This window comes from Dicentrarchus labrax, unplaced genomic scaffold, assembly GCF_905237075.1.
Source record: "Dicentrarchus labrax unplaced genomic scaffold, dlabrax2021, whole genome shotgun sequence".
In the NCBI taxonomy this organism is placed as follows: domain Eukaryota; kingdom Metazoa; phylum Chordata; class Actinopteri; family Moronidae; genus Dicentrarchus; species Dicentrarchus labrax.
The window spans coordinates 17,367,764-17,656,121 of NW_026136705.1; the positions used below are offsets into that span (position 1 = coordinate 17,367,764).

The window sequence follows — 288,358 nt, forward strand, 5'->3', positions numbered from 1 at the left end:
TTTTTTAACCATTTTCATATTGCTACAGGCTGTCATTGTGCTGTCACTCTTTTGGTAAGCATATACGTAAAAAATTTAATCAGTACCTTTTTTTACTGCCAGATAATCATGTTTAGGAATAACAATATTCTAGATTGCGAACAGGAGGATAGTGATAAAGTAAATATGAATGTCAGCTGTCATCATCGACATTAAAGACTTTAACTGCTAATTTGAATTAATTAATTTAATATGCTCTAATTTTCATGGGGAAAATGTATTGTTAAATGTTAACTGAGTTCAGTATGTCATTTAAGAGGCATACTGCTGCACTGTTTCACTAGAAACACTCAATTTAATTAGTCGAAATTGCACCAATTTTACAAGATTACAGTCATTCTATATTTTAACACCCAGTGTGTAAATGCATCTCATTCCCTGCTAAATGAGCAGACATTTAAAACATCTTATCTGGTGGAATCTAAATTACAATCATGGAGATTTACCAGATAACACAAATATATTTATTAAATTTATGTGCGTGACTCATGTATGAATGGGATTCGGCTCTTATAGTTTGTTACACTTATGGCAAATGGATTTTCATAAGCTTTATACTGTACGTTTTTGACTTCTATACATCTGTCTTGAGAAATGTTAACTATTGGCTGACACGTTGACAGAGTGTCAAGCCGGTTCCTTTCAGGGTTTGACAGCCGCTTTTACACAATATGTAACATTAGCGATGATTTCTTAGCAACACCGTGGCAACAGCATAAATGCTGGACTCCTGCTATCTCACTCACAAGCAGGGGGTCTCTTGACAGAGACGACGGCATTTAGTCAGCTCAAAGAGGATGTGACATGCTAATCCCTCCTGGTCTGCAGCATCTGCTTAATACTGACCCATGTCCCGATGCACTGGCAGCAGCCGCCGCCATAACATCTGTTTAAAGGTGACCCTCACCCCTGTGTAGTACCTTGGTGTAAAGTCGTACCTTTCTCTTGACATAGATCATTACCTCTGGCCAAACCGCAGGGGGCAGTGTGTGCGAATTGAGAAGCATGTGGAGTCAGAGCTCAGTGAAAAACATCTGGTTCATCGTGACCCCTTTACCCCCAACCTCTGATAGAGCTACAACTTTTGATAACCCTTTTTTCATTCTTACAGCTGGGTGGTGTCAGCCTACTAGATGAAATGATCGTGATAATGTATAATATATATATATAATGTATAATGAGTTTTGGGAAGTGTACAGAGACTTTAAGATGTTCTGCTCCTGTCTTAACCTCTTCATACTTTTAAGGAGTTTTTAAAGTAGGTCAGAATAAAAAATTAAAAAAAATCACATCATATGAGGTCACCTATCTATATGTCTATGACACCAAAATAAGCTCTCTATAGCTCCCTGTTGTATAATTCGAATCTGTGTCAACTTGAGCTTTTATTCTGTTTCATACAGTCTCCGTGTCCAGAATTAATAAAAAGAATTCTGATCTGATGCCAAATAATACATGAATATATTATAGCAGGGTAGGCAATGTCCAAACCAGCAACCATGGTTCCTTAGGTTAAGAGTTGATTATAGAAGAAGTTGTCTTCAACATTTGAATGATAAAGAGCTAAAGTAGAACAGCATTGTTGTACAATGAAGCTTTAAGAAGAATGTGGGCATCAGCTTGAAATGTGGTTTTCATCAGACCACCAATATATGGTCTTTCCTCTAATGGAGTGATTGATAATGTCACACAATTCATGTCATTATTCAGCAGAATCTATTGTGAAATAAAATTCCAAATACAAGGCTTAGTGAGAATAGCTCATGTTTGTCCATCTCATACAGAGAAGAACAAAGGGAAGAGACACAGTGAAAGGGAATGATTGCTTGTGCCAAACCAAAAGATGCTTTTTGGTTTGTTCTTGCAGCAATTACACAACACAAGCTGTCATTCCTGATAAAAAGTGGTTTATATGTTTGTCAGTACAGTACACATATGCATAAAATAGAGACTAACATGCAAATAGAGTGTTATGTGGTCTAATAAACTATCAAAATTCTTTAGCTATTTAATGAGGCACCACCATTCAGACCACCCGAGGACACACACACACACCCTAAATGTCACAAAACTCTCATTTAACACTGTGCTTTCTCATCATTTGGAGCTGTGCCCTAAAACACTCCACTGGAATGGACAAACCTCGGGCTTTTTTTATCCTCCATTAGTTGTGCAGCAGATATAAATTAGCAGTATCACTGCAACCACGGCAGCATCCAGCCAAAGGCCGACTAATGCTTTGCAATCCTCCATAAAGCTCACATTCCACTATGATATACTCCTACTACACGGGTGTCTCACATAAAATGAGCTTCATAGGCATTTGGACGGACACGCAGTGATGTTTTTGCTCTGTGCTGTTATTACTTTAGATGTGAAACACCACAGCTGCTATTAGTCCCGTGTCCAGACTGTCAGCTTTAATGGATATGTTCTTCCACATCAAATGAACAGTTAAAACTTCTGCCACATTTTGTCAACTTTACTCAGTGCCAGTGCTGTGCAGATTATTGTGATAAATTAAAGAAAATGACCATAAGCCTATTTTTAGACAGATAAACAGAAAAATTAGTTCCTATACTTTAACATTCTGCATTTTTGTGTTTATTTTTTGTGTTTATTTTTTGTGTCTGTTTTTGTGAATTTGTTATTTACCCACTGTTCTTTTCCAGCATCGCCTTACACTCAGACAGTCACACACCCAATTAGCTGCCCACATCTTATATGTTGGCCACAGAGGAACCCAAAAGGAGCAACTGAGGTTTGCCTCAATGATGGGTAAGGAGAGACCTACTCATTGACATACATTAACAGGTAATAACACATGGTTTCAAACTTCACCCAGTTATGTCCACTGTGTTGTCATCTCTGGCACCAAATGTTAGTGTGTTCAGATTCTTTGACAAGTTAAATGCACCAAAATTGTGCATTTTCTCTTCAGCCCTTGATATACTTAACCTTTAAACTACTGTATCTCTGTATTTTATTTTCATTTTGTTTTCGCAACATATGAAAGATACCTAAATTCCTTGCACGGCTCCCTGACATGAGGTGACTGTGCCTGCGTGTCTTAAATAGAGGTCAGCTGCCTGGTCACTGCTGGCCATGGCCCTGAACTTCAGAAAAAGTTAAAGAGGTGTTGCTTGAGGATCTCAGTGTGTTCATAGGCTCGTGTGGGGAAAATTCCGTCAAAGTAAAGCTTATAGACATCAAAGCCTTTTTCTGCACAAATTCTCTCTGATGGCATCTTGAAGCACAGCAAACAGGTTGTAGTGTGTGTGTGTGTGTGTGTGTGTGTGTGTGTGTGTGTGTGTGTGTGTCTGGACGATGTGTGAGTGTGGTTGCGGCTACACATGGTCAGCACAATTACCGAACATCAAAGGCTACTAACATCTCTGCTGTCATCCCTGGTCGATCTCTCCCAAAGTGAGTCATCCTGCAAAGTGAACGGAGATCTGGATACTGCAGAAGAGGTAGGAGAGGAGGGATGAAGAGGGAAATGAAGATGAGTTATGGGCAGGTAATATAATGGAGCAAAGCGATTAAGGAAAAGATTGGGATTGATAGAGAGATGGAAAGAAGTGGCTCTGACTGAAGGGCTGAAAGGAGGTGACCAGAGATGTGGGCGAGTGAATCGACATCATAAAGAAGAGGAATGTATTTGCATATGGAGCGGCTGATGCCTTCGAGACAGCTCCAGCTCTCGCAGCTGGCAGACTGACAGCACTGGGCAGGTGTGAGGCTCGGCACCGTGGCACATTCAGAAAGTGACACTTAACGAGAGTTGTGTGTGTGTGTGTGTGTGTGTCTATGCGTGTGTGGAGGGGGCACCATTCATCTTAAACAGCCCTTTGTGCAGCAGCCTTCAAAAATAGAGACATGCTGTATCAGTTCTCTCTCTTTTCCCCAGCACATCCATCTGCATCCTTCTTTTCTAATTGCTGTTCCCTTCTCTACAATTTTCTGTTCTTCCTCTCCCAATGTTAAACCAAGGGGCAGGAAGGTGCTTTATCGACTGAATGGTGAACATTCATGTCATTACATTATATAAAAACCTGAGGTATGGGTCTGTACTGATGACTGATTTTAGGACCTATTTCATTATCTTTAGAGAGCACAGCTTTGTATCAAAATGTCCTACATGAACATGTTTAACTTTGTTGCTTGGCCAAGAGGTGGGCGATTCTTCATTCTGAAACAGTCTTGCTCTGACAAACCTAAATGAATGCATCAATCAATATTCCCCCCTTGCTTCCCATCTTGCTTTATTCCCTTGTCATTTCACTGGTGGCGACAAAGCAGCTAATTTTAAACAGGCAGCACAAATTGGCAAGTTAAGGCCATATATTTTGTCATCTGACTTCATTTTTTCCCTCTGTAACGTTTCTGTGTGCTGTTTCGCTCTGGGGCTTTTTGAATCACGGTCAAATTTGCCTTATCAGCTAATCTCTTTGTGACTACACAAATTCAAGGTCATTCATTATATATTTGAATCTTGAGCCAAATTCACCAGTTGTTTCCTATCGTGAAAAGAATATCTAATAATGGCTTTAAAAAGTTGGGTTTTAGGGAAACGACATCTTCTTTTTTACTAAGAAACTGATTGACAAATCCAATATTGATAACAGAAAGTAAAATAACCCTGAGCGAGAAAAGAGAAATAAGTACAGAAAATGTTGCTTTGTATTTGCAGAAAGTCTAAACTCTAAGCTGTAAGGCTTTTGGGTTTCTAAATAATGAGTCTGAAGTATTTAATTTTTGCTGCTCTGAAGAGATGAATGCATTTGATAAAAAAACTGCTCTTTTTGTAGGTAGTATGGTTATGGGATATTACTATAACATTCCCATTAACATTACATTTAAGGAGTGATTGGCCATGAAAAATGATGTTGACAAGTTGCTGAATATAGGTGTACCAGAATACAGTGCTGGGTTTGGGTTTTGTGACAGCTCAGTGGACTATGCTGCGTGCTATTCAATCACTGCATGGCTTCAAATCCATTGCTGTCTGTCATCGCACCTGTGTCTTCCATCTGTCCTGTTATTCTTCCTCACCAGCTAACAAAACTGGAATAATCTGAACCAAACAACTTTGTGAAAGTTTGAGCATTTTTTTTTCCTCAAGGGAATGTAAACACTTGGCTGCAAAATCTCCTTGACATTGATGAAGGAATGGAAAAAAAAAACATTAATGCAAAACAATATTTCGCATGAAAGGCAATTTCTGTCCGGTCTTCCTCAACTTCCCTGTCCCAGTTCACAGAACTGTTCTGATTGATTGAGTGGTGATTTGAGTTTTTCACTGACCCCTCACTTTTCATCAGGAGAAGAATCACACCTCAGCTGCAGAAATGCAACCTTCTCAGGCGGCATTTATTCCTGACAGGTGGGCTGATTGCAGCTGCTTTCTTCAGTCTAACATGACGTGTTATTGCCATTACTTAATTCCCCCCTCAGTCATCATCTTCTGACTCACTGAAATAGGTGGTTACCTCTCCCTATCAGGCTCAGTTGCATCCTTCTCTCCGTCTCTCCCTTTTCATATTCTTATATCCCTCTGCATGCGCTCCATCTTTTTTTTTACACTCATGCACACAGAAAAGATGGAAGTCACCAGACATAGTCATATCAAGTGATAGAATGTAACTAAATATGTTTGCTCAAATACCGTACGAGTATATCAGAATCAGAATCAGAATCAGAATCGGGTTTATATAAAGTTTTTATACAAGCAATTTGCCTTGGTGCATAAAAATCACACAGAAATAAAGTTATTTAAGTTAAGTTTAAAATATAAATAAATAAAGATAAGGTTAAAGATAGAAAGATCTAAACTGTACAGGAAATATATAGTTCTATCCTGCACAATGTGCAGGATAGAACTTGCACCTGAGTATTTCTTTTTTATATAACTTTATACTTCTATTCCACTATATCTCATTGGTAAATATTGTACTTTCATGTCACTACATTTTTCTGACAGCTTTAGTTACTACTTTTCAGATTACAGATTATTTTTCATACCCTTCCAGTGAATACCATGTATGTACAAAGAAGGTGATTTTGAATTGGACGTGTCTGGATAACCTGAAGAATATAGTGTTCCATTATGGATCGAGAAAATTCTACTACATCTTAGACTAAATAAACTATTGAAAGACCTTCTTGGATTAGCTAGAACATGCATCATCACAAAGCTGCTCAAGTGTTTCTGTTTCAGGGATTTATTGTGATCTGTTTAGAAATCTAAAGCTGTAAGAAAAGTGTAAAACATGCAGATACTTATTATAACACTATATTATTGTGGCTTACATTTTCCCACACATTGTCTTTGGGATTTGAATGGATCAGTGTGGATATGAATTAGTGTTCATTCTTGAAGAAGTCATGCAAGTGACGTTCTTTTCACAGCAACATGAACTTTAATGTCAAAATAAATCTCAGGTTGTCCTCATTCATTTCAATTACTTTTCCCTACATCATTCTCTCATGCAATAGGACTACGTTTTTGTAGCGTATATCACAGGTAGAGCTGTTTTTGTATTACAGTATTACAGCCTTGTATAGACTGTTGACTGATATGGGAAAATATTGCTCAGACAGTGAAAGACACCACATGACAAATTGAATGGCATCATACCACCACCACCACAGCTTGGAGATAGGGGAGCTAAAATGCAACATGAATTATTCTTCTTAATAAAAATTCATGAACATGTGTCCGTGCATGTGTTTTCATGTGTTTTTGTCAGTGTGTGTACGTGTGTGTGCATGGATATTTGTGAAAACAAATTCAGATGTTTTCAAAGCAGCAGTATTTATAGTGTATCCTCAATGCTTATTTGTCAGTTCAGAAATACTGAGGTGAGAGGCTTCCAGAAGGACACTGATGATATAAAAAAATAGAATCAGGCTTATACAGAGCGTTTTGGCAACTATTTATTCAACAATTTTTATTTCATACATGAGAACAAACCTCTAAATTAAATATAATAAATCCCACAGACAATGGGAGAAAAACACCTCCATTACGGTGCAATATATTGAATCAAGCCCTCTCAGTACAGCTTGATATGAAACCTCTTATTTCACCAAGGTACATCAGAAGCTGAACTAATGTGTCTAGCTCTAATCCTGATCTTTACTGAACTTTACTGTGGATATTCTGTATTTTGTGAGTGACTGACTGCTATACATAAAGATGTGTTGCTACAAAGAGAACAAAAGCATTGAACTGCTTACACACCATAAGCTAAAATTAGATAACATCGTGTATGAACACAACTTCTATCATTCTTGAAACTCATGATTATTTGCAGCATATTTCTAAATCAGTATTTCAAGTCAGTGATCATATCAAAAAACTCTTTCTTAAGTCTAATATCCCAATGACAGCAAGATGACAGAATTACTGAAGAATCACTGAATAATTTTATTAACATTGTGATAATCTTAAACTCAACAAAATACATGGTGTCAGCATTCTGGGACTTGCAGAGTGGGAATGCTCATGAGTCCCCGTTTTAAGACAGAAAACAGACAAACAAAAAAGTCTCTAAATGAAATATATTCCTGAGATGCAAAACAAAAGAAACAGATATAATCATAATCATATAATCAAAAACAAAATAAAAGATCAAAACATCACTTCATGTGATTGTGTCACATGTTGCTGTCATCATTGTGACAATTTGGAGATTGGACTGATTGATACTAGTGTCAATATTGCAGAGGAACAAAGAAGTGCACTGAAGCCAAACTGTACAGCAAAGACATATGAAAGGTCAGAGGAGGAGAGATAGGACTGGACTGGGCCATGTCATGCCATCATTGCTGCTATGAAGAATAGAACCAACAAAACCACGAGTTAAAACAAAATATAAACCAGTTGAAAAAGAAAAGGATTTTGGATAGACTCAAAGTGGCCATTACGTTCTTATTCATCCCTTTTTAATCAGGGATTCTGAGTTTTTAGTTGGTAGGGGCCTCTAATTTCTTGAATATGGATACAATTGCCAGGGCAAACTTGGAGCCAAATGTGTGTGCCTGACTAACTGCAATATTCTGTGACCAGAGGTGCTCCTGGGGTAGTACAGTGGGATGAAAAGGTTGTAGCATGATGGAATACATAATGCAGTTTGTACGAGCTTCAACAATCACCAATCAGCTCGTCTCATCCCTCTTTAAAAGAAGCAGACAGGCGGGAGGAGGGTAAAGGAGTAAACTGGAGGTGCAGAGTCACAAGGCACGAATAAACAGCTCCCCAAATATGTGTCCAAGGATTTTCTCCCTTTTTTAAGATTAATTTACATTTCAGGACTAGCTGAAATGTTGTGAAATTATATGTTATTTTATAAAATAATTATATCAGTGCACTTAGTCAACGTCTACATTAACTTATAATATATTAAAATGTGTTTCTGTCATTACTGTCTGTTGCCTAATACAGGTAAACACACACATATGACTCCTACTGCTGATGGCTACAGGTTTAATCACCTGAAAGGAAACGATACTACGATGTACAAGCAGTTGTTAATGACAGTACTGCTGGAAATCTCCCATTAATTGAACCCATTATAAACTGCTTCAATCGCATTAAATATGTAATTAATGAGCATTCAAACTTATGCATACATGAATGTTTTTTGGTCGGTACCTGTACAAAACTGCCAAAATGAAAATTGTTCACAAAATTGTGCACAAGTATGCCAAAATTACTGCCAGTACTGCACTGCCTGATCTGCATAAACACAAAACCTCAGCTGCACCACTACCACCTTTAGTCAAAGAAAGTGGGTTCGTTTGAGCCAAATGGAGATGAATTAAAAAAATGGACTTCTGCCCAAATAAGACGTCGCTGCAACTACATTAGTGCTATTACTATCTTTTTTTTTAGATAGAAATTAGAGGCCCATTATCTATTGGATGTTAACTGATATATGTTGGAAAACCAGGAGGCAACAAGTTTAAAGCTTAGTTTCAACCGACAACAAAAAAGAAATACGACTAATAACTGACCCCAAGCTACAGTTGATTCTGTCATAGCAAAATAGTGCATGATGGTATGTGCCAGGCTGTTAGAATAACAAATTAAAAAAAGATTCAGGTTTGGTCTAACTATCATAAAAAGCCATTTGCAACAAATTAGCTCATTACTGTCATGTCAAAACAAATATTTACAAAACAAAATACATTTCACCATTCACTAAGAAGTATCCATCAAATTAGTCAGAGTGCATAATTCAGTAAATGGCACCTGTTTCATTTCTAATGCAAACACCAACTCATCACAGCAGACCTGGTTATTTATGAGTGTTCATTTAATATAAAACAGCCTGTTTTTCTGACTTCAGAATCAACAAATTGATTCGACCACTCTCTTATTTGTCAGATGGATACACAAGCGTAGAGAAAATCGAAAGTTTGATTGACACCGTCATTGATTTAAGACACATTGAAAAATAACTACATAGAAAATAACAAAAAAAAAAGAACAAGACATTACATCATTGTGATAAATGTATCTATACACACTTGTGATACAGAAGGTTTCTAAAGACCAGAGCCAGTCTAGAACACTTTAGTCTGGACCTACTGAAGGTTCATGGTGAGGCTGAAGTTAAACCTGTAAATCGTGGTCTATTGGTTGAACTGCACTGATATTGTAAAATATGGAAACTTTAACAAAGCTTATGCATTTTAAAAACTAATAATTAATGCATTTAAAATCATATAAAACCTACATTTCTACATGTGAGGTGATCAATCTAATGATTCCCAACTAGTGATTCACTCCAGCAGTGCTTGACTTATAACACACACAGAAAAAGACCTTACTTGCTGACCTTATTTGCATAATGTTGTAAATTGGCCATCGAATTGGAGACAGCTGGGCCCACTATTTTATTGCCCTTGGTAATAATTTGCTCCCTCTTAGTAGATTAGTGCCTTGTCTTTAGGTCTTTAGTTCCAGAGGCCACATGTTTATCGTTCTTTCACAGGAGAGTAAATCAGCCAAATTCCTGCAAACTGATGAAAGACAAATGGCAGGGATATATGAAAAGAAACTGAAGTTGTTTACTAGGATAGTTTCTTTTAGTGTGTGAAACTTTCATTGCCTCCAACATGAAGGTAAAACTTCTTTTAATGCCTTTGAATTCCAATTGAAGGATTTGGTGAAGTCAGATGCACATTTTGTCATATTTCTGTGGACAAAAGGCTAACAATTTGTCCAGATAATTTTGTAAATTTCTTTCGTTGTTTATCATATTTTCCCTAACACCAAATCCTTCAGTTCTGTAGCACCCAAGAGCATGCCACAAACACACAAAGCCACTGTTCTCCAATATTAAGTTACAAACATATTTCCATTGTGGTTCTTTCTTAAATAAATTCAATTGAAATAAATTAAACATGAAAAAGAACCAAACAAAAACATGCTAATGTGTATTACCAAAGTTTAGTTTTCACACATTATTTACATGCCTTGTGCCAAAACAAAATACACTTGTTTCAAAGTTTTCTAATAAGGAGTATGCAATCAAAAATGAAAAAAAGCAAATAGATAAGGTGGCTAATATACAAATTTTAAGGAATATGGGAATCCAGAATTTAACAGCAATTTTCACAATCAACCACATTTTAGCAGACACAATATACAGCGGGGAGCTTAGAACCATTTAAACCAAAAATATTAGAAACATCATTTTTCTAAAAAACATGATTTAGCTTACATTTTCAAAAAGATGAGCTGTGTTTTTTTTTTTTTCAGAATTGAATCAAAGACAGCCTTGTCAGCTTTTCACCACCCATTTTAATAGGAGAACCATCCCAAGGCGATCTAGTCGTTGGGAAAGGAATACATACTCATTCAGACATTATTGTGCTTCTCTATTTGTCAGTTTTTTAGGTTTGGAAAGGAGGCCCCTGCAGATCTATGACCCAGCACTCACACACTATTTCCCTTTTTTCTCTTGCTTGAAGACCCCATGAAATGGAAATCAAAGTTCAGTTCATGGAGAATGACTCTGACAAAATGGAAATAAGAAGAGAAATTATGCAGTTTAAGACATGGGAGTGTGCAACATGTTGGTGATATCTAACTCCATCGTTAGAAACTGGAAAACAGAAATTTGGAGGTGACAATACAAACAAAAAAGGATTTGTAGTCAACCTGATGTTATTACTGTTTGTAGATACCGTTGTAATACTATGATTGGATGCTTCTCTGTGAGCCAATTAATGAACAGAAATGTGTGTACAAACCACTGTGGAAAGCTGCCTGGACCCCAAGTGCACAAGAGGTATCAATCAAAATGACATTAGTGAAAGAGTGAGGAAAACTAATTTAACACTAAATTGCCTGTACATACTGTAACTGAGTACCTGTTTTTGTCTGTATTAACTCCTAATGATTAATTTTACATTTCATGGGGTCCTTCAGCCTTAATATTATTCCAATGTGACATAATCATAAACAAAATAATTCAAAGTGAAAAGCTAAACTCATTTCAGTACAATTTATACAGCTTTTAGAGAGAGGAGATTGACTCTTTCTGTACACCTGAACCCTTAATGTGGATCACAAACTACGTAAGCTGTCAAGAGGACACTGAAGGTGTTGGTGTTTCGCTAAACTGCAGCCTGGACAGTGCAGGGATATACAGACAAAAGTACATAGGGACAGCAGATTTAGCAAATGGTTTGATATACTTGATTGAGTTTATTTGATGGAATGCTTTGTGTATTCTCTGCTCTAAACAATACCACAGTAGCCTTTATTACCCATACCCTAATAATGAAAATCATATTATATACTTATCTGACAAACCTTGCTACAGTTTTACACAAAACCTTCTTCTTATCTTACAAGGGTCAACTGTTTTAATTACAAGTCTGTTGAGAGGGGATGGGGTAGGGGGGAGGTGGATCATCTAAAAGTACCATATTCAGTGTGATAGACATGTATAAGGCGTAAAACAGCAAAGATTTTTCATTCAAATAAAAAAGACGCGATGCATAATCAAAAGCTGTGAGCTAAGCAATGAAATGATGGTCGAGTTAACCATCTACGAAGCATTTACATTGCTACTGACAGACGATACATGAAGGCATTGACAGAAGTTCAGTGGCGTCTGTATTTTTAGGCACCGTGTTGATGTGAGATATGATATGTGTTTGTGGTTGTGTGTGAACAAAGGGGATATAGTTATGTGTTTGGGTGTCTGCTTGGGGGAAAACAGGAGAGAGGATGAACAGGGGGCCATGTAAGAAGCAGTCATGGTAGATATACAGACTTCCAGGCATTCATGTCAAACATGAGGAACAATATGAGAAAGGGGACAACTTCAGCAGCAATGGCAAGCTGCCTGTGAACACTGGCTGCCAAAAAAGAAAGAAAGAACAAAATAAAGGACGAGATGTAAATGATAGAAATGGGCTTAACAAAAAGGCAATAATAGGAAAACACTCGGGGAACCTCTCTGTCTGTGGACTGCCTGCGGGTTCCTCGTTGACACGACGGGAACAGTGGTCAGAGGTGGAGAAGAAAAGGGGGAGACAGAGAGAGAGAGAGAGAGAGAGAGAGAGAGAGAGAGAGAGAGAGAGAGGGAGAAATAGAGATACAGAGATTGAAAGAGGGGGAAAGGGGAAGGAGAGAGCTGCACAGCTCCTCTGCAGTCTAAATGAAGTATTCTTTCTTTTCTTCTGCGTGTGCATGGTTGCCCTCAGCGTTGATGATGGCTGTGTCGGCATCGGGCGCATCGTCCGCTCCTTTGGCCTCGTTTGTCAAGTATGTTCCTAAGGAAATGAAAAAAAACAAACCTATATCAAGGAAAACAAATACCGAGCAGCACTGCATGGTGTTTGCTGCCTGAGGCGAAAAAACACATCTGAAGACAACATCAGTAATGCTACATAATTCATATGCAGAATGATGAGAAGCTAGGATAGTACGGGATATGTAAATGCAGCAGGGAGTAAGTGTGTAAAAGTGTGTGTGGCAGTCACGCCTTAAAGTTGCATGTCCAAATAATGTGAAAGCTCTCGTTAATTAAGAACACAATTTTAGAGCATTAGTGTGGAGACTGACCATTAACCATTTTTTTTTATCTTTTTCAACTTTCTCTTTCTCTCTCTCTTTAGCTGAGTCCCTACATGTATAAAGCAGGCATGTTATATATCTTGTTATTTTCAATATAAGTTATAAAAAATACCATTATTGCATGTTCAGAATTGTGTGAGTCCACAGGTTTAAACACAGGGCAAATATCTGTTTATGAATGATAGAGGAGATTGTACTGCACATATAAGAACAGTCTGAGCTTTACTAAGGTAAAAAAAACATTGGCTAAAACACATTGGAACACAGTCTTAATTCTATTTGGGGAGTACAAATGCTCTAAATCTAGGAATTCCCAGTTCCTATAATGCTTGGGACAGTGTAAACAGGAAGTATAATGTCGCTATGGATTCAGTGCGTTACATTGTAAGCTACAATTTGAGCCCCATTTTCTTAGGGTGGATTTGTTTACATTGGGCAAATCGTAGTGAATATAAGTTTGCCAAACTAGCTATTTGAAGTTTACATTTACATTTGCAATGTACCTGAGGATGTTGACAATTACTGGATTACTTTGAGACTAGAGAAAATTTTAAAACATGATGACTCACAAACTCTGAAGTTATAAGAAACTTTTTTTTCTTACCATTTCTAATTGGATTTATGGAGATCAGAGCTAATGATATCCTCAGAAAGTGTAAGGCACACTGAATCTAATGTAATAAAATATGTGTTTTCTTTGTTCAGATTCGGCTGAATTATGACTGAGAACAAAACATGTAATTTTTTTTATAATTTTGAAAAAATAGATAAAATAATAACCCAGTAAGTCTTGTGTATGCACTAGCTGCATCGCACTATGTGTGTAGGACTAAAGCCTTCTTTTCTCCACTGCAGGTATGTCGTGCACTTGTAACTTGGGAATTGGGGAAGGACTCTGAGTAGTAGGACATGCTTCACTAGTTCCATAAGCCTTGAGAAACTCAGGTCTGGTCCACTGTGGTCTTACCTTTATGCCTGGCCAGGTATCTTCCCAGGACAATGATTAAACACAAGGTGACAAAGACCACTACAGCCACCACTCCTCCGATCAAGGCATGGTCAGTGCCGTGCTGCCCCACAGCGTTTGGATCTGAGGAAAGACAGAGAGAGAAACAAAGAGAGCACATAAAGGCACCGGTTGGTGAGGTGAGGGAGTGAGGGCAGAGGAACAGCAAAAGACCGACAATACAAAACAGAGCAAGGAAGAAAAAATAAGATTATTTCCAGCTCGTTCCTGCTCTAATGAGCTGCTGTCATTCCTCTCTCCTTTCACATCATGCAGTCAGAGCAGAGCTGCCTAGCTCTCTCAGAATAATAAAATGAGAGAGAGAGGGAGAAAGATGGACATCGCGTTGACACAAAGAGCAGCTACAGGCAGACACACATTCATCCTGCAAAATGTAGGAAAAGGAGAATGAAAGAGAGAATCAGAAAAAAAGGGAATAATTTAGGATCGCCCCCACAGTGTCGCAGGAGTCCCCAACATGCAAACCAGGGCAGCAGTGGAAGAGTAGTACACAGTAAATAAATCATCATACACAAAATAAAAAGGGAAGATCAATCTTTTTCTGTTTCTCTTCGCGAGGAAGGATTGTCATTGGAAAAATGAAATGGGTGTTAGAGAGTTGCTACGGGTCCCCATCCGTTGGAAAAGCAGTCAGAATGATCAGAGAGTCGTGAAAGAGTGAAGAATCTGCATGATGAGGCTGTTCACGCCTCATGCAAGGACCCATCAAAGTTTTCCCTTGACTTCAACAATAGCTTATTTCTTTTATTTACCTTGACTTCTATGTCTAGCTTGCAGGCTATTGGAGGTAAGAGTAGGGACGTGACACTAACAGTGTCCACTGCAGGTGAATAAAAAAAAAAGTTGACAGTGATAGCAGTGGGAGAGAAAGAGATAGCCTGTATTATTCATATCAGTCCATGACACCTGAGAAATTAGCACTCATCTCATTATCCTCCTCCGAGTGCCAGGGCAGGCCATATACAGCCCTGTCACTTTGTGCGTGTATGTGGGCTCATGATAGCTGAAATATGGCAATGTCAGAGCAGGGTAAGCCGTGATAGAAGGGTGGTTTAGACTCACAGCACACGTCGTATATTGACAATATTTCTCTTCAGTATTCTCCTTTTCTTTCTGTGTCCACCCATGTGGCCAAATTGAACAGCTGGCTTGCTCTCGCTCCATAACTCTCCATGGTCTGAGTGACCAGGCGGTCACACTTCACTGCCTCCCAGTGGACAAACACACACTCATACCGACGCACACGGCTCATACACACAGGCGTGTGTAGCGTGGTTTCACTGCGCTGTAGTTCTGCTTGGTCAGTGGAGCAGAGAGTAGAGGAATGTTCCCCTGGCACGGCCCAGCAGGGCGAGGACTCGAGGCGTTTAGTTACACACATGGCTGTGTCTCTTCACCTCTATCTGTCAGGACACTGAGTGTTTTTTACCAGCATACACACTCACTGTCCTACCTGAGCTTCAGTCTGGCTGTTACAACCCAGTGCAGGCAGGCACAACAAGCATGACATACAGTCCTGTGTCTGTCTATAGAGTACTACACACTTTAGCCATGCAGTATGCAGAATACATCATGTCGGATGATCCACTTTATTTTTCACTGTTGATTTTTATCTTCAGTATGTTCCAAACACTCACAGTTTCTCCACAATATTGCAAACACATATACGCTATTGCCCCCTCACAGATCTCTGACTCTGACAGAAGTAGCATATTTAGTGATTTACTGGCAAAGTGGCAATTATTTTCCACATACTGAACATACGAATCAATGGCAGAGAAGCTATGCTGCAGTAGCAGTTTCTATGGATGCTTTGATGCTTTTTTGTGTGCATCACCATTTTATAGCTTCTCTCAGTCCTGGTTGATTTAAGCTCCACCAATTTTACCCCGTTATGTCTGTTTGCAGGTCTTGGGGAGTACTGCATATATAAAGAGAAGTCGTGCAAAGCCTTATGTTGCTGCAGAAGAAGCTGCAGAAAGTCTCAAAGTGAAGTCTTAAATCAAAAAAAGTCTTTAGAAAGAATCGTTAGGAAGACTTGAGCTGACCTTTGTAGCCCACCCCTCATCTCTGCTGAAGGCTAGTGACTTGAGGATACATTAACCGTTACCAGCATAACAAACTTTTGACTTTCAGGTTTTGACTATGAAGTAGTTTGTGTGGAATAAAAAAGTGGTTCATGCAACTGAACCACTTTTTTAAAAACCTGTCCATTTTGAGCCTGACAATGGCAGAGGACTGCAATACTAAATCTGTAGAGTACTCATTTCAGCCAACAGGGGATAGAGAGGGGACGTATTTGATATTCAAGATTAGATTTTCAGATTAACTCATGAAGTAACAGAAGCCTGTGACATAAATTCATCATAACTTACAGCGTGTAAGTGTAAATACTTTTCATGTGAGTGCCTTCAAAACATGGTTCATCTATTGTGTTCTTATGTATTCTGTTCTAGTCCACTGCAACTCACGGAAGGAGAAAAATACAGCAAGGGCGTACAAAGACACACAGAGAGAGGAAATGAAAAAATAGAGATTGATGGACAGGAAAAGGCTGAAATTTCAGTTGGAGCAAGACAGAAAACGAAAGACGACAAGGAGGAGAGGGATCTAGAGAGGAGGGTTATACATTTTCATGGGTCCAAAACACATTATCTTTTAATAAGGGCACATACATTCTTCTCTGTGTGATTTAATATGAGAGCATGGAAGAGCAAACTCCTCTTTTAATATTTATAACACTCTCCTTGTCGCCTGGCCTAGCGAGTTGGGCTTGTTTAATAAATGAAAGGAGTTCAGGGCTTCTGTGAGCCACTGCTTTGCTGGACTGAACCGAAAGTGTTACTCTTAAACTGCCCCACCAACTCCTCATCTGATCTGTTTCACTGATGCTGGTTCCATATGGGATTACTGTGGAAGGATATGTGATATTGATACTGTGTGGGTTTTCAAGAGGATGTGTAAAGGCTGGAAATGGAAACAATATCATTTACAGTTAAATTACCTGGTCAGATTAAATTACATTCAGCATATAATTACATTCCTGGAAGGAATTTGAAGCATTCTGTACATAAAATTAAAAGCATGGGATAGCTGCTGTACATTGTAGGTCAAACTTCCAGAAAAGCTCACTGCTCATGACTAAAATGTAACAACTCTAAGAATTGTTAGTCTTATATTGGTTCCAAAAAGGTGGTACAGAGAAATTATGAGCATACAATAAAGCTGGACTGCCTCTTTTAATCAGGTCATCACCTACGTTTTATACCAGCCTGATCTGAACTTCTGCAATCATACATTAATACAAATGTGAATGGTAAAACTATAATATCAAAGAAGGGAAGCTGAATGGAGATGACTGAGTAGTTGAAGTATTTAAGTGGCTGGTTTTGTTAGTTGAGGGTGATACTTCCTTGTCTATCAAAACTTTGAAAAGAATAAGGAGGTCCCTCCTCCAGGCTGGACATGTTGATAATATATGCAAACCTAACTCCGACATTAGCCTCACCACGTTTCTGTAGAACCTACACACCAATGTAAGCACATTTTGTCAGATTGATGAGGATTCACCAGTAGAGTTATAGTTATATTTGTTCTTTCCTCATATAAACAGCTTTGTCAGATATTTCTACTCTAAACTCTTGCTGTATTACGAATATGTGTCCTTATCTTATTCTTCAAACACTATATTCAATGTCTGAAGAACTTCACAAGAGACGTTTACCATTCAGTAAAGAATTGTTACAGCATCTCTTGGGCCTGACACTCTTCTCTGCACCGCCTTTCATCTAAAGTCATCTTTTAAATTAACAATCTCAAATGATCAGACGCAGCATCCTTGAATCCATCATATCAGTATGCAACTCAAATGGCCTTTCCATATTGTAGATTAACATATATCTCTCTCTCTCTATTCCCCCCATGGTATTAAATTTGTTATTATTAAAATTCATCCCCTACAGGCATCTTTTTCTTCTTTTGGATTGCACTTTTTCCTCTCTCTATCTTAGATATAGCTCTATGATGCAATGTGTTCAGTTTCTCAGATCAATAAAGCAGCAGCTAGCTTAAGCATGGGCTTATAGAGCTGCAGTGTCCTTGTGTCTGTGGTGTGGGTCAGGGAATCTTTGAGCGTGTTAGCACACAAAATAGAAAATATTAGTTTGCGTTAACAGGAGCTCAGATTCATGGGAGCCCTGGGAAGTAAGGTGTGACTTTATTGTAGGTTTTTTGCAGTTAATATGAATATTTACCAGATAAGGAGTCTAATATAAGATATTGCCTGATTACCTAAAATAAACTGTGACCAAACATAAGAAACCAAATAAATAAAACCATTATGCCTTGCTTCTAATGGCTTCCATAGTATTTGAAAACACTGCACATTACATCATTAAATGGGAAGCCATGAGACACATATTACTCTGCATTACTTCTGCAGCAGTGAAAGTCAGGGACACAAAGAAAGAGTGCCTGCAAACATAGGGGAAAGGGAAGAAGAGAAAGTGTTGAAAAGTGCCTGCAGACTTCACTTGCTCGATGAGTCAATTATGCCCAACTTTTTGGCTGAGACTGGAAATTCACCAATCTGCATCTAATGCCGCCTCTACTGCCAAGATGAAAGAGTCTCTGGAGGCTGAGGCAGAGGGCCGAAAGACACATGTGCGTACACTCCTGAATGAATGCAACCATGCATGTGAGAGAGTCAGAACGACAGAAAAGAAGAGACATTGCAGAGACATGCGTGTGTGTTTGTGTGTGTCCTTGCACATTATTGCTTGCTGGGTCAGAGTGGATTAATTAGATTCTGAAAACAAATTACTTCTGCTAATCATTCAATAAAGCCCACACGTGGACTTGGACACTATCTTGAATATTCAACAACCTCCTTCTCTCTTCTCAATATGAAAAGAAATTGTGGTCAGCAGGGTAACAGCATGAAGTTATAAGCAAAGCAAGATAATTAATCTTATGAATTAATTAAGTCACATGCAAAAATCAATCTATCAAAGTAGCTGAATGTTTGGCAAAATTCATAACCTCTTCAAATCAGCAATAAAATACAACAAAGGGAGATGCAGGGAGATCACATCAATTGTACACCTGTGGTAACTTAATCATGACTATATTGCTGCTGCTTTTCTGTCATAAACTGCATTATGCTGCTGGTTAGTTTGGAAGAATTGTATGTGTGTGGGCCAAATGCAAGAATAAGAAAAGCAGAAAAAGAAGCCCACACAGAAATGAGTGATCTTGGAGAAAGCAAGTTGCCACAACAAGCCCAACAATCCGACAAGCCAAGAGAAATTAATAAAAGACCAAATAAAACTTAATGTCAACAAATGAAAATTGTTGACTGCCACAACCGTGTGTGTGCGCATGCATGTGTTTGCACGTGAGTGCTTTGTCAAGATGGCTGAAAGTGTCCCCTTCCATTGAGATTTAATGAAAAGAAGGGCTATTACATGTAATTCATAACACTAGCCCCAGGATCTAATGATTTCTCTTTTTCTGTTCTACACTTTATTCCAAATTGTTGCTATAATTCTTCCCCAAAGCGAGTTAATGTGACAGGTCATCAATAATAATTGCCCGGCAATAAGTGGAAAGACCTTTGCATTATGTTTTAATTTCTCCCGTGATCCTCAGCTTTATGGTAGAGAGTGGAAGAGAAAATGGTTAGTAGATGGTCGGTACTGTTCAATATTTAACCATTACTGCCCCAGGGGATGCTGCAACCCAACCTAGCCTTTCTGGTTTAAGCACAGCAACCAATCAGCTGCCACGGTCACTTGCCCTCAAGAAAACATGTCTTTTGCTCATCATATGGCCTAACCTGTGCCCTCTGTTTAAAACAAGATCAATAGCAATGGAATAAAGCAGGTACGAATCACTGCAAGGAATAAAAATAGTCCCTTCCCTTATTGAGTTTTCACAAAAGGTTTGTCCTCAGCCTAAAGCAGCTTCAATAGGTGAATGTGGGGTTAAAGACATAAAACATCGCCTGTGGAGTAAAACCTGCCCTTTTAATCCTAAATAATTTGTAATAGCGATAAAACAGGAGTGATTGAAAGTCTCTCTAAATTTGAAAAGGATATTATTACTTTAAGAAGTTTGAGTAATCTGTCTCATTTGTATTTAATTTTGATATTACCCTTTAGCTCATTTGTTCTCTGCTGCAAGTTTTCTTATTAACTCTCCTCAACTTTTTTCTTTGGGTAGGCTCGCGTATTAGATATTTTATGCCATGTTGTAATTTCAGTTTTGATTATTGTTTGATTCTGTACTTGATCTTCCACACATAACCCTGTAGCTTGTATTTTGTAGCCTTCTGTTCTTCTGACAGAGCAGAATGAGAGCTGAAAAACATTCTGACCAATTAAAGAGCTAAACAAATGCAAACTTTTGATACACATACTAATCTCCTCAGTATTTGTAAAAACTCATTAAGTGGTTTGTATATTCTTAATATTGATACTTAAAAATGAGAGGGTTTATCACAGGTATATAGCAATTAAGAATTTTGGATCAGAGACACTGAGCGGTAGATTAAATAATTCCCAACTGTTTCATCCTCTTGGATAGCTCATTTAGACAGCGACTCTGATTGAGACAAATTAACAGCTTAAAGCTATATTTTACTTTAGTGGTGGATATGCATCTGTGTAACTGTTGTGATTTTACAGTAATACCATCACATTACACAAAGGATGCATCCTTTACTACTGCTTTCTCAGCTATCTCAAAATATCTTCAGAGGAGAAGTTTGATTTCTGGACCTTTGGAAGCAAATCCTCAGGTGAAGTAATTATTGTTGCCTAAAACAGCAAATTCAAGATAAGTGGGGTGATGTTAAAAACTGGTTAGCAGTCTTGGCTGGCTCGAGTCATAGGGTTAGGGTTGGGGTTTGAGAGTTTTAAAGGTCCACTGTGTAACATTTAGATCTATTGGCAGAAAAATGCAATATAATATGCATAAATATCCTTACCTTAGAGTGATCCTTTTATATCTACATATGCCATGGGTTGCCTTCCATTGAGGCCCACATCTTGAACTGGTATGTTTCTACAATAGCCCAGAAGGGACAAACCAAACACCAGCACTAGATAGTGGCCACTATAGTTTCTCCTTCGTGCTTGGAAGGGGAAGGTGAAGTGATGGAGTTTCGATCTGCAACTTAAGCGCTAGATGCCACTAAATCCTACACACTAGTCCTTTAATGTAGTACTGTTCATATGCAGCTTTTTGGCCAGCACTGACTTGAAAAAGCAGAAAGCTCAGACTAATCCCAACTTTTGAACCCTGACCAATCCCTTGCCTCCACTCTTGAATTCTACTCAAGTGTATAGTCACTGCTATCAACTTCAAGAGGAGAGAAAAGATCCTTTGTGTTTTGCTTTAGAGCAGTGCCCATAAAAAGCATGACGGTTATGGATTATCACGGTAACCTCCACGGGTCCCCACTGACAGTTAAAACCTCAACTATAGCAAAACAATTTAGCAATATCTTTCAAGTTATGGTATGCACTTTGATCAAGAGTCTCAAGGTTGTTGGTGCGTTTCTGTACTCATACCTTCTGTTCCTTTCAGGGAACAACTACTACTGGACAAAAGAAAAGAGAACTTTTACTCTGCAAGGAGGTAGATGGGTATTATTTGGGTTTTTCTGTCTTCTCCACAGGCAGAGACAGTAGGCATGAATAATTTCTGTCTTCTCGGCAGTGGGCCCTTTTTCTGCGGCAGTATCAGGCTACAGGGGCTGGGGTTGGCCACACGAATGCTGATTATGAGAAGTGAATAGTAAATATTTTAAACACCAGAGAAACCCTTGTGCATGATTCAACCTTTCAGCTTCACAAGGTCAAAGCTAATTTGCAAGCCATGAAAAAGCATTTGGCAAATTTTAGAGAACTCTGTGGTGGTGGTGGTGGGGGGAGTGAACGTGTATGTGTGTGTTCATGGAAGGGGGTCTGATGACATTGCATAGACCTCTGATACTTAGCGAAAGAGTTATTATAGCCATTAAGGCTGGCTGGGCTATTGAAGCAGTGTGTGTGTTGGGCATACCTGCCAGCGCTTCATTAATAAAGTGAATCACAGACTGCAGTCCTGCATCAGTCCTGCCATTATAAAGTATGGATGAAAAACAGAGGAATATCTTGCATATCTATACACTAGCCTCACACACAAAGGTCAACAACAGTTAGAATTAAAGGCATTGGGGTACTGTCAAATTTACATTTTCCCATTAGAACCACTGAATCTACAGCATGAAATATTTATTCACTAATATTTCTGCAAGAAATAAGTGCTCCATTAAATAGTACTTTATTGCATTGGCCACTAATATTCACTCTCACTATGTCAGCAAAATTAGATCTAAAAAAGCTATTATTGTAAAATGATACTGTAAAATAATGTCACATGTGATATCTTACAATTTTTTTGTAAACACAGAATATTTAATCCTTTAACTCCTGAGAGGAGAAGAACTCATTGAGAGAAAAGGCGCGGGCCATCATGCAAATATTGTTTCTGTCTTGGATTGTGCTAGATCATCTTGTTAGTGAATACAATTTTTAGGATATCGGAAAACAAGTGAAAAGAACAATACCCCCATAGATATTGCACATGGAATGCAATGTTCTCTAAAATCATTCTTTTCCTGGCCCAAAAGCCCTAAAACGGTCATATATAAGTAAGTAATGTGAGTATATTTCGTATCCAAGGTTTAGTTCAGTAACCGTTTATTACATATTTTGATTAGAAGGAGACTAAACAAACCTATTTTCAATTTTATATGAAACTATCATATTGTATTTTTATTCAATTTAAATGTATTCCAATTAATATGAAGGTTATTTTATGGTGAATTAATATACCATCCAGTTTGCTCAAATCAAAATTCTCCTCTGGGCCTAATGATAGTTCAGCCACCTTGCTTTCCCGTTGGCCGGGGTTGTCATGGTAGCTAACAGGGCTTATTAAAATCAAAGCCAAAAAGACCTCACTGTTGACTTTGAAAGAGCACTAATATCACAGGAGTTCACTTACAATGAAGGTCGTAACACTAAAGGTCTGGGAGGCTGAAGACACACGTAATATTAGAATAACAATAGTCAAAAGACAAAAAACAAAAATTTACAGACTTAGTTAAGAGCTATAGAGCCTAATTTTATCAAAACACTTTGTTTTCAGTGGAAAAGCAAACAATCAAATAATTGATATACAAAGCCGACAAATTCACAAACACATGATTTAATGTCATGATATAGTGTAATGATGGCAAATAAAAAAAAGAAGATAAAATACTAGCATTCATTGCGATTTTGCTATATGCTGTATTTCTAACGTGGTGGAGAAAATCTGTTAGGTGGCTACTTCCACACAGAGATGAACATGTGTATTTTAAATTAATGACTTCACTGAAATTATTCATTTGACTTTGTTTCTACACTAACATGGGGTATTCATCATTCTGTAATCTAAAATTGTAATAGTAACAGGGATTGCACTGCAACTGGATTACTATAAACACTCAAAGCAACACTCACAATGTGACTTTTGCAACATTTTACAGATCCTGTATGTGCAGGCCATTTTGTTTTTTAACTCAGTGCCAGACTCAAATTACAATGAGTACATAGCAGCATTATAGTCTGGACAAATATTGGATGGAATGGCTATGTTACACTTAGTAAACAATATTAAAAAGATATCACTTGTAGCTGCACATTTGGTGCACCACCTTCTGTTTTTGTTGCCTTGCTGTATACTTTTATGTATTTTTTCTATACAACTTTTTTATTTTGATTATTTTTACCACCAACTGTTTATCTCTTCTCAACTGTTTCTTGTCGGAAAATGCCTCAGCCTGAGTTGTGGTAGATGATCCAAACTGCTGATGATGGGAAACTGAGGAAAGATGCAAGACTATTGTAAGAAAGACAGCAGAGAAAGTTGCACCTGAAAGAGCTCATCAGGTATATAATATGCCACTATTCTGCATACAGGCTATAGTGCCGAAACCTACAATGTGTATTTGGTCTACACAGGAAGACAACTTTATTAAAAAGACAAAACGTTGCGAGGCTGGTACAGCTCCACAGTTGTTTGCTTTCATCCAGAGCCTGTGAAAAGACCTGGTAATAAATCAAGTAGACACATGAAAGCAGATAGTGTAGTATCCTGTGACTGGGGACGCAGTGAAGGAGTCTGATATTTAGATTCCCTGAAGATACACTGAGAGTCTCAGTTCCTCTTGTGTCTCTGCACTACACAAACAGACATCAGAGAAGAATTGAGACACGCTGATGAGGAATATCCAACAACGTGTGGAAGCCTGTTATCTAACAGGGTCTTCAGAGAGATGTGAGGGTAGAAGAGAAGGAGCGAGTGAGGGGAAATTGAAACAAAAGCTTTGATAGAAAGCAAAACAGCAGAGGAAAGGTAGAGGGGGAGTCAAGACTCCTGAAGGACTTTAAAGATGGTAATTTAAAGAAAGCAGCGGTGATGAGAGGAAATTATTCCAAGTGAATGGAACTGTGGAGCGCCATGAAGAGGAATGGAGAGAGAGCAAAAAAGCAGAGACAAGACAGAAGGTAAACTCTGCTACATCTATATGGTGACAGAATGGACAAATAAATGAAAATGAATAATGCTGCAGAAGAAATACAGAGAAAACATGCTGTGAATTTGGGATTAAGATCAGTGTCTTGTGTATTTCATATTAAAATATGTTATCAAACACACAAAAAACACATTTTATGGGCTAAATATATAAAAGATTATCAGTTTACAAAATCATTTAAAAAAAGATGTCACATTCAGCATGATCAGGATAATATATGAGTGAGCAAGCTATTTGCATACAGCCTATCACAGCACATTAGTTTTAAATTGACATGTCACTCAAAAACTTTGATTGGCATATCACTCTACTGTAGCCAACATGGTGCTATGTCAGCATTATTGTTGCAGAAGTGCAGCAGGAAAGACACAGAATCACTATACAAACACAAATTCAACCAAACAATAGTCCAGTGTGTAACATAGGAGCTATTTGCAGAAATGGAATATAATATTCACAGATATATTTTTTCATTAGTTTATAATAACCTGAAAATAAAAGTGAAATGAAAGTAATTTGGATATTTAACCCCTTCCTGTCCAGCTGCTAAGAAAACTAATGTTGGATAAATGTTGGATGATGCTAACTCTGTTCAATTTGGATTATAAGGTACAGCTTAAAGCTCCAGTGTGTGACATTTAGGAAGATCTATTGGCAGAAATGGCATATAGGTATGTTTTCATTAGTGTATAATCACTTGAAAAGAGGAATCGTTATTTTTTGTTAACCTAAAATGAGCCTTTTACGTCTACAGACACCACATGTCGCCTTCCATGGAGTCCGCCATGTTGAACCGCAATGTTTCTACAGAAGTGACGAACAAAACACTGACTCTAGATAGGTGCATTTCTCCTTTGTGCTTGGAAGGGGAGGGTGAAGTGTGGGAGTTGCAATTTAAACTGCTCAATCCTGTGGCACACACAATCCAGGTAAAATATGCAATCCCACCAGCATGTACTGGGTTTTCCCAAGGGTCCCCTCACTCTTGGATGTGCCTGGGGGGGGGGGTCTTGATCAGATTCTTGACTGAACCCAACTGACCCCTTTTAGTGCAAACATACACTCAAAAGGGAAATAATGTTACGATCTGCAACTCTACCACTAGATGCCTCTAAATCCTACACACTAAACCTTTAAGCCCACGCAAATGATCAGATGTACAAATCCTTGCAAGAGTAAAGAGCGGGTACAAAATCTACAAAATGAATCTGAAGTTTGACAATTGTTTGGAATGTTATCTCCAGCACACTGGCACAAGCTTTAATAGGAAGGATGAGCAGTGTAATACCACAGTAATTGGAGGACCCTTCCACTCCTGTTTTTAAAAAAAATCACCAACCTCCATCTGTGAGTACATAGGTGCCGTCCCCAACCTCCACACACCATTGAAGAGGCATGTTAACCAAGACAGAATATTCAGAAATTTCCCCATGTCATCCATCTGGCACCTTATCACTGCAGGGCTTTTTAACCAACTCACTGACCTACAACAGAAGGGACGGTAAGGCTTCCACTAAATCTTCCAACTAACTATGTAGCTGTAGCGGATTGAGTTTTTGTAGCACAGGGTCAACATACCTCCACCTTTGCCTGCTTCTGACTGGCAGGCAGCAAACCAGCCCACCACACCTAACCTTGTATGTGGCGGGCCGTATTGTGGGGTGTGTGAGCTTAGAAATCTTTTTGACATGACAAAATGTCTCAGATATGCCGACATCAATACTATTATAGGAGTTTTGGTATCCAGAAAACATCTTTTGATTGTTTTTCTGCTTTTAGGTGTCATTCGTGCTGCAGGACAGATATGGGAACTTAATTTATATTGCATTCCATTGATTAAAGTTTAAATCCATAACCATAGCTGTCATCAACCTCTGCAGAAATTTAAGAAAACCTCAGCATTTTATGCCTCCCCAACATTTCTTCTTCAGCCTTATTATAGATGACATCTCATTATTCATATTTTATATTGTAATGCTATAAAGGATTATATCAACAGCATTCATTCACCTCAGAAATAGATTCTCTAAGAACACCAAATAGCAATGCTAACTCTCTGAAAAAGAGCTTTCCAAGTCAAAATTCTCAAAGATTTAACACAGCATTAGGAGTCATGATGAGACATCTCCAGTGGCCAGACATTTTCAGTTGGACATGACATTTGCTTCTTTGAGGTTTCAGGGCGCAGAAGTACTGAAGTCTTTGAAATGCCAAGGGGACAGTGGATGGAGTATTTGAGCAGCTGGACTCTTTTTGAATACAATGGCTTGGAATGTGTTAGAAACTTTAAAAATCTGAATAATGTCTTTAATGTAAAACCACAAAAGTTAATTCCAATGGAAACGTATGTCAATGACCATCAATAAGGCATACAGCTTATGTTTGCCCTAAAAGGCTTATAATAAAAATAAAAGGTAGACATGGCAGCATCAGAAGACTTTTGTCCCAGAAAGCACATTTGCCACTAGATATTTTTTCAGTTCTCAGTATGTCTGAAACACTTGAGGCGGTGAAGTAGCTAAAAGAGAAGTAATAGGACAGAGGGAAGAGCGAAGTAGCAATGTACAGTAGCAGGCTGAGGGGGTTGTGGAGATGCATGGGGTGGTACTGTACCTCTGTTGCCAGTGACTGTGGGGTCTGAGGCGTGGGTGCCTAATAGAGCAGTAGGATCTGGAGGGATGGGATGTAGGGGGGGAGTGGTGGATGGAGGCAGGGTTGTGGGGACGTCTGGTGGAGGGGACAGAAAGACACATGTACACAAAAACAATACAACAACAACAAACACAAAAAATGAATTCACACGGGGGCAGTTAGATACTTTAAATGAACAACACAAACCGGTACAGGGCAAAATATTATATTGAGATGGGAAATTAAAAAAAGGGCAAAATTATGACACAATTCAAAGCATACAACATAAGATTGTTGAAAACGCAGGAGGGAATTACTGTTGATGAACTACACAACATACATTAATTTGTGCGTAATTAATGCGTAGTTTATGAAAATTAAATGACCTCTGTCACTGCAAAATTGCATAACTGCTCAGTTAAAGCCTCTCAAATCATTTACTTTTAATGATTCTCTTTGGGTCACAGTTCAGTTGGGTCTGTTTTTGAAGAGGCAAACACAATGTTAAAAAGCTGAATGTCTTATGTACTTTTGAGTTATAACTGTTTAGCATAGACTATGTAGACCACGATGGCTAGAATTCATAAATAAAGTGTATTCATTCAGGAAAAGATAGGGGTAGATTTTGACTTTTTTTCACTTGAGTGGGAGTAGCAAAAAGGGAACATTTTGAAAAAGAGTGATGCAATGTGCACTTAAAGTTGAAAAAATTGTGAAGTCTGACATCTTCATGTTACGTTAGAGTCCAAATCCTTTCTATTTTCCCAGTCATAATGATTTTAAATGTTCTGTCGTTGAATGTGAGGCTCTTTTCTGTAGCAAGAGAACAGGATTAACATTGAATCTGCTAATGTTGGCTGATGTCTGTGGAGATGGATCCTGCACTGGGAACTGGGAAAGTTGGATTAAACGAAATGAGGAAAGTAATTTGACAAATGATCTGTGCCAATTATCCATGTTTGCAAAGATGAGTTCAGGAAAAAGTAGCCAAGCCCACCATTTCCTTGCTCTGTTTTTGACTTCTCACCACTGGATGATGGTAAAAGGGCTTCATCTCAGGCAGTGTTTCTCACTATCACTTGTTAAAGCAACAGGGAAAATGGGACTGAAACATTGTGTGACAAAGTTAATGAGGTTACACTACCACCTTGGCTTTTATGTTTATGTCACTCTGCTTTTTATGGTTAGCTGGAGGCTTTTAATTGGCTGTGGTACTCCTTCTCAGGGCCAACTGTCCTGCACGTCTCAGTGACATTTCAGCCTTACTGTGAATCACTAAGCAGCTAAGTACATGTCTTCAGGAAAGAGAGAGAAGAGAGAAAGCGTCTCCTTGTTGGAGGGGAACCATTAAAAAGGTATTTTCCAAGAATTATGGCAACAATTGTAAAAGGCTAAAAGGTGTGCTAATCACTAATGAAGGGTAGGAACAGGCTGGGTGCCATTTCAAAAGAACACGTAATGAATCTGGATAGGACTCTTTGACCCTCCCATACCCAATTGCCTTTTTTGTGGCGTAGAATTTGTCAGTTTAATAACATCACTGTCATTAAGTGCATTGGTTATTCTTATTGTTACATTCAGCTGGCATTTAAAGAAATTGCACACATACATCATGGTATGTGGGGCAATTAGGTAAGGAAGTGCAAAAATCTCAGAAGTATGTGGTGAAACTTTTAAGATTTACATAAAAAAAGGTCTCTGATAAACCTATTGGAATGGACCGATAAAATATTAAAGCAGAAAATTACATTATTTATCTTTTCACTTGCTAATCCTAATCAATATGCTGCTGACTAGTGTGATTTAACTGGCATGGAGATCAGTTTCACACATTGGTAGGAAGTGCATTTTCTTGCCCGCATACCTGTATGTGAATTCTGCTCTTGAACTTCACATTTCAGCCTTCATGGAAAATTTGAATTTGAAGGAAAGGGTATCATGAATATCAGATGGTATGTATCAGTGCTCAGTGCAGACCTGTTTTGTGTCTTTGAAAGCAAATATGGCAGCTGTAAATTGTTTGTTTTAACTAAATATCTTAGTAATAGAACTATTACTACAATACTACTTACTATAAATGTTATTACTACATTTATGATGGTTTGAAAAAGGTCTTCATACAGTATACAAAAAACGAAACAAACAAAAACAAAAAAAATGGTCTTGTCACACTAGCTACTGTATAGAATGAAATAAAAAATATAGTTGGCAGCATTACCTATGAGGAGAAATACCTTTTGAGTTGCATAACATTGATATTTTACCTTGTCCTTACCTTTATTGTAGCCATTTTAATTTTACTCCAAATACACAACTCAGCACAGCTAGGATCAAGGATCAAGTTGTAAGCCATTAAAGTACCTTTCATTTAGAAGATGAGATTCTTTTTATATGACATTTATAGCCGTATTTTCATCCACAGATCTATTAAAGCACTTGACTGTCCATGTCGTCATTTCTGTAATGACATAGCCAAAGTCAAGATCCTTCTTCTCTCTTGTTGAAAAAAATGAATAACCTATATGTGTTATTTCTGTTTTGTAATCAATCGTAATCAACAGGCCTACCTGGCTAGCATAAAAACTTTCCATTTGGGGTGTGGACACCGGACACATCGATGATTCTGTTCCAGCTTAAAACATAGTTTACACATCTATGTGGCACTGACATGTGGATGACTGACACGTGGATGCAGACAGCTAACGGTATAAACAAAACCCTACATTGAGTGTCTGCATAGACAGACAGGTGTCTGCATACGCACAACAAACAATCCTTGCGGACATAGACAGATTACAACATTTATCTCGCGAGGACCTTTGGAGGCATGAGGATGTGGACAGTATACATTGGCTCTTACTGTGAGGTGTCTAGATGTAATAAATTACAGCATTGAGGTACATAAAAGTGAGCAATAAATACAAATAATCAAATGTAACTTATGTGATCTCCACCAATGCACCAATTACTATGTTGTTTAGCATTTGTAGCATTTTAATGTTTAACATTCCTGACTCTTGAGCTTTTTACGTGTTGCTGTGGCCTCGACTATGACCAGCAGAAAGCACTTCATGAACTATTGATAGTAACCTTGGTTGCATCCTTCATTGGCTCCACATCTGGTTATTACTGTACACACACCAAGGACAGTCAAGAGCATACTAGAAATCACTCTAGCTCTGGCAAAGCATAGCCATCGGCACCTGAGAGGTTTATTCTCTCATGTTTTTCATCATTTTCATCAGATTAGGTCTGCTTTTAAATACAAGAGCAAATGAAACACCCCCCAGGTGCATGTAATAATAATAATGTAATATTTTATTGATCCACTTTGGGAAATTCTCTTTTGCCTCCAGTCGGTCTCTCTGGCCAAAAACTACCTGCCTTTTTGTCCCTCATCACACACTCCCTAAGTTCCTAAAACAGAGGGAAAAGAGATGTGTCACTGCTCCACTCTTTTTTTAAAAACATTATTACTTAATGCCAAGAGACAAATGGCAGTGGAGAAAAGGATGAGCTATCTGTTTTCCCTCACACAGAGTCCCTTTATCCTCCACCTCCTCTGGCGTTACTAGGAATTACTTATCCTTCCTGGTGATATTCCTGACAACGCAGCACTAAATTCTGCCTCCCTCACACATTTCCCTCCTGGTGTGTGTGTGTGTGTGTGTGTGTGTGTGTGTGTGTGTGTGTCTGTCTGTGTGTGTGTGTGTGTGTGTGTGTGTGTGTGTGTGTGTGTGTGTGTGTGTGTGGGTGTGGAGGATCTGGGACGAAGGTTTATTTAAGGAAAGGCGTTGGTGGCATTTGTGTCACCTGAGGCCCTTATTCTCCCTGTGAGAGATGGTACCACTAATCACTCTTAGCACTGATACAGTATGCAGATCAGGAGGTATTATAATCCTGGTTTTTGCAGTGGAGTTTGGTGCCTGTGAGGTTCATATACTCTACTATTTATATGTAACATTACTGGTGTCCAAGGTATCCTCATTTTTTTCTTTTACATGTCCTCCATCTGTCAATTTCTCTCTGTTCCTTTACCTTTGGATGCGATCCCAAGAAACATGATTACCCACATATCAGCCTTTTCTCTGGACTCACCATAGACATAGAGTACATATTCAGCACTGCTGGTCCCAAGGTGGTTGCTAGCTTCGCAGCGGTAGGTGCCATTGTCTGTCTTGTTGAGTGAAGTAAAGGTGAGCTCCCTCCCCTCTACGATCATCCGGTCCAGGTCAGGAAGTTCACCCCCGTCCTTTGTCCACATCACAGGATCCGGCCTTGAGGTTAGAGGATGTGAAAGAGAAATGAGGCGTGCTACATGTTACTGTCTGAAGCATTGTATAAAAGGCTGACATCCACTAATACAGAACTTGAGAGACTTACGGGGGGTTTCCTTTGGACATACACTCCAACTTTAGGTACTGGCCCTCCTGAGGGACTGCAAGGGAGTGGATGATCTCCACACGAGGAGCATCTAGGACAGATAGAGAAGGCTTAGTAAAATATTCAAAATCAAATCTTAAAAAGGCATGAAACAAAAATGTATGGTGTGCGTTCATGAAGATTTTCATGGATGATAAATTATTACATTTTTGCCCAGGCCAGTTTGTGTGATAAAAGCACATGCACTGTAAATGCCATGTAAATATGTAAAGAATGGAAACACTTAAAAAAAATCTTCAACTCTAAAATAAAATTAAAAGGTTGAAATAAAACCACTCTTTAAAAATGCAATATTGTAACTTCCTCTTTCATGTATTTTTCTTTTATTCTCATGTCTACATGTAGAGTACATGTGTGTTTGTTTGAGTGTGTGGATGTCTGTGTGTGTACACTCACAGTGGACCTCCAGTACTTCAGTGGCCTGCTGTGGTGTCTGTGTGAGTGCCACATGGTCCACTTTGCAGGTGTAGGCCACTCCATCATCATTTCTGTCCACATGCAGCTGCAGAGAGCTCCGTACTGTAAATGTCTTCCCGCTTGCATTCACCTCTTTGGCACCTTTGGAGAGAGTTGCATACTGTCACAGATGCAGCACATTTATCTTGCAAGGTGTGATGGCCACACACCAATGTGATACCCCTGTGTTCAACATTTCAGTTAAGCCCTGCCTCACAAACACAACCTGATACTGGTTATATCTTCGTCATAACTCTTGGGCATTATTCACACAATCATTCCTGAGAATGGTAATTCTGCACTGAGAAAGGCCTTACACAAAATAATGAACAGTCAAATCAAGTATTTTAATGAGCAAAAAAGTCTGCCTACATCACAGGTTTCTGCTGGATGCCGCTTTGACATCTCTACAGTAAAAGTCCATTTCTCATCAGGGCTCTTACAAAACCCACCTGCCTCACTTGCAGGTTGGGACTCATTGAATATAATCTGTGTATTTACACTGTTGGCTTTTTTAACCACCAACCATCTCTGCCTATGGCTTCCTGGGCTTCACTGTTCCCACACAATCTCATCAAGCAGTTTCATGCACTTCACTTCTACCTCTCCCTCCAATCTTTCTACCCGACAACCATTTCCAGACAAACACATTACCGGGGCCAATCAGACGTTTTGGCAATAACTTCAATCAGCCTTGTTGCAAAGTGTCATTATGCACAGTCCTCTCCATCTGTACAACCTGCTCTCAGAGCTATCCCTGCAACACCTGCCTTGTAATCCCAACCAAACAGCTGATCCACCTCTCTATGCCCATCAACACCCCAATCATTGCCAAGGCACTGGAGAACTCCTGCAACCCATCTTCTGCAAATTATTGACATGATGCTCCGAAATTTGGCTTGCTCCTTGATCACATCATTCCACTTTTTGCTTCATTTGCCTCCCCAATGAGATAAGCCAAACGTGTTTGATTAAAGTTTCATGACCAGTCCTCATGACACCAATCTTTGACCAACACATTAGTGTCCTTGAAATCTTACTGGCTTGTAATAAATCAATATCCCTGAAAGCAGTGATGCCTAGAAGGTAGAGACGTCCTTCTAACTAGAAGGTCACAGAGTTGGTTCTTATAACATTGACTTCTTTCATGAGCTGGACACTCTGTACCTGTTCAGGGCGCCCAATGCACTGTCCAGATGTTCACAGTTTTCAGCATTTTCAGCGCTGTACAGAATCAACAGTACATGACTGATTTTCTCTCCATACCCTATTTAACACTTTCCCAGTTGTTTTTACCAGCCTGTAAAAATAAAGACAAAGAAAGAATTACCCTCTGGATTTGGTAGACTTCAATATCCTCTACAGTGATTCATGCACAAATTCATACCTAAATAATTTAAGAACTGTGGCTGTGTTCAGGTTGCAGACAACATTTCATGATCTCTGCCAATTTTTGACAAAGCCTCAGCCTGACACAAATGTTCTCCTAAATTCAGAAACTGTTAAGTAGGCGTCATGTAACACATCCTCTTGACCATCCACTTCCAGACTACAATTTCAAGCCAAACGTCACAACTCACCACTGCTAGATTTGCCTTTACAGTCTAGCTGTTTCACCACTTAATTGCTTATATGTATCCACCTCCAAGCAGGTATTTTTAATGCATTCTTCTTTTCAATCACATCTGTTCAACCAGTCCTTTGGCGGTGGATGGTCTGCTTATATCATGCCACCAGCCAGTATTTTAAATCATATCAAGCCTGTTCATCCACACTCCTACAAGGATTTTTTTCAAGAAAGAGAGAGAGAGAGAGAAAAAAATCACTGTTACACTATATTCAACTGCCCAGGCTTATCTCTGCATTCAGGTGTTACCCTTCTTTTTAAAATGATGTCCGTTTTTTCTCATCATAGCAAATTCAAGAAAGCATCAGTGTATGTACAGTCTCTCTCTCATGCTGGCCTCCTTTGTTTGTATCTCTTAAAGAGACTGTTTACGCTCCATATCCTTCTCTCCTCAGCGCTCATCTGCTCCACTTTCTAAGTATTCCACCCCACTGTCTCCTCTCCCTCTCGATTCTGCCAATCAACTATTCAGCTCAGTCACTTCCCCCAACTGAGGCAATGAGCCCGCCTCCCCAAGAGATGAATGACTGACAGGTCTGCAGTGTTAGCAACATCCATCCAGACAACAGGAGAGAGGGAAAATGGCTGGATTTCTTCACAAAGAGGAAATTGCAAGAGACAAAAGAGAGTGAAAAGAGTGGAGGGCTGGAGAGAGAGGACATTGAATAGCTAATATCTTTAGCAGTTACAAATATTCTCCAATATTTCTATTACTTATTCCACATCTTCATAGACTGCTTCTCCCTGCTCTCGCCTGTCTCTTCATCACTTAAATGTGTCTTTCTGTCTGCAGGAGGCAGACAGCTTTCCCTTTATTGTGTGTGTTTCCTCTACAATGTGTTATATATGTTATAATACAATAATAATCATTTAATATAAGATAAAATGCTATTAGGATTGGGATTAAAGAGTAGCTGGTTTAACCGGACACTTTAATCAAACACTTGAGATGAAAGATGAGTCATAGCTGTTCACTTTTTCTTTGTTAAACAGCTAAACAAGGAAAGGTTCAATTTATGACTATCTTGTCTTTGCACAAGTTTGAAAAGGATTATAACTTCCTGTCTTCTCTATAAAATTATGTCAATTCAAAATATTGTATTGGCTTTGTATGGATAAACTAAATGAATATTCTTGAATTGTGTGGTTTGATTGCGCTGATATGTTATACTGTTCAACACCTGAATTTAAGTACTTCAATCAATGTGATAAGCTCTTAGAGATTCCCCTGTAGCAACGGACCTAATGTTCTGTCTGTACTTACAACTCTATTTATTATTTGGAGTTGGCTTTCAGCAATAAACCCAAGGTTTCTTCTCAACGTTTGAGATTGAGAGACGCACTTTCTATATAATTCTGCTGCATGATTCAAGTCTCTAGACCCGTGCCTAGATTCTCATGCGGATTTGAATGGACTCTGATTGCCTCTGTGGGATTCAGGATAAGAGTACTACAAAAAATGACTTGCTTGCACGAAGTTCGAGTTCATTAATATCATTATTTGGTCCAAACTTTGCTTCTTAGATCTACTTTGAGAACATAATAACAGTTGTCTAACAGCAAGTAATACCCCGCAGTTAAAGTGCGCCAATCTGCATCCACTCTGTTGGCTTCTGAACTGTTGTGTGTGTGTGCACAGGAGTGTGTGTATGCACGTGTGTGGGTGGGAGTAGGTATAATTGGTCTATAAATATCTTATCACATTTTAAGCACAGCTGAAAGGAGCAGCTGACATCAGGCTGCCATTAAAGCTCAGGCTTGTCAATCAAAAAGCTCATCTGGCCAGTCTCATATCGCTCACACATGATATTTTTTGGGGGAGTTATTGTGGGAACTGATGAAGGAGTTGTGCTTGAAGGAGCCGATTCAGTCATCATTGGTGACTCTTGCTTTCTCTGCGGAAGAATTTGATTTGATACATGCTGAAGTTTCTATTCATATCAAAATTTTATTTTGGAGACAGCTGTTATTTTCATCTGCAACCCCTCTGCAAATGTGATTTTTAATAAAACACCAAAGAATCATACATACATAATCAACATATTTTTTTTACTAGAGTTTATATATAAAAGTAATAAAATCCAGATTTAATTCTCTTTATGATATTTTCATTTTAACTGACAACTAAACTAAAAATACATCTTCGTTAAGCTCTTGGGTCTGTCATTATGAATATATATATAAAAGTGCTCAATGTGTACTGTCTAAAACTGCCATAGCTAAATTGCCATTTTTGTTTTCAGAATTTATTTTTTAAGAGTACGGCACATCATTTTATTTCATTTCTTTCATGATTTGGATTTGATCCGAAACCAAGCTACCAAATGACATTTTGAAGTTTCAAAGCTTGCCACAGCTTTTCTATTTTCAGTCACCATAGTCACTGACAAGAAAGGACAAAAAAGAAAATTTTGTTTAGCCTGCTTTTTAATTACTGCCTCACAATCAGTCAAATGGCTTATTTAACAGCTATAAACAGAAGCACAATCTAGTGGAAATTCAGCATTGACAAAAAAAGGTTTCTTCACCATGTGCATTTTAAACTATGTATGTTTTCTTTTTCAAATAGGAAAAATAGACACCATCCTACCATATTCACCTGTACTAACTCTCCTGGCAGCATTATTTTGGCTGTGACTGCGGCACACTGTTCAGTGGGTGGGTGCTCAGAGTTCTGCATCACTGGTGTGAGCCAAGACAGAGCCTTGGAGGATTAGAAATGGAAATGACGGGCGTAAAAATGTAAGAATCTGACCCTTTTTATGCCAATTCACAGGAGAGCGGGATGACACAAGAAAAGAAGATGAAGGGACAGACAAGACACACAGAGGAGGACTGCTGTGGTGGGGGAAAGAATCATCAACAACAGCGACAGAGCTGATTAATCCTGGCAGCAGGCGGTCCGAGGGCTGACTCAACATACTCTGAACTGCATCCCATCTGAGATTTAAAACAATTTGTACAATCAAGAACAATGTAAAATCATCTGTGGGTGAGGATAATCAAAATATATGGTAATACTAAACACTCATTTAAATACAATAGATCTCATAATGCACACAGAAATAAATATGTTTGATATGTACTCAGTCTGCTTGCTTTCCTTTGCTGAGCTGCACAATGATAGGTATGATTTAACTTTAAAACAGGAGCACTAATACATAGCAGGCTCCAGCTCCAGTGAGGTGTGGAGATGATATATTGTGCCCTCCTCCATCTTCTCACTTATTCTGGCTATACTGTGCAGTATTCGGGGAGCTGAGCCTGTTGGCAGCCTGTAAGCATCCTCCCTGGTCTGACCTGTCTTACCAGTTCAACCCTGCACTTAACTGACTGGTGACAATGACCAGGGAGCAACGTTAAATGTTAGGAGAGTGTCTATCAGTGGCTGGCAGACTCGTATCATAATGTCCTTTCTGACATGAATCTCCTTGAGTATTCACAGCTAAGAAGTGTCTACTGTGGATCTGTGAAGACGGTTTTTCACTGGCCCTCAAAAGGAGAGGTCTGGTCGGTCTCTGTGCCTTGGCATTTAAAGCTGGACAGGTGCTCCACCTCCAGAATGTTGCTCTTAATGGGCATAGACAGTGGGTGTAGCAATCTGACCTCCTCTTCATTCACCACAGAGCTCAAGTCTAACTCTGTTAACCTGATCACACACTCGTATGACTCCAGAGACAGAGATACACCTCTACATTGGCATATTTAATCAAGGTGATATAAGTTTAAAGAAAGAAAGAAAGTAGAGGAAGAGATATTTGTGCTCAAGATATTTTTGCTCTAGCTATCCTGTGGTTGTAGAGTTAGACAATGCAATAACAGCATAAAACCAGAGAGCTTTATCTTATCTGAGCCCGGTGCCTTGCTGTTAATTAATAAACCAAATGAATAGATTTCCATGGATCTCATTTCAGGCACGTGCTTGTACACTATGTGTGTGCTTTTGCGCTTGTGCTGCACATGTATACAGGATAGAGATGCATCTTTTATTCATGCCACTGTGACTTGCAGGAGCCATCTTGAAATTACATCTTTAATGGTCATTGATCCACTTCACCCCAGGGAGCTGGATAGTATAAATGTAGTCCCAACACAGACTTTGTAAGTAGTGTGCAAGGTTGTCTTACACTGCCGAAATGAGTGAAAATGTATTTTCTTGTAACTCGAAAACTTCTTTAAATTCCTGAAGTTAATTCTTATTTTCGTGCTCACAATGTCACTCAGAGTCCCATCCACTTCAACGTCATCTTCTTTGATAATAAGCTGCAGGAGCTATTGCCTCTTCACTTCTCTCAATAGCTCTTTGCAGAGCACACCTTAGAATAATGATGGCCACCTTATTCTGCTCTCACATGCAGTAGTCAAGGACAATTACCTATAAATAAAGGAGTAGCCAGCACTATTTCAAAAGGTTGTTCAGTGGCTGTTCAACTCTTCAGTGAACGGGCAAACTTGAGTGATAGTGTACTAAAAAGTCAGCAGACGACGACCTAAAATAGTGCGAGCTATATCTGCAGTAATAGTTCCTTGTCCTTGAATAACAAGTTTGACAACAGAATAGGGATGTGACCGCAAGCGAATTTGAATCAAATCTTTGTGTTCTTTTCCCTTAAGCCCCCTTGGAATAGAGTTATCGCGTAACATGATGAAGCAATAACCTCTACAGTTTAGGTCAGAGAGTATGATAATACAAGTCCGATAGCGAACATCCCCACCCTTATTTGAAATAAATATTCATTTCATCTCTGCCTTGCTTGGTCACCACACAGCTCCCTCTGGTTCAGTGGTGTGTAAACAAGTGCTACATGTGGTGATATTGGCATAGGTCTCTCTGGGTTACGGTGTGTAACTGAGATAGAAATATATCATTACTGGGTGGGGACTGGGGGATCTGAGGGACAAAGAGACTGAGAAATAAGAATATTGGATTCTGTTCCACACACACAAGCTTATGTCCTTACATGCGGGCTGTCTGCTCCATCTGTCTGTTTTGCTCTCACAGACACACACATACGCAGATACACACACAGACACTTAGCATAGGGTGTCCGTTAACTGCATGCGAATGGGTGATGGACTGCTCCAGTGGCTCCGCCGGTAATATAATCTTCTCTATTCCCCCAGATCCCACACCAATATGTCACAATTGTCATTTATTCCCAGCATGGTCACCCACAATCAGATGGCTTTTCACATTGAACACACCCTGATCCTGTCAGGATGATGAACACTTCAAGTGCACTGACACACACCTACACATGCATACATACATTGTGTATTATCATGTGTCACTCTTTGTGTTCATGTTTATTTATTTCGTCAGTTTTAAAAAGAAAGTCAGGCCACAAGAGAGTGGCTTGTACATTTACACACAAATACATAGTGCGTTGGCGTCATGTATAACAACTCAGACTGACTGTGTCCAGATAATAATTCACAGCTCCTTATAACTATGAGAAAGTGGATCAATTAGTGGCAGAAATGCATTTATGGTGTGACAAAGAATAACTAAATGTGTCAAAGTGTACGTGTCAATCATAATCTCAAGAATAGATTTTTTTCCTCCTGAACTAAAAATGTCCTGAATACGTCTGACAAATGGATCACACTGAACGATATACTGCTAATTAAAATAAGACACCTACTTGTCAGGAAAGACAGAGTATTAATCAAAGGATCAACATTTCCTTCACCTTTGAAACCAACAGCATAACCAACATTTATACATACTTTTCTTAGTTTATTTATTATTATTTCTATGGGTAAAAAAAAGATAATGTGACAGCTGCTAATGGAAACATGTAAGGTTCATGGATTTGATTTGATTAGAGGTGAACTTCTGCAATGTTAAAAATCCGATTTGGAATTTGTCTTCACAAACACACTTTTTTTTTAGCATAAAGGATGTTCTGAGGAAGTCCGGAGAAGCGTGATGACACAGATTCAATATCATCTCCTAACTACAGTTAATTAAATGGAAAGATACCATGATATCTGCTTAAAACTGTGTGGAAAACCAGCATTGATTTGGGCTTATCTGCTTGCTTATCTGGACCCTGGGAAACCCTAATGCGAGATAACAGGCTGAGATGTCTGGGCTTAAGCTTGGGTAAAAAGGGTGTGACGGCAGATGGTGAGAGAGCTTTTTGGTGAATTCAGTGAGGGCCGAAAACATCACCTCCGATCGAAATTCTTGACGAGTCCAAAAGCAGATCTGACAAGGATCTTCTAATCTGACATTTGTATAAAGTCTCAAGGTTCTGCTTTCTGTTCTGGGACAATGTTACCAACATGTCCTTTACAAAGAGAAAAATGACTACATAATGCTGATGTTATTTTTTCGTTTCGCTACATAAATAATTATATGTATAATATGTATAAAACTGTTTTCCTAGTTTCAACAGTGTTGGAAGTTATATTCATTGCAGAATACGTTTACACAGGGGGCAAACCTGAGCACACTATCTGTGTCCTTTCTGGGCAAAGGACTACAACCTTGTTGCAGTGAATAATAATACTGATATAAAATTGTACAAGGCCCAAATTAAAGATAGTAGTGTGCCAAGTTGAGGAGAGAATTATAGCATCTGACCTTAATAAGAAAGCATATCCTCTTGAGACTACCTTCACTTCAAACCACCAAGGATATCTCTGGGACTACCTGTTAACTTTCTGTGGTAAATTAAAAGAACATTATGTCCTGGCTATGTTTCCATTTGCCTTACAGGGAGCTCTTCTCTTAGTAGTGGGCCACTGGGAGAAGCAATAATCACCCGCAGAGACACAATAAGCCTGTAAGGAAAAAATACTCACTCTGCTAATTAGCATGTACCCTTTTTCTATAAGCCTCAGAAGGGCAACAAGAGGAAATATAAAGTGGAGTGACAAACTACTATAATACACTAGTTAGATTACAAAAAATAAAACAAACAAACAAAAACTCCAAATAATATGCAACTTGGGGATCTACTCATAAACATAGAATTTAATAAGTGAAAGATAAAAGTGTGATAATGGTTAGAGAGAGTAAAAGGAGCATTCTGTTATATTTTAATAAATTATGTGCAAAACATAAGGTTTTGTCAGTGCATGAGAATAAGCATAGGAAGTCTATTGGCAGTTAGCATGCTGGTTGTTGTTACCAGGTGATATTACAGTGTGTTCTCATAGAAACTTGTATTGCAAAAGTTCTATAAAAATACTATATTAAAAATATTGTAAAACACACTGTACATTCATTTAGGAACTGGAATAAATGTGCGCCAGATAGAAGGGAGGCCTCGTCAATTTTGATACCTGAAAAGCAAAAAAAATAAAAATAATAAAAATAATAAAAAACCCTGATAGCTGAAACAGAAAGCATTAATATGCAAAGTTAATAAGCAAAAATCATGCACGCTTTGGCAAAAATGATTTTTGTGGTTTATTAATCCTTTGTATGAGCAGGGAAATGAACTCTGTGAAGTGTCTGTGTGTTTCGCATTCCAAATGCGATTTTATTTTATGTTTTTCTACATTTAATTGGACATTTAGGATGTGCAACACCTGGCTGCTTGTTATTCTCACTACTGAGGTTCAGTGATCTGTTGGGTTATACAAAGATTTTGAAAGTTTATTTCCAAACCTGCAATGCTTTTTGCCAGTTTAAAAAAAAAAAAAAGAAGAAAAAAGTGATTCTCAATCTTATCTGTTTGTTTGCACTTGCAGTCATTTAAATTAGAGAACAGTGATTTGCATTTTGTTATCTGCCTTTAATCTGCTTTGTGAAACAGCATAGAGACCTTGGTAAAAGTTACGCAACTGTGCAGTTGATCTGTGACAGTCGGTCCCAGTGGGTTCTGCATTTTATTTGATACAGAACCGCATCTGTTTCTCTATTCCTGAAGAACCTCATTTCATCATTTCATGTCACTAGCTCTCTTTTCTTCAATATTCTCTCTCTCTCTCTTGCTCTCCTGTTCAAACAATTACAAAGCGGATGGTTCATCAAGTAGAACAGAGCAGGAGCAGGGTGGAAATGAGGTGTGTAGTCCAGTCAGTGTGATTTAGAACAGCCCTCTGATAACAAGGGAGGTTAATGTATCGGTCTCAGGCCAGAGGACACATGCTGAATCTGCTCTATTAGAAACAACTTGTTCGGAACAAAAATACACTGTTGAGACATCCACTGCAGCAGTTTCATGGTGCCAGTTTTATGAAAAAGACTTTCTGACCATTTTCAAAGCATTTTAAAAAGGCCCATTTTTCTGGCATGTTTGTGCTCTGTTTGTTTATTACACAGCGTCGTCTAAGCCATGCTGAAATGTGATAATCAATACTTTTTAGTATCTGACAACACAGTGGAGATGGGGATGACTCCCTAGAGAGAACAGTTACAATTGTGGGCCTAACTGAGCAGTTCATTGCAAAATGAAACTATAGTTCGATATCAGAAAGTAAATAATTATTACTGTAACGACATGGCTAATAGCACAGCATCATTATCTTTTTAAAACTATAATAAGTAACTAAACTGCTTCATTGAGAAAATGTTAGGAATAGCACGATCTGATGTAAATGCATATACAGATATCACATACCTTTGATCTCCTTTTCATTCCTGAACCAGCGCAGGTCGGCGGCAGGCTTGCTGCCCTGAGTGATGCAGGTCAGAGTGATGTGGTCTCCCTCCATGGCAGGCTTCATCAGGCCATCGATCTCTGGCTTCTCTGGCACACCTGAAGGATGGATGAAATCACCATGATGGAACTAATTCACACACAGCTGTATGTCATTATGCAACAATAATATTATAATATTATTCCTTATTGAAAGTTCTCCTCCAGCTCACGCCCCTGTGGGGAGATTAGAGAGCAGACTGCAGAGCGGCATCCCTGAGCAGTGTCCTGCTGGTGAACACATCGGGGAGAATTCATGCTGGCACATCGTTGGATGGTCTCTAACAACTGGGCCATCTCCTGCTTTAAGGGTCGGTTCACCCAAATTACAAAGAAACATTTTTCTCACATACATCTAATGCGGGGGCTTTTCAAAGTATGTTATTTGATCCCATAGACATTCAACAATTGAGCCAAGATAGCCTAATATTGCTGTTTGACACTTCAAATACAGAAAAAGGTCTATCTTAAGGCATTTATTAATTTCTGACTCTGGGAAAGTGAGAAAAACAGAAGAATCCGCCTCTGAACTAGCTCTTTAACCAAATCAAACACATTTAGGCTACTCTATGTGATCTCCTTTTGATAACCAATGTAATAACTAAAGTCATATTTTTTCATTTCCATTCACTGAACCTCCCCTGAAACAGTTCGGAGCCCCCTGCGGAGGCCCCCCTCCCATATCTAGCCATGCAGATATAGTTATGATTTTCTTTGACTGTAATGTGAGATATCTGTCTTCCCCCCTCAACTCAGAAACAATGGAGGTGAATAAAGCTTTCTTTGTGATGCTCACAGAATTGACAAATTACATTTAGAAGTTTTCACTTGAACTATTTTCTACCAAAGAAATGGTAGCTGTGATGACAGAAAGCAAAATAAATAATACATAAATAAATGGCTAAAGAGCAGAAGTATAAGTTGTTTTTACCCATGTGTACATGTGAGTAAGCAAAGGTTTGGGACCACAGAGGAGGCCACAAGGTTGTACAGAAAATGTTCATTACTGGCCCTTCCTATAATGAGTGTTTTAAGTGTGTAGTGTCTGCCCTTCTAATGTCAATGAGCAATAAGGATGCCTCAGGCTGAGTGACTGAAAGGTCTGTCAGTCAATACAATTGACTGACTCTGGCCTTGTCTGTCTTACCACCTCCTGTAAGGTTTATTACCAGACTTAAAGGTCTTCCTGTTTTCTGTTTACCAGACTTTTGCATACACAACCCTAACAATAGCTGCTGCTTGGTAGACACAGTCAGTGTTGGATAAATAACTGAAAAATAATAATTACTTACAGTTAATAGATTCTTATCTCAAAAGTAAAAAGTAAGGGACTGTCAGCTATATTATTTTAGCGTTGCTGTGGGACAAGACAAATGTATCTATTATTAATACTCCCAGTCACCAGAGGGCATTATAGACTTATTGTCTTGGTTAGTAGACAGGCGGTTTTAGTAGAATAACCCACATGAATATACACATTAACAGAGCTTTGCTACAGTATTTAGTTAATACTTAATTATATTTAATGAACGGAAAGCAATAACTGTCTGGGGCCACCGTAAGGTCGGGTGACGCAAACCCGAAAATCAACCGGATACACTTGAGTGGGCTGATTTTCTTCTGGATTTGTCCTTCATTTTAAAACGTAATTAGTTACATTACTATTTACTAACCTTATTGCCAAAGGAAGTGGAATTACACGAAAAACGTAATTTCATAATGAGTTCGATGCATGGTTATCAGGTGTGTAAAGTGTCACTATATCTAACTAAATACTGTGGTGTGTGTCTAGTGAATGAGTAAATGTGGGTGGCTTAACTCAGAAAAGTGTTAGAGGTTTTTTCTCCCAGACCAAACGAGAACAGATCAAATACAATGTTCATCTTATACAGTCACGTTCCCCTTGGGTGGCTAGAGGCTGCAAAGCTTTAATCTTTCTCTCTGTTTGTGTGTGAGTGTGGAGTACCGTGGGTGTGTGTGTGTTTTCCCTGCTCATGTGTGCATCGTGGATTTATCTGCACTGTGGTGTATTCGTGCGTGTGCATGACTGTTTAAGCATATCCAACAGCGTTTTGAAGACATGAAAAAGAAATGAGAGCTCGATTTCTGATGCGAGTGAGAAAACTGGATTCCGATAATTCCTGTGGTCATTGTGAACACTGCATACACATTTTAGAAATATGCCTCTTATATAAAGTTTAAAGAATCATAGTGAGTTACTAATAATAATTTAAGTTTTAGCCAAGCTCTCATGGCTCTAGGGATGGCAATGTCAGTCTGTGGGTTGATCCACCACTTTGGTCCAGACTGAAATGTCTCATGACACCACAATAATTTAGCTCCCTTGACCTTTCCTCTAGCATCACCGTTAGGTTCACATTTGTGGTTTTGAGTGAAAACAACTCTTGGATGAAATTTATTGCGCATTATTACGTGCCCCTCAGGATGAACTGTAATAACTTTGTTCATCCATTTTACATCAACATTTAAATTTGTCTGTTACGTTTTTTTTTTATGACCAATTACTTGCAAAACTAATGACCATCAGAATCAACTAAGCTAATTAACAAATGCAACAATGCTAACACACTAAACTGAGATGGTTAGCATTATACTTAAACTTCATCATGTTAAAATAGTCACTGTGGACATGTTAGCATCCTGATGGTGGTAATAGATATTTATTCACCAAAATATTTTCAGAAGATTTTTAATACAAAGCTCATTTCATTGCACGTGTATTTAACAATCTGGTATTTTGTCCAAATCCATTTCCATGTTTCCCAGTAACACTTACAGTCCATAAACAGTGGCAAATAAACCAGGCCATTCCCAGACCATTTTGTATGTTTATTAAATCTCCCTTTCTGTTTCCTGGCTTGCACCATTAACTATTGTTCAGCATTGCAAAATAATTTTCTCCATATCCTTATTGAGCAGTAGCCTTTAATGTCTGTAATTCTCAGAATGCTTGTTAACACAGAGAGCCAGCTAATGGTCCTGGAGAGCACTAGCACATCTATTAACATTAGCGAAAAAACTAATTGGCGAGATAATAAGCCCGGTGGCAGGAAATGAGACAGTGTTTGTGTGGGGCGTTGATCACAACACAAACATTACCAGAGGGCCTAACAGTATGTTTTTATTTGTCTGCAGATGCAAGTATAAGCAACTGGCTATTTGTAACCATACTCAATGTGTTGTATAGGAAAACAACAAAACAGAACCGAAAACGGTTTAAATTAAAAAATCAACCACAAAACTCATTCAAAACTTAACCTCCACCAAGGTTACACTATTGTCTAGAGGTGTTATTTTAGTAAGACTATTTTTATTAAGTTAACACACAAAATGGAATATACATAATTAAAGAATCGTTGAATACATGCCCTTGTAATGTTAACAGACCTATACTGCACAAAAACAAAGTTTTTCTTGGCCCATTGCTCAACTTTACCACCTAATTTCATTGAAACATTTAAAAACATTTGGTCAACTACAACTATTGTACTCCACTTTTTTTATCCCATTTTCTGTTTGGTTATATGACACATAATCTGTGAAAAAATCTGGTTCCTCGGTTCCTCCTTATGCTCTTAATGGTATTTACTAAATGAAATCGACCAATCAGAGCCAAGAATTGATTGTTGAATGTCATTCAGGCAGACAAATACCGATGCTGGTAATGAGACTCAAAAATCTTTCTCAGACATTTAAAAAAAAAAAGTTACCCCCTGAAGCTTTACAACTACCACCCTAAACAGATTTTAATATTGATCAGCTTCTAAGATTAAAATAAACAACAGCTTTTCTCTAGGGCATTCTGTTTGTTCAATAAACCTATGGGGAGAAATTAATACAAGATGCAGATACCTTTTTTTTTTTTTACAAACAGCAGCCTACATTGGGGATCTCCAAAAATAGTTGGTGAGTGGAAAATCAGGGCTATAATCACGTATGAACTAACTTATGTGAACTGGGCATAAGGCATTACAGCCATAGGAAATGTCTGAGTAACATTTCTTCTAACTAACCTACAACGTTCGCTTGCTCTAAAATGTGTCCACCACAGACTGACTTTGAATACTGTTCAAAGTCATTCTGGCAAATTTAGGATTTTTTAAACTATGGTAAACCAGACAGTTTGTAAACATTTCCTTTAAGCAGGAATTCAACTTTTGTTTAGATGCTGTACTTACCTAGAACCGTCAGGTAGGCTTTGGCTGTTCTGACGGGCATGGTGAAGAGAGAACAGGTGTACATGCCTTCATCAGACAGCGTGACGTCACTGATACTGATGGTCAGCTCCGACCAAGATGCATGTACCAGCTCAATCCTGTTGTCCCTTAAAGCTGGACAGAGAGACAGACAGACGGCGAGTTAGCAAACGTTACAAACTGTTTTAATGCCAGAACCGTTTGAGTGATGAGAGTTATCTTAGCAGTGCTGCTGGAAGCAAACTTCCACAATATGATCAGAATGTCATGATTTGCAGGCACAATTATTTGATACAGTGTATATTAGAAACGGTTTAATTGACTCCCTTTCTCGTGTGCTCTTCATTTGACAAAACTGGTTTATATTATGTCTGTATATTGCATTAATAGCTCCTCTTCTGTGTTTTACATTTGGGTAAAGCAGAAACCGTGTTGAGCCTGATGACCATTCTAGAAATGTATGTATATTTGGGGAACACTATCCATACACACAGTCAAATAGACAGACAGAAAGAGACGCAGAGTAGAGGAGGCACACTGAGAGACATTAACAAATGTGAGATGGCAGCAGCGGGAAGCAGCAAAAAAGGAAAGAGAGATCAGGTATCTTAATATTTTGCTGTCCCTCTATTATATGATGCTGAACATGTCCATATTGTTGACAAAACCAACAGCAGAGTGCCATCTCAACTGTACACACATTAGTCTTATCCAACCGTAACACTACAAACATGCCAGAAAGAACACAGCAAAGCTCCAAAAAATGTTTTTTTTTAAATGGACAGCTTCTGGCTTTTGGCATTATTTACAGTCGAGCTAATTGAACTGTTCAAAACTTCAGCTGTTTGCACAAGGATATACAATTTTGCCTATTCATTTTGAAATGCTAAACTTAATGGTATGCTTGTTGCCATTGCAAAAAGGTGTAAGGGTCATTTACATTGTTTACTACTTAGAAAGAAAAATAGCACTAGCCATGTCAAGCTGTGTAGTGTATGAATAGATTTATTTGCATAAACAATCAAACCTCCTATTGAAATGTGACCTCAAAACTGAACTTTCTGTTGAGTCTGAAAATGAATGCATCAGTATGTCTCTACAGTAAACCATACTCATACAGTGTTCTGTGCTGGAAACCCTCATAGACATTTTACTTATATGAAAATGTAATCTTCCAAAAGACATAACTGGAATGGAAATCAATACTGCAATAACAGGCTGAGAAAGAGGCCTAATGAGAATTTGGCAAGATATGAGAGTTGAAATAGATCTGCTGAAATTGGATGGCTTGTTGAAAGATACTCCATGGTCTTCAAAGTAGACTTCATATCTGCGTTACAGTGGGAGCATGCACTACGTTTTTGAATTACATGATTCATGTCAGTTAAATCCAAGGGGTTTATTGTGATATACTAAACAAAATTATGCAAAAGACTGGTTTTCACATTGAAAATGGACCATGTGGATTGTTGAATGTAATTGTCAAACATTTCTTTCATTCTGTTTTGGTGGCCTTGGCTGCTCAAGAGATTAATTCAAGCCTTCTTTTGCAAGTACAACGCCTTTCTACAAACCTTATTTAATATGAGCAGCCAAGGTTACTTTGCTTTCACTCTCCATCAAAGTGACTTGGTGCACACCTCGTTCAAGTGCATGGTGTCTGTGTATGTTCGCGTGTGTGACTGCATGTTTGAGTTCAGCACAAAAAAGGCATGACTATTTGTGTACAGGTGTTTATATTTTCTTTCATGTGAGGCTACATGAAAGAATATTCTTATCTTATGGTAATTTGTGAGAAATCATATAAAAAGTAGAGCGCCCTGGTTTGGTAACCTCTCTACAAAGATCTGAAGAGTAAAGACCATTAGACAGTCTGTTTGTAGAGTACTTTAAAGAGTGTCTGGCTGAATGGTGAGAAACGATACCCAAGGTATCTGAAGTACTGAAACTGTGTTTCAACATCCTAAAGCTTTAAGCCAACATTTAAAAAAGTAATATTTATTTCCCATATACCTTAACCTTCCCTAACCCACACAAATCTAGTTTTTCTGAACTACAATGCAAATCTTACAGATTCCCTCCAGACAAGGATAAAAATACAGTATATATAAAAATAATCTGCTTGGAACAATAAGGGGTCTGATATGTTTTTTCTGCAATTTCCACATTGAAATCCTTAAAAGGGCATCTACTTCTTCTACCTCAATAAAAATGCCAGAATCTATGAATATGCAAATTTGGTTAATTTCTAAAGTTTTCCTGCTGGACATAATATGTCTTCTACTTCACTGTTAAGTCCATTCAGTGTATGTGCACTGCTGGCTTCAAGTTTCTACATCACACTTGTATAGGTTGCATACTGGACCAGATTTTGTTTTCCAAACTATCTGTGATGTCACAAATCATGCTCAATTAGGGTAACAATCAATGATCCTGTAGCCAAGAGAGCTCAGTGCCATAGTATTTGGTTGTGGTTGTTTGTATGTGCAGTGTGTTTGTGTGTGTGTTTTCTGAAATTGCAGGGTGTTGAGATCTCTCAGCCACCTTTGGAAAGGGCTTTTTTCGAACATAGTACAGATTACATTACATACAATTCTTTACTGGGATGTTTCTATCATCAACTCCCATACCATCGTATTATTGTTTACTTCAGTCCATATCACATTTTTATACTTTTTATATAAGTTTAAAATGTCATTTGTGGCAATTCGTTGTACCGTCAGAGTCTTACGTTTGATTGACTGAATCAATGCCAACTGCTACAGTATCAGCTGTGTTTTCACCCACTTACGGCTGTAATTTGTCAGTCACTGGTAAATGTCTAGCCCTTGAGGTGACTCTGAAAGAAGGTGTTAGGCACATGCAGTGCATTCTTTTTACAGCTCCTGTATATGCATTGCTGCAATGATCACAGAACTGACAAATGTAGAGAAATGTCAGTGAGCACACAATCTCGTGTCATTTTGTCTGCCAAGGGATGGATAGCTTTTCTTTGCCGGCTCCAGGCTAAACACCTTGCAGTAAATTGCAGTAGAGTTGTAATCAGTTTGGCTAAACGACAGCTGCTCTCTCTCATTTATTACTGCATTTGTTCTGTACCTTCCCTTCCCTCGCAATACCGGTTATCTCTACATGCTGTGTACCGAGCCTGAGCAGGCGTGACACGTTGATATGAGCACATGACATATCTTTAGGTTTGGCGCTGGTGACAGTAGATTCCTGTTTCTGTGTATGAATACACATGGCCATCAATGCAAGACCACCGAATTAGATTTAGTCTAACGCACTGCCAGTTCGGTTAATGGTGAGACCTGTCCTGAAAAGATAGTTGCTCATGTTCATGCAGTATGTATACACACACATGTGTACACCTTGTCTCATCAAAGAATAAACTAAGACAAAGAATAGATTATTTGGACTTATTCTAGACAAAGAATAAATTATCTTTTCCTCAGTATATCTTTCTGTCATTCTTTCAGTTTCTCTCCTTCCTCCTACCCCCACAGACCTCATTCTGTCGACTCAGGCAGCTCCACTAACCTGTGAATGTGTACAAGTTAAACAATGCTTCTTTTCAACTGTTGTCTTATTTGCTTTGGGCAAGGAAGTATGAGCAGGCAAATGTCAGAAAATACAGTTACTGTTGCTGGCTTGCTAGCTGTCGCGATGCAGCTCTGCTTTCTTCCTCCCCTCCTCAACAGCCCATTCTGGGAAGTTGTTTGTGTGAGGAATTGGATAGATAGATAGTTGTTGGAAAAGTGTACAGAATATTCTAACTTTTTGGTCTGCTTAAGCCGAGTAATTTGAACAGTGACTTGAAGTGACATTGCATTCACATTTATGAGAGGGCCTAACTGTAACGTGATCAGGCTGCAGCAACCTGCTCGAATAACTGATAATATCACAATCATCAATGTGAACACAGGCAATAATTTATATACTCCAGTTTTAGAAAATCTGAAGATACAGAATGTGGATTATTAATTGAATCATGGTTAAAGTATCGTTTCTGCATTTTCCAGTGGTTACAGGCGGAGATCAGGACAGTGTAGATGCCAAAAAGAAAGATCATCCTGATCCCCCTGGAAGGCTGGATTCAGGCTGGATTTACAAACATGAAAGGTGTCATTTATTACCATGAAATCATGGTAAAATTGGTAAGGATACTATAATGTAGTCATAAATACAGATTTTTTATTTTTATTTTAATTAGCAAATCCTAACAAATATTCCTGTTCCCTCTTTGATTATTTCCTCCATCTCTGACTTTTGTCTTAAAACTCACAGTTGTGCTAGTTTTAGAGCCTGTTTGTCTCATTTATAACATCCTGATCACTGAACATTATTAAATACATTTCATTTTGAATTTAAATACACTTGATGCAAATGCAGACAATACAGCTTAAATTGGAGATCCTAAAGACCATTAATATACAATAATAATAAAGTAGTGAACACACACACACACACACACACACACACACACACACACACACCCACTGACTCACTGTTTTTAAAAAATTCTCTTATAAATGTATAACATCCTCCATCTTTTTTTTCTATTTTTCCCTCACACTTTCCTTCTCCCTTGCAATGTAACCTCTGATTTCTCATTCTATGCCCAGTGAAAGGCTGGATATCGACAGAGAGAGACAGAGTAGAGGTGAGGAATGTATCCGTTGCTATTTGTCTGTGAAGGTGCTGCAGCTGCCCGCCATCCATTAGAGACCATTAGAGCAGACAGTCCTGAATTTTGTTCATGGCAGACAGTTGTTGTTGTCAACATCAAAGAGCGGTGTATTTGTATTCCACAATAACTACTTACTGAATCTACAACCATATTTTTTCTCATTTAATCTCTCTCTGCATATAGAAAAAAGAAAGAAAGAGAGACAGAAAGCAAAGCTGTGAGATAGTTGTGTTTTATACATTTGATTGCCTTTATCTCAGCAGAACTAACACAGAGTAACTTGAGACGTGACAATTATGAGTTTGCTAAAGCAGTTGTGGTTTGATATTCAGGAACCAAGTGGGGGCGGAAAGATTTCTCATCTTATTACGAGCGCTGATGACCGTCGGCTCAGATGAGCCATCCGTGTTGAGTCTCCCCTGAATGCAGCCGTGACTGATCAGATAACAGAGAATAAATGGCCATAACTCCAAAGCCACCAGACTCTCTGTTCCCAAACCGTATATTCAGAAAGGCACAGAGGAGAGTGGGGAAGCGTCTGCTATCTATTTTTAAAGAAATCTGTCGAGGATGAGAAGAAAGGCACATCTTTGAAAAGGAAAACTGAGACAGGGAAAAGCTGAACAGAGAGAAGGTCAAAGATGTCTTGTTTCTTTTAAATTAAAAGTGACATTTTTATTCTGTGGAAAGACGTTGAGTCAGCTAGTGAAACAGTCTCACTTAAATTGACTGAATGGAGACAAACACACATTTTATATGATGTTACATTCAATCATAATCTTTAAAACATTAATGAGCAACAGGTTAATAAAAACAAAGTGTGTGCTGCAATTTCTACCACATCTTTTCCTTCATTTCACCGCTCTCTTACCTTCACCTCTGCAAGAACAACCTTTTCAACATGTGGGATGCTTCCCAATTCATATATCTTTTTCATGACATCCTGATCATTGTTTGTTGTTGGGTTTCAAGAGAACATACTGCGCTGTATCTTGTGAATGTAAGGCTCTTTGACAACCCATGAATGCACTACAAGCACAGTCACAAAGATACAACACAACAACCTTTTTTTCCCTTGCTACAAAAACAATTACTAGTCAAGGGACTTTTGGTTGATTATCCAAATCTGTCCAAATCTATGACACAGTCAGGCATAGTAATGAATGCTGTTACAACATTTGGTTTACAACACTTGGTTTGTGTACAGGGCAACAACTAATAGGTGATCATTTACGTTTCATTCCCTTTGTTTCAGACCAAGGGAACAACACAAGAGGTGTGAAAGCGACTTTAGAGTCCAAAAGGCTCTATTATCACACACAGCTGATGGTTTTGTTATTCATTACTATGTTACTAGAGCCTCACTAACACTGTGTGCACCTTGTAGATGGCCACAGCACACCGGCAACATCCTCAATGTTGATATGCAATACTGTGTACAACAGTCATACCCACATATCGAAATTAGCTGCACATCTAGCAGCAGGTGAGTAAACATGGCGTGTGTGTGCATTTGTGTGTGTGAAAAAGGTAATTACATTTGTACATTAAGGGTGCATTTATTGTATAGGCATACAAAGCACACGCATAGGCAAATAGTCATGACTCTAAACTCACTTTATGCCTTATCATGTTTGCACATTTCACTCCGTCCCTTTAATTCCTTTCCTCCTCTCCTCCTTCCTGCCCTTTCCTCTCCCATCCTTTCCACTGGCGTCCCCTCCTCCTCCCCCTCCCTGTCCCTTCATCTATCCAGAGACAGTATGTATTAGTATAGAACCTTGGCAGGTGTTTGCTCATTCAAGTGACACAGTTTTATAATGAGAAAAGTGCAAATTTCAGAATATACATTCAGCTGCCTGTGTCTGGATGCGACTGTTCTCTTTTCCTTGTCAACAACCCATCTGGGGACTTGAGTTTGTCTGTGTGTCTGTGTGTGTGTGTGTGTGTGTCTGTGTGTGTGTGTGTGTGTGTGTGTGTGTGTGTGTTTGTGTGTGTGTGTCTGTATGTGTGAGGGAGCAATAGAGAGAGAGAGAGAGAGAGAGAGAGAGAGAGAGAGAGAGAGAGAGAGAAGCAACAGAATGCAATGTTTATTGAATAGCTTAATGTATATTCTGTATCTCAGCCGTTCCTCAACCTCCATTACCTGTTATACCTTTCCGAGGCACAACGGCCTTTTAAAATGTAAAATGTGCCATACTCCATACAGTAATTGGCTTGTGGAGATTTTTCCTGTGACAGAAATGATTTTCTTTCATCAGTTTCTACCTGCCATGCCGAGTTCAGTGGGACACCTCCAGCAGCCCTACTTCATTAAGTCCTTGTGAGAAGCGGGTCAGTGAGGAGACAGCCCTTGCCTCTAAACCTTACTGTATTTTGCATAGGGATACATTTTCCCCTCCAGCTCAGGAGAAGAACAGGTACCTTGGTCTATAAGGAGTTTCACATTTTTCTAGGGTAACCACTACTATCCTTCAAAATGACTTTGAAAAGTGGACAATGTTTGTCTTGATAATGCTAAAAACTCTTCGCAAATCATTCTTGTTTTTCAAATCTATTGTAAAATTTTCTTTAGTTGTTTTTTTAAGTTTCTTCAGCAACTCTGTGCTCTAGAACTTTCACTGGAAGAGAAAAAGAATAAGCCTTCTGCCAAGTGTGGGCTAATTATTCCCATTTGCCTCAGGTATTTTTCTCTACACCTTGCATATGATAAGTGGCTCTGCTAATAATGGCAGTAATAACTGGATCTATTGCTTCATTTGACAATGTAGTCTCTTTATCACCCCAACCTCCTTTACAGCTATACAGCAGAAGAAACAAAGCTGACATTTGCGTTTCTCTGATCCACAGGCAAAACACACAGTCAATGACAACTATACAGGTCTCCGCTTTAAATCATTATACCTGTCTTCACCTTTAATACAATGAAAACAAGAAGTAGAAAATGTTTTTTTTTAACCAAAAGCTGAATGTTATACTTAAAGACGTGAAAAGAAGAGTGACAAAGAAAGAAGATGCAGAAGATGCAGAATACTCAAGGTCAAAGAAAAGTTTTCTTGTGTCTTTCAGAGGTGATAACTGCGTCTGAAAGCTCTTATAAAATGCCTCCTTAATTCCTCTCCTTTATCCCACCAAGGCCTACATTGCGTCTCCTTTTTCCTCTTTTTCTTCTTCTCATGTTTTATGGCCCTTGTCTTGGAGAGAGGGGACTTGTTAGGGATCTTTGGAGATTTACAGTCAAGTTTTTTTCTATCAGAGAGAACACCGTACCAATCTTCAGACTGATATGAAAGGATGTTTCATAGAGGCATTCTTCCAGGAAATAAAAAAAAAAAGACAGCTGTCTCAAAAGTTTAACTTCCCTGCTAAGATTAAGTTTTGAGAGAAAGTTCTGCTATCTGTTAAATAAAAAGTCTGTCAGGCATTTCTTATTTTGTTATTTACTTTGGAAAACTTTTAAAAGCCTATCCCCTAAATTGCTCAGGCACAGATACTCTGAATGCATCAAAGCTTTCATGGTTGCATACTGGGGAGGTGGGATGCTTGACATTCCACATACACACACTTATGTGCACTTACATACACACACAAACACATACTCACACAACCACAAACAGCCAGCAAATTGATTCAGACAGCTGAATATTTGACATCTGAGGACCCGAATAGCTTCATATTCAGCAGCTTAGGGCCTGAAAAAACGAGCAGTTTGCCCTTAGCTGTTCAGCCATAACACTAATCTTAATGTTTAAACAGATTCAATCAATCTGCAGATGGCACACCGTAGGCGGAAATGTCCACCACAGGTACAGTGGGCACTTTGGTCATTTTGCAAATCATCAACATATTACCGCTTGGACATCAAAAAGCTGCAGATACGGTTACTATTTACATCTAGTAAAACTGAATGAACTAATACATTTCACCTTTTTATGGTCAGTGTGTCTTTTCCATGAAACAGCACGAGACAAAACTGATCTAACTCAAGACCATAAATGTGGCCTCAAAATTTATATTTATCTGGCAGCACAGGAATGATGTCGGACACTGTATAACTACAATCCATATTCATTATGTTTGGATAACTTCATATCAAATTGAAATACATACTCAACAGTATAATGGCCTGTATGGAAGAATATTGGTGTAAATATACTGCATGAGGTCATTTAGTGGTTATGTGGAAGAAATGTTAATCTGATACTACATTTATTAATGTAAAAGCTATTGGCTCATATTTAAACAAAATCAAAAACGATATATGTTTTGATAGCCATTCTTCCATATCATTAAATAAACCTTTTAATCCCTTTAAAAATGATAATTTTAGATCCAGTGACATAAACAGAACGACAACAAAGAAATTCTTATTAAATAATGCAAATGAGGGGAAGAGCTACATGTACATGCTGGGCCAGTCTTGAAATCATGTCTTGCAGTCAGAAAGTGAGTCAAGACCAGAATAAAAATGCAATCAATTCAAAATGACTCTTGAAATATGACCTTGAAGAAAGCACTACCTATAATGAAGCAAGCAATGTGTGTTTTATAATGCAGAGCACCCACGTTATCTCTACTATGACAACGTCTTGCGTGTGCCTGCTACATTAGTTACATATTGGACAAAGCTATAATGTATTCAGGTCTACCAAACCTATGCTGTAATATACTTTATGATGCCTAAAAGGACATGTAAACCAAGATCCGGCCAGACTCCAGGGCATGGGTGGACAGATAATTAAAGAAAAAAGAAAGGGATGAAGGGAGTACAGTAGGTTGAAAATGAAAATACAAATGTGGGGGTTAGAAAAGAAATTGGATGGAAAAGGGTTAGCAAATTACAGCAACTGTGTTGAATAAACGATTTAAATGTCATACCATAGCCACTGCTCACACGAGTCCACTAAATAGGTCTGCGAATTCGCCTGGAAAGTAATTACACATAGGTTCTTTCTAGTATGGGAATAACGAATAAATTGTAATTATTCGTCAATGCAAAATTTCTCAATCCAGGAAATAAAGCTATTATCAAGTCTTGAATTACATGAAACCAAAAGAGCAATTTGTAAAATGATATTAGCCTCTTTTGAATCTTATAAAAGAGAGAATCCCTCTTGCCCAGTGCTCATCTTTCTCTCTCGCTGTCGAAGCACAGCTTAACTCCCTCAGTGGTAAGTGATGGAAAAGGACAAAATTGGCTACTTTCGGGACAATGACTTATTCGAAATTCAAACAACTCTTCACAGCCATCGGAGCACCTGTGAGAGGACGGAAGACAAGTGGTGTCTCTTTCATCCGGCTAAACGTCTTAGAGGTGAGCCTCAGCCTTGACATTAAACAACAACAGCCACAAAACTGACACCTCTCAAAGGACTCTAATGGAAACAGTTGCTGCATTTGTCTTTGAAAAACTAACATCTTTATGCCAATAATGCTCTGCGGCTGACTTTGGTAGAGGTCTGCATGCAAGTGACACTCTTTGAGATACGCCACACACACAGGCACACACACACACACACACACACACACACACACACAAACACATGTTGCAGGCACAGACAACAATCTGCTGAATTAACAGATATTATAGATTCCATTGCCTGCATACACAGAAATCTGTCATATCAATGTATTCTGCATGATGTAAGTGGACGATTTATCATTTCTATGTATCGTCTTTTCAGTTGGACTGCAGTGATAAAGTCACATAGACATAACTAATTAGGAAACTGTTTGTACCTTCATTATGGGTCATTTTCCAGTACAGGTTTCTACACTGACTGCCGAATAAAACATATATATTTTTTTTTTATTTTACTTTTTAATCAGTTAAGAACTCATGCTGTGTTTACTCATACTTACACAGAGTCAACAGTAACCTTAGCAGGTAGATTTTGAATTAACAATTACCCCTTTGTTCTGTTACAACTAATTTTAAGAGAACAAAGTATGTGAAAAGTTGGCGAGTTGGTGGTTGTATTTTTTTTTAACTGTGTGCTCATCCTAATCCCCATCTTCTTCTTCCCAACAGGCAGCAAGGAAAATTAATCTGAAACCTACTGCGCTCAAAGGCGTTTGCAGCTGAGACATCTTTCCTTTCTCTTACTGCCAGTGGCACTTTGGAAACACTCACCATCTCAGTGCTCCCATCAGCATGTGCATCTGAATTTGCCACGTTCAGCAAGACAAGTCCCAAAGCAGACACACACACACACACACACACACACACACACACACACACACACGCACAGACCCAAAACACCAACACAATTCTGGGGTCTCAGTAGTATCCCTTTGCTTTTCTGATAATGACAATCCTTGGCTGCTTTTTCATTTCCAATCTCAGAGCTCTGCACTGGAAATGCCATGAAATAGACCCCCAAGCCCGACCCCTGGTGTGATATGGAATAACCTGCAGACAACATCAACTGTTGAATTTGATATTCAATGCAGCCTTTTGCCGCTGCTCTTTCTGAATAAAAGGTAGGTAAGTGAAAATGTGAATGGTTGAAAATTGAAATGCTTTGCACATGCATGCATTCACTTACTGTATGCAAAAATACAAACAAACATATATGCGCACGCACACACACACACACACACACACACACACACACACACACACACACAGTGCATGAACACAAACACACAAGGCAGCCCAGTGGGCAGAAGGATAATAGAGGAAGAAGACTGCGTAAATCCCATATGTGCTTAATCCAGACAAGAGAGTGTGATTCATACTCTGTTACACTCAACTAATACAGCTGAGAGACGCACAGGGCACAATCGTTTCAGCAGACATGAACCAACAAAATAACACCCATGAATCCTCTTTATGGGGACTTCACTGAAGAGGGTGTGAAAGGTCAGGAATAAATGCTTTGTACTTATTAGCCATTAAAACATGGTGGCTTTGTGTGTGTGTGTGTGTATGTATTTGTTGGAGTGTCTATGTGTATGTGTGCATCTCTGTGTCTGTAAATATGTGCAAAGATAACAAGGGTTTGCACCCTTTTAATGGAAGGAATTTCTTTCCAGTATATAAACTGTTTATTATACAGAGACTGGAGTCTTTTCTGCCGATCACATCATTCTCAGGCTATTGTATCTGTTAGTATATATAATATAATGCATATTAATAGTTTAATAAAGATACTTCTGAAGTGAGAATTACTTTAACTTATCTTATATTGCAAAATATACCTAAATTAAAGTGTGAAATATTAGTTTGAGTAAACAGATTTTAACAAGTGAACTTTTTCTGATTTATAAAACATCAGTGAAATCCTTCCTATAGTCAGTATTATCGGCCTGTCAGGGTCCACTTTTGTGACTCCCCTAAAATCGAACCTTCCTCCCTTGATATGTTTTAGTGCCTTAATGCTCTCACACAATGATACACAAGGCCACAATGCTGCACCATCTAACGCTCAGGTGTTTGGGTTTGTTCTTTTCGCTAAAATCTAATTCACGCTGCACCGTATGTGCTGGAGGCAGTACAAACTAAGTACCACAGGATTGTAGTGCAAGGTCACTTGCACAGCGGGGTGAACTGCTGACTTTGAGAGTGTGTGGGCTCTTTTTGATGTTCTATCTAACAACAAATATTAAGCAAATATTAAAGCATGCATTTTTTTATTCTGACAGATAACTATAGAAAAGAAACTGATTTGATCCACAACTTCCTTTACATGGGATGTGGTCAACCTACTCCAACTTCACTGATTACGATTGTACTTCAGATCAATATAAATCAATGGCAGCAATCACCAAAGCAATCGATATCAAACATACACAATAGTAACAAAGTAAGATGTACCGCACACAAACAAACAAACAAACCTCAGGCAAAACAAGTCAGAAAGACAGCTGGGCATATCTATTCTCACACAAGTGTTCTGCTTAGCAGAGGGGCATGTGAACGTATGTCTAGGTGTGTGTGTGTGTGTGTGTGTGTGTGTGTGTGTGTGTGTGTGTGTGTGTGTGTGTGTGTGAAAGGGTTCAAGGATAAAGTAAAAAAAAACAAAAAACAATAATAGCCACATACTATCCATTCCTGATAGAAAGATATCTTTTTCTATGTGAAGGCAGAGCAACGTCAGGAAACAGAGACACATGAAATGTGGGACAGATGCTATGACACAACAAAGACAGCAGCTTATTCAAGTGACAAACACACAGAAATACGGACGGTGTTTTTCAGGTTGGTCTCGCCAACCTAAAAAAATAAATAAATAAATAATCCAGTTTTTGTGTGTTTTGTGCATTTCCCACTACCACAAACCTAACACAGGAAATACTCTGTAAGCCTGCATCTGTCATGTGGCTGCTGCCGTCTTTCAATCTCCGACTCACCTTTTTTGTCCCCAAAAAAGAGGGTCTGCTGTGCTGGGTTTGACCACTGGAGGGAGGTGTTGTCATTATACTCCACACGGCAGGTCAGGTTCGCTGTCCCACCCTCTGTCACCGTCATGTTCTGAACCAGAGGGTACTGACCGCTGATGCCTGCAACATGACACATAAGAGAGACATGTGAGAGGAAATGAGGACGCATCAAAGGGATACAGAGAAAAGATACAGAGGTAGACAGAGGGAGACAGATGGCACGTCTTTTTATCGCTCAAATTGTAAGGTGGCTTTGTTAATTAAATTCGCCTAATACATTTAAATGCAGCATAATGACGATCATGTAAAATTAAAACTATGGGTTAGACTCTAAAGTAATGTGATATTTATCCGGTAAATGCTTTTTTTTTCCCACTGGAGGAGCAAATCAGCTCCTGACCACACAACAAGACAAAGAGAGGTAATCTGGTTTATGTCTTTGGAAAAAAAAAAAAAGCTTAACACCCTAATTAAAAAAGAAATGTTCAGGCACAATGGCCGGTCACTACTGTGTGCTAAATTGGACCCTAACATAGAACACACAGGGGGCATTTAGCCTGCGGTGCTGACCCCGAAACCTCAGCCTACACAGGGAAGGCCAATTAAAAACCATTCTCCGTGGACTGTGTGTGCATGTGTGGATGTAGGTGTGTCTAAAGCATGCATCCAATGAGAGAAACAGAACGATAAACAGAGTTATATAATTCAAGTAGAGCTGGTTTTCAGCACCACGGACAGGTTGCTTTTGCAACTGGTTCATCGATAGCTGTCTGCCATTTTCAGGACTCTGGACAGCTCACAGTGCTGTGTGAGTGTGTGTTTGTATGTTTAGGTATGTGTGTGTTTGTATGTTTAGGTGTGTGTATGTGTGTGTGTGTGTGTGTGTGTGTGTGTGTGTGCTTTAGTGCGTGTATGTGTGTGAGGGAGGCTGTAAGCAAGTAAATAATAATAACCATAAATCTATCCCTGTCCCCATCCCCATAGGACAGGTTTTAAAGACTGTGTGAATAAAGGCTTAGGTAAGAAAGATTTTTCATCCCCAGCTAACTCTCCCGTCTTAAACCACCATACCCCCAGGAAAGGATCATAAAATTGAAAAAAAGAAAGAAAGAAAACATATCTAAGGTTAGAAAGAAATAAGAAATATTTCAAAATGAGAAGCTTTTCAATTCGGTTTCTGTGTGACACCTTTCCATTCGTTTAACGTGTTAGATCACATTCAGCACCTCAACACTCATCAGTTCTCCTTACTTTGGTTAATGTCTGCACACGTAAGATAAACAAACCCTCAAACAGCGCTTGCCTACAGGGTTAGCAGGTGAGGCAAACCCATCGCTGACAGACCCGTTGTGAAGGACATGCTGAGAGGAGAGAGGATGAGGTGAAGGAGGAAAGGAGAAGTAGAGAGAGGTAAGTCAAGGAGCACGGGTCATTTCCAGTGTTGATTAAGGCCTCCCGAGGTTAATCATGCATGTGAGAGATAGAGAGGGAAGAGGAGGGAAACGGAGGAAAAATGGATGCGAGCTATGGGAGGCTAGGAATATGTTTTATTCATGAAAGTTTTGCATGAGGCATGATCTGCCAACGATTTACCGTTCTCCTGCGCCTGCCCTCGCTCTCTTTATTACTTCCTCTCTTTAAATCACTTACTTTTTCTCATTTTTCTCACTCGACATGCAGCCCAGTGTGATACATTTTATTTCTTTTGTGCTGGCCACAAAGGGAAGTTAATGGTTAACCTCCCTATCGAATGGTAGCAATGATGATTTTTTTTTTTTTTTTGAGTGAGGTGCACAATATGGCAATATGAGTGTATAATTTCCGTTCATTACTGCAGTGGATGTGTCACTGCAAAATGCCATTGAAGATGGAGACACTCTGGTGATATGCTTACTTGTATTTTCAACTTGTACTCATGCTTTAAAATATAATCTGCTAGTTTGTTCTCCAAATAGTCTGCTTTTGACAAACACTAAAACATGACATTTGTTTACGGCAAAGTGATAAACATGTTCCCCGGTAATATGGGTGCTTCCAAAATGTTTTATGGATCCAGATTTTCATCGAGGACTATAAAAACAAGAACACTTCACGATTCAATAGCATTTGAATTGTACTGCAAGAATACATGTGGTAAGATATATAGGACATATTATAGTGTAGATATGTTTTGACCGATATTTTCTACACGTCTGTGTAGTTTAAGATGTTGTAAAACAGACAGAATGAGTGCTTCTCACAACACTCAATGCTCTACACACTGCATCCATTTGTACTACAAGTTCACTCATCAGGATCAGAAATATCAGAGTTTCTTTTTGCCTTTCTTTCCCTTTTCTCTTCTCTTTTGCAATGGCACTAGTGCCTACACAAGCTACAATAGTCCGGGGATCCCTCTGCTATAAGCCCTGCGTCAGTGTCTGGTGCTACACGTCCAGTGGGACTGAAAGGGCCAAAGGGGCCACAATGATGGTTATATTAGAACAGTGCAGTGCTCTGTGCGCCTAATTGGCCGGTGGAGTAGGTTCTCCCATCCTCCCCTCTAGCCACCCAGACCTGATTTTAATGTCTCTCCTGAGGGAAGGAGGCAGCTGTTCTCTCCTGATTTCCATGTCTAAATTTAGGTCCTTGCCTCACTTCAACTCCACCGCTTTCTCCTACTTTCAGTTTCTTGCTCTGTCTTTTCCAGTTCACATCCATTCCACTCAATTCCCTTCTCTCTATTCCTCTCTCTCTCTCTTTCTCTGTGTGTCGCTTTTCCTCCTCTAGTTGATCCCTGAAGGGTGGCATTTCCACTTTCTTAGTCTCTCATTTTCATATTCTCTCTGTCTCACGGTGCGCCCCAGTCTTTCAAATTTATCTTGATCCTACCTTCTTTCTTGTGCTCAATTGTGCTCTATCTCTAGTGGAGAGTGGGGTCAGTTTAATTGCCCTCCACTTTGACTGACATGCCAAGGCTAAGCCAGGTCAACAACATCCTCATCTGCATGCCATTATGTAGTAATGACATAATTAAATGAGGTTTGCTTGATTTAGCTTGAATTGGATAATATATATGTCACCATAAATGGCATATACTATAGAGCAGTACAAGACTTTATTTATTTAGGATGGTGACTGTTTACAGCTGCCTCTAAACAAAGAGCAAGTCATTATTTTCACTAGAGAGACAAAACCAGAGCTCATTCTCACACTTTACCCTCCACACAGCTGTCTCCCTAGATGAGCTGAATCTTAAGTTTTAATGGGACCACTCAACACCCTCCCTCCACCAGTGTATGCACTGGCTAATAATCAAGGCTGGCCGCAAAGTTTCCACACAATCATTTGGATTTGTGCCTCTAACCACACAAATACCACATTCAGTATTTCTCTACAGTGCAAACTAGTACGTATCCCAAAAGTATATGCCTGTGCGGCCAGTGGAGATATTCAAAGGACACGAAGGCACTTTCAGACACACAGTACCTGTTGCCAAAGCAAACTACCGGACAAATATTACTGATAAGAGTATCCAGGATGCTTGCTGTCTGCTCTCCGACATGACCTTTTAAGCAAGAGCAGCTGAGTCTACTAACCTTTCTTATTTAGGCATTCAAGAAGCGGAGAAAAAGAGAGAGATGCAGGCAGACAGACGGACAGCCTGGAGCTACTGACCTTTATACCAGGACTGGAGCTCAACTGAGCTGTAGAGCTATGATGTATGGCTGGGAATACAGGATTACAAAATGGATAGAGACAGGCCACAGTTTTGATTAGCTGATTCACCTTTTAAGCCAGTCGAACTTAGCTTATAAATGCAGACTTGGGATTTCATCACTGTAAATTTTCAAGTCCGGACTCTTGTTTTCACAGTTCATCATTTCTATCAGTTATAAAAAACATAAAGTAATTTCTGAGATCTGGGGACACGGTAATCTTGGAAGCAGGAATACTCTTAATGAACCACAATTCGGTGCAATATGCAAACTGTGATAGATATGTACAAAGGACAGTTTAGATCATAATTGTCTGGTTTGGTTTTGTTTTCTGTTCCAAATAGGTTTGGCGAACATTGAAGTTTATGAAACAACTGCAATACATCAGAATTAGTATGCTTTAAATGCTCAAGCTTGGTGAAAATCATACTCAAGCTAAAACTGCCTTGCCTAGAGCAATATTTCATTGTTAATGTTACTTATTATACTCAAATCAAGATAAAAAGGCATTATGAACACATGCTGTTCTTTTTATCATAATAATTGTATGTGGAAAATGTGCATTTTAAGCACCACTGCACAGTGCTGACACTGAGACAAAATGCATCCACCTCGGAAGATCATGAATGAGATGCAGAAGATTACATAGGACATGACACTTTTGCCATGACCAGTTAGTGTCTATAAGATTACACAGGTGGCTACACAGCTGGATACACAAGCTTCTCAAACTGAATGATTTTCAGAGTGTCAGGCAGCCGGGTGGCCTAGTGATTGGAGAGACCGTACAAGGTCAAGAGTTTGATCATCCCAAGAGCTAGTTTGAATTCATCAGCCAGCCACGTATCTTGTCATAGTGTCCTTGAGCAAGGAAACTTATCCCCAGTCTCCTCACTGGTTTAAAGCATTCGGGAAAAAAATTGAAAAAACAAAAGAAATGTACTGTATTTTTTCTGGGCAAGAAGCAATTTAAGCTGTTATTATGGAACACAAAATGTTGTTAGTAACTTCCTGGAACAGAAGCTAACGTGTCAGACAAGTGCATCATCACTACCCGCCCTTGCTCCACCGGGACTCTTCCTCCCACTGTGACAGTCTTCACACAAACGCCTTCCTTTTTCTTAGGAACATGTCATATATCAGAATATTTTGTACTGACGGAGTAAAAATTAAATTAAGCATTTGGAGCGGTTTCGGTTGGAATGGGGACACAGTTACATTTACATTGCCAAGTGAAAATATTCTCAATTTATCTTCCATATATCTAAGCATACATGCATTTGCCCATGAAAAACTTAAATAAGCTTAAGCTTTATGGCGATACTATCTGAATATCAATTTATCAATTGTTTCTTACAAGTTTATAAATATATATTTTAAAAGGTAACATTTCTCTAATGTACAGTGCATGTTGCATCTAACTGATAACTAACAATCAAGGCATACACACAATGTATAAATGTATGTGTAATATATTGCATTCATAGACCCCATGTAGGCTGAAATGGTAATAATGCTAAATAAAATTTTGAAAGTTATTGTCCTTTAATAAACTGAACTCTCTGAGTTAGAAATATTTATATAAAACATCAAATTATTATACAAATAACATTTTACATTTTTCTAATTGTTCTGTGTGTGTTTCTGAGTGAACTGTACATTAATCGTCATGTGTGAGTGTCTGTGTGCACATTTCCAATCTAAACTCTCCCTTCTGACAGTGATAAGATTTCCTGCTGTGAGAACCTTTGTATTCAGTGCTGGTGTACAACCACCTCAGGACGGACATTTCTGATCTGGAGATATGAAATTAATTATCCGGCACCAGAGAGGCTGGCTATGGCAGTGCCGTTGTCATTTACATACAGTAATTAGACTGGGCAGCTGTTGGTGCTGCCATCACAAACTTGACGTCCAACTCAACCCCTGGAGTCAGATCAACAAAATATCACCTACTTCTCCATGGTGCTATTAGGGGTTCCTTAAGCGTAGCATGCAATGACAGAGAGAGGACAGTTGGGTATGAATTACACGCCGTCAGAGTGGGATGTCGTTTTGGCTTGTTTTTCAGATAGGTGGAGGATGTTCAGCATCTGAGATGTGAAATGTGTAAACAGTCGTTGTCAAGGTAGAGACAAAACATCCATGAAGATTTTCTCCTATGATAGCACCATAGTTTTTGCTGAGAAAAAACTGCCACTGCTGAACTTCAGTGTTATGTAGGAGCAAATCCTATATCATCATTTCTAAAAGCCCACACACTAATTTCAACTTGGTGACCAGACACAGTATCATTTGCCCAGTATCCCTGCCCTTGATTCAGCCACATCAATTTAAAGGGCAGCGATATAAACCTCTGCCCATTCTCTGTGTGTAAGCTGCTTGAGTTCAGGCTCGCTCAGTCCAGAATGGCTAGAGATCTCACTATCCTTTCTGAGCCAAGGGCAGACATCTCATGGTTTTATGACAGAGGTAAACCTGGCCTTCATAAATACTTCATACACTGCTTTCTTCCAGCTGGCAAAAGCGAGCAGAAGAAGCTGAGAGCAAAGGTGAGTTAGGTTAGGACAGAAGTACACATTTTGACAGATAAGTGAAAGCGGGGAAGGAGGTGTAGGGTGCAAACAACTGAGGCAAATGCAAAAACAAAAGAACAACATCTTAAATGCTTCCCTCTAGCCAAAGAGGACCGGTTTCTCACATAGTTGCATTAACAGAGATGTTCAGCAGGCATGTGTAGCAGAAACAGGCATTTAAATTATGCTGTCCTGATTTATGCATAAAACGTACACGGGTATAAAGTGTTTGCCTGTGTGCTTGTGTTTGCCTTTGTACATAATCACTTGTGTATGTGCTACATGTAAGTTTGGGTAGTGTGTGTTACCAGTGAGAAGTGCTGGCTGAAAGTGAGCAGAGCAATATACACTAAATGTTATTTTCGGTTCATCCTTTTTTAGAATTAACAAAATCCCAGTGTCATCTGTTCTATTTCAAGGACACAGAAGGCAAAGCTTTGGCTACATACAGCATATCTAAAGCCTAAAATATTCCACTCTATTCCCTTTTTAAATATATGGCCAAGCAGTGGCAAAGCAATATTAGCAGTCATCCACACGCTTTCTGGCTTAGTAAGTTTTGTAAATTAAATGTCGTAAAAAAGCAAAAGGTCAGGGAAGTCAGATTTATTGTCGCTATTGAAGTTTTCTCAAACTGATGGGAAAGAGATATGCGCTCATTTCTTATGCTTTCACATGGGGTGAAAACGGGATGATCGCAGACTAGGGTGTCATTCATGAGGGAAATCAGACTAATCATTGCTGCCACCAAACTCCCAAATTCCCCAAATCAACATGCCACAGTGTGATTTTCTAATGTGTGGTGATGTGTTGACAGATACTGTTCATTTAAGAGTGATCCGGGGAAATGCATCTCACCCCGGGGGGAGATTTGCAGGATTCAGTGAGCAAACAGGGCTAGTTTTAAAAACAGCTCTTATCATTTGGCTTGTGTGTCAGACTTAGTTTGCTGCAAAGCTCTTTTACCATAACTTCCAGTCAGGGCCCACAGTGACAGGGTTGACACAGAAGATCTTGTCTCAAAGTTCAGCTAAGACTGGTCTAACCCCAGAGTACATTTGAGTGCATAATTTGAGGGCACTCAACTATCTTAATGTCACTTAATTCAATGTCCATGAATAAATGTCCATAAATCCTCCTTATAATTTATAATTTGGCACGCTTTTAACCAGGGGCTGAGCGGGGGTGGCTTCTGGGGCCCCAAAGACCCAAATCCTAAAAAAAACATTATTATTTTACATTCTGTATACTCAACTAGTTTAACAAAAATAGATTTCAAGATTAGTTACACCGAATTCCGGCTGGAGAACAATTAGATACAAGATTACAAAAAGGCTCTACAGGATGGTAGTTTTCCTGGGCAGGAAAACTATAATTTTTCTTCCAAACGATGTATAGTTTTTTTGCCGTTCTATTATCTCAAATGGCTTGAAAAACAAAGTATACAGGTTGGGAATTGGGAAAAAAATTTCCATGGGGGAGCATGCCTCCAGATCCCCAAAGATTAGGCTCCACCCTTCTTTTAACAGTACCAATTTACTAAAAGAGTAAACAAATAAGGGCTAAACTCACTGAATCCATGGCAGCATTGTACTTCAAAGCATTATGAGAACAGCTGTTCCCAAACTTTGTGTATGAATATCCTTCAAATTAAAGTACGACAAGGAATATATATATATATACAAAGATATACAAAGTTTGACATTACTAACACTCAAAATGTCCCACCAATATGCTTCTAATGTTCCTGGAACAGTTGGTGGGGTAAATATTTTGTATGAATGTCAGACTGAGTCGAAGTAGTACTACTATACAACCTTTATTTGGTATCAGGAGCTTTGCATGTGACACACACTTCAATACACTCTGAGTAACACTGACTATAAATAACATGCATAGATTTGAATTGTGAGTGATTTCACAGACACAGGGTAAAGGTAACTAGAAACTGCGTGTTTTGTGCCCACAATTGCCGTGCCATATATGTGAGTTATGTTTAATAAGGTCCTTTTTCATATTCATTTACACTCTTGACAGTGACACCATTATGTTGTCACATTTTCTAAAAATAACCCTGATTTAATCTTTTGCCGGTAAAAAAAGTAAATAAATGGAAATTAATCTCTGGTGCTGTATACAGTGATTGGCTGCACTATATACACATATACAAATGACTATATGCAATAGGAACCCTTTACCAGTCACTCAGTCCTTCAGTCACATACATATGTCTCTGTCACATACACACACAAACTGGTGAACTAGTGCTTTGAGGTGAACTGAGCCTTTATCTGCCCACTGATCAGCATGAATCTTATCTGGCTTGTTATGTTTTCCTACCAACAGCCTCATTATAATGGCGAGAGAGGCAGGAGGGAGACATGTGCTTGACTCTGATCTACACACCCTCTGTTCCCCTATTAAGAGTGCAATGGATTTTCTATACTGTCACAGTAAGATAGAAAAGGATGACAGCCAGGTAAGAGTGGCCTTTAAAGAGAGGAGGGGGTCAACAGTGAATGAGACGGAGACCTTACAGTCAAACACATGCAGCTGGATGTTGGTCCTGGAGAGTGAGAATTAAAATGAGTTACGCATTCAGATGCAGCAGGAAAAAGAGGAAACCCTGCATAGTTAAGTGTAAAGGGGAAACGTGTGATGTTGATGCTGTTATTACCATTGATGTTGCTGAGGATGAGAAGCAGGAGGAGGAAGAAAAGGGAGACTAGGGTTTTGACATGATAAATATACTAAATCTATTACCCCACAACAGTCAGCCCTTTGAAAACAACGAACCTTGCTTCAAGGACTTCAAATACAGACTACCTGTGTAGGTTTAGTGTTGTTTCTCTGTACAAAAGCAACAGTTTTATCAGTTTTTACAGTTATTAAACAGAAGGCCAGCTACCCACTAGGATTTAGAATCATCCTAGTTAACATACCTTTTTTAAATGCTGGTCCCCTGGGAATAATGCACCACACGGAAAAGTGGTGGAGAGTGCTCATGAATGACAAACAATGGAGGAGAGTGTGGTGCGTCTTCCCAGGGGAACACTTTAGACTCCATTGGATGAGCATGTGCAGAAAGAATATAGATTTTCTAAAAACAGAAAGTAATTGGAAAGATCATTTACACTTTTTTTATTTGTCGACAAATACATTTTTTTGTCTAGATGGGCCACTTGTGATCAAGGTGTTTAAGCGAGATATCTTTACCCTGATTGTCTCTTATTCTGATTATTTGCAAAATATTAAGTCCACATGCAAACACATATTGTGCTTTACCTTTATTTTTAAGTTTGGCTCAGATTCTTTAATAACAATGCGTTATAACTTTATCACGTCCACCAATAATCACAATTGACCAATTATTTGTTAATACAATTAACGATTTGTGCCAAGTTTGTTTTGGGTCTCTGAGCCGATGTCATTTCTGCACAGGATGTGCCCTTGCTTCTATAATCATTAGCCAAAGATGGTAACTAAACAGAAAGAGATTACAGTCCTGGTTGACTAAATTCGTAGTTTTGAGAGGCATATTTACTGAAGCACACAGCTGAATGAAATCAGGTTATCTCCTCTCAAATAAACACTCTGCCTCTCCTCTCTGACTCTCTCTGATCTATAATCCACTCTCACAGCCATCCTGCAGACACAGGGAATGATGGAGAAGATTTTGATCACTGTAATTTACTGCCACCTTTCCAGAGTCTGGCAATGGTAAAGGGCAATATCAGACAATTAAATACTCAATTATTAATCTGATGACCTCGGACCGTCCTCTTCAGTGTTTATGAGCTTGAATAATTTACTGCCAAAAATGAAAAACACTATCAACACACTAAGACGAGCTTTATAATATGAGAATGCTGCCATTTTAAAACCAGGAGACACATTCTGATGCCAAGCAAACCATTTTGTCAGTCACGTTTTCCACTGACTTGGTAATGACGAGTCAACAATGCGTACTAAAATCCCATAAAAACAAAACAGCACGTTTGAAAGCTGAAAGAAAAGCTGAAATTGCTATATCACAAAAAACCTTAAAAACCTCCCTGCCAATTTAAAAACTACCTTCCATCAAAAGATTACAATGTGACTGTTTGGGAATTAAGCAAACAGAAACATTAAAACAAGAGAATTCAGAACAAACTGAAGCATCAGTCAATTATCTGGAATAAAAAACTAAATCCAGTTTCACTCTACTGCTGTTAGTTCTGTCAGGCTGAGTTAGAGGCACAGCAGGGAAACACAGCCATAACTCACCTCGAACTTTGCCTTTTGAAGCCATCACTGGAGTCCCCAAGTAGACAAGAGGGGTTGGATGAACGGCAAGAGAGGCAGATGCCAGAAAACAGAGAGGAAAAGAGAACAAAGACAGAAGACAGAGCAACTGATTAGATAACTGCAAGAAGAACAGTGCCTGTATCTGTCGCGTATATATGCAGAAACAGCATTGTCTTTATCTTGAATGTCAATCATGAGTGCTGAGATCGTTCAACCCTGAAAGAGAATGTCCTGATTTAGCTCATCAGCAAATTGAGACCTTAAAGTGTGGCACCTTTTAATTAGTCGCGTCACATCATCTAGATCATGCAAGGAAGCTCGTCGCTTTTTAATGAGCTTGCAAGACCCATAAGGATATGGGCATACTGTAGATATCATGTTGTTGATTAGTCAATGCTGTGCTTCATTTGATTTATAGTGCACAGACTTTATGAACATTTTACAGTTAATTATCTTGTTTTTAGCTGACACCTAATGGCTTCAGTTGTATGTGTATGCATACAGAAAGTAATGGTCTGTCCGTGTTTGTGTGTGTGTGTGAGCTCAGAACAGACTACAGTCATGCATGCACACGCTGGTGCACCATATTAGATTGTGACTGACAGCACTGTAATCAGTGAGGGGAAGCACAAACAGGACTGTCATCTAGCAGAGAATATACCATGATATGGGAGGGTTCACTGAACAGTTTGGTGAAAACCATATAGGCCAATATATAAAAACAAAGGGAACCAAGACTCAGAGGACCTAACCAACAGCAAGAGCGTCACCTCTGAGACATACTGCCGGTAAAAACACAGAGAGAGCCAAATAATCAACATAGATCGTCTATTAGCGCATGCGTGTCTGTGTATATGTGCGAGTGTATACCGAGGGAATGACTCTTATGCTTCACACACACTGCTTTGCCAAATTGATGGATCTATTGGAACGCCTCCAGTGAGCCCGAAAACCTGTACAGTTCTAAGAGACAGCGCCTGGAAAAGAACGAGAGAGAAGGAACAAAGAGAATATAACCGCAGGTGCCGGAGTCTGCAGATTATAAAAAATTATTGTGCTTGCTTTTCAATTACAGATTAATAAATCACTCCCTTTGTACACAACAAATATAGAATTTCCCATTTTGGCTACTCAACATAATGTAAATAGGTGTAAATTCACTGAAAGCGAGAGATACAAGCCAGCTACTGAAGAGCCCGACCACTCTTTCGACTCTCACATACATCTTGTTTTTGTTGATATTTGAGTGCCTCATCAAATCCTGAAAGCCAATTTTCAGTAGCTGATGGAGATGATTATGTTTTGTTAGTACTATTTCACAGCTTGCCAAGGTGCAAGATAGACAGAGCGAGGAAGTAAGAAAGTGGAAGAGAGAGGGAGTCTTTTTTTGTGCGTGAATTTTCAACCTTCATTTTCACACATTTTTGGTCTTCAGCATCATGTTCATTGGTACACCGCAGGGGGCAAATAAGAGAGGAACAAAAAGGAACAAACAATTATATAAGTAAAACATTCTTGTGAGCACACACTATTGCTGTCTCACACATGCACCCGCACATAGCCGGTGGAAATTTCACACCTTGCTGCTGTGTCACTGGTCAAGAGGGAGAGGGACCAACAGAGAAACAGGGCAGCGGATGTCACATCTCTACCAACACTGCTTTTTTCTACATGAGACTGATGGCTTTGTGAAATATTCCCTCGGCAAGTCTGACCTCGCTGTATTCCAGCCTTTCATCCCTGCTGTCAAGGTATGAGTTCCCTGTCACAACTGTGGCTCTGTGATCTCTCCCAGTCAATGCCCATGAAAAAAGACAGATCCTGAAAATGAAAGATGGAAAAAACATATTATATGGGTTTTTTTTTTTTTTTACAACTATTCACTTGTACCAACAGCTGAGTAGAGAGAAAGAGGGAGAGAGAGAGAGAACGAGAGAACACAAGCAGCAAAGAAAAGAGAAAAATGGTGGGAGTCTTATTCACTACACTCTCTGCACTTGTATCTCCGAGCATTACAGTTACCAGGCAACCGACACAACAGTTTCGGTAAGTCCTGGCAAGCTGAAATTGAATAAAACACTTTTCATTCCACTCTCTCATTCCCCCATTTTACCATGCCATGAGCAGAGTATTCCCAATCGATTACACAATGCCCACCTCTCACATGCTCTCAATACCCCTGATTGGACAGAATGCACTAAAGACACCAAAGAAACTGGCACCTGAATGGGATCAAATTTGCCTATTTTTCCATTCAGTGCATATTTTTTAAAACAATATAAAGTTGGGAGAAGATTTTTATGTGAAAAAGCAATGTTTTGTTGTTAAGTATTCAAGGTATGTCCAAGGATGTCTGGGGTTTTTGAATTCATAAAGAAAATATATATATCTATTATATATATATATATTTCCTTTAATATATAAGAATATGCTAACCTCACAAAGAATCAACACACCACTGTATTTTATTAAAATATTTTGGTTCATTAGACCTGCAATAACTGCAACAGCAGCAACACTGGACTTACTGTACATTCAACAGGTGGTAAATGTTGCTCTATTTCTCTATTACTATTTGCTTACATATAATTGCCATAACATTTTTTATCAAGGACTGTATCAAGTCTAAGCTGCTATGAGTTGTCATTTTTCTACCCCCTAGTGGTCAGAACTTAATTTCATGGCCTCTTGAGTCTGCAAATAACAGCGTCTAGAGAATGTCACATAGCGCCTTGACTTTCAAAACCTGTGAGTTGAAGGCGGATGCCTACTGACATTTACAGTAGAGAACTCAGAGCCAGCTGAATGAAATTTGATCTGTCCTGCAAGTGAAAATAGTTCAAATCTGCATTACAGAAACTTAAGGTAAAGACACTTCTTATAGACATTTTATACAACTGAATCAAAAATACCTGCTGAGTAAAAGGAATAATTTGTGATATGAACATGAAGATACACGTAAAGCACTTGTTTCAACATATTACCTAAACCAGGCTTGTAGCTATTGGTCTAAGTATTGTGTGTGCATGTAAACAAACACACTTTATCTAAGAGAGCCAAAGGTGAGAAGAGAGTGACTGCATGGTGGTGGAACAGAAAAGCTCAGAGTTGTAAGCAGGTTGTTCTCCGTTTCTGTAACCGTCAGCGGGGAGCCGTCATAAATAAACTGTCTGATAGTTCATACAGACACCACCTACTGTGACACACTCACACACACATAGCAGTGATCATAGTATTCCCTTAGGGTATAAGTCTCCTGGGAGGACATTGTGTTCAATTGCAACATCCTTCCTGTTTTCCGCTTTTCTTCTTTCTCTCCTATTCTCCCTTTAACTTGTGCTCATTCAAGAGTTTGTCTCACTTGCCGTTCCATATTCACACTACCTCCCAATTAACCCTTTCCTTACCTGTGACTTTCTCTCCCTTTCTCTATGTCTTTCCCCCCTCGGGCTACCTTTTTCACAGTGGCAGATACATATTCAGAGTCTGACGTGCAGTGAAAAGTCTATGGAGATCGATGTGTGCAGCGCGGCTCTCCGTGCTGTCACATAGCATGATGGAGAGTTTAGCTTATCTTTCGTACAGCAGCAGCTGTTTTGCCATATGTTTGATGTACTCCAGGCCCTTGGAATCCAACCAGTACTCCATCGGTGAGCAGATTGCTGTAAAACCTTAACACACTCTGTCACCTTATGACTTGGCCGTACATGGAACCATCGATCCACGCATACACACGAGTATAAAAACATTGAGGAAAACATACATTGTGACACATTTTCATAGAACGCCCTACACACATTTGTGACAACTTTGATTTCAAGAGAATCATCAGCATAAAAATAGCTCTGAATGAACACAAGCAAATGCATTTAAATCTTATTTGATTTAGCAGCAAATGTATTTAAATCGTATTTGATTTAGCACAGCTTTTGCTAAGGGGTGCAATACATCTTAGGGTAATAAAAGAGATGGTAAACAGTGTTAATAGATGGAATCAAGCTTACTTAACACAGCTTATTGCCACCATACTGCCTGCTTTATTAGATCTGTCTACCTCATTCTTGTTTTCTCACATTACAGGGAGACGCACATCTGTTTGTTTTGTCATTTAATCTAGCATATTTGATTTCCACTCTTTAACACAATTATACATACACACCCTGTCCATGGTGGAATCATCTGCTCAAAAGCTGAACATCTAAAATGCACACAGGGAGATGCACACATACACACAAACACACATGCACATGCGAAGAAGCACACGTGTGGATGACACATACACACACAATTCATAACATTTGTTTCATCCTTAGAAAAGATGGTCTACTGTATGGTTTCAGAGTGAATGCCTTCCAGATTTTTTTTTTTTCCCATGCTGAAAATAACCAAATCTGGTGAGTCACCATCACCAGACCATGTGTGAATGACACCAGGCAATCTGGAGCCCAGAGATTCTTCCTAGTTTTCTATGTTCACAGTCACACTCTTTCATGCGCAGTATAGGTTCTATATCAGTGATTAGAATGAGCCATTTTGTCAAATAAAACAACATTTAAGCATTGTGGCCTGGCTTTAAAAAAGAATAGGTGATCTGATTGGTTGCTTTATTTTGTTTGATGTCAAGAATTGAGAATATTTAATGTAAAAACATTAATATGGGATAAAATAAACTTAAGACTACGCCATTTTTTTAAACCTCTTGAACCTCTGTCTTGTGGTGAGAACTTGGGCATCATCTGGAGGCAATATGCAAAGATAATGACTCAAAGGATTCACAGTTTATTGCTGAAAGTTAGTGGCCTGCAGCTAAAAACAGTGAATACATATGGGCATGGCACCTGATGGATTTCTACCACTTTGGGCCTTGTTTTTATGCTGGTGCAGATCAAACTGACCCAGAAAAATAGTAGCTTGTTTGTAAACATGTATTTCCTGTCAGTGCATTTGGTATTTTAGTTGTCCCTCATGACATAATTTGAATCATAATGGGAATAGGTTTGAGGGAAGTCTGACTACAAGTTGAGTGGAGCAACACAATATTGTTTTCCCATGAAAAACTTTTGCTTTCACTTAATCAGACCAACTATTAGCTTTTGTGATGGCTTTAGTTGGCTAATGTGCATTAATAGACAAATATGCAAATAGATCAAATAAATAAAAATGCACCAACAGAAAGACAAATGGGCAGAGAGAACAAGGAGTCATATACTGAATAGCCAAAAGTTGTGAAACATTTCTTTACTGCCACATCTGCTCTGTGCCCTCTGGCAATCAGGGGACTCCTCCTGACTATGACAGGTTTATATCGAAGTCAGTGCAACACCATATGTCAAGTTATACAATAGAAGGATTGAGAGGCGTGGGGGAGGTTACACATACAGAATATACTTTTTTTTCTCCTTTATTCATCTTATTTTTCTTCTTTGTTTTGTTGTTTTCTTACAGATCACAACTTTTATACACAGTGTGATATGTTTTTGAACGTATGCAGCATAATTTTTGTATAATTATATTATCTTACATTTCTTTAAACAAAGACTGTTCATTTAAAAAAGAATTGTACTTGATATCTATAATTTAAGCAGCAAGGCGGTATTAATTGTCTTCTCATGGAATCTGAATTCAAATGATTTTCTAATTTGAAACAAGTGATGGAAATGTACAGTCAGTGATAAATAGTGATGTCTCCAGTATACATAAACTTACCAAAGAGGATTAATAGCCAGTAATTAGTTAAATAAACTGAAAAGTTTAACTACTGACATTGCGTTAAGATCATTGTTGCTATTGCTATTTGCAATCTAGCATATTCTAACCAAGAGTGAGTATTTATTTAGAGTAGTGATTAAACTGCTGGCCACAACTATGATTCAACTGATACAGATTTTGTGTGAACATCTGCCACACAATTAGAAACAAGTTTGTTCTGTGGCATGAAGACAGATGTTCTTATTCATTAGTAAGCCAATAGTAATTTTCAGCAACTTTTAGCTGAAACACTTGGAATTAGTAGATTAATCAGAAAAATAATCTGTATTAACCTTAAATTATTACATTATTCTTGGTTCCCAAGTTGAGTCTTCTATTCTAAAAAAGTGCATGTACTACATATTTAGCACAATCCATAGATAGTATATTAGGAAGCGGGTTTGGTGACAGTGGCCTGGTGGTTTTAATGTCAGGACATTTTGGTTTATTGCTCCTCTGTCACTTGACTTCACAGCTGTTCTATATAATAAGAAAGGTCACAGCATGCACAGCAACACAAAACCACACGTGTACACTATTCACTTCAACTGCATATATTCATTCATTCATTCACATGCACACAGCGGACACACTGAATATAGCAAAACACATCGTTCTACCAAATGCATACCTCACTGGTTTGCAGAATGCACACCCACACTGCCATATATCACGCCCTCCCACACACGCAGCAGACCTCATCAGAAACAAGTGACACTATGCAGTACGTACTGTACAGAATCCTGTCCCCACGGTTAGAGTAGTTTCATATATCATGTTAATTAACTGGGACTCTGTTAGACAAATGGTGAGCTTGGAATCAGGTTTTATCTGGATGGAGCACAGTTCAGAGATATGAAACATCAAAGCCTTGACATCCCAAATGGCAAAAAAAAATAAGTTTCCTAAATATCTAACTCCAAAAAGTGCACCTTGCTTTTAAACATGTAGGCTTTGAAGTATAGCTAAAACCACAAGCTATATTTTGTCAGTAATACCTGTGATGCCAGTCAGGGGTGGATAGAGGGGTGGCATGGGTAATTTAACATATTAATTTAGATTAATGTTAAAAATGTTTTAAAAAAACAAACAAAAGAAATTTGATTTAGATCTTTTTAGATTAAGTGATAGACCTAAATTCAATGAAAAAGACAAGTATTTGGAAAAGTGTCTTAAAATGTAGATTTCTAATGCCAACTTTAGATATTTATATCCCATGCTTTACTGATTTACCACAATAATGTTATTTTTAAAGTTAAAATATCTGGGGAAAAGATTAATATTGATATGTGTGATTGTTTGCTATTAAATATTTAGCATATATTAGCATTTATTTCTGCCATCCCAAAGTCTCCACGCCAACCTTTTCCCACCCCATGAAGATTTCTCTAGCTCCATCACTGATGCCAGTCAATAATGAGTAATCATTTCTGTGACTTTAAAATTACTTACTGAAGGGTCTAATTTTCACCTTTCTCAAAGATATGTGAATTTTCTATAAAAAAAAAAAACTCTTAAGCAGATGATTGCAAGTTGTCTGTATGATGTGGGATCCATCTGTCTCTGACTCACTCGCATGTGGACTTATTTATAACCACAATTTGCAGCCAGCCACGTGATTGCCCACTCCACATGTTAATTGTTTATAGCAATCCCTCTTGTGACTTAATGTAACAATGTGCCTTTTGTAATTGCGTTCTATTGCCAAAAAGCTACATGTTCTTCTGCATCTGCCTCTGTCTACTGACATTATATCAGCAGTAGCAGCCATCTTTAGGTAGAGAAAAAACACCGCCATGATTTTAGCTCATGTTACAAGCTCAAGCCTGACAAACAACCAACCCCTTCCCACGCAGAATAAATAAAAAGGAGAGTCAACATGAATTATGACCCTTGGGACTGCTTAGAATTCAGCATTTTTGCATAAAAGTCAAAATTATCAGCTAAAATTTATCATTTGACTTTTCCATTTGGTGCTTGATGAATTCTTGATGAGTGTGTTCTTGTCTAAAAACTGACAAGACAGGAGCACCAAACACATCTCATTAATCCCTCTAAGACACCCTTTGGACTGTAACTATGGCAGCGCCCATATCACAGAAATCTTCAATCCACTCTTATCATATTACTGTGGGAAATATAGTATGCAACACTTTTATTCATCATAGTGCAGCGGGTGGTGTAAAGGAGAAAGGGGAAGAGGAATGAGGATCAGACCAGAGGAGAGAAGATAAAAGACAAGTGTAGATTTGACTATGGTCATCTCATAAAAACTGCCCTTTGACCGCAAAAGACAAATACAGGCACATGCATGCGCATACACCCGCACACACACACAACCCATAATATTTTGCCATTTAGAGCCTTAAAGAAATTCCCCCTGGGCTTCAAGAAGCACATTTCAATTTCCACAAAACACCCGAGGGATATCGGAATCATGAATCTCCCCAACAAGAAAAGTCAAACAGGAATTGCTATGGGATGATGGACACACCTGAATGCATACACATACACACACACCCACACGCATACACTGTCAAACAGGTACTGCTGTTTGATGATGGACAGTCCAGGTACAACCTATAACTCAGCAGATGCTTTTTGTTTCCACTGCTTCCTCAAATGAATAGTTTAGAAGGTGAAGTTATATTGTGATAGATGCCTTGGGGGTAACAAATGGCTTCTTCCAGACAAAGCTTTGAAGTGGATGTGTATGCGTGGTCACCACCCTGTAATCTCCAGCCATTCGTCACACGATGAAGGGACAGGAGATTTCCAAGGAAAACTTTCAGATAATACGAGCTTCATTTTTACCTGGTGCAGAGGTCATATCCCTACAGGATAAGGAGTTATGTGGCAGTAATGCTTCATTCAGCATCAGGTGATCTCTTTAATTCAAACATATGGATTGTCATATATTTCTAAGGGATTTTCTATTTTGTGGCTTTATCCTTCTAGCAAGAGATCGTGTTGAGGGGAGCTTTTATCCTCAGTGGAGAAGAACACATAGTGTCTGGAAAATGCCTCCTCCCCTTGATAGTGAGACTTTGATCAAAAATGTGTCATAGCATTTTGCTCGAGCTGAATTATTCAAAGGTCAGTGAACAAAGGCATGTTTGTGCTGTGTTGCATTACAAAGGCTAGAATGATGGTAAATTGGCAAAGTGTTCACTGTAGGGAGCTGACCGGTGAGCCTCACCCTCAAGGGACCATTTGGCATCAAACAGCGCAAGCTCCCTGTGATTGTTACTGCTTCAGTCATCGCCAGGCTGTTACCTCGTATTTTCAAACCATCACCTTTATATCCCATTCTATTTAGGGCATTGTGTTTCTGTGGCTTTCCAGCAGGTCGAGGAGAGAATAGACTTCCGATGGGAGAGACTGAAAGCTTGGGACCTTTGGGGCTGTGCACCCCTAATGAATGTTGCATGTATGTGCATGTGTGTAAATATGTGGTTTTGCTCAGAAGCAAAGTACTGTGTGCATTCTTGCACATTTACATGCAGACATATCTTTTTTTGTGTGTGTGTGTGGAGTGCTGCAGTGCATAGGGTCTTTTGTAATGATGGCAATAGACAATCTCTAGGGCATCAGGACCGCAGCCTGTCTCAGTGGGCAGCAGTTCACAGGAGACTGCAGCTATAAAGGACAAAGGGAAGAATAAAGGACTCTAAGATACATGTGGATTCATCCTCCTTTAAAGTCCATGACCATAGCTTTCTTTCTTTTGTCTTGCATTCTCCGCCCTCCCGCAGTTTTCCACTTTAATGGCATTTTTAGTGTTTGGTTTTGTTTTTTCAAAAACAATCAACAGTACACCATGTACTGTTCTATCATTGGGCGGGGCTGCAGAGAAGATGATAGCGAGTAGGAGAGTGGAGGAAAAAAAAGAAGGTGGAGGAGAGCAGAGGTAGGAGAAAATGGCCAACCTGGCGTGTTTGTGTGCGGCCTATGTATGTGTCAAAGCATTCATTCCACTTTGACAGCTTGCATTATTCATGCAGTGTGTCTTAAGAAAAACTCAAGCAAGTGTGCATTGGTGACGTGGATTCAAATAAATAAAAGACATAACAAAAATAAACAAAATATACCAACACACACAAGAGGACGGGGAAGTGCAGTAGAGTTTCTAATGAAGCTACCATAGTGAGGTCAGCAGTGCTGCAACACACAAATTTCCCATGGGAGTGAAACCAGCTCCAGCTAACCAGGTCAGCTAGGCCTCCTGCAAGGATCCTCTGCTCTGAATTCTTCTGTTCCTCAGCTTCTCCACTACATACAAATCCATAATATTAATAACAATCTTAATATATATTTTTCACCTTATGTTATATCTTTTCTGCAAAAGAAAAGTATGGTCGCTGAATAGCGATGTGCATAACAATACCTGACCATAAGCCTTATTTCAGCTATACAGAATACTGAATAGGCATATTTTTTGCATGTCAAAATTTTACAAATTTCCATACAAGCACAGCGTTAAGTGTTTAATTATGATTTCCATGCTTCCCCCAAGTAACTACATTAATATCATTGTTTATACTTCTACAAATTTCCTATTTCTATTTATTCCATTGCTTAAACCTGTCCATTGATTTACATTACGGATGTTAGTCAGTGCTTTGTAATATTTTCCTTTCCTCCCTTCTCTCCCATTCCATCTGTTTTGTCCTCTGCATTTTGTGTGATCGTGTGGGTGTGCTTGTCTCCTACCGGGCTGGCCTGGCAAGAGTCCTGCCAGGTCGTCCTTGTAATAAGAATTTGTTTGTAAATGACAAGCCTGGTTAAATGTCGCATTTGTTTTCAACCACCCAACCAATCAAACATTTGTACGTTAAAATGTAATAGACTTTAGACGGATTAACGGAAAAAGGTATTTTGAGTTTCTGTCCTTTTCTTATTATCTTCTGACCCAGTCTTTCATTAGATTTATTACTTTCTTTATGCAGATGAATCTAACAAGCTCCTGTTTCGTTTACTAAAAGCAGTTTGTTAAGCAGTCGATTAAGCTCAGTAAGAATAAAAATGTTTTCTCAGGTCTTCATCACAGATGTAAAATATGTAACTTATGTTAAATAGTATGTATTCTGATAATAATTCTAATAAAGACCAGTGTATTTTTGGCTGTCAAATCAAATAAAAAAATAAATATCCACGGGCTGACACACCTTGCTTCACCCATTACCTTTCACCCAAGACTGGGAGACATTAATAAATTCCATTTCATGCCTCAGCTTATATTTACAGAGGAACAAAAGAAAAACTGTGTTCAATTACCAAAGACAAATTTGAACTCATCTGGGTCATTTTGAACAAATTGAACTGGAACTAATTCCTTCCAAGTGTTACAATTGAACTAAATAAATAAATAAAACGGTGACTTGTTTGCTTTTTTCCCCCATCAAATTAAAGTTGACCTCAACATGCTCCTATTATAGCTATCCAAAGGACAAGCCCATGGGAGCTGTGTAAGCACAGGGGGGAGGGAGTGGACATAGCGGTGCTAAACTGTGATGCAGCCCCTGGAGGAGAATGCATATAAACCAGCTTAATACTACTTAAAAAAATTAAAAAAAATCAATTTCCTTTCATTGTTACACCCCCTACCATGTCTCCTGTCTATCCCAGGTTTCATTTAAACCAACACTCTCTCACTTTTCTCTCTCGCTGTCTTTCTCACCCATTACAAAGGTGTAAATTGGACACAGATAATTGAACATTACTATCCTGGGAGGTAGCTGGCGCCATCTGTTAAATGTCCGCCCCCAACATCACAGTGCACCACACAATGCGCCCAAACATCCCAATGCACCATGCTGCACATTTGTGTGGGCATGCACATGTTGCTGTGTGTTTGGGTAGAGACTTTCTTTTTCTTTAGTTCAAAGATCCCTGAATACATTGAGCACAGGTACTGCATTCAGTTTTACAAATGTATTAAGGTCACTTGTGGCCTGTGTAGGAAGAACTTGATTTGTAAATCAGGAGGTCCACTAACACTAGATGTACAGTAGCTCACTTGGAGTGGCACATAATAGAAAAATAATTTCTTTATTATACAATAAAGTATAAATCTCAAGTAGTGTCCTGTGTGTATACTGCAACTGACTTAACAATTTACTATAAATTAAGCTTTTAAATAAGATAGTGTAAAATATGTAAAATTGCTCCTTCCATCTCAGTTTAGCTCCAAATAATTAAAGTAATAACAGTCTACCTATACTGACCAGAGGGTGAGAAAAGAAAAATACTATGTTAAGAATTTTGACAATATTTTAAAACTTTGTTCGTACTTTCTTTGTAGTTGCATCTTTGGCTGGAACTTGCTGTCACCAGTTACCCACTAATTGTGCTCCACTTCTTGCCAAATGGTTGGTATTGTTCATTCCTCGTAGAAGGTTTACATAAATACTAAGCATCCACTGCATTCCATAAGATTCCCAACAAAAACCCAATTACTGGCTGGGGCTGGATTATGATAGGTTATCCACACAAATAATGAGCGAGATTGTCTATGTGAATTTCTGAAAAAGCCTTAATGGTCCTCTCTCTTTCTCTCTCTCCCTCTCTCTCTCTCTCTCTGTCTTTCCCTCTCTTACTCTCTCTGTAACACACATGGCTGATTAGCAGTTGGCATTTTCTCTTGGCTATGTGCTAAATGAGAGCAGCAGCATTACCATCTCAAAGATGCTCTCCTCGCCCAGTTAATGGTCAGGACACAATGGCTGCTCAAACACTTGATGGATCATTGAAGGATTATGCCATTTGGCTTCATGCCTTTATTCTCAGCTCATGCGTGTGTGTGCATGTGAATGTGTGTGTGTGGTTGTGTTTTAAACAGAGAGACAGAGACATCCTGTACCCTGTAGGTGTGGACTCATACGGACCTCTCAATGGGAGCAATAATGTCAAGGAGCTGCAATGTCATATCCATCAGAGCTGACTTTCTGTCAGGGCCAGACAAAGGTGTTGACACCTCAACACCACACAGTGAGTGAAGAGGCCATTCAAATGTCAGTTACCTGACACATAGCCATGCTCTCATAGATAGGTGGTAACCAGTGATTGTCAGTTGGTAACTCAGGAAAAAGGCCACCGCATATATAAAGCTCATGAGGGACAATCCACTGAGATTTAATGAATGAATATGTTTTCATCCTCCAAAGCAAGTATTCAGTTAGTACAATCACACCTGTCAACTCTGGCAAATCAGCACTTATGGAAATGAGGCGGCTATCGCTAGAGCACCGTGGTCATCAAGAGACACATTCCGATTGCTCAGTCAGGTGTGAGACTGTCAAAGCCCACCGCTGTTTGCAGCACCTAAGAAAAGTTCTACTTCAGCTATACTGTTGAGCAAATTTAACTATGCAGCTTCACACCTTACCTGCAAAATTTCGCACAACTCCCACAAATCCTCTTTGCATGATCAAGAAAGAACAATGCTGTATCTCATCACCATAAATACATCAGGGGACTGTGTAGAAACTGCACATTTAGTTTGGAAAATAAAGATTAAGTATAGCCAATAGCTGCTTCAAATGGACAAAAGCACAACCTCGTGCTGACTGGTGCTTGGCAGTCAGTGTTTAATTAATCACTATATAGTACTGGTAACTAAGAAACATTTGAATAGCTTCATAAATAAATGTATATAAATATGGCCGTGTAAATGGTCAATAATAAAACAAGCTTATAGTACACTAAATAATGAAAGCTTTATTCAAACTTTTGACATGAGCTATTAGTTGATTGATCAAAGAAAGAAAAAAAGGAAAAGGGGATTTGTTTTCCAACAGTAGAGGTTTGGTATCAGGGAATATCTTTGGAATCTTTCAATTACCTAAAGACAAATAAGCTGAGTTGGTCTGGCCAAGCTGGCAGGAAAACCAGAGACCACAGACAAGATGACCTCTGAAACTCACTTATCTTTGAAAAAAAAAAAAAAGGACTCTTTATACAGTACAGCTCTTTGTTCAACGAATGTCAAGGATTTGCCTGACCGGTCAAATTTAAAGTAATCATTATTAAAAATAAAATATTCATTTTGATTCATTGTCCTGGTTATCAGTGATTACTATTTTCTAAAATGTTTCCAAATACATGAAAAAATCCTCTTACAGTAATGGACTTAATGACAAATGATTGGATGATACTGTAAAACATATTATTTCAACAATGCACAATTGAAATTGAAAGTGCAACACTGCACAGTCCAAAAAATAGTTGTTTCCTTTGCCTCTGAAATGACTTCAGGACTATCTGGCAACTGTCCAGAATGGACTTCAACAGCTACAACTGCAGCAAACTCATGAAAACAGCAAACTTTGTTGTTTATACATTCATTGCATCAGGGCTCAAGGGGTGGTAAAGGGTGGAGTGAATTATTGAACACAATAGTGAAACAATTTACTTCTGTCAGTCTGAGAAAATGACATTTCACTCAAGTATATATCAGCTGCACAACAGCACTCTGACTAATGTTATAACTGATGTCAAGCAATAGAATTTGATGTCTCATTCACTCCAAAACCTGTGGATGTAACATTCCAACATAGTTTTAAGATATCTCTTGGAAACATCAATTGCTGTAAATTTTGAAAATCTGAATCCCAATTCCTAATTGTGCAGACACACTGGATCTGTTGAATGATGTCAAGTCAATGGATCTAGGGCTGTCATGGTGAAAGAACCGAAACACTGATAAGTAGCGGTACGCAAATGCCACAGCTGTGCCGAATTGGGATAATTAGTGTTTTCTACTAAGAGACTGCTGGTGTTTCCAGTCGGGAGTTTTTCCAGAGCATGTGAGGTAAAAGCTACATGACTTTTTCTTGTGTGGTATTGTAATCCTGGGCTGTTAACTAAAGGATATTGAGTAGCACTACCATTTAGACAGCACTTTTGCTGTGTTGAGTCTCTTCAGCCAAGCGACTATAGGACTCTTTCCTGTCCTAATCATAAAAATATTGAACATGACATGATAATGGGACATCATGTGTGGTTATAACTTGTCAATAGAGCACTATTTCATTATTACATTTATCGTGATAGCCCTGGTCGGATTCTACTTATTTAATATGGAGAGCAAAAGATCTGGCCACATGGCGAGATGACTGACTGTTCACCGTGTTTGAACTGGCATCAACATAACTCGACATGTAAATTAAGTCCATCCAGCACAATGCAGCAAGCTCACAAAATTGAGATCAAACTGTAAAACTATGAAATGGTGATGAAATATGAATCAAGATTCTTTTACTGCATTGCCTGTTTCTCAGGTCAAATGTTTGTGAAAGCATATTTTAGTGTACAGTGTACTAATATGTAGAAGTTTCTAGGCTTGCCACCTTGTTGCAAATAGCAGATCCAAAACCGAGCATATACCAACTCTCAGTTTTGTCACCCACCAGCCGGAGAGTCCAGTCGTCCAATACGCTCAGATGCATCCTCGCTGGGTTCTATTGGCCTATATCATCAGGCTTCAGACCATCATGACACAAGAATTATTGCTGTCACAACAGTTGCCTTTGAAACTGTCAACCACTGCTGGCCTTCACTGGCCGGTAGATCACTGGTTCTGACTCTGATGGACTACCCGAATATCCTATAATTTAAAAAGCATTGTGGAACATCTGCCTCTCTTGATTGTATCCCCTGTGAGGTTCCCTAGGTCTCTATCCTGGGTCCCAAAGTTCTCCATTTTCTGACACTCAGGTTGAAGTTGTGGCTTGTCCAGCTGACACTTATCTGACATATCCAGCATCCATCTCAATCTCAACTCCAGCAAGAACAAGCTGGCTGGTTCTCACTAGTAAATACAACCCAGTCACCCCTGACATCACAGTGACTCTAAACCAAACTACCACAAGTCCTGTAGACTCCCCAAACAACTTGTGGTGTGCTCTCCACAGCGTCCACTGACACACATTCACAATATGGACACTGACTGCCCAGGTTATTTGTCTTCCATCTAATATTGCAGCTACCTTCATTCTAGGCTCCTGAAGTAATGTCTTCAGCTCCAACAATGCCTCCAAGGCAATTCCTGTCTTTCATCATAAAATAAAATGAATGTCTCCAAGAAATATGTTTTCCTGCCCCCACTTGAATCATGTTCTCCGATATATTGTTTCTCTGGTTCCTCATATTCCATGATTTACTTTAGTCTGCAAAGTTTCTTCATGTATTCATATCTTACTTATTGGGTCTTTTTTATGTTATACTTATGTCTCTTAGGTGATTCTTGTACATCAGCACATTCAACACATTTACTTTGATGTTTTAGGATGAGCTTATTTACCCCTGCAGTTGCTCTAAGTGCCTCTTGATAGAGATACCCACCAAAAATGTTATCAAGATGTAATTAGATTTTGCATAAAGCATATAACGTGAACATTTATTGACCATTTTAGGCATTACAGAACATTCTGGTCACTCTGATATGAAATAAACAGCTGCAGTATAACAATTAAAATCTATTTCAGAATTGATGCATTTTCATGTGAATTATGGATGCAAAAAAGGGTAATTGATTACAAGCAAATACAAATATAGATAAATTTAGATAGTCAAGAGAAAAACATAGCAGCTCCTATGTGTGCTACTTAAATTTCCCTGTAAAAAACAAATAATACATTGATATTTGTAGCACATGGCCACAATTACAGCACAACTTTCATCCAGTTACTTAAAGACATCTCATTGTCTTTATCCTTCACCAATCTTGGCATAATGTGACTTTTCATTTGTTTCATTATTTTATATACTCTTTTTTTAGACTTTCATAAACTTTACTAAAAACTGGAAACTTAAATTAACTGATGACACAAACAGCACTTTAAGTACTGAAAAGTCAATCAGTGTTGGATTTGATTAAACACCATACAAATATGACATGGCTTTAAGCAGGCTGATAATGACCGATTATGTGCAAAGCAGCACGTGTGAGTATGCAAAGGTATGTGTGAGGGTGTGATAAGATGAATGCCTTGTGCAGACATTTAGTTCATATATTTCGGTACCTTACGATAAGAGTAATTGTGCACTATATTAAGGACAATTCAGCTTTAAGTAATGAAAGTTTCAATAATCAGTGATGTTGATCCGACACAAACAGACATGCATGTGTATGTAAATATACAAATACTGTTAATTATTAAACTCACATATTATTTTCACTTTGTTTTCTTCCTCACACATGCAACTACTCTGAACATCCTTAATACAATCACAATATTCCAGACTCTGTGTAGTAATGTGAAAGGGCAGTGTTTTGAGCAAAAACAAAAGCAGACATAAATGTTGAATGAAATAGCAGTTGGACTTGAGAGTTGGGAGGTGAACTTTGGCTGTGTCCTCTAAACTGATGAAAATAGCCAGGAAATCATGTGTTTAATGTAAACACTTCTCTAAAATATCTTGTAAATTGTCAGATTACTTTATAAAACCAAGGAAATAAAGTGAAAATTGTGTGCATGGTCAATATTGGACTAAATGAGCTGTAAAATAGGAACATGACAAAAGTTTTTGACATCTTTTCCCATGGTCCAAAGAAGAGCAGGAGGCAAATTGAGAATATTCGGTAGGAAAGGAATCATAAAGATGAAAGATGCGATGTGTGAGTAGACTGCCCCTGTGTGTTTCAAAGGAAAGATAATGTCCCATTTTAAGAGATAATGAAATCCATGTCGGCATGTTTTCAATGCATAATGATGTATTTTATAAGACAGTGATTCACTAAAGCAATGATGAGTATCTTTGTTGACAAAATATTACATAGAGATGAAATTATTTATCAATAACTCAAATACTAAGAAAATAAGTGGACAGATATAATTACATCTGTTAAGGAAACAGCTATTGTGATGTTTTTATGTTGTAGAATTGCTCATTTTGTGTGAGGGACATTTAAGAAAGTAAGCAATATTAAAGTTATGTTATTGAGACTGTCCACTGCTGGCCTCTGCTGGTTTTATCTTTTAAATGTAAAACAAATTAAAATTTAACATAAGTAAAATAAGAAGTACCTCCATGCTGGTAACAATCTGTTATTGACTTCAGTTACATTGTGCCAGCAGCAGAATATCTGATTTAACCGTTAGCTAATTGATAAGGTAACATTTTTCCTCTAATCAAATCAATATGAAAAAAGTCAACTTTAGAGAAATCAGATACACACAGTGAATGTCTTTTGATTGTCTTCCTCTTCCTCAGTCTCCTTCACTTCACTCTATGGGATATGTCAATTTATGACACCCAATTGAAATATCCAGACAAGTAGCTGAGCTTGGCTCAGTTTGTTTTGCTCTCTTAACTGGAGATCTGAATGAAGGTGAATATCAAATGGTAGAAACAGCAATTATTTTGTTTGGATTTACACAACAAAAAGCATAGGTACTCTGTGTTGTCTAATTCATATGCTATCATATAATGAACTAAGGGTGAGAAGAAAATACACACACATAGCTTACTTTTATTTCTTTTAATTTCCTTTTAACTTATATCAGAATACTTCACGTTCCTCTGTGGGCTAAGAAATTCCTCTTAAGGTTATCAGATACAGATCACTGGCCTGTAAACGAGCTTGCTATGACAGAAGTTTTGTCTCTTCTGCAATAGCATTACTCAACAAAACTCCCGGTAGACGTTCTGTGTAAATACCTGAATGTATGTGCAAATGTGCTGTGTTTAGATGTCTATCTTGTGTTAATGTTGTGTGTATACATCTGAGATTAGACTGTGGCAACAATTTTCCTGGAAATGACAATAAAGAATCTTATCAATCTCCACTGATGTAAACTCGAAGAATTCATTTTAACATCATTAGGCGGCATTTTGTTGAAAGTATTAGGGCTATCTTATTTCTACAGACTTTGTGGCTTTCACATATTTCAGGGAGAACAAAGTCATCAGAACTCTTGTGGTTCTCCACCACTGAACAGACAAATAGGCTACCTGTAGAGAGACAAACACTGACTGTCTGCACTGACATTTATAGTGCTGTTGTCCTGAAAGGACAACTGGAGGCCACGATCAAATATCTTTCCAGTTTTAATGGGATGTAGTAACCTCCTACATCAGCAAACTTCCACTTAGACCCGTCTGTTAGTCTCAGTTGGCTGCTCTTTTCCCCCCTAGGAGAAAGTCTGTAAAAAACAACATTTATTAGGTGGAATACACACACATGCATGTGCATCCATGTGTGCCAAATGCGCACACATGCTCATGAATGTAGACAGACATTTCTACATGGAGAGACAGAGACTCATGATCCCTGAACCGATTTCTGTGTCACTGAAAAATGTAATTGGTGCGTATAATGCTAAATCCTGGTGAAATAATATTTGATTACACATGTGTATGTTGTGCAGTGGCACATAGGTTAAAATATTTGGTAAGCACTACATTTTGCCATTCGGATGGTTAGGATTTGATAGACTGACCACATTTTGCCACAACTTTCAATGCATTTCAGTCACAAAAATACACGGAAACAAACAGCTTTTAGTGATTAGTTTCTGTTTTTGTGACATAGCTGCAGCCACCGTCAGAAACAGCAAACATTGCAGTATTTTTTTGTATCTGTTGCACATGTTTAATACAGGATCGTCTTGAGCATGCATTGCAAATGCAGAGGAAAATCCTGCCTCTGAGTTGTATTGATTTCAGTGCTTCAGTCCACTGTGTGTGTGCACCAGTGTGCATTTGTGTGGAAATGTGATTGTTTATATTGTTGTGTATGTGTGTGCCCTCTGCATCGATCCCCCACTTTGTTCAAATTATCAGTAAGGGTATGGGGCCTAATACTGCTATTCACACAAGCATTAGAGCAACAAAGGCAACTACATCTGAGAATGGAGGCTTAGGAGAGCAGGAGGAAGGGAAAGGAGGAAGAGGCATAAGATGCAGAGTCAAAGAAGAGGGGGGAAAAGAACATGATATGATTCGGTAAATAAAGAAATATTTCAGGTTATTTTTATACACCTTTTGAAGACTGGAGGACAGAGATCTGGGCAGCTTCTATACCATGAATCTCCTCAACCACACCTTTTTGGGTTAGCCTGTCAAGACAAAACAGGACCACAATGTGTGTTTGTGTCCAAAGCAACTGACTACAGCAACCTATATGTTTTTCTATCAAACCAATATTTATTTGTGACAGAGCAAGTCTTTAAGCTCAGTGGTGACTTTAGTTAATTATCTACAGGTCATCAGCCATGACATTAATGAAAGGCTGGGGTTATGATTGCATGACGATGGCATTTGTGATCAGTAAGATACTCGCAGGCTGTGTTTTAAGGTTACAGTGCTTACATTTATTAGCTGAGAGAGAATTCAGAGAGAGAAATGTACTTTCCAAACAAGAACACCAAGTAGGTCTGAAATTATTTATAATGTGGCTCAACTGAGATTTTCTTATAGCCACTTCAATATTCATGCCACAAGACATTAGTGATTAATGCTTATGAGCATGTACACATGCTGACTAGCCTTTTCTCTGGGTTGCCAATGGACACCCACAGTGTAGATTAAAAGATTTGGTGTCAGCGCAGATTGATTTTTTTATTCTCCTTCTACACACACTCCTGCCTGTATGTTTTGTCCGTGTGTGTGTGTACAGAAATGCCATGCAGCTCTTCTGTAATCAGTTGTAACCCATAAACCCTGGGTTGGAGGTCATCATCGCTGACACATACAACAGTTATTGATTTACTTTCCAGTTATTGTAACAATTTAGAACAACATGAGGATTATGGAGACTGAATGAGAATCTTAAGTTGAATAATTTTTGTAGACTATCAATTGTCGGCCAATACCAACTATTGTGCAACCTATAAAGGAAGAAGAATAGGGAGAAACCTACTGCTAAGGAAAGAGAAAATTAGATGCATCGTGTCAGTTTGTGTGTGAGTGTGTGTGTGTGTGTGTGTGTGTGTGTGTTTACTGGTGTGGATGAAAATCTCTCTTGTGGTTTGAGCCGCATTGTTTGATTCCACTGATTCCACAGTAAGAGTCGCCGGGGGCTTGTTGCCAAGGTTCAGCCAATTGAATTAGGGATTTGCTGTTCCCTCCTCAGTCCAACCCTCCTGACCATTTCCTGTTTCTAGGGATCCCTGAGGACCCTTCCTCTCCATTCAGCTGTGGACTGTAATTGTATTTAGGATGCCTGTGCAGAGCCCAATGGAATACACCGGGCGGAGAGAGAGACAAAGAGAGATAGAAAGAGAGTTGAAAGGATGACTAAACATGATGGGGGAATTAAAAAAGAAGAAAACAAATGAAGAAAGGAGGAAATTCTTGAGGATGGATGTCTGTAGAGGGTATGGTTGGTAGTGGTGGGGGGTCAGTGATAGACAGACTACCCACCCATCCAAATGGAGCACAAGGTCATTGTTCTCATTAGGTTTCCAAGCCTGAATAACCTACGCTAGTTGGAGACAGTTTTGTGTAAGTACTGCAGTACCCGTGCTATAAAGCAGGAATCTAATAGGCTATTATATCCAAAGACATTAGGGTTGGAGCAAAATGATTTTCCTTCACCCTCCACCCAATTTAGAAGCAGCCATGGTATTATATCTCATAGAAATATTATATTTCAAGTCTATAGCATTAAAAATAGCCCTGAGTATGCCATTAGGTCACATGCATTTTTAGATACATGTATTACATTACAATCAAAACAGCCATTTTAATATCAATAGACTAATTTAGTCTAGTCCATAGACAAAGTGTCTCCTGTCTGTCTGGAAAACAACTTTGCATAATATCATGATGTTAATAAATGCAAGTCTGAATTAATTCACAACATGGGAGCAATTATCAATATAAATTTAAATGACAATGCATTCCTAATATTAACATAACAGCAGGAGTAACACCCTCTGGGCCTTCTAACAAAAAGGGGTCCTTTACATTGATGTACCCTGTTTAGTGAAATATCACCTCACCTGCCCAAAGACCTTTAGCTCTGGACCACCTGAAGGTTTTCCTCCCATAACCCCCCACTGGTGGCACCTCTGTATACAGAAGCTGGACACAATACCATGAACAGCGTTGCAATTTAATGCAATGCATTTCGATAAAACTTGAAGTACCTTAGTCAATTGCATGGCATTGTAAGGTGTTCATAGTATTTTGTGTTGCATTATAGTGCTATTTAACAATCAACGCCACACCTGTCATACAGCTAAGGCAGAACATACTGCTTTATTTGATTTCAAACAACCAACAAACAGCTTACTTTCTCACAAAGTTAGTTCAATATAATCAACCTATGTTTGAGGCCTTGTGATCCAAAATGACCAGTTTCCCATTTTTTTTTTACTATATTGGTCATTGGATAAGATTCAGCTATTGATCCACACTTACAATATGAATAGGGCAATCAAATAGAGCAAAGGGATAGCCTACACTCTACACAATTGTGGAATTATAATAGGCCTTAATATAAACACTTCTGCCCACATTCTTAGTATTTTAAGCAGCCAACAGTACGTAAGTAAGTGAGTAAGAGTACACATTTGTTTTGCTCATTGTGGTCTGGCAAAGCAGTCTACCAAAATTAGATTATTCATCAATCTGAGGGTTTAATCCATTGTTTTATCTCATATGTGTAATATAATTATCTGTATCTGGTCAAGTTCAACTGATTTTTAATGATCAAGATTCAGGTTGCGCATGGCTTTGTGAAACATAGACACTGAATATGGGAGAGTAATGGAGTAACTGTAACTCATAACTTCTGACCCCAGAAAATACTCAGCTAACATTAAAAGAGGTAATGAATATAAATATATATATAATGTGTAACATTTCTGAATTAAACACAAGACCTTTGGTATATATTTGGTGTACTTATGTTATCCCAAATATTTCCAACAATGTTCAATGTAATTTTAGTCATGTAACAGTGCATTTCCTTGCTTATCTCTAGTTGCTATAACTTCCAGGTAAACATGGGATAACAATTAATATTACCTCATCCATGAACAATTTCTGCCTGAGTCACGTCAGACAGATTTTCATCAGCAATGGTGTTGTTCAACAATGAAGCCAACAACTCCTATGATCCCACGTTACTTCACAACATCATTAAACTACGTCTTTTGTTATTATTTTTATGTGAGAGACCCCCTAGCAGCAGAAATGACGATTAACTTATACTGAGACTTTTAAAGGCACTTACCAATTGTCTATTCAAAAGTAAAAAAGACTGCCACGCAGGTCGAGCTTCAATAATCATGTTCACTATGTTGTTGTACATGAGATGATTCTGACCTCTTGGCAACTTAATGCTGCTGTCTGCTCCTGTTTGAGTGATCTGCCAGACAATGAGGCTGAGTGCATTTTGATTGGAGCACATTGTTCAGCTCTGACTCAGACTGTCACCTTCTAGCTACAGCTGGAGAGGAGATCCAGCCTGACAGGCTATGAGACAGAAGTTCACACTTCACAAATGATTTATTCAAAACTTAGTGTGTAAGAAGCTTTCCAAACAATGATGTATTGTACCACTATCACACATTTTATCACACAGTTTTGTTCACACCATAGAATTTGTAACTTCAATAATTGCAGCTGTGTTTCTGTCAATTGTCCAATTTCAGTAAATGTGTGTGTAGGTGTATGTGTGTGTATGTGTGTCCAACAACTTCTATGGTCTCACTCCCTGGCCCACATCCAATGGGACCATAACGCTTATCTTTGGTGGTGCCCAACAGTTTTGTCTGACATGTGTTGGTCAGGCTCTGTCCTTCTGTTGCACTGCTTGGATCAAAGGGGGAAGCTACTCCACCCATCTGTGTCACATTTAATTTATCGCAGGCACGACAGGCCTTGCTAGCCTTGATGGTGAGGGCGTGACACAGATACACATGTCTGTCTACATGTGAACACACACACACATGCAGCAGAGAGAAAGAAAAAAAGAAGATGTAATATGGCAGGATATGACAGAAAGCTGATTCAGTAAAACTGATTATGAACAAAGAGAACAATCAGGCATTAACATAGAGCTGCAACAACCAAAAGTGAAAGCATATGGCATTAGTGCCCTTTCACTTCTTCTTCCTTTGCTCTAATTCTTTCTCTCTCCACTGAAGATGAGAGTTCTCCTTGGTCTTGCTTTGATGACCAGGTGCTGGGCAGGTGGTGTGGAGTGACAGGAGGTAGCTCTGCGTGTGTGTGTTTATTTGTGTGATTGTATATATGTGTGTGTGTTGGTGTGATAGAGGAAAATCCATCCCCACAGTAATGAGAGAGGTGCCAACTGCTCTTCCATCTGGCATTGAGAAAACTTTCTCTTTCTCTCTTCCCTCCTTCCTTTCTCACCCCCTACACTTCTCATCATCTGTTCATTTGCTTCTACTTCAGTATCATCCGTTTTGACATTTTCAGATGATGTAAACACTCGACAACCCACACACACTTCATCCTAGCCCAACACATTAGACCTGAGAAATTCAAGCTACACCTCCCACTGAATTTGGAATTGGTACACTGGCTACTCACACATGGAGCCAATTGGCAAAAACATCTGGTTACGAAATATCTGTGGCTTAAATGTACTGTACTGTTGTTGTGCTTGGGAATTTGCATTTCATGCCTCTGTACTGAATATTCCTGACAAAATACAAGAAAAAGTATATGCAAGTAACCTTTCTTACCCACATAACCAAGCAAAGTAAAAACTATCTCTGATAAAGTAAACATGACAGCTACAGTAGTAAGACCAAATGCAATGGCAGAAATGTCCAGATATTACAGAATAATACTGTTGGTAATGTGAACAATATGATTAGAAATTACCAGCAGAAATATCCAGATTTACATAGAAATAAAAGTTCAACGTGATTATATAATAAATGCTAATATTTAATGATAATAAAGGTTGATGTATTATTTTTACCAGTAGCTAAACCAAAAGCAACTAACCAACCGAGCAACCAACCAAATCAACCTTCTAGGCAGTATGAAGGTTCTCCCTTTCAGAACGTTGATTCACTACAGCCAACTGAAGGCTGAATCATCTGCAGCAAATCAGTTAGCCAAAAACCTTGAACTAAACCAAATAATCACTATGCATGCTGATGCAGTAGGACTACAGTATAATTACAGTACATTTGTTAAAATCCTGCTCAAACAAAACCAAGCAGCAACGAAATAAATGCACAAACTTCGAGCTAAACCTATCTTGTATTTCAGAATTTAGAATTCTGCCTGTTTACACAATACACAACACAACCATGTAGGGAGTGTAGGAGTAGAGCTGGGTATCACCACTGATTTCTCTAATTGATTTAATTCCAATTCACAAGGTCCCAATTTGATTCGATTCAACATCAATTCGGTTAGGGACATTTCAGTTACAATATAATTTTGCTTGAACATAAAAGAGATTCTCAGAGAACTAACGCTGCAAAAAACCTTGTACATTATTAAAAAAAAGAACTGACCCTGCTGCATTTTTGGCAACCATCATAGGTAAGATGATCCAAGCTGTAAATAGACAGGAGCGATCAGCCATGGCCATGCGTTCATAACCTTTTTAAATCAAATCCAACAGAACAGATTCCACTCAGAGATGCCCTATCCTCTAACTAGTATGTCCCGATCTGATCTCAAAGATTGTTATCAGCGACGATCAAGGCATTTTTTAACTGATTGGTATCGGATATATTGTGCTTTATTGACCTGATCTGGTGCAGCCATCATCAACTCTCTCCGCTGTGTCTTTCCTCCACTTTGCTGACCTCCGTTTGTGTAGAGCTTTCACAACCGCACTCAACATTTTCTTTTCTTGATGCATTGCAGAGCTATTCAATTGTCAAGCATATACAATGGATTGATTTTAATTACTTTAATGTACTTGAAGTGGGCACTGTGCAATTGTATTATCTCAAATAAATAAATAAATAAATAAATAATTGTATCCGGACTCTGTATTGGCAGATACTCATTATTAAGTGACTCGGATCGAATAAGGGGCTAAAAAAGCAGGACACCCCTTTTTCTGACACTGGTTCTCTTGCTGGTTAGACTCATTTCAGCATGTTACAAGTTTGAATAAAGTATGAACCAGTTTCTGTACGCCTCCCATTCCACAGAGCCCAACTCACTGCACTGCAGGAGCAACATTAGTTGCTGGAGTCCTGCTACAGCTGGGGGACGGAAAAAGGCATATATTAAAAGAGCAATCTTAGGATTTTATTAATACTGGATCATTCAAATAAAGATTTGAATTGAAATTATTTTTTTTTTAAACTCACTGGATAAGTGCAGTTGACACAGTTTCATGCATGAACCCCTCAGAACCACAACTTGTTAGGCACAGGAAGCTGCAATTTTAGTTGCAATTTGAACCAAGAACAGAAATATGTTCTCCATATTGGTAAATTCAGAAACAACTTCAAAATCGTGAGTTTATGCAGTCATTAATCGCTTAATCAGACTGGCATAGCAGTTTGACAGGTAAGGGAGAAATGTGACTGGCTCAAAGGATGATGATTATCTTCCACCCTAAGCTTTCCCACATTGTGTGCTACATGTCTATGAAAGATAATAGCTGTACTTGAACACATTGGTGTCCTTGTGTGCATAACTCAGCACTCAGGTTATGAATCAAAGACCACAGTTAAAAAATGACTCAAAGGATAGGAATCCTTCACCTACAGTACTGAATACATACCAGACACCCAGACACTATTTACTCTACAAATACTTTCTCACACACACGCACGCACGTACGCAAGCACGCGCACACACACACACACACACACACACACACACACACACACACACACACCTACCTAGGCAGGCCGACAGACATGCTTGCATACAACACACATTAATTGACTTTCCAGCTTCTTCCCAGGCACTTTGAGTGACAGGGGCTGCCAGGGGAGATGGGTAATGATGAGGCAGCTGGCAAATGGGCTGATGGGTAATGAGGGACCCGGTGCTGGCAGCCGATGGTTAGATGCTGAATTAAACAGCGTCTACTGTGTGCTAACCATGCTATATACATTCAATATGCTATTCTCTAAATGTTAATATAGTAAACCTGGAAAACCAAACAAACTTCATTTGTCACTTGTCACATTTTTGTATTATATGAATGGTTAATCAGCATCCCTCTATTCAAACAGAAATGTTTTTTACACTGCTCGTCCCTTTGCAGCATATTCTGATGGGGTTAATTCAAAACTGGTCTCAAACACTTTTGCGAATGACTTAGAAAGCCAACAGCTGTGGCAATTCTGCAGCTGAGGCGATGCAAATTGTACACTGTAATGGATACCTGGTGTGCCCCTTCCTTACTTTTAAAACAACTGTCCATGTACAGTGCCATTTCTGTTTACTCTACATTATACAGACTATGTCACCTCTACCTCTCCAGTTTGAATGCAGCACTAGTTGAACATAGCAGATTCTGACAGACAACATGGATCTCGTTTCACCATCTGTTCCTTTATCTCATTTCTATGTTCTATCACAAATAGCACATTTAGCAGATGCACCCACTGTCAATATCAACAACTAACAATTATTTTTACATTTTTTCATGCATTTTTCATCTTGATTGCCATCCATTTCTGCTACCAACAGCGGCTCGCTATTCCTAAAGAAAAAAATCTTTGTCTTGCTTTGTGCAACAAAACACAGAAAACTCCTTTTATTTGATAAAGTGGTTTGATCAACAAGAAAGTTCGGAGTTCTTTCAAATAACTGTCATAAATTTTAATGTCTACCTAAATATGTTATATTCATAGCCTCTTTTTACATGTGCACCTTCAGTGGAGAATAGCCCTACACAAAGCCTTTTAAGCTTAACCATCTCTCTTGGGTATGGGGTATTCTCTTTTAGCTGACTGCTACTGTTGATGTTCAGTATCCTCCATGGGGCACTGGGATACAGGGAAGTCAAGTACAAAAAACATTACCATTTGGCAGTGTGTGCACAGGGATTTTTGGTCTACATGAGCGCAGTACATACATATATGAGAAGATAGTGGATATTAACATTATTGACTGTGGGCCTATGCTGCATGACAAAATATTCTCTCTGTGACTCATGCTATGATGGTATGCCTGTGTGTAAGAGTGTATACTGTATCTGTCTGCATGCATGTACTGTACTTGTTTACTCAAATAAACTAACTAATTTTTATCATTGCTCCTTCCATTGGACAAAATATTATAGACAACAAAGTAAGCAACGGCTGTAATGCTAATAATCATGACTTATCAACCTGTTCTGTTGTTTAAGAACAAGGACTGTTGCAACTGTTGGTTATTCTGAGAAATATGTGTATAACATGACTTAAATGTAGCATAAAAGCAAAGTTATCTAGTTATCTAGCTGTACATATAATGATTTGAATCCATACCTACATAAGTGGGATAAGTGCAGATGGGAAACGGAATCCAGAGCAGAATGAACATTTACTGCTTAGCTCTTCACACACTGGTCCCATCCAACACTGAAACAAGCTAGTTAAACTGGCGGCACACGACTAATATTAGACCTTTTCAGTGGACTGAATTTTATTGTGGTGGAGGGTAAAATCTTATGAGGTACCACAAGGTGTATTTCTCCAGGCCTTGGGTAGTTAAAGAGATAAAGGGGTGGTGGCTGTTCTTGCCTTGGGTGCTTAGAGACAGTGGCAGACATTGTCCATTTGGGATGCCATTAGAATGATGTAGTACCAGGCTTTCTGCTGACAATAGCAGGGACCTTATATGTTCTCTGTTTATTATTGGCCATTACAGATATTTACTGCAGCCACCATCAGTGGCTTGACCCCTGAAAGCTTCCTACTAACCTTTAACACCTAACTAACTAAGACCCTGTCTCCACAGAACACCTCCTTTTTAAGATACCACTGTTAAACAGATGCTCGGGTTGCTGTTGCTTGGGGCTCCTTCCTTTCCTTTGACACTAGTCACACAGTACTGGAAGAATGACATTTTTTGCTTAAAGCAGTACAGCTTTAATTGCTTGTGCTTGACACTTATTTGCAGACTTTAAGCGCTATCAGAAACATTCAACAGTGATTTGTTTCCTTGCTCATTTTCATTCCTGTGGGTGCAACCTATTGGCACTTGCAGCTTATATATATATATACAATAGTTTAACTAGGCTAGATATAATGAGGAAACAGGTTTGTGTTTATTTATATTCAGAACTATGGGTTAAAATTCTCCTAATTATCTGTTACATGTTAGAAAACATTTTGGCATATTGAAATATTATGTCATGTAAGTTCTGTTTTGTTTGTGTTTGGGAATGTGCTCTCCAGAAACAAGGTGGTCTCTCAAATCTCAAGGGATTTACCATCAGAGATAACACAGTTGAACTACTTCAAGTTCATCAATATCACAGGAAACTAAACAAAATCTTTCTCATCTACACTTACATGTCCTGATTTCTTTGCAAAATTATCAGTGACCCAAAGCTTAGTCTGTCCAGCACTCTGTCCATAACAGGGTCAAAAGGCCATGTCCAAGTTTGGCAGCTCATTATTCTTCTCCTGGAATGCGATTTTGTATATGTTGAATGCACTGTCAGCACTGTACCATTCAGTAATGTGTGTGTGTGACTGTGGACAATGCATTTAATGACATCATGACTGTATGGCACTCCAGCTGAGGGGAAACGAAGGATTAATGACAATAAATAGAGATGTTGCGGTAACATCTCGAAAAAGTCGTTCCTAATTTTTTCGTCACTCATTTTTTTAATTAACTGATCATTAACTAATCATTAGCCACTCCGTAAAATCTAAAAATGAGTTACTCATTAATGAATGGTTCCCTAGCAGTTAGTTCCTAATTTTTTCCTCATTTGCTCCTTATTTGTTCCTCAGTAACTGGTAGTTTTGTGGCTCTTATTGTAAAGTGTTACCAATGTTGCTTTTGGAGCAAATGAGTAAAAATAAGTGCAGTGTTCAGCATATTTAGGGAGGTTGCCAGGTACCCGTATAAATTTGTGATTCTTACCATTGTAAAACAAGGCATGCAAAGATTGATTGACCCTTTATCTCAGAATAGAAATAATATAAGAAAAGACAAATTCAGTTACTAAATATATTGAAGCAGAGAGTGGAGATATATAAACCTAAATGCCACATTGAATGCAAAAAAACTTTGGATTGAAAGTGAAATAGGACTCCATCGCATATCCAATTTCTTTGATATTCACAGAAAGAAATATCATTTTGGCCTCAATTTTCACTTCTGGGGACCAAATGTAATATTAGCAGCTTCACTAATGTTTTCCTGTCAGGCAAAAATATGCTTTGATCAAGTGGGGGACAAATGGATGTGTTCAAGGGGAGTGGAATCAAGTCAGATAACAGACTTTTGTCAGAGTACAGGAAATTGTGTGCTTACCTGTCAATGAAACAGCAGAGGTCAGGTAGCAGTCAGGCCAGCAGGGAGAGGAAATGAAAGATAAAATGAGAAAAAGGGAAGAAACTGGTATGGATTATTGTTCACAAAACTGGTCAAGAGTAGTGAAATGATATGGTTTGCAAATTCAAAAGACCATTGCAACAGGGCAACAATGTTTATCATAATGCAAAAAAAACACACATCACATGTCAGGGCACTGAGGGTAAAGGATTAAACGCTGGGACACCAAACTGCAGTGACACCTCAGCCTTGATTGGCTGCTTTAGTTGACTGGAGTGTGTCATAAGCTGGCAACAGCTGTTGTGTTTAAGTCCATTAGTTTTTGGGGAATATTACATTTTAAATGAATTATGTTGTGTAAATGACTCGCTGATCTCCCCCGGATTCAAGAGGAGAGGGAAGATAATCCACTCCGCCTCTCCCTTTCTTCGCTCTCTCTCCCTTTGTTTACACTAAGCTGTGCCTCCAGAGGAAGGATAAGAGGGTTTAGCGAGAGGTTGCTGTGTGTGATGTCACAAACACACGCACAAGCACACAGTGCAGGCGTGGATACACAGACGCACACACATTTATTGAAGAGAATGAATGACTATGTTAGTATAATTAAAGAATAAAAGACACAAATGAGTTCTCTGAAAATATGGTTTTGCAGGCACTTTCACTACAGGTGAAGCCAATTAACAAACAAATCTTTATGTATACAGCTTGTTAACAACAAACAAAATCCTACCATCAAGTAATTCTGTCTGTGCTGATTACTCTAAAGGACTGCCATCAACAAACCTTCTTGGCAGTGCTCCTCAACTCTATTTCCTCTGTGGAGAAATAGTCCCACTTAACAGATAATGTCATTTCCTTTTGTCTCACAGGACAACTGAAAGGATGAGCGGTCACAGCCAATTTCATGATGGGATCGCAATGTTCCTTGTTACAGTAAGATTGCACTGTTTGGCTTTTAAACCATCATTTCTCAGTACCAGTGTCAAGAGAAAGAGTCCCTGCAGTATATGAACATGGCAGGTACAGTCAGTCAAAGCAGCAGGTCTGTCACGATTAGCTGACAGAAAAGAGGGCCGACTGACTATCGACAAGGCTGGACTAATCAAAGGAGTCTGGACATTACTTCTAAAAACCACAGAAGTTCACAGGACCATTGGACACAAAACTTTTGATTGGAATCTTTCCTTGCAGTGTGTACTTCTACGGCCATATGTCTGTCTCTATCTGTCTGCTTCTTCGGCTCTCATTAGTGACCCTCTGCAGAGCGAACCGCAGGGGCACGGACGTGACTGAAGCACCCTTGGCTGAAACATGACTTTAAACCTGAGGCGTGTTTAGTAGCTGTCAAAACTTGTAAATCAACATTCGACATCAAAAGCAGTCTTTTTTTTTGCCTGGTCTTACTTCAATATACCACCAAACCACAGTCTCCTGTTAAAAGCCCGAGGAAAATAAATAAGAGAAAAGATACGTTTAACAAGTGCTGAGCAGGTGAACTGCAGTGCATCTTTTTGTTCATTTTACATTGCATTGAAGACAATCATAAGCTAGGGAAGCTTGCTTACAAGCAACTAGGGCTGCAATTATGAATTGTTTTCATTATTGATTAAACTGTAAATATTTTTTCGACTAATTAATTATTTAATTCAGAAATATCAGTGTAATGTAAATGTAAATAATAAAAAAAAAAAAGCCAATGACAATTTTTCTAGAGCCAAAGACAGCATCTTCAAATTGTTTTTCCTCCAATGAACAATTTAAAATCTAACGATATTAAAATATTCAAAATGGTTTAGGAAGAACAAAATGGCATAATTACAAGAAAAGCAGAAAACCCCTACATTTACACTTAAAAAATAATGACTTAGTTATGAAAATGTTCTGTTAATTGGGTCATTGATGAATTGACATTGCTTCAGCACTACAAGCAACTACATTATTAGCTGATTATTTTTAATCCTACTGGATTTATATAGCAGATTTTAAGCAGAAAGTGCAACAGTCTGAAAATTGGCTAGATTTCAAATGTTTCTATTTAGTTGCTAAAATTAAATCTAAACTCCTGTTTTAAAACTGCAATATTGGTCTTAAATTGTGGTGCTGCATGCAGCTCATTAATATTGGAAAGTGTTGGTACTTATGTTTTGAAATAGGGTACTAAATCTAAGTGAAAATATGGCATTCATTAAATAATGACTCCCGTACTGATGTTTTGAAACATCTGTTGTGTTTGCTCATCGGGCTTAGAGTGGAAGTTTGGTATTGAGTGTAATCAATAGCTTTCTAATTAGAAATCAACCAGGGGACAGCTGTTAGTCACTTAAAAGGCAAATACAATATAACCAACAGATGCTTTACTGTGTATGTGTGTTTATGTGAGCATCTGTGTGTGCATTGTAGTCAATGCAATGTTTCCATCTTGTTTGTTGGGTTGTTTTTATTTCCACAAGTAATTTTGCCAAGGTCTGAACTACAGGTAGAACTTATCGCCAGTAATAAACAGGCGGCACATTCCAGAGACAAACACTGTCACAGGCTCATTGCTTTTAAAGTTGTTGCAGGTGAGAAGATAAATGTGAAACTGAGGTCAATATTGCCACAAATTGTTTTTTTCCTCACTTGCATGGCAGGCTCAGTGCAAATAATGCGGTGCACGTACACACAGGGAAGAAAGAAAAATTCTACATAATTACATGTGCTTTTTATTGATCGGAATCACTGAGTCCCTTCCAACCAATGAATTACAACCATACACACACACTTCTGAACATATTGCCAAGTAAGACTATGGGAGTCTAATTCCCCTGGAGGTAATAATCAAGAAAAAAGAAATGATCAATCCACTGCAAGAAAATGAATAAAGCAAATTGGTAATGTCTTTGTGAATATGTAGGACTCCATTTTTTCATGCCTTTTCAGACAATTACTAAACAGTATGCAAACACCAAACACAGTGCCCACTCGTATGCGGTATGTATATACAAGCACACATACAAAGTGATAAATGTTGCCACCTAACTAAGTTGATGTGTTTTTGTAGTTTCCAAAACAAACAAGTGTTACATTGTGCAAGAAATATCTAAAAAAGAAGAAAAATACTGAATTGAAAAGCAATTATCCAGCAAGCTGCATGCAAGGGTCTGTATCTTGTATTTATAAATGGAAAAGGTGTTCTATTCTGTGATGAAAGAAAAACATGTATTTTTACCAATACACTTCTAAAGCCTGTTGATTTTCAATAATAATTGGTTGGGAATCAGCCATGACAGGCCTGCATGTGTCTGAAACCAAAGGTAGAGTGGAAGGAGATGCACATTATCTGCACAAATCAACCAATCGATCTTCTTTCTTTGCATACCGAGAGCACAGAAAGTCATGACAGCCATCAATCTCTTACTGTGATGAAGACTGATTTCTTATATTTGAACAAAATGCTACGTCAATGTGTGGGATGCTGTATGGGTAGACAAAATGTGTACCAACAAAGAATTCATGAGCATTTTTTTCATTCTTGGACTGGAGTTTGGTGTACAGATGGCCTGCCTGTTGGATTTCTCATTCATACTTGCAGTGACTTTCAAGAGAGTCATGTGCCAATCTCTGAGCTGAGCTACAGAGAATCAATTAAATTGAAGATTTGTTGTTCTACATTTAGAATGTGGTGAGTCAAATGGCACATTACATATCCCAGTTTTCTCAAAAAGAGGTATGTGTGGGATATCCAGTTTTTCAGAACTCAAACTGACACACCGGACATGTAGAGCTCTTAAAGATAAGGAAATCAGTTTAAATTTTGATAGCGCTTTCCTTTTGTTCAGGCTGCGGCTGCATCCGTTGATTCACCTCTGTTAACTACTCTTAATGGTTAATGGCTTGAATGAGTCCATTAATCCTCTGATTCATGTCCTTCTGTCTGGCAGCATCAAATCTAGCATCATTACCTCCCATTACAGCCAATGCTGACATTAGTAGCTGGTATACAGCAGCAATCTAATCACATTAAGAGTTCATGTAATTACAATCCTAAAAGACTTGATCTAATGGAGGCGTGGGGAAACGTGATTTTCAGCGATGAAGAATGCATACAGTAACTTTCAAAGTCATTCATGGAATACACAGAACAAGTGATATTTGTAAATGTATTAGGGGGATTGGGTACATCTTGCCATATGCTGCTTGTCTTCCCACAAAATCTTTTAGACACAAGAAATCAATCAAAGCTTGAGAAGAATAGTGAAATACATCACATTTTGCTACAGGCCACAGGCTCAGTAAGCCCTGACCACTTACGACTTAGTTTGAGCTAAAAAATCTATTTAACTGGCCATCAAGTTACTTTTTTTTAAAGGTTCCTCTTCATTGATTTCCATTTTTGGAATTGTTTTACTGTAGCTCTTTGACTTGGGTTATATTAGACTTGTTCTCCTTTTCCTTTCTTTCTGATTTCATGTCTCCTTATTTGTCTATGCAACTTTCACTTAACATTAGATATAATATTAATTAATCTAAGATATTAATCTTACAGTACTTCCTAATTATTATATTTATTATGATATTTGTATTGTCATTTATATTACTTATTATATTAAATTAGGCAAAATAATTATCCTTAATGACAAATGTAAGAAAACATGTAAGCCTAAATAAAGTTGAATAAAAATGTGGACTACTTTAATTTTGCTGGTGTTGTTACGCCAAAAGCTGAAGCGATTAGTCAAATTGTCAACTATTTTGACACTCGATTAATTACTTTTTTCCTTGTTTGCCTCGTTCAACAAATGTGAGAATTCTGCCTCATTATCTGTAGCGGCTTCACTTCTTAGCAGAAGGAAACCAGCCAAGGCTCTGGAACAATGGTTAATACTGGATATAAAAAGCGGGTAAAAGTGTGTTTGTTTTTTGCCATTCGCTTTGGACCTCTTTCAGTTTGATCAATGAGGAGGAATTTGTGAGGGGCGGTACACTGCATGCACATGAGAGTACACATGAGCACACACAGACCTGCCTCTAGGCTGGACATAGTTACACTCTGGTGTCGATTTTTCCAGTCTATGACCGGTATTTATCTCAGCAGGTACACAGCATTCAGGTGCACTTTGTCTTGAAGATAAAAGTGAACTGACTTGACCTTCACACAGGAACATACACACACATACACAGGCCCATTTACTTTGTCTTCTTTTCTTCCTTTCACATCCATTGTGTCTTCACAGAATCCTGACTGACAACTTAAAAGTACCTCAAACGTGGAGTGAGGAAATGTTTTACCATACCCATTTGCGCCATACAAATGCCAATCAAAATAATGGAGGCATTTGATTTAAGGTTTGTTATAGGTGCTAGTTTCCTTTGTGATTCCAAGCTGAAAAGTAGTAATTAGTGTCCGTGGTGCTGTCGTGGTACACAGGAAGGGGCTGGCAAAATTACATATTTAGTCACAGCAGGGAACCCCACCACATTACATTTTCTCTTTTTCCTTGAAGTAAATACAATTTTTTTTTTACTTTGTTTGTGTTGTTTTTGTTAATGTGCATGGAGAAGGTATATTTTAATTCCAGACTTGCAGCTGTTGATGCACGTAAAGTAAAGCAATATGCAATATTTGCTGGTTTTGAAAAGTTTTAAACAACAGTAAAAGTTTGTGCCTGATGCACAACAAGCATAGGTAATCATATAGATGGGGAATTAAAAACACCCTACTTTCTCTGTCATTTATTTCATCTTTTATCATTTTCATTTCTGCCTAGAAGTGACTAGGAAAAGTTTTACACTGTCCAGAAAAATTACTGACAAAAGTTGTGGGATTAACTGAAGATTTTATTTTACTATGGGGGAATGAAATGCTGTCTCACTGTCTACCCCAGCAAGCACATTTTATGAACATGAAATACATAGACACAAGCAAGCACCCTGTGTTTACAGCATGACCCCCCCCTTTTCTTGCATGTGTGAAAGAGAGAAAGAGAGCTATGTTGTGCTTCACTGCTAGTGCAGACACAGGCATGTGGTGTTGGTGATGTGACAATGAGTTTGAGATAGTGTGAGGCTGTGTGCAGCTTCTGGAGAGTGACTCAGCAAGAGCTTAATGAAGGAACAAAGAAGAGACCAAATACATATCTGAAGCTGAGAAGGCCACTGTGACCCGCATTCATCCCTGTTTTTGTGCACCGTTCATGTACGAATTGTTGAGTGTGACAGACAAAAAGGGAAAAAGAAACAGGGAGACATAGCAGACCTGCCTGCAGTCCATTATCAGTTTCTATTTCCTTCCCATCATTCTTGTCTTTTAGTACAATTTCTTCTAACTGGATTTGCTGTGGTGATATGCTTTCACCCATATCTTCACTCTGTTCCACCCTAACCATAGTGCTTTTTCCTCTCCATTTTCTGCATCCACAACCCCTCTGGCCCTCTACCCCCCTACCTCAGACAAGACAAGCATCTCAGTGCCTTGTCTGTTCAATATTTCACCACTGGTGGGAGGATGTTTTATTTACCGTGCCTGGGACACCTGCAGTGACTCACTCACAGAAAGGCGCTGCACAATACAGTACCTGAAAGAGCCAAGGTCATGGAATTACAGCTGGGAGATTAGAAGTAAGAAAACCACTTAGATGCTAGGGGCATTGTGCGTACTACATATGTGTGCGTGCGTGAGTCACAGTCGTCATACAGAGAGGTCATAACAAAACAACATCGCAATTAGTAGGCTTTGACAATCACATGGGAACATGGGATATGAAACACAAGACGTGACTTCTGTACGTGTGTGTGTGTATGAGCTAAAAACACAACCCCACCCCCATCCCAAACCCAGACAGAAAATAGTGTCAATTCCCACTGTGTTATTCTCCCTCCTTTCTATAAAATAGGTATCCAGCATGAAGGAATATGAGTGTATTATGAGGGGCTGCAGTGTCTGCTTGTCAGGAATTATCAGTTGAAGTGTTTAGGGTCAGTCAGACACAGACATTTCCAGTAATTGGCAGCATTTACAGTAAATGGCACCTTTCTGACAAAGGAAGAGTGACTTTATTTCATTCTGTGAAATCACATCGTTTGTTGCTATGGTTACAGCAGCACAATGAACACTAACTAAAGGCTCTGAAAAGTAGCTGATTTGCACATCAGAGAGACCGACGCAGACACAAAGTTTATCAAAACAATACTAGAGGCAACAAATCAAATGTGATAGATCACATTTATTTTCATTCTGTGTATGAAGGCTGAAATAGCATTTGGTTTGGAGGGCTGGAGGAGTGAAACCCTCTGCAACCGACTCAACATATTACTTTGAAAAGGTACAAATGGAAAACAGGTAGAAGGAAGAATACACCGCAGAAGACCGATAGAGAAAGGGTGACCCCACCTTCTGGAGAAGTGGCCTTTCATTCAGACACCTCATTATGATTTTGTTTCTTTCAGCCTGTTAGTGCTAAATTAACAACAGAGTAAACCCATCACTGACATACGCGATCTGAAACGGCTTTCACTCAAATTGACTGACAGGTTTTTTAATAAAGAGAAACACAAGAAAGCAACTAGTCTAAGCTATTAATGTTTTTGGTGTAAAATATTTGTTATCTTTTTTCTCACATGAGAAAATTAGTGATTTCTTTTATATTTTATTACATTTACCTGTTCAAGAAAACCCTAAGACATGATTATTTTATGATCTGACATGGGCAATATGCCATTTGGCATAATTTAATATCTGGAATCAGCTTACCTTCTTCTTTCTGGCTTCTTTTCATGTGAATTCATATAATACAATCATCATCACATATAATTTTAACTTCAGATGTTAAACTCTCAGATTCAAACAGTCTGTGTCCTACAATAAATAACCAAACAAGCTTGTCGTTGAGTACTGACTGTTCACTGCGGTTTATTCCATTGCTGCTGGGAAGTCACAAATATTTGCTCTCATGTATTGGACTATTATTAAAAAGAGCACACAATCAACCTCTGTATGGGGTACTGAAGCAAAACCAGCAAAACATTATGATCTTCACAGTATTCAGTGCAAAACAAGCCTACAAGAAAGTGGAAGTATAATGCAGCTTTGGATAAAAAGCCTATGCCTTTTTTAGGTTTTAACAAGGCTTTGTATAAAAAATGCACAGTCAACACAACATTAGGATTTGTCACACAGAATGATAAGAATCATTAATGTTTCCATTTTACAAAATCAATTGAAATACATTGCAAATTCAAATTCCTTGAAATTAGTATATCAAATGTCCCTGCAGATTGGCTGGTGTTACAGATAGAATGACTGAATTAAACAATCTGCATGAGTGCACACCTATTTTAGGATCATAATAGACCTTGCATCGATTGGTGAACGTTTTTTGCATTCTTTACAATCAGGTGTTTCTCTTACTGTTTCTCTATCTCAAGCTGAACTGACAGGCTGGACATGGACAGAAACCACATGAAACTAAACAGTGTTGCTGCTGACAATTATTTTTTTCATACCTGTTGAGGTCAGGAGACCCTCTTACCTACAAGATGCACTGGGAAATTACGAAAAATCAAAGCTTTATCATGGGTGGATCAGGGCAAGGCCCCTTAGATCAGGATGTGGTAAGGTCACCTGGCCCATGCAGGGAGAAGACATCATTTAGTGTTTAGAGCTCAACAAGAAAATACTTTTCATGGTCACGTCTGGGTATCAAGGCCTCTGTGCTCTTCCCCTGCCCAGACACACTCAAGCTAATTACGGGGCCTATTGAGCTGAACCAGAGGGAAGAACAAAACCTGTCTCGTCTGGCTAGAGACATTTATAAGCCACCATCGCTCAACACACTGACGATAATATGTGGGCCAAAATTACACAGCAAGTATGTGGTTCAGCACTGATTAGAAAACTCTGCAAAGTGCATAGAGGGATCAACAACGTTTTTCACATTTGTTAGAGAGTCATTAAAGTGATCCATTAATCAAGAAATCAACTTATGTTATTCAAATTGAGCATGTTTGCATTTTCTGGGGGTTGTGGTGTGGGTGGGGTATGCAAGTTTAAAAAAGTTATCCTGGTACACTGATGCCAATGCCGCAGCTGTTTAATTGCATTGCATTGCAGTGCATTGACACTGCATTGGATTTGGGAATTTACAATACAGTAGTACAGACTACTTTACTAGCTGAGGTAAAAGTTCCCACCATGACAGAAATACTTTCCTGTACCTGTGTGGGCAGCTATTACTGAATCTCAAGCTTTCTTCACAGTAAAAGCCTTCCATGCAAGGAAAAAAATAATGGCGCCTGAACAACTTTTAATGTGAAACAACTAGAGAAAGTGTTGAATTTGCAAAACGAAAACTACAGCAACTTAGGTTAAAAAATCAAAGTGTTACTAAAATATGGTAAAACACACTCATAATATTGGGGAAAATGACAAATAAAGCCATGTAATAGCTTATTTCAATTAAAGGCCTGCTTTTCTCCTCGGTTTTGGTAAATAACGGTCATGACCACGATGTGGGAAATTACATTATTATGATACTTATCACTAGCGTACGAAATCAGAGAGTGATCAGTGGCTTAGCATCCTCTCCTCTTAAATGACCTCTTTTATAGAGCTGATAAACAGTGAGTCCAGTTTCAAAGTGCAACTAGAAGCAAAGTGGAACAAAGGCTGCTAATGAGATCAAAGTGGAGAGCTGTTTCCTCTCAGCTTGATTCATTCATGACACCCAACAGCCTATGTGTGATATCATTTCAAAGAGCTACCCACATGTCACAAATTAGCTAGTGACATGCCTCAAATTAGCCTTTGTTCTGCATTGAACCACACTGACTAAGTAATTGGGAGACTATGATGCAGGACGAGGGAAGTGATGAGTGCAAGGCTAATATTGTGCGTGTGAGACACAAACGGAGAGAAAAAAAGAGAGGGAATTCACACTCTTGGTCTTAATTACCACGTAAAAAAAAAAAAATCATTCAAAGTTTCACAGAGACAAGTTCGGTTTAAAAACGCACATTAAAAACTAATGAATCTAATAATTAAAAGGAAAAAGTTATTCCTTCACCTTAATGTCCAATAAAAGAGGGAAGAGGGCAGAGATGGCACAGAGAAGTGTGAAGCCATGGGTAATAACAGAGTGTTGTGTTCACAGATATAACCTGATATGAGATCATGCAATGTTTCTTTCAAACTATTATGTGTACAATATGATGCTCAAAGCTGTTTTTGTAGTACTGCGGGTGTGTAAACTACTGAGTCTTGACCTGAGGGGTTTGCTCTTTTATGCTGGATTGTGCATTTAGGGGCTGTTTGCTGACACCGATGTACAAGTTGGTCCATTGCTCATTACTTAAAAAAAGGTTACTCTATTTATGTTATGGTATGAGGTCATTTGGTTGGACCAGGTATCGTCTCAGCACGCCCTTATATGGCATCAAAAAGAGAGGAGATGCGGAACAACAAACTGACCTTTCTGAACTCTGCAGTTGTTCCAAAAGAACAAGATAAACCCAGACATCAAGCTGTACAGGACACATACAAATACAAACAAGTGCAACTTTTTTTCACTTGCACCATTCACTGGAACAAACATTCAAAGTAATCCAGACCTTACACCACAGAGTAGACAACGTGTCTAAAAAAAAGGTCTAACGACAGGGAACACTGTCGCATCAAACAGGCTTTGGAATCCTGCTGCTACCCCAACTGGGCTTTTATCAAAACAACAACAATACCCAAAACGAACAGCAGACCAACAGGGAAAATGGATCACAACATGAGACAGAGCTTTTTTTTCATCCTGTGTAACAGGAAAGTTTTACTTGGCTGTTGCCATCCACAGTGCCACACTGTAGAAAACGCTGTTGACTGCTACTTGCAGTAATGTAAAAAAGAAGCAATTTATAGTTGTGGGTTTTGACATACAAAATTCCTGGTATACTGTAACCCTTTAATAAAATGTTTTTGTTTTTCAGTGACACAAAAACCCCTTTAATACACGTACAGCATAGAAAAGTGAAGATCCAGGTCAAAACACAGGACTAAAAACACTTATAATAATGGAAACAATAAATAGAAATAGTGGATATGAAATACAGCACCCCCCTGTTTAGATCGAGTACAATGAAACAGTGAAATGGACTCTCCCGTTGTATAAGGTGACAGGTTGCTTTGTTGTGTGGATTGTTCTCTGCATGCTGTGTATGTCTTGTATTGATGCAAACAATTTAAAGAAAAAAAAGAAAAGAAAAATAAGTCCAGTAATGGGGCTTTGTGATTCAACATGCCACATAAAAAAGAGCAATGTACAGCAAACATCAGGTTTTAGTGTCAGTCCCTCAAAATCCAAGTGCAAGTGTTTGTTCTAATTCAACATTTATACAGGAGTATATTTGCCATAAAGGTGGCAGAGATTTAAATTTCTCTACTGAAAGCCTCTGTAGGTTGCTTGCGGTTGCTCTACTGGAGAACTGAGGTCTTCTGGTATTACTGCCCCTTAATTGTTGCTCTGTCAATCCAGTATAATATAAGAACTCTCTACAGCCCGGTCATTAGCAAGGGCAGTGAAACCAGGTCTATAACTGGGACAGACATTTTCAAGCTGAATTGAATCTTGACCTTAAAGGAAGACTATGTTACCAGTCTTCCACGTACAAATGCAAAACTGAATTTATAAACAATAATAAATATATATATATTATAATAATAATTGTCTCTTATTGTCGCTTATCATTGTCCTGTAAATGCCACTTGTGACCACAGTAGCTGCCATTTTGCAAAAGTTCCATCACAGTCACTTGAAACTGGGAAATTAAATTCACATACCATTTAGTAGTTGCCCATCAAATTCCTTTACTAGTTTTCAATATCCATTCAAATGAACCAGGGCATTCACTTCACTTACGACTGATGAGGTTTAGTGTTTGCTACCTTTCAGCTCAATTCCTAAAGTTATATCAAATGAAATTCAAACAAAAACATGATTGTCTGCCAATTCCTCTGCCCACTGTCAGCAACATATTGGCTCACTTGAGCTGCATTTGCTAACTTGAACTGAGCTATTGAGAGGAAATTTCCAACTAAATGCGTACTCATTCATTCGTGACTGCATTCCATTGCTGCGACAGAGGTGGAGTGAGCTGGGGTCGCTGGTTTTGAGAGGGATTTCAGCAGGGCTGCAGGCAGGAGTGGGATGCTGTGAGAGGACTGATGGGGGCACAGAGCTCCTAATGCACTTCCTTTTAAATATGAAGCTGCGCATTAAGCTTTCATAGGCTTCCCACTGCTCCTCTTATCTGGCAAACTTGCGAGCCAAGCTGCACACACACACTTGTGAGTAAAGACAAACACACTTAAACACCCAAATGCTCACATACACAACTGAGTACAAGTGAACAGCCTATAGGGCACAGTATGAAATAAGGTTAACCCACATAGTATATATAGCATATTTTAAAGGTCTAGTGTGTAGGATTTATTGGCATTGAACAGTGTAGTTGCAGATTGCAACTCCCTTGCTTCACCCTCCAAAGTGTGAAGGAGAAACTATGGTGGCGAAAGACCTGAACACCCCTATTTAGAGCGAGTGTTTGGTTCGCCCCTTCTGGACTACTGTAGAAACCTGGCAGTTCAACATGATGGAAGGTGACCCATAGCATCTGTAGATATACCTCATTCTAAGGTAACAGAAACATAATGGTTTCTATATTCAGGTGATTATACACAAATGGAAACATAATTATGCAGATTTTATTCCACTGTGCCAATAGATCCCCCTAAATGTTACACACTGGACCTTTAAGTTTTGCTTGTTTTCTTCAAAACAAATAATGACAACCTATAAATCGGTTGGGATACTAGAGTAATAAACTAAAACAACACTGATATATGTGTGCTTTCAGGATCTGGCCCTCAATTCCTCAATGCATTTGAGAAACGGCTGTTAAGCTTAAGAGGGTGTGTATGGATGTGTAGGGCTCTAATGTGTTTTTAATTATTAAAAAGCTCTTGTCATCCAGGGGAAAAAAAGATTAATACTCCAACTTATTTTGGTAACATGTTCATGAGTACATCTCTGAAATATTAAATGTAGGTTATTTACTCAGTACTTCAATAAATTACCTGTAAACATTTCTTTAGCCAAGGATTTAAGCCATAAAAAACTTCAAAAAGTCTGACAGTTTATTTTTACCTTTTGCCATCAGTCATGCTTTCAGAATAGGTGTCACTTTTCTTTCCAAAAAGTGGACATCTCACTTTGAAACGAGACTCTTCTTCCAGACCTTCAGAGAATTGAGGTCGTTCAGGGGGATAAAATATTAAAAGCACTGAAAGGCATTGCATTTTTTCACGTTCCACATTCCATTTGTTTACAGAGACTGAAATAACATAGTGGCAGCATTCATTTCTATTCAGTGGGCGATTTTCAGGGTCAGGGGTTCAGTCAGCTGAGTCTTCAGAATTCATAACTGCTTCACTAGCAGGGCAAAGAAACCCTGGAGATTCTGAAGTATTGATTTGGAGACCAGCTAAGAGAGCAAGTAGATAGACACACACACACACACACACACACACACACACACACACACACACACACACACACACACACACACACACACACACGGTTTCAGTCTTCTACTGATGTCAATATTTTTAGGGGGAATGGCACAGAATTGAATTTCTGATATATATAGTAATGGAGAATCTGTTGCTATTTGCAGAAAAGATGACCATCTCTGTTTTAAATGTCTATTATCATTTAACTGATGGGTGAATGTTGGATAAAATAGATAATCTAAGGATGATGAGGCCACTTGATTTTTTAATTATACCATTAGAAATAACTATGATGACCACATCCCCTTCTTATTATCACTTGGTTAAAGAAAAATAACAAACCATAGCTACTGCACAGTATAAACATGTACTCATAAACTCAGTTTTTCTTGCAGTTTAGAAGTATATTGTTTGGCATGGATAGTGTGGTGTGTAGCAGGTGTGTGTACACATGGGTGTCTACACTTGTGTGTGGGTGTGTGCATGTTTGTACAGACAGGTTAGCAAAAAAGTGTGTATTCTCAGAGCAGTCAGTGTCCAAGCTACTGTAATCCTGTAAGTCCAAACACAGAGATTGTGGCACGAACACACTGCCGTTGCTGCAGAGAGATCTGCCAGTACACCCCATGTCTCTCACTGCTTCTCACTAAGTCTCTGCACTCCTGTTTTATTCATGTTCCTTCTGGAAAAGAGAAACACAAGATCAGGTGTCTGGTGTGTGCACACGTGTGTATATTTGTGAGTCTATGTGCACGTTCAGTATGTGCCTTTTTAAAAAAAAAAAAAGAAAACTCGGAGGAATACATCCTGCTTTTGAAATGTACTGAATAATCAATAGTCAAAAGCTTTGAAGAAAAAAAGACATGGATTCTGCAATGGGTTTATCTTTCTATATACCAAGCTAACATATGCAGCTGTGCCACATCTCTCCACTACTGCCACACAAACACCTTTAAACTACACAACCAAAGTCATCTGCAAGAAATTACATTGTTTTAAGTAACACTTGTTTTAAGCAACCCAACAGATCCTATTTTAAGTCCTCCAGCACCACAGTTTCCCATTGTGCTGGGTGATTGCTCTGGTGTTAAACCAAAGTGTTGCTACATCAGTTTGAAGGAGAAAAACAGAAAGGCCGTGGACAGAAAAGCACTAAGTCAGGGAGACAGACAGACAGACAGGGAAAGAAACAGAAATGAACAAATGCAGAAACAGATGCAAAAAAAGAATAGAGAAGTCAGAGGGAGGTAGTGGGAAAGGCGGAGAGAGAATGAGCAAGCGAGCAGGGAAGGGAGAGGTCCCTACTGAGCAGTGGCTGTTGAGTGAATTTATTTGAGCTGTGGCCTCTCAAGTGAATCCCCTGAATGGGAGTAAATAGACAGCAGGCACTACAAGGCAGCCTTGCCTCACATCAGCTGTTGAATATAATGCTGTGTTTCCGCTGCGTGGTATGGCTTGGATCAACTCGACTCAACTCACTTTTGGTACCATGTACTTTTCTTTTTTTTGTTTTCAACTGCAGATAATACCCCCTCAACATACGCAGGACATCATAGTGACGGTGCTTGGAGCTGCTTTGACATCATTTTCAACACGCCACAAACACAGGAACAATGGAGGATATCAAAGGAATGGCTTTTTGTCACAGCAAGGAGACATACTTTGTTCCATAAAAAGGCTGAATGCAGCAGAACAAAAGGCAGCTGAAAACGTTGGGACTTTGGGAAATCCTAGATCAGAGCGAAGATGACAAGACGACTCCTTTGTGTTTCGTAAGTGACAATCAGTGCCTGAGTCAGACCAAAAAAGGTGTCAATACCCCAATTCATACCAATCCTAACCCTAACCAACATTTTCAGCATTGTTTTCTCGGTGTTAAGTTAGCTATGTGATGCAGTGAACACTACCCAATCAGAAGCAGAGTAGGGCGGGTCTACACAGAATGTCAGTGGGAAAAAAACATAAAGCACTACGTGGGTGTGTGGGTGCAAGAACCACCAGGAGATGGCCGTATGCATACCGCCATCTCCTGTGGACAAAAAGTGCTGGTGACTACTGGTTGAATTTCAGACACTGGTGACGATTCTAGTGACGTCTCTCTGACCAGACCCAGAATTAATTGATGCTCTGCAGAGCGAGGGAGTCAAGCTGACTTGTACCATGCAGTGAAAATACGGTATAAGAGAGGGGGAGGATGGCAACAATACAGGGGAGCTGACAGGTTCACAAGCAGTGGAGGCACAGGATTAAAAAACACAGTTATTTTGTCACGATTCAAGCAGTATATTCTCAATAAAGAGTGTATAAAAGAATGGATAGTTCAGAGTTGACATTTGTAGAAACACATTAAATGTCCTGTCATGCTTACTTTCATCTGACAGCAGATATAAGAATGGTAAGGAGCACTTTGGCCATATAGGTCAAGGGTCTAGTTAGTTAGCCCCTGAGGCCCGACCTGTTGTATCTCTTTAACAGCACCAAACACAGCTCCTTTGTTGTTTTCTTTGTCTACCAGACATTTTAATGTTCTATAAGACTATGTATTATTTTTATCTTTAATACACCAGTATATATCTTGTCATTACTATCCAGCCACTTTCTCAGCATTGAACTCCTCCTTTTTACAATACACATGACAAAGTAACACATGACACATCAAAATGAGTGGCTCATTGAGTAAACCTGTGCTGCTGGAAGCGATCTGTGTTGTACATTTTTCATGAAAATTCCAGTAAAGCACCTTTCCCCCCCAAACACAAACTGACCAGAATAACTGAATGCAGGCTCAGTAAAGGCATTCACAGGCTATGCTATAGTATATGGGGATAACCATAAAGGTCTTGAAGAAGCAGGGTATAAGGATTCTATATTGGTCTGATTTTGATTTGGCTTCCATGAGACTGGTGCACTAATAGTGAAGTGATGTTTCCTATCAATCTGCTCTGGTGAGAAGTCAGCTGAGCAGCTTAAATATGGAACATGGTTCCAAAGCAATAAAGACAGGCAATGGTTATTGTGTCTCTAAATCAGAGAAGACCAACTGACCTTATCATATAAAATGCAGTGGTGAGCATTATTATTATCTGCAGTGATGAACCTGAGAGATGAAATGTAAACACAAAGGCCCTAAGAAGCATCATGTTTATAAATGGAATCATAACAATCGTCTTTCTATAACTCAGAGGGAAGTTGGCTCTGTTATTTTCTAAAAGGTCACAGTTTACCAACAAGGTTTTCTATTGCATCTATTTTCATTCTACCACCATTGCACTGTAAGGTCACTAAGTCTAGTTTTTAATGTGTGTTTTTGATATAGTTATTTTTATATTTACTGTCCATAGTAAAGTAATTATTTACTTTACAGTACTCACAGCACCAGTGTGTAGGGTTTAGTTGTGTCTAGTGGTGAAGTGGCAAATTACAACACCATTTGGCTCGCCCTCCCATTCCAAGCATGTAGGAGTAACTGCATGAAAAATGCAAAAGGCACTATCTAGAGCCAGTGTTTCGTTTGTCCATTCTGGGCTACTGTAGAAACAAAGGTGGTTCCAGTGAAGTTGACCTAACCACAAATGTTGATTTTTCTTTTCTAAGTAAACACCTCTAGAACAACAACACAGTATTAGAACAGTATTTCCATTGTGCAGACCAAAGAGACATTTTATAAAGCATTGTTATGGGATAAAATGAGTAACCCCTACAAATGACTTAATATAGTATGTTATGGAAATTGCTGTATCTACTACAAGGAGTTGTATAAAATGTTTGGTACCACTGGATTCAGAACAACTTAACTTTCAACAATATGGGCTTTGATCCTGTGTAAATATTTCTAAAATCATATTTAACATATCAAATGTTAATGTTAATAATGACAATAAAGATCTATTCATCTATGTATGTGATATAATCATACAATTTGTATTTATCTTCTGTGACCACCAAGCACCCATCTATAAACACCCAAACAACCACTTTGCAACCACTTGGACACTCCCTAACAATAATGCTGAAGCGGCAGTTTAGGCTCACCCTAGCATTTACCCACAGCTACAAGCTTTTCAAAACTCTACGTGTTGATTTTCATAATCTGGTGGCATCATGGAAACAAGTGGCTTCCTGAAATGTAGATCACAAATTTAAAAACCTTATGGTGTGCTTTGGCATATCATATTGATTGGTAATAGTTACTCTTCGAGCAGTGAAAAGTTTCGTAAATTTTGTTCTGATGGTATTTCTTTGATTGCTGCCATATGTTTTGCTCTCTAGCCCCCTGTCTCTTTGCCTCTTCCACCCTCGCCATGCCTCTCTGTACTTGTCTTCCCTATATAAATGTAGTCTGTACAAGGTGGCTGTCCACGCCTCTGTGACTAAGTGACTGGCAGTGACGAGCGACAGCTCCTCTCACTTTCTGTGTGTTTGTGTGTGTGTGTGTGTGTGTGTGTGTGTGTGAGTGAGCGTTACTTAAGAAGACTATGTGTGTGAGTACTCCTGGCCTTAGACTCACTTTTGCTCTTACTGTCTCTATTTCTGCCTCCTTTTATATGTCTACCTGTCTAGCAACAATTCAACATCCCTTCCAAAAAAAAAAGAAAAAATATCCAAAAGCTGAAATGGTGGAGACAAATAAAATACGCCCACAAGTCCTCATTCTTTCACTCTTCATAACTGCATCTTACAAGCAAGTAAATAAAACAGAAATCTTTGGTATTAGCCAGTATGCCATTGGTAAATCTGTATGATCTGTGTTCATGCGTGTGTGCTTGTGTAAAACTTCAACTGAGTGATGACCGCTGGGTGACACCATAGTTGACAAAGAAAAGAAGAGAAATCCAATGAATATGTTATCTGTCAGCTGTAAGGCTAGCTCAGTGTGTATGTGTGTGTAAACACAGTGTTTATGTCAGCGAGAGTCTGGTCCTGTGTCAGCTGGCACAAACAAGCATGGCATTAGGATTTTCAGATTTAGCTAATCTCAGAGCCACCATTCTTTCTAGGTGCCAGTTCAGCAACACAGCGACACAGTGGAGCTTCGAGGCTACCTTCTGAGATGCACAGCATTTCTGCTGCATGTAAAAGAGTGTTTGCAAGACTGAGAGTTTTTAAGAGAGAGACATACTGTGTGTGTGTGTGTGTGTGTGTGTGTGTAACCTGTGCGTTTGTGTGTGTGTGTGTGTGTGTGTGTGTGTGTTTGTATTTTCTTGCTTTAGGGCAGTGTGTACCCTGGGCTAGTGGACAGCGCCTTATGTAGCCATCTCATCCATCTTCGTCAGAGTCAACATCTCAGACAGCTGTTTCACAGCCCAACACTCACAGAAGACTTACCCACCTGTTCTCCAAACACACTCGGACACACACACACACAGGCATAGAGCAGCTATTTGTTCTACAGTACCAATGCAACAGACCCACTGAGCCAATGGTCCTCCTGACCTTATCCTACCTCTCCCAATCCAAAAGCCATCTTGCTTTTCGCTGCAGTCACATGAGAACAAAGATGATGTTTATTTGTAATTCTTTACTTGCATTTCATAACCTCATCCTAAAAACTATCAGTGAGAAAGTAAGCATTCTTGTCTTTATTTCATAGAAACAATATATCCAGGACTCCTCATTTAAAGTTGTCTTTCACTCCCACTTTCCCTAGTCCTGAACAAATACAGTAATAAAGTTACAACCTGGAGCCTCTGTTTTTTCCACCGTTTTCGGAGTATCTCGTACATGCTTTATTATTTTTCTTAAATATTTTTGGGGGCTTTTTATTGCCTTTATTATAGTGACAGCTGAAGATAGACAGGAAAGAGAAGGGATGACACGCAGCAAAGGGCCGTAGGTCGGATTCAAACCCTGGGCCGCTGCAGCAAGGACTCAGCCTCGGTACATGGGTCGGTACTATCTGTGTTGTGCTGACGCTACAAAAAAAGGGTAATCTTGAACATTAGGCGATGAAATGCGAGCAATTTACTGTAAGAAATGTCAATTTGGAGATAACAAAAAGTGGCAACTGTTTGCATGTGTGCCTGTGTCTGTGAGAAAAGTGAGGGCGAGTAAGACAGGCACGGTGTGTAACATTTGTTGGATAAAGATTAGTGTGGGTCTAAGTGTTGAATAAAGAGATTGTATAAAGAATAAAGAGAGTCAGTGGATTAAGGCCCAGCAGCCAGACGGGCAAACTGAGATTAGCCCACACTTAAAGGTCGCACAGCTTTACAGGAAAGAGGGACAATTCCAAGGAGGGAAGAAAAACTCAACTCTGAGAACATAAACCGTGACATTTTTCTCTCGTCGGTAGTTCAGCATGTGAATGTCATTATGAAAACATATTTAAAAAACATTAAATATTCTAAGTTTAACCCCAGTGAGGCTGATCTGTTTTGACATTGTGTGATTCTGAAAAAAAACCAGTGTTATGGTAGCTGAGCTACGACAGAGATGAGTGACAGCTCTCATTTTCTTTCTTTCGGTGTCCTTGCCATATATTCCAATTAGATAGTGGTGCAGTAATGTCTCTTTCTCTGGGCTATGGCTATCTTTAGGCAGATTATATAATTTGCAATTGCAGAAAAGCATGCACACGGAAGTGCTTTTCACTCATGGCATACAGAAAACTGGCAGATTAACTTTTCCCTTGCGTAGGTAGAAGATCTGGCTTGCTCTAACAACTAATGACTGCTCCACCAGATAGACTGCTTGAGTTGGTAATACGGACAGCTTAGTCTGTCATTTTGTAATGCTGGTCATTTATTTTTAAAATAAGTCTCTACGGCAAGGGAATTCAGTTTGCTAATTATCTAGGATTTTCCTCCATGTGCTGTTTTTTAATAACTGCATCTTTAACCATCCCTGGCAGCTGCCGACAAATTTCCTCCCATGCCTGGCTGCTCAGATTCTGTTCTTTTTTTGCCATCATTCCAATTTGGGATTTTTTTTTTTCAATCAACACAATGATTTAGATGCTCAAGTCATGCAAGATCTTTCGGATAATTTAATAGTATATAAGATCTTTATATGAAATTTGTTACAATAACAAATGTGAACACATGTGAAAGGTTTATAGACAGACAACCAATACTTCATTGATAGCTTCAGACATTTGCACCACCACATCCCCATACTGTGGGAAGCATTCTCTTTCAAATAACATTGATGATTGACGATAAAAAAATAAAAATGAAAATTTTATAAAAAATCCTAACATTATTAAAGAGGCATGCTGGCAAACATTCAGTGTTTTGAAATATAAATTGGCCAGCACACTGCTTTGCATATTAGCTTTAACTCACATTGCATTGCTTTAACTTAAGAGCATTTGGAAATCACCTGGCTCCCTGTGGGTAAGTAGAAAATTTTAACAAGATCACTTGTAAATTTAAATGTCTAACACTTTCCTGAAGTGCTGCCTCGTGTAGACTATTATGGTTGGATGTTATCATTTTTTTTGCCTCATGTGGCAAAAGCAACCACTTTGTGTGTATTTTCAACAAAAGTAAATCAATCCGATAACACATAAATGGAGAACCATGCAAATGCTCAAGTAAATATCAATATAAAATATGTAAAATGTGTTTTTTTTCATTTAAATGGTTTCATATGGATTCTGTTTAGTAATAAATGGGCAAGAAATATCAGAGACAAAGAGAAGGACATCTAACACAACTACTAACAAATGCATCTGCTCATGGGTGTTTCACCACTGATAACATGCTTCAGATAGCTGTTCAAATGATACACTGCCACTGAATAAGAAACATTTTCTTAGAAAATGTTTAAATGATGAATGAGACCCTGGTGTCAAATTGGTTAAAAACAAATGCTTTGTCCTTTCTGTGTCCTTCACTAAGAAAACTGTGACTGCTAATGTAATCTGTGTTGTCCACTGGACTGTGTACATTTATGATGTGTGTATGTCTATACTCTAGGCTCACTATCTGTTCTCTGAATATTGGAATGTATAGCAATCAAAGGCCCAAGACAGCTGTGTGAGATGTGTGGGATGTGTGGGAGAAAAGCATCAGATTACACCTAATGATTGATTATCTCATTCTTAAGGTGACCGCTTGCAGTACCTTAGGCGGGGAGTTGGTGTTGGTGGGGTGGTGTTACTAGAGTGAGACATTTCTTCAAGCAATTTGGCATGATATCACAAATGACACTGTGCATTGGATTTGTTCTGCTTTTGTGAAAAATGACATAAAACAAGCATCAAGAAAATTAATAATAATAAATCAATTAAACTGGTTGGTTTAATTTACTGATGTAAATCTACATTTAGGCAGTTCCACCTTGTCCTATAGAACAAGACTTACAACTCACATAAGCACACAAGAGTGGGCTTTAAGGGGCTAGCAAGAAATGTAGACCTCCTCCCATGAGTTTATTACAGCAGAAGGATGTATTGGGGCATGCACCCATCCACAGTTGGGCAGGAAGGCAAAAGCTTGCCTGACATCACACAGTAACGCAACAACCGGCACAACAAACCACACCTCTAAAAGGGTATAGAGCCTCTGTACATCTATGTTGGTCCCTGTAGGGGAATCTAAAAACACGGCCATCTTGCGGGGACAAAATCCCAGGGTGTCCAGCAATCATGTAGCCAAGCAGAAAAGCGCAGGCAAACTACTTTGCAGATCAAAGTCAATCAGAACAATCAAAAAGAGAACTAGAACACAGGTAAAGTGTCCCACACTGTACACATCACCCTTCTTCCCATCTATTTTTATCTTTCAAGGGTATAGGAATACAGAATGGTAGCTCTCCGTAGTCCATAGTACCAAAACTGAGCAACAACATGGAGAAAGATCCAGAAATATCTTAATAGAAGAAAACAAAAGGACAAGGGAGTGCAGCCTCACAGCTCCTGCAAGATCCAAGCCAAATAGTTCATAGGCATATGAAATGACTATGCAAGCATTGAATTGCATGGGCCTGGACTTGAAAAATATATGATATTCTTAAGTACAAAGGATGGGTTTGGTCAAAGAGCACTGCTCCTGCAGTCTTCATGCATGAGCAAGATGCTCAGGAGGACCAATAGAGCACATAAGTCACATAACCTAAAGTCGACCCCAGAAACAAAGCTCAATTTACAGACAGTAGCTTGATGGAGATTTCCTTGCTGGAATAACATGGGACTGGCCAATGTGGTCGGGTTGCCAGGTAATATACTTCCTTCCTTCTTAGGCAAAGATGATATTAAATAAATAATATAATAAATAATATCGTTATAGTTTCCAATCTCATTTGCATACAGCAGATTTCACAAGCAATTGCAAAACACTTTTGATCCTAAAAATAATTAATAATTATTCTTTACAGTTTAAGCAATGTAAAACATTTGCCCTGTATCTTTTTCATATATCATCAATGTGCAGGGATATAAGGGTACAACAATATATCAGAGTTTAAAAAGTTAGATTAGTTACTTATTGTATTTTACGTTTATACACTTCATATGTTCTACAGTTTAGTTCTAACACTGCAACAGTTATAACGAGATTAAGCAGCATTTGCTTAATGCAGATCACAGTACTAGGTGTTGCAAGAAAAGGGTATGGGGCAAAGAGAGGGGTAGACAGACAGAGTGGGAAAGAGAGAATTATGCCTCATAAGAGATGAGAGGAACACATTTTGTGCCCCAAGGACAGATGGGAAAGAGGATAGCAGAGAATAAGACTGAAATCGGTTGAAGTGCAGCACTTTGAGGAGTGCTGCTGAGCATAGATAATTATACATTATGTATGCTAACGTAAAGAGTATTGAGTATGTACTTAGATAGCTATTGAAGAGTGTGAGAAAAGGACACTAAAAGCGTACATATTGGAAAGAGAGCAACAGAGTCATTCATGTAAAGAGCATATTTTCAACACACCCAACATGAATTCTTTGCTTGCATTGGCCTGTCATGCATTGCAATTAGTGGATGCCACATTTTGCTATGACAGACAACACATTTCTGTAACAAAATTGTTCTTTTTGCCCATTGCGTGAGAACGGATTGTAATACACACGCACACACAATGCACACACACACACACACACACACACACACACACACACACACACACACACACACACACACAAAAGCATGCAAGCTAATACAGACAGACACACACACAGTGGGAAGCCCCCTGGTGGATCTAATTGAAGAGATTAGATGTTATCCTGTTATATCCCAGCCAATTTCAGCCCATATCCAAAAGTAATGCCTGAGAATTCAGGGGTTACAGCAACCTCCACACAGCATAGCTGTTCCCTTGGAAACCACAGCAAGACAGTCTATAACAACCTGCCTAATAAACTCAATTTCTCTCTCTCCTTCTAACTCTTTCTCGTATTTCTCCTTCAACCTTTTTTCTGTCAATTTCTTATGTCTGTCTAACTGTTTGTCATTTACCCAGTTCACACTGTTATTCCTTTATCTTTCTGCCGTCAGAAAAAAAGTTCCTTTCTCAATACTTCCACTAGATATGCCATAAAAAGGGAAGAACTTTACCATAAAAGGACCCGTACTTTAAGACAGAAGAGGTAACTGAGTTGAGATTTACTTCCCAAAGGGATTCACTCATAAACATAAAGACATGACTTTTCAAACACTTTGTGATATGAAGAAAAGCTGAACTGAAGACTGCAGTTATGTATCTGAAGTATACCATACACATCTGGCTGAGAAAAGCAAGCAGAGAGAAAAATAAGAGCACTAGAGTCACGTATCTCACTCATCAAGAGGTGTGTGACATGCTGTGCTCTCTTGGCAGGACCAGTGTTTCATTAGAGTCTAAAAACCATGTCCACTAGTAATGATTACCTAATGTTTATCACTAATGACTCCAGTGAGGCAATCACACTGTATGTGTGAGTTTGTGCATGTCTGGTTTTGTGTGCTGTGCATGACTAGCAGAGCGTAGTACTGTACGTACACATCCATGACCTTTTTACAAAGGGCAGGATAAACTGGTGTAAAGTAGAAAGGGTGGGACTGAAAGCTCTGTTGGACAAAATGTAGGTTCATGACAGAGGTGTGTGGGGGTTTTCTACTGTTTATGAATATATTAATACCATATGTGTTTACAGAAGCATAACGTCCGTATGTGTAGGCGCATGCACTCCCACTCAGCAAGGGATGGTCCCATGTGCTTCATAGCAGGTTCTATTTAATCTATGCACACAACCTGGGAAAAAAGGAACCAAATGACCAATTAGGGTAATGTCTGCACTCTAATGCTCTTATTTGCGTGCTGCAATAACAAAGGTTACAATACCCTTGATACCACACACACACACACACACACACACACACACACACACACACACACACACACACACACACACACACACACACACACACACACACACACACATACACACCTGCCTGCACTACAGGGTTGTGTTTGTTTACCCAACAGTTTAGCTTAACCTTCAGGTATCCTCTCCACTCTTCCATGACCTGGTAAAGGTCTATTGCACCCTCCTTCCTCCCTTCCCCCACATTCTCCCATGCGCCCACTCAGCTCACTTCATGTCATCACTCCTGCAATAATCTCAGAATAAAGAACAGAGTAATTGCAGACAGATAAAGATAGGCACATTTAAAATGTCATCTTAGTATTTTTAGTATTGCTGAGCAAAACTGTGATGCATTCATATCAATTGACGTTTGCCTAAGTGGTACATAATTTCTATCAGTTGCATATTCTTTTTTAGCATGTGTTAAAGGTTTTTTACTAATTAAATTGGCAGCTTTTTAGCAGATAACTATAAAGACTGGGATGCTTCAAAAGAAAAATGACCTTTCTTCTCTTACTACTCAATGTGCTGGCCTGTAGGGTTTCATTGGCATTCACTGGAGCAAGGTAATCAAGTTAGGGAAAAAAATCTTATTTTACTGTGTCAGTTAGAAATAAAGTTACCACTTGCCTGTATTTTTAGAGGTTAAGACATTTTGGCAAATGGCTCCTTTTTGTCTAATGGCAGGCAGTAACTCCTCAGCATTTATCCTTTAGGGATGTTGTTTTACAGTACCCAATATAAATGACAAATCAAACAGCTTTTAAATTAGATATGGCTAAGATAGGTTTTCTTCAGGAAAGCTGTAACTGTATACTGTAAACCTAACATTAGCACTGTGGGAGCGTTGAAATTATATATATATATATATATATATATATATAAATATTCTTTTCTTCTTTCTTTCTTTTTTGTTTGCCAAAAAGAGCTTCAGAGGAATTTTGTTTCGAAGAAAAAGGGTCTGTTGACAGTGAAACAGCCCACTCTGTAGCTGTATCTGTAGCTGAGGGGAAATTAACAAGTTCGAAAAGTAAGGACACGCAACAGAATACAAACACCCAGACAGTAAAACACTATACAGAGCAAAACACACAAAAAAAAACACAACATGACTGTCAATGTACTGCTGACATCGAGCCAAAAGTGGTCCTAAGAATGAAAAGCGGTGATCATGGCTGGCCAAAGCTCATCATGGGGAGCAAAGGCTGGCTTGTGTGGTCTGATCGAACAGATGAGCTACTGTAGCTCAAACTGCTGAAAAAGTGAATGTTGGTTCTGATAGAAAGGTGTCAGAACACACAGTGCGTATGGGGCTGCATAACATTATGACCACCAGGTTCCCTTAATAGCTAATGCAAGGTAACGGAAATATAACTTTAAGCTTAATGCATGATGTTGGTACTTGGAAATGGGGAAAAATGTCATGGTTTGTCTGTCAAACTTGCTAATAGCTTGTCAATAATGTAAACTGAAGCCTTTAGTGTTACCTATTCTTGTAAAAACACTACACGTTGTTCTGCTGCTGTATGCGTCGGGCGTCTGCAGACTCTATTTGCCCATTGCACCCAATAGCGCGTTACGTAGTTTAGTCATCCAACCAACTTGTTTTGTTCACTTTAAATCCTGCAGTCGTTAAATTGGTTATAAACATGTTCAAACAGGGGAAACACTATAGACTATACAAAAGTCCTCTTTATCTATGTCAGTTGTTGGGCTCATTGCAATTACCATCACTGTCTTCTTGAGACTCATTTATATTTATGTTAAATATGCAATATGCAATATAAAAAATGCAACACAGAAGATAGACTGTGTGTGTGTGTGTGTGTATATGTGAGCAGGTGAATTAATGTTAATGCACATTTGATATGGTTATATGATAAGGTATTGGCTATTTTATTACTATAATGTTTATGTATACAAAAAATTGCACAGTTCTGCTTATTTAGTGATGATTTTAGTGTATGTATTAGTACTTTCTAAAGAGCACATTTTAACAATAGGTTTTATCTCTAATACAATCAGCTAATGAGTTACAGTAAAATTAATAAAAAATAAAATCTGTAAAACAGAATAAAATATAACTTTCAGCAAATTCAGTAGAATTATAGAAGAACTACCAGTATATACACTGATGTTACAATTTATGAGTTCAGCTACAGTAAGTAAATATGAGTTTAGCTAAGCTATTACACTGGCTTGTAATGAGGGCAAAAAGGCATAAAAATCCATCACCGTCATGGCAAATTCTATGATTACTATTGATGCTGCTCATCAGGGATCTCATTGCCTCGCCGAGAATGATTGGTTCTGTCTGGCAGGGAGTTCCATGTATGTGGCTGAAGCCTCCTGTTAAATAGTGAGTGTGTGTGTGTGTGTGGGAGGTGATGGGAGTGGGGACCGTTGGTGAGGTTGTCTTGTGATTAATACTCCTATTTGCTACTGCCTCACCCTCCTCAGCCCTTTCTCAGCCCAAGGTTAGTTGGAAATATCCTGTGTGATTCCATAAGAATATTGGACCCATAATAAACCATGGCACAATACCTAAAAACCTGTGAGTATATGGCTGTATTTTTAAGTGCCCACACACACTAGATTAAAAAGTGGTTTGCAAGGTTAAGTGATGGCAGTCAAGCTCTGGAGGAGCCTAAAATTGTCTATGTTGACGCAGGTCTGTCTATGCATACATTTTCAAATTGCGCGGAACATTGAACATTGTTGTGATATATTATTGTCAATTGACCACATTATCTGTTATGCTTAAGAGATTTGAATGAGTGAATCTCAAGCTTGATCTTCTTTCTGATCTGGAGGGCCTGATATTACAAAATGCAAACATGCATTTATATATTAATGGTGCCCATGCACATGAGCAGACACATCGCATGAATATCATGCACACTCCAGCCCCTGATTTAATAGGCTATAACCCATTTGACTTATGCTGTCATGTACAAAAGTACCAAGGTTAATTGCTATAGCATGTGTCATTTCCAGACCCATAAGCCCTGCTGATAAACACTTGGGAAGCAGACATAGTGTCCAGTATTAGATTATGGCCAAGGTGTATGACAAAAAGTGAGGATTTAGTTTGACATTGTCATTAGTTTTTTATAATAAGTATATTTGGTACGTTCATCATCAATTTTTCCACTCTTGAACTAAAGGTTTCACAGCACCAGCCTCTTGAACGTGCCAAGATGTCCAATAATATTTCTCTTGGAAAACTTTCCTGTCGTAAGAGTTAAACATACTGTTTTACACAGCTTCAAATAAAGCATTAATATCATCTTTGTGTGATGTGTTCAAGCATATTTGAGTTGGGCCAGTAGGAGGGTCCCTTCATTCAGTATTTCAATCATGTACATACAAACTTTCCTGTTATTAAAAGACTGTACTGAACATGGGCTTTGGGAACAAAAATTAATAAGCTGGATCATTTTTTTCATAGTATGCGCTAGGGTTGGACTATTGGACGAATATATTATAATTTATTATATATACAATATTTTTTTCTAATTTAATGGTCTTCCTCCGGAGAATGAGAGACGCTCAGTGACAGACATTCAGCAGCGCATTTCACAGACTGAGCCAAAGAACGAGTGAGAGAAAAAACAGCTGTAGAGCCAGTGCATTTTCACATCTCACTGCAGTGAATTAAGGGTTTATTTCGACTAGTTTGATGACACTCTGCAGAGGCTCCAAAAAAGACTCTTAACTCCGGGGAAGATGAGGACACAGCAGGGATAGCCCGGGACAGGACAGTGACAGGAGAGGAGAGGCATGAAGCGGGTAGAGGAGCGAGGGAGGTCGGGGGCATCACAGAGGTAGCGACAGCGTGTAGAGCTCCAACATTTTCATATCTAACACTGTTAGACAGCAGAGTTGGTGACTGTTGGAACCATAGACTAATAAAGACCGTTTGTGAGTTTTATTTTGTTTCTGTTGAGTTTGAATGAAGTGTGTGTTTTAAGATTTCTTAACGAGGTCTTAGTTGGTTATAAGAGAGAAACTTGAATTCAGAAGGTGTAGGCTTGTAATTTATCAGGTTTTTCTTTTCCTTTCTTGACATTTGGTAAGTTTATTTTGTTTATCAAAGCTTTTAGAGCTTGTTACACGTAGCAAACTTGCCACTCATCTCCCACCTGAAACGATTGGGGCGGTGATTAGAGGGGGTTGAGGAGCGCTGGTGCGGCACACACACATGAGCAAATACATCGTCCTAGTATGCTCTCAGTGACTAACATTCTTTGAAGTGGATGGGTGTCATCTTGGAACACAGAATCCAATTCCCATAATATGTAAATCCATGACGTGTACTTACTCCATTCAAAGAGAACGTGCTGTTGTTTCCTTATTTTCAAATGAATGCAGTATTTTCTATCGAAAACCATAGATTGTTGATCAATTATCTCTTTAAAATACATTTTGTCTTTAGCACCTGTACATCCTGTTTAATTAAGTGCCAGACTACTGACATGTTCAGAAGGATATATATATGTTAACCCTAACATTCAGAAGTATAATCTGGAGATTAATCTTGGTAAAATTAAGTACAAATCTAACTGCAATATCCCACAAAATGCTGCTGCTTGCATTAATTACCCGGCAATTAAGTTGCCTATCATCATCCGTCATCTGTCACACAGGGTTGTGTTTTTTTTCCGCCACATTATCATGTAAATTAACGACTCTTCAATCAATTAACACACTGATCCTTCTCAGTTAGTGCTTTAGATAATCAGAGATAATAAGAATAATTAAAAAGCACAATACACAACTGCCATTTTTGACAGCAGGGACTTTTAAATGTTCTCTCCCAGCTGGATTTAAAGCTTTTCTCAATATTATCAAATGTCTCCTTAAACTATCCATCTGACTGTAATCATTATGTACACACATCCTTAAAGCTTATTGTTAGCCAGTCTCAAGTGCTTCCCTCTGCACACACACACACACACACACACACACTCAGCACAAATACTTTCCAAACTCCTGACAGACTCCATGCAGTGTCGCGCTCAGTTACTGTGCAGAGCAAATTGAAGAGAAGTACATTTTCCCTGAGGTTTCAACTATGTTTATCTCTCTTTTTCACTTTCTCTTTCTACCCTTCTACCCCACATCCTCCTTCCTCCTATCTCCACATTTCTGCCTGATGACAACTTGATTATGCAGAAACTGTAGGAAAGACGAGAGGTTGGGAATAAATTGATATTAATAACTGTGATTTGGCTGGCAGCGTCTTGCCTAGCTATTTTCACATTTTGTTTATATTTATGACATTATTCAGAACACTTGCTGACTTGAAGAGAAAAGGGGGATTCAAGGATAAAATTGCAGTTGTGCATGATAATCAGAGCTAATTTCTGCAGCAATTCACGTTTGAACAATGATTTAAATGAATACGTACCACTCGGGGATTGACTTAGAATGGAATCACTGACATGCACCACATTCAGACAGGCGTACAAAGGTAGCCAATTGAAGAAGGCCTGACTCTTGATCCCTATTAAAATGAACAATTACACGGTAGCGCAGTGTCCTTCAACTGGGCTGTAGTTTATTGGAATTTGAACCAGATGAGTGATCTGGCTACTGGGTCATGGCAGGTGGATCAGAGGGCCACAGAGTAAGGAAGTCATGACATAAATATGATATAAAGTGAGCAAGAGATGATAGAGACAGACAGACCTTCTTGACCTGCTACGTTATGTCTTGTACGTTTTGTTGGTCTCTGTCTAAACATAGTGCCTGAAAGTTATCTTTAACTAATGGCATTGGCAAAAGAGACACATAAAAGAGTTTACACATAAACGCACATGGCAAGCTGCACAAAATAAAAAAGACTAATAATAAAACATGAAATCTTACTAACAAAAGCCAAAGCCTCATCAGGCAGGACCTCAACATTGAGGCAAACAGGTAATTACGAAAACAAATGAGTTAACAGCATGGTCCATTTTGTAGGCATTTCACTTCATCTTAATAACTACACAATTAAGTAGGAATCACAGATACAGCAAAAGAATAACACAGAGGATAAGCATATCACTGTGGCTGCTGCGCACATGCATGCGTTCACAAACAGTGGCACACACACATACAGTAATATGCACAGCAGAATGTAAATGAGCAGATAAGATGATAAATACTGGGAGAGCGGAGGCGTCATTAATCTTTGAGGAGATGAGGTGTAGTAATTAAGGTTGCTGACACATGGCAGACTCCCATAGGGAGGCTGTGACAGAGTTAGACAGGGGAACAGCAAGCCTCTCTACCCGTGCCCAATACCCTCTTAGTGGGGTGCTGAGGTGAACCTTCACTGTCTGGCACTACGGCTGACGCATCGCCTCTGCTCGGCTCTTCTCACCCTCCCATCCTCATAATGAGTATTTGAATTTCTACAACCTCTTTTCCATAACCTATTTTGCCAGCTTGCCCTCCCCACTGCTGTGAACTTTCCTGCTCTTCAGAAACAACAACAGCTTAACACAAAGAGCGGAAATCTTTAAATATGCAGCACAAATCTACTTCTACGAGGCACTAATGTAGCACACAGGGAAATAAAACAACCTGTGACACTCGACAGATGACATAATAAAGATATATAAACTGCTTCCACAGACAAAACCTGGAGCAATATCCTGTAGGGATATACTGTATATGTTTTCATTTCTTATACAGCTGAATACTGAGAAACTGAAAACCCTTTCGATATAATTCACAGTAATTTTAGTTTGTGGGGAGAAAGAATGTCATCTCAGCTTGAATGAGGACAAATTGAGCTTGTCTGAAAGAACTGACATTCTGTGGCATTATCCTAACTGTAGCACTCCACTTTGCCCCTTCATGCATATTCACATGATAAGAATACCTACTAAAACACACAAAGTGAACAGGCAAATGTAGACAAAGCTTATATGTAGAACTAAAATGAGTGTTTGAACTAAAATACACATGCATACATCTGCCTAGACATAGATAATGTGGACATACATGTACACACTTCTTTGTGTTCGGCTCTCATAGACACTAACACTGTACAGCACTAATTTGTCTTAAATCTTAATGGTACATTTTGTGTTGGCTTTCGAGGCCATTTTTCTGTTGGCTGTTTTACTAGGATGACAAACCTGAAATTTAAAAGCAAACCTCAGGTTGGGGCCCTTTTGGGCTACATTATTACAAGTCTATTAATTTGTCTTTTATTTCAGCATCATATCAAACTGTCAGCTTTTTAGCAAAGCTCACGCTCACTCAGTTATGTTTTTGTTGAGACAATTCTGATTTTGTGTTCCCTCTCCAAAGTCCAAAGTCATTGTCATGTGCTCCATCATGATTTATGCAAGAATCAGTGACATTATTTCCTACTAATAATGAAATGAAATGTTTTGTTGGTATTTCTTGTAGAGGTTTAGGCTTACGGATTTATGCATAAGCTTTGCTTACTAAAAAAAGTGATTGTACTCAATATTACCACAAAGAAGTTGAGGTATCATTCATTCAAATCTATCATTATGTGATTAGAATGTGGTGTGTTCAAAGTAAATCATCACACCAACAAACTGCACTAATCAATATTTCTTAGATTGATAAATAAATAAACATATTTACCTATCCTTTTTCTGTATTATATTATTTGAATTATGCAATCTTTAGGACAACCACAGTGGCTGAATTGCAGAAAATGTTGTGGCATTAATCTTTATTATGTCTGAACATTTTTGGAGTTGGAATGGAACAATTTGTATATATATTTAATATTAAAATTATAATAATTACAAAAAATTTGCAACTCCTACAACTTCATGGGCCAATTAATGGTCAGAAGGTCTCAAGTGATTCTGGGCTACCACGCACTGACTACAATAATTCACATACTGGGGCGCAAATTAACATAGCTTGTAAAACAGATGTGAGTACTGAACATTGCTTTCACTGGGCGCTAGTGACTGACATATGAAATTTGATTCGCACTTCTTATAAACTAAACAAGTGTGACTTGCTTGTTATTCACTGGATAAAGGCTCACAGTACCAACACAGCATCAGAAATGCCTGCTGGAGTCCACTCAAACAGGGGAAATAATCTGCATGTTTTTACTGGCGCTACTGTGTGTTGATTGGCAAATGCTTTGCTTGAGTTAGTCAGTGATGTTTGCTTGTCAGCATAGGAAATGTTGCATTTTCTTTATTTTTATTTTTTTGTTGTATCATCAAACTCGACACAACAAAAACAGTCTGGCTTTGTGGAGGTGCACTGCTGCAGAAAATTTCAAATTCCCCATAGCTCGAGCTATGCTTCCACTTCATATCACACTCGTACTGAGGTGTATGAATTCATTGTAATGGTACATTTACATCCTAAATATGATAAAGCATTTGTTCTGGTTATATTCAACCTGGGCCTTATTTTCTAGGTTTTTGCTATAAAAATGATTGATTGTATTCATTATTGCCTCATGATCTGGAGAAAGTTATTAACACCAATATTTCCTCTCACCTAGACCTAGACTGTAACGCTTTAGTTGTTGATTTCAGTCTTCTGCAGCTTGCTCACAACGCTACTGTTGGACTTCTCACTGGCACCCATGTGCTGGCCTCAGTTCACTGGACAACTATTTATTTTAGCATCGGATTTTCACCGCAGTTAATAAGATGGCCCCATCTACAGTCTAAAGTGATACAAAAATCATGCTTTCGCTTTAACAGCGTCCTTCTGGAGTGACTCTACAATCAAAACTTTGAAGAGCACCTCAAAGCTCTTTTTAAATTTTAACTTTTGGAGCTAAATAGTCACCTTTTCTAGCTTGGGTTCCCTGGCAGTGCTGCTTTCCAAAACACACAAACACAAAGGTGTTCAAAACACCTTCTGTCAGTGCACTAACACCTACACCGCAGTTTAACTTACTCAGACCTGGTTTTCTATTATCCAGCTTCTGCAGCATGAGTTTCACTGATATCTTTGAGCTGTTGTTGCTGATATATTTGCTGTCACAAAATATAAAGTCTAAATCAACACAATGTAATGATATTTAGTTATACAGTTGGTTTGGGTAGTTACATTTCCTTAATGTCTGTTTTTATTGTGGCATGCTTTTGTCCTTAGCTACCATCCTGAAGTAACCCCTGGCAAAACCACAAATACACACCATAGATCAAATTGTTGTAAAGGTTTCGGCTCTTCCTGAGGCACAATATGACTAGAAACTTTTGGCAGAGGTGTCTAATTTTTATAGAGCGAATACAACCTCCCATTGTTCTGCATTTAAAACTGCAATGGAAGTTGTGCTTTGATTCTTGTTTGAAGAATCTCACCCCTTCACACTGCAAGATCTGGGCAACTTGACCTGACATTTAGTCATTAGTCTAAAAGGTACTTTCTACAGAGTAGCTGTTGATAAAGTGAGACCTTGTAAACTTTTTAACATACGTGGGTTGTTGTTGGCATAAAATTACAGAAAGACCCCATTAATAATTGCAGCCCTCCTCATTAATCCATACAGATACTTCAAAAATACAACATCTATCTCAATTCTCTCTTGTCTGACATATATTTATGGTTTCTCCAAACTTATAGGGATATGAGCATGTACTAAATTGTTAAGAAATAGAATAATTTTTTTTTAATAGAAAATGGCTTATTTATTTCACAATTTCTGTCCATTTATCTAACTAATTATACATATTAAGAAAGAAGTCTGTAGAAAGCAGAGTAAGTGTAGCACACTATTATTCCGGTCTTCTATCTGCATCATGCAAACCCTCAATCCATTAGAGGAACAAGGCTTTTTCTAGGAAGTGTGGTATATATGTATTTCAATAAAAGATGCAATACTATTCAGAAATAAGCCATAAGAATGCACAGACCAAAGATCGCAATTATATTAATCCTCCAAGTGACTGACACAAGTGCTAAGCACATACACACACACACACACACACACACACACACACACACACACACACACACACACACACACACACAGACACACACAGCCTGGGATGTGTAAGACATGATAGAGATAGAGAAGACTCTTGACCTTGACTGTGAACCTATTTGTTCTCCAAGCTGAGAAAATTTCCAGGAATGAACACAAAATCATTTACAGTATATGAAAAGACTAAGTAGGTACGAGTAGAATCTTCCTGAATTTAATGAGTTACCACATCAGTTACAGGTCCTTTTTTGTCACTCTATTTTAATGTTCTGAACTTCAGATGTGTGAGAACATGCTGAACTGCAGACACTCTTGGAAAGAAGAATGCACTGAAACACTGTCTAATCAGAACAGTCCTCCGTCCCGCTAAACATGTCACAATCCCCTTGCCCCACGTCACTAGTTTCATGCTCAGAGAAATCCAATCTATCATAATTACATGGATGTCTGCCTATATTGATCACATGTTAGTCAGGCAAGACTGACAGTGAGCAGCGAAATTAAAATAGATGTGTGAGTACCAGGCATGAGCTCAGGGACTTCTACTCCACTTTAGCTGAGCAGCACACGACTCTATGAGCCTTTAAGTGTCATTTTGATAGATTTCTTTCTCTCTCTCTTACTGTCTCTCTCTTGCAGACACATACTGACTCGTTGGTATATGTAACCTGACATGCAGTACAGATGTAGTACATAATATATATATATATATATTTTTTATTTTTTTTTGCAGTTAACTCCAGTGCAGTTTAACAACATCGCTGCTGTGTGTATAAAAGCAGAGCTGCCAGAGACAAATAAAAGGGTCGAGCAGCCAAGTGTTGGAAAGTCATGAATTATATGTTACAACATGCCCTCTAAGGTGCATATACTGTAGTGAGTGATGGCTACTCCACCTCCACACACACACCAACGGAGCATTACTGTCCCATATGATAGTGTGTATCTCACCCTTATGTTGCGTGGTCCTAACAATAACACAAACATGAGCATCATCACAATTCCGCACATTGTTTTCATAATTTTGTTAATCACCCAATTCATCATCATCATCATCCATCTGAAAATCATATCTGTTCTTTCACCACGCTTCCACGCATCACGTGTCTTTCTAGTTTGTTTTGACGTTAGCCGGAGCAGATTTTCATATATTTTTAATAATTTAATTCACTTCATTTCATATTTGCTCCCTTCCATCATACCTCCCAACTAATTTCTCCACTGAAGGTGTCAGAATGACTCCATCATTCTCTGTGGAACAGCTGAAACCTTAATGGTCCCTAATGATAGGCTCAAAAAGAGTGAGGGGAAGGTTGTACGGTAATGGCAGAGAGATGAGTGAAGAGAGAAGGAAAACTGATAGATGGGTTTGTGAAGAAGAGGTGAGAAAACGCATCGGAGGGAAAGAACACCTGGAAAGAATGTGTTGATGGGATTAAAGTGAATGTGAAGGAGGGGATGAGATGGAGGTAAGGAAGGGGATAGTGGTGAAGGGAATTGGTATAAGCCATGGTGAGAGGTACTGTAATTGGTGCAGCAAAGACAAATAGAAACAGACAGGGTGATTGAGAGAGGGTGATAAAGAGATACTGTAGATACCAAGACACATATGGTGTGAGTAAATGACCCACAGAAAAAGATACAAAAGCAGTAAAAACTGAGCTTCTTACATATCGGATACAGCCATGTTCAGCTGCCCCTACACAATAGCGAGCAGGAGAGAGGAACCGTGGATGTTGTTCCCCAAGTGTTAATGTGTTACCATCCAAACAAGCAGATAGGCAACAGCCAGCTGGCCAGCAATGGCAGGATCATCACACCCAGCTTTCAACTCAGCAGCATATTGATGGCTGAGAGAGACAAACAAAGTGTAAATGCAGCAGGTGTATGCGTGATCACACATTGCATGCTGGCCAAAGCACGCACACACAGGTACCCCCTGTTCATGTGCACGTGCAAACACACAGATGAGGAGAAACACAGTCAAAAATTAACATTTGAGTTTTCAACATCTGTCAGATTACAGCTCAGCAGGGAAGACAGCAGGAGAGAGAGTCGAAAACAGAAAGACTGTCAAGAAAGCGAGGGAGGGAGTAAGCAAGTGGGGTACGTCTTGTTTCTGTCCATCTTTCATCTCCCAGCTAGCAGTGGACAGTGGCTCATTTAGTATGGGAGTCACACACAGACATAGTCGGGGAGAAAGAATAAGGGCCTATTTTTTGAAATTGCTACTCGGTAGGGGTAAGTGCTCTGCAGCAGTGTAGTAAAACCACATAAGATTTTGGAACTAGATATCATGAAAAAATAGAAGAGGTTTGAAAATGAGAAAAATAAAGAGAACAGGAGCAGGGACTTGACAAAGTTATAGAATGAGGAGTGGATAAAAAAAGAAAAGGCTGTGGATTCAGTACTCAGTCTTTTCTCTCTAGATAAAGCTGACATGATCTGGGTCGATACAAGGTCATTTGAATACAGAATGGTTTGTTCAAACGGTTCACACATACCCACATGCTCCAACAGGAGGAGAATAAAGAAAATGTGTTTAGATGATGTAAAAACTAGCCAGCTTAGTCACACACCCTTAGACACACACAGTGGAAAAGGTGAGGGAGTGAATAAAAAAGCGCAGGCAGAAAAAAAAAGGGACTCTGACAAATTCAATTTGCGAGGGCTAGAGCCAGTGCATGCAGACAGGCCTATATTAGTATTACTCATATGATAGAGCAGCCCATCCATCACACACACATAAAAGAGAATGGAAAGGAAGGAAGGGAAGGTAGACAAGAATAGAGGTGAGAATACTGCATCTAAATAGCATCTGCAAAAGACTGAATGGTAACTTCATACTTCTGCTCTGAAGACAGTTTTTCTTTAATCCGTGCTCTCATCGAACCTTTGTATGTGTGCAAATGCGTGAGTTCGTGTCCATGTGACGGAGTGTGTTCATTACCACTGACCTCAGGGGGAAAGCAAGATTATTAGAGCTATTGTTTTGTGAAGGACAAAGCCGAAGGTTGCAGTCCAGTCTGTCTCCACCTTCCTATCCCTTCTGGGGAAAGACAGTGACGTAACCAGCAGGGATGGTTGCAGTCTGATATACCTTTTACTGTATATTGCCATTTAGGTCACTTTTCCCTAGACAAGCTTTCCTTTCTATTTCTCCTTTTCTCCTTTGCACAATATGTCTCACTCATAACTTGGGTTACAAAAAAGGAAATGTGTGGAAAATGTGCTTCGCCTTAACACCTGAAACTGTAGACCCAGAAACGGAATGATGAGAGAATTGTAAAGGCCAGTACACATTGCTGCTGACTAAGTTTTAAGGACGAAGATGAAACACATTATTTAAACTTTTACTTTTGCTCTGAACTTTCAGTCAGCTAATGGCTTTATGTGTTATTTGTGATTTGCAAACATGGAGAAATTAATTTGAGTGTAGTACAATCGTAAGAGCAGGCCAGTTCTTAATAAACACTGGGTTAAAAATATCAAACATAATTGGCATTGCTTCCACTTTGCCATCCCACCACTTGATAAAAAAAACTGCTGTCAATAAACTTAAACTCTTCCTGTAAAGATATTCCACATTTATATGATTAGGTTCACGGTTTTTCATATGTGTGTCCATATGAACATTGAAATTGTTATCACATGTTGTAATTGTTGATCCTCTTCATAACTAGCACTTAAGAGATCCTTTAGTAAAGCGCCTCAAGTGCAAAAATGAAAATGAAATCAATATTAATATGCACAAAATTCCCTCTTTTTGTTACTATCCCTGCAGCAACAAGGAAATACTGTCCAGGCGAACACTGAGAACGAATTTTATTCTAAAAGACTTCTGGAAGATACCCAGTTGATTTGACTAACTCAGACTTCTGAAGCCTCATATTAGATTCAGATAAATGTTTGAATAAATTTTTGCGCAGAAAACTTCCACCCTTCCATCAATTCCATTGAGTGTTTCTGTGTGAATTACAGAAAGCTGTTTCACTGTTCATACGGGCACTTGTCTATCGTTTTAAGATAGACTTGGGGGAAAAAAAGATCTTTTAAAGCCTACCAGGAGGGATTACGCTACATTATAATGTAGTTAATCTATACAGCAATTTAAACATGAGCAGATCAGTAAACGGTCTTAAATGTCTAAGTAAAATTGATAAAGTTATAAAACAAGACAAATCAGGAATAAAGTCTCAATAATATAACCAGGTTAAATTAATAATATTTACATTATTCACATTAATTTGTGAAAGGTGTGGTATGTTTTGATTGTTTTTTTCATCCTTTTTTCTTAACATCCTTTGTTCCTCCACTTACACCCCCTGACGATCAACGCTATCGTCATGGCTATCTGCGCTCTACTTCACAGTAAGCACGGAGCAAAAAGCTTGCCTTTGTGTGCCCCCAGGGGTGTGCATGTGTGCATTTGCGTGTGTGTGCATTCATGTGTCTCCCTGTGTGTACGGGTGTAGATTTTTTAACCCCTGCCCTACTTTTTCATATGGTTCCCCTCCTCTTGTGTCCTTAAACCGCCCCTCTCAAACGTTTCTCCTCAGTCTGGATATTTTTATAATGTGTTTCTCAGATCATTTCTAAAATCTGTCGCATCATTTGAACTTGCTTTTGCAAAAACTTAATTAATGAATGTTGCAATCAGGCAGAGAGAAAAAGAAGCACTAAAAAAAGCTTTACTCAGCCTGCTTCTGTTTTTCACTGTATATGCTCTTTCTGCAGCCAACACACACATTCAGACACACATACATCCCAGTGGGTAAGATTGCTTGGACACCCAAATGTCAAGGTCACCCTCAGAGTTCAAAAACCATCACTTTGTTTCTAAACCAGTCTTCAAATGAATCCTGATAGAAGTCACTAATGCAATCAACCTTTTAGCCTCAATCCCAAACCTCCATTCTCCATGCGTTGCGATGTGGACTCTGATGGGGCAAAAGGACAGTAACATACCCCCTTGATGATTCATGAGGCTGCACAAAGATAAAAATCAATAGAAGATCCACGTACAAGCTCACGCACCCTCGTGCTGTTTCAGTTGAGGACAACTGTTTGACTTTCGATCATTTTTCCACCCGTAACACTTTCCTTAACCCCAACCATTATTTTACATCAAAGCCTGGTAAATGGTGCTCACAAGTGCCAATTTCTGGGTTCTCTGATCTTGAAGTGTCAAAGGATACTTTGGACCCAGCGAGATGGGAGCACATGCAGCGCAGAGCCGAACACACACATACATACACACACAAATATCCGACTGCTGGGTGTCATGGCTCCGTTTGAGTGTTTATTGGCTCTCACTTGGTCCACAGTAAATCCTCCCAAGAGATTCCCTGCCCCCTTCAGGTCAAACTCATATCAGCGCTGTGTTTGATCTTAGGTCTGTGCAAAAGAAACTGGGAAACAACACTGCTTGTGGGGTGATATTGATAGCAGGACACTTCACAGGTATGTTTGTTGTGTTTAAAACAACATATTCTCCAGAAAGCTGGGATGTAAATTTTAGGCAGAGGAGGTAATTAAAAGCAAATTTGGGTGGCTCAGTGTGAGTTTTAGGGGACGTGAGAACATTAAGGAGCTCATAGAATAGACAGACAAATGTGATGCCCCACTGAAATTGTACTGTGAAACAAACACCACATGAAAACATCAAGTGAAGCCAGATGATACAACACTGTAGATCTACTGTTGCAAATCAACAAACCTCAGCCAATTCCTTGTTCAATGAATTATAAGATCTTCTCCAAGTTTCTAATGTATGTGTGGTAGAGAGAGGGAGAGAAAGGAAAACAATCTACAATATTGTGTGTGTGTGTGTGTGTGTGTGTGTGTGTGTGTGTGTGTGTGTGTGTGTGTGTGTGTGTGTGTGCTTCTCATTAGTGTCATTTTGTGCCAGTGGGTCCCATAATGATCTCATATAGAGGCTGGGCTCTGAATTTGTGGTGTTTCTCAAGCCTATATTTAACAGCAACAAAGCCAAGACCCCAGACCACAGTTCCCTCCCACTCAATCTAACTCCATTTTACATCCACCAAAAGGCTCTACTTTTATCTTCAGCAATTCATCTGGGACACATATGAGGACCTTCTTGGAAAATAAACAAGTGGAGAAATAGCCTCTGTACCCCTCCCCTCTGCTCTAGTAAACAATGAACACAAGGTTGTGACAATGATTTTATACCCAAAGAAATGAAGCAGCAGCAACCTTAAACCACACCGCTCTGTGCTTCAATTTGAGATATAATGAAATTCACTGTAGGAAAATAATCTTTCAGGACATTTTAAATGCTACTGTACAACTCACCTCTTGTGTTTGATTAAACTCTAATCATGTCTCATACAGTAATAATTTACCCTACCCTCTTTCTTTTCTTATAATCTTCGACCGAAGATAATAATAAAGTTTTTTTTTTCAACGTCCACGGACATTATTTTTGTTAAATTAAGGTTTTCGAAATGTTCCTACATTCTACCTGATGCTCTAAAATTGCTTCCTTAATGGCAAAAAAAAAATGTAATCTGGTGAAAACAGAAAGTGTGTGTGCTACTGAAAGGTTTGCAGTTTTTGTCTATTTCTAACAAGCCTTAAATTCAAGCAATTTTTTCTCATACTTTTCATATCCTTATGATGGACATGTTATAAATAAATGTTGTGTTACTGGTTTTGTCAGTGTTTGTATCTATAAGGCTTAGGTGAACTGAATCAAACTGAAATAGATGGCTTGAGCAAGGTTTGGTGAGTAGGTAGCATATCACAGAGTGAGTGTGTGTGTGTATGACTGATTGCTGTGGGGTTCAAATCTGTAACCTTTCAGTCGCTCTGACCGCTATGCCATCCAAGTGTCATGACTCAAACGTGTGCCCTATAGCGCTCCCAGACACTGGTAATGCCCAGGTTTGTGTTGGCTATTAGAGCAGCAAACACTGTACTGTGGGTTTCGGAGCTATGTTATTGCTGGCTCCTTCTTGTAGCTTGAGGTTAACCTCCGAGATACAATAACAGAAACACAGCTACGTTCATACACACACTGGCCCTTCTCCTCTCTGTCTGCCTTTCACTCTCTCTTCTCTTAAGCTATATCCCCCTTAAATTAGACACATGCACACACAAACACACAAAGGTACAGCCTCCCTATCTAAACACACTTCTCACTGTGCCCTGCAGAGAACATGATAACTTCAGATACCCACCTGGCCCAAAGGAAAGTGGGATTTAATCACAGTGTGTACATGGCATTGCCCACTACACTAAATGGGCTGATTTTAATTTTCACATTGACATACGAGCTTACTCAACTATTAAGTCAAATTTACATTCATTAAAACCGAATGAATTTGAGTATGTTAGTCACTTTTGAGTTTTGACTACATATGACTTGAATTTATTACTTTTTCCAACAGCTGCAAGACAGTAAAGGCCAAATTACGAGGGTTATTTAAAAGAGATTTTTTTTGTGCAAGTGGCGCCTTGGTGTTTGCTTATCCAGTCACATTTGGGTCTATTTGATGTGTTTCTTGGTGCTTTGGTAGAGCCTAGATGAGCCAACTGCTCCATGGGTTTAGGTCTTTCCAACAACCTAAGGGTTGTGCGGGTTTGTGAAGTGTTCGCCTGTATGTGTGTGTTTGTGTTCCCAATCTAATGTGGCAACTAAAGGGATGTGACAGCTCCTGGTGTCTGCAAAGGGAGGCTGGTCTAGTCCTGAGCCAGTGTGGAGGTTGTTTACACTCCAAAATGTGACACATCACACAAGAAAGGAATTGGAAGGAAGGGGATCTGGCACACAGGGTGATGAGATTTGACATCTTTCAAGTGTGTTCTTTGTTTGTGTGATTATATCTTGTGTTCATAAAAAAACAAAGAAATGTGCAACTCTGTTATTGAGCCTTTCATTGACTTTTGAGTAGTTGCTCTGTCATTGGTCAGAAACTATGGGCTGAGGAGGAAGAAGGCCTACAGCCTCAAAGGACATAAACATATGAATGCTACACGTCAATTCAATTTAAAACAAATTATCTGAATAAGCAACAACACTGGGCCAGTAAGTAACACATCATAAAATCTCTTTTCTAAAGCGAGTTCCCTCATCCCACAAGAAAATATACACAATCTAGAAAATAAAAAAAATATGGTGCTTTATGACAAGTTTAATTTGCATGTGTTTTGTGAATGCATATCTGTTCTTTCTTTTCCCCTCTTTCATTATTTTCATCTTTTCTTATTCCTTTTATGATGAGCCAAACCAGTAGTTCATGACTCCAGTAACCACTTAAATAAAGAGAAAACAGAAGGGTGGTCTCTATTGCAGGGGCAGACATGTATGCCAAATGAGTAATGCCATGCTAATGCAGACCAGATGTATGTGTTTTGCTACAGCATGGGTTCACTGCAGCACAGCCTTTTTCTTCTGGGATGGTGGGTTTGCCTGCTGTATGATCCAATGAAACCACAGAGATGGGACAACAGTTTCACTTTTGCTGAGGGTTCATTTGTTACTATTTCTGTAGTCAAGCTTACTGTGCATGATCAAAAGTCTGGGTGCTTAATGTTTTACCAGAGACAGCTGGGAGGGTGTATGTGCATGTGTCTGCTCATCTCTCTCTGTGTGTGTGTGTGTGTGTGTGTGTGTGTGTGTGTGTGTGTGTGCGTGTGTGTGTGTGTGTGTGTGCAAGTGAATTCTTCCCTGGTTGGAAGAGTGCTGTGTATATGAGTCTGTATAAAAACAAGACAGAGGACAGTGGGAGGGGTTGCTCTGTTAATGTCCTGGTGGAGGAGTGAAGGGTAGAATGAGGTTATGGAGGGTGGGTTGAGTTCAGCCAAGCAGCTTCATTAAACCACATTTAGGGAAGCGAAGGGAGGATGACTAGAAGAAAAGCAGACACAAAGTGCAACTAAAAAGAGCAAAAATACACAAGAATATCAACTGTGTGTGTGTGTGTGTGTGTGTGTGTGTGTGTGTGTGTCTTTGTATGCATAACTGTGCGTGGTGGAGTCAGTTACAATGACCTGCCAATAAGTGAAAGGTCTGATTAAGTTTATGTTAAATTCATTCCCATTACTGCACTGCTCTCTGTCTCACCCTCTGAAGTGTTTGTTAAGCTTCTCCTTTTAACTTTTTTACTCATTATATGTTAATACATACTGCATGTGTCAATGAAAGCCATTCATTTATATCATGAGTTTAAGGCACTACTTTTGAGTTAGTTTTTGGTTGGAGAGAAAAGATGTGAACGATGGAGCTCTACTGAAATAGTATTGGTCAGACTTTATTTTGATAGTCCACTGCTGAAGCTCAAATTCCTATCAAGCGATTGTAATATGTTAGTGAAAAGATATTTACTGTCTGGGTGAGGGTTTATCTGAAGCACCGAGTTAGTGTTGGGTCAGTTTGGGTTGAGGATTGGACAGTGGCACTGTCTACACAAGATAAGTGGTCTGAAATGCATTCACCTTTAGACTGCGTTTAGACTCAGTTGGGGAGTGCTCATGTCAGTGCTCAGTGTCATCATATAAATGTTGTGGTTGTAAAAAAGCAAATATTCACTTATTTTTAAATTAGACTAATGTTTCATCTCTGGAAAATCAAAGGAATTATCCCCTGCTTTGAAGCTTCTAGGCAATTAGTAATCAGATTGGACACAATCTGAAAGGTCAGTGGCAAACATGGTAAAAATTCAAATAATATTTTTTTTTTCTTTTGAATTGCAAAACTTAAGCAGTGTGCAACTCCTACGGTTGCACTTAGTTCAGCCAACTTTATAAATAAGTAATTCTGCATTCATGTGTGGACAGAGTCACAGTTTAGATCAGGGTCAAACTACAAAAAAGGATATAAAATTATAGCCACTAACAAAAAGGAAAATGTCTCTTGTTAATCTCTGCACAGCAGTGGACTGTCCAAATAAAATGTTACCAAAGTTTGGAATTGTTTGGAGATTATTTATTTATATCATCATTTCTCTTTGGTTCCACTGTTTTGCTCTCCAGATTCCTGTTAAAATGTTTGTCTTCCCCATAAATGACAAGGAAAGTCTGTTACTGACAAGGCTAAAAATGACCACATGCCAACAACAGCATATTTCAAAACTCTGTGTCTATGAAGCGGGCTGTTGGTCTGTGTTTCAGAAAAGGGAGTGAAGTAGCCTGAAGAAAGTCTGGTGGAATACAGTCAGTTCTTTTTCTTGCAGGTTTAGCTTTATCTGCATATAAAGCCATATCGAGAATATAACAAAGAACTGGAAGTCCAATAAAATAAGGGTAAATAGATTTGTTCGGAACACTGATGCATAAACTCTCTGTAGTAATGAAAAATGAGCTGCAGATCCCCAGAGTGAGGAAGATTCAGATGACTCCATGTGGAGTTTTAAGATGTGGGGCCTTATTTACTAAGAGACGAGTAATTATTTCTGTTTACAAAGACTTAATAGGTGGAAATTTATGTAGTTTAGCACCTAATTTATTAAGTATATTTATGCAAATCGAGTCAGATGCAATTTTCCAATTTAAATACCTGAGGCACAACCATAGTCAACAGTCTCAAGGCAACAGATAGTAGAAACAAGTGGGTAGACTTATTCCCATCTGTACCAGCCACCACCCAACAAGCCACCAGAGGCCACAAGAGAATAATAAATGATGAACAGTCATTATTCAAATAAAATAACTTTAAAATGGTTTACATATCAATGATTTTCATTTATCTTTCTTACTGTGCCCTAATATAAATCGTGCCCTACTTAACAACAAATACTAAAAGTCATGCCTGTGTGCTCAGGTTAGCAGATGGCACTCTTTACAAATGTAACTGATTAGTGCTGCCATGAGTTTGTGTCTCTGATTACATCATTGTCCTGATTCAAAGTTTAATGAGTTTTTACATAGTGCCTCCAGCTAAAACTTTGAATAAAAAGGAGCAAAATTGAATAGTACTGAAATGGTTGTAAGAAAAGGAAGAGCTGATATCAGAAAAAATGGATGGCAGAGACTTGCACAAGAGCAGAGCATGTACTGAAGACATAGTGGCCTCCAAAAAATGCAATTACTCAAGTGGCTCCAACAGCAGGTGATCATGTGAGGTGTTTAAGCTGATACTAGTCCACTTTAGGGTTTTTAGACCCCATATATAAAGAGCAGGAAATAAAATATAGGAAATAAAATGCTCTGCCAGAACGCTGATAAAGCTCACTACTTAAAATCTTTTAAAAACAAAGCGTTAACAAATGTCTTTTGGCAGAAATCGTCATTGTATTTTCATTGGTTCCAAGCACTGATTAGGATGGCTTGTCTGAGCTGGAAAGATGAGCACTGCTCACTAGCTACCACGTAGTGTTTAGCACGGTTTCAAATAACTGTTACCATCTAGCCATGCATCATTATATCAAAATTGTAACATTCTGTAGATTCAGGTTTCATATGTGCATCCTGAACAAGGTAATTTACACCATAGCATACATGGCAAGAGCCATGAGAGCTTCTCCAGGAGCAGGCAAATGGATTTCTTGGAAACACAAGAAAAGGGAAGGGAATAGTGTACTGCTTATTCCTTGCTTTTGGGCAGATAACATTGGCAGTAAGAGGAATGCAGGAAGTGCCTCTTAGGCTTTACAAGGGTATATTTGCTGCTGAGATGTCAAACTGTGCTGTAAAATATTGCTTGGTGATCTCCCCTGGTCAACCCACGTTCAAAGAACTGAAATGGACTCTCCCATTTCTAGTGAACATGTATCTGTGATGGCTCACGGCAAGAAAACCTGCCAGAACTGCTTGACCTTTAAACTTCCTGGCAACAAATGGACGGACCTGGTTTGAAATTTTTCATGGGAGCCAAGAGAAAGATGAACTACTGCTTGGCTTTACATTTTTGCATGCATGAATTAATCCGAGGCACTCGAAAAAGTTTGGGGTCTTTATGGTGCACTCAAAAAGTTTCTAAAACAAGGCTTAATGTTACTCATCATTACTGCACAAATAAACAGTGTGTGTTCCCATCACTCACAAATCCCCAGTACTTCAGAGTAGAAGGTTTACTGACTCACCTATAGAGACAGAGATAGAAAGAGGAAAGCAGAGAATGAGGGAATAAAATAGAAAAACAATTGTTAACACATTAATGCATCAAATTTTATTTCATACAATTAATTTCACCTATGAAATTACCAACAAACAATGTATGTATTGTGCAAATATATTATTGCAAAGGTTAAACTGTTTTCTTATCATTCTAAATTACTGTATGTACATACTGTATGTGCTCCTTTCAGAGACGCCTCAATAAAATGCATTCACATTCACACACGGCACTAGGATCTTCCCTCCGTTATAATAAAGAATAAACCGTGAAGGAGGATCAGAGGAGCAACTATCTATCTTTTTTTTTACTGCTGAGTGACTGATAGAGATTATAGAGAGGGTGGAGAGTGTATTTATTAGGAAAGAAAGGATGCACGTATGTATATTTCTGTGTTTCAAAGGATGTGTAAGAGAGTGGGCGGATGAGTTCCTGGCATCTTGTGAAATGTTGAGAGATGTGGTTCAGCGTCAGCCATCATTGGCAGCGCCGAATTCTGAAGGAGGCTCTGTTTTCTGTTTTTAAAAAAATAATTGTATTTGACTGTATTTGCAGCCATTGATAACAGATTGTGCAACATATAAATGACAAGTCTAATAAATCCATTAATGACATTTCTTAAAAGCCTGGTTCCACTTGCTATGTAAATGGCTTATGTATGAGGGAGAAGGAGACAGGAAAAAAAGGTAAGCATGGACAAAGAGTGAGAGTGGAGGGGTAATGAGCCCTGGTCTGAAGTCAAAAGCAAAGTAGAGGCTCATCTCCTCCAATCAGACGATAGCAAAACTAATGAGGCACAAAGAGGGAGCCTTAAGAAACCTCACTATAGCTTTTGTGCCAACTGGGAGCCTGCACATTAGCTTGGGTCATTGACATAAAACCTAACATTAGACAGTCAAACTCACCTCAATGAACAAAGTGATCTTTAGCAGGTGGAAAATAGTTGCTTTTCTTCAGTAAACACATTAATGCCTCTGTGAATTGACTTCATGTCATCATGAGCAAACACCCAGCCACAGCTCGCCCTGCTGGTGCTGCTGCTGTGCAACAAGCTCAGCTCTACCTGCTGCACAAAGCTGAGCTGTGTGTACGGAGGAGCACATCCTGAGGTGTGCAGCTGCACCGACATGGATTAAGACGCACTAATGTGTTAATGGATGCTTTACCCATCAAGACGCATCTGGAGCAAGTGCTGACAAGGTGAAAGTGAGTGTGCGTCTGTGTATGTGTGTTAAAGTGTGCCCAGCTCTAATGTTTCACCACATGTGCTTATCACATGTGATGCTGTGCTGCAAGAAGAGGAGCCAGTGAGTGACAATCTCTGCTAGTAGAGCAGCGTGAAATGTGCATATCAGGTTAAGAATCCATAAATCTTAAATATCAAAAGAGGGATAGCTAGCAGTTTTATGATATTCTTCTCAGAATATTTATACAAACGCAAAAGCGAAGATTGTCCATTTTTGACATTCAGTACGAAATCATTGAATGTAGTGGTTGATTGATATGGTTTTTTCACCGGCTGATGACGATACTAAGAGAGAAAGGCTGCCGATGGCCGATATATAATGCTGATATCAAAATAAAGAAAAATCATGTATAATATTATTCTGTTCTATAGGAAATTCAGGCACATGTTTACAGCAGCATTCATGAGAGTTATAGTACATCTAATAACTAATTAGTTCTTTACACTGTGAAGCTATTGCTGTCAGTTAGTCTGTATCTTCCTCTGTTTACATTTTTGTGAAAACTTGATGGTGAGTCTTTGGACAGGACAAGGAACTCAGACAACTAAGTACATTTTTGTTGTCAAACATTCACACAGCCTCATCCACTCAAGACAGACCAAAATATGTTCATGTTTTTGTCCGAACACAACCTCAGAGACTGCTTTAAAATCCCCAAGTTGATTATGGCGTAAAGCATAGAGGCAGATAGAAATAAATGTGTGTATGTGTGTGTGTGTGTGTGTGTGTGAGTGTGTGTGAAGGTGTGTGTGTAGGTGGGTGTGTCTGATAAATGAGAAGAAGAAAGAAAAACAGTTTTTTTTCATAATAACAGCTACTGCATCATGTATGATCAGGACTGTGTGTGCTCAGGAGTTTGCACCTGTTTTCTTATTTGAAATGTTCTTTTAGAATCTTTTAGAACACCTGGAGGTCTAACACAAGTAGTACACTGTTACTTACAGTTTGGTTTAGGATGCTAATTAATTATGTATGGTCTGCGGTCCTATTTATCTTGGCCTCATGATCCCACTAAATACAAATTAAAGACAGAAAATGACAAGTTCAGAGACTCAGTCAAATGTTTAAAACGTTCATCGTTTAGTGTGAATGAAGCAAATAACTGTCAGTCGTCTATTGTACACTATTACACATACTTCAAATGACTACTTGAAATTCATCTTAAACGATGACAATGAGATTGTCGGCTAGCTTCGCCAGGTTATATTTCTCACCCCCTCCCTCCCACATGTAGCTGTTAAAAACAGAGTGGAAGCAGGAGTACTGAAGAGATGGCAACATACCGAGATTCCCACCAGTCATGTTGCAGTGTGTGGGGTACACACTGCGACATGACTTGTTGGAAGATTAAAACTTTTCCTGAAGACTTTTTGGTGGCCCACCGGACTGGGATGTCCGGGATGGACTTGGGTCTTGCCAGGGGTCTTTATCACATATAATTATCTCTCTCCCCCCATATTTGCTGTCACTCTACATTGTCAAGGTGGTCATTAAAGGCAAAATGTGTGTGAGGTTGCTTGAGTTTTCTTTAACAGAAAAGCATCTTAAATCTAAAAATACAAAGACTTATCACTGACATAAGATATATATTTTGTAGGACAGTATCTCTCAGCAGGAAAAACTATTACTACTGAGAGCCCTTTCGTATGTATCTGAGCTGTGTTGTGATTGTTGCACAACCTAAAACACAATACTGTTGAACACATGTGCATACTGAAAATGTATCATGATGTAATCAATTTGAAACCCATTTGACCAAACCATTCAACAAATGTCCTGGTTGGCTGCAGCGGTCATTATTTTATCCTGAATTCTACTCTTATGCTGTGGAAAAGATTGCTTCTGGTATTCAGATGGTATTCTATTCTGCAATCTGAAGTGGAGGTCTACATAGCTGGCTTGAGGTATTCATGAAATGAGTTACCTTTATTCATTTTGCAATTTGTTTCTGTTGCATTTCTTTATGTTATATTCAAACAAAAACACAACAACTACTTAGTGTCAAGATTGTTTATACCTCAAATGGGCCTTCAAAAAGCTTAGTAGAGGACATTACATTATAAAAGCATTACTCATTTAGGGGTGAAAAAAACAACAATAACTCTACAACCCTCTCTTTTCCAGGAATGCCCTGATTACACTCACACTTGGAAGCCGCCCAGTCCACAGTCTGATCTGCTGGCCACTGAGCAGTTCCACCGGAGAAGCTGGGATTAAGGGTCTTGCAAGTGCTGCCTTTCACTTTCCCCACCCAGGTCACGGTCCGGTCAAGTTCACTTCTCTAACCTTTAGGCCACAAATCCTTACCACATTTTAAGAGCAACTGTTTTAACTCTGACTGCACCTAGCAACACAGATGGATGAAGTGAGGAGTTTAATGTGTGGCACTGTGGCACTTTTCACCCAACAGTAAAGTCATTGGATCTTGGAGTACATCACTGTAGCAAGGTGATAAGTTAAACCACTGGAGGTCAGCAAAAGATTTTCAAGGAGTGTATAGTTACTTTTTAAGAACGAAACTAAACTAATAAATACACTTAAAAAGTAAAACACAATTCTCTAATACTTTTTTTTGGTTGAGAGACTTAAACATTTTAGACTCATTGTTAAGATACCACTGGCTCTTTCTCTAAAAACTGAGAGAAGGCTCTGCTTTGCATATTGTGGTCTGGCAAGGCTCAAGTATTTTTCTTTTTGGTTCTGGTGCCATGTAAAGTAGGCTGTTCAATGGATTAATTTAAATGACTGGTAAATGCCTATTCAGAAGGTTTTGAGATGTGGAGAATTATGCCAAAAACATTCCTGCTGCCAGACTCAACATATTCTCGTTGCAGAAATCTTGCAGGGAAAATAAACCTTGTTTGACTTAGACTGGAGACTGTGTGAGAAGAGATACTGTGTGAGAGCTAACTAGGAACCACCCATACTCTCCCCAACCCCAAATATTAAAGGTGGATGGAATGGAGCCCTTTATATCTACAGAGGGAATGTGTCCTGTTCCACAGAGTCTGCCATGTTTCTACAGCAGCCCAGTACAGACAAACCAAACACTGGCTCTTGAGGGCCTTTCCTTTTTTCAGGTCACTGTAGTTTCTTGGAAGGGGAGTGTGAGGCGAGTCAGCTACTTGCAACTGGCAACATCACCACTAGATGCCACAAAATCCTGCACACAGGACCTTTAAGTGTTCTTGGCTATGTTTGTAACGCAAGACTGTGAGTTAAAGATCCATGGCAATATCACAACATCTAATTACAGAGCAGAAGATGGTTAAAGATTTTCTGACCATTAGTTTGTACAAATGATCGATATTGGAAAAACTCAATACATAACCTGCATATTTCTAATCTCTAACAAACCAGTTATCTATGGAGACATCCAGCATCCATTATGTTAAAAGTCCTATTGCGTCATTTTCCACATTTACTTGTTTGTGAGCAAACTGATAAAGTGACTGTGTACAAAATCTGCAATCATTGTCAAATGTCTGTAATTCATTATCAAGATGATATACACCGATCAGCCTTAACATTATGACACCCTAGTGGTCATAATGTTATAATCTATCAGAAAAAGCATTAACTTGTTCAGCAATTTGAGCTATAGTCTGTTGGATTGGACCACACGGGCCAGCCTTCACTCCCCATGTGCATCAATGAGTCTTGTCGCTGGTTCACCTCTTTTCCTTCTTTGAACCACTTTTGATAGGTACTGACCACTGCAGACCGGGAACACCCCACAAGAGCTGCAGTTCTCGAGATGCTCTCACCCAGTCCTTTAGCCATCACAATTTGGCCCTTGTCAAAGTCGCTCAAATCCTCACACTGCCCATTTTTCCTTCTTCTAACACATCAACTTTAAGGACAAAATGTTCACTTGCTGCCTAATATATCCCACCCACTGACAGGTGCCATGATAACCAGATAATCAGTGTTACTCATGTTACTCTCATAGACACTGTAACTTTGACACTTTTTTCACGTTTCTCAAAATATACTTGAGCCAAACAAACCTGATTGTGATTTTTATATGCTCTGCTTTGTGAAACTTCAATTTGAACTGGAAAATAGTACATTATAATAATGACACAATTTCTATCACTGTGAGTGTGCTTCTGAGACGGCAAACACCCATATAATGTATGTTTACTCATGTTCACATATACTGGGTAAAGTGCCCAGCAATATGTTTCACTGTGTCAGAAAGTCTTGGTTAATTTAGATCTCACTGTCTGTGGAAGCAGCCTGAAACCCTCGGCTCTACTCCAATTAACTCTGTCAGCAGCCAAAGACTAAACTCTGTCAATTTCCACACTTTGTAGTTCACTGAGTGTTTCTCTGCTTCTCACCACAAAAGCCTCATCCCTTTTGCCCTGACACACAAACACTGCAAAATAACTGAAACCTTGTTTGAAGTCAAAAGAAAAATGGGACAGCAAAGCAAATGTTTTGGTTTCTTTCAAATCATTTCTTTCATGAAATGTTCTGCTAATAATGGCAAGAAGAAAATTGCATTTTTCAACCTACATTATGTATAAATAACACACCCTTTGGAGATTTGACTTGCAGAAAGTTTTCCTCACTTTATTTTCTTATCTTTTTGTCACACTAAAAATGTGTTTATTTGTATTTAATTCCAGCATATTCTATCAGAATTGAGAGGATGTGAAAAATCAAGGTAAAAGGGAAAAGAATGTTAAAATGGTAAACATATTCATAGATGAATACTTTTTCTTTGCCTGTGAGGGCTGAATTTATTTATTGGCTTCTAGTTTGGGTTGTACTTAGAGACGGTATTTTCCAATGTTTGGGGGATTTGTATCTTATTACTATCTCAGTGTGTTGTGCAAAAAAAAACAGGAAGTTACACACTGATAAATCGTGGGAATTCTGGGATCATGCGGAGCAGAGGGGACTTCAAATGTTACATGCATTGGCTGGATTAAGGCTAAAACCCTCCAAAGAGTTTGCAACACCACTTACTCTTCCATGCATCTTCACAGAAGTTTTTCCACATTCTCATTAAGGAAATTTCTGTTTGCTTTGTTAAGTATGTTTAAGAGCACACCACACAAAATTAATATGCTTATATAATAAACTGGCAGTTGTTGTCAGAATGTGAAAATAGCAGGGAATTAAACAGCTTGAGAAAAAAAAAATTACTTGAAAAACTCTGGAGTAGCAAATGGTTTTCACCAAAGCACACATGTGACAGAATCAGTCAGTTCCCATTTACAAAAAATGTATGGGAATGATGGAGTCTAACAACTGTAGAGGATTACAGAATCTCTTCAGAGTCAGAATCTCTTCTATAAATTAGAATTTTGTTTTCCTCCAAAATAGGTGAAATGCCCTCTATCTTTATTTGCAGCAAGATAACAGAGAGTATTTTCCTCTATGACCTCTCTAAAAATGCCCTACATCCCTTCAGCTTGAGAATGAGCTCATCTAGTCTCACTTGAGAGAAGCATTTCTGACATCTTCAGCTACACGCACAATGCAGATAATCCCTCTACGCTGTGTGATCTGCTTCAGCCCACTTCTATCTGGATAACCTCAGGCTGCTATCAACATATTGTGGAAATAAATTGACTATGCTGCAGTATCAGTAGATGAGTCCCAGGACTTTTACTGTTCCTGTTGAAGTGTATAAGACCATCATTCATGTTCAATTGTTTTATAAAATCATAAAAAAAAAAAAAAATGTGTCTATATACTTGTGCATTCAACACAATTTTTTGAGTTATTATTACACATAAGTAATATTATGCGTCACTCGCTAACACTTGTAGAAACCTCACCTCACACGTAGACACACAGCTGCCTGAGAGGCGCTTCATACCAAAAATAAATCTAAGGTCTCAACACATTCAGTTTCTGTATTAACTCACTGTGGTGCTGAATTAACTCAGCTCCAATTAAACCACACACACGCAAACACACACAAATAAACTCTCTCTCTCTGTCACACACACACACACACACACACACACGCTTTAGACTTTTAAACAGGGAGTGTTTGGTTACTGATAACTGCTATAATATTTCTAATGAGGCACCTGCCAGGCTGTAGAGCTGCTAATTCACTAGTAGATTCAGCTGAACAGCGAGACTCTCTTCAGCTCAGCGGGAGATGTGGGCACATACAGAGAAAGAGAGGGAGAGAGACCAATTTTGGAAATTTTACCTGTCAGATATTAACACAGATAATAAAACCATAATTAGGTCAAATAAAAAAAAAGAAAAAGTGATTTGTACTAGTGTACTTCAGCAACATGAACAGCATTACCTGCTACTGAGCGCTCCAGGATGCTAACACAATGCTCTCTCAACAACCCTGTGCAGCCATCTGATATTAGAATATGATCTGAATGCAGATATTCTACCCAACAAATAAAAATTCCAGCACACTGCATTTACACGCAACTTTTGTAAGCATAATATTTTTGATAATATGCCAGTTTTCATGTGAACTGCACAAAGCAGTGGAGCAGGCGGGGAGGTAGCACAGTCAATAAAAACATATAGCAGGTGCAGCCTGTATTTACTTTTCAGCTGAAATGAGAGAAAAACACCATCTTTATTGGCTGTTTCTTCGAATGTATCAGATACCACAACAGGTTGGTGTTACTGCAAGTGAACCAACCTTTACAGCTGTACTCTTCATAATGACAGGTGGGAGGAGATCACATCACGCTTCTTCAGTAAAGCTGTGTGGAAGGTTATGTGTGTGTCATAATGTTTAAACCAAGCGAGCACTGCTTTTCTTAACAGTAAACACACTGGGCAGAATGCATTTGCACCTGGTTGACTCTGGCTGACATCCAATCGCAATTTAAGCCGGATGGCATCCGGAGGTGGCAAACACGATCACATTCACATTACAGTGCATGTTGTGGGCATTTACAGCATACCTTGCATTAATGTGCATTTTTCTTTGCTCAGGTAAGATATCCAAAGACAGATCATATAACCAGGGGTAAAACTTCAACTTCAGGCTGCTGAGCTGTTACAGTTACACTAAGCAACATTTCAACCTCGAGGCATACTGTTGATCCTGCTTAGCTGATGCCACCCCAACACTGTCACTTGTTTATTTATTGCTTTAGCACAAGTCTCAAATGTGTACCATCTGACTTTAGTGCATTTCCCAGTTGCAGTAATTGCGGGTAGGTTTTTTGTTGACTGTAGGATACATATCTGCTCTGTAAATCTATGTCCTGTGTTCTTTTTTGACATAAAAGGAGGCATTTATATTTTTAAAGACCTTATTTTGATACAGCCAATCAAATCTTGCATTAAGCAGTAAAGTCAGCGTTGCAGAAAACACTTCACCTTTACTGCACCTTTACTGTAGCTTGTTCAATGAGCAACCAAACAAACATTCATCGCTGAAAGGTGCCCTGCTAACATCATTGCTAGCTAATTAGCTGCTCGGCTGCAACATATTAAACAGAATGTTAACGTACCTGCAAATTTTCTTTCGGTTCAGTCAGATGCTGCCATGGTCTTTATTCAGTAACACTAACAACCCACTGTCTGCTCATGATATGTAGGCTACAGAACAAGTTCCTTTACCTTGTCTCTCATTTCCCTGAAGGTACCCTGCCTACCAGCTGCTGTCAGTCAAACATGGATAGATACCACCCACCAGCCGGCTAAGACAAAAAAGATATTTCCCCAAAGAACCTCTTTCTCTCCGTTAATAATAAAACAGTATTAACAGAGCATTTTATTTCAAAACACAGCATTGTTTTTTACTGAAATAAAGGATGACTAAATGGGATTTCAGCTGGACTTCAATTTTGCATAAACCTGACTATGCTATACACACTTAGTCACTGGTCTCTGTTCTTCTGGTCCCTGTTGTCCCCTTTGAAACTTGGGTGATTATGTATGGCCTCTCCAATAACGTCACCAGAGGCACAGGTGTGAATTAAGCTTTTTTTTTTTTTTTTTGTCTAGAAGTCCCCCTACTGCGTGTGTGTGTGTGTGTGTGTGTGTGTGTGTGTGTGTGTGTGTGTGTGTGTGAGTAAGAGAGAGACAGAGAGAGCAAATGCAAAAAAAGCATGGGTAGGAGATATGTTGCTGTGCCCAGAAGAGTGAGGTGACAGCAGGTTGCTAAAGAATTGATGAGTAGAGAGGGGACATGTTTCACCTAAGACGTTTCCTGCTGTGATACATGTCCTCGATGATGACTTCCTGTCATCAATATCATTACATCCTGCTGAGGTGAGTTGACAAAGGTATCTGGTTTGTACCTGTACTACCGTGTACTGTGCCAAGACTCAGTGTGCATGGATATGAAAGAGCAGAATGAGTGTTTGTGTGTTTGTGAAGGGCATGAGAAGATTTTAAGAGACTGGGAAGTGAATTATTCATTTCATCAAGTGCTTCTTCTTGCCTATAGTCCAGTTGTAAATGCCTTGCTTGTATCTCGGCTTGTCTCTCCTGATGTTGCCGTTAACTGAGAGTCTGTAAGTCCATTTTTTTCTCTTAAAACAAGATTAACTTGAGGTAACTTGATAAATTAATCTATCCTGACTATCTACTACAATTATTTATTTTAAAAAGAGACAAAACAAATGAATATTTGTGTGTATTTCATTGTGCTATTAATATTAACAGTATTTCACAAACAAATGTTTTCTAATGCTCACACTGAAAATACTAAGTAAAAATAATGCAAAGGAAAAACCTGCCTGCAGGTGGTATTGCCTCCTATCAGGAAAAAGCAACTGTTGTATAAAGCTCCCTACAATCTGTCAAAACATCATATCAGCAGGTGCCCTGTGATAGCAAATCATATTTCAGTGGTTGAGTGAAGGAGAGCTATTCCAATACCACACTGCTGTCCTGTCAAATCACAGGATACTTGCCAATAACAAGAACCTTCTGGCTGAAAAGCAATGAATCAAACTCAAATTTAATAGTTCAGACACAAACTTAATCACAGCTAAAGAAAAGAGCCTATTGAGGATCCTCAATGGCTATGGCGTGTGTAAAGAATTGATATTTCTGCCAGAGGTTCAGACACCAAGACTCACACCTGATAATAACAACAGATGTGGAAGAAGTGAGAGACACAAGAAATAAATAGTGTGAGCGTGGTTTGAAAAGACAACTGACAGAGGGTATGTTACTCGATGGAAATAAAGATAGTATTAATCTTGCATTAATGGCATTTAAATTATTAATGAATATCCCACTAGGAAATGCCAAACTGCTGAACATGTCACTCTATAGGGTCATAACTAAATTATAACAGTGGAATACAGTTGGAAGGTAAAAAAAGTTTGTTTTGTTTTAATCCAGTGAATAAAAATTAGCATTTTCCCGCTGCAACAATTCTCACTGAACTGGGTCAGGTATGCACTTCTCTCACAGCAGAATACCTTGAATAATAATAATAACAATAATAACTGACTGTGTACCTTTTGATCTAGCGACAATACTAGCCTGCACATTCATGCAAATCTTGTCTATTGTTTGCAGTAGTTGTTGTGCTGCCAGCTTGTGAACACAAAGTGGCCACACTAATCTGATATATTGCTGCAGTGCTTGTACAAGAAACCTTTTTTATTATGACACACAAAACAACCCGGCTGAACAAAAAGCAGGACAAAGAGACAGTGCAAATTAGAGTTACACGAAAACCAGACCTGACTATGTTCTTGTTGTGAAAATGAAAAAGCATTAGAAGTGGAACCACATGTGCACCCCTACCAGTTAAGAATTTTGGGCCCGGCAGTCCTAACTGGTGAGTCCAAATAGTAGAGAGACTCAAAGTGTATACTCAACTTCTACCTGCCTCTTTCAGTCTTCAGTAACCATGGAAACAGAGAGATTTGAAAGATGAAAGGTGGGTGAACAAGGAAGACTGAATTTTGTACAGGGCAGATGGATGGACGGACAGATGGATCAAATTACTATCATGCAGAATTCACATAGTATTTATTTAACCACACTAGCATCACACAGAAGCCTTAAAGTCATCACTCAAGAAATTTTCAGGAGGAAAACTTTTGATAAGGTAAACGATGTTACACCTACATTAGGAACTCTAAAATGTCAACTACTGATAGTGCTTCACTTCTGTGTTAATTCAGGGCAGATAAACAGCTTAAAAGATACAATAATAATACACAGATGTTACAGCAGCAGGCTTTACGGCTTGGCCTTTAAAATGCCATCTCTCAAAGCATTACCTGTATTTTCCATTTAGAAGAAAGTTACCAGTCAAAATCTGTCAAATTGGAAGAAGCAGGCCAAGTACCTGACATTTTGGACATTAAACTTTTAGTATGTGAGTAAGATGTTCTCAGTTCTCAAGTATTGGTTATCTGAACTAATTTAACGGTCCAACAGCAGACCGGCAGCAGACCAGAGACTGTGTGGACAGATGGGCAGAGAGGCTGTGTACATCAATCTCTGTTTTTGCCTTAATCATCATCTAAAATCTGTCTTGGTGTGCTTCTGTTTTTCCTATTTGTACTTTTGCTTGGTGGATTACGATTGCTCATCAGAAATCTGTACTCCTAACCATCTGAAATAACTCACCCAGTCAGTTTCTGCATAACTGTTGTTTTTGTCAAAGGCAAGAATGCCTCCATTTACATTTGAGCTATTTTGCTGGTGTTCTCATCCAAAGCAATTAAAATGAGAGCAGTGGTATTCACCAGTAAACAGGGTGTAATGTAACAATCTTTTGTGACATAACCTGTGGTAAGCTTCCAATCAGAAACCTCATTTGGATGTTGAAAACAATGATGTACCATCTTACAAATGATTATCAATGAGAACATGAAGCTACGCATCGTCAGGTACATCAGCAACCGTCTACCAGAACTAAATATTAAAAGTGCCAGTGTTTGACAATAAGGATGGATAGCGTTTGTTGTCTTATTCAAGGAGGCTTTTTTTAGTCTCTGATTTTCAAGATACAGAAAATTATTTCAATCCATCCAGCTGCCCTACTGCCCAAAATCAACAATGCTTTGCTTACCAGCATCAAATAATCTAATGCAGTAGTGGTTTTAAATCTTTCCAAGCTATGAACATGAAAATGCCAACTCATCAAGCATACACAGAGGTAAACAATTTGACTGATGAAGAAAAAAGTCTGACAAAACAGACTAGTTTAATATGTGACCAACCAACCTGCTAAGCCTGAAACGCGTGTTATTAACCCCATCGCTTACAGTTGAATCGTCTAAGCTGGTATTGATACAGGTATTGATTGAACAGACACATCCTCCCCTGCAGTCCACAATTATCTTCTCCCAGTTATTTGTGGTATTTACCACTGATCCCATGCAAACTTTCTGTAAACGATGAAAGGCTGACCATTAGGCCATTAACACAGGACAGAACCAAAGATAGTAGCTGTAATGTTCAAGCCTCAAGGTTAGCTGGACAGTGTTTGCTTCTGTAACTCATCCATACTGTTTGGATTATTGGAAGTGGAGAAGTCGATCTGTAATTGGTGTTTACTTTCCCACACGACCATACAGCTAAGTGACATTTATTGCAAAATCCCCAGCGTCTTGTGGGTTTAAATACATATAATGACACAACAGCTTTGTTGGAAATAATTAGATTTTTCAAATTCATTATTAGGGTGCTTGTGAAGCCATAAGCATCATGTTTAGTGCAATGTCATGTAGGCCTGTATTGAAATGGTTACAGCAAAAGAAAATAGATAGAAATGACAGGGATATAATCACATTTTTAAACCTTAGAGATAAAATATACACTGGTTTATGAAATGACACCTGACCTAATCCTCCACTCACACTCCTCCACAGTGTGACAACAACTGTCTCACATCCATCATGTTACTATTCTCTAACATACCTTCAACACCTGCAGCTCTGGCCCTTCTATATTCCCACACTGCAATATCAGAGAATGTCAGTGGTTTGGACGATAATGTGAGGGGCTTGAATCCACAAGGGGACTTAAATATTTTATCATACCGTGAGAGTTTAAAAAGCGTCTTCCATTCTGTATCCTTTCTTTAAGTGTGCAATGATAATACGTGCGGTTCAGCTTTTACCAGGACACGTCTGCTCAAAATTCAACATGATATAATGGGCTATTAGAAGTTCAATAACTCTAATGAAAAATTTGCCAACTAAAATGGCGAAGGAGGAAATACAAAGGAGTACACTGAATTTAGTTTCTCAGCGATGCCTTGGTAGTAGCTTATGTAGCACAAAACTGCTCTTGAATCTGAAACTGACAGACAATTGACCTGGAAAACCAAGAGGAATATAACAGCTCTCTACTTCAACCTACTTCTCTACAACAAGACTATACTGTAAGCAGTGTATATGTGTGGGTATGTGCAGAGGCTAAATTCCATTTCAGAGTTGTGCCTTCCAACCGGTTTGCTGATTAAGGCATTTAAAGAAAATTAGCTCCACAGTCACCATAAATCTCTCTGCTTTTCTTTAATGAATGCTGCAAATCTCGCATTTAATTTCTTATTTGCATATGAAAAGCATCACCTTGACATTCACTATCTCTACATTGGACAAACTGAATCGCAATTGGGTAAATAAGGAGGAGAAAACATTTAAGTAGTGATATGTAGCACAGTTTGTGTCAGCATCTGCATATCAATTTGTGCCCAAAACTCGACTCGGTGTCTGAAGTGGCTCGGCTTATTCAAACCTGGTGAACCTTCCCTCTGATTACAAAGTTATCATGCATCGGAAGATGAAAGATAGTTATGACGGTCTATCATCTCGGATGATCCCTAAGAACTTAGCACTATCATCCGTCACTTCAGTGGCTAACAAAATACGATGCTAAATGAGAATAGGAAAGCATTATTAACTGAAGACAACGAAGCCGGTGTTTCAGTTTGATGAATATTTGGCTTTTTGGGAGTAAACAATCATGCCTCAGATGGCTACTGAGGCAGAGGGGAGGAATAGAGCAACTTCTGTATGGCATTCACAAAGGCCCCAACTTAATGGAAGTTTGAATTACCATTTAAATAGGATTTCTTTTGGGGGAAGGGGAGGCGTCATAGAGAAAGATAAATTACATTGTAAACAATGTCAAAACAGTTTAATGACACATATGAAATGAAAGTACACACCCCATGCTTTCTTAGCTACTGAGTGATATAAAGAGTGGATTGAATAAATAACGAGGCAGCCCGAGGAAAAAGGCGACCATGCAGACTTGTTTTGTCTCTAGCTAGGCCTACACTTTTAATTGACTTGAATAAAAAACTCAATTACAGCATTCAGGCCACCGGAGGGAGAGAGAGCAAGCGACAGAGAGAGAGCGAGAGAGAGAGAGAGAAAGAGTGAGAGGAGGATAAGAGGGACGGAAGGAAGCAGAAAGAGGAGTGAATGAAGCATGAGAGAGGAATGAAGGAGTTATTGGGTCAGAATGGCACCTCAGGGGGGAATCAGGACAGCAGACAAGCTTTTATACAGGCCAGTCTGTCTATGGGAATTACACCTCACTGAGAGGTGGAAGAAAAGAGACTAAAAAAGAATGGGGAAAGAGGTAAAGTGCTTTGTCAGTATCTTCTAAGGCTTTTTTATGCATTTATTGTCATCTATCCCATGTTATTCCACTGAGGCTGACTGAGATACTGATTGAAGGTGAGGGGCATTGAATCAAGCGAAATCGGTAAGCAGTCCCACTCAGCTGAGGTGCTGATTTAGCTTCCACGGAAGTCGACAGGCCTCGTACTAGGAGTGTATTAAAGAGAAGAACATGAATAGATAAGAAGGCAACAGAACAAATGGTGAGTGTGATGCAAGGAGAAAGAAACTGAAGATTCTTTGTAAAAAAGAAACATCCTCAGCACCACACAGTGATACTGTCAGGCTGATAAAGCATGACTGATTGTGGGTCTTTTGGCAGATTTGTGTGTGTATGTGTGTGTGTGAGCACAGCATTTTAAATTTTTTTCTGTGAAGGTGTGGTTTAACTGTAGGCGTGGGAGTGGTGGTGGGGGGTTGTGGAAGTGTGTGTCTTCCAGATATCCTGAAATAAGAAAACAACAGATTCTTTGTCAGCCTACAGCAGTCAATGCGGTGTTTGCGGACAGTGAGCCAATATTTCCACCTTGTGTGTGTGTGTGTGCATGTGTGTGTGTGTTTGTGTGTGTGTGTGGACAGCAAGCTGTTGTTCCCATGGTTGTGTGTTATTGATTAGTCATCTCTGTGGGCAATAGGAGCTGTTATCAGGCCTGACATGGAGACAGACGGGGGTGGATGATGCATGGGACGGGAAAACTGTTCAGACGCAAAGATAATGGAGCTACACACACACGCCAACACACACACACATGCTGCAAAGATGGACGGGTACACACTGGCACATGCTCCCACAGATTCTTGCACACACAATAGACCTGTTACACAACTGAGCACAAATGCATTGGCAGCGATAGATTTGTTTTCAGCACCATGGACAGCACTCTAAATCTTGAGCAATGCCAGTACGCAGTGCATATGGCTAATGATTATCTATTGTAGCGCCCACAACTGTAATCAGCCATTACTCATGGAAGTTAAGTGCAGATGCCCTCAGGAATCACAGTATATCTACAAAGTGACTCTAAGGAGTGGAGACAAAACTGAATGTAAAATAAGTGCAAACTGTGACGACCGACCCAGTGCTTCTCACAACCACGACACACGCACCCAGGGCCCTGGAACTCACCTATAGGAGAGAGAGAAAAGGAGAGAGACAGACAGAGACAGAGACAGAAAGAGAGGGAGGTTAGACTCAAATAAATATACAGTATATAATGCAGAATGGTTAAGGAAGGGAGTATTTTAAGCACTTAAGAGTGTGAAATGTTGTTTAAATACAGTGTCGCCTTGTGTGGTCACACTGCATTTCAACAATACATGTAAACAGAAAGTGTTACACACACACTTATTAACACATTAATGTTTCCAGATTGTTAGTTTTAAAGCACTTAAAACGCACACACACAAATCAAGACATCTACAAATAGAAACGCCACACGTTTACTACCGACTGCTTATAGCTTAACTAAATTAAGGTGTAAAAAAGAACAGAAACTAATAAATGTTGGACTTTCTGGGCTGAACTAAAATTGGTTAATGATCGTGTTTTTTGTAACTAGTGTACCAAAAAAAACCTAAAAGTTGGTGAATATTTGAGCAATATTCCCGAAATAGAACTGAGCCTTTTAAGTATCCCTTGCTTTTGATCATGTGACAACAGCAGTACATCAACTGGCAGATTTTTGTTGGGTGAACTTCATATGTCAGTTAATGCAACTCTTACTTTTTTCTCAAATACCCGCTCACCCTTTTCAGTCTTTCCTCTCTCTGAGAGCTGAGTGAGTTGTGTGTAAATGTCAGCCGTGGAACTGGCTGTCCACGAGAGGCCAACCATGAGCACACAGGGAATAGATTGTCATGGCCTGCACTCTACAATCCTCTCCTTCTCCACAGGGACAGGTAGAGTCAGGTTTTTTCCAGTCAACCATGAAAATACACAGAGGTCAAGCTTCCCACCATGTCCTCCACTCTCTCTGATGAGATGGACAGGGTTAGGTGAGGCCACAGACCGGATACAGAGAGAGTGATCCATGAAAAGGAATTTTGGTACAAACTGTGAAAACATGGCAGGGACTGGCTGCTGACATTTTGTAAATGGCGGTGTTAAGTGGTTAAGAGTAAAATAATATTTTAAGTATCCAAAGTTTGGCTGTCCAGTATGTTGGTGGTCAGTAACAGAAGCACCAAATCATGTCACACTTTCATGATTTTGAAAATTGTTGACACACTGATATATGTAAGATACAATAAAACAATTAAATGATTAGAAATTGTGCCTAAACTATAGATAGATATTCATTATTTGGAGAAAATGATCACCATCAGTACTTAGTCTTGTGCACTTGCTATTCACAATAATTTGTCCAGTAAAAGCTCAGGAAGACAGGTCAGCACTCAAAAGACAATGAATAAAACATGTTCAAACTACCAATTAAACCAAGAAGCCATGGCAGCTTATTGTAGCAAAACAAAACTGGTGTCTGTTGTCTATTGTCTAGTTTAAGGAAATACGTGTGAATGACTTTTAAACTCAGTCAAAGCCCCATTAAAATAAGCAGGAGAGCTGAATACATTCTTCTGGTCAGCACAACGTTCCCCATCCTTTGATGAGGGAGCCTCTGCAGTGATCGATGTGTCCTCATAGAAAAGCCTGCTAATAATACAAGGTTGAGTTGAGGTAAGGCTTAGCCCATTAAAAAAACAAAACCAAAACAAATTACACATCTTCCCCTGTGGTAAAAAACAAAACAAATTCCATTCCAACTTCTTTCCGTCTTTAAAGCTCCTGATAAATTCTCATATAAAAGTGGTAATAATAGCCCTATAAATGTTAAACTCAAATCCAACCATCCATCCATCCATTAACGATACCCTTTTATTCTATAGAGGATCGCAGGGTGACGTTAATGTGAAATCTATCATTGAATGTTACTTATTATCCCAGCTATGATAAAACTGTTATTTAAATACTTGCTTTGTTTCCTAACATTTTCTAATTCAAGAACTCGAACAGTTAAGAACAGCTTTGATCTCAATGAATTGATACATTACGAACGAACAAAATTAAATGTAGTGAAGCCATGTCTACAGGTCAAGTTGTCAGCCTGTTAGCCAGTGCCTGTGACATCTACAGTATACCCACGGAGCTCCTCATTTTAATGAACATGGCTACCATCCTGAGCAGACATTATAGTGAGGCTTGTAAAAATGAATATAGACATCAAGTGAAAACTGTCCCTATTGGACTGAAGTGTACAAGAAACCAGGATAAAATGTAGAAATACAGATTATCTTTACTCTGTATACATTTCTTGTCTCTATTCTCAATCTCATTGAGATAGTGTGAGATTGTTTCTGCGCCTAAATCTGATCTCAATACGCTGTACCTCACCTCTTTCCCTGTTACTGGGATCTAGCCTGCAGTCAAACATTCCCTCTCCGATATCTTAAAAGGAAAAAAAAACTTTCTTGTTTCTTCTGTTGATTCCCCCGTTATTTAAACAGGGATCCATGACTCTCTGAGTTGGGGCTGACTGAATGCAGGATGGATCATCCGCACAGAAAGCTTCTTTCACTTTTCAGCTCCAACAGAGCCCAATTCAAATTGCATTGCATTGTCCATTTGACAATACAGTTAATGAAATGAAAACCATTAGAACAACATTAAACAGCAGAATCATTAAAGAGTTAAGGAAATAAGAAGCATACAAAGAAATGGAATCAAAAACTAGGCTGATAGTAGTTCGGGTATAATAGCTGTTACAGTTCTCCTCTGACCATCAGCTTGTTAGTAAGAATGTATTTTTTTATATCATTGAATATAATTTCTGCTAGTGCAGTAAGTAATCAATAGAACAACAGAGGACCTGATGTGATCTGCTGTCTGTTGAACTCCCCATTTTGCTTATCTATGTATCTGTGTCTCTCTACAAATGCCAATTAGAGGAGAAGGCTAGGAAGTGCCAGTGCTCTAACCTTTCTCATTTTAGCAGGCTAGACGGTCCTGCGAGGGGACACATGCACACACACAATGAGAGAGACAGACATCTAGCAGAAAGGACAGGAAAACAAAGAACAAGAGACTAACTGGCTGTTTTTGTTTGGCAGTAAACATATATTTATATGGTGACTGCTTAAAAAAGCATCATGGGTTGACACTGAACTGACCCTACTGTCTCCTCTTATTATAGAAAAGGACAAACAAAAGCACCAGACCAAAAACCCACCAACAAAAACAATTCTGTCAGAAAACAAAGAGACAGAGGATTATGTAAGCACCTAATTCTGATTTCTGCTCAATGGAAACATTATTGAAATAGATTGATGTCCAAATCTCTATCTCTCTAATAATAAATATATCTGGCAGTGCATGAATTAATTTGATTACATAAGCATTTCCATGTGCATGCACACATACCAAATTTTGTTGATGGCTAAATTAAGAGAATAATTAGTTATAATGGCAGGAAGATGGAAGAAAATATTGCATAACCCTGCTTTTAATGAAGCCGACAAATCAATAGGGAGTCTGTTCTAGCCGTTTAGTTTGTGCCATCCTCCCCAGAAATGTTGACTCACTCGTGTTTTTGACCAGGAAAAGGTACCGCTCTCCCTGTTCACTGCAGGGGTGTGTGTGTGTGTGTGTGTGTGTGTGTGTGTGTGTGTGTGTGTGTGTGTGTGTGTGTCTGTGTGTGTGTGTGTTTGTGCGTGCGTGTCTATGATGAAGTGAGGGAAACTGCTGAAATGAACTGACAGGGAAAAGCCTGGCCGTTGTATTCCTCTGTGAGATGCCTCTTGTTTTGCCATCTTTCATCCTATGTTTTTTCTCACTACTCATCCCTAACAAGGCATGAAACGCACCAATGAGAGGTGATGAAAGGATTTGAGTGACAGCTGAGGTCGGATGCACAAAACGTCAAAGAGCCATTCCACGTGGAGGACCCAGATGCAGCAGGGCAGTGGGTTGTGAGCCAAGTCACCTCCGTAGACAGTAAACACGATGCCTATGGCGTCTGCGTAACAATAACCCTGAACCCTGACCTTTACACCATACGGTGTGTGACCTTGTGGCTTGGATGCTAATGGGACAGACTGTGTTAGTCAAAACACATTAGCAGGGGCATCAAGGTCAAAGGGTCTCTTGGTGAAAGAAGTTATTTTGCATCTCTTCTTTGCTCTCACAGGTAGTGTTGAAGGAGACCTTAGAGTGAAGTACTTCTGTTATTGTATGGAGGTAAATGGCTGCTTTGTAAGTAGGGCACACCTTATACCTTAGAGTGTGTGTGTGTGTGTGTGTGTGTGTGTGTCTGTGTGTGTGTGTGTGTGTGTGTGTGTGTGTGTGTGTGTGTTTGTGTGTGCACACACGCATCCATCTGAGTGTATTGATTTTCCTTTCCACCTCTTTTCTCATCTTTACTTCGCTAGCATACCTGTATTTTTCTATTTGTTTGTGGACATTTTCTCAGAGTTCACTTTGATGGAAAATGCGATCTTGTCCCATCCCCTTACTTTCTTGCTTTTTCCATTCTTTTTTCCCCCTGACTAATAGAAATTCTGTTAGTATGTTTGTACGGGATGAGAGATGAAAATGATTTTGTGGATAGGGAGAAAGATGGCAATGGAAGGGAGGGAGTGGGCGATAAAAAAATGGCAGAGGATGGGAAATCGATGAGAGATGAAATATATCAAAACTCCTGGAGCAAGGTCAAGAGGATATGATCTCTCACGACACACAGTTGTGCCTCACTGAGCCGGAGGGAGCACGCGTGATGGAGAGAGAGGAGGGAGACAAAGAGGGGGAGGATGAGGGAAAGAAGGAGTTACTAAGAAAGACAAAGGAGGGCGGAGGGCCAAGGGCCAAGACAGACATAAAACTTTTCTTGAGAGAAGCCACTCTCCATTTATCAAAGACAGCATCCTACTCAAAGCCTGTGTTTGTCCATAAGGGTAAGACTGCTGTTACCAGAAGCAGTGGACACATAGTTTGCTGATGTTGGCACAATAGGGTCTGGTACAAAATGTGTAAAATTAATCTTCCTTCAGTCAGCTTTCTTCCCACGCAAACTAATTCAGCAGCTAAGTAGCCAAAGGGGCCAGATCAGCAGGCTATGTCTCTACCTCGGGTCCAAGTCCTGGTTCCATATGCACAGACCATTAGAGCCCCACTCTCACCTCCTATGGAGAGCCGGGCCAGATAACATCTGTCTACAGCTACCCCCCTGCAAACACTCAACCAATTAAAGAGCCATTAGCACTCAGGCTTGGTGGGTGGTGCGTGGGTCAGTATGCCTGTTTGTGTTTGTGCTTATTCTTTATAGGTTAATGCAATCTTTTTTTATGGTACATGAACTGCAATGTCTTATTTACACATTTATCCACAGAGGCACCTACAAAAACATAAATACACGTTTATTTCCATGTAACCTTTGTTTCCCCTCTCCACCCACTTGGCCCCACCCCCACCATGTATCATTCATTAGTCGCCCCAGTCTTCATCATACAATTTTAATTCATAATAGGGACAGAAGTAGGTCATTTGACAAACATGTCACATCTGCTCCAGTCAAGGCTGCTCCTCCTTTTAGCATCAATGTTTCATCCCTGCTTAACACGAGAACATAGGCTGAAGGGTAGCAATGGGTTAGAACCAGACTTGAACTAAAGAGAGCTGTTGTTTGAGATGACGTGCCGTCAGCATCTCACAAGTTCAAGCCTGCTGAGGATGCTATTATTACAGACCAGAGCTGTCTTGTACTCGAGGCCTGTTTTATGAAGTGAGACATAAACACAGTTGCAGCAAATACAACCTCAATTATCCCAGGATGTATACAGTTCTGTCCAACAAAAATATAATAATCACAATCATTGTGAAATGATTGTCAAAATAGGAGAACAGACTTTTATTTCATGGTCCTGGTGCTGAGATTGGTTATTTTCTGTGTGTGAACTATGTAGAGCATGTGTACCTGAGATGCAAATATTATTTGGTGTTTGTTTTAAACTATTTATATGCTTGGCTTACTGACAGTTCACACTGCACAGTGGCACTTCCCTGAGCTTGTCGAAAACATCACCACATTTTTCTTTGGATATTCCTACCCGATTTCCTTAGCATTTGCAAATATTTGCATTTATTACCCAGCCTGGATCTGAGCCGTTTTCCAATTTTGCATGTTAATACAGAAACACGAAAGTTGTAAATGTGGAAAAAAAACATCAAACAAATAATTCTACACAAATGAAGAAATGGCATATACAAAATGTCTAAAGAGGACATTGAGTTGGAATGAAACAAAGAGAGCAGATGAGGTGCAGACTCTCTCAGAGTGACCCAGGTGTCAGCTGGCCCCCTGTGGTGTTTTCTGTCCCTCATCACTGACCCAGAGGAGGCAAAGTGTCTGCTGTCCCCAGAGTGCCCTGCACGCCAGTCTGCTGCCCTGCACAGCAGTCTGTCTGTCCACCAACTGGCAGAGCAATTGCCCAACACAATCATGATGAACACACACACACACACCCAAAGCCCCTCCAGTATCAAAATACATATATTTAACAGTTTAACAGTGAAGCAGCGGTCCTCACTGTAGGTAGTTTGTATATCTGTACACAGCGTGTGAGAAGTTAGAGATATGCAAATCCAAAAAGGCTTCTTTAAAAAACTTTACGTACAATGATAAAGCAGTCGATTTAAAAATTAGATTTGCCTGACCAATACAGCATGGAAACTGAAGAAACACAAAAACCCCTCTGGGACTGTATTTATGGAGGTCTAATTAATGTCCCCAACATGTTACTATTCATTTTTTTTATAATCTAGTTTAGCAGAATGAATTGTGTGTGTTATACAGTGTAATATATTAATGTTCAAGGGTATTTCTGTGTGTTTTTCTCCTGAAAGTTCCCTGTGGAGAGATAAAGCCTGTAGCCACTGAGCTTTGAACGCACCCACCACTGGAGACAACATGCTGACTTTCAAATCCCCATGTCCAACAAGAGTCATTCGCTCTGCTTCCACAGTGCTCGCAGCCATTAATTTGTAGTTAAAGCCTAACACACTACAGTGACTTCAACATGGCTATATGCACTGAGTTTTATATTGTCAAAGGAATTATCAGTGCCTGTGTGTTTGCTCCACAACATGGAACTTGTGAAATCGTCAATGAAACTGTCACCAACACTGTGCTGGCTGGGGAAGTCGACAACCAGCAGAGAAGCTATTGTTGCGACTAAATATTCAAGTCTGAGTGTGTGGGGAGCGAGGGGACTAGATCGGCATCAGAACTCATGGCTGATTTATAGACACTGGGTTTAATAATGACCATATCAGCTAGCAGAAGTAAGAGTAACTATAAAGAGAACATTATTGTAAAGGTAAGCAAGTGCCAACTGCATTAAATATTCACTTGAAACTAGAAAATAAATATTGTGATATCCAGTCCAATTACTGCATTTCTGCTATGCATCCCCATTTTGTGCTGCTAGTTTGTGAACTGACAGTTATTGCTTAAACAAAGGAAAATAGCTCTTTCCCTGCAGACTCTGACCATCACGTCTGCAAACTACAGTGGATCTAAATCCAGACTGAGCGGGAAAGAAGAGAAGAAAAGGGAGGGAAAGAGAAGAGAGGAAAGGAGGTACACTCAGACAACCTCTGTCTCTTCCACTTATTGTTACAAGTAGAATATTTATCCATGCCTCAGTGCCCAACATGAAAACATTGGAAGTCATTCTCTCTCCCTCTCTTTCTCTCGACCCTTTCTCCCTCAGTCACTCACTCTAACATGTGCATGCTTGCGAGCAAGTTATGTAAAAAAGAGGGCTGTCCACTTAAGCAAAACAAAGTAAACAAGATACTGCCCCTGCGTGCCACAGCATTTCACATATTTCTTTTCGAGGGTGAACGAATGCCTGTGTTAATTGAGAAGTAAGCGCTTTTTGAAAGTGGCACGATTAAGTTTCCTGTCTCATAAAGTCTTCCTTATCAAAAGCCTCAAATGCAAAAACAAAACAAAACAATTACTGCTTCACTTGATGACAGCAACCAGGATTATGAGTGCTAATGAGCACAATCAGCAACACTTGAAGCGGCTGCATGTGTTGGCGCACGTGGCTACTTCTGTGGGTGTGTACGTTTGCAATTCTGTTCTGTTTCTGCACCAATAATTTGCTGTGCATTATAAGGTGATATATACTGCAGGACTGCAATACACAATTATTGTCACGAGTGATTAATCTGTTCATTATTCCCAAATCAGTTTAAATGTCAGGAAATGCTGAAAATGGCCATCACAGTTTCCCAGAATCCAAAGTGTCCAACAAAGAGTACAAAATATTAATCTTACAAAGACATGATACAGATACCCGCACATTTAAGAAGTGGAAACCAGCAAATTTACTTTGTTAATGTTTACTGCAGTCATTTGCCATTTTCTGTTCTTGTTTGTTTATATGAGATGTACAGCACTTCATCACATTATATTATGGTCCTGTCAGCTGCACTCTGGCTGCGTTGTCAAACACCATTGTAGACATCAGATTAATTCAAGAGACAAAATGTTGATACAGTTGAATCTCTGCCTGAAATAGCAGTCATGCCTTCCTGCTTTAAGGAACATGGGACATGCCATCATTGAGACAGCACATTTCTCACTCACATTAGCGTTTTGAAAAGAAACATGGAACTGGAAGTGTACGTTTTGATGAACCAGCCAACTTCTTGCACACCTTCAGCGTAAGCCCATGTTCAGGGTGTTACAGAACAACCTGTTAAAAATGCTAGCAACATACTAACAACACATTTCCCCTCCAAACAAGAACAATCAAATCCCCTAGCTGCTCTCGCCTTTGTTCCCCTTTTAGTAGTGACAAGCCCAGACGGCGAAGGGAGGTGGATAGAGGAAGGGGAGCTGCCTGCCTGTGTCCTATTTGTAGCGGTTGCCAGACTCCATAAAATCCCCCTCTAGTTGTGGAGAATATGTCGCCCACCCACTGACAGCCTCCTCAGCTTGACACACTCTGCATTGCCAGTGGGAGATAGTGGGAAGAGATATGCAACCCAGCTGGGTTAATCCTGTTACACAGTTATGCACAGACCACAATCTCACCTAGAGAACACATACATTCGTAAATCAAACAGCAGCACCTAAAATACTTGAGCGGGTTTCCATGTTTTAAACCTGCATAGTTACCTGTTCACAAAGCACATCTTAAAATTGTACAACTGGTACAACAATAGTCTTCCACAGAGGATATTTCTGGGGCAAAATGATTTTTTCTACAGTAAGATTACATGCCATGTTATGTAGTTAGCTAAACCACATTTATGACTGAGAATGGACGATTCGGATGCAAATGCATCAATCTATTTAAAATTATGTCTGCTTGATTATTAAAAATGGCCATTAAATTTCAGGCACAGTCTTCTCTAAACCTGTGATGTATTCAGCCTCTTGAAATTGGCTGCAAGTTAGACATTAATATTCTTCAAGCACATGTTTTTTATATTGAAAAGGAATTAAGTCTATTTAGAAAACCAAGTGAGTTGGAAACAAAAATTAATGGGGAAAGAGTGACCATACACATACAATGAATTTCAATTGCCTTCCTTTGCTGTATAAGCTCAGACACTAGCTCCCATTGCACAACAATGAACACACACAGACTGGGTGTGGAAAAAATATATTTACATAGGAAGCTAAAAAATATAACCAAGTAAGAGTGTGATTCAAGATTAAATGAGGTGAGGTACAAACACTCTGATTATACACCTGCAACTCTCAGAATCACAATCATTCGATTCTAAAGTATAGCAAGGAGCATCATAATCTCATCTCAAGTCAGCTTAAAGCACTCTGCTCTATTTTACTTACTATGTACAGTGTGTTGGTTTTCTAAAACTTTTACCTTATGTGACTCAATGCACCACTTATGTGTCAGTCACTAAATCTGGCTTCATAATGTCATCACCAGTACTCTAAAATGCAGACACAGTCTAAAAAACACAGCAGGCACAGACCTACAACCTTTTTACCCCATGCATTGTATTTTCTTGTTCAGCGATTCACTATGTGTGACCTCACACACAAAAAAAATATTTCTCCTTTCTGTTTACAGCAAACAATGCACTGTTGCTGCACATTTCCAACAGCACTGAGAGCTTAGCATGTGATTAGGGCTCACAGTGCTAAGAGAAGAAAAACAGTCAAACTTTTAGCCAGCAAATGGGAAGTGTACTTCAAACACGTTTCCATTAGTCACATAGCAACAGCAGCCACCATCATCTGCACTTCTGGAAAGTATTTGATAAAAAAGGGGGTTACTGTAGTGAAGAAAGGCCTTTGACTGGGACAGTTGCTATGTTTTGCTTTCACTTGACATTTCTGTACCACTCTACAACAGCTCTGGCCTACACCCTTTAAGATCCTTTACATTTTTTAGGGATTTGTAGATGCCCCTATCGAGTCCAACTTGATGTCCAATAGCTCTTAACCAGCAGTGGAGGTGCACAGTGTCAGCTCCCTGTCACTCTGTCAGCTACCCTAGTGTCCCACTCCATGTTAACATGCAAGTCCCTATCCAGTAGGCATTAACATGCAGGGCCAGCAGCCGCTAGGTGGGCCTGAGCAGAGCCCAAGGCAGGTGGCAGATAGTCAATGTGCATGCTCCTAAATCATTCATGTAGCTGGGTGGAGGGGATCGTGTGTGTGTGTCTGTGTGCGTGAGCAGGGAAAGCGGCAGCTTCTATTGACGCTACAATGTAAGAATAGAACAAGTGAGAGGGAGCACTGGATGAAGTATTCCACTGCCTTTGTGGGATTCCACGAGTGGATATAATTCATTTGTATATCCCTTATTACCATATGGGTCCCTCGAATGGAGCAAGAAAAAGATTAAGAAATGTGGGAAAAGAAAAGGAGAGGAAGCTGGGTGTGGAGGGTAGGCTGGGAAGGGAGTGGGGGTTGATGGGATTGGAAAGATGAGAGGGAAGCGGGAAGGTGAAACTGACATTCTTGAGAAGGGGCAGGCCATGCAGGCGAGGTTTTGTTAATGAATTAGTATGCATGGCTGGTACCACACAATGACCTCGAGCAAGGAGCTGACACGCCACAGACACTAGACTGAAACTAACTCTAACACCACAAATTATTACCTTTTCATTATGGAAATTAGCCCTTCCTTCTCATTCCTCCCACTCTGTCTCTGTCTCGCTCCTCTCACCTGCTCTTTTTCTATTCCTCACATCTCCCCACTTGCTCTGGTATATTGGAGGAAGAATGGTGTTGACTCTGAAAAGCAATTACCTGTCATTTACCTGTCTCTCTCTCCCTCTGATAATGAATTTCGAGTGAAAGGTGAAATAATTATCTTTTCTCTAACAGAATCAAAGCTGTGGGCGGGGACAGCCACTGTCACAATATGTGGCATGCCACATATGGGATTAAAGGATTCTCTGTAACACATACGCCCACGTACAGTACACACACTAACACACACACATAGTACAAAGTTGTTCTTTGAACTGCATTTGCATGAAGAATATCTCAGACTTAGCCGAGACCATGACAACAAGTCATCTTGCTACCTGATGGTCTGTGTGATCTTAAAGTTTAGCTTTAGATATGGCAGCATAACTCTGGAAGTAGATGTACTGCAGCTGTGACAAACTGATTGCCTGATTGCAAAATCACAGATCTTTGGAGTCTTGAGAAGTTTTCAGGTAAGCCCAAGGAAGAGGTGCTAATTGCAGTGAATACTGCAATATTGCGGCATGCAACAAAAAGGGCTTTTAAACAAATCAAGTGCATCAGACAGACATACTGTAACTGACATAATATTAAGCCTCTCCTTCAGGCAGACAAGCTTTACAACCTATGCTACATGCAATTGCTCATCTAAATATAGTTTCCCTCCAAATACAGAACACAGCAAATTAAGGGGGGAGTTCTCTTAAACCACCAAGCTACTACTGAATATTTTAAACATAGATTAATTTTAAAGAAAAGAAAATCCAAATGGGAAAAAAAGGAGAAGAGAAACATGAGACACCAAATACTTTATACAACTAGCATACACTTTTGTGCTTGTTGGTGCGAGAGATCAATGGGGATGCTTTAAGTTTCATCAGGGAGATTAGAGCAACCCAAAACAAACAGGATAATTAAGCAAGATTACACTAGGAAAATCTAAACAATATAACTACTGTATTGTGTGAGTATACGTTTGGGTTATATTGGATGGTAGATAGAAAGAGTGGCAGCTATCAAACCATAACTAAAGAAATATCTTTTTCAACTTTATCTTATTCGTCTTTACACAGTCCTGTTATTTTTTTATTGGCCAATTTTGTTTTATTAACTGACTTCACTGAATAAAACAACAGGAAACCCATACGTTTCCCAATAAAAATTTAAATATGCACCCTAAACAAAACACTGCAATGATAGACATGCCAATTTCAAAGCATTGGATAAAAAATACATAGAATATATATAAAGTATGAATGTAATTGTTTCTTTCTAGTCGATAAATGTCGAAACATTTTTATTAAAAGAGACCTTACATAAATTTTAAGGAAGTCAATGGAGAATGGAAAAATAAACACCATCATATGGAAGAAATTACCCGACTTCCGCAACAACCCAATCATTTGTTTCCATGTAATCAAATATCTGGCATCAAGTTATTCTACACAACAATGAAAAATATGCAAACATTAGACCACCAGATGTATCACTTAGAAAACTGCTCAATAAACTTTGTTTCACGACACACAATTATGGTTTGTGTGAGTCAAAGAAAAAAAAGTCTCATCCCTTCTTCCCCTTGTCTGTGCTCTCCTCTCTTCATCAGTCAGTTTGTGTACTGCATGCAACTATGTGTGCTTTCTAACTGTGTGCGGTGTGTATGCATGGTTGTGTGTGCGTGTGTAGCAGGGGATGTTGCATAAGCTTTCACAGCAGGCAGTTGCTTAACATGAAAATAAAATGGGGAGCTAGAAAAGAGAACGGAAAAAAGATGGGGAAGGCACGAATGAGGAGAAGCAGCAGGAAGACAACAAAATGGGAGGCAAAAAGTGGGTGAGTGCAGGGAAAAGATGGCCGTTGCTTGTTTGCAGGTTCTTCCCCCTGGCACCTTCAGGGGAACAGCTTTTAGCAGCAGGCAACAAAAAGGGCTTTAAAATGATAACTGTTGCGTATGGAAAATCACCCACTCCCTCAGTTTGTAAAATAGTGGGTGAGCAAGTGAGTGAGGAAAGAAAGAATGGAAGGCAACAGAAAATGAGAGAATGGACAGAAAAGTATGAGCAGGTGAAAGATCATCTGAATTTCTTTTTTAACACATTTGTAACGTTTATTTTGTAAAGTCTAAACGTATCCATCCTTTTCTACACAGCTCTGAATAATCTTTAAATATCCTTACATCTATACATTATCTATCTATTTCTGTGAGTGTGTGTTTGTGATGTGTGTTTGTGAAAGTGTGTATGGTCTATTATGGCGCAGAGCATGATGCCTCTGTCAATATCCAATCACTGTGAAAAACTACACTGCGAAGTAAAAGCGAACCCCAGGGACATTTATCTGTGCCTAACAGGCTTCCTCAGAGTTGGCTGGGACACACACACACACACACACACACACACACACACACACACACACACACACACACACACACACACCCAGTAATACGTATAGTGTTTGTATCTCATAAAATTATCAGCTTCATACATTTCAAATTCAAAATATGTAGTATGTATTTGTTAGTATAAAAATGAGGCTTGGATATTTTTTCCACACAACACTTTCATTGATTTGTTCATTCATTCAATCTTGTACAGTATCTTGCATATAGCTCCATGAAATCAGATTCACTTGGTGTCCTTGATACAAGTACCCAGCATAATGCCGCGATAATAACAGTATAATTTTATATCTACCAAAAACAACTTCTGGAGTAAGCTCATTTTTAAAGTGAGCTTACGTTTTTCTGTTTACTACAACTCGCAATAAGCAAACTCACAAATGCACCGATAAAGAGAAACTAATGAGCAAAAGCAGAAAAACTGGTTAGTTTATCCGACATTTTAATTTTTTGCTTTCAGCTGACTGTCCATTTTGCACCACACACAGTACTAGAGACAACAACAGACGGCATGATGCAACATAAACCAAGAAAAATGTATAAAGCGGCGGAGACAGAGAGTGCAATCCACAGATAAAGAGAGAGGTGCATGCTGGAATCTCAACAACTGATCCACAAGCAAGCTAGTTAGAGGTAGGTTCTTTGATCTCTGGAGAATGGCTTGGTTTGTGGAAAGCAGATTGGAGACAAATCCGTGTTACACACAACAGACTCAGTAACGCACACACACACGAAAGGCATACTGTATGGTTTTATTTCTCTTTCAACAATAATGTGTATACTAGACACTTGACTTGAAAACATATTGTGTTTTGCTCTTTTTTTCATATCATAACAATCATGACATACTTAGCATATATCAACCTCATTAACACAGAAAGGACTCTCTGCCCACTTTGACACATTTCCTCTCTTCGTGATACTGTTTTGTTTTAAACAATTTCACTCTCTCTTTTCAAATCTAAATTCTTTCTTTCTTTCCATTTTCCATCTCTCGTGCCCTACTTCTGCACTGGCAAAAGTTGATTTTATGCAAATGTTCACTAATGCTAATGTTTGAAGGCTGGCACAGACCTCATTTGCATATGGCAGCACTCTAAGCCAGTGAAACAGAGTGACATGCTGACCCTGGTCAGGTTGCCAGGGGAACCCCCAACCCCCCCCACTCCCACACACAAAGACACACAAACTGAAAACCACGACTGCACACGTTTACCCTGACTGTAACAATGTTGGTCAGTTCTGATGTGCTGCACTAATTCCAAATTAATGGTTCACAACTTTATCACGTGTACCATGTGACACTTTCCCCTGGACTACATGGACATCCCATGGCGAACATGGTCCTGTGATCCAACAGGCACAAAATGACAGCGTTAATGGGCTGCTTTTGTGTCCATCACAGCCACTTAGCTCCGCTTTTGAAATGTAAATAGTTGGATTACTGACAACAATAGACTCAGTCCTCTTTTGGTTAATTTTACAATAGAATGACGAAGAACTATGTTAAGCTTCTCTTCCTCTTGCCACCATCTGAATAAAGACATATTTCCATGTTTCAAAGCACTACTATTCTTTTCCTAGTGACACGTAGACACACACACACACACACACACACACACACACACACATATATATATAAAGACACATTTTCAGCAGTCATATCGAGGAAGTGTGCGACAAAGAAAGATACATGAAAGCATGGACGGGTAGGCAGGATCGTTTATATGTATGTGCCATACTTTCAGGCAAACAGAAACACACACACACACACGCAGGCACACACACACACTATCTGTTTTTTTGAACAGAACAATGGCTGACAGGGATGGATGTTCTGGATTCCAGCTGCTTAAGGATTATGTGAATGGGTCTTCTCAGCACACGATAAGCCAATAAGACCTTTTCTTGGACAGCACATTTGGGCTGCCGGGATGCGACTTTTAGGAATCCTCCTCCAGTCAGAGCATCAATGCATATATCAAAAATGACACTTGCACAAATTTGCTTAGAAAATAAAGAGACAGAGTAAAAGAACAGTGAGATGGAATGAGAGACAGGAAGGGAGGAGTCGGATGTGATTTACAGTCAGGCTGCTGGCACGTGTATGACTGCTCGGATTCAGAAGCCACAACAGCAGGTCCTACAGCTTCTATCTGTTTATCTGTTTATTGAAGCCAACACAAACGGGAACCTAGCATTTTTCACAACAGCCTGACATCTCTCTATGGTATGATATTTTCTTCTCTACGTTATCTGAACCCATGTCAGGCATTCATACAATCTTTCCCTATCTTTTCATTCTCACATCCTTTCTGTTTCTTTTCCATCGCCTGACACAATCGCTTTCTCGATTATGCTTCTCTTATAGCAAAAATTCAATTTAATGATCACGTCTAGACAGATTTGACCTGAAGTGACACTAGCCGACTCTATCAATATTGAGATTAAGCTAATAATATGTCTGGCATTTTTGTCATATCCCTTTTATGAAAGAATTGTATTAGCATGAAGTCTATTTGATGATGTTTTAGCATAAAAAAATTAATGTTATATTTTAAACATATGGCTAACATGATTATATTGATCGATTCTGATCCCAACCAATCTGAATTGGATGATAATAAAGCCTCACACATTTGTAAATCAACTACACAAAACAGTGAAAGTTTTAGTAGCCCTACCTTATGTTATACCATTGTATTGGGCACACTAGAGAATGCCAACATTTGATAGTGTTAAGGTGTTAGTGAGCTTAAAAAGCTTTACTTTTTATAGATTTATTTAAAGTACTTGATTTGAGTCGATCATGTTATGTTATTGGAAAAACTATGTTCAACTGGAGTAGATGAACAGTCCATTAAATGGTTTTGACTATCTTTTGGGTAGAACTCAGACAGTAGTTTCAAGTTTCAATGGTTTCAAGTCAAGTCCCCGTAATGTTAGTATAGGTGTACCACAGGGGTCCGCTCTAGGTCCTCTTTTATTCACTATGTATATAAACAATATCATCTCTGCCAGCCCAAATTCTCATGTACATTTTTCTGTAGTTGACACTATTTGATATGCCACTGGCTCCTCTCTTAATCTGGCCATTGCAAATCTACAGTCTGCTTTTGATACATTTTAGATCTCTCTAATCAAACTTGTTTTAAATACTGGCAAAACTAAATCTATGCTATTTTCTAGGACACCTCAGAATATTTAGCCTACTGCTCATATCCAAACCTTTTAGGGTTTTAAAATTAAAACTGCTCAATATTATAAATACTTAAATAATAATATAATAATAAATACTCTGACTGGATACCAGACTCACGTTAAGACCCACATGAAACACCTATCAAGCAAACTGAAGGTCAAAATTGGATTTTTGTATAAACACAAATCATGTTTCTCTGCTGCTAGTCAAAAGACCAATGTACAGTCTACAATCTTGTCTGTGCTTGATTATGGTGATATTGTATATATGCCTCTTGGCTTTTGTATCATCACAGGCGATACATTTCTCACCATTGCACCTTATATGAAAAGGTGGGATGGCACTCCCTAACAAACAGCAGGAGCAGCACTGTGTGTTGTTCATCTATAAGGCTGTTTCTGCAAAAACTAAGCTCTCTGGTTACATTTAAATACAGTAGGCTACTTACAATGTCAGGTCACTGGACATTTTAACATTAGCTGGACCTCATGGTCACACTTAACTTGGAAAAAGTGGTTATGCTGCACACAAATGGAATGAGATAGTTGAATTATCTTATTTCTCTTAAATTTAAAAGGTTTTACTTATTAAAAAAATGTATCTGCAATCACATTTGTAAATGCTTTTATTAAGTGTGTGTGCATTTGCATGCTTAAACTGTATATGCTGTGTATGTATTTTTTTGTACACAAAACATCCCAAACTCAATGAGACTGCCTATTTAAATAAAGGATAAAATAAAACTAAATTAAAATAATGTTTCTAAATGTGGTATACCACAAAATGTCAGCCTTAAAAAGGCTTTACATCTTCTCTATTGCACATATTCTATCTGACCATCGTGTATGTGTCAGCTTCTATTTGGTCACGTTATTAAACAGGACATATATTCAATTTCTTTAATCTATTTTTAGACAACCTGTGTTAGGTTAAATTAAGCTTACTTTATTTTCCAAACCCCAAATCATGCTTGCCATTGAGGAAAATTAAAGCTTGGAATGTGTCTGCTTTGTGTTAAGAGTAGCTAAACACTCAGCCAGCTATATTTGTCTTCTACACACACATGTCCATAGACACGTAAACAGACACACACACATCTTTTGATTGAGAATGGGCGACTGGCCCCCAGACTGTCTTTTTGCAGTCCACCTGTTCACAAAATTTCTAGTTGGTGGGACTAAAGCCTTTGAGTTATACATTTCATTGTATTAATTGATATCTGCATACATGAAAAAGATATATGTATATTGTGAAATAGATTTTCTTTCCTTCCACAAGAAGAAAACTTGTGAAAAACTGATGAACGTTGAGGTGAAGGGCCTAGAATTAAAAGGGGTCAGTGGCCAAGTGTAGCCCATGGGCCTTACTTGCCCTTCATCATTGTGGATGCCTGGAAGTCTTCCTTCTATGCCCCATGTAAATGGATTTCACAGATTCATTAGACCTGGCGACCAAGGTTAATCAGCTCATCATTTGGTAAAGTAAAAATCTCAGAGAGCATCCCAATGATGAGGGACTTTAGCTTCACTTCATCCTTAGATGCTTGAGAAAGCAGAGAAAATATTTTAAACTTTCAGACAGACATTAAAACCATTTGGAAACAGTTTTTCAAGTCCCTAAATCTAGACTGCAAGATGTTGATGGCAGCTTTAATTTAGTTATCTGATTAGGCTCTGGGGAACACACTAAGTTACAATTATAGAGGGTATGGCTGGAGGCACTGACTATGACTTTGTTTTGCCACACATTCAGTGTTTATGTGCTGTATAAAGCATCCATTTATTTGTCGCATGTCTAATTCAAGACTGCAGCATATGCACTTTTTCCATTCTTTTACCACTATTTCTTGTTTATGAGTTTTCTTTCATTAGAGTGGCTTTTTAATTACTGTTCCCTCTCTCTTTATGGCCTTGTTTTTTTCTTCTCTTTTTTATCAAAGTACTTCTTTGATAGTTTTATAAGTTGCACCAGTGGCTGTGTGGTAAGCAGATTAATAGGAGAGTAATGTCATTAAAATGGTAATGTGTAGACTTGGGCGAGATGCTGAAAACAATAATACTCCACTTGATTAATGACACTCTAAAGCATGAGCATGCACAATAAATGTACACACACAGACACACAAACTACTATAGTGGTTTAAGCTTTTGATAGCTTTAATTAACTTTATGCACTTATTTGTTTTGATAATCCATACAATACAATACCATTTTCACTGATGTGATATGTCACACCTATGTTATATTTTTCACATTTTTGTTCAGTAAATTAAATGGTTAAATGGTATGTTAACAGGTCAGAGCACAGCCTTTGTGAATAGCACATCTCATGCGCGGCTGCAGAGGCACGTCACCTAGAGTTTCAGCATCTTTTTTTGCGTGACGCGTAGTTCTCAGCAAAAATAGACAGTGAAATTGATCTGTTGATAGTCATACTGACATCATAAAAGATGTCAAAAAAGAGAGTGAGAGAGATAGAATATATGTACACACAGACACAATGATACAAACCCAACACAATAGGCCTGGAGATGGCATTATGCAGTGTTGTTGTGGATGTTTTTTTAATGAAATCTGGAGCTGTCTGTCTGCCATATGCAACTCATGGTTTCCAACCACAAAGACACAGAGTGGGTGAAAACAAAACAAAACAAAGACAGAAAGGGAGTACAGAATAAGGAGCTGGGAGAGGTTTTGATGAATAAATAAAGGAAAATTACTGACTTCTAGCCTCGTTTGGTTTTCCACACCATGACACCATGATAGAAACTACAGTTTAAAATAACAAATCTGGCAGGGTAGCCATAATTGGGTAAAAATCTAACATTAGTTGCTGGTAGCAAAGCTGAAAGCTTTACAAACCCTGATAAATATGCTAAAGGATGAATTATATGTGTTGTTCACAAAAAATCTTGTAGACATAAACCAAAAAAATCACCTTCTGTGAATTTTTGCAGGTGTGACAACATGCTTGCTTGATCAATCATGATCCATAGCACTCCTGGTTACACTTCAAGGTTCCTGGAAATCAGATTCAGTATCTTTTCCTGAAAACAGCCAAACAGGGTAGCATCAATTGTATTCAAAAACATGTTGTCACCCAGAGAAACACTTTTAGAACCTAGCACAGTAGGGCTTATTTAAGTTTTGTCAATAACAATGGCTGTGGTGAACTGTAAGGAAGGAGCAGTATGAAAGCAACAGTTAACAGAATGCAGCATCCTGCTGCTGCCACATAACAAGGACTATCCAACAGAAGCAAACTGTATATGTGTGTGAGTGTTTGTCTTTATGATTCTCTGTGCCTGTGTATCTTCATAGTTGTGTATGGGAAACAGTTGGCAAATGGTCAAATAATGACCAGTGGTGACAGAAACTGAGTATTTGATGGTCTGAATTCATTTTTTCTCTCAGCCTCCCAGCATGCAAACAAGTTTGCACAACCCTGCCTGCTTGAAATGACTCTGTAGGAATAAATCTAGCTCCTGGGCTACAGCACTAGATAAAGAACAACACCCCGTGGGTTAAGCCCACACACACATTGATGCATATGCATGGATGATGGTGCTTTGTATCATTTAATCTAGGCGTACTGGATTTTCAAAATGTATTGTGGTCTTTATACAACACAACCTTCAGAAAAGCAACTGAAAATGAAGTCAAACATGCTCAAACATACATTTTGCATGCATGCATGCACACAAACACACACCTCTGGGCTAGCCTCCAGGAGGGAGTTGAGGCCTCTCAGCCAGAGCGGCGTCAAGGGAACGTAGTCTCTGATCATTTAATAGACCTGGCCCCTGACAGACAACGCTCGCTTCGTCAGCCTGTCAGGGGGCCAAAGCTGACCCTGCAGAGCCATTTTGGCTCTAGCTGGCTGCGTGCTGAGAGGCTGAGAAAAACAACAAATCCAGAGGCTCAAAGCTTCTGTCTCTGTCACTACTGGTCATTATTTAACAATTCACTAGCAGTTTTCACGTCATATCAGTACATAAGCAAACAGTCAGGCACACACTTCCAGTCACACAAACACATTTAGAGACAGACAGAGAGATAAACCCATTAGATTTCTGCTAGTACTGAATCATTTATTTACACATCTTGTGCAACAGTTTTCATTGATTGGAGACATAGACACATAAACAAACATAAACAAAGACGTGACACAAATCCTGTGCGCTGGCATTCTGTTACTTTGCACTATACTGCGCCGTGGGCTATAAGTCATGCTGCATTTGAGGCACAACAAAAATAGAATGTGACTAAAAGAAAGCCAAACAATACCAGCCTCCAAACCACAACTGTGCCTGTAGCAAGGGAAAATGACAGCATGTCTGAGCGCTTACACACATGCATGTGAGCAATACCCACACACACAAAACAAACCGTGGCTATAGGGAAAGAAGGGGGTGAGTGGTAGAAGGACTTTGACACAACATCAGCAAATACACCTCAGCATGCCGAAGTCGTTACACGTGACCTTGGTTAAAGGTGTGCGCCTGTGTGTGTGTGTGTGTGAGAACCACACTGATTACATCTGACCTGCATGTGACTGGGATCAGACAGACACCAGTAGCTGACAGTGCATGTGGAACTGTGTGTGCCTGTGTGTGTATGTGCTTGTCTGGTGGGTGTTTTTATGAGAAATCACATATGTAAAGCAGGATGCATGGTTATCGGTTGCTGTATAATATCCAGGTAAAGTTAATATCTGCTCATAGACTCAAGCTATTCTAAATCACGGAACTGAAATGCCATGTAGCAACCTTTAATGTGACCAGATGCTGTCAGCACCAGTCAGCAACATGCACAAGGCTAAAGCCAGGTCATCTCAGACTCATCTTGTTATGCAGCCTTAATTTCTGTCAGAGTAAATGCTTATGATGTTAATGCATGTCTGCACCTTGTCATTGTTAGTGAGGAGAATGGGGGAGCAGGAGACAAGACAGCTACAGAGCAGAACCGGGTTAAAAGAAAATCAGTTTTCTGTTGTTCCAAAAGAATCAAATGCTGAGAGTGGGTTACTGAGCCTTCAAATAGTAGTTTCTATTTCTAGCTACTGCAGAGTGCGTATTAATATGCCATTAAAATAAACATGGACAGGTTAATTCAGAGTTATAAAATATATCTATATGGCTGAAATCAGGTATTGGCAGGTGCATGCCTCTGCTGATGACAGTTGTCTGCACTGGCACCGGCAATGTGTTGAAAATGAAACACGGTACAGCTTTCGGAAGCTTCGCCAAGACACACTGGACCAAAGCAGACGTGATAAAAACCCAAACCAATCCAAATGACAATCTGACATACGGGCTGTTCATCTCCTGCTTTGCTAGATCAACACAGATTGGACTAATGTATCACCATAATCCTCACAACACTGAATCCGAACTGCAGCCTCGTCCAACAGCAAAAAATGATCTCTTGCCGGAGTGTCGAAAATTAGATTTCAACTGAGAGAGTCAGGTTTGTCTTGGCTTGGTTTGTCCACAGTGAAAGAAACTTGCGGTAACCTGTTCCCATATGAAATCATACTCAGTTTTAATGCCCCGCTGCTATAGACGGATTATGCGTGAAAATGCAGGCGCGGGGTGGGGTGGGATGGGGGATGGGGGGTGGGGGGGCTCGTGAAGGATGGTGTGGGTGTATTCATTACAGTGAACTGCAGAAGCTAGTTTCTAATGAATGCTGAGGTGAGTTTTTTGTGTGTGCATATAATAGTGTGTAGGTGTGAGTGTGCATGTGCAATAACTGAAGAGCAGAGGGCCACTTTGGGCCACTGCATAATAACAAGGTTTCTATGGGGCAGAAACATAGAGAAAACACACACACACACACACACACACACACACACACACACACACACACACACACACACACACACACACACACAGATTCAGAGGGGCCCCTCGTTACTCATGCATGACCAGTCTATAATGCACTTCTGCGCTTTCACTCACCGTTGGCAGGACAACAGAATTACCGAGAAAAGGATTTGGGAAGGCAGGATTTGCCAAGTCTGTGGGAACAGCCAGATTCCTTCTTACACCACAAAAGATGAAGGAAGAGCAGCTCAACTCTCCCAGTCTCCAATACATACATTCAGAGCAGCGAAAGTATTATGCTTGATTGTATCACCTTCTTTTTTTGATACAGCAGTGAAAATATTTTTCTACTTGATTTGCATGCTAAACATTTGCACATAAAAAAAAAGGCTGGTTGGAATGAAAACACAAGGGTGAGATAAAGCTGTATTTTCAGTATGGAACAAAGAAAATGATGCAAAATTATTGCACCTGCATGTCATATACTTTGAGCTGTGTGTGAATGTGTGTGTGTGTGTGTGTGTGTGTGTGTGTGTGTGTGTGTGTAAGGGTGTGCATGTGTATGCACCCAAATATCCAACTCTCTGGCTGAGCATTGATCGGTCTGGCTCCCTACAAAGAAGATGTGAGCAGACAACTAATGGAAGAGCTAGCCTCAATTAGCCCACTGACTGATGGGAAATGTGATTTCATTTAGTTGCCGGTACAGACACTGTAAACAAGTCATGTTTCCCCTCCAGGAGACAGAGCAAAAACAAAACAGACACACACACATAGACACACAGAGAAAGAGCAAGGGATTTGAGATTCCTTGCAGCTGTTCAGTAGCTTACAATATATACATCATTGTCTGGTGTGAAAATTTTATGCAGTCTCATTATCTTAAATGTGTCTGTGTCACCTGTGGCATGAAGTCCAATGAGGCACACAATAGCACACTAAGTCCCACTCTGTTAAATTAATGGCATCGTTTTCATCCCAATACAACTGAAAGTGGAAAATAGTGAGACCTCTTTTTGTTGTCCACCTCAATTTTTTGTTCTTGCTAGCACATCCTGCAGATTTAATTAACACCAGCAGGAAAGAAAACTCGTGTGACCGAGTCTTGTTAAAATCCAAATTAACATGGCTCTTAAGAGTCGGATCATTTTGTGTCCTGTGCAGTGTCCATCCCTGTTCAATGTGCTTTTTTATCATTAAGTGGCCTTTACAGTCAACAGTCAAAAGCCCAAAATACTCCAGCTTTACCAGCTTCAACATTTACACAATGGTTACACATTAAGGCATCAATAATTGTAAGCCAGGAGTATTTTTATACTGTGTTATTGCTTCCTTTACGTCAGTACAAAATCTGAGTGCTTCTTCCTGCTCTGCTAGGTAGTACGGAGGTGGAACCCCCAGCCCTTGTTTAGCCATTTTATATGTTTTTTTTGTTCTTCTACATTTAAGGCCATTAAATTTTTATATTACAACAAATAAGCAACGCTGTGCCCTAAGATTGAATGTTTTATTCATAGTTTTCAATCACGTGACTGGTACGGAGCACTGGAGGGCAAAACGATGTTCCAATATGGCAATCTACACTGGACACTCCATAGAACTGCAAAAGAGGCATGTGAATTATCCATTTATTTCAGGCCATGAATATTTATGTCACTTCTCAAAAGAAGAAAAACAAAGATACGTGAACAAACTGCATTTTTTGGGCACTTGTGATCCATATACATCACCCGCGGCAGTATTTAAATCACTAAAAACAGCTAGGTCCCTGCCGAGCTCCAGTTTGGTGATGTTGACATCTCTCTTCCTCAACCCCTCCCCTTACACTGCCACCAGAATGAAAGCATACAAAAGTACAGACTAGGAATGTCCCGATCCAATCTCAAAGATCTGTGTCGATGCCGATCAAGGCATTTTTTTTAACTGATCAGTACCGGCTATATTGAGCTTTATTGATCCGATTTGTTATTTTACATCAGCAGTCCCACAGCTGTTTTTACTCTTACTTTTTACAAAGCCTTCAGACACGGTGCAGCCATCGTCAACTCTCTCCGCTGTCTGCCTCTCCAGTCTGAGCTGTGTTTGTGTGAGAGAGAGAGCAGAGGCAGCCCCGCCAGTGGTGAAACCCCGCAGTGGAGGAGAGACAGTGGTAGAGATCCGACACAACCACACTCTACACACCACTGCAAATGCAACAAAAGCCCTGCAAATATAAAGCCAATAAAAGTAATTTCATAATGTTATCCACGAAAAAGATGTAGAGATGACGACAATAAACAGTCAGCAAAATACAGACAGTTCATTCAGGTAACTGAAACACCAAACACTGGAGAGAGAAACTCCCTCCAGACAGCGATAAAACGAGACAGATTACAAAGAAGGTTTTATCCTGTAGAAGCACAACCCAGACCTGTCTCCTTGTCTACTAGTGTGTCTGATCACACAACTATCCAGCATTTTGGCTAAACAAACTTGGTCTGTATCGGAAATCACTACTTAAGTTAGCTGGCGGGCAGCAGAATAAAGCCTTGTTGTTCCCTTCAATTGGGCGTTCCATTGACGTCATGTGAAAACTATAAATTGACTAAATAGGCAACTTTTTCTGTCTTCTAAATTAAATTGGTATTTTATTTTAATTTGATACAGGCTTAAGTGATTATCTATGGATTGATTTTCAGTATGGGACAAGCGAAGGTTAGCAAAAGTTTAATCACAAAGACTGTATTCATGGATTTTCCACACTGACTTTTGGTGTGCCAACTATTTATTCTCAACCAATTAGATTTCTCCACACCTTAACCAATCCTCTTGCGTTAACCAGATGTCAGTATTATGTTGCTGTTAACCCCCCCCCCACCTGCATTCATCAATAGGCAGCCCTCAGATTAGGGTACAACTCCAGGTCGCGTTTAACAAGCTCCCCAGGAAATCCCGTTCCAAATCAAATCCATTAACCCGTCAAATGAAGATCAACTAGAGGAAGACGTTGCATCCAAAAGTCACTTCCACATTTCATTCACAACCATGTCTTGACACCATTGGGGAAATTGAGAGTATATCCTAAACATTATAAAGGACAAGACACTGATGCTGCTTAGGTCAGAAATGATCTAAGCCTTCTGACAGTCGCAGCATATGTCATTTGGATGCACATAACCTTTATGCAGCTGAATTGCCCTATAGCACTGATATAAAGCTGAAGTCTCACTTCATCCGGGGATAGACAGAGCGAGTATAAAGGACACGGAGAGTGAAACAAAAAGAACGAAGCCTGCTAGTGTAACAGTTTCATCAGAACAGCCTGGGTGCATTCTGATGGAAACAGAGCACTGTACCAATCGTTCTGAAGAGAGGAAATTATATGTCATGGTCTATAAAGCCGGCACTTTATATATTTTCAGAGACAGTATCCTTGTGGCTTAGATCATTGTACGATGGGTGTAGAACACTCAGTTATGATGACATCACCTCCTTTTAAGCCATTTAGGTTCTCTGCTATAGCTCTCTGCAGAAGATTAAGCTACTTTAAGGATAGAGTTTCCTAAATTCCATTCACATATTTTGACCAGGAAAGAGAACAAAAATAGAACTGGAGCAACATAATGATATGACAGACACTTACAGCCGTCAAATGCCATTTTTCTCTCATTCCTGCCTTTTTCATATTTTCAAGACTTCCTGTGAACATGACTGCTCCAAAGTGGGGGAATGGATGCAATAATGGCGAGTCACTAATGATCAATTCATGGTGTATCAAGGCTTACTGGGATTAGAATTGTCAGTGTGCAGCATCACATAAATGGCGAAGGATTATTTGCTTCATGTATATTATTAAAAAAAGTCATGCAGTATTATATATAGGCCTTTGTTAAAGACAGTCAGACAACTGATTCACAGATTGTCAAATTTAATAGTGCTGTATAGAGCTTCACAGGTCCTCTGGTTGCAGATTCATCAATTTAGCATACTACAAGTTTTGAAATGGTTATGAAAGTCAGATATGAATACTGATGCCTCTATACGACCTACATTAACAAACGAGACCGTCCGCGAGAAGACTGGTTAGTTGTGTTTAGTTATTCTCATAATGCCGGCCTTCAGTCAGATTCATCTTCAAATCAATCAAACAAGGCAATAAACAACTACTGCTTTTGTCCACGGGGGCAACAAGAATCAACAAAAAATGAAAGTTTATCGCTTTAATGTTAAAAAGTACAGGAACAAAAGGAAAAAGGACCAGGTGAAAAACAGAAGCAATTCAATCAATTGACTGCAGTCAAATTGGCAAGCTGGGAGGGACATTTCACCACCATGTCACCCCCAGTCTGATAGCTTTTCATAACTTACAAAGAGGATCCAAAATATTTCTGAACCAGTGAAAGTGCATTTTTTAACGCAGTCATCCATCCCCTCTTATTTGTGTATTTTTCTTCCTTCTTTTATCTTTCTCCCAGGCCAGACACCTCTTTCAACACCTCCTTATTCTGACCCCACCAACCACCGAACCATATATATCCTCTGCAGTAGTGATGTATCTATCAAAAAACCTTCTTGGACTGACCTCCCAGCACACTCTTAATTTACAAGGGTACGTCATCAACTCCCACAGGTTGTTTCTGTCCAGACATCGCATCTAACAGCCATTCATCTGACGGATAAATGCCTACTGTGCCTCTCTCTTTCTCTGGCCTATTAGTTTCTGGACACAAATCTATGCAGATTTCATCAAGGAAAATCAGAACCTAGGTATTAATATACCTAATTATACAGTAAGTGCCTTAATAGTAAATGGAAGTCATTGATGTGACAACTAAGATTAAATGGATGTATATTTTACTAAATTTAATGCAAGTAAATCACATTCAGTTCAGTTAACTTCACTGCTGCATTTCGTCCAAATTCTCCACGGATATCAGCAAAGCAAAGCAAACTTTACTCACTACCTTGGGGCTGCTGCAGTAAAACTTTAATGTCTGACAAGGACATCAACATAACTGTCTCCAAACTTCTCTGCCTCTTTAATTTGGTCACAGGATCTGCATTGCCATTGGTATGCAGTTTCCGCTGCACCGCAAAACTCAGTGGTGCTTGTTAAAACACTTTTCATATCTATGCAAGTGCAATGAATGGTGTCTGACAAGGGCGCTTGTCTGCCAATTGGAGTATTCTCATAAAGGGAGCACCCTGCCAAGATGAAAGCCCCGGGTGACGCTGGAGAGTGAGGTGTCGAGGGTAAGGGAGAAATAAAACATCCAGATAGGAAGGAGAGAGAGTGGAGGAGTGGAAGGACAGACATGCAGAGAAAGGAAAGAGAAAAAACATATGAACCAACCATTTATATTGTGTTCACTGAGATGCTTCTCAAAGAGAAAAATGAAATGGACCTTATAAAACATCACCTCTTCAATGTTACTGTTTATCTCTCTGATTGTTTCTACATGCATAATAAATAGTTCAAACTCATGTCTGCATATACCATTTTGCATTTGTGAGATAGTGTGCACAAGTTTAGGTGTTTGAGCACAAGATTGAAGCTATGTCAAGGCTCATTTCCTGAATACCTCATGCATGGCTGCAGTTCTTTTTTTGGCTCTGTTATTTTCTCCCCACCGAACCGTCTTTTTTTTTTTTTTTTTATTTATTTTTTTTTCTCAAATTCTCCTGGTTTAATCTGTCTCTGCTCTAAATTCCTTACTGTATATATTAGAGGAGCAGATGTGATGTGGGAATTTCTCTGTTCTCCCCCATCCATCCTGTTACCCCCACAGCCCTCTAATTCTTTCATCCCCCTCACCCTCGACCCATTTATGACACACACACACACACACACACACACACACACACACACACACACACACACACACACACAGAATGTTTTGCTGTTACCCTCATCCCTGTCTCATCTCATCATATCACAGTGAGGCTTTAAGAGAGCACTGGCACAGCAGTAGCCAGTTACATGTCACTCAGGATCCCAGCCAAGCCACAGACACAATATATACTCACATAACATCTCAAAAACAACCCATCACCTTCCCCTGGTTCATCTTCTTCTGTCTTTGTCTGCTTGTGCTTTTTTTCCTCCTACTTTTCTCTTCTCTGTTATCTCTTCTATCAAATGTGGTCTCCTTTGAATGACAAGTACCCACTGTATAACAGGAGAACTGCTGAGACTTCAGGGATTATGCTATTAAGTTTTCTAATCAAGCTGGAAGAGGATGAAAGCACTGCAAGCAGTTCAAGCAATATTTCTGTTTGGTATACCGTCATACTTTAAAAGGCCTAATTTGATACAAATTAGCAAATAAATGTCTACTTAGCTGCTTTACAAATACATTAAGCAGTAGTCCGTGGCGTTTCTTGCTCTTTTCTTAAATTAACGACACTTCTGTTTCAAACGGCACCTTACTGTGCATCACTGTGCACAGATGTAATGCACCATAATGTCAGTGATTATGCAGCAATATCTCTTTGTAGACATAATGAACCCAAAAGTGCGAAAAATAAGTGCTAGAATCAGCACATGCCCCCAGTCAAATAGCATGACAGAACCACGTGTTTATGAGAGAAGAGGGCAAGACAGCAATTGATCAATTTAACAATCATCTTTTACTGATAAATTTCATTTTTACGTACAAGTAGAGCTGCATGAAGTAGGACATAAGCGGACATCAAGGCCTACACTAGCCTTCCAGGAAAATATATCAAAACTACAGCTTTTTATTAAAGATTGCAGATAAGAAACACATTGTCATCACTATATATTCGCCGTAAGAACATGGATAAGAACATGTAGTTTAAATGGTGTAAATTTACTGCTGACAGAAAACTTATTTCATATTAAAGTCAAATTTGACACAGTTTTGACACAGAGCACTACCCTCTGTGTTGCAGGGTTTCCCATTGCACTGCAATTGTGTATGAATATGGGAATGATCCACATCCAACAGTAAATCTCAGATATAGCCAATGTTATTATTTCTGGATTCTGCACTGTTTACACACCACATGTTTCTTAGAATTCAGCTTGGTTGTTTTTTTTAATAAAGGCCATCAGATTCATTAGAAACTCAAAATGCAACTCTGCAGTCATAATGCCTATGAGGGTGAAAGGTGGCTCCCGGATTATGTCACGTTAGGGTCAGCTCCACTCAAACAGACTGAACTGGGACCAGCTGTATTGAGGAAGTACTACAGTAAGATACTGGCTTCTTTTATGGTTAGAGGCTCACTTTTAATAAGGTTGGGATTAGGGCGACCAGTGCATTACAACAAGGGCTTAGGATCAGCTCTTAGTCCTGGAGAGTAGGCTACCATTTACCAGTTCAGTGCAACTGTGGTTAACACTGTCCCATTATTACTACCATGCAGGGAGATTTTGGGCCTATCTCTTCAGTAATAGTTCATGTCATATCTTGTGTGTGTGTGTGTGTGTGTGTGTGTGTGTGTGTGTGTGTGTGTGTGTGTGTGTGTGTGTGTGTGTGTGTGTGTCGGGAGAAGCGGGCACTGGAAGGTGACCCCTGGTGTGAGGATTTGTATATGTCAGCTGTTATGATTTAATATTTGCTATGCTGATATCTCAATTCACCATTCTGTTGTCCCCTCTCCTACACATCTCAACTACAGAGTAGCATAATAATGTTGCTCTGAGGGTGCTTCTCAGAGGATTAGCAGAGATTAGCATTAGCTGGTCCATTTGAACTGGATACACATACAGCAGCATTAGCATGTTGGCAAACTGGTCTGGCATTGTAACCATAGCATGAATTTGCAAAGGGTGATAAGAAAGTAGCAGGAAAGGGAAATATGCATTTCCAAAAAGAGAATGTCATACTGTAAAACACATTCTGTTTCATAAAAATAAAATAAAAAATAAATAAAAAACTCTCAGTTACTTAATTCAGGTGCATAAATGGGTTTATGAGCAATAGAAAATTATTTCAGAAACTTCTTAAGACTTTTACTTCTGATTCATTTTAATTTTTGACCTTTTATTCCACATTTTGTGCAGGTCAGTTCATGTTAAGACAGTCTTTTACTCCTCTTATTTGGATATGAAATAGCAAGTTTAAATAAGCTGTTACAAGAATGCTACCAGAAGCAATAACAATTATGTTGACAATTTCCCCAGTGAAAGAAGCTGTTATTATTGAAATGTCATATAATCCAAAAATAAATGACTGCTGCCAAAAAGCCAGAACATACAGCCAGTCAAAATGAATCCAGCTGTGCTTAGTTCACTTCCCACGTGGGCCAAAGATTAACATTTAAAACAACAAAATGGCATAGCAGCTCTGACTAGCGGTATGAAATGTAGCAACTGACCGGACTATACTCTTTAAAACAGTACACAAGCAGCACTGTGAAACCCCACCTCGTGGATTGAAAAGCACATGAACTCACTGTTGGGTTTTTCTGGATTCTAACTACATGAGAATTTTGACTCACTTCAGCCAGTGGAAGCTTTTGACTTGTGGGTATAGGAGAGTGATGGACTGAGTAATTGAGTGCACTGTGAGACAAACACTAATGAGGAAGATAAAGGAGGAATTGAGTTAACTGTGTCTCCCCATTTTTAATGATATGAGAAGAGGAGAGACAGAGAGGGAGTGCAAAGAAAGGCAGACCATTCTGTTTCCCCAAAGAATGCATCTGCTGTATGTCTAACTTGTCTATTTGTTGTTTTTGCAAAGCATAATGCTTGTTCTACCCAACTGGAGCAAAGTGAGAGAAAAGCAAATAGCTTTAAGATAGGCGGTGAAATTACCCATAATTGGAGACCATTTAAAAACATAATAACTTCTTTGTTTCCTCAGCAGGAGGTTCGGGGCTGGGGAAGCTTTTTGATTAGAACTGGAGATGAGTTAGCTATAAAACTACTGAGCCAACCCTTAGCCAGATTCATGCAGTGTGTGTGTACATGTGTTAAATCTCTCTGCCAAGATGCAAGAATTAATAATTCTGGAGGAGGATTATTAAAGTCCAGTGTCACACAGACCAGTTGAACATATCTTATCATACAAATTCCCACATGAAACAGCAGGAACAAGCAAACAGGCTTGTAAAGTCTCAAAGCATCAATGCTAAACACCAACTTACAAAAAATGCAAATGGAGCATGAAAATATGTATTAAAATCCAGCTGGAAACATGCCATAGCATCTTTAACAAAGATGTGTATGTGGTAGCAAATTGTCACCGTTCCACTGAGTAGGATAGTGGAAGTAAGCTCAGGGGTGTGTGCCACTTAGGATGGGGGGAATAATGTTGTGTAGCATATAATGGATTTGCAATGTGGCAAACAGAGACAGATGGTGGAGGGGGCTGTGTTTCTGTGTGCTATGTGTTTGCTAGCTTGGACGCACACACACACACACACACACACACACACACACACGCACTGCACAGCACAATGAGTGGGGAGAAGAAATCCCTAAGGCGCATTATGTATGCTGCCGCTCGCTCACCCAAGCCAAGGGTCTCAGTTCATTTGGTTTTTAACTGTTATAAATTGTCTCACTTGACTCCATCTTCCCTCCCCTCTACAACAGGCCTGGAGCAATCTCTGCAGAGAGAGGCCAGACTCCAAACTTACTTGCCGATATAAGATTTTAGAATTAGAAACTGGATCCATACTGGTAGAAAGAATATAGACGATACTAGGCACAACTGACAGAATGACAGGAGTCATTTGGAGGAATATAATGGCAAGACACACATTAAGGTCAGCGTTTTTACTGTATTACACACAGTATAAGCATGCTAAAGGTTTTATGTATGTATACATACAGATATATATATATATTAGTGCTGTCAAACGATTAAAATATTTAATCGTGATTAATCGCATTAATGTCATAGTTAACTCGCAATTAATCGCAATTAATCGCACATTTTTATCTATTCTAAATGTCCCTTGATTTCTTTTTGTCCCATTAGTTTTTCTCATTTTAATGCTCTTATCAACATTGAAAAGTGGATCGGCTTGCTTTGTGCAAATGTTGTTTTTATTGAAAAATCATCCATTGTCGCCTGGCTTTGACGAGGGGGCGGAGAATTCGTATCAGCTGTGTGCTTTGCCATCAAGTGGTATTTCAGACTGGACGTGCTGCGATGATAGCTCAGTTCACAACGACAAAACACACAGCTCACTTTGGTCTTGTCAATGGAACCATTTGGCAACTTTTTAAAAGTAAACTTTCCATTCAGAATATTATTGGCATCCATGTCGGCGTCTCGCGCTCGCCATCCACTCAAAACGTAATGTCTACTACTCTTAAACAAGTGTGTGCCGCGTGCCTGTTGTTTTGTTTCCGGTCTAGCTAGATCCGGTGTGGTGTTGTAGTTTTTCTAACGTTACTAGTTGTTGCAACAGCATGTGAAAAAAACTGCAAAGTTAAACAAACGTTAATCTCAAAAATTGACGCCGTTAAAATGGGTTTGCGTTAACGCCGTTAATAACGAGTTTAACTGACAGCACTAATATACATAGATAGATGGATATAGTTATACACACATATATACTTGTGTGTGTGCATGTCTGTTAACACGGGAATGGGTGTAAAACCTTTTCATCTGGATGAAATTTCACACCTGTAGTTCTCAAAACTAATCAGTTAATTACAGGCTTTAAATATATCTCTAGTTTCACACAGAAACCTGCACACAGAGAGAGTCTTGCAAAGATCCTCCATTTGCTCCCTTCTAAAGCCCCACGGTTCTGCACATTACCACTTGCCTGAAATATAAGAGCTAAAACAATACAGTGGTAAAAAGTGCTTTGATTTACCGTGTGCACCAACCACAATGGAAGGGCCAGTTCAGTTTGAGTTTAAGACAACATCAGTGGATTCTAACTGCATAATAGATGTGTATAGAAATGGTGCTTGTGCAAAAGAGTGTCTAATAGCTTTCAAACACCGAATTAAGATGTGGGGGGACCCTCAAGCTGATGATTAGACAAGGGACTATAAAGTGACTTCTGGCGAATACGAATACAAAAACATACAGGCATACACACTCAAGTGCACATACACACAAACACAGGCACACACAGAAAGTCAATTAACATGAACATGTGTCTTTGGGGAATTATATTTCAATTAGCTTTAGCTACTTCTAGACTTCCTTTGAGAGCACAATGCTAAAACAAGTGCCTAGATGTGTATTTGTGGATGTAGTAAATCCTGCTTTTCAATTAGTATCATGACATAACTTCATATTGTTATTGTATAAGTAGTAGTTAGGCAATTGAGCACTGTTTTGCATGGAATTAAAGAACAATAACATTGAAATGCAGCATACACATGGAATAACTTATGCAGATTGCTAATGCAGCTGCATTTTGAAGCTGATTAAAACAAAATTATAGCAATGAGAAATGAACAAGTATGAGTGTCCATTAGAAATGGGTAATAGCCATCAGGAGGAAATGATCACTGTCATTAAAGTTGGATGCAACTCATCTTAGGGATTACTTTATGGAATAGCCGTGGTGATTTGGAATCATAAGAATAGTGACTGGGGGAGCACCTGCAGGAATTTCTGTGGAGATGGATTCATTTCCTGTTTATGAAGTGACTGGACTATTTGATGGACCTCTGGCTATACAGACAATCATGGTGAGAAGAGGAGGTATTTTTTGGGATGTTCCTACCAAAATTGTGGGGCCAGGAGAGAGCGGTTGTGTCTCTCCCTTCCCTGTCCTTTTTTTTTTTTTTTTTTGCTCTACCTCCAACCTTTTGAAACATATTCCCAGTGAGTTTACTCTTCCTGTCAACCATGATTTGACTGAAAAATGTGTGTGTGTGTGTGTGTGTGTGTGTGTGTGTGTGTGTGTGTGTGTGTGTGTAGAAAGAGGAAGTTATCTCTGAATCTGGGTCATAAATACACAGCAGAGATAAAGTGAAATGCCACAATTTCTAAGCTTCAGTCCATGTTTAGTCCAGCAAAAATAGCCCCTGAAAACACAACATTTGTCTGCAGTTTTCTCACTGCGATGTCTTTACACCTCTGGGTTTTTTTGTGCATGTGTATTAGTGCGGGTGTGTATGTTTTTGCTGTACACACACACACACACACACACAAAATGGCTCTGTGTGTAAGAGTGTTTCTGTACACAATATGGGCTTACTTTGCTTTGGCTGAATTCATTTCTGTCAAGAACAGACACAGAGTCCCCAAACAATATCAGAGTTGGGGCAGGGGAGCTGAGGGAGTAGGCAGAGTCACGGCTGTCCATATCTTTATCTCTGTTGAAGAAAATGATTACTGTAACATGTACTACCAAGTCTCCAGACTCTGGCCCTTGGGGAATTGTATGAAAAGAAGCTGTCAGATGAAAGGCCACATAACATAAAAAGAACATTATCTTGGCTAAGAGTTGTTAAGAGGGGGGACAATACATGAACTTGTGGAGCACATTAGGTTAAACTGAAAGTGCATGGTAAATCAACCCACTTCATTTGCGTGCTTATAGTAGGCTATGCAAGGCGGGAACTAAAGTAATTATCTTGTCTTTTCTTTAATTTCTAATTTTCCTCAGTTTGAACCTTCTTTTACCCTTTCCTGGTTTGAGTGAAAGATTACAGCCCCCTCTGCATGGAGAGTTTTAATCCAAAAAGGTGATTGTGTTTGTCTCTCTTTATTCCAGAGTGTTTGAGATTAGTGACACATGGCTTGTCAAAGACTGGAGCCTCAGATTAGCCACTTGCTAATCCTTTGGAATTCAATGCTAATACAGACATCACATATGCATGCACGGGTACACACAGACCGACACACACTCGCACCCAATAACACAATCTATGTCTTTCCCGATTAATTAGATTATATTTAATCACTGAAGTCTGGCTCAAACCAAAGAAGCCAAACATCCCAGATGTTTGCTTGTCAATCAAGACGTAGAGGATAAATTGACCAAAATACTAAGAAGTTACTCTATGAGAATGATGCATCATATCAAATCAGTGCCATAGTTCATAGTGTTGACCACTTCTAAAAAAAATGAACACCTTATGCAACCTCCAGCATCCTTTTTGTAACTGTAATGGTGTTTTATTTGGTTCTACATTTGAACATCAGATAAGATGTGCTTTGACTGCAACATTACGATTTATTATTAAGTCCCACATCGATAAATGCACATTAGGTCATACTCTGATATAAATAGCTACATGTTCACTTTGAAGAAAAGCACAGTCAGCTGATATGTTAGTTGAGCTTGCATGCTTCTTGCACCTACTGGGAGGTCTATTTAGGGTGCAAACTCGCTGTCTGCTGCTGCTGCTGTTGCAGCGAATCCACCTGTGGGTTTGCATTCTCACTGTTCTCCATGGGAGGCTACATTTGATCCCTCCCTCCTTTACTTTGAGCTGGCTTTAAATGACACCCTACCTAAGAAACGCAGCCTTGATGCCAAAATGAGAATCAGGATTCAGGACCAGGAAGCCATTAGCACACAGCATCATTGGCTAAAATAATATGCTATTTATTCGAATTAAACTTATAATTATATTATATCATTCTTATAAATGTGACACGCTCTTGAATTTAAGCCTGACAACATAATTATAGATGTTTTTTTTATTGTATGCTTTAAATGTGCAGTGATTAACACAACCACCCGTGATGGTGCGTCATTGCCCCCCCACTGCCAATTATTTATTCTATTTTCAGTAAACTGAATGTCTGCTTTAAAGCTCAGGGTGTGTGTGTGTGTGTGTGTGTGTGTGCGGGTGCGTGTCAATACAATTGGGTGAGCTGAAAACCTGCAAGTTATGTATGAAACCTCCGAAGCTGATATACCTTAAGGTCCTATTCTCAGAAGACAGAGTCTTCATATCAGTGTTTTCAGGCTCAGATCAGATTTGGCAGATTTTTTCTGAGGTTGCATAGATGACAAAGAAAGAGTAGACCTCTAATATTAATTTTAGCTGTTTTTTATGTTTTGAAGGGAATATGTGATTGGTAAAATATTTTTCACCTTTCCATATATTATGACAGTATAATAAAACAATGATGCCTCATCTGGCTGGCATTGCAGTCTGTGCTGCGTCATTCGGTGTGGGTGCATCCTATTTTGCAGGCTCATAAAAGCCTTGGAGATTTTCACAGGCTTAGCTATTGGTTTGTGCTCTGTTCATGGGAGCACATTAGCATTAAGCTCAAAACTTGTTAACTCTCTGCTAGGTTCCATTTTTACCACCTGTGACTACGTGTGTATTCAGCTTAACAATGACCTGCTGTCTCTTCATATCTTCTTTTATCCCTATGTCTAAACACACTGAAAAAGCGTCTGTATTTAACTTGTCATAGTTGTACATTTCCAGGCAAAACCTGCTCCAAATACACTTGTTTACTATTATGAGAAAGAGTTGGAACAGGTGGCAGGTTCACTGCAAGTGTTTCTGGAGCCCTTTCTGGAGAGGCACATTTCCTGCTCTGCCATGAGGAGCGTGTAAGCTCCGAATCCTACCACATTCCCCTCCAGCCTCCTCCTCCTTTCTGTTTTAACTTTTTTAACACCTGGACTAACAAAAGACTGGCTTTGATCATGGGAAATCCCTTGGCAGAGCAGCAATGAATCCACAGTGGAGCTCCGTGTGTGTATGTGTGTGTGTCTGTCTGATGCACATTGAGCCAGTGCTGCTCTACTGAGGATTCTCAGCATTGAAGCTTCATGGCATCGGTATAAGGTACAGAGCACCTCACATGTTCTACCCGTCAAAGCATGGCCGTGAAAATGAACACACTCGCAAATACACAGAAGCAGGAGGGAGAGTGCAAGCGAGCAAGAAAGAGAGAACATCTTGTTTCTCCTGTGTAATCAGTTGCTCTGCAAACACACACACAAGGCCGCTTGTTATCAGAAGCTTTCCCACGCTGTTGTGGTACAAAGCTCCACACCAGGATGGGAGGATGAAGCGAGGGAGGAATGGACGGAAATGCAGAGGGATGGAGGGTCAGCCTTCAGCAGCTTAGACTCGCTGCGGGGATAAACATATCCCTCAGCGGGGGTTTGTATTTAGGCTAGCGAGATCAGAGTTCAAAACAGACAGACTACCAGGCAGGCAGAGCGACAGGAAACAGACAGTGCAGCGGAGATAAACAGGCATTCAAACAGCAAACAACAACCAGCGCACACATCACACACTTTAGCAGAGGAGATTGCACATTCCTCCTCCACACCTCTCCTCCCACATTACTCTTACATCAACTCCTCTATTCTAGAACATCTCCCTCTTTCTCTGACGCTCTCTGCCTCTATCTCCCCTCGCCTGCCGCTCAGCCCCAAGCTCTTACGTAAGAGGCCCCATTTGCATAACAGGCTGTTTTCTCTGGCTCCGGCACGGGCACATGAGACACACTGGATAATATGTTAACAACTCGGGCTGTTGGTAAACAACAACCTCCATCACAACACTTCACATTCACACTATATACCAAGCAGGTCTTGTCGGTGACAGAGATGCAGTATCTCTGGATGTCTTGATACCAGCAGGCAGCGGGCCAGAGGGGCTGAAACAGCTGTCATTTGCAGAGTGCATGGATATGGCTTCAGCTAGATAGACTTCATTCAGGAGGAGGCTGACCTGCCTGCTGTGTGGAACCTATACAATAATAGGTCTTGCACTGAGAGATGACTGTTCAAATCAAGCAGCCCTAGCATTATCCTCTTCAGGGTTAGGGAGCGAGAGGAAGAGAGAGAAAGAGACTGATGCGTGTGTGTGTGTGTGTGTGTGTGTGTGTGTGTGTGTGTGGTGAGGGAAATGATCCTGACATGAGCTCCGCTGTTGCTCAGGCCTCTTTAAATATAAGCTATACAAACAGGGCACACGTTGGCAAGAATATATGCAAATACACACACAAGCATGCATGCACACACACAACGCAAACTCATAATGAGTGTGCCGCCCTTAGGAGAATAAAGAGGAAAAAGGAAGGCTGGGGAACGTCAATAAATGCTGCAGTGTGAGCTGTCAGATACACCAGATACCCTAAGATACCTCATTACATACCAATTCATTAAGTCAAGAATGGCCTTAATCATGTCTGGTTATTAAGGAAGGACTGCTCTCTCTCTCTCTCTCTCTCTCTCTCATATGCACACACACATGCACTTCAAAGAGACAACAACAAATGATCAAGGGAATCAGGCACAAATGATCTCTCATTTGGGATTTCTCGTTCACTCGTGTGGAAAACAGCGATTAAAGTCAAGGCTTTCATGTTAATAAATTTGTTTTCCAGTGCTTTAAATACATCTTGATATGATTTTAGAGGGATAAAGTGGACTTTATATCACAAAACTGAAGCTCAGTGTGGCATATGCGGCCCTGCTGTTAGACTGACAGTTGTTTCGGAGTAAATCCATCACCCTCCTGCCACTGTTGTACAGTGTGTACCAGTCCAGAAAATCAGAAAGAGTTGTTCCCTCTTTAACTTCTCACATAAATGGTGAATTTTGTTATACTTCCTTGGATGCCATCCAGTACTTAACGTCTTTTTCTACACTGTGTTTAAGTGTACTGAGAAATTACCACATTAAAAAACCACTGGGTTGTGCTCATGCTACTTCTTATCAGATTTGTTAAAAGTGGAAATATTCTGAAAGAAGAATTATTCCACACAGCTAAAACAAAAGTGCTGAAGCAGCTTCTGTATCAAGTATGCCACGTATTTTTAAAATTGGATCCTGATATGAACCCAAATGGTGGTCAAATTCCAACTTTAGGTATAATAAATCATACTTAATCCACTGATCATAACCATCAAGTGACTGTTCTGACAAGCCCAGAACTTTTTGTCTGTTCTATGCTGCATTGGACCAGATCCTACTCTGTTGTTACATTGTTATAAATGTATCTATTTAAAACACTATACAATAGAAATGTGAGCATAAAGAAATCTAAAAAGTTCTGCATGGTGGCACTGTTTCTCAAGCTTTTATTCCCATTTTAATTTCATTTAATGAGATTTTACTGTTATTTATCTCTTCCAGTTCTACTTTAATGCGTGCCTATAAAATGCACTGAGCCCTCTCACAAACAGGCACGCGCAATTGACTGTGACCTTGACCCCCAATGTCACCTTCTGGTGTTTACAGTCACGTGATCTGTGGCCTAAACATCAGGCAGCTTTTCATCGTGTAATCATCACAAATACTCTCCAGATCGGAATAATATTTACAGTCAGTCGAGTTCAGCCCTCGCCAAATTGATATCCATCTTGAAAAATAGAAGCACAGAAATCCCTGGCACAGTGCAGTAAATGTCGGTTTTATGAGGCTTAATCTGACCATAACATTCTCAGCTATCATACCGGAAAATGAACTTTTAAGAATTTAAGGAGAAACATGTCCCATCAGGCCTGTTCCTACAACTCGCTTGAGGTTCTTGACAATTGCCTTCTTTAAAAACCGAAATGCAGGGACACTACACAGCGGAGTTGTGGTACTATCACAGACGCCACACCTGTGCAGAAGAAACACAAGTCAAAATCATGAAAGAAAACAATACAACAACAAATCTGGAAAGCAAAACGCCCTGCATGTCTGTAAGCGTCTAAAGCTGCTGTAATCAGCAGCATCAAGCAGTTCGGTGCGTAAAAACGCTGCCAGTGTCTCCGTGACTCATCCAAGTGCTGCAAGTCAAAAAACAACCGCGGGAGTTGGTTACTTCACGGTGAGGTGTGTCTGCCTAGCGGGCTCATTTTTTTTCTCATATCCCCTCACGCACGAGGTTGTACAGACGCAGGAGGCGCACTAGTCTGCATGGTGCTGAGGTCGTGTCCTGACCATGCAATTATGAAAATAGGATTCCCCTCATTCCTGGACATTAACATCCAAGAGTGATCCCGAACGTTACAGGACAAGCTCTCTCTGTCTCTCGCCTCTAGTTGTCTCACATCACGCACATTTACATGCGGGCGTACCTTCAACGCACGTACGCACACGCGCGCAGGCACTGACACACATGTACATGAGAATGAGAAACCCTGTGTGTGTGTGTGTGTGAGAGAGAGAGAGAGAGAGAGAGAGAGAGAGAGAGCCCAGCATCGTTCCGCCAAGACCCGCGTGTGACCGCGCGTTCTCTACCCTGCCCTGCTGTTGGCCTGTAACATGATGCGCGCGTAAACACACACACAACGCACATAACACATATACGCGCGCGCACGTACGCACCACCCGTCCCAGGCTCACCTTTGAGAAGAATCCCATAAATAGTGTAGAGGGTGAAAATCAAATGACTCTTGAGATTCATCCTGTCTTCCTCTCTTTCTTGCTCTTGCCTTCCGCGCTAACTTCTCCTCGCCGTCTCTCCCCACTGGACCTCGAACCGGACCGGACGGCTTTGTCAGCTATCCAGGTGGACTTGGGAGTGCGTCTTTTGTGCGTCTCTTGGTAAAATAAAAAGGGGGATTATCACAACCGACTTCGCGAAATGTTCCTTAAAAAAACAATATTCTGGGTATTTTCAGGGATGCGCCAGCGTTAAGGTACAGGCTCAGTTTACGGGACTCTGCACAAACAGCAGTGAACCTCAGGGACTGAGAACAGTCGTCCTCCGGTAACAGAGTAAATGCTGTAGCTGCCGTACAACTGTCTGCCCTGGTCTTGGTCTGCTGTGGCGCACAATCCACAGCGCAGCGAACACGAGTGGATTGTTTGAGTCCCGCCTACACAGCTTTGACGGACATGAAAGGTGAACCAATCACGAAGACCCGAGGCTAAGCGAAGTGGGGGGAGCGAGGCATGGAGGGGGGTCGGCGTGTGTGACACACTGCAAAAAATATCAATTTCTGCTAGTTTAGAGACTTAGACTGAGGGTTTAAGTGGTAGTAGGAGTCTCAACAGCAAGAAGACCAATTAGTTCATTTCCCTTTTCCGGGAAAAAAGGTCAAATCTTGTCCAAAATAATGGCAGAAATATTGGAATATTTCTATTGTGAGCTATTTTGGAAATGTGTTTTATTTCCCCTCAGTGAAAGAACTTTTTATTATTATTTATTTATTTTTGCACAATAAAAATAAATCAATGTAAAACATATAAAATGTGCCTACATCATTAAACACACACACACACTTAAACATACACATAATATACACGAAAAAAAAAAACCTGTGGAGAGGCGGAAAGCTGAAAAGGATTGCACAAATAGCTCTCCGAAAAACTCAAAGCATAAGAAATAAAAGACATTCTTTATAAATAACAGTTTATTTTTTCAGGTTTTTATTTTTAAGCTAAAATCTCTGCAGCAAAGAGGTGCAAGTTGCAGTTTATGTGGAAGCCTGATGTCATTTATCTGAGTCAGACACTGCACAACTTGGGACATTCTTCAACTCGTTGCATGATTCTCGATTTCAGTGCATGGAATATGGTCTCAAATGCATTGCTTCCAGGATGCTGCTTTCTCAAATGGACTTGTATATGACTATTGTCAGCCAGATCAGGGTACAAGCTGAGAGAAATTCTGGTCATTTTTTGCAGCGTACGCATAGAATGCGCTTAGAATTCAAAACAGAGAGAGAGAGCATGCAAATATGCTCCTGGGTGTGAGCTGTGTCTCTACATGAACAGAGTAACTTATACGTTTCCTTGCTTTCCTCTCTGTTGATAGTGACGCTCCAAGTTAGAGGGCTCTGAAGTATTAAGGTTGACAACTGCCAGAGCTTTGAAGATTGTCTTGCAGAGGACAATCAGAGGGGTGGAGAGGTCAGGTGGGATGCGATGGGACAAGTCGATGTAGAGGTGCAGGGGATGGAAGTGGTCTACAGGCCTTTTGTTAAAAAAAAGATATATAAATAAAAAAGACTGAAATAGAGAGAGCAAGAGCAGGTTCCACAATACAAGGTATTGAAGGGACAGCAGTGGAGGAAGAGAGGTGTACAGTCCATGTCTGAGTATGATATGTTTAACTCAGTTATTTGCAACTACTCTGTATGTTCAGAAACTAAGAAGCGAGGTGGGCTGAGGAATATGTTACCTTGTGACCACTATGCCTGTAGCAGCAAACACAGAAATGAATTAGGATAGGATAATTTGTTCCAGGAGGCTACAAACTGCTTTGTTATGCTACACAAACATAAGAAGAAGAAGGGGATTATAATTAGCGAGTCTTCCTTTGTAAAATCTGACATGACAACACTCTGTGCATATGACCACTTGGCTTTACAGCCTTTGTAAAACCATCAAAAAGAATATAATAGAGTCACATACTGTAGCAGAGCCCACATAACTGCTTTGAACTATGTAATTACAGTATGTATTTGAATGTAAGGCTTCATAAGATTAATCTCAGGAGGGACATCAAAAACTCCACAATCAGAGGCGTTATGAATTAATAAGGTGTTGTTAACATGTTAGAATAGTGTGACTAGTGTGATGGAAAAGTGAATTTAGTTATGGATCTATGAAATGTTTTATGTAATAAAATCTGTTTGGTAATCACATACTGCATCACAGTATGTCTAATCTTTCACGTTTGTTTTCTATGGCAAAGCCACAGGGCCTCTCCCTTAGATTGCATCTTTAGCTTGATTATAAGATGGCTTTTAAAACACCCTATGCATTATTTATAAAATTAGCATTGCTTATTTGAAGTTTCCTACCTATGCTAATAACAACCCAACATCATTTCAATCACACAACTGAAGCTGCTTAGAAGAGATGGTCCTCCACCAGACACAGAGAAAGTATATACTGGAAAAGCTGTTTGTAACATCACCATTTTCGCTTTACTTTTTCAGTTAATTTAAAGACTGTTAGAGGGCCCAAGTTAGAAATTGCTCTGATTTGAAAATGATGACCTGGTGAAAGATTTAGGTTCAGAACAAGTTCATTTCATTCAGCATTACTCATAACTTGCCACGACGTTATTGAGTTCCTTTTTCTAAAGGTACTTTCAGAAACAGATCCTGTTTTTTGTCTCATACAAACACACTGTCCTATACATGCACGGTGGAGTTCTGTTTTTCCCGTAAAAGATTTTAATCCGTTTTTGGGAGACATTCTATAAATAAACTTGACTTGACTTGGCCTGCTGATCTCATTTTGGGCCAATCCACTTTAAGAGGGGGGTGCTGCACACCTTGTAATGGCTCATTTCACACTCCCAAAATTGGTGTGTGCCATCACTAGAGGCATAGCAAGGAACCACGGGCTCTTCTCTAAAAAGCGTTTGGATCCAGGAGAGAGGCCAGTCAGCGAACTGATAGAAACAGCACATTCAAGTTTTCCGCCTCACCTGGGATTGTCCTGGTGCTCCAGATGGCAGATAGACCAGTCTCTCTCTTCCTCTGTCTCTCTGTCACACACACATGCACATACACACATGCAGCCACTAATGCACAGCCTCCTCTCAGAGTTTCAAGTAACCACCACCTGCTCCTGGCTGAGACCATTGTTCACTGGTCCACCTAATGTAGGCTGACACATGTCGCCAAGCTGAGGGCCGAGCACTTTGGCTTGGATGGAACAAGGCAGGGTGTGTGTGTGTGTTTACCTACTTTGTCAATTCTGTACAAAGCTAATCATAATAACAAATAATAAATAGATACTATTTCAATTTGAAAATATAATAAGAAAAAGAAACGACAATCAAAGCAGGGATCACACAGGCCTGCAATGAATGCTTTTTAAAACTCAATATTTCATATTTGCATCAGAAACTGAGAATTCTATTATTTCTTAGTATTTATTTATTTTCGTTTATAAATCATGGTCAAACTCAGCTTCCAAAACTGTAAAGATTTGTTCATTTACAGATGAATCATGAAATCAGATTCATATTTTAATCACAGAAGCCATTACCCACCACAGTAAACTGAAGATGTCGTACAATATGGAGATGCAACTGAAGAAAATACTGTTTTGAATATTGAATATTACACATTATGTCTTCTTCACACTTTTCTTGGACTAATGACATCTGCGAACAACATACAGTTTAGAAGTTTGTGGTGTGACATCTGGAAGTGTGTGGGTGTTAGTGCCAGGATTTAGAGGGGCTGTTTTCTGCAGCACTCTTCTGCCATCCATTTTTCATTTTCCTGTTGCCTGCTTTTGACTATCTTTTTTCAAGCAAAAAGCATCACCTGGTAGATGAGTTAGCCGTGATCTGGAACAGCTTACAAGCATGAAATGAAAACTGATTTCAAATCACAGTTGTTTAAGGACTGCTGGAGCTCATAACATTATGTGTGATAACATTGCTTTCAGCAGTTAGTTAAATTATCCATGTATGTGCATTTAATGTCAACACACCTACCGTGCCATCACCATGCCAAAACTGGAAAATGTGATACATTCAGTTCAGACAGAGAAGGAAAAAGCAAAGCTGTGAGAAAGGAAATGGTATGTAGCTAATACGGCGCAGCAGTAACTGAAAAAGCTTCACAGCCCAGTAGCTGCTATCCAGAATGGATGTATAACTTCCAGTATGACACAGGCAGCTTCTCTTGCAGACACCTGAGTGTTTTTCTCCCACTGTGTCTGCAGTATAAATGACCTTTCCCTCAAAATTTGGCAACCATGAAGTGCCACAGAGACCAGAGCCATTGCAGGCTGCCACACCACAAGGGGAAACTGTCCGCCAAATGCAACCAGATCCAAAGCTCAGCAGCAGTGCTGAGATTAGAGTGGCACACCAATTGTTTCAGTACCACTCACTCGGAAAGTGTTCACTCTGAATACAAAGACAGTGGGGACTGCCCTCTTGTTAATGAGAATGGCAGAATTCCACATCCTTTCAGAGGTGTAAAAGACTGTGTAGATGCATCTTCTGGATAACATTCACTCTCTCCCACTTGGACTCTAAAAACATGTATGTGTCTGTACTTGTAGAGAGTACGTTTTTGTGATTGGCAATATTATAATTATTAGTAGTAGTATGAGTTTGTTTTAAGACAGGAAATAAAGAATGTGTTGGTTGTGTTGCTTGGTAACTAAGGTCAAGTTCATATCCGGCCATTTTCAAGAACAGAACATTTACTGTTGGTGGCTACAAAGCTGTGTGCTATTTAGCTGCAGTCTTTAAAAGACCATACTGGTGGTTATGTGGGTTTTAGCCCATTAACTAGGAATTGGTAATTCTCTAGAATTGGAATCAGTTTCATTGGCCAGGTATATGTGTACACGTATAAGGAATTGGAATTAAAAAAAACAGCTAAAAAGGACAACAGACTCAATAAGATAAACATAAACATTAAACAGCTATATATATGTATATTATATGAGATTATACAGTATATATACAAATATAATCAGCAATGGTGTAATTGCAAAGGATGCTGAAATAAATATGACTAATGTAACAGGCTGCATATATAAGGCAGGTGGTTATGACAGAATATATGTAATATACATACACATACAGTATGCATAGATTTGTGTTCGAATGATGATATTTACATGCTAAAAAACTGTATTTAAACAATGAGAATAAACAATTTACAGGTACAGTGGATGGATTTATAGACTAGCCTGTGGGTAGAGACTGTTCTTGTATTCGTTCATTTTGGCGTACAATACTCTGTAGCACCTACCAGAGGGGAGAAGTGGAACCAGCTGTGTCCATGGTGTGATGGATCTGCCGTGATATTTCCTTCCTGGCAGTTTCCTGACTCTGGACATGTATAAGTCCTGAATGGAGGGCAGGCTGGCACCTTCTCTGCAATCCTGACTGTCCGTTGTAGTCTGTTCCCGTTCTGTTTGTTGGCAGATCCAAACCAGACAGTGATGGATCTGTTACCTTGTGTTGTCCTCGGCATTTACTCAGTTAGTTTTTTACCAAAAATCTGTGGTCAGAAAATTAGCCATCATGTGATGGTTGTGGTAATGGTCGACATGTGTTTTTAAGTAACTACAATAGCTGCAACACCAGTATAAAAGGCCACTTAGGCCATGCATCTTATTTTCTCATGCATACAGAATCATATTCATACATGCAGTACACCAAAATACTCACCACTATACTGTCCCGCACACTCTCCTATACATACACTACTATATAAACTATACTCTCTTAACTTTGACATCAGTCGTACACTATTGTTATACGTAACACACACAATTATGTGAAACCGAGAATGACAGTAGTCGATCGAGAATAGAAGTGAGTCAAAGATAATAATGGTTCCTTTAAAGGAAAATTACTGAAAGTTTGACTGAAATTGGTATACCAGTAGTATAAAAATAGTTGAAAAATGAAAACAAAAACAAAATACAATTTCCCTATTAGCTGAAAGTCTCAGACATTATGAGTACTGTGTTCCAACAAAATTTGCTCACCAGGTGCACACTTTGAAAGATGTCTTCCCTCTCTCCTTGAAAAAAATATTTTAACAAGCTTTTGTAATGATTGTACACAGTAAAAATAATTTCTGGGTCAAAGCATGTCATGTCAACTGTGGCCACTACACTAAATCACCACACCACACATACCACTGTACTTAAGGGGTTTCCCTTGTGTTGGTTAATTTACAGTAAATGCTCTGTGTAACCCAAACTACGGAGCAGGTATGGGATTTGTTTGAAAGATTGCTGCAAGCCCACCAGCAGCTGATAATTTAAACTTCCCTCATGTTCTGTGGAATGGCTTTCCTTTAATTAAACATGAATTCTTTCACAGACTGTTGTTCTCTCTCACTTGCATTATTATGATGTGTCACATATGCTCTCACTGTTTCTCACACATGCTCTCTACTATTCTCCTTCATATGCAATTATCATTTTCCTCATACATTTTCAATCTCACACACACACACACACACACACACACACACACACACACACACACACACACACACACACACACACACACACACACACACACACACACACACACAATTATTCTTTCTTATAAACAATATCATTAATTCTCATACCCACCACTGTTCTGCCTTACATAGAACTCTATATACTCACTAATACTAATATTGTTTTGCCTTACAAGGGAAAACCAGTTGAACTAATGGAGAATATTTAACATAGTCTGAAATTCCAATAAATAAAACATTTTAGAATTATGTTCTTTGATGCTTATTTTCTTGTAGGATCAGAATAATGACCGTGTTACTTGTAGATCACACAATGAAGTATGACCTGCATGAAAGACAGTGTGTGTGTGTGTGTGTGTGTGTGTGTGTGTGTGTGTGTGTGTGGGCGGGTACCAATTTGATACATAAATTTGAACTTAAAAGGTCAGAATCCCCTTCCTGTATGTGTTGTTGCCTGTGAAATGTCACATTATGTCTTGCTGGTGGTTCAACATAGCTTGTGTGCCACAGTAATTTCCGATAAAACAACTCTACCAGCACCAATCTTTTTTTTTTTTGTATATTCAAACTAGATTGCAGAGAGGTGAACTGTGTTGGCCAACTTGTTGCATGTGATAACAAGTTCAAACATAACATACGCGATTCAGTTATATATCGTGTCAGGGACTTACAACAGGAACTACCCGCAGTTCTAACTTAAGACTAGACTGTTTCACTGTGCTTTTTCATCTTATTATTACTGAACATCTGAAACTGGAGAGAACTTTCGCTACATTTTAGTTCCTTTTCTGTGAGCAGAGGAAGAGTGAGACTGAGTTTCATTTGTTTACACAGAATTAGCAATGAAGGGCAAAGCCTGACATGTCTATTAGACAACGCTGGAGTCCAGCCTGTATTCTTGTTTTGGTTTCTGCCTCTGTCTGTCTTTTTATGTGTTATTTTTCTGCCCGCCTGAATGCCTGTGTATGTGCTTGGACACAATACATCATTTGATTCAGTCAGATCCAACACTGGTCTGGTGGGAAGTGGTCAGAGCCGAATTCACCAACTGTTTCCTGGCAGTCGGGGATACATTATTAGCCAGTCCATTTAAGTTACATTTCCGTGTTTGATTGCCATATTCAGCTAAGCAGCACCACTGATGCCAAATCAGTGGGAGTAAAGCTAAGATCAAGTGCTAAAAAGAGGCTCCTGATGCTTCAATTTTCCAACCACACTCTGTGATGATGGCAGAAAAAACTGATTAAGGCAGCTGAAAGAGGAAATTCTGAATGTAATATGATGAATAGTTATAGTATTTAAATGAAATAAATGAATAGAAATGGCTCTTTGGAGCATTGTCTATCGCAAAAAAAGGAGAAGACAATTTACCCAGTAGACATGTGAAGGATTCATGAGCAATTACGGACTTACATATATATAATAGAAAAAAAGATATGCCAACCCTGAGAGCTGGGATAAAATTGAAGAACCATATGAATTGCTAGTGAGGCCACATGAAGGTTTTATTTACATTTGTAATATCATTTTAAAAATAGAGCATACATTTGTAAATCAAATACTTCTGGAATAAAGTTATAAATAAAGTTATTAATACTGAAATATTTAGCTCATTGAGGCCTTTTTTTTTATCTCAGAGACCACAGCCACACACACACACACACACACACACACACACACACACACACACACACACACACACACCTACACAAATACAAACACACACACACAGTAACATGCTCCATCATTCGTCATTTATTTGTAATATGAGTGTGACTGTCCACAGCTGAGGTATCTAGTTGGGCCAGAGACCTCTCAGTCAAGCAGAACCACACAAATGCCATGTGCACGCAAACATGCAGGCAAGTAATATACACACATGAACATACACAGAGCCCAAGTGTAGACTGAAACCCAACAGACCAGAACTTGCACAGATTTTGGGATGATTCAGTGGAGAGGTTGGCCCTCAGCACACGCAGACACACACATGTACGCTCTCTCTCTTACTCACTAGCTCTAGCCTCTAGGTAAGGGAAGGCTCACGAAATTGAGTTCACGGTGGTCGCTTAGCAATGTTGAGCAGAGGGTGTGCTATCAGGCCAAATTGTTCCGGTTCCTCTTGGCTCCCCTCAATTCCGTTTGAGTGTTCAGGGGTGGAACGACGGCACAGTGATCTGGCGGCACTGACATTTAGAAAGGAGGAAGGGGAAAATAAAAGGCAGAAAGTGAGAATTTATCAGCTCTTCACATAAAAGAAGCTGCAACACGGACAAAGAGAAACATAGCAGATCTTTCCTCTTTAATGAAAATGATTTGGAATTTGTTTTATTTCACAAGAGCACTTCTGCATCTTTTTTTCCACTCAATCTTCATTATAAAATACTTTATTTTTATAGCACTTTTCTTAGAAAGTTACAAAGTGCTTTACTCATAAACAACAGTGAAACAGTGAAATGTTTATGAAAGAACAAACATTGTATGTTACGATGTGTCTTCAGTCCAAAACTTTGGAACACAGCTTGGCCACATGTGGATGCACACTCGCATACAAATGCTCACACAGTTTCAAAGCCCAAGGGTTTATGTAACTAATTAGCAGATACCACTTTCCAAACCTTACTCTCAGCACTTTTCTACCATTTTCTTGTTTTAATTCATTTGATCTTACGGCTACAGAGGTAAGTGTAGGAAAATGGGTAATTTGGCACCTCATCTATTCCTACTTCATCTCATAGTAAGGACAAAAAAATACAGGCACCGTTAGATTTTTCAGCTTGTGGGTGCAAAGCTGGGAGTACAATCTGCTAAATTCTTGGCTAAATTTACAGTCTTGTCTAAATTACCTCTCGCTCTCAAATGTCACCTTCATACACTCTGCCAAAAGGAAGTTCTATGTGGAGAGCAATTCAATTTGTAGCTTATGCTGATACACAGATGTGTGTGTGTGTGTGTGTGTGTGTGTGTGTGTGTGTGTGTGTGTGTGTGTTTTTATTACTGCTAGAGGCTGTGAGAAAACTTGGCTACTACTGATCCAGATGTTTCGCTCCACTTGTACCTATTTGACTGCATCCCACAGAGAATACTGTTCCCATGTCGCCATGTAGTAGAACAGAGACAACCCTTTGTTACTATCTCTCAAAATTACTGCCAAGTTCAAGGTCCAGAAAATACTGCATGACCTGCTTGCTTGCACCGCGTGTTCTTAAAATGTCATTGCTAGGAAAACAGTTTTGGAGCATTAATAAGTTATTTACGGTACAGAATATCTCTGTTGATAAAATCTGGGTCAGGGGGTTAATATCCCTCAAAAAATCCTTCCTCAGGGACTAACTTTATCTACCTTTACCAACTGTTTCTGCAGCCGTCCCCCAGAAAGTGTTGACTAAACGATGTCCATTTTTGTGGGGATGAATTTGAAAACATGTCTTGCTCTCTGTATTGGCTCTTCAGCCTCACTATGCTAGTGTTTCTGACCACAATAAACTGAGCTTTTTGGCATTGCTCTCCAAGATGCATACATTTGGAAACATGCACTCTGGCACTGCAGTGTTGATGGGGAAAATAAGAGCTTTTAGAAAATGCTAATGCATTTGTCAACCTTTCACAAACATGGCCAAGACACCACTGTTAGCAACAATATTAATAAGCCAATGTTCTGTTACCTGCTACCTCCTTTGTAATCACGTATACTGAATAACCTGTCATCACTCATTGGTGAAGGCTGTGGTGCATTTCAGGTCGCAGTAAATGACAATATGGGGCCAGTGAATAGCAATTAGCACTGGTTGGCAGCAGCAATACCTTAAACTGAAAAACATATAGGTGAAGGCAGGTGAGTGTGTTTTTAGCTTGCAATGCATGACACCGACACATAAACATCAGTTAGTGGGAGCAATAACTAATAGCAGCACTGGTTGCAATAAGATGGAGCACGCATTTAAATAAACTGCTCTGTTATGTGTGTGTGTAGGTGTGGACTGGCACAGCATCAGTTGATTATCAGTTGATCTGGATGGCACTATGGGAATTTATCAACAAGTAAACAACATTTTTAAATTCATCCATAATGATATGAACATTGTCTAGAATCTATTTGACACTTCAATGAGGAATGTGGAAAGAGCTTGTAGACTGGTTCTTTCTCTTTTTCTAAAGCCAACATTAAGCAGACAGAGACTGTTCAGAATTAAGAGACTTTGGGTTAGACAGCGGACAAGCATGACTTTAATTGTGAATATGGCAGAAATCTGATTTAATACAAAATACATTTTTACTCTGCTAAAAACTAGAGAAACTACAGAGAGTGAAAAAATGCACACAATACAATGTCAGTACTAATTCAGATGCCTGGGGTTATGGGGACCAGTGTTGGTCTAAGAGGACTTAAATACTGCAGCTGCAGCAGTACTAATGATATTGCTGGGTTTTGCTAAATTAGCAGTAACAACTGCAATGATGTCATCTTCAGTTAAATTATCTCTTGCAGAAGGAAACTATGTGAAACAGTACTAGCATGAAAATCCACTAAGGATGTAGCTGTTTCACTTTAAAAATAATTAGGTATACTGGTATCTGTCATTCATCTTTTAGCAAACCTGTGTGTCAATGCCACAACGATGAAAAGAGGAACTGAAATATCAACTCACCAAATTGTAATGGAGTAATGTAAAAGATATGGCCAGAATTACAGTTCATCATTGTTAAGAGGTAACAGGTATGACTTTATGTCAAAGATGTTTATATATTGTGTTGCAGAAATATCTAATGAAGTTAGCATGCTAACCAGGTAACTCTGGTCCATACTGTTTCGTTATACCACTTGTACCTTGCGAGGCAATAGTGAGTCACTGTAGGATCTAGGAAGGATAGATAAATGCATGGAATAAACACCCATAGTCAGCCGGTTTCTACTCTGATCCAAAGCTGTTTACATAAGGTTGACAGATCAGTTTATTTTATTAAACTTTACGGATTAAAAGTGGATTTATCTTCACTCTGGCTTCTCAGCCTGTCTGCAGTTGCACTTGTTATTGTAGCTGTGCACAATGATAGTACTTCATATTTCAGGCCTGGAATTAAGTCATTTTTAGGGCAAGGCTACTTTGGCCTTTGATAAATACAGATTTATTGGAGCATCGCGGCCAAAATGTAGGGCACCAAGGCCAAAACCGTATATATAGGATATAAAAAATGGCCTCAACCTTAATACAGCAGTAAAATGCCAGATTACTGCAGCAGTAATATTAATCCAAAAACCCGAAAAAAAAAACAAAGACTGGCAAGGACCATTTTACTGCACAATGACTTCTTTAAGTAAAGTTTGCTATAATACTTTTTACTTTAGTAAGGTCTAGAATGTTGTTAATATTTTGACAGTGGAGTTGATATTAGTACTTTTACTTAATAGACCTGAATACTTTCTCTACCTCTGGTCAGCACACCCACAGCCTAACTGAACCTGTGTTTTACCGACTGAGCCGTCCCCCTTTAAGAAAAATTGGCTTGTGGGTAACTTGAGTGTGTGATGCATTAGCCAGTTAGCTGCTCGCAGTCACCACGTTTTCTGTAGTGATCTTTTTCTGTTTGCCGTTGTGGACAAATCTCAAAAGAGAAAATGAGAAGACGCCAAAGTAACATTACATAAACAACAACTTATTATTTTATATAAACCTGATTGATTCTGTTCAGACATTTCATTAATTTTAAGTTGTTTGTTTGTTTTAGAATCTTTACCAGGCAGCGTCATGCCATAGTTATTTCGGCATAATTTTGGTCTGTTTATTGCAGTTTAATCAAAACTATAGGATCTGGCCAGGAATTAGACATTGCTCCATTACGCTGTTGACAGTAAGTAAGTAAGACAGTACGATCACCTCTCAGTTTTTACATGATTGTTTGACAGCTTCATGTGACGTCGACCGGTTTATTGCTTTGACTCATTCTGTCAAATAATTTTGTGGAAAATGAAAGAGAGCAAAACACTGAGAGAAAATATAATTTGTTATAATTTGAGGTTTTTAATACACTAGATATATGTCAACATTAACAATGATTGCCAAAAATACAGGGAAAACAAGTATTCTGTCTTTTTTTCCCCTGTCAAAGTATGTATTTTATACAGAAGCCGAGAACGGCCATGGATTTTAATTTTTTATATGCACTTATTTTCTCGTGATAACTAATTAACAAGATAATAAGTCGTTATCACGAGAAAACGATCTTTGTTATATCGAGATAACGAGATAATAAGTCGTTAACACATAAAAATTTTAAAAATCTTGGCTTCTGTAATTTTATTAGGGAAACAAAGTGACACATTTTGACTTCTATTTTAATGTGGTGATTCTGAAAAAAAGAGAAAGCGAATGTGGTGCAGCTAGGGTAACAGCATGGTCTTGGGAAGTTGACAGTTAGTTGGCATCCAACTGTGGATAACCTGAGGCGGACAGGGGAGTCGAATGCTGGAACTATGAGATAGAGCACAAATGTTGGTATGGACATAAATGTCAGAAAGTACACAAAACCAAACCTACCAACCAAAAACAATAGCCCGACACATTAACACTTGAAGTTAAATGTAAATGAACCAAATGAGGGGTTCATTTGAAAGAACAGATATCTTTCTCACTTTTCTTTTTTTTTTTCCTAAATCATGTTTTTTTTTTTTATTGTGAATATCATTCAATCTAGTGTTGGGTCCTTTTTAAGAATGGCATTTATCTTTAAATATTGTAGTCTGTTGGCATCAATACAAATTTCTAGATGCTTGAAATAGGAAAAATTATGAAATTGTTGCTATCAAAGCAATTTAAGTTGCTGACCTGAAAACCATCTCAAAAAGCAAAACCTAGGGGGGAATACCTGGTGGGAAATTGTATGTCATATAGTATATCTGATTAGATGACAATGAGTAAAGAATATGTGTTCATGTCTTCTTATATGTGGCCTTTCATCTCATTATATTTTGGCTTCAAGAAATGTGCTGTCATCAGTTGGAAAGGGGTGATTTGTTGCAACAGAATTGGTTCATTCATCTTAGGATCAATCAGGAGTTGGACATCTAAAGGCTGCCAGATTTCCTCACAGCACTTCTACTACTGTGTTCTGTTTCTCTACCAAGCAGTACAGCGTAATGCCAACGTACCTACCTTTGCAAGCCACTATTTTTAATTCACCCTTCCTTCTGCTTGCAAATTCATTAAAACTGCTCTGTTGCTATATTGATTGGGATTTTAATGGAACCAATCTCAGTTCATATGTGTGAACTACAGCCAGCTGGTCCACACCGGCTGCCTACACAGACTGTTGAAGGAGCCAGGTCTATCCAAAACTGATCCCGTGACCTTTCTTCAGACCAGTAAGCGCTAAAACAGACAGCATGAGCAGTCACTTAAAGATGCTAGTGCGTTTCTGTGTGGGTGTTATCACCCCATTAGAGCTGATACGCTGCTGATCTATGCCCTGCTGTGCTCTAACTCATCTTCTTCAACAAAAGCAGCATTAATAATAATGTTTGATAACAGTGAAGTGATTGCTTAGTGAAATTCAGTCTTTCAGCAGTTCAGAACCAAATATTACCTTCCTATAAGGCTGCATTTACATGTCTCATTGTTACCAGTGCAGTGTGTGGGGCCAGATCATTAATAAACACACTAAATATTTTGTCACTGCTTGTTTAGTGAGCAAAAACTATATTATTACAGCTACTGTAAAATGAAATGATGCGTGTACATTATAGTCAATTAATTGCTGAGTTAATTGCTTGATTATATTCAATTCATAATCCCATATAATTTATAATCCCTCTGTCTGATGTTCCTTCTCTCCCCTCCACAATATGGAAAACAATCCCTTAAATGACTTTTAAAATGTAAATCATTTTCAAAATACAGTATTATCCTCAATGTGAGTCTTGAAATCATCTGGACTAGACAAATTATCTTATCTTCTTTTTTATTTATTTCTTTAGTGAAGTTTAATTTATTCTATACGTTATTTTACAAACTGTGACCTAGTCCAGTACAGAATGCTCTTCATCTACCTCTACTTCAAGGGAAACTTGCTCTGACTTTGAACGTCTTGCTGGAGAAAAAAAAGTGACTACTTCAAACTACTGCTTTGTCAGTTCCAGCAGATGTAGAAAGGAACTGATAAAAACCTAAAGGCTATTCAAGCTAAGCAAGTTGGCCTCACTGGCCAGAAGTGTTGGTGCCATCAATTCTCAGCTGAGCAAACTAAAGTCAGCAGTCTACTGTAATTCCAGTACGTAAGTCAACCCCAGGTCAGTTCTGCAAACAGTCCAACTCAGGATGGTGGACCTAGAGATGCTAAATATGTTAACTAATTGGCGACTTTATTTGACTTAAAATTGCCAGTTAACAGGCTTAAGAGGAGGCTTGTGTGTTTCTCACAAACACACAAGCAGGTTAAGCTTACTACGTTGTTAAAAGATGATATAGAAATGTCAGAAAATGCACTTACTGAGTAAAGATAAAGGTCATGTAGGGTAAGCCGACTTACCCCTTGTGCACTTACAGAGGTTTCAGGAAGCTTCCTCTATATGATATGGGAATGTTTCCCTTTTTTCCCAGTTCTGCAATGAACGGCATAGCATCGGATTGTGTGAGCTGATGTCTGTGACAGAGCCATCTTGAATGATCTTTCAATACTCATCACATGATTGCTACACGATGCTGAAACATTATTAACCCACACACGAACACAATCCTTTTAGTTCCTTCCTTTCTTTTGTTTACTCTTGATGTACAGTAGTATTCTTAAATTAATAATAAACATAGTTTCCTTAGCGTGAAGTGTTCCCTTTTTTCTTTTTTAAGTTTTATCTTTTTTTATTTATAATTTATTAAAGGACCAGTGAGTAGGATTTAGTGGCATCTAGCAGTAAAATTGCAGAATGCAACTAACTGAATGCTGCTTGTGTCTGTATGATGACCTGGCAATGACAATGAGCTTTGAAGTGTGTAGAAACTATGGCTGTGTAACCCCCGAAAAACCTGAAAGGCCCTAGGTACAGCCAGAGTTTGCTTTGTCCCTTCTGGGCTACTGTAGAAACATGGTGGTTCAATATGGTGGGCTCCATGGAAGGTGGCCCACAGTGTCTGTAGATATAAAAGTCTCATTCTAAGGTACATAACATTTTTTATTTCCAGGTGATTATACACTAATGAAAACATACCTACATACCTGTGAATATTATATTACATTTCTGAGAATAGCTCCTCCTAATACTGTTATACACTAACAGTTTGTTTGTTGACAATGTAACCAATCTCACATGATGCTTTAATAAACTAAATATTCAACACTAAAACAATCTGCATTTCACTCAGAGTTTGGAAGAGTCACTTTGAATATGAACACATACACAGACACATGTTGTATGTTTAATTTAAGGTTATGAAGTTTGTGGTGCTGGGTAGATGAGTTTGTGCATTTGTTCATTCATGTATTTGTAAGCAGTCATTGAAAGGATACAACTGTAGCTGGTAGTGATGGTACAATCTTTGTTATTCTGACCCATGTAAACCCCCTGCAGGCTGCTTGCAGTGGGTTCAGTAATTAGTAAGAACTTGGGTAGTTATAGCTTTATGAGTAAAAAAAAACCTTTGCTAGTTTCTGTCACCAAAGCAGGATAGGAACATGTTTATAATCTGCTCTGCGTGCGGCATACAATAAATATTACAATCACTTAATTTGTTGGTTTAGAAGGTATATTTAACACGCCACAACAACTAGAGTTTTTATTGTTGTTACTTTCCCTTTATCTCTTTAATATGCAGTGAGTGAGCTCTATCTGCAGTAGATTCTGGATGTATTACACACCTGATGAAGATTTTGTTACATTTTTTCAAAATGCTTTCTGAATTCATGCTTTTCCCTGTATATACTATTGCTTAGCTTTTTCTGAAAAGGTTTTTACAAATGACACATGGGGGTAGCACAGGCTCAGATGAATGGAGAAGGCTCATGAATTGATGCTTTTAGTAAATATAAAGTTCTTAATAAGTAGCCAAAAAAGTGCTGGAAAAAAGTGGAAAATAGAAATAATGGGGTAGTGTGTAAATAAAGAGTGCAGTTATGGTTGATTAGATCTGGGAACAGGTGAGCTGGCTATTACTGTAAAGGTCTGAGTTCTGAAATATGAAAAACACGCTTAATGCTTACAAGGTAACTCACAGGCGCTACCTTGTCTTGCTTGCCTGTTGAGGTCCCAATGCATTGTCAGCACCTTTTTTAGTCAGTGTGGTGTCAGCTCAACATATTGAATTGGGAATTTGAGCCACAATGAATGGGGAAGAGGGAAGAAACACCAATACAACAACACAACCTCCCTCCCACCCCGCAAAAAAAAAAAAAAACTAAATAAATAAAAAATATTTCCACTCCTTTCTGTCTCACTACATAGAGGGAAAGTAAGTCATAGATTTATACTGAGCATTGGTATTAGATGTAAGTCATCTGCTGCAGATTTCAGAGTCCAATTTGATTCCTAGAGATGTTGGACTGCACAATGCAGGCGTTCAGTTTACCTGTGAGATGAAACAGTTTGTGAAAAGTAACTTTTTGGAGATGCTCCCTTTACACATTATAGTTGGATCAAAGGGGTTTTGCACTGTATAAAACCTGAGAAAATTAGATCCTCTCTCAAAATCTTCCTGAAATCTTTTTGTAAGACTTCAAGATCCTCTGACTAAACTTATACTATATAACCTGAAAGTCCAGGTGAAATGAAAAATGTAATTTTAACCCTTTACAATTGCTTCCACTGTGATATTGTACCCCTATTTAACAATGTATGCCAAAGAATTCAGAAGAACTCAATTTCTTTGGATTTTTCTATCAAAATCCAATCATTTTGTCTTCCTGTAAAACAAAATATGAACCTGTCTATCAATCTTCAACTTTTAGTGACACAGAGCGAATAGTCATTACTATTCATTCATAGTCATTACAACAACATGGCTAGCTAAAGGAGCAGTGTGTTTCTGTGGGCCGGGCCTCACTGATTACTGTAAAAAAAAACATAGCTTTATCACTTGTACAAAAGCACAACTTTATCAGTGATTTGGGTGAAACTGGATCATATTCTATAGAGAGAATATTGTCTAGTCCTCTGGCTGCTCTGCCTCAACTCCACTTACTGCTGACGCAGCTGCCGCTAACATGCAACTGAATGGGGCTCAGCAGCCTCCCAGTGAGCACAACCTCAGAGACAGACAGAGGCCAGTTTGACAACAGTTATACAGAGGTGATTTACAGTCACCAGTTGGTTTTGTTGCTAAAAGAAGCTAACAGTAATGTCATATGTTGTACCTCGAGTTTGGCGTTTTGGCCGTCGCCATGACAGTTAGACAGAGCCAGCGAGTTGAGTGGTGCACTGGACAGACTCCCTGAGAGTGACATGTCAATAATAAGGCAGCCACGCCCAAAAGCCTGCTTTATCGTCTATTTTACTTTTACTAAATTGGACCATAATTTAGTCCTGTTTTTACAGGATTTGTATTGTGTAAATATGCGGATACAAATAGCACAGTAGATTAAATTGATATGTGATATGACTTAAATATTGTTTATGTAATGAGGTATAGATTGAAATTCCTTTGGGATGTTATCAAAGGTTACATAAACAAGGCAATCTTTTATAATTCTTCACCTCACTTACAAAGCCCTTCACAACCAGGCCACCTTCTACCTTGCAGACTTGCTCCATCGCCACACTCCTTCCCAAAGCCTCTCTTCTGAGGCCAACCTCCTGTCTCCACCACTGAGGACCAAGCATCGTTCCTGGGGCAACAGAGCCTTCTCCATTGCTGCCTCCTCCCTCTGGAACTCTCTCCCCAAACAAATCTGAGACTGTACTGATCCATCCAACTTCAAATCACTGATCAAAACCCACCTTTTCAGAACTGTTTTTAATGAGTTTAATAATGAATTCTTGTTGGGTGTTGTATATATAGCTATAATTTCTTAAAACTCTTTGAGTTTCTTGAAAAGTGCTCTATAAATTAAATGTATTATTATTATTATTATTATTGTTGTAATTCTTCATCCCATCCCATCCCTTCCCTCAAACATTTTTCCTTCACTCTTTTATTCCCTTAACACTTTTTTATTCACTTGTTCTATTTTCTCTCGAAGCTTTGCATACATGTGTTAACATGTACTGTAGGTGTGTGTATCTAAGAAAAAGAAGAGGTGAATGAGAGTATGTGTCTTAACTTGAATGTGAGAAGGTGAAAGGAAAGGGCATGAAGTGTTAAACCTCACTCTCTTCTCTCTGGTCTCTGGTGAGAAGCCAAAATGAAATTACCTCTTCCTGCAATATCACCAATCTGACTCAGCACCAACTTATTGTTCTTTTCTCTTGATTCCTATTGCTCTCTAGTCGCCTTTTAGTATTTTAGTATTATCCTTCACCTCCTCTTCTGCCGCAGTTCTGTGCATGGCCAAGGAATTCAACCTAGGGTCCCACATTTATCTGTTTTTTTCTACTCCCCTGGTTGCTCCCCCCACACTCCATCTCTTATGTTTTCTCCCCACGTGTTTTGTGCTGTTGATGGGCCACAGAGATGTCATTAATTCCCAACACAGTGTGAGCGAGAGCGCACACCAGAGGAGAGCGGGGCTGAAGCATTCACAGATCCGCATCCCTCTGATCCCTCAGCCAAAAGAAAAATATCCCCATGGGCCACAGCTCTCGTGTGTGGGTGTGTGTGTGTGAACGAGAGAGAAGGAGAGAGAGAGACTTTGCAGGAGAAAGAGAGAGTGATGGCTAACCTAAATCACAGGTATTCTTCCAAAGTTAGCTCCTTTGGGGAAAACTGGCAGGTAGCTCATCACACTTGATAAGAGTGATAGCTGGGAATTTTAGATGTCTGAAGGTGTCACAAACCCTAAAAATCCTGAAAAAGCCTCTCCTCATGTGAGACCAGAGTTTTCATTGTCTGTGTGGGTCTCGCATATGGGCGAGGCAAAATGGCAGCGTCTCCTAAAGTACAGCCCCCAAAAACATTTCACCGATATGTGCGAAAATTGGTACACACATATCATGTCCAGACGTATAAAAACCCCTCTTGACCCATAACCCAAATCCAACAGGAAGTTAACCATTTCAAATTTAGTGGTAGGAGTATGGCGTGTTGAGCCATTTTCAACCCATGAAATGCCCATTTTCACAAATGTGGTGAGAAATTCAACATAAACATCTGGATTAATGTGTTTAATTACAGTATTAAGTAAGTATTTTTGGATTCTAAAATAAAAGCCTGGGATACTGTTTGTAAGTGTGATGTCACAGGATAAAATCTCTGAAGATCATTCAATTGATACAAAAGCAATTTTACGTACAGTAGAGGGGAAATGAGGCTCTGTTCACATTCTTACTAGGGAGGTGTTCTTTCTTATGATAAAATCCATTTTATTATTTGTCCAAGAGAGAAACACTAGTGATACAACTGTAGCTTTGGGAGATACAGATCCCCTTTGTCAAAACCCCCTTTGAAGAACTAAAAAGAAATCCCACAATAGAGATTCTTCAACATATTGGTTTCCTAAGACCATGGGGAAAAAATATACATCATTCATCTTCATCTAATAGTCCAGTCCATTGTTTTGTATTCAGTATTTTTGCTTTGGTGTTCTGTTGGAGACAATAGTAAGACATTTTAATAGTCATTGTATGTTATCCAAACCCTGGAAACACATTGTGATGCTGGCTGTGTCTCTAACACTATCTATTAGAGGAAAGTGTCTAAAGTTGCTTTAGAGGAGAGAACTAAAGGTAAACTAATCCAGTGCCAGCAGGTAGTGTAGTCAACACAATAAGGGCAACAAAGACAAAAACAGAACAAACACACTTTTATTGCGTTTACCTGCACAACATTCATTTCCCAACCTTCACCCTAAACTCATTTAAAATGGAAATTTACAGTTGTCCAATCTTAAAATAACATGTAAATTTGAGTTTAATGAAAGGTTTCACCTTAATCTTTAAGTACACTTAACAGGGAAGTGCACTCAGGAATGCATCTGGTGATGGCTGTTGAGCTGATGACAGTCTAGTGTGGATTAATGTTTTAGAGCGGAGCCACTAAGCAGTGTAGAGTGGATTGTTTGCAGGACTTTAGGTATTGTTTTTTTTTAGGTTCTTTAGGCTTCACTGAAACATGTGTAATTAGAGGTGTCCACTTACGCCAGCATATTATAGTTGTACTCATCCCTTGCCTCTAACCTTCAAGTACATGCTACAATGTTATAATACTTTACTGCATTACAGAAGACTTTGGTATTAGCTTAGATCCCTCCACAGAAAAGTATGCATGCTTGATGGGAAACTGCAACAGTCTCAAGGGAAAAATACTAATACTGATCAGATAATGAAACTGATAAAAGAAAAATATACTTAAGCCTGAGATACTGTAAACAAATTGTGAAAATATTTTGATCCACTATACTGCCTTTTGTTTATGTGCTGATTCCTAAGGGTTCCCCTGTATTTATTCCCCTTCTTATCTTTATGGTTTTCCTCATTAGATATATTAGAACATTCAAGTGAGCTGAAGCCAACAAGCAAGAACAGCTGTTTGTAGGCAGCATAACTCTCTTAATTTTTTTCTCTAATTAACATCTAAGACTGATCACATGTCATCAAAAGGTATGACCTTGCCAGGTAGGACATTGTATCCATTCACATTTGTCACATCACATTGTAACAATGTTTGAAACTAAGGTAATTATTTCTGGAATAGCCTTGCTTTACAGAATCCCCAGTGGCACTGTTTTTAAAGAACTTAAACACAGATCTGTGTGCAGAGAAGCCAAATTCCTGAGCAGCATTTATGATCAAATTTAGAGGCAACAGCTTTGAACTTTTGGTGGTGCTGCAGGGGCGTCATGACAGTTCTTGCCAATGTTTAAACATGGCAAGCACTTGCCCGGGGATGCCCTTGGATGCCCTTGGATCATGTATTCTGTAGATCTGACGATGATTAAAAAAAAACAACTTCTCAACTTCAGTAACTTTCTGCACACTACAATCTTACCAGCGAAGACCACATGGAAACCAGTCTGGATATCAGAGTTCAGCCCCATTAACAAAGATACCTTGTTAGAAATAGTGCAGGACCTGACAAAACAAGACTTGGGAAAACCGACTTGTGCTTTTATCTCTAGCAAAGTGTATTGTTGCAGTGGACTTCTGACAGGACTTCCTAAAAAGACCATCAGGTACCTGCAACTCATTCAAAATTCAGTAAGCTATAGAAATGATTTTAGATTAGATCTATAAATCTTTACATGGAGCTGGCCCAAAATACTCTGATATTTGATAGACATATAATCTTGCCATACCTCTTAGATCTCTGGGGAGTGGACTGCTGGTGCCAAGGGAAAAATCTAAACAAGGCAAGTGGCTTTTAGTTATGATAACCCTAGCCCTAACCCTATATCCACAGCACTAGAACCAACTTCCTGATGGTCTTAGGAATGTCGCAACCATTTGAAGTTTTTAATCCAGACTGAAAATGTTGTTATCTTTGACCTAAAATGTTGTACATTTTAAATGAGGAGATTGTGTTGTTTTAATTTTGAATTCTATTGCTTCATCTTTGAACTGTGCTGTTTTTAACTTTGAATTATATTGCTTTATCTTTAAACCGTCTTGCTTTTAACCACACTATACAGCACATTGAATCTACCTTTGTGTACATGCTGGTCTGTGAAGCCAACAACAGACCAATTCCTGTTATGTCTTAGCTTTGAACTGGCCATTGCTGAGAACCATTATTTTCCCCCTAGACATTTCTGCCACATTTCTATCAAAAATAAGATAAATCGACTGGGTCTTCACTTCCTCAGATGGTGGGAGTAGATCTTTTGAGTTGGTTCTCAACTATGCTTTGTTTATACTTCCCACATCTTCATGCTACCTGAGTCACGTTAGTGAGAAAATAACAATGGCAGACAGCTAGGTAGATTCACTAGGTTTCAGTGGGTGGGACTGGACTGTCAAAATCCTATCTGTAAAAAGTAAAAGAAATCGTTAAAGGAACTTGACTGTTCTTTTTTCTTTTACCTTGACATGACCCTATAGCCATGACCCTATATATATATTAATATTGACACTTATGTTCCAAACATTTCAGACTGGTTGGTTTAAGAGCCAAAAACATAAGAATGCATAAACACATAAAGATGACATGAACTACAGTACATCAACAATGCCGGAGGCTGTAGTGTGTGTTACCATCAGACCCAATCCGCCTCAGTTTTTTCGTAGATGATTGCTGTCCAAATACAACACACCATTATCTATGATCGGAGATGCTATTTGAATTTTTTACCAAATTCATGAGCAGAATATGGTACTTACATGCAGCAGCTCATCCTGCATTCCTTTTTCTGTCTGCCTCCAGTGCTGCTTACAGAAGGGCAAACTCATTGCTTCTTTCAGTTGCATATTTTATGATAGTGTTCATGTGTCATTTTGCTGCAAAACAACAACACAAAAAAAAATAACTGTCTCACCATAAACATAACTATGGGGTTTAGCAGTCTGATACAGATCCAAGGAAAAGTGGCCCTGTGAAGTCCTTTCAAAGCTTGTTGAATACAATGTATAATATGCACATGGTTTAAACTAAAAGCAAATCTGTTTTTCTTAGTTGCTAGAAAATTTTCATTGTTTTACTGGACAATGAGTGATTTTAGAAAGGTTAGGGGATGGTTTCAGATGTTTTTTTCTATCTCTCTTGCCAGATCCTCCATTAATGTGTTTGTTAAACATCTGTGTTATTGCACATTATAATGGTTGGGTCATCCGATAAGGAATACAGAAACAGTGCGACTCCACTGACACATTGGTGCAACACACCACTAAACAGTTTTAAGGCTGCAACCTTTGACGTACAAGTAATCTCCTTCCTGGATCCTTCAACTTTACTGTCTCATCAAATTGCTTCTATTATTTTTTTTAATACTGAGGTGTCAGTGAGCATGTCTAGACCCAAATATACAATAAACCTTGGGTTTATGACAGAGGTCCAGATGATGATGGGCTTGAAGGGTTCCTGGGTGCTGACAAACTTTCTGGTCATCAGGCTCACTGACTTTACAGGCCCGCCCTGTACTATTAACACACACACACAGGCACAGAGGAGGAAAAAAGCACCAAAATTTGTTTAGTGAGGACCAGCTGCTGCTTTAATACAGCACAAGAATGAAAAAGACTTTTCTTGTAGCTTTGCCGCAGTGCACACAAAAAACAGGTTAAGTGCCCTTCAAACTCACAAAATACTATTCAGAACTCAGATCAAAGAACACAATCATATTTAAATAACATAATGATAAATTATTGATGTTTATTTAATAATTTAAAATTTTATTATGGATAAATACAGTAATATAAGTGGCATGCACTGAGGTCTGCCACGGGGTCATTTTGGATAACACAGCAAGCTGTTGACAAAGTCACGAATTTTCCAATCTACTGTTACACCTAGGAGCTTTAACCAAAACCTGACCTTGTTATTTATTGCTCAGTCATTAGAAAAAAAAAAAAAAAAAAAAACTAAACACCTAATGTCTTGTTATGTTCATTTACCTCCAAGTGTCTAACAGTAATTGCAAAGAAATATGTGGTCTATTAATATCCTAGCACACTGCAAGCAGGTGAAATTTTGAAATGTTCTTTGGAACATTTTACTTACCCTCATGATCACATAATGCACACACTATCTTTTGTCTATCAGTTTATATATGTTTTTATGTCAAGGTCAATTTAAAACAAAAACTATTGGGGATATAATAACAGCATATTGTAACAGACTAGGAAATTACATCAGGGTTTCTTGACGTATGTGTGTATTTCAAAGGACTTGTAGCATTACAGAGCTGCAGTGAGGCTGTGTTATTATTTTGTTGTGGGGTAAAATAAAAGAAAAAAAGATGCAGTGTGGACCACCTGTTTAACTGTAACGGAAAACCAATGACTGTCAAGGGGTCTAAGAAAACCAATAAACCAATCTGTATTCCCACCTTTTTCACTGCAGGCTCTCACAACTCACACAAGGCACTGTGATCCCAAAAACAGTAATGTCAGTGAGCATGTTGTCAGGCAGCTAAGGCTGTCTGTCATTTCAGCTACCTATTGCAGTGTTTGAGCTTGAGTACCCATGGTTGGAAGATAGTTTCGGAGAATGGGATATTTATTCTGCTGGCTGGAGAGAGTTAAAATTGTATCCAAGAGTCTTAGGAAGAGGCAAGAAGTGCACACTTTTCTCATAGCTCTAAATAGTAGCCAGAGTAGTGTAAAATCAAATAAAGATTTCTTACAGTTGTATCCAACAGCGCACCCCAATCCCCAAATGTCTTATCAGCTCACTAGTGACATTTTGAAACTCAGCTGTGAATGGGATTGAGTTTCATAACATCTACAGTGAGCTAGGAGGAACATTTGACATTTGCTTTAACAAAATCACTGTATCTTTATGTAAAGAGATAATCTGTGTTCCCGCTAGCAATGCAGCTATTATCCAAAACTAATTGTGTTTTTGGCTTAAAGTGATTTTCTGGATGCAGAGGCAATGGTAGAACATTTTCAACTAACCAAATTATTTAGAAAGAAAGGGATGGGAGCATTCAGCACTTTACTGAAGTGATGGATTGGTGTGGAGGAACCAAATTTCAAGGCTTGTAGCCAGATACTGGATGATTCTGCAAAACCCTGAATTACAGTGGTACATTGTTTTGGGGTTTTTTTATGCTCAGTGTCAATGTTTTTTGAAAGTCTCACTTTTACAATATCTGTGCATGGCAGTTATGGTGTGGTTAAGGTTATGGAAAGATAGTGGTTATGATGAAAACATGATTTATATCGTAAGTGTTGGAAACTCTTGGTTAAAATTAGGGTAAGGTCAGAGTCTACAGAGTCCTTTTGGCACAACTTCACCTACTTCCAAGGTCCATGGAGAAGGGAAGTCTGAAGAGGTAAAAACTCAAGTAGCCCATATGTTGTAGTACAAAAAAACAACATTACTGTGAGACCAATGCATTTCTGCTTGTGGTCTTTATCACAGTATGGTTTGTGTGGGTAACTAAAGCACTTTGTTAAGGATAGGTGGATAAAAACCTGAATGTTAAATGCTGGTCTGCTGCAACCTGCGACTGATACTGGGCTAGGAGGAACGTATCACTAAGGGATAGGCACTAGACAACCATTGCATTTGTGCATGCAGAGGTAAGGTGTTGCAAACGATTTCCTGAACAGGCTCCAGTTAAAAATGTATAAAGCTTTGAATTTCCATTCGACATCATTGCATAAATTCATTAGTGTGTAGAACAAAATACATTTCCTTTTTATCCTTTGTCTTCCCTGATCACTACTACAAGTCCTGGAGGACTGTATTGCTTGAGGCAGACTGTGGGGAAATATGTCTTCCTTGTGCTAGAACAGGGTCTCATTACTTTTGTACAGCTGTGACTTCTCAGTAAGAGCTGTGGGCTTTGGCACCGTATGGCTTCTTACCTTTATAGCCACTCTTAATAGCATCAAACCATGGAAAACAAAGATGTAAGCACTTATTAGATCAATTTTGTGTGCACTTTACACTCCTACTACCAGTACTGCACTTAATGGTACTGATGCTACAGAAGCCCTGAGAGGCAAGTAAGGCAAAAAACAAAAATTGTGGTGATCCATTTTCTAAGTCTAAGTCTGAAATTATTTTCTCTCCAGGTGTTTATAACTTCAGAATAGATAGTCCTTTAATTTTTTTTATCACACTTGCCTTTCAGGCCACCAACCCACCAAAAAAAAAACTACTGTTTCGAGACATGTGCAGCTACTCCTCTTAAATGCATTTAATATTATTATTAGATGCGTAATTACTATTATTGTAACCTAAACATGCTACAAATACCACAGCTACAACTGCTACAACTACCACTGAACCGACAGCTTTTTATGTTTTAATCTACAAGAACCCATAGTCTATACTGTACATATACAAATCTTTGATTGCAACGGAGCTGTAGAGACATAGAGTAAAATGACACTATATATATATTTTTTTTTTATTTACCTGTTACAGGTTATAAGATAACAAGATAGAGATGGTGTTTGATTCTAGAGTACATACACAAGAGGACAAGTTTATACAAATAACAGCAGAAAGTCATGAGGTCCAAATCATACAGCATGCTGTTTGTTACATGGCCGAGCTTTGGGGACTGGGATCCAAAAATAGATGGGATCATCATACCCCAGGATGGATGAAAGAAACAAAGAAATGAGATTCAAAGAGAATAATGAGGTGGTAGAGAGTTTTGAACTGGAGACCAAAAAAGTGCAGAGCTTGGAGGAGTGTGTTATATAAAGTAATGTCTGCTTCAGTGTTTAATGGCACAGTGAACAGAGATGTAATTGATTACTGTTATCAGTGGACAGGCAGTTACTGTAACACAGATAAAGGAAGCCATAATACACTGCTCTGCAATATACTGTTAGACAGATGGGAGCAGACTGAAAGAAAACTCAGGAGTAAGGGAAAGGGGAAGATAGAAAGGAATAGGAGATTCCTAAAATGAGTATTGAGACAAAGAAGAAGAGACAGAGACAGAGGAGAGCGATGAAGAGGTTCTAATAATATAATGGTGTATTCATATATCAGTGTTGTCCTTTGGAGGGAGGTTTGATCTTTCCTAACATGCCTTCAGCCCACTCTGTTATCCATATTTTCTTCACCAGCACACTTTCATCTTATACCGTTTATTATCAATATCCACCTATTCCACCCATATGACACCCATTCATCTCTCCTCACCTATTCTTACCCTCTTCGCCCCATTTCACTCGTTGGCTCCCAGCGATCACCTGTCCCCACCCCTCCTAAATCAAGCCTCCCTCATCTATCACCCCTCTCTTCACTATCTTCATCCCTTTTAGTCTTTGTCGCCCCTTCTACACTCTGTAGCTATGCCCCTTTGTCTTGGGCTGAGCAGAACAGATCAGAACAACGCTGTTGCTGCTGTGGTCACTGGCTAATGACAAGTGAACAAGCCAAACGCCATTAAGGGTAAAGGCAGAAAGAGAGGATGATATGCCTATTAAGAGACAGGCACGCACATTCACAGTGCCTGAAAGACTGAAATGGTAAGTTGTGCATGTGTCCAAACACTCTCTGCTAGGCTCGTGGGCACAACAGCAAGTATGCATGCACCCACATGCACAGAGCCAGACAAACCCAGACAGAGGCATGCGCATAGAAGAGATACTGCAATATTTAATGTTCCTGTGTGACTCATGTCTCCTGAAAGCCCATGCCTGGGCAATAAATCTTTCGACTTTTGCAGCTCACTGTTTTGTTTAGTGGTCATCTGGGAGCGAACACGTACGCACACACACACACACACACACACACACACACACACACACACACACACACACACACACGTATGCTCATGCTGCCTCATAAACCTTTACAGTTATTATGATGGAAATCGCACAGGCATGTGGAGTGAAGGCAGTGGCTGAATTAGGATTGGTATTGTTCAGACTTTGACATGTAGCTTTGTCTACACTGACTTCTTACTTTTGCGTTCTCTTACAGTGGTGCATATTATAACTTTAATGCATACCATTTGCATTCTACGAAATTCGTGTTTTTTGCCAGAAGTGGTTTTGCTTTATGCTTTGCGAAATCATATCTTGGACGGCAATAAAAATCAAGATGACTTTACGTGAAATAAAAGTGACAGGTGATATCTGTGGCACTGGTTATCCATGCTTGCCTATAGCAAATACAGCTGTCATAATATTCTACTTTACAGATGAATAGATTTTGGAGGGGGCCAAAACTGTAGGGTCAAAGCAACATGTCCTCACATTGTAAGGCAGGACTATAAGATGGCATCACAGTTTTTGTAATACAACTTTTACACATACAACCCACATTTTGAAGCCTGACACTGAACACATAACACGCATTTCATTGCATTGTTTGAGTGTCGTATCATCCGTTTGGTTCCTCTATTCACACAAAACCCAGGTCTGCAATGACAAACTACTGAATTCTATCTGACCTTGTAGAAATATTTACAACACATTTGCTACACAGAGCTGTCAGATTTTGTACATCAAATGGTACAAGTCTACAATCATGTTCAAATATCTCTGACATTAAAAAGTGCAGAAGAACAAACACCACTATCTACTATAAGGTTATCATATTCCTATTGTAATAATTCTATTGTAAGTAGAAGTGCAACAGTCTTGAAAGGAGTATATGTTAGCTACCAATATATAAACACAGCATGTCTTCCCATATTGATATATGTGTAGATGAAACCTGATCAACCTGACATTAAAATGCATGTTTGTGGCACATTAAAATGCCATTGTAAGATACATTTTAGGTCACATGAAATTATCACTGATGCAAAATGAGAGAGCACACAGCAGCCAATCTCTTGCATCAACAGCTACATTTACCTATACCTTAATCCTAGCCATGTCTTTTTTACAGAACTAAGCAGTTTACAGGTGATGTTGATATCCATTAATCGAAGCTCCCTGATGCTATGAATAAAGCAATAAACAGAATCTTCCAGCCCACTTGTGGTGAGCCACCCACAGATGAAGCAGTCCGTCAGCAAAAAAGTCTGTATTAAAGTATGTAAAATGCAGACATCCAATTTGTGGACTGACTGAGCAGTATTTTGCTTTTAATTTAGGAGAAAGAAATGATGATGCCAGAGATAAAAATAAGTGCTACTAATTTTTGTTGACATGTTCCAATCGCACATGTAAACAAAGAAGAGCATGGCACACAAATGGAAAGAGGGGTCACCAGAGTCTTGGCTGGCAGCTCATCACTTCACACACCTGGCTGCCGTCCCAGCCTGTTAGAGGCACTACCAAAGACCCTCCACAATCAAATTACTAGGAACACAGAGCAAGGTAACACAATAAGTCCCCCAGTGACTTCTACACCCTGTTTTCGGGAGATTCTAGCTGAGACCTCCACCCCCTCTGCTGCACAGCTTGTGACAGAAGCTGAGCAGAACCCTCTTTCTGTTGCCATCCTCGCAACTAGCCTTCTTTAATCTGCACACATTTGGACCCACCAGATGATCCACAGATTTGTAAAAGTAAATCAATATACAGTCAATATCTATTGGAATTAATTTTGGGTTGTCACTTCAGTGCAGCCTGTAGATACAAGAGCAAATACTGGATGGGACATTAATCAAACCAGGAATGTGTTAATAAACTCAGTGAGGAATAAATATAAGGACATGGTTTGTTGAAATGTTATGTTAAATAGCTAGCATCCTATTAAGCACCCATGTGAATTATGGTGAAAAATTAACCTTTATGGAATGCTACTCCCTTTGATGATAAGTCATCTTGATAAATGGAGTATTTACCAAGATGGTTGAGCTGAAGACCTATTGTAGTAATAGAGATCTCAGGATTGTTCATTTAGCACTTGGCAGTGATAAACAGGCATTTATTTTCCCCACACCACAGAGTTGAAATAATAATTGCACTAACTGAATAAAATACCATTTTTTTTCAGAAGGATCAGTAAATAAATGACAACTCATTTGTGAAATCAAATCAAGTTTTAATGATAGCACATTTAAAACAACCAGAGTTTACCAAAGTGCTGAACAAATCAAATCAAGGTATATAAGTTACATGTGTATATACATATAGTTTGCACCTAAATACTTAGCTTGTGTAAATGGACCTGATTATGTGAAACAGAAAAAAAAAAAACAGGAAATACAGAAAAGTAATTACTGATGAGATTGTTTTCCAGACATCTTAAGGGTAATGGTAAAAATTCTAATTAGATTTACCATAATGATAAGGGATTAAGGTTCAGGACATAACAGTGAGGCAAAATAATTACAAACGTGTCTATAAAATGAATGTATGCTGGACTCTTTTTTTTGTAGTTTATATACTGTATGTATGTGTGCTTGTTTGTGCATGTGTGTAGACTGAATTGCATTTTGTAATTTACAGCACCAGCGCAGCCTTTCTACATTGAGCTGGCGTGTATGTGTGTATGTGTGTGTGTGTGTGTGTGTGTGTGTATGTGTGTGCAGCAGTTCCCAGCTGTCTTTTTGTGCAGGATTGACTTCATTGTGTGGCACTTTCCCGGCCATGCTTGAGGTAGCCTGAGCTAAGCTGGCTTGGTGTAAATTGATAGGAGAGCGGAAGAGAGGTTTACTAAATTTGTACAAGTAAACACTGCAATAATTTTCATGTATCACTTCAAACCAAAATGAACTGGGACTGCTGAAGATCATTAGGCTCTGCTCAGTCGTAGCTTGTGGATTCTGACAGCACATTCAACAAAACAAGCAGCGCAGAGATTGGTAAATACACAACCCAATGCTCCTGAGCACAGGATATCAAACCTATTTGGCTCAGAGTTTGAGGTTTTTAATCGGCTTTCAGAACTTTGCTACCCTACCTCCTCTTGGCTGAAAAATTCTTCCCCTAATTTCCCTTTTTGGTTATGCCAGTGGATGCTTGTTGACATGCAAAATCTTTTAATGTTAAGTGAGCGAAAGGAGACCGGAGATGTTGCAGAATTTGGAGCATGATTGGGTATGGATTGGGGAGCTTTTCTCTCTATTTAATAGTTGATGTGCCTGAATGAGCGGTGGTTCATAATTTAAGAGTTTTAATGTTGCACATTTATCCTGCACATGCACTTTGTCAACATGAAGTATCACACTTGAATCTTCTGAAATGTCAATTTAGAGGACCCTAAAATATAGTAAATTATTGCAGCAATGTTCTGAAAAGCACGTTTTCTATTTGAATAGAATTCCTGATTTCAATTACTTTCATTCAAAATATTAAAATAAATTCATTTCACTATAATTCAAAACTTTACAGTCTCATAATTAAGTTTACAATGTGGAATAATAAGAAACGAAAAATTGCACTTACCTACAAGTTGTATACAATTTTTATTACCCAATGTTGATATAGACATCAGACTTCAGCCTCTGTTTAAATGTACTGATGTTGTCTTTCACACATGCACTCCCTTCCACATACACATCCATAGAGGTCAACAGAGATACCCCAGCAATTGAGCTCAGGGGGAGAGCCTCAGGATTTTTTTAAACTGACTGGAGCACTTACGGCTCATCATCCAGTCTTGATCAACTAAAAAACAACACTATTTGCCAGAACAGTCTATTAATAGTGGTGACCGGGTTTTAGTTAAAGAAAGTGTGGATGCCTCATATGTGATTAAAATCCAAATTATACAACACTGACACAAAACTGAACAAGAAAACTGAACACAAGTGGTGCATTCTCCTGTTGGCTCCTTATATTGAGCACACAAGGATATATCAATTTGTGCTATTCTGAGCCCTGTTGTGCTGCATTAAGTAGAGCGTAGCCTGTATGTGGACTTGCATGCAAGGATTTGGTGTTCAGAAGGTATTTACAAGGTGTCAACTACAGGGGAGCCAGGGAAAGTTTGGCTCCTCTTAATAAGACATGTGTGGGGCTCTCTAAAATATTGAGACATACTATTTTTGCCATTGCTTTTTTACTGTATCTACATCATCATGGATGTGTAAAATTAGGCTATTATTGATGATTATGCGCAATTCCCTGAAACAAAAATAGCAGCAGGCATGATATTTTTGCCATCACCATCACAGCATGACCATGCAATATCATAAACTTCACTCAAAGATCAGAAAAACTTCCTAGGTCACACACAGTATTTGCGCCAAATCACCATTATTCATTTCTCCTTTTTGTGTTCAGCATGCTGTGTGTCACAGTCAATCCTCAAGCATTCTCACAAACCCCCCAAAGTGAGCTCCTACAAAAGCTGTTGTATAGTTTGCACGCTGGGTAACAAAACATCAAAATTTCAGGTGGATTCATAGTAGAAGAAAAGTAGGAACTACTAAATGTTGGAGTCCAATCTGCTGTTGTCTCTCCCATCCCAGACTTTTTACCTGCTCATCGTACCTGAGAGCCCTTGTTTCATAATTAATGATAACACAGAAATTTTCTCATAGGATGAGTATTGTTAGTCTGACACTCATCCTGAATTAGCATTGCACTCTGCTTCATTATTCAGTGTGAAACGTTTGTAATGATGCCAAAGCAGGGGGCATTGTGCACAAATTGAATTCAGCCCAGACTGGATTGTCCCTACCCAATTACAAATTCTTAGTCACTAGACAGTCCTGAATAGCTCTGGTTGTACCCGCGTGGATTTACTCTGTCCGTTGCTGATGAAAATAAAAATGTAGAATCCCCAGCATGATTGATTATTATGTCCGAAAGGAGCAATGCCCAACTGTGGAGTGTTGAAAAAAAATCTCGTGAAATTACCATGCATTGCTTTAAAATGTTAAAAAGCTAAACCATCCAGACATGCCGCATTTCAAAAATCATCAGTAAAACTTGTCATTTTCTTTGGGCTTGAACCATTTAGACGTACATGTTCACATGTAAACTGTAGAAAACACAAACTTTTGTGGTTTTATTATATTCCATTTACCCATGCTATGAAGTTCTGCCTTGCATTCTAATTGAAATGCATGCCTTAACGTGTGCGTGTTGCATCAGTCTAGCTTTGTTTGATCAGAGAATATCAGTTTAATTATCCTCCATGTCATGTTGCCTGGGATGGAGAAGTCCTTTTTGTTGTTTCTTTCAATTTAGGTATATAAAGGGAAGAAAGCTGGAGAGACACAGCCCTTGTTTTTGCGGTTAATATAACACATATTTGGGTTAGTGGATTTTTCTTCCTTCACAGGGTTTGGAGACCAACATTCTCCCTTTGGTATTAATTGAGGATACAATAGGGAACTCCCCATGGGCTACTGAACAGGTCTAGTCCTGAGGTGCTGAATATTCACACATGCTGCTGCTTAATGTGAAATAATTTCTCTGTGAAACTGACACTGTTCAGATCTTTTGTAGTAAATATGACCAAGTTTAACACATGACTTTCATATTGAGAAATATTCAGTTAACAATACAGTGATCCCCCTCCAAACACACAAACATACACACACCCAGTCTGTTGCCATGATATGAACTTGTGTTGCTTTCTATTCATTATCACTGAAAAAGTCCCAGGCTATCCAATTTCCGTCTCTCTTTTTTTTTTTTACACAGTGTGAATCTCAACTCAAGTCATGCTTCCCAAATGTAGAAACGAATGAAAAGGGTTGGATAAATCCAGATAAATTTGAATTCGTCCTCTTTATTAGTTTTATCTCAAGTGTAATAATGCATTCAGGGCCAAGTGGAGGCAGGCCGGGGGGAAATTAGGAGCATCTGTCAAAGAGATCCAGATACAAAAACAGAGCCCAGAAGCCTGAGTAAAAGCACATCACACACTTTGACACACACTTGAAGGATTTAATGGGCATGCCAAAATAAAACTCCACGCTGAGGCAGAAAGTAGTATCTTTAATAAGTCACCATAACTGTTGAATGATGAAGAAAATATATACAGTTGTCAAGTACCATCCTGCCAACTAAACCATCTTAGTGTATTTTTACTCATCAATCTGCTTGTGTGTGCGTTTGAGTGTTGGTCCCTTCTCACAGGCGGTATGCTATTTTTAAATTAGTTTAATCACCCAGTATTTCACAACCTCAGGCATTACAATGTCTCATCTACATACTGTTCTGGATATAAATTAATTTCAGTGCTTCAACCAATATCTGATATAACATCAACTTTCACACACACTGTAATGGGCATACACATGACTATGACATGCATGCTGATGCACATGTAAACAAGCCCACATACAAAAGAGTCATAGATAAGATATGATCAGAAGAGCAAATACCTAGCCTCTTTGTCTCGCTCTCAAAAACACAATTATATGCACATGCAAATGTTTATACTCACGCTAAGACACACACAACCTCAGGACATTAGATAGAGTCAGGAAGGGATGGTACTATAAATTACAAAATGCAACTCCTGCTTATCTAAACATTGATTAAAAGGGAAAACTGGCCCTGAATACCATCTAGAGCCCAAAATGGTTAGAAATGAATAAATCATAGCTCTTATCCCAAACAGCAGAAGGAGAAAATGAGCAATATCCTAGAAAGCTTTAATTTTTTTCCGGGCGTAAATATGAAGGGTTGTTTAGTGAATTCTAAGCAGATGCTTACCTGATTGGAATTTGATGCACCGCAGCAAAGGTGGAGTTATGGGGAATCCAGCAAAAGGAGCACATATTAAAATTCTGCCTTTAATTCTCCCATGAAGAGTAATTTGAAAACACTGTAGACAGTACATCTAAAAATAAATTGGCTGTGTAATTTTGGTACATATTGGAGGATCAAAGCCCATATGAAGAAAAAGAGGAGAAGTAATAAAAAAATGTTTGTTGCATGCATAAATATTGTACATTTCAAGGTTGTTTTTTTGCAGTAGCTTGTATCCAAACTGATTAACAATGAGCAGGCACCAGGTACATTTTGCCCATGGTCTTTTTGTCAAATAAATGCTATAGATATATCACAGTATTTGCAATAGCAAGCTGCATATATTTTGAAGAAGGGTAATTGAAATAGTTAATCAGCCAAGAATATAGATTGGTTTATTTTTATCTCAGTCATTTGCAGGCATGAATTGGACAAATGGTTCTTTCTGTTTCTCTAAATGATGGAATGAATCGCCCTATTTAAAATGTAGGTTATAGCTATTGCTCTGATTAATGACTTCAGAAAAAAAAACGTACATGCCTATACTCATCCCAGACCCAGCTGAATATTTTTCTCCTCATGTTTCCTCATTGCCATGTATGTAGCCAAGTTTGGTCTTGTTGGAAAGGCTTCATCGTCAACACATGACAATTGATCAGGTCGCTCTTGATGTATCTTTGGTCTATACATGCACAGGTGAATATGAATTTTCACTGAAGAACACAAAATAATTTAAGTTTCAGTTAAAAGAAGAGTCAAGGATTTAACAGTTTGTTATTTTATTAATTAATTAATATTATGCTTAACATTTTTTATATATTCCCACTTGAATCCCATAAGGCAGATAATCAGGCTTTTTCCTATAATTGTGCATGCTGTTGTATACAACTGTGGCATTTCATGTGCACAAAGATTTTTTTACTATAAAAGTCCCTTCATTTTTCAGTATGGTCAACGCCAGACTCCATAGGATACAAAGGTAGCAATTTCCTTCCATCACCACAATATGATCCAGCACGACTCTTCCTATTGCACACTGTGTTCTGCAACTGCCGGAGGTTTTGCAATCCATTCTCTATAGCAACCCATCCATTTCTCAGTCTGGTCAAAACTTTTCTTCTTTCTCTTCCCTCCAGCTGGAATGTAATTTCCTTTGAGTCGAGACTGCAGTCTTCCATTTAGTTTTTATCTTTTATTTTTACTTTTCCTTTCTTTAGAAAGAGGACTCTGTCATTGTTACAGAAGACATTAGTTTGTACTTTGAGTAATAGTCGTAATAGTACAGTTTGACTGTAGGAACCTCACAATTTATTGATTATTTAACAAAGCTCATCTTCAGTGGTATGTGTACAGAGTAATTAACCGATCCTGATGTTAAAGTATATCCTTATTTCCAAATGTCAAAAATGCAATACAAATCATAAAGGCTCTACAAGTACAAACAGTACACAGATGGTACACATTAATTGTAAGGAAAGTACCCACGTTGCTAAGTCTAAACCTGGCAACAGCCACATGCTGAACACTACGAGCAACCCCAGCAGGTAAGCGGCACATTTAAAATCAATATATATATTTAGTTTTTTTAACCTGTATTACTTGAGTGTTTCCGACAGTGGGCATGGTGTGCACTGATTAACTTCAGTGGTCTACATTGTGATTAACACAATGTCACACGTGATTCTGTGCCAAATTGTATGTAATGGTGAAATTCAAGCTGAAAAGTAGATTCTAATTTCCTCAGAAATAAACAGTATGAAGGCTTTTCTGAATTTGCAGCAGCCATTTGCAACAGCCACCAGTCTGGCTTATTCGGCCATTTAAATCGCAGCTGTCTTCACATTTCATGCTCAGAAGAGGAGTGAGTTGTCTTAGTTTTCTCTTAAAAACCCATGTAAGGGGAGTTCTTCACCAGATTTGTAACATTTAGCTCATTCATTAGGCATTTATGCACTATTAGGTTTATTTTCCTCTACCGGTACAGTGATGTCTTCATTCAATCTGCATATCCTCTCAGGAACCACCACAGAGGCCAAACAGTGTGCATGTTTTCATCCTAGTAGAAGTGTACACCGTGTGCTTCACTGTTTGATCAAAATATTTTCAACCAGAGAGCTGCATCTAAGTCTTTGGATGATTAGCAAATCAGAGAACACTCTCCCTAAGTTCTTTTAAGAGGTGTTCAGACTGAACACCAAGTGAATTTTAGAGGCGATGTGATTGCATACAAGGTCAATTGAAAGATGTGAGTGCACACAAGCAGAAGGGGGGAGAATATAGAAATAAAAATATATATATATAAAAATAGTTTTCTATAGTTGAAAACTATAGGTGAGTTTTAATATCAGTCTAAACAGTACATAGCAAACATATACACACACAAGTCTGTGGTAGCCAGCTGTTGGACAGTCTGTACTATAGCGTTTACTGGCTGTGGCTAATAAACAGTGAATACATTTGTGTGAAAAAAGTGCATATGTTTTAGTAGCTACCTCTTATCCCTCTATTTGTTTGATACTTAATTTGCAGAAGATAGGAGAGAATATTTACATAACTATAAACACGGAAGTATTTCCTATACTGTTTGACATGAGCTCATGTGCTCGAAATATCACAGGTGAAAACAGATATAACACAGCAGTTCAGGAGTCTGGAGGACAAGGACATCGGGGATGTCTGGACATTTTTCTCCGTCTACAACTCTTTACTTGTCTTTAACTACATTTAGCTCTGTGTGTGTGTGTGTGTGTGTGTGTGTGTGTGTGTGTGTGTGTGTGTGTGTGTGTGTGTGTGTTTACAGATGTGAAGGCTTAGCAGGGTACTGACCACCTGGTGCTTGACTGGCATGTTTGCTGCGCAGCAGGTAGCGTGGGCACGTCTCCAGAGGCATCATTACACAACCTTGTTCCTTTTTCATACTTTTGAAGTTCACTCGCTACGTTTAGTTGCTTTATTAGTTTGATGGTTAAGGACGTTTTCTCTCACAATTAAAAAGCCCTTAACGGTGACAAAAATCTGTGCATTTTCAGCTCAAGTGTCTCAAGATGACCTGCAAAGGCAAATTTGTAATTACTGATTTGGTATTCTAACTTGAAAAAATAATAATTGTGAATAAAATCCTATGGGTTTTTTTTTTTCATTAAGATAGATCATTGTAAATGTGGACATCATAGTAATTCTCATTCATTATATTTTACTTGTTAGGGCCTAAATGTCTGAGTAGAAAATGTATGAATGTGAAGGTGTTGGTGTCGCTGTGTGTATGTACGTGTGTGTGTGTGTGTGTGTGCTCTCAGGGGTGCATGTGTGTGTGCTATAAACCCTTGAGCTGTGAGAGCTTATAGCTTTGAGGGCCCAGCCCCTCCAATTATAACACGTTAAAGGCAGAATTCTTTTTACTTCTCTCCGCAGGGAACCGACAGAGAAGGCTTGTCTAGTTTCTCACTCTACCCAGAGTAATAATTACCTGAGATAATTACTTTCCTCTCTCAAGCAATTAATGCCAATTCCAGGGGCAATGGTTTGGGACTCAGGCAGGGACTGAGGTTATGCACAAGGCTTAGAAATTAACAGCAGGGAAGCTTTTATTTTTTTACTGTCTTTATTAAACACTTTGAGACATGAAACCGTGAGACATGTGAGCCACGGTGTGTTGTATGAACCGTAAAACAGAGGAAAACATAGCAGGGAGAGGTAAACCCACACAGAATTAAGGTAATTGGAACAGATGTCAGAGTGACAGCGTTTACTTTTTGCCCTCTTCAAATAGTGTTTCCACTCCTCTAGTTATTCAGTTATCCACGGATTTCTAAGTCAAAGAAAATCTGTATGTTTATGAGAAATATAAAGTAAAAAATAGGGCTGTCCCCGACAAAAGATTCTCCTAGTTGACTAGTAGTTTTACATCATGCCAATAGTCGACTGGTCATTGAATGTTTATGATATTATTATTTAAATATAAATATTTTAACAGCTGCCTATTAAATGCGAACAGTAATGATTCTGAATGTGTCAGAACAACCAGCACAGAGACTGAACATTTAGTTCAACACAGTATAACATCACACAAGTCTTGTGGTTCGAAACCTGGAGTAACTCATCAAGGAGGTTGTGTTCAGTCCAGCCTTGGTCACTGGGAGACTGCTGAGCCCCAGTTTGTTGCCCGCTCGCCCCACTGTGCCTATGCTGCTCATTCCAGCCCACTCCACAGCAGTCCAAAGCTCCTGTGCTAGTGGTATAAACAAGCAAGCTTGCAGTTAGGTAATAGAACCGCTAACTAGCGAGCGACAGCAGCTGTTAAAGCTAGTATATGCAGCAGTGCTGTGTTACAAGAGAAAGGGTCTGTGTTGCAACAATCCCCTGATACTTTCCTCCCGGTGACAAGGCCCGGCTCCCGTTTGTTTCTGTTTTCTTCATGTTATCGCGATGACACCATGTGAACTGAGGCACTGATTGAGAGGCTAGATGAAGAGACTCTCCAGGCTAGGCACCCATGGACACTTACACATGTGCATATGCAACACACCCCTCTACCCCCCCCCGCCGCTTTTTACCCTCAGTGCGACAAGCGGGGTTCCGCTGGCTGCGCGGATGCTGGCTGCGCGGATGCTGGCTGCGCTGCGGCTGCCTGTCTGCGCTGGTGCGCCTCCACCCCCCCTTTCCCACCTCCCGGTTGCAAGTTGTTTTGAGTTTTATGTTGTAAAGTGTGATCATATGTGCTCATGTTGCTGAGGTTTTTTCCATGTCCCACACTGTACTCCCCTACAGGAGCAGAGTCTGGGAGCTGCTTTTTTCTCCTCCCCTCTCCTCTTGTTTTTCTCCCCCCCTGTTCCCCCCACAAGTAATTTCCCCACGGGATTATTAAAGTATATCTGATTCTGATTCTGATTCTGATCCAACTAATGAAAAGTGCGTCAATTAAAACTCTTCTCATCCACTAACAGTTTACTCAACTTTTAGGGGACATTCATACACCTACAGAAGTATACAACCCCTACCCCCAACAAAACCCCATCCATCTCTCACTATGATTCTGCTTTCTGTGAATGACTAAAACAACCCTTCTGACAGTGCCACATGGACCAGCATTCAAATAAGTGGGATCAGGATCAAAACCATACATGGCTGTTCCTGATCCTGCTGTGTGTGAGTGTGTGTTTGTTTTTGTATATATGTGCACACGTGTGAATAAGCGAAGCTGATGGCCTTCAGATGCAGCTGCCACCCTGGACTGAGTGCTCACACGCTGGTGCCAGCGTCTCATCATGGGGTATGCAAAACATGTGAGAGAGTGACCTGCGCTCGCAAACCATTCATTCTTTCTCTTGGAATTATGCAGCCCTGGAGATAGAAAGACACACAGCAGGAAAAGATGAACACTCATCCCATTGTACCTCAACTGATCTCATCAACTGATTAGCTGTTCTCATACTGTATTCTTATTCCCTTATGGCATGGTGTGTTCATGTATGAGCAAGAACAATGTTTTGTCAGCTCTGCATAATCAGTTATGTTGCCCTTTAAGTTAGTAAGTTTTACCCATGTGCATTGAGAAGTCCTTTAAAGCATTATTTTATGTTATAATGGAGCACAAATGAGTAAAGATGGTTTCCCAAAGGAGAGGCACTATAAATATATCTTCCTGTTTACATCCAATTTATATTTTACATCCAATCCATAGTCTGGAAGCATGTAGAAGTGGTGATTCACATAATAAGTAGTTTTTATTTAGAAATATTTATGTACATGTATATGTACAATTGTAGGACATACAAGTTATTAATAAACAGCAGTCTTGTGACAAATAGTGTATAATATTGCATTTCCATAATTTTGATGATTACATCAGTCCAAACAAAAAATGAAACCCTATAAACAACCTTTAGATTTCAATTGTATTTATGTGAGGAAACACATACACTGATAACAATGACAGTAATAATAAGAGATAAATATAAGAGGGCAAAAAGTAGGCAATTTGATCGCAGTAACCCCTTGACTTTTTCTGTAATGCAACCATTAGGCCAAAAATCTCATTTGTATAATAATGATAATAATGTAATGGGAAAATAACTGAAGCCTTTTATGCTTCCCTAAGGATCTTTGTCCATTTTGGTCATTTTGTAACCAGGAATTTCTCTTGCCCATTAGAAGTTGTTTTAGGATACATAACATGACATTTACTATGGATTAATTAATGCTCCCAAAAGAAAGAAACATCATGCCACCCTGCTCATTTTTTTCTTTATCAACAGCTTGCTCATAAATCAGAATACATGAGCAGTTGTGTTTTTAGAGGCTGCTCATATCTGGTTGCTTACATATTGAAGGACAACACATTATTAAATTGAGCTTTACGTCATAGGCTCTTGCTGACTGAAGCACAGTGAACATGAGAAAATGGTCTGTTTTTGCTCTAATATCTCTGAGGGGTGGTGATTTATCATTGGTTTTGGGTAAAAAACAAATTTTGATATGGATTTAAAAACTTCCACCTATTATTCTTGGCTGGCCATATTATAAAATACAATAATGAATCAATAACTAATTATTTTACACATACAAGTAATCCACACAGATTACATAATTGGTGTATATTGGAAATATTTCTAGACTTAATGGTCTTTCACTGGTTTGTAATACAATTGGAAAAACGTTCAGTACACAATTTTACATATTAACAAATCATTATTTGTATTTTTGAAATTAGTTGTGTTTATAGCTGTTATTTATATGCAGTACTGTTTTCATTCACCCATTTCAGCACACTGTATGATGTGTTTTTGTTCCCACAAACACTCATTTACACAGATTAGAATACGTCATTCACTGTAATGCAGTGAATTTCAACAGAACCACTCAACTAAAGCATCCAAACTTGCAGAGTTGAATCAGCACCTCTCTGACACTCATCAGCTTCATAAAGGTCAGATTTATTAAATGCCTGGTGTAGACATATCAAACTACAATAGCATTATCTAACTGTACCTCATAAACTGGCAAGCCAGTGTACAATGTAACAAGTGCAATACTCATTTCTTGTAAGTGTAATAAAAGTGTGTTAGCATAGTCTTTCAGTTTTATTGCTGAAACATGTATAACCTATGACAGAAATAGCCAGCAGTCATCGGAAAAAGGGTTTGGCTTAAAAAGCAGCAGATCTTGAGACAATCCACTGCACCAGATCGAGCGGATAGGAGCCATGTTGGCCTTGGACTTAAGGCTGCTCCTAGTTAATGTCCAGTCTCGATGAAATGAGACTCAGGCTGGCCAAACAACTGGAAATTAAAGACTGTTGTACCCACATCTTTAAAGAAACCTGCTGCATCACCATCCTGGATCAAGCACTCGACAGGTAGACCATTTTCTGAGCCCACATACCACAGGACGAGAGGATTCCACATCCTGTGTTTACGATCAATGATGCTTGGTGCACAAATACAGTCAAAGTTGATGGACACTTTTCCCTTTTATGTGAAGATGAAACCATATTATCATCACTATCTTGCTGCAGCTTATTACATTCCCCCGGAAACAAATTCAAGGTGCACTGAAGATTTATTTCCTAGGTGTGTATATATTGCTTATTTTTTATGTTATTCTGTGAATTTAATTATCTTTGTCTATGTGTGTAGCATGAAGACACTCCAAACTTTCATTTTGTTATACAACCTTGTGTTGTATAACGATGAATACATTTCCTTGATTCCTTGATTAAACCCTCCAGTCTTTAATTTTAATAGAGAGTAAGACACATAACACAAGGTGAATCATTATGTATGATGGGGACAGTAAGAGAAACGTGGGAAGTAGTTGAGAAAGACAGCATCATAGAAGGAGGTGGCATTTAAAATGTATAGCTGTTGTTGTTATTTGTATCCCATTACCATGAGAAGCAAAATGACCGCATTGTGTCATCAATAGTGAGTGAGAAAAGGAGTGTCACCTTTAGAGTGAGCAAGAAACAATACCTGTAATGGCTCATTGTGTCCATGGTAAACTCAATGAGCTCATCTTTTTAGGCTGTTTTTGGCTGCCAGGAACAGATAATGCGCTTGTTAAATATTCATGTAATTACTACAGATAAAGGGCCTTTCTTGTGCCGTGAGGTGACATTTCAAATGTCATTCAATAAATCCTTGAGTCTAACCTATTCCTTTCTTCAGTTCTTATTTCAGGTTCAAATATATCAGATGAAAATATAATGATCTCCAAAGTAAAGCAGGGCCTCTGCAAGAACAAGTCATGAAATCATATACAAAAATATGAGAAGTAGTTTGTCTATATGCAGGGAGTACTAAATGTGCAAAAAGAATGGATCCTATGGCTGTATAATATAGCAGCAGAATTAAATTCATCCATCCATCCACAGTAGGAATTTCAGATATATAAATGTGAGCTTGGTGTGAGATGCACCAAGCTCACATTTATATATCTGAAATTCCTTCAAGAAGAATTAAAATGAAATGTCAATTAAAAAATCAGTTAGCTGACATATTTTCCTAATTGAAATGAGAAAAGCTTCTTTAAAAGGAGTTGTTATTTTAACGCTGACTAGAATGAGTGAACTCGAGTTAGGTGAGGATCTAACCTAAATATACATTCTAACTCTAAAAATAGGAATTTGACCTGAGTTGAATATTGTAAAATTACAGCAGCTGGAGGTTAAATTGACTCTGGACTGTTAATATTCTAAAATATACTTTTATACTGAAAATGTATTTTACCATTCTCAGGTTTTTATGTTGATATGAAACATCAAATCATGCCAAAGCATGTAATACACACACTGGTCCACCATGACAGAGTCACGTTTTGCCACACCTAGGCATGCCAATGTCATGTTTTCAACAAATGCTCATTTTGTGGTTGAGCTAGCTAGCAATAATAAATACGGTTACTCTTTCAAAATAAAGCTCAAGGTCACAATTTGGTTAAATTTAGGCAACAAAACTACTTTGTTAGGTTTAGGCTCGAAAAAGTACTTGATGAGGTTCAGGAAAAGAATTTAGCTACCTAACAAAATCAGTGTTGACTTTTGGTTGGACAAGGGACTCCAACAGCAGCCACCTAGGTGAAAGTCCTGTATGTGCTTGAGCCATTGATCCAGCCCACCTCCCTCTAAATAGTCCCTTCTCCAAATGCTTGCACAGCTTGTACTGTCAAAAGTGAAATGCACTGGTTGTTTGTTCAAAGACCTAAAAGGATTGCAACATACTTGTATGGAAAATTTGGATGTTCAGAAAGGACGGATGTGTGAAAGAGGATGAACATACTGTGGGAGGAGGAAGTTGTCAGGTTAGCCTGGTCTGGGACATAATATTATAATATTATGAGCATTAGGTGAAACCTGGAAAAGGAAGACATTAGAGATGTATGCAAAGGAGGAGGTGAAAAGAAGGGATGAGAGGATGAGAGGATGTGAATGGGGATGGACAGAAGGAGGGATTAGGCGGTGAAAATAAAATGACAAAGGAAAGGGGAAGAAAGGGCGGGTTCAGGGTGCGAACTACAGCAGAGCCAGGGGGAGCTGGGCTGAAATTTTGGGGGGGGTCTCTAAAATATTGACAATATGCTATTTTGCCATGCATTTCTATTTTTCTATATCTTCATCATCATGGATTATGCATAAACTAACACTACTATTGATGTATGATTTGTGTGTGATGGTGATTCATCACTAATTCACTTTAATAAAGATACTGCTGTTCTTGCCATCACCATTGAAGTGCGAGCACAATGTCATTAACTTCAGTTCAGAAAATATCAGAAAATATACATGAAATAAACGCTCCTAGTCCCAGTCAGTCAGCGCGCCCGATTATTTATTGCTCTATTTTGTCCGCATACTGTGTGTCACGGTCAGTCCACCCTCTTGTGTCTGAAACAAGATTCTATAAAATTCCAATTAACCGAAATGTCAACATTTTTCTTTTTATTTAGTATTACAACATTTAACTGTGTGTGGTTCAGTGTTGGATTGTGTATGTAATTGTCCGTATGTTGAATGGGTAAATGTATGTGTAAGTCGAGCTCTCATATTAAAAGGAAGGGAAAATATGATTTAAATTACCACTTTGATTTCAATTAATTTACCATGGAAGGGGTTAAAACTGTCATCATGTGGTATTCACTTCCTAGCAATATCTCAAACCCACTTAGACGATACATTTAATTATGGATCAGTTGGTATTCAGGGGTATAGTGTATATAGAAGAGATAGGGATGTATATGAGGATGGTGTCGTGGTATATATTCAAAGTCACATACTAGTGAGAGTGAGATATGATTTATTGTCTGTGGATACTGAAGTACTTTGGTTGCAAATTAATTTACCACATTTGAAACCTCTGCTAGTAGGATGCTGCTATAGACCTCCAAATGCAAAGATAATTAATTTGGATAAAGTGTGTGAAATGTTAGACAAAGTGTGTGACCTTGATAGTGAGATATATTTCCTAGGAGATTTGAACATCAACTGGAAGTTGCTGCACTGTGCACTTAGACAGAAAGTTATAGGCTATAACTAATGCATTTAACTTGGTGCAAATGGGGAACCAATCGACAAGAGTGTGCATAAACACTAAAAGATTAGTCTAAAAGTGTGACTTTTATTGAACACATATATACAAATTTTTATAATTTATGTTCTAATGCATTATCATTACCAATGGGGTGTAATTCTGACTATAATTTAGTGGTGCTTGTAAAAAAGACAACAGTTCCAAAAGCAGGAGGGTAGTTTTTAGGAGATCAATGAAAACCTTTTGTGAAGAGTCATTTATGGAGGATGTTAAAAATATATGTTGGGAATATGTACTTGTGAAGGATAATCCAGATGATATTTGGTATTTATGCGAGTGATTGCGAAGCATGCACCAATTAGAAAGCAGACATTTGGGAACCTAACCCTGGCTAGATGAGGAATTAAAGGAACTGATGAAACAAAGAGATAATGTATGAATGTAGCTATCACATCATGATATAAGTCTGATTGGCAAATCGATAGGGGGTTAATGAATTATGTAACATTAAATAAAAATAAAAATAAAATGTTTTATGAGAATAAAATTAGGGGTGTAAAGAATGATAAGAATAAGTTGTAGAGTTTAGTAAATGGCATGATGGGATGCAGGCCAAAGTCCTGCCCAGCATATCTTGAAGTGGAAGGGAAATTCTTGACTAAATCTGTACAAATTGCTAATTATTTGAATGATTAATTTCATGATAAAGTTAATAATTTGAGGAATAATATGCAGCAAACAAGTGATAGTATCTCCACAATATTAATTAAGAATTTAAAAATGAAGAATAAGGAGTGTCAATTTAAAATTGCAAATGTAACAATTACAGATGTTGAGTGTCTGCTTAAGAAATGTAAGGATGTCAGTTGTAGATTTGAATTGCCGTTCCTGTCTGTCATATTATTAATTTGAGTATTGACAAATGTATTTGTCCACAGGTATGGGAGATAGCAAAGGTTATACCACTTACAAAATAATCCAGCTGCCCCATTTTCTAGTACAAATAGCCACCCTATAAGTTTGTTACTAGCTTTAGGAAAGGTAATGGAGAGAATTATTTTTGAAGAAATACAAACTTATTTTGATATTAATAACTTTGACACAAATTATAGATGGTTGGCAAAGTGAGCAAGATAAAGGGAAATTAGTGATTAGATAGTCAAGGATCAAACATGTTACATGTGGAGTACCTCAAGGTAGCTGTTTAGGGCCGTTATCTGTTTTTGCTAACAATCTTCCTTTAGTATTAGAAAAGGCTCAAATTGCTATGTATGCAGATGAGTCGACATTATATACAGCAGCATGAACAAAACAAGAGCTGAACAACAGTTCAGAAAAGGAGATAAAGTTTGTGGTAGAATGGGTAATGAGCAACAAGTTATCAGCTAAGCTGAACCAACTCTGAAATTAAATATAAACAATATACCCACTGAACAAGTAGTAGAGACAAAACTTCTGGGTATAATTTTGGATCATAAATCATCTTGGTCTAAATAAATTGATAGCATTGTGAGTCAAATGGGTGACATGTGTCACTGTTTAGAAGAGTTCAGTCAGGACCACTTTTGTCAAAATATCTTATATTGCAAGCAGAATTTTACATTTGGCGGTATGGCTCTGTTCTGGGACCTCCTTGTCCTTCCGCGTGCCTACGTGGAAAACCTTAAGGCAGGGAGAGCACACCTCCCTGCCCTTCCATGTGCATACATGGAAAAGTTTAAGACAAGGAGAGCGGCAGCAGAGACCCCCCAGGGTACAGAACAGAGCAAGCATCAATGGCAATCAGAAAATGACATTGATTAATTAGAAACAACATAAAAAGGAGGAGCTGGGGTGGAGGTGGGTGAAAAAAGGCTTGTAGAGGAGCAGCAGAGATAGGCAGGCAAGCTTAAGCAGCTTAAATAAGGCGCCACGTAGATGTTGCCAATTGGATGCTTGAGGAAATCAGGTGAGCTGTCAGCTGACTGTGTATGGTATCCAATGGGAAGCTTAGAGGAATCAGCTGATGTATGTTTATGACTAGCTATGATCGTATGATATAGGAGTAACTGAAAGCTAAGCCTGACTTTGTGCCCTGCCTGAACTAACGCTATGCTCAATTTTTTAAATGTATGCCACCAGATGTCATTAAACAACTTTTGAATGTTGTAGTTCTGTCATAGCTTGATTACTGTTACTGTTCTTTACATATGTTTACATATGTAACACACAGACGGATTTTCCTTATGATTATTTATTTTTATTTTTATGGTTATTAAGAAGGTTATTACTATTTATTTGTATTAATGAAGGAAACAACTGTATTATCAATTCTTGAGAAAGTATGATTGAATTATAATTTATTTTTGTGTATGACGTAATGCTTGTTGGAAACAATGACAATTAGTTTTTCTTCCAATTGTATTTGTATGTTAATTTCAATGAGATGAGCTTTTGTGTGTGTGTTGTGTTTTTACGTGGTTACAGTGTGTATAAGTGTACATGACTGTGTGTGTGGTGGACCCCAGGAAGAATAGCCAATGCTTGTGCTGGTGCTTATGGGGATCCTAATAAACAAACAAACAAATATAGTGTCTAATCCTGTATATTGCATTGTTTTTGGTATTATAAATTCTTCTTTTTATTAAACTTTCTCAGTAGCACTCTGTTTCTGCCAGTAGTCACCATACGAATGGTGATACCTTCTGTAAAGAAGATACATTACAACTGCAAGCAAGTGATACATCTGTGCCAAATGTTTTTTTCTCAATTCCACGAGCAACAACTTTAATGAGATAAAGAGACAGTAGATGAAAGAACCATTGATGTCTCTGCTCATGTGAACAAATGCTGTTTTCATCATTTCAGTGCTCTGTTAGATCATTTTTTGCGTTAGGTCACTCATTTAGCAGCTAATGGGTTGTTATCAGCAGTGCACCACCCAGTGGCTCAGAGTGGCCTCAGGCTTACAGCATGAAACAGTCTTGTTATCCATTTCTGCTCTGTGATCACAGTGTTTTCTGTCAAGTAAACAACAATCATACTGGGAAAAAATCACTTAAAAAAATTCTAGATTATTATGACAATCCAGGAAGTTCCTCATTTACATTCAGGTCAGGTTTTTAGCCGCTGCAGTGTCTTTTAGACCCTGACATTTCTCTCAATGAATCACTGTGATTTTAGGTCCTGTGGTGTTGTTTCTGTTAGCTGGGTTCATCTGCATACGGTTAATAAATTGCCTTTCTCGCTGCACCGTGACTTTTTGAAAAAAAAAAAAAAATTGACATTCAAGTAGGGTTTCAATCTCTTTAAAGAACACAGGAGATCATTGGATTATTTCTTCATCTCTTTGGTTTTCACCAGTTAGCATACATAAACAGTTTAAATGGCTACTTGCTGTGCATCTTCAATCTGTCAGAGGTAGCAACACATGAGTGCACTTATATGTGCCAGCACAGGTGTGTATGATAAAAGGACAAATACACATGCCTCAACATGAACATTTGTCCTTCACTTGTGAATCTACTCAGTGGCTTTAAAATTTTGGATAATTCATCCCTTCCTCCAAAGCCCCATTTCTTTTCTTTTCTTTCTTTTCATAGACAGAAAGTCATCTGGCACAGTAAACTCATCTGTAAAGGAGACTGATGGCTAACAATTGATGTGCCAATCCCGTCTAGACAGCAACACTTCATCCAATTATGTTGGGAATACAAACATGATCGCAACAACAATGGCAGGATTACTACCATCATAAAGAGGAGAAGAAGAAGTGGAGGAAGACAAGTGATGGGGATGAAATTGACAAAGGAAGATAGATGGCGACAAGCCTGGACTATGGAGGACATGATGGTATCAGTTGTGAGAGATATGGATTTTATTTAGAGGGAGGAACAAATACAAATAAATGTAGCTGCGGTGGCGTTGTGTCGCATTGAGTGGGCGTCAGTGAGACGGAGGCTTGTGATTGAGTTCATGTGTGTAGCAAAGAAAATGTCAATATGAAGACAATAATACATACACAGACACACACACAAACACACACACACACACACACACACCGCACATGAATGCCTCATAATAGTTTTGCCGGCAAAACAAGACAAAATAAATTGTAAGGTCAACATATGTGCAAGGTCTAATCATATCCAGTTATTCAAGCTTTGTTAACTTTATTGGAATTCCAGCGTTGAAAGATGTGTTGATGACAATCAAACAGGGATGAAAACATAATCCCCTTCAGACTTGGGTAAAAACCATAAAACCATACTAGCTTACACAGTTTACCATTGACACCGTTTGTATTTAATCAATTCAGAATTTCTACACAATCTTTTATTTTTTCATTAATGCTGTCATGAAAATACAGTACAGTACACAGCAGTACTGAATTAGGTTACTTTTCTAAGATATCTTCCCATTCATTTAATAATCCATGCCCTTTAGGATTTGTGGTGGAAATAATAAAATATTGATTTTTCATTTGACATTCTGGGATGCAATTAAAGCCGACCCTGGACTCAAACCTAAGAATGCTGCCTGTGATGTCTAATGGTTGTGTGGAGATTTTATTTGGTGTGGGGAGATCTAAAAAATGCTGACGTAATGTCTGATGACCGGCCACAAACAGGCATCCTGCCAGACAGTTAAAGATGATATGTGGATAGATCAACCTCCTTTAAAAAGGTTTGCGCTGGCTCAGACCAGTCTTCTATTGCTCAGATGTGTGAATGTCAAGAGAAGCAGTGTGTGTGTGCTTGCACTTTTTTATGTGTGTGCGTATTTATGTCCATTTCTCCATCGTCTGCCTTATTCACTTACCCTTTATGATGCATAGTCTTGACTTGGAGCTTCAGAGAGACAGCTGTCCTTTGTTTCTCTCTCCATTCGGCTCAAAATGTAAACCACCTTGCAAGTATGCTCCTCTCCTCAGGTTGTGTCTCCAGGTTCAGGTCCACTTCTTTTCCTCATTCTTCCAGTATTCCAGTACCCTGTCGGTGTCGATTTGCGATCTTTTGGCTGTTCTTTCCCTGAGTGGGTTGATGCAACCTCTTCCACACTTCCACACACACACACACACACACACACACACGCACACACACACACACACACACACACACACACACATTTATGCTGATGTTTTGATCTCATGTTCTTTTGTTCTACTTAGTGTCAGCCCCAAGTCTGGGTAGGCTGTAATATTTCATTGTTAAAGCAACATGACCTGTGATCACGCCGCTTTCAAGCTACTGCTACACAATTCCGAATATGACAGGAGGGATCACATCTGTAGGTTTCTGGCTATGTTACGCACCAGGACAGATCCTGACCATTGGCTGTCAGTGAAGAGCTGCAGCCCATTCTTACAGATTCAGAGTATTTGGAACCACTGATAATTATCCTGATATACAGCTTTGTAGTAAAGCATAACAGAAAGATGAGATTAGAGATCTTATATAATTTTGGATTATATTATGGACACATGACCTGTAGAGTTTTCTTGTAAACAAAGATTCTGTTCAGATTCAGTGTTTCTCACCAAAATGTGAGTGTATCCTGGAAGTCAACAAATGTGCATTTTCTTTCAATCGTTACTGGCTTCTTCTTCATTGCTATTGTTGGTGTATTGTTTCTTGGATAATGACCACCTGTAGGTTTATGAAATAGCATGGCACCATTGGCAGGAATGTGTATCAACAGTATCATCTTGGTAATGTAAACTGCATAATTGGCTATCTGTACAGTTTCAGTATATTTAAAACTTTAACACATTTATTATGTGTAATACAATGCCTTTTTTAAAGTTAGAATGAGCTTAACTGTATTTTGGTGTGTTTATACATGGTGCCATTTATTATTATTCCATAAGAGTAGTCAGTTAATTTTTTAAATGTCATGAACCAAGTTTTATAAAGACAGAAGCTCCCTAAATGGTGCCAATTCCATTAAAAAAGGAGGAAAGTAACTACTTTATTTATTTTTTCAACCATGTTACTAATGTAGGGTGTTGTGAAAGGGGATCTTATCCTGGTTTGATGAGTTACACACAGCAAAGCAATGCTTGATTAAAATTAATAGTACACATCTGAAACATTAATAATTATTTCAGAATGTTCTCCCTCACAGTGTTCACATGGGTTCATCTTTTCTTTAATAATTGATATTAATTTATGATATTAATTAAGTGAAACCTAACTAATGACTTAAAGTCAGAAGATCTGCACAAACTTTAAAGCACAAGAATGCAGAAAGCATTGCAGTGTTAATGAAAATTCAGACTTGTGGTGATGTTAATATGATCAGAATTTGACATATTACTTGTTATTAATTAACTACTACATCCTTTTACCCTAAAAATGGGAAGGCTGCTGAACAAGGGTAAAGGCATTAGAATTTTGGAAAGATCAGCATGCCAATAAAGTCTTTCTGCATTTTAATTAGGGCCGGATCATTAATGAGTCATCTGAAACTGCACACTCTGAATGAACAACTCCTTTTTAAAATGTGGCATTGGCTGCCTCTGAGGCCAGTGTGCTAATAGAAAAGTTAATTACATCAGAGGCATTCATGTTAATGTATGTACTTTGACAGAAGCGATATAATAAAAGGTTAGAGGAGTGTGTTCCAGTCCCCTGATACCAGACACATTTAATTGCTTTGTCTTGGGCTCCACAGTCATCTGTGACAATGTTGTAAAATACAGTTGTATATTAATCATGAATGGCTTGTTAAGCTTTGTTTAAACATAAAGTGTAGTTTTGATTGACTTCATAGTATTTGACAAGAATATGATATGCGTATATGTAGAGAGTTGATATTTAGGCTTTAGGCTCTGACCTATCAGCCATAAAAACTAAAGATCAGCACAAAGAGAAAGCACACAGAGCCAGGAGTGATGATAACTTTTGGATGGTGGGGCGAACTGAAAAAATGTGTGGAGGGTGCTATATATTGTCTAATCTCTGATGATCACTGATGATCACTGTTACAGCTGTCAGGATTGGATATTGTTGGGAGAGTCTGTCCTGTAATGCTTAGGATCTGCTGGGATAACTCAGAGATAATTGGCAACTATTTGTCCTTTTTTGCGAAACACAGTCTCCATGATAACAATCATGCAGCTACTTCAGCATTAACTTTTGCAATGCAGTTTTGGCAGTTACGTTTTGCAATGCTAGCTTTTATACAGTAACAAATCTGCTATTCAGAAGCCATTTATTTCCAATGGAAAATCACAAGGATGCATAGCCTTTTACAGGGATTTCCAAAACTTGAACCTTTAAAATGTGGAAAGAATGTAACTTGGTCTAATATATCATCTTGACTTGTACTTCATCCCTTAAATAACTGACTGTCCTTGAAGAATGGTCTAATATTCTGCTGCACTCAGTTCAAAACTTGTATAAAAAGAAACAGGGAGGACTGAAGGTGTTGTGAAGACAGCCTTATAATTTATATAACTTGTATGTATTGGAAGATTCTCATGGTTCATATAATACCGTTATGTTAGCTGATTTATGTTAGATTTGAACATTGCCATTAAGTGGTGTGCATCTTAGACCACTGGGCCAACATAACACCCCACACACACACTAATTAAAAGAAAACATTGGAAAAGGTTAGCCATGAAGTAACGACTGATGTGATGAATTAAGTCTAAGTCTAATTAAGATTAAACGTTAGGTTCTTTCAGAAACTGGAATATTAGGTTTTCAATTCGGTGTGTGTTTGTCTGCAGCCATGTAAAATGTTGGGTTTAGTTGTTCAGTGCTTTGTGGTTTGTTTCCAAAAGAAACATGTTGATATGAAATGTGTGTAAACAGCGTTCAAAAACAAAGATGAAAGAACGCCAACTGGAAGATGAGGGATTGTGCAGCTGCAGGCGGAGCAGGGAGAAATCCCTGACCACTGCCCTACCACCTGGAGATATTTTGGGATTAAAGGGTGAACTTCAAGGAGGGCTGGCCCCCGGCTGGTGATCGAGAAGCTGGCCTGAAGGCACTGGCGATGCCATACAGTAGGTGTGACAAAAGGCTAATGCCCACGTGCCTGAAACCAACCTGTGCATACTCTGGAGATTCAACATGGCAGATGGTTGTGGAAAAGTGGTGTCTTTTTCACCTTATTAAAATGAATTCAACAATATCCCCTGTATAATGATGTTCCAGTAATTCTACGATAAATGTTTTTTTATTGTTAAAGAAACCTGTAATCACGGTTTCATATTAAAACCATAACTAGACAATAAATTCATTATATGATGGTCAGGAAGGTCATTTAAATGTATGGTAGACATGGATTTATCCTGACAGCCAGAGCATACAGTGGTATATAACTTGAATAACCCTAAACCTAGACATGAGTAGTTAGTAGGTGGTTGACACGGTGTTCTGTTCGGTTAGGGTGCTACTGGCTGTTTGCTGTTTCCCATGTCTGAGATGTTTGCTATACTCATTCTGGACGGGTAATATTAACGTACTATGTGTGGCACCAAAACTATAGTGGATGAGTAGCCTGGCAATGTTTACAGCACCTTGGAGTGAGACAAGAAACAGACTGGGTTTGATTGTTTTGGCACCTTAGAGAGAGACAGACAGACACACTAAATACTAATACTGTTAATGAAGTCAGGGAGGCACATACAGACAGAGAGACTGGATATGAATGTTTCAGCACCTTGGAGAGAGACAGTACAAGCACCACATAGCATCAAACTGTTACTGACCTAATTAGAATGACTGGTGTTGCTAAATCACACGCAGAACTAGACACAACTATCCCTGTCTTTTTGTACTATCGGTGAGATTTCCACAACCATAGTGTCTTTGAGGAAACTGGCACTAAATGCAAATTTCGATCCCTGACCCAGGGATCAGAGCTTAAACTTCAGCGTATGTGTATCCATTGTTTAACTTTAGAACTAACATAAGCCTATGAAAGCAAAAAGGCTGGTTGAACACCAGTGTTCCACTGTCAAGATTCTAACAGGGCTTACTGTAATGACAATGTGCGTCACTGTGCTGTAAGAGATATACCATCTAAAGGGAATGATGTTGAACTCTTTGTCTTTATTTCAGTGTATAAAGCAGGAGTACAGCCCCATCAGTAATATTAAATTGGGCTAAACTCCCGGCAGAAAGTATTTGTTGCTGAGCAGAGAGAGAGAGAGAGGAGGACAGATGGGTGTGTACAGTGGACAGACAGAGGGACATAAACCAGATTAATCAACACATCATGTGTGATTAATTTGGAACTGAGCGCCATTGGCAGGGTAACACAACGAACCAGACACCCCATTGACAGGTCAATATGTTTACACTGATGGATTTGCTCTCATACTTACAGTACATCAGCACACACACACACACACACAACCACACATATTGAAGTGAATTAGTGATAAATCATACTCGTGCACAAATCATACACCTATAGTAGCCCAGGTTAACGCATAACCCATGACAATGAAAATAGAAAAAAATAGAAATACATGGCAAAAATAGCATATTGTCAATATTTTAGAGACCTGCCAAAATTTCACAAATCACGTTTTCAGGAGAGCTCATGTCTTATTAAGAGGTGCTGTGGGCTATGCGTTTGTTTTGTGTGTCTCGCAGGTCCTTGCCACCATCCACCAAGCTCAGTCCTTCTCTTCTTAGCATTGTTTTTTGTTTGGTTAAACTTTTTGTCTTAAGTTTCTGGCAAATGTTACCCAGCTGGCTGATTACTATGTGAGCTGACGGCAGCCATTTTGACATGAAATAGATTGTTAGATGATAGGTTTCCAAGTGCTTGTTGGCTCACTGGAAAGGCTCTGCTACACTAAATGGAACAGAACCTGAATTTGTATCATTCGTAACACCTGTATTTTCCCTACTATGTTATGTCCAAATGGCTGCTGTGAAAAAAGTCTTCCGATGCATGAATCCTTGGCTCCTGGTTGTTTTTTATTTGATCACTTACCTTTATTGCACACTTCAAAATCCTAATCAACAATTAATGAGACATTATGAGGTAGGCCTAGTATTTTTACAGGCTGTTCTCATGCCCTCTAGTTGCATTAGCAACAGTTAAGAGTACTTGCAGAGACTCCTATAAGGTGTGAGGAAGGTATAAGGAATAGAGGAGTAGAAGGTGATAATTGTGATTTTGTCGGTCTTCCTAAAAGCAAAAGTGATAAATGGAAGATTTATACATTTTGGTCCTGATTAGATAATTGAAGAGTTTTGTAAATTGTAGTATTTAATGCTGTAATTCTTGTTGTATTTCCCTGGTTGGTCTCTGCTCTTATGTGTTTTTCCTGTTCCTGTGTAGGAGGCAGTCAGAGCGGCAGAGGTGTGTCTGGAGGATGAGCCACACCTGAATCAACTCCTCCTGATTGCTCCTCCTGATTGTTTCTACTGATTGCTATATATAAGAAGGCTGGATACGTCAGCTCTGGCTCTCTGGAGTTATTGTTCGTGGTGTGGATAATCCTTAAAGGCTCAGTTTGTAACTCTGACATGCACAGACATTGAATTTGATTGTAGCTGAAAATTAGTGTTACTAGCTTCTGTGATTAAAATCAACACATATGAACAGAATAATTATGCTAGCTGAATTAAAAGACAGTCCGGTTTCTGTGTGAGCTAAAGACAGCTGAATCAATATTCAGATTAGAAGAATATGTTTTAGAGATTTATGTGTGAAGTAGAAGCAAAATTGAGGGAATGTAACGTAGCTTAGAAGTGCCAGTGTCAAGCAGGCTGGAGAGCTAATGGTTACATTAATTGGTATGGTAATGCTAATTGCTGCTAGCATGCTAATGTTACATTCTATGTTACTCCTATCACTTCAAAGTCATTGGGTCAAAAAGGTGTTTCATCATTTTGGTGCATACACTGCAAGAGAATTAGTGACGGATGCTTTTGGTTTAGAAAACTGTTAAGTTAGATGATGTTGGTTCATATAAGCATAATTCATACAGGCTTAAAAGTGGTGGGGGGGAAGACAGATAATTATAGTAACTATAACAGTATAAATATGGCTAATAATAATAATGATGATGATGACAGGGATGATCACAGCCATAATAATGATGATTATAATAACAATAATAATAACAGTGGGCATCAAGCAGGATCACAGCAACACAACCACAATCTATGAGGACCTGCGAGACAAGAAAGCACAAGAACTCCGGGGAAGAAGTGAAGTTAATAACATGCATTAATGGGACATGAATGTGTACAGATAGAGAGGGGGAGGGAGAGAGGAGCTCAGTGCATCATGGGAAGCCCTTCGGCAGTCTAAGCCTACAGCAGCATAACTAAGGGATGGTTCAGGGCTCACCTGAGCCAGCCCTAACTATAAGCTTTATCAAAGAGGAACGTCTTAAGCCTACTCTTAAATGCGGAGAGGGTGTCTGCCTCCCGAACCGAAACTGGAAGCTGGTTCTACAGGAGTGAAGTTTGATAACTGAAGGCTCTGGTTCCCGTTCTACTTTTGGAGACTATAGAAACTGCAAATAACCCTGAATTCTGTGAGTGTAGTGTTCTAGTGGGGTAATAGGGTACTATAAGCTCTTTAAGATGGTGCCTAACCATGAAGAGCTTGAAAGACTTGAGGATGAAGATTTTAAATTCTATTCTGAATTTTACAGGGAGCCAGTGCAGATAAGCTAATACTGGAAAAAACATGTTCCTTCTTCTTCTTTTAAATGTTTTGAAAATGTTTATTTTGCAAAGGTTTACTTGAAGGGCAGCACATGAGTGAAACGTCTTTCACAGTGAAGTGATGACCAGCTTAATGTCCAATGGCCTCTCTCATATAGTACTTCAATAGGCCCATCCTTTCCCCGGAAGGAATCAAAATGCACAGGGGAGGAATACGGGGGGAAACAATTGTGTGTCACCTCATGGCTGCAGAATAAAAAAGAGAGACGCTTTGTGTTGCTCTCTTTTTCAAACGCACAGGTGTTCTGGCAAACAACTCAAAGTGGGTGTGCGTATGTGGTGTGTGTGCTTATCCATTCACCTTTACTGTCCTCTTCTGAACTGCCCTTGATCACTGAAACGTACTGCGTCATCAAAAAACCGGCACATCAAAACAGAGCGTGTTTGCAAAGTTGTGAGAAATGCTCTCTGGGGATCAGGTGACTTTTGTGTTGTTCAGGGTCCTGTGGAAAAAAGGAAGAGAGATGGCAGGAGTGCTCCACTGTCACTCTCAAGGAGATAAAGGGAAGGCTTTATCACAGGAATGCACTTCACTATGGCTCTCTGTATGTCAAAGCAGCCTGCACTCATCTTTTGCAGATTCATGATACAGTATATATTATATATTTAATTATGATTTGGTTGTATAGCGCAGGTCCTAACTTTACAGAAGGCTGCTGCACCAACACCTACTGAAAAATACTCTGTTCCAAACTTATCTCCACTTGCAGTACCATCATTAGTGGTAATAAAACAACCTCTTAATGTCAATTACCACCGCCTGTACAACAGTTGAAGTCATATGGAATACTGATTTAACCAGATGTAAGTAACTGAACAGAGCTTAGTTTCAATCCATGAAAAGTAGCCAATGTGAAGAACGTTTTTATTTACATTGGCAGCTTGGTTATAGTAATGGCAATGTCTATCTGTCAGTCCACCAATTTGGTCCAGACTGAAATATATCAACAACTACTGGATGGATTACCCTGAAGTTCTTCAGAGCATGAAGCCTACTGACTTAAGTGATTTTAGATTAATTTGGCATACATTCTGAAAGGATGAATCCTAATGTCTTTGGTAATCTTCTGACTTTCTGTAGCGCCACCATGAGGTGGATGTACTGGACATTCATGGTGCCTAGAAGATGAATCTTACTGTTACTAGCGCCACCTTGAAGTTGACAAATGTGATTTTTTAACACCAGTTGAAATATGTTAAGCAAATGTTAGCAAATTAACCCACACAAGTTAATTAATATGGTGAACATAGGAAACAATATACCTGCTGAATATCAGCATGTTAACAATCACATATAGCATTTATCTCAAAGCCCTTAGCCTCCTAGAGCTGGTAGTGTGGCTGTACACTCTGAGTTTTGTTTCAGTATTCTATGCTGTCAGTGATGAGTATTATTTCTAATATATGTTCTAAAAAAATTCTGTTTTCAGTTTTCGAGAAATAAATGTATCACTTACCACCCTCCCTTAAGCTCTCCTGTTTAAGCTCTCCCTACTTCAATCTGGTTAGGTTAAATGAAGAAACACACTAGATCAGAAACATAACTTTTATCTTTATCCAGAAAAACTTTTCAAACTTATTATCGTCATAATATTATTATATTATATATGTAAATTGTTTGTTTTTTGTTATTTTTCTATACCTGTACTTTAAACCCAACATTGCATTTGATTTCTTTATTCAATTATCAGCAGACCTTATTGTGGTGCATAAGCTATACCATTTATCATGTGTGCTGGTGGAAGACAAGATCCAAGGTTTTCTGTTCATACAGTGTGGTTCTGGAAAGTGTCTCTTTTGCCAGGCTTCTTCAACAATCACTGTGAGTCGGCGTATGTCATCAGGTAAGATGTTGCAAGAAAGTGATTGTTACAGTTTAGGTTAACCTCAAAAGTCCAACATATACAATGACAATAATCAACATTGTCCCAGTGCCTTGATTTAATCAGTAGATGGAAAATTAGTAGGACCAAGAACTGGACATGAATTAAACTCACCCATCGGTACGTCATGTTATATTTTCCTACTACTATCGTAGGTTTGTTACTTTGTTTTTATTTCTAAAAGAGATTTCATTATTCTTTCAAAAATGCTATCTTACCTCCTAATTTAAACATCAAAGCTTCTACTTTATACATTTTCTTTTGACTATTTGTTCAAATTTTGTGAGTACTGTATCTGAGCCTTTATCATAACAAGATTGTAAAGCACAGTGTGCTCGTTACTTTCTTTGAAAAACACCAAAGGAACAGTACGGTTTCTTGATTGAAAACATGGTATTCTAACCTCAACTGAGACTCAATCTGTGCAGGTTACACTTCTGGGCTCTCTAGCAGAATATCTATCTTGTGTGACAAAAGTGGTTGGCACTGGTCGGTAGTTTTTGTTGAAATAATGTGGTAATAATAGTGGCCTGGTGACATTAAGAGAAATTGACTGAGATGGAATTCACGCAGATTGCTATCATTCAGGATTAATAAATGTGAGAGAACTGTGGGTTATTACTGAGCGTAAAAGGCGAAAAGAGGCAGAAATCCCAATTCCTCAAAAAGCCCTATCACCAACAAAGTAGGTGCAAACCGACCACATTTATCTGTGTGTGTGCGTGTGTGTTTACACATCTATATTACTGTCTGAATGCCTGAGTGTTGCTGTATTCAGTTCTTTTTCTAAGGAATCCATCTAGTCAGTCATTCATGCATGAAAACTGAGACAGCAATCATCAAGTTAAATTGATTTCAGGGAGATTTGAGGTGAGAATGGGACAGATATCCTGCTGATACAAACTTTAAATACAGACCGCAACCACGACAAAACTTACCTCTAATTATCTTCATTACTTGTAGGTTACAGTAATCATATGTAATGTGACACACACACTGGTGGACTAATTTCTTCCCTAACTAGGCAGAACTATTGAATGATGTCCATTAGATTACTTGACTTTTTATGTACAGTGGTTTTACGGCTGTTCTTAATCATTAAATATGAACTGACAAACAACAAGACACATCACATCACATCACAGTATAAGTAATGCTGGAAAGTAAGTAAATTTCTTAGCTCAGTTACTGTACTTACAGGTAATATATATAATATATAGAACATTAATATGGCAGCGAACACCTATTTGTAAAGAAATAATGCAGTAATGTTTTCCTTTGCCTGTGTTGTTATCCCAGCCTGTCTGTGCTTTGTTTATAAAACTGGCCTGGCCTTGCATGCCTGTGAGGGCATGTGAGGGCATGTGATACCCTCTGTTTATAACTGATGGAACTGATCTTCAGATCATCTATGTCGGTGAATTAAGTAAGTATTTTGACCAAACCAGAGTTGGTGATTGTTGTTGGAACAGTGGAAATACCAACAAAGGTGAGTTTTATTTTGTTTCTGTCCAGTCATAATGGTACGATGATATGCAAGGTAAAATCACAGTTTTCGTCTATAGAGCTGAGCAGTGTGAGTGGTAAAAACAAGCACTGTTACAGTGGAGTTACTTTGATCAGTGCATTTGTCCCCAAGGATGTTATATGGCAGCCATTGTAGCCTTTTTCACACCTATTTTCTCATCTAACTTGGTGATCTGCTCTTGGTGTTCTTGCTGAACTTGCAAGAAAACAAAATCACAAGAGGACCATTCAGCATCCTAGGAGGAACTACTGGCAGCTACAGCATAAGCTATGGGTATGGTTTAATGCTAGGTGTGTGACAATGACGAAAAACAACACTGGCAGCATAGAGGTTAGCACACCTTGGTTTCTGCCTTGTTTTACGTGTGTTTTACGATTATCTGCTATATCAAAGTGGCAAGTGCATTTCATATACATAACCTTTGAGTAAGGGATATGAATAATTATTCCACCACTTGGTAGAAGTTTGCATTATTATTATAAGTTTTCCGAGTTGGAAGATTTAACTGCAATTTTATAAAAACAAAAAACAACCCAGATCATCAAGATCATTTCTTAATTAAAAATAGTTCTGCAACCTATAATGAAAATGCCAAAATCTGGCATGATATCCTCCCATAATACTGCTGCATGCCTTCCATAACACCAATAAAGATCAGAGTAGATCAGTTAGGCTAAGATGATAGAAAGTTCTGTGCTGGGAAAACTCTGACAATGCCAACTCAGGTTGTTGTTTTCTACAGGAAATGGCTTTGTGACTTCCTCAACAAACTCTACAACTACCATAGCCCTAAATTAAAGTGCGGATGCTGTACACTGATATCGTCATACTGCTAGTATGCTATATATAGCTCCACGGTTTACAATGCTTCACTAAGTCATCAACACATTTAGTGCAGTCTTCCTCAATACCTCAAAATCTCTTAAAAGGAAAATGTGCACTATGGCAATATAACCACCATAGATCCATAAAAATCTGGATCAATCATTATACTTCAATTCTAAGAAAAACCTTCCCTTCAGAACAAATGCCCACAGCAAGGTTTAAGGGATTTTACTTGCTGCATTTTATTAATGACATAACACAAAATTATAGTTACTGTGCTGCATTGGTCATATTGGTGATACTGCACGTTTGACATAAAATGATGGAGATAAGTCAGGTAACCTCCAACTGCCTGAGGCAACTATAGCCCCCAAGCCTTATTTGACCTGAACCATCCAGTGCTTGTCGGCCCACCAGCAGGAACACTATTTTAATGGTGAGAAATATGAATAACCTACCAACCTAATGTTGTAAAAATCTGTATGTTCATTAGACTCTGAAAATAATTATATGTGTCTCTTTTTCATGACCCTACATGTAAGTTCATATTTTCTTATGGAAACATTTTGTAGCCTGTAGCCTTATCAGTTAAATTTCAATGGTTATCTTGATTTGGTAATCACTGTAATGCTGAATGTAATCTAATTAAAATTCAAGTCAAGTCAACATTTTCCTTAAATTAACATTTTAGGTTCCTTTAGATGTTACTAAATGTCTCTGAATCTTGATAATTTTACTTGACATGCTGTCAGTGTTTACAGTGTATTCATAAGAATTACAGAAAATTAAGAATTTAAAATGACCTGCATAAGGAGCTCAGTTTCACTTAACAAAATAAATCTACATCAAAATACACCTAATCAATTTTAAAACATTTTTGCACTCGTTATACCTTTTTGTGTCTGTTTAATTAGCTGATAATTTACACTTATCTCTAGTTTTATGTTTTCATGCAAGGAACTTTAGAATTGCTGTTTTTCATCAGGTGCATAAAGCCTGTCAGTATTCTAACCATAGTTAGTGGAGCTTTGAAGCAAAGCTAAAAAAGAAAACTAAAAAAATTCATGAGGCTTTTCAGTGAAGGTAAAAGTTTTTTCAGAGCTTCTGTAATTTCCATGTCAATAGCGTGCCTCTTAGCAAGGTGAGCCATCATACAAAGTAAAGAGGTCTAGAGTGCTTCAAGGTTTACGCTGAATTGGAACATATATTGCAGTATTTTAAAAGTCACTTACATAAATGCTCCATCACTGTGGATGCTCTAAAACAGTATGAGTTCATGTTCTTTAAAGCCGAAAAGCACTTCAGAGGGTTTTCTGTTCAAATAAAGTCATGGATTCAGACTTTAGACAGAAGTGGTGGATATATTGTACATTGCTTGAACCTTCCTCTTCCTCTGACCACATAGAATTCGTCTCATTTAATTTGAAATGTTTGTGAGTGTTTTACATGAATTTTAGATATCTTCAAGGGTACTGAATTGCTCTCAATTGTGATTAGTGGAGCAAAATGTTAAAGTTTGGTGCTGTTTTGGAAAAATAAACAAGGATTGATCAATATACAGACAGCACTGTAATCAGTCAAAATTAGATTTGATCAATACCAGGACACTTATTGTCATTACCCCTTTGCAATGATGTACTTATAGCAATAAGTGCCCTAGTGTTCATCATCATCATCAACATCAACATCATCATCATCATCATCATCATCATCATCATCATCATCATCACCACGTACTTTATATTATACACATCAGTATACAAAATTTAGAAAGGGTGGATGCATTGGCCTCTAGAGCAGTAAAGCAGTAAAATGCAATTGGCTGATAGCACCCCAATCAGCAATACTGTACACTTGAATGCTATGTTGGGTGCGACATTCATGCTGAGAACTGTACTGTGACTATTCCAGTCAGTGTGCAATTTTGATTAATTCATTAGCAGCTGTGACAGCCAAACAAATCTCCATCCTTTGTTTGGAGAACCTATGGATAGGCCAGACAGACTAAGTTGACAAAAATCAATAAAAGCAAGGATAAGAGACTAGGAGACTAGAATAGGAATATCTCAAATATTTGGCTGGATGTAGTTTTGCTTGTTGCACTTTGAATGTTTCAGGAGAAGGTCATAAATTAATAAATATGACTTGTTTGAGGATTAGCAGCATGGAGCCCCCACCCCCTTAGTTTTTCCACATGGCATGTTATTCACATGTACAGCACTACTCCTATATGCATATTGTTTTTTTCAGTGTGTGTAATTTTGAAGGACAGCACAGTTTACCACCTAGGTAAATAAATCAGCCATTAGCTCAAGTGATGCTAAACTCCAGAATATAATCTGGTCCCAGAGATGTTTGTTGTCTGTGTGGCCATATTGTGTGTGTGAATGCATGTGTGTGGGCTAGCATGTGTATATGTGTGTTAGTGTGTGACTGATCTGATGATTTGGAGGGCAACCCAAGCAGACAGGGATGGCATTTGTTGCATGAGAGGGGGGCTGTACTGCTTCTGTCAGCTACACTGTTGTGGCGCACACACACACTTACACACAAATACTAAAATACCACACACAAATGCCACACACACAATCACATGCACATACACAGTATGCAAACTACATTGCCTGTGGCTTTTCAGATGCCCCCCGGGCTTTTCCTGTCCATCTGTGGTGACAGAATGACCATTCTGCCCCCTACAACTTGAGCAGAGCCATGTAGAACCACACACATACAGGAACGCCATACCAGAAGCTCTACAGAAACCCGCCGCTTCCCTGCAGAAAAGCAGCATGAATCTTGTTTGTCTAATTGACAGCATTCCAGCCAACCAAACAAACAAGCCTTGTTACAGTGAACTCAGTGACACGTTTAGCTTGCAACACATGCCCTTCTGTATAATTGATGTGGAAATGTACAAAGTGAACTTTTTGTAAAAGGTAGTGCTGACAACAAGCTTTGATATTCATCAGTGCTACCTGCAACAGATGGAGTTGTTGATGAAAAAGAAACAAAGGTCCAAGTGGTATTTTGGGAGAGATGCAAGATGCTGTGGATATGTTGTTTAGATGAATACGATTTCATTGGATTTTAAAGGTGGATGTGATTACTGTCATCTAATGAAGACAAAGTGAAATTCTGGTAAAGGGACCAATGTAGGATGGCATCAAGCAATGTCGTTTAAAGTGTGTACGAGAAACTACAGCGGCTGCGATGAAAACGCAGAAAGCCCCATGTAGAGCTGTTGTTGTAGAGTTTGTTTTGTCTGCTCTGGGCTACTGTACATTCATGGTATTGGCGTCCTCCATGGAAGAGCACCCACTTCCTCTGTAGATAAGACATCTCATTCTGTGGTAATATAAACATAACAATTATTATTTTCATCTGATTATTGTGTATTGTAGTGCACTCACAAAAGCTGCCTGGACTAATTTCCTTTCCTCTTTACATTTTAAAAAGAGTTATGATAACACAAAACAAAATCAAAAGCTTTAATGTCACATTGCCTCAGTCAAGGTCAACAATTATTGCACTGCATGAATATGTAGAACTAGTTACAACATTTGATCTTTTAAGAAGACAAACTAAAAGGAAATGGGTGTGAATCTCCTTAATGCTTTGATAATCACGTGAATCCCCTCAGTCATGCAAAGAGGTTGAACTTCCTGCATTTTTTCACCAATTATCCTTGACACAGTGTTACTAACAAGCTGTAATTGGTTAATTGCCATCTTGTTTGTGTGAATGAATAATAACTTAGAATGTCACCTTGTGCTGCTGTAAAAGCAATTTTAGTGGGACTTTAAAGCCACTGAGCTTGAGGTTGAATGGGCTTTGCCAAGTGACAATGGCAGTATTAACCTGCAGTTTCTTAACTCTCAGACACTTAGTGGCTCTAAACACCGTGTCCCTGAGAGCTCATCACACTGCAACATAAGAAAACACATGCAAATAGACAAAACCAAACAAACAAGCCAATTAAGAAAAACATCTTCCCCATCTTCATTTAGAAAAAATGCTGCAAAGTGAGAAAACACAACCAAATCCAGAAACACTCTGCAAATACACAAAAATCTGTGCACGTGTTGTCAAATTGGTGAAGATGTTTTCTTAATTTGCTTGTGCTTTCTCTATTTCCATATGTTTTATGGATATTTTGATGTGCGATGAGCTCTCAGAGCCACTGTATCTGAAACTGCAGTACAATGTCACAGCATGACATGTATCTAATACGAGGGCAGGACAGAGAAACAAAAATATGTGGACTACTTCAAATTAATGTGGACTAAAAACTTCAATAAAACATTGCACTACTGTACAATATGTGTAGATATGGATAAACATAAGGACAACGGCCATGCAAAAACGATATCTGTATATATATACAGATACAATATGATATGATATGATATGATATGATACGATACGATACGATACGATATGATATGATATGATATGCAGATCTGGATACACATCTATAAACTTGTATACCATTGGATCTTTCTGGATACAGGACCTTTTTGCCCAGTGCAGGGGGATCAGTCTATAATTACATTTAGGACAGACAGATTGGCAAAGGTGTACATGAGTTCTGAATTGACTGATCAAACTAAAATCTAAAAACATGATTTGAAACACTGCAATATACATGAGAATGAATTATTTATGCTGCTGTACAGCTTCAATCAAGGAAATGAGATGAGCAAAGCCCTGATCATTACGGGGATGGCTTACATCAAAGCCTCATAATTTGTGCGTGTGTGTCTTTGCAAATTCACACTAAGTCTTTGTACATGATTGACCTAGAGATTACTGCAAAGAAAATTATATGCTAGAATTGTATGAAGCTAATGATAATAGAGGTGAAAGTATGTGTTATGTCTGTGTCTGTCAAACTAAAAAAGTGTTTGACTTGTTCTGTAAAATGAACACCTGCATTATCAGGGCCTCTGTGCCATTGTGCCTCATGTCAAACTGGATGACAGGTAATTGCACACTATAATACAGAATTTAAACTATATTGAAACTGACAAATGTTTAGTATATTATCATACAACATCAAACATATAGAAATATGTGATTTTTTAAATTTCTTTCACACCTTGGTTGAACATTTTGCAGATGCATTAGAGAGATGTCGCAAAGGTTTAAGGCCACTCCTATTAAATTGGTGTTGGTAACTGATAATGTAACCTTCAAATAAGTAATTGCATTAAACTTAAATGGCATTCACGTACCAGTTTCAGCCTATTATGGACCAGCAAAATATAAATACAATAATACATGATTTAGCTAACTCAAGTCTAGTCCTCCACATTAAGCAACAAAATATGTTGTTTTTAATCCCCTCAATTATCACACATATAGGCGCTTTCTGATCTGACGCCCTTATCGGCGGTACAACATCATAGATAGATAGATAGATAGATAGATAGATAGATAGATAGATAGATAGATAGATAGATAGATAGATAGATACTTTATTCATCCCCAAGGGGAAATTCACAGTTTCCAGCAGTATCCACAAACTGATAATAATAATAATACTAATAATAATAATAATAATAACAACAACAAGAGGAGGTCAATTTAGAAGAACTAATAGAATAAAGTAGAATAAATAGCTAAATAACGAGCATGGGGCTAGTGTCCTAAGGTGCATGGTCAAATCCAGTGCTTTAAAGGCCTAAGGTGCGTAAGTAGTGTCAGTCAGTCAGTGGTCACATAACGCAGGGTGCACTGCGTCAGGTGGTATAGTTAACTAAAGGGCAGACATATTGGAGTTTAGAGTTTTCCTCCCCTGGGTGGAGTTGAAGAGCCTGATGGCGTGGGGGAGGAACGATCTCCTCAGTCTTTCAGTGGAACAGGACAGTGACAGCAGCCTGTCGCTGAAGCTGCTCCTCTGCCTGTAGATGGTGCTGTGCAGTGGATGCAGTGGATTGTCCATGATTGACAGGAGACTGTTTAGCGCTCTTTGCTCTGCCACAGATGTCAGTCTGTCCAGCTCTGTGCCCAACACGGAGCCCGCCTTCCTCACCAGTTTGTCCAGACAGGAGGCATCCTTCTTCTTAATGCTGCCTCCCCAGCACACTACTGTATAGAAGAGGGCACTCGCCACAACAGTCTGATAGAATATCTGCAGCAGTTTTTTGCAGAAGTTGAAGGACGCCAACCTTCTGAGGAAGTATAATCGGCTCTGACCTCTTCTTCACAGGGCGTCTGTGTTGGCAGTCCAGTCCAGCCTATCATCCAGGTGTACTCCCAGGTATCTGTATTTCTGTACCAACTCCACACGGTCACCGTTGATGGTCACAGGTTCCGGGTGGGCCCTGGGCCTTCTGAGGTCCACCACCATCTCCTTGGTCTTGGTGGTGTTGAGGCGCAGGTGGTTGGAGTCACACCATGTGACAAAGTCCTGAATGAGTTTCCTGTATTCCTCCTCCTGGTCATTTCTGATACAGCCCACAATAGCCGTGTCGTCTGCAAACTTTTGCACGTGACAGGACGAGTTATATTTGAAGTCTGACGTGTACAGGGTGAACAGGACTGGAGAGAGCACAGTCCCTTGCGGCGCTCCCGTGCTACTGACCACAGTGTCAGACCTGCAGTCCCTCAGTCGCACATACTGGGGTCTGTCTGTTAGGTAGTCCATTATCCATGCCACCAGATGTGAGTCTACTCCCATGTCTGCTAGTTTGTATTGCAGAAGTCGAGGCTGGATGGTATTGAAGGCGCTGGAAAAGTCCAGAAATGTAATTCTCACAGCACCGTTTCCCTTATCCAGGTGAGAAAGGGATCTGTGCATCAGGTACACAATGGCATCCTCTACTCCCACCTTCTCCTGGTAGGCAAATTGCAGTGGGTCAAGGGCGTGGCGGACCTGTGGCCTCAGGTGGTGTAGCAGCAGCCGTTCCATGGTCTTCATCACATGTGATGTCAGGGCGACCGGTCTGAAGTCATTTAGCTCACCAGGGTGTGGTTTCTTTGGGATTGGGATGATGCAGGATGTCTTCCACTGTCTAGGGACCCTCCCCTGTTCCAAGCTCAGGTTGAAGATGTGCTGTAGGGGGAGTCCCAGCTCCAACGCACAGGCCTTCAGAAGTCGAGGGGATATTCCATCTGGACCTGCTGCTTTGCTGGGACGGAGCCTCATTAGCTCTCCACACACCTGGGCTGCTGTAATAGTGGGTGGGACAACCAGCTCCTCTGTGGCTCCTGAGGGGTGCGAGAGAGAGACAGCAGCAGAAGGGGGTATGGTGACCTGAGGTGTTAACGGGATGGGGTGGACGAACCTGCTGAAGAATTGGTTCATCAGGTTTGCTCTTTCTGTATCTCCCTCCATGTGGGCCCCCCGCTTTGAGCTGCAGCCGGTGATGATCTTCATCCTATCCCACACCTCTTTCATGCTGTTGTTCTGCAGTTTCTCCTCCAGCTTCCTTCTGTACTGCTCCTTCGCTTCCCTGAGCTGGACTCTGAGTTCCCTCTGTACGCATCTAAGCTCCTGCTGATCTCCGTCTTTAAATGTTTATGTGTTTTGTGCCTTCCAAAACTTGGTGAGAAGACACCGCTATAGTTAAGGTTTGGTTAAGAAAGAAACCAAGGTTGACCTTCAAACAGGAAGCAAACAGCTGCTCGTGTCAAAGTTCAACATTCTGTGTCTCATATTATTTTGGTTGTATTTCTTCTTTTACAGCATAGTTGTTCCAGGATCCTGGGATTGCTTTACAGCATGGAATGTGAGTAGACTTGAAAAATCCCTATCTATTCTTTAATCCCTTTTGGATGCAGCATGAGTCTGCATGCCATTTTTCATGTACACCATGATCTAAAGTTTAATTTGTATCTGTTTTAAACCTCCAGTCACTTAGCCACCAATAATAATAACCTCTACTCTGACCACAGCCTCTCACCCTCATATTGCTACCCAAATATAATGTTGTCTCCACTGGTGCACACAACGATGAATATATGCTGAGAGAGAGACTCACTGCCAACGAGAGCCATGGGCTCAAACTCTTCACAAACATCAGCAGCACTTTCAGAAGCATTTTGAGCTGTTAGCAGATGAGGAGAATAGACCTGTTACTGGGCACCAGAGTCAGAGTCAGCTGTTTCTACTTGAGAGCTGCTAAATCCATCCTTTCTGCCTCCCACTGCCGCTTTCCCTGGAAATAAGGTCATGCTCCTTTTGAATCTCTTCCAGAGTTGGCGTTCACTGTTTGCACAAAAACTGATCTACTTGGAGGCATGTGAGCACCTCAAATAACAGTTCACCTCTGTTGCAATCGCGGATGTTGTGGGATGTTAAACAGCATGTCACAGGTTCAGTATTGATGTGGCACCTGTCATGTATCAAAAAGTATTTGCACTGTTGTGAAACAAAAAGAAAAAGAATGCAGACTAATCAAGCAAGAGCTGTTTATCAGTGCTTAGCTATTACTGTATTTACGGGCCTGATCCACTACAATGAAGTGTGTAGGCAAACCAAATCAGGATTTTCTCATTCTCCTCTTTTCACATCCTCTTAACTGCTTTCCACTCTCGTCTCCCTCCTATTATCTCCATATCCCTCCTCTCAGCTGTATGAAGAGTCACATTAAATATAAATAGAGAGAAATGATGGGCAGAGATATCTAATTGTTTATACACCATATTGAATTTTAGAGGTCCCTAATGAATTAAAAGGATATGATTTCATCGTTAAAAATTCATGATGAGATTGTGAGGATGTTGGTTTTAATTCTGTGAGAACTGACAGCCTGGCGGAGCTGGTGGTGGCACAGAGGGACAGGATGAAATACAGTCACATAAAAAGGATAAAACATGTTCTGACCTTATTTAACTCTTGAACAAGTGCTCTCAAGGGACAATTGAAATAAAAACCAGTGCAGTGCAGGGGGTAATCAAAACCAATCCAGTGAGTCAAAATAGAAGTTCACTCTAAAGCGCTACTGTGCAAAGACAAGCGCTGTAACATGCATAAAAGATCAGTTTTCCTGATCTTACAGATGTACATGCGCAACATTTTTGTATGAGTACACACAAACACACATTCACAGTCATACTGACTCAGATGTAAGGAAGACTTGTTCCCTTTCTTCTATCCCTTTAGGAAAGGATTGCAGGCAGCAGTTCCTATTTATCAGACTGCCAGCCATCTGAAATCAAATTTCCCCTGAAGACACCATGAAATTACAGATATTTTCTCTCCCAGTCCACCTCCCTGCCAAAGCCCACAGGATAAATATCACAACTCTAAGCCTTTCAAGCTGCTATAAGCTGGCATGCTGATGACATTTTGACCAGGCCTGTGTTTCTCCCCAAAGCCTCACTCACACAAAGTCACACATGCACACATACACATACTGTATACACACACGTACACTGTGTCCGGCATTTCTCCCTTCTCTTTCTCCCTCTAGCCCCTCTACTAGTGACAGGCTTAGCAGTGCAGTGATCCATGGTACTAGCCGCCTGTTTATCCAGGCTAAGTGCTCTTTGCTGTGCCACTCCACTTTTCTCTGTTGTCTCAGACCTGTTTGATTGATAAATATTGCAGCCAGCAGGCAGAGCCAGCCTCTGACCTTAAGATAATGGAAATAGTTTGGGAAGTATAGGACAAAAGGCTAACCGCTGAAATCTCCTCGTAACCATGTTCAGTATGTTTGGGGATGATATGGCAGGTAAAATGAATGGAATTAGGGTAATTCACTGTTTAGCCCAATCCATGCTGTGTGCTTACAGAAAATGCCTTAAATGTCCAAAGTAAAGTAATGGTGATTTACTGTTAAACCAATTAAAATGTTTGTGTGCATGTGTGTGTCTGTTTTCCTTTAGAAGCCCCAGGTAATTTTGTGATTGTGAATGATTTTCATCCAAGCAATCCTGAGAAATCAGTAACAATTTACGAGAGATAAAGTGTAAAACCAGGCAACAAAAAGCCTACACATACAACGGAATATGGAGAGACCATATCGCTGTTATTGCATGTTTTAAATTGTTTATTAACCTTTACAACTGTTGTTTTCTGCTGTATGCTGTAGTGTTGTAGATTTTTCCATCTCAAGATTAATTGACAAAACATCACTGTTACTGCAGCTTAAAGGTGATGCATCTGGACAAAGAGTTACAGCCATGCAAGCAGCTCTGTGAAGCTGTACTACACACTGGTGCTTTAAGCTAAAAAACATTTTAACACATGTCATAAATCAGTAATTAACAAAGTTTGACCTAGTGGTACTAGATAAAAAAAGTAAGGGGATCACCAAAGTTATACAATTTATCAATATCTTATACAAAATTTTATGACCATCCATCTAAAAGTTGTTGACACATTTTATTCAAATGTCATAGTGATTCATCGTCTGGCAACCATGAATGTCTGTACCAATCCATCTATATGCTGAGAAATTTGACTGGGAGAGTGAAAACTTTTACCTGCTTGTGGCATGAGAGGAAAAAAATCATAATCTTGGCACTGTGGATATCTGTGTCAAATCTAATAGAAATCCATCCAATATTTGAAAATATTTCACTAAAGGGAAGCCAGAACGGAAATGTTTCTAGTGACAGACAACGATCTCCAGCTGATTTCCTCAGCGGTTTTCCTCCTGAAATTTCCAACACATGCAAACTACATCCTGCCATTCTGAAAGAAAGAGACACCAGAGATTCAACAAGGCGTGAAGGTGAAAATGTCCTTTCTGTAGAGCAAGTCATCCATGCAAATATGACATACCTTCTTCAAAATATAGAGACCCCTGCCAAACCACTATATGTTATGGCAGAAAGACAAAACCTTGACTCTTCATACACAAGGAACTGTGAAGCAATTCCAAAGGTACAACATTTGCTGTGAGACATTCAAAAAGCCCCTCCGTGCACCCTATGCACCTTGTGAGACAACCGGAAAGAAACAAAGGAAAATCCAAGTTGAGGGAGCCTAGAGTGACACAGCAGGAACCTGCAGTTACACACTGAGTGATGGAAAGACTTTAGATCCTTCCCAACTGTCCCAGCTGCCGGAGACCTTCACTCTGCCAGCTGAAGAACAGAGGCTTGTCGGGTCCACTGCAATTGACAACGCGAGAAATGTGAAGCAATGCCTTAGGGGAATGCTGACTTGGTTCAGAGACAATGTAGCTCGAGACTAAAAGGGCTGATGTGTAACATATATAACGTACACAATGGTGAGCTATACAGACCCCTGTATCAGAAGAAAGCAGTACGAAGTGCAAAAGGTTTTCTTACCATCTATTACAACTTTAGACTAAACGGTAGAAGTATAAAACAATTTCTATACAGATTTATTAACAGGAAATTATAAGCAGCCAAACAGGAAGAATAAAGTTAATCTTTATCAAACTCATGCAGTTCAGCTTTTCACTTAATGCATAACATCCAATGTGCCTTAAGCTCTCAGTAAAACATTACTTTTTGCAATGCAATTTATTGATAAGGCACTTTTTTATTAAAAAGTTTAATGATTTTTGGTTCTCAACAACAAAGATACAAATCGGGATATGGCGGCCATTTTTTGGCATTTTTTTCAATATCATCAATTCCAAACACAAAATGTCTGTTAGCTGATTTCTGGTCTATTGAAGCTGCCGTCAGAACAGATATTAAATTAAAATCTGGTTCTACTTTACAGCCTTTGAATCTTAAGGCATGACACCCAACCCTGATGTTTACAGTTATTTTACATTACTGAGAAAGTTTACTTTTTTTTTCTTTCTTAAACTCTGTTACTGAATAAGAAAATGTGAACATATAGAAATGTTTTTTTCTTCTTCTTCTTCTTCTTCTTCTTCCTTACACAATAAGAAAGAGACACCACAAAAGGAAGGAAGCCTGTGAGCTGGTTCAGGCACACAATCCAAGGTTGCTGCTGCTCTCATATGGCATACTCTCACTGCAGCACAGCCTCTGTGATATGGTGGTGTCATCAGTGCTCACTCCTTTGGTCTGCCTTACACCTGCTGGAGTCTCTGCAGGGAAGTTATTATCAACCCACCCTGCGGCCCCAGTTGCTGCCGTATTGAACTCAGTTACTGTTGTAGGAAGTGCTAAAGACATTGTAAAATAATTTTCAAGACTATTTGATTATTATTATATGACTATCAAACAATATAGCAATTATCTATGTTAATCAGGAACAAGATACTTAAGTTACTTGTGCTATTCAGCCCATTTTTTCCTGGAATAGGGTTATACAACTTTGAATCTACTCCATTTCTGCTTTAGCAAACTATTTCAACACAGCAACACAGTATTAAAATTGCATCAATGTCCATCTGTGTGTATATTTCAGCCACTGGTGGTCTTCTTCCTGAGTCATCAGAATAACCACTGAAATAAGTTCACCAAGTGAAGGTATAAAGGTGAACCTGCTCTATCACATTTCTCCACACGAGAGATGGGTCTGACTGTCAGTTATATAGGACACATTTGATCTGCAATCTCATCCCATATTCTGTTATATAATATCTCTGAGAGACATACCAAGCTTCATCTCAGTAACCGGTTCTTCTGCTCCCCAGTCTCTTGTCCATTTATTTCACTGTCTCCTTTCTTCCAGCTGAGCCCACAGGGGCAGTGACCTCATCTAAACCCAAACTCTGTGACCGCTGGGCTTCCTGTGTGTCTGAGAGGAGATGAGAGTGCCAGACACCTCTCTTATTAAACCTCTGTGTGGCTATCAAACCAGGGGGGTACAAGGCAGAGACGGGTGGGCCGGACCAAACTGAGTCTCTTTTGTCATCTCCAACATTATACTCTAATTGGCTCCCATAGGTCTTGAGCCTGCTGAACAAATAATGTGCACACACATGCACATAAACACATGCACACACATTTACAGTAATGATTTCATGAAAATATGCTCAGATGTAACAAAATATTTTATTTCATTTGAGTAATGAAAGTTTCAAACTTTATAGTGTGTCAAGACTGATTTTCCAAGTATGTTGAATATTACTACTAGAAGCTCATTAACTTTCCGTCAGGCCACACATTTTATTCAAAAAACTTGATCATTTGCCTCTTGGTTGGCTACATTCATGTCTATTTTTGTAGCAGACTGTCTTGTATAATTGGCTTCCTGCCAGGTATCCTAATAAGCAATCTAATAGTATTTGTGAATTTACAGTGTGACTGTGTGGCCCAGCCTAATTCTTGAAAGTTTGCGAAGCTATTGTATGGAGAAGACAAAAATAAGGTCCCTTAAAGGTACACTGTGGACTATAAAGCCCTGTTTTGATTGTACACTGTGCTCTACTGGTATGCACAGAAGAATGCACATTAACATGTTCGTCATGTTCACCATCTGTTTTAAAATAGTTTGTTTGGAAACAAAGCGCAATGTGTTAATGTCAGCATCTTGACCCCCTAAGCCACAGGGCGCCCAGCAATATACATTTCCGCTGCCAGTGTGACGCTTTTCCACTGGTCAACAGTTGGTGGCAATATAAAGGCAACAATGCACCAGCAAAAGGTTGAAGAAGACTGCTACCTATGATTACCATAGACTTTCAAAATATTAAAAAAAAAATCATCTTTGAAAATGTTTAATGAAGAAGGAAATGTAATCTGGTTGTTACATGCGTTTTGGTGAGAAACACTGATGCAAATCTAACTGCATCTCTTTGCAAAGAAAGTTCCCTCTGTCGTTCCCATTCTGCGCCCCGTTTGCCTGTTCTAGCAATATGTAACCTTTGGTTGTGTAACACTTTATGGCAATAGTCAAGCACCACCAACTATGTCACTGATTTTGATAAAACTGGTTAATATTTTATGGTGAAAATCTTCTCGTGTTTCCTTCTAATGTCCTCCAGCTGGTCTACTTCGTCTCTCTGTGAGTTCCCTAATAGACAGAAAGCTTTACTAGTTGCTAAAGTAAGTTAACTGCTAAGATAGTTAGCTCAGTCCAGACCCAGTGCCCGGACTGGGAGCACAAAGCACTTGAGGAGTGTTGGTATATTTACACCACTAGCAAGGGAGCTTTGGACTGCCGTGAAGAAAAAGTTTTCAGGTCCGGGGCGAAGGGGAGCCAGTGGGGAATGCTGACAGGGAGCGGAGCCAGTGTTATGCCAAAACCGGAGCCTTGCAAGAGTGACTTAACACTGGATTAGAGACTCCTCGTGGCTCTGATTGGTTGTTTTATTTCAGGCATGGTGGATTTTTGGAAATGCCGTTATTGGATCTAGGAGGAGGCAAAGGAACCTGATTGTGTCACATATTATCTATCTCATCTACTACTGTCCGAAATATAGTGACAATTTCAGCAAATATAACAAAAACATGCTTTTATAAAACTGCAGCCTTAAATCCAAGCTGGGCCAGCATGGCTGCTATTGCTACTATGCTGCTCCTTTATCCAACCCCATGCTTCCTTTTTTGGTGACTGTAGGATATTTCTGTCATAGGTAAGCATAAAGCAGAAAACAGCAAAGTTTGAAGGAGCTACCAACTGAAGCATTGCACAACCACTGCCATGGTGAAAATCACCTGATCCAGTCCATTTGAACAATTTTGGCCTATCCCTTTAAAATCAAGTCCAATCAAACATAATTTAATAATTTTGTAGCAACAAAGCCGAAAACATAACAGACTGAAACAAAATGTAGCAAGTTGGAAGGAGCTATCGCCACTCCATCTACATGTGCAGCCGTTGCCATAGCAACAGTAAACCAATAATATGTCAGAAGATGAATGCAGAGACTCACACACACACACACACACACACACACACACACACACACACACCTGCACTTATCACCATATGCCTTAGTTTTTTCTTGTCTTTGTGACTTTCTTTGTTCTATCACGTTCTTTGTCATTTTCTTTGTTCCATAAATATGACACTCATCCCTGAAAAATGAATAAAGTGGCATCATTTAGGAACCTTGCAAATTATACTCAATTTCTGCTCACTGTCGACTGAGTCCCCCAGGTTTTATATGACCAACCTCGTCAGCTAAATCATCCTCTCGCTAACACAGCCTGCCATCAACCGTATCCTGATGGCACATTCACAGACTATAGATTAATTCACTTTCTCATATAACAATGTTTAATTACACAGCCTTCAGAGCAGCACCATCACAGGCGGAGATTTATGTGTGTTTGTCTGCAGATATGAAGTCTATATAACAGTACGCTGTCATATTCATCATCCCAATAGATGAAACTGGGTTTAATTCCTCCCTCTGTTGGGATGTAATTACAGAGGTTTACTGAGATGGAGAAGAATTCTGACAGAAATACACACACATGCAAGTACTACACGCACACACACAGTCACATCAGACATTCCCACAGATGAGAATTTTGCTCTCTGTTGTGCTGTATTCGTGCACCTTTTTATGCCAAAAATGTGTGCCCAAAAAAAGTCTCTTACGCATTCCCATAGGAATACATTTTCGTAACTGTGATTCAGGAAACTGAGATTTGTATCTGGCTAATCCTATTTACATCACTGCAAGTCTTTCTTTGGGACTATTTTGGGCACAAGTGTCAGATTAGAGCAAATAAACAGCTAACATAGATGGAAATGGTTCTGTAAGTCTCCTACAAGCGCTTCTGGAAGAAATGATTATTCCAGTTATTAATTCTCTGACTGATGCCAATCTTTAATGGCCATCTGAACCTTTAGTTGTGTTTGAGTGCACTCTCCTGCAGCTCCAGCCTTTTCCTTAGGCTTGGCTAATTGGTGTAAGTGTTGCCATTGATTGTAGATGAGAGGCCGCTGTTTATATCTAGACACAAAGGAGAAGCTGGTCCACTGTAATTGTCTGGGCCAAAGAGGAAGGAGAGCAAAGACTGAGAACTGGTGGAGAGAGAAGGGGATGTATTTTGTATAAGTTATTGTATGTCTGAGAATGTGCTTTCTCTCTCTCTCTGTGCATATCTGTGTGTGTGTGTGTGTGTGTGTGTGTGTGTGTGAGGTTGTGTGAATGGGTCAGCAGGAAAGTGAGTGAATAGATAGTCATGCTGTACTTCTGACGTATTGTCAAGTGACTAGCTACACCCCTCACATATTCCACCACCACCACCACCGAACTGTCATAGCTATCAGTTACATTTTTTATGCCTATCAATCACTGTTTCTCCCCATGCCAATCACTCCACATCTGTCTCTCGATGTCTGTCAATCTGCCACTGCTTTTCTCTCTCTTACTTTCCAATGGTTTCTCTTTCCCTGTAAATCCTACGTTGGGTCACTGTCTGTCGCTATAATGTCTCATCTCAGTCCTATAAACACAGACATGAGCAAACAAGCACACGGGTGGTTAATAGTCTGCCACTGTTTCAGCGAGAGTCTGTCATCACATTGTTAAAATTGCATGAACTGAAGAGTTTCCACTGAAAAATGATGATCATCATTCAGTATATCTCTAAAATACAACCAGAAGTTCAATTGTGTTACAGAGAGTTGAAAAAGAAATATATATTTTTTAAATAATGGAACCATTATGCCCTTGTTCTCTCTGTAGTAGAAGGAGCATAATAACACATACATCACATGTAGGTGCAATGCACTGGGAAACCAGCAGTGATTAAAAGAAAGTCCTCATATTAACTCCAAACCACAAGGGTCTTTAAATGGATGTTTTACTCCCAGTTGGATCTTCATCGGGTCAAAATGTTAAACATGGTTAACACACCCATTTATACCAGCAGGCTGATTAACTCTATGGTGACAGGTGTACCATCAGCACTGTAACAAAAACACGAGGCCCAATGTAAAAGGTACACAATGAAAAAAACAGCAAAAATACATCAAGACAGACATAATACAAGTATATCACATCTTTACTGCATAATTTCTCTCTACTAGTAAGGTAAAAATGTCCTAAAAATCAAAAGTACCACGTTGGTAACCAACATCTTGCAGGGCTAAGGTGATTAATGCTAGCTTCCATGCCAACATGGACGAGTGGGCTCCATCAAGAAGTTGATTAGTCTAGAGTGGATGGCCATGAGTTAACAGGTGGATGCTGGATCCCCACTGGAGACAAAAGACAAAACCATCATCATCTTCATCCATGATGGGCAGTATGGAGTCGTTGTCCAATTTTGGAGAGTTGTGCATGAAAGGGCCAAAGGGCAGCAGTCGGGAGACTCATTACATCCATGGGTGCTCATGAAGTTCCATGTGAGGGGAGTGTGAAAATAGTTTGACCACTGTTGAGGCTAGGGAGTTGTTGTAGTCCAGTGGGCTCTAGATGCTGTGCACTCAGTAGCAACCAAACTGAGCAAGAGAAGCTGGAACCATTTCTTGAAAATAGCTACGTTGCATCCACTCTCTAAAAAATAAGTGGATGAGGAATAGGGTGATCACTGAACTTTAAAGGGGGCAGGCCCCATAGGGTTGAGTAGGCTCATCTTGATTGTTTAAACATGTATATGCAAAATTTCTGTGCACTCATGTTCAAAGATAAACAGCTATTCCTGTGGAGCCCTGTGAGAGGGCAAAGCCTGTGTGAATGGAACTCTTCATCTGCTAATTATTTGTGATTGCTGCCAAAGTGATTGGCTTGTATAGATGTGTCAAAGTGGGCACATACACACACATAAGCACAGGGAGCTGGAAAGGGAATGTTGGCTGATGGTGGCTCTTTGTGAACAGTGGAGTCTGATGGATGTGAGAAAGAGAAGGATTTTTATTTATTTCCTGCTTTGTTTGGAGGGATATGTGTGTGTGTGTGTGTGTGTGTGTGTGTGTGTGTGTGTGTGTGTATGCATAGGAGGGGGCAGGGGCTTAATGGTGAGTGGTGGAGATCTGGAAAGCTGAAAGTGTTCATTAGCTTCCCAGTGAGTCAGAGCCAGCATGGCAAAACATTGAGGTATCTAAGAAAGGACACTGTTAGGTTACTTGATAGCGTTCTGTTCCACCACAGATGCATGTAATCATTAGCACTAATTGTAATTGTGGTTTCATCAGGCGTAGGGGGTGGAGGTAGGCACAGGAGATAGAGAAAGACAGAGGAAAAGTGGGCATTCATTGGAGAATTTGTTGCAAGAATTGTGAGTTTCAGAGAGTGAACTTTTTCCCCCCAAAAATCTGCACAGATTAGATTAGATTTTTTCCAACAGCCAGTCACTTTCAACTCCATCACATTTAAGAGTGCTTTACTGGAAACACACGAGTAGAGAGCTATAATTACTATAAACAATGTTAGCAGCTAATATGATCAACATTTAAGGCGTTTAAGGCTCACCAGGCCGTATAACCCCATTAAGAAACAATACAAAACCTCTTCTTAAAGCCCTTGTGGAGAAGTGATGATTCTTTTAGTTTTATCCATGTCCCCTTAAACTGCACTAGAGCGTTAAAGTGTTAAAAGTGCCTTAATACTGGTTTATTGGCTATACGGCTTTGGGAATGTAAGTTTTCTTATTTTTTTTCCTCATGATCTGCAGTTGGCTGAAACCTGGCCTCTGAGTTCCAACATCACCCCATAACAGCTGTTACAGTAAGTGACCTAGAACATTGCTACCTTCCACTTGACACTCAAGACAGTCCAGTGGCCAGATACAGTATGTGTCACAGGAAGGGAAAATTATAAATTTAGACCATTAGAACATTAGATGATTTAAATGTCAACCTTTGACTTAAAGCAACATCATTAGGTCACTTTTTGCACCTTAAAGTAACAGCTTCAAAATCATTTGATTTGATTTTAATTCTGAGTAATAATGATAAAATAACTCTGTGATTCCCACTCTGCACCACGTACACCTGTCCCTTCACAATGTTACTTTGTGCTCTGGGTCACAACAAGTGCTTAATGCTTTTGGGAATAAGTCACACACCACCAGTTATGTCACTGATTATGGTGAAACTGAATCATATTTTGTGGAGAAAATGTTTCCTGGTTTTCTCTCTCTGATGTCCTCCGGCTGCTCCACCTCAACTCACAGTGATTTACAGAGTTGCAGTAAAGTAACTACTGCGAAATGTAGCTGCCGTTAGCTAGTTAGCGTAGCTATACTTGCTCTGGATGCCTGGGACTGGGTGCTCAGAGCCCCGGGGGAGTGTTGGTGTTTACGCCGCAAGGAAGAGGAACTTTTCAGGCCTCGGCCTTGAACAAGAATAAATCTCGGACTGGCTTTTACTCGTTGGTGAGAGCTTTGTGAAATAAAAGGCTGGAGACAGATGACGAGCTGGCCTTTTTGCTGTTGGACTAGTAGGTAATATTAGCTGGCTTTCTATGTCTTTGGCTGTGATAGCAAAGTTATCGACACACTAGTTTCTGATCATAAGTAATGTAATCATAGCAAATGCACGTGTACAGCTGTCCATATTTATGCAACTGGGGGCGCCAAATCACAACAAATACCAAATTTTACATAGTATTTCTGCATTAATTTTAAGTAACAAAATGTTATATGGAAAGTACTTTCAGATTCAGTCTACACCTGCATCATTCTATTTACATAACTTTTAGACAGGTTTGGAGAGATGTCCTTTACACAGAAATAGAACGTTGGCAGGGCAGGGGTACGTTGTTTTTGCCTATCTCTGCCTGGTGGAGAGAGCCACTAACTGCAAATGTCACAGCTCTCTCACGAGAGCCATTTAATTGATTTGTATTGGAAAGCACCTTTGTAGTGTCTGTCTAAAAGGGCAAGAAGAAGTGTGCTACGTGTGTGTTTGTGTGTGTGTGTGTGTGTGTGTGCGTGTGGAATGTGTTAAAAACCAATGCACTGGCAGAAGAAAAAAAGAAAATAAAGTTATTCATTACTACGATGACACATTCTCCTGATTAAGTAGCAGGTGCTATTCTAACACTCCTTACTTACTACTAACCCTGTGTGTTTGTTTCATTGTACATGCACACACTCTGCGCCGATAGCAGGGTGTGGTGTGTACTGTTGTTGTTTTTTGCTTTAAAGGTATACTCTCTAAGATCAATGTCTGTTTGTTTGCCTGGTGAATTATTAATTACTTGCTAGGCAAGTGAAGCATTCTTCTTTGAAGCTGAGAAACCCAACCTTGCAGATCCCCTCTAATGATATAAGCAGAGTCTCAACCCTTCAAAGGCCCTTAGAGTCTTGGTACTTTCCATATGGTGATAACCCAACCAAGTTTGAACTGGTTGTGGTGTGGTGTTATAATATTATAGTGTTTAAAACTGAGAGAGATGAACATCTCCTAGAAGAGAAAGTCTGTGCTTATAGTCTTTCAGACAGCATATCCAGCTAACCCTTCGTTGAATAATAGAAGAGTAGTCCTTGGATGAAGTCAGCTCAATGCATAGCTTTTCTTTAACTGTCAATATTCCTTCTTATTCCCTCTCTCACAGCAAGTATCACACTAAAAAAAAAAAAATGCTTTTGTCTCTCAAGGATATTTAACATTTGTTCTCTAGCATTAAGAGGTTGAAAGAATGATTATGAGGGGAGGCAGCGTGTCTGGACCAATATTCGAATGTTGGATCTAAACCAAGATAAGAGAGATGGGTTCTGGTGCATGTAACGACATAAAAAAGACAGTAAAACAACTGTGTGTGTGTTCTTAGTGTTTGACAGCTATTTAAGTCTTCAGGTAAGTCTCCAGTTTTGCCTTCGAATGAAGTTCGAGGGACATCTGATGGTGGACCGAGCAGCAGATTATCCTATCCAAACTCACACCCTGGATAGAGAGAAGTCCTACCGTGCAGACCTGTGCAAGACAAGGGACAACAGAAGGTGGATAGGTTGAAGTGAGGACAAAACGAGGTCCTAACATTGTAGGCAGTAGGGCACAAAATCAGCAGCAAGCGTATGGGATGTGACTGTTTGTGTGTATGTCTGTATGTGTGTGTGTGTGTGTGTGTGTATGGATGCATATAATCGGCAGTAGCACATTCTGTCTGCCATCTGGGCATTCGGCAACTCCAAGCCTGAGCACCAGGGCACCAGGGGGGCACACTGTGGTCCTTCACCCAGACAGAGGGCTTGTAGGCTGGGGAGCCATCTGTAATAGATGACCTGTGGAATTGTGGTTCAGACATTCACAGTGTGATGGTGGAAAACAGACGGAAACTCTCAATGGTTTCTTCCTATACCAAGCCGGACACAGGCATATGTGCTAAAACAAACTGTGCATACTCAAACACAAAGACACACACACACACACACACACACACACATATCCTAATGTCCATGTCTGTCATTTTGCCATTGAGCAAGATGGCACAGTTGTTATACAGTGAGATGATTTATTTACCTTGATTTGTGGCTCCAGTATGCAGGGTTGTACATTCAGCTGAAAATCAAGTGGAATCACACACACATACTGACAGCTTGTAGGGCACATTGTTTATCTCGCATATGGCCATCATTAACTGCTGTCACACACTATTTTTTCAATACCTTAGCTTTAAGAATAATTGAAAAAACAGTCTTCTCATTGTTGGTCTTGTTTGTTTAAGTAGGTTAAATAGAGGCATGAGTATTAAATTAAGACTGTTTCATACCCAGTAAAAAACACCATGTTGTATGTTTAACTATTTACTCAACAGCCAAAGTAATTACCTACATATAACTCTGTATGACAGTGTACAACCTGACAAAATGTCAAAGTAACTGACTGACGGAATAATAACGGCAAAGGAACAGATTAATTTTAAATTGCAATCTTTTTCACTACACATTGCTGCAAAAAGTAATCATATTACTGTAACGTGCTACTGAGTAGCCTAATGTGTCACTGCCCAACAATGATGAAAAAGCAAGAGCCCTGGTATAAAACCCTGTGTAATCTCAAAATCACATACAAAGAGGGGAATATTGTTTATTCCCCAAAACTCTGATGCAGAATCTATTATCCTAAAATCTTTGACAAGGTAAGATAATTTGTTTTATTGAATTTAACCTTTTTTGTCACTTTGTGGTTTTAATTTCATCATGCACTCTGTATCGAAAAAGTTTTCTGACCTTACTTCTTCTGTCAGTGCAAAGGCTTTCTTTCTTCTTTCCTTCAAACATATGCACTACATTCTGCATTGGAGTTATCACATTTTGTACAAAGCATGTCATGGTGGAGCAAGGCTGCAGGAAGCATGTACCAGTATGACTATGACTACACAAGCATGTCACTAGGCCTGCAGACATACTTATGCAAGTCATGATTTCATATGAGCAAAATGCCAACAAAATTATCAATTGCAGACAGGGCGAGAGAAAGAGCCTTGATGGCTTAAATACAATAATTTATGAGCCTATTCACTCAGATGATATGGTTGTTTGAGTAGCAATAATGAGTGTAATTATCATTGTCAATGAAAAGGATTTTATCTTGAATTTATGTAAATTAGTCATTTGGTTGTGAAAGACGCCAAATGGCCTTATCAATGGACCCCCATCCTCACTGACACAAAATGATTGTTTACTGGCTATAAGGTTTATAGCTGAATACAGCCCTCGATCAGCAAATGACGGTCTAAGATTTGTCACTAAATTGCAAGATGAGAGAGGATAAGGAAAGGTTGAAAGATCCCTTTTGGCCTCTGAACAAGTGGCCATTTTGTGGCCATTTTGAATTACTTTGTGTGTGTGTGTGTGTGTGTGTGTGTGTGTGTGTGTGTGAGTGAGAGAGAGAGAGAGAGAGCCCTTTTTTGGCCAGGCTCATTCTCCACTGAAAATGAATCATCGGCATATTTCATTTTGCACGTCTTCTTTTCAAATAATTATTTAACAGTAAAAAGGCAGATGTGCATATTACATGCATACAAACATTTCCACTAAATATTGCCTGTCACCTGTTCGTAAAAGAAGAATGTACAAAAATGCATCACAAGTAATGCGACCAGCCTTCAAATAAAAGATCATGGTCCCCATGCTAACATTTTATCCTTCACTATCGGAAAAAAAAAGCAGAGAATTGCACTTCTTATAAGGTCAATCTTGCAGGGGCTATTTTATACGCC

At 39.1% G+C, this 288,358-nt stretch overlaps 1 protein-coding gene across 4 annotated transcripts; it reads right to left on the minus strand.

The window, feature by feature from the left end:
• Positions 1-6,962: 6,962 nt before the first annotated feature.
• cadm2a (cell adhesion molecule 2a) lies at positions 6,963-204,613 on the minus strand. Of its 4 annotated transcripts, XM_051399777.1 has the most exons (11): positions 204,155-204,610; positions 70,448-70,474; positions 59,878-60,027; positions 46,815-46,967; positions 42,538-42,675; positions 32,272-32,433; positions 31,816-31,906; positions 31,531-31,709; positions 27,415-27,528; positions 14,112-14,234; positions 6,963-12,840 (listed from the first exon to the last, which is right to left on the minus strand). In XM_051399777.1, exons 1-11 carry the CDS (start codon positions 204,213-204,215, stop codon positions 12,722-12,724), a joined length of 1,317 nt encoding a protein of 438 aa, XP_051255737.1. In that variant the 5' UTR covers positions 204,216-204,610; the 3' UTR covers positions 6,963-12,721. The 4 variants fall into 4 exon arrangements, with proteins under 4 accessions (XP_051255737.1, XP_051255740.1, XP_051255738.1 ...); XM_051399780.1 differs by lacking the exon at positions 27,415-27,528 and having other exon boundaries at positions 204,155-204,611; XM_051399778.1 differs by lacking the exon at positions 70,448-70,474 and having other exon boundaries at positions 204,155-204,608.
• Positions 204,614-288,358: the final 83,745 nt, after the last annotated feature.

What these genes read in the sequence shown, in the direction of transcription:
- cadm2a (XM_051399777.1), bottom strand. Translation starts at nt 204,215, where the DNA reads ATGAATCTCAAGAGTCATTTGATTTTCACCCTCTACACTATTTATGGG. An exon ending in TTATGGGATTCTTCTCAAAG is followed by an intron (nt 70,475 to 204,154) that starts GTGAGCCTGGGA and finishes TGGGGACTCCAG; the next exon opens with TGATGGCTTCAAAAGGCAAA. An exon ending in ATATGTACTCTATGTCTATG is followed by an intron (nt 27,529 to 31,530) that starts GTGAGTCCAGAG and finishes CCCCTCCACCAG; the next exon opens with ACGTCCCCACAACCCTGCCT.